The following is a 225,294-nucleotide window of genomic DNA, read 5'->3' on the forward strand; positions in this document are numbered from 1 at the left end:
CTTTTTCTTTCTTTCTTTTTCTTTCTTTCTTTCTTTCTTTCTTTCTTTCTTTCTTTCTTTCTTTCTTTCTTTCTTTCTTTCCTTCTTTCTTTCTTTCTCTCTCTCTTTCTTTCTTTCTTTCTTTCCTTCCTTCCTTCCTTCCTTCCTTCTTTCTTTCTTTCATTCTTTCTTTCTTTCTTTCTTTCTTTCTTTCTTTCTTTCTTTTTCCTTCTTTCTTTCTTTCTTTCTTTCTTTCTTTCTTTCTTTCTTTCTTTCTTTCTTTCTTTCTTTCCTTCTTTCTATCTTTCTTTTTCTTTCTTTCTATCTTTCTTTCTTTCTTTCTTTCTTTCTTTCCTTCTTTCTATCTTTCTTTTTCTTTCTTTCTTTCTTTCTTTCTTTCTTTCTTTCTTTCTTTCTTTCTTTCTTTCTTTCTTTCTTTCTTTCGTAAGGGAGTTTATCAGTCACCTCTCTCTATAGAGTTGTCAGTTTTGGCAGGTAAAACAGCCATATACTGTAATAACTAAGAGTAACAAGGATCTGTCTTTGGAATATACTTTCATAAGTAAAGTGTTGTCTTGGGATTTCTGCTATGTAAAAAGCTCAAGTCTTTGATACTTATTGAGCTACAATAAGTTCCACTAATTTTAGTGCAGTTCATTAAGCTGAATAACAAGACAAGGAGCAAGGGCATACATACCACAGAAGCTGCTATGGGGTTCTTGTAGAGAGATAGGGAACAGACCTGGTTGACCTTATACCCTTTGCTATTAGGTGGTGGAAATTGGTCCAAGGGTCATGGAAAGGGTGTGAAGTGGGGAACAAACCCCAGACCCTTCTATAGAGTGGGGCAAAACCCAGCACCATATAGGGGGGGGGGGGTGTCCAGTTTAATCTTTTGCAATGGGGTCTCATCTCACTGTTTTGTGTATGTTAATCTCATAGTATACAATATAGATGGAGTGCTGTGTGTTTAATTTGAAAATACATTGGTAAATAATTGTTTAGGAAAAAACCCCACAAGGAAAACATTTCATATTTACCCAAAGATGTGCTACTATCGTCCAGTGCCCTTTAAGAAAATATCTGTAGTTAACTTCTATTCTGCCTAGTACCGAATTAAATTTTGCTGCTTTCCACGTTTTTTATGGTCTAGGAATATTTTGGAATATTGCCCCCCCCCCCCCATTATCTTGAGCCCAGAAATGCCACAGTTGAGCTTAGTCATCATTAGGATTGTCACATAGTGATCCTTTGTGAAAATTCTAGCTAGGTGACCAATGAAGCGTGGGATTCAAGCCTGAAACAGATTTATACCCTCACATCTATATGGGACCCTGCAGGCAGCACTGCCATTTCCCTGCCCCACTGGCTTCCCACAACCACACAGATAGGAAAAAGAGAGAAAAGACTGAAAGCTTCATACAGCGAGAGAGCAAGAGAATGAAAAATAAAATGGAAAAATAAAGTTTAGCATGAAACATTATGTTCAACTAACGGGTAAAGCTATATGGCAACTACTTCTTGAATATGGCAACTATCTAGCAAGCAATTTTTGCATCTATTTTACTTTTTACTTATATTCAGGGGATGGGAATTTTAATAAGGAAGGTTTATGTGCCTAGGTCATGGCCACCGGTGTAGCAGAGCTTAGGTTGTCAATATAGTATAGGTGAGTTTGTAATTTGAAACAAGTTAATTTGATATCATCATGATTATTTGTGGTTTCCTATAAGAGCATTATTTTAAGAGTATTTTCCAGGAGTTAAATATTGATTGGGGCTGTGCCACAGTGCCATTATTGTGGTTGAGGACTTGTCTGATATTGCAGCTTAGTCACATTCATTCTGCTGATCCACAGGGGTCCTGGAGTCGGATCTGAGGATAGGCCATCAATATTTAGAGATGTAACGATCTTAAACTTGACTTTTAGGCCTTATTCAGACGAACGGGAAATACGTCCGTGCAACGCACGTGATTTGCACGCGCGTTGCACGGAGCTATATTAGTCTATGGGGCCGTGCAGACATGTGCGGGATTTTTACTCAGCGTGAGTCCGCTGAAAAAAGTCACGACATGTCCGTTCTTTGGGCGTTTTTCACGCATCACACACCTATTGAAGTCAATGGGTGCGTAAAAACCACGCATGTCGCACGGAAGCACTTCCGTGCGAACAGCGTGATTCGCGCAACAGCTGTCAAAAGGATGAATGAAAACAGAAAAGCACCACGTGCTTTTCTGTTTACAAACATCCAAACGGAGTGTCATAATGATGGCGGCTGCATGAAAAGCACGCAGCCGCACATCATGCTGAGGCCACACGGAGCTGTTAAGTGCCTTTTGCGCAGGCAAAACGCCACGTTTCTGCGTGCGCAAAAACGCCACACTCGTGTGAATCCAGCCTCAATGCGTTAAATACAGAGTGGCAAGAAACTTTAACTTGACTTTTCAATGGTTTTCAATGGCTTAAAGGAGTTATCCAGTTTCAGCAAATTAATGCTATTTTTTTGTATAATTAACAGTTATATAATTTATAAGTTGCAACAATGCTAAACAACACTTCCCTATTCAAGAAGAGATCAGGCAGTGGCTGCACAGGTAGTGGGAATTAAAGTGATTCTCCAGGCCTGTAAAGTGCCCCCGTGGAACTGGAGTTAAATGACCTAAACCAGATCCGATGGTTGTCTGTCTTTGTCAACACAAAAAAGGTCACCATTGGGTTTGGGTCAAAAATCCCCTCTAATTCAGCTCTGTACCTGGAAGTAGAAGCACAATTGAGCATTTATAAAGTATCGTTTTGACATCAGTTCTGTTCAGCGTTCCTATTATATTCACAGGAATAGCGCATAAATGCGTGAATTTGGTCAGATATATGTTTGAGTACAGCCACTAAAGGTATTAATGGAGGTATTAAGGGAGCAGTAACTTGCAAGGATATCAATTAAATGTTCCAGCAAGTGTAATTGGTATATGACCATTTTGTTCACTTACCGTATACCTATCCATAGCTGGCTGCAAGTATTTTTGTATAGGAAATATGCCTTGGTTTGGAGATAAAGCCAAGTGTATGTGCACCATGTTCTGCACCAGGTCAAATCCACAATATTAACCATGTCCATAGAGCAGTGGACAATGAAATTTTGTCTTGAGAAACAACCTACTTCAGTTAGGCTCTGTTCACATTAAATTCATGGTGTCACATTATGCCATAACAGGTACGACTAATGTGTTTTCAACTGATCCCAAAAAATTCAGACGAATCCCAATGACTGAAAAGGGGGTCTGTAAGGTTTTCTTTAGGTCTCTGGTGTTTTTGAGAGCATGAATAACACTGCAGATGACACTATACTTGCCATCAACAACACTGGAACCCAGTGCAAGTGTGAAGAGAGCCTTAAAGGGCTATTCCTGTTTCAGCAAATAAAGGGTATTCTGAAATACTACGATTTTAACACTGACCATTAAGCCCTCCCAATAGGCTGAAACTTCCTGTCACTTTTCAGCTAGTGCTGTGCACATTGAAGGCAGAATCAGAAATCATTTATCAGTATTATCAGAGGACAGGATTACAATGAAACATCATGTAACACCTCCATGATAAACCTGGAGAGAGAAAGCACAGTTTTGCCACTGTCAATGGGTGATGGGAACAGATTAGCTCCTCTGCCCTCCTCCCTTTCCCTGCACAGCCACCTTTGCACGTGTCGCAGAGCATGCTCACTACACAATCCTACAGAAGTCAATAGGTCGGTAATTGACCTAATTTTCTTATAGTATGTTCAGGCATTATGACATTATGTAGTAGTGCATTGTATCAATAACATTTATATCATCTGATTGTATGGGTATCAAATCAATTTCATACAGATCTTGTACGAATGTATAGTGTTGAATGTAGGCTTCCAATCCATGGATCTCCACAGGCTGGGTATTGTGGTTTTGCAATAGTTCGAGAACTACAGATTGGAAATCCACTAGTATAGTAACAATACTATTCCATTGAAGTACGGTATTTAATAAAAAATGGTTTTGTCTAAGAAACATGAGAGAATACTAATTTCTATATATAAGACTCATAACTCAAATTCTTCACTTCTTTACTCTACTGATAACCAACTTACTGAAGCACTCTGTTAAGTTGTTGTTTTTTGCACATATAATGCTAACTCACCAGCAAAATTCTATCAGTGTCATTTGTTTCTTCCAAGATCAGTTGCATCCATGTATTTTGAACCTTTTCATTATGGGCAGCTATGTCATGTGCAGTGATATAATAGGTGAGTCCATACAATGATTAGCTGCAGATTTATAAACCTCCCATGACTCACACTGACTGTCTATACTATCTGTGTGTGATGTGTGTAGTCCAGTGTACCTCTAAGAGATGCTTCTTCTCACTGCCTCATGTGTAAAAACCGACATGGAGAAACTTATCACAAGCAGAAGACAGGGAGACAGGCTGAAGCTACATCACATAGGATTCACACAGACTCTGCAGTGTAAGGACAGAAGTTCTTTGTCACTGATCTATCATTGATCACTGATCTATCACTTGCTGCACTTAGATAGGACTCAGAGCATAGCAAGTGCAGTGTGAGGTGACTTCACCCCCTCTGCCTCTGCAAAGCCAGATGCATCATGGGAAATGTAGTCTGCATTAGGGGAACCATATCAAAGGGGGAGAAGGAACCAAGATGGCAGACAACCCATAAATGGCACATCAACTAAAAGATATACACAGGAGCCTCTACATTATTCTTTAATAGCAGCCTATGCTGCACTATATAGGCAAAAGCAAAAAAAAATAATATGCTGGAGTGCTTCTTTAATGTGGACAGTCTGCAGTGATGTCTGCATGGGTCAATGCTCTCTCTTGTTTATTGAAAGACAAATGGACTACCAAACCTTTCATGCTAATCATCAAAGGGATCAAGGTGAAGCCACTGTAATTTTCTTTCAATATAAGAGGCATCAGCCTTTACACTGGACCAGCTCAATTCCATTTATCTTCATAAAATGGCATCATTAAAGATATTATAGTCTTAGGAAGTATTTTCCCTTTATGCTTTTGATCTTAGAGCTTCTCAAATGATGACACAAAACTGTAGAACATAAAGATATGGATAACACAAACTTATTCTTTGTTAATGGGTTCAGCTTTTCTTTTCTAATATTGAAATGTGTACACTAAACTCATAAGGGGCATGAATAATCACAGTTATGAGCAAAGATGAAAAAAAATGCATTTATTTAGTCTTCAGAACAGAGGGAACATGGTAAATTTGTATAAATATATAAATGGCCAATACAAAACATATGGTGAAAACCTGTTCCATGTAGAATCCCCTCAAAAGACAAGGGGGCACTCCCTCCATCTGGAGAAAAAACGTTTTTTATCTCCAGGGACGAGCATTCTTTACCATAGGAACTGTGACTGTGGAATAGCCTAACGCAGCAACTGGTCACAGCAGGAACAGTAGATGGCTTCATCCACATCATCTCCCCTCCCCTGGTTGAACATGATGATCATATGTCTTTTTTCAACTGCACTATAACTATGATTGGTGCCTGTATGTAAGGCCATGTTCATACATAGCGCTGGTGTACTCTAAGCTCTGAGATAGAAAGTTCGGCAAGAAAAGCTTTTTTGTAGGTACAGTTCTGTTGCGGTTTTGCCGTCATTGTAGTTGCTGTTCATATTAAAGAAAATGTCCTAGTACTGCTTCTTTGGAAAGACACAATCATGGTAATGCATGTAATAACCATTATAGCCATTATAACATGCATTTTTCTTTTCCTGGTCGTCATACGGAGCAGCACAGAAACAAATGGGTTAACTCCCCACTGCTGGTAGGACAGGTGACAAGCAACAATACAATTCTTAACTAGGCAGACTATATCCTGGAACCTAAATCCCACCTCCTTGAGACTTTTTTTTCCTACCGTTAGTACTGGCAGGTGATGTTGTCTTTTACCTGGTTGAAGGTATTTTTTTCCTTACCAGGTTCCTTTTTTCTGGATAAATAGGTTTATATGTATTGCTGGCTTCCTGTCAGCAACAACGTCTGGGTTGTTTATCCCTCTTGTTTTCTGACACTTCTGGGCCCCAGCTTCTGTTCTATTGAAGCACAATTGTAGCGTTTCCATGTGGGGGATTTGCAGCCGGCCTCTCTGTCTCAGCCCAGGCTAATCTTCCTGTTCCGCTGGCTGCCACGGAATTGGTCAGCTCAGTGCTAGGGGCGGAGTCGTGTGTGACGTCAGGCGTCCTGCCTCTGGCTTCGTTCGGTAGCGTCCTGGGCACAGCCAATTTTTTGGTGTCGGCGCCCGGATAGGCTGCTTCGCCGTTCCTGTCAATAAGGGGGCAGAGCTGCGGGCAGCATATGTTTCCTGCTCTCTGCAGGGAAGAAAGAGACTATAATTTAAAAGTTTTCTAGTCTCCAAGATATTAGAGGGGATTGGTAGCTCCTCTATTCCTGGGAATAGGATTACATTTTCCCTATTGTAGGTGGTTTCTGAATATGGGAGTTACCTTCCAGGGGGATCTTCCCACTGAGGAGGGTTTTTTTTCCCCTGGAGTATTTAAGGCTTCGGTTTGAGGTCTATTGCTGCCTTTGAAGAACTGTTTCCTCATAGGCTGCAGGGCTGTTTGCTTGCCCCTCTAAAGTAAGTTTGCCAAGGAGGAGCGGTCCCATTTTCTGTATTGTAGCCTAGTGTTACATTTAATTCTTTTTTATCATATGGCTAGTCGAGGTTCAGAAGACTCAAGGAGATATGAGCAAAGAAACGGAAAATCATCTTCTAAAAGAATGAACTTAATCTGCAGCGACTGTAATACTCCATTACCTGATGGTTGCCAGGAGAAATTATGTAGAGACTGTCTACGGAGGGAAGGCAGGACTACAACCGCGATGTCACGAGAGATGAAAGCTTTCATAAAAGAATGTGTGGCCATCTAATTGAATGTTCAACCCTAAAACTCCTAAAGAAGACGCGTATATGTTATCCTATGGGGACCTACAGGTATTAGATGAGGTGTACACGTCAGCCTCAGAGGGGACAGTTTATGAAAAAGGAGTGGAGTACTCCGGATAGAGCCCCAGTAATAAATAAAAGATTTAAGTTGATATTCCCTATTGAGGAGGACCAGATTAGAGAGTGGGAAACTTCTCCTAGGGTTGATGTAGCTGTAGCAAATTTATCCACCCGTACCCTAGTAACTGTAGAGGATGGGGCAAGCCTTAGAGAGCCCCTTGATCATAAAAGCCGACTCAGCCTTTAGGAAGTCCTATGATTCAGGAATGGCACAGTCTAAGGTAACGATTACCAGTTCAGCAGTAATTAAAAGCCTTAAGATTTAGCTAGCGCAGCTGCAGGATGACATACAAGACGGAGTCCAGAGGGACGATCTCTTTCAGGTACATATAAGCCTGGGAGGCTTTTTGGAGAGGAGTTAGACAAACTCATGGATAGACTCTCGGTTAAGAAGGTGAAGTCTCTCTCTTTTTTTCAGAGGCTAAGAAGAAAATTCACCCGCAGAGGTTCCTTGTCAGCAGCAGGTAGTAGGAACCGCTGAGAAAATTTTTGTTTTGAAGAAAGAGGCCCGATTTCCCAGAGGGGAATTTTTCGTAGGTCTCGAGGAAGAGGAATATCAAATCAATCTTTATCTTTCTACAGATTCTGCCGCCAGTCTCCCCCCAGTGGGGGGAAGAATTCTAGCCTTCGCCTCAGTCTGGCGGGATCAAGGCTTGGTTCCCTGGATAGCGGGGGTCGTTTCAGAAGGCTACACAATAGATTTTCAATTCCCTCCTCAACCAAGGTTTCAGGTCACTTATTTTCCTCAGATTGCCAGGCAAAGGAGGTTCTCAAAATCTCTATCAAAGAATTCATCCACAAAAGGAGTATTGGAGGAAGTCCCACAAGCTTCAATAGGCAGAGGAGTTTACTCTCCACAATTTTTGGTCCCAAAACCGGACGGGTAGTTTCGGGTCATATTATACTTGAGGTACCTGAACACTTTTGTAGAAAAACAAAAGTTTAATTTGGAGACTACAAAATTGGCAATAGCTTTGCTAGACAGAGGAGATTTCATGACCACATTGGATTTAAGGGAGGCATATCTTCACATTCCCATGAAGAAGTCCTGCAGAAAATTTTTAGGAGTTGCCTTCCCAGAGGAAGGGGTCATGAGACACTTCCAGTTCACATGCCTACCATTCGGCCTATCTTCAGCCCATGGATCTTCATAAAGGTGGTAGCGGCCATGACGGTGAATCTGAGATCAAGAGGCATAATGATAGTACAATATCTGGATGACTGGCTCTTGATAGCCAAGACAGCAGGTCTGATGCAGATTCACCTCCAGGAAGTGATAGAATTTTTAGTCAACTTAGGTTGGCTCATAAACAGAAAGAAGTCCAATTTAATTCCTGCTTAGAGGTGCCGGTTTTTAGGATTCATCTTGGATTCCATAGAGATGACAGTTGCTCCATCAGAGGAGAGACATCAGAATTTGACCACCCATATAGCAGACTTGATGCTGATCAAAGTGGTTTCATTTAGTAAGGTTATGAGAACTCTAGAGCTTATGGCTTCAGCAGTAGAAGAGATCCCATTGGCCAGAGGGCACATGAGGGATCTCCAGCAGGATCTATTATCTCAGTGGAACAGATCTATAGAGTCTACAAAAGAGGTCATGGCGATACCTTCCACGACCAGGGAGGCTTTAAGATGGTGGCTGAGCTCTGTGAATGGCAGATCAATAAAGTCACTAAGGTGGATGATTTTGACAACCGATGCTTCCATGACTGGATAGGGAGCCCACGTACTGGGTCTAAGGACACAGGGGCATTGGAACTCCCAGAAAAAATGCCTATCTTCAAATCAAAAAGAGCTGTTAGCAGTCTCAAATGTGTTAAGGCATTTCCAGCCCTTATTAGAAGACAGAGCGGTGAAAGTTCAGTCGGACAATATCGTAACAGTCAGTTATCTGAACTGACAGGGTGGCACCAGAGCCGTCTTATTACAGGAAGAGACAGCACGGATCATGAAATGGCCAGAAATCCATGTGCAAGATCTAGTGGCGATCCACATCAAAGGTGTCAACCATGTCTGGGCAGATAGACTCAGTTGTCCCCAAGCCATTACAGGGGAATGGGAACTAAACCCAGAATTTTTAAACCAAATAGTTTGGAAAATGGTTAGTCCAATAATAGATCTGATGGCAACTCATGTCAACAGGAAATGCCCAGTTTTTGTTCCCTGTTTCGCCATGACAGACCGCTAGCACTAGATGACTTCTCAATCAGATTGACCTTCAGGTTGGCATACATCTTTCCACCAATCCTTAAGATAATGTGGGTGCTAACGAAGATACGGGAAGATCAATCCTCCATAATAGCAATCATACCTTTTTGGCCAAGACAAGTGTGGTTTCCCACATGAATCCAGATGTCCAGGGGCAAATTTTTCGAAACGACCTCACCGGCAGACCTGTTGGTACAGCACAGACTATGCTGTCAGAATGTCAAGATTCTCCAACTAACAGCCTGGAAGTTGACAGGAACCTATTAAATGAACTCGGATTACCAGACTCCGTGATAGAAACCTTGATTCAGTCCAGGGGACATGTGACTACCAAGATCTACAAAAGAGTGATGGAAATCTTCAAGAAATGGACAGTAAATCAGGGAAAAACCGAGCAGGTGCCTTCGGTTGCTGATATTCTCTCGTTTCTTCAGATTGGCTCCCTAGCAGTTCAGATATCAGCGTTGGGCCAAAGTATTGCTGGTGAAGAGATTCATGAGAGTGACTAGGAAGCTCAGACAGGGGAGTAGCTAGGGGGGGCAAGTGGGGCTTGTGCCCTGGGCGCAGTGGGAAGCGTGGGCGCCGCAGAGCAGCTGTATCAAAACAGCTGATTGTTGCTGCAGCCGCCCAACATACAGGGTGCCCATGAGCTGGGATCAGCTGTTTTGATACAGCTGCTCAGCGGCTCCCCCCCTTCTCTACATCATAGTTGCCATCCTCTCAGGCTTTTTCTCGCGGCCCCCCGTCCCACTTCATGGCATAGACCCCCCTCTCGGCACCCCCCCTCGCTGCACCGACATCCCCCCTCCCCTTTAACTTCTCCCTCTCCTGGCAGGCGGTCAGGGAGGGAGAACAGTAATAAAACACACACTTTATTCCTCCAATAAATATATTTATTTCTATGTATCTATCTCATATCTATCTATCTATCTATCTATCTATCTATCTATCTATCTATCTATCTATCTATCTATCTATCTATCTATCTATCTATCTATCTATCTATCTATCACCAGGGCCGGCCTTAGGGTAGATGGCGCCCCGTGCGAAATGATCTTTCGGCGCCCCACACCATTATAAAAAATGCCCCATACAAAAGCATAATTCCTCCCCACAGTATAATGCCCTATATAGTGCCCCCACACAGTGTAATGCCCCTTTAGTGCCCCACACACAGTATAATAGTATTTAATAATGTAATATATTATAACGCCTTCAAGGACCAGTATTTTGTCCTCTAATTGTGCCCACACAGTGTTATGCCCCCTAAGTGCCACACACATTATATTGCCCCCTGTAGTGCCGCTAAACAGTATGATGTCCGCTTAGTGGCCTCCACAGAGTATAATGCCCCCACAGCCCCCCTTGTAGAAAGTGCCCCCTGTAGATTGTGCCGTACAGCCTCCCTGTAGACAGTGCCATAATCCCCCACCTCCTCCTTGTAGACAGTGCCATACAGCCCCCACCTGCCCCTTGTAGAGTGTCATACAGCCCCACCTCCCTCTTGTAAAAAGTGCCCCCCACCTCCCCCTTGTAGACAGTGTCATACAGCACCCACCTCCCCCTTGTAGAGAGTGACATACAGCCCCCACATTCCCCTTGTAGACAGTGCCATACTGCCCCCCACCTCCTTGTAGAGAGTGCCATACAGCTCCCCACCTCCCCTTGTAGGCAGTGCCATACAGCCCCACCTCCTTGTAGACGGTGCCATACAGCCCCCACCTCTCCTTTGTAGACAGTGCCCCCAAACAAAAAAAAATTGTACTCATTTAGGCCCCGTTCCAACGACGAATGGAGCTGATCCACAATGCTGATGACAGGATCCATGCGTAGGCCGGCTTGATACAGAGATGTCATCACACCGACTGCGCAGGGATCCTGTCCCTGCGCCTCATAGGCTGCAGGCGCCTCTGTAGCCTGGTACAGAGTTTCCCAACCTTTTCGGACTTGAGGCACCCCTGGAAAAAAAAAATTCCTCAGGGCCCCCCTACCAAAATTTGTTTAGAGAAAGACAGAAAATAGCTAAAAATAAGCACTACATTCTTAGGGTATGTTCACACAGCGTTTTTTGTAAGGCAGAAAAAAATCTGCTTTTGAATTGACAGCGTTATTTGATGGGGTTTTTTTGCGGTTTTTTTTTTAAGCCGTTGAAGCAAATGCAAAAGACGCAGCAAAAAAAGCTCCAAATGAGCGCCACAGCTATTTTCTTCTGGAAACCACTTGAAGACCATCAGCCTCCCCCCCACTCACAGTGAAATAACCATCAGCCCGCCACTCACAGTAAAATGACCATCAGCCCCCCACTCACAGTAGAATGACCATCAGCCCCTCCACTCACAGTAAAATGACCATTAGCCCCCCACTAACAGTAAAACAACCATCAGCCCCACACTCACAGTAAAACGACCATCAGCCCCCACTCACAGGAAAATTACCATCAGCCCGCCACTCACAGATGCCCCCTGTAGATAGTGCCACACAGCCCCCTTGAAGGTAGTGCCACTCACAGATGCCCCCTGCAGATAATACCACACAGCCCCCTCTAGATAGTGTCACACAGCTCCCTTGTAGGTTGTGCCACACAGCCTCCTTGTAGGTCGTGCCACACAGCCCCCCTGTAGGTCGTGCCACACAGCCCCTTGTAGGTAGCGCCACACAGCCCTCTTGTAGGTCGTGCCACACAGCCCCCTGTAGGTCGTGACACACAGCCCCCTGTAGGTCGTGCAACACAGCCCCTTTGTAGGTAGTAGGGATGTCACGATACCTGAATTTGGACTTAGATAGCGATACTTCGTGTAGTATTTGCGATTTCGATACCAAAACAATACTTTGCCAACAGTAATAAAAAAAAAAGTTCTTCCATTTTCTGATGTGAGGCGCATGGTGTGATGCTAAATTTAACCTCCATTTGCCTCACATTAATAGTAATTAACCCCATCATGTTTCTCAGTCATAATGGGTTAATGTGTGAGGTACATGATGGGGTTAATTACTATTAATGTGAGGCACATGGAGGTTAAATTCATCACACCTTGTGCCTCACATTAATAAGTTAAATAATTTTATTTTTTTTACAGCGTACACATCATAAATGACGCAAAAAAATTGTTGTGCAGGTTATTACGGCCGCACCAATACCGAATATGTGTATATTTTATGTATTGAGACTTATTTTAATGATTATTGTAAAAAAAAAGGCGTATGTGTATTTTTTAAAATTTAATATTACTTTATGTTTTTACTTTATTTTTAAACTTTAATATACTGGCATATATCAGATATATGCCAGTACATTATCCTGTGTATGTATAGTACACAGGCAGTTGTTAGGACATACCTAAGTATGCCCTAACAACAGGAAATATGGTAAGACAGCCCTGGGGTCCTTCAATAGACCCTGGGCTGTCTGCCCATATATGGTATGGCCCTCGATCGCGTCACAGGAATTCCCTGTGAGGCGATCCAGGGGCATCCCCCCTCCTCACTTTCCCCTGAATTCTGCAGTCAGATGTGATCGCAGCATTCAGGGGAATAGCGCCAGATATGAGAACTTTCTCTGATCTCCGCCGTTATAGAGCGGGGCTGCGGATGTGTAATACAGTCATTGCCCCGCTCCTGACATTAAGTGTGCGCGTGGTCAGCATGAGGTGATGCGGCCGGCGCTGCACTAATGAGCGGCGGCGCAGACACCAAAGACAGAACACGGGGGTGTTTTGCAGTGCGGCCGCCACGTTCTGTTTTCAGTGCCGCTGCTCATTAGTGCAGCGCTGGCCGGATCGCATCATCCTGACGGCGCGCACTTGTCAGGACTCAGGAGAGGGGCAATGGCTGTATTACACAGCCGCAGCCCCGCTCTCATTCATCATGTATTACTATACTTAGCTGTGTGGCCGCACAGCTTAGTATCGAAATACATGAAACAACGGTATCGAACCATTTGGGGATTCACAGTATCGAAACAGTATCGAAGTTTCGATGAATTGTGCATCCCTAGTAAGTAGTGCCACAAATCCCCCCCCTTGCTGCACAGCCCCCTTGTAGGTAGTGCCACACAGATCCCTTGTAGTGCCACACACCCCCTTGTAGGTAGTGCCACACAGCCCCCGTGTAGGTAGCACTCCCTTCCTGTAGATAGCGCCACTGTAGCTCCCTGTGGCTGGGGATTCCGAGTCTCGACGGAGTGATATCAGGGGCAACTAACTCCTGAAGCGGAATCCCTGTCCACAGCGTTGCCGACGCTGCGACCGGGGATTCCACTCCAGGAGAAGCCCTTGACGTCTCTGTCCATTTAGTCGGGGGGGGGGGGGGGTGCTATCTACAGGGGTTCTGCAAAAAAAATCTCCTCCTCCTCACATCCACTTCGCTATGAGGAGGAGGAGAGAAAGCACGTCCGTGGAAGTTGTCCAGAGGAGTGTCGCGGCACCCCTGGAGGGTTCTCATGGGAACCTCATGTTGGGAACCACCAGCCTAGTAGATCACAGAGCAGGGAGATACCTCCCTGCTGTGCTATAGTGTTGAATAGTATCTGCGTCCTTAGCAGGGCCGTATTTAGAACTCACGCTGCCCTAGGCACTAAGCCTAAATAGACCCCCATTACAGGCCTATTTAGTTTAGCCAACTATCATCATGATTCGCTAGTTTCTGACCAATTATAATGATATTTGGTCAGTGTTAACAAAGGAGAAGATCAATGATAAAAACTTTGCTTATCGTTAATCCCCCCTTGCTGCACAGCCCCCTTGTAGGTAGTGCCACACAGATCCCTTGTAGTGCCACACACCCCCTTGTAGGTAGTGCCACACAGCCCCCGTGTAGGTAGCACTCCCTTCCTGTAGATAGCGCCACTGTAGCTCCCTGTGGCTGGGGATTCCGAGTCTCGACGGAGTGATATCAGGGGCAACTAACTCCTGAAGCGGAATCCCTGTCCACAGCGTTGCCGACGCTGCGACCGGGGATTCCACTCCAGGAGAAGCCCTTGACGTCTCTGTCCATTTAGTCGGGGGGGGGGGGTGCTATCTACAGGGGTTCTGCAAAAAAAATCTCCTCCTCCTCACATCCACTTCGCTATGAGGAGGAGGAGAGAAAGCACGTCCGTGGAAGTTGTCCAGAAGAGTGTCGCAGCACCCCTGGAGGGTTCTCATGGGAACCTCATGTTGGGAACCACCAGCCTAGTAGATCACAGAGCAGGGAGATACCTCCCTGCTGTGCTATAGTGTTGAATAGTATCTGCGTCCTTAGCAGGGCCGTATTTAGAACTCACGCTGCCCTAGGCACTAAGCCTGAATAGACCCCCATTACAGGCCTATTTAGTTTAGCCAACTATCATCATGATTCGCTAGTTTCTGACCAATTATAATGATATTTGGTCAGTGTTAACAAAGGAGAAGATCAATGATAAAAACTTTGCTTATCGTTAATCCCCCCTTGCTGCACAGCCCCCTTGTAGGTAGTGCCATACAGATCCCTTGTAGTGCCACACACCCCCTTGTAGGTAGTGCCACACAGCCCCCGTGTAGGTAGCACTCCCTTCCTGTAGATAGCGCCACTGTAGCTCCCTGTGGCTGGGGATTCCGAGTCTCGACGGAGTGATATCAGGGGCAACTAACTCCTGAAGCGGAATCCCTGTCCACAGCGTTGCCGACGCTGCGACCGGGGATTCCACTCCAGGAGAAGCCCTTGACGTCTCTGTCCATTTAGTCGGGGGGGGGGGGGGTGCTATCTACAGGGGTTCTGCAAAAAAAATCTCCTCCTCCTCACATCCACTTCGCTATGAGGAGGAGGAGAGAAAGCACGTCCATGGAAGTTGTCCAGAGGAGTGTCGCGGCACCCCTGGAGGGTTCTCATGGGAACCTCATGTTGGGAACCACCAGCCTAGTAGATCACAGAGCAGGGAGATACCTCCCTGCTGTGCTATAGTGTTGAATAGTATCTGCGTCCTTAGCAGGGCCGTATTTAGAACTCACGCTGCCCTAGGCACTAAGCCTGAATAGACCCCCATTACAGGCCTATTTAGTTGAGCCAATTATCATCATGATTCGCCAGTTTCTGACCAATTATAATGATATTTGGTCAGTGTTAACAAAGGAGAAGATCAATGATAAAAACTTTGCTTATCGTTAATCTCAAATGAGAAAAAAATCGGTATCCACCCTGTGTGTTCCTACCCAGGGGCGTAGCTAGAGGCTCATGGGCCCCGATGCAAAAATTCTTACTGGGCCCCCCCCCCCCCCCGCAAACTTCTCATGGCCGACGGTCCGCAGCTTTCAGCTGCATCGCTGGGTCTCCTAAGTGACCCAACAATGCAGCACTAGCAGCCGGGGCGTCACTAAGGCTGGGTTCACACACCCTATTTACGGACGTAATTCGGGCGTTTTAGCATTGAATTACGTCCGAAAATGCGGCTCAAAAGCATTGGCAAACATCTGCCCATTCATTTGAATGGGTCTTACGATGTTCTGTGCCTGTCACTTCTTCAGACGTAAATGGAGACGTTTTCCATGTACTCCATAGAAAAACAGCTCCAATTACGTCCGTAATGGACGCAGCGAAAGACGCCTGCACATGCCATTACGTCTGAAATTACGGTGCTGTTTTCTCCTGAAAACAGCACCGTAATTTCAGCCGTAACAGACGCTGCCGTGTGAACATACCCTCAGGGCTTAAAATGTCAGGGAAATAGCCCCAATACATATGTGTCCGCCCAAAAAAAAGTGTGTATATGAGACAGCATAGCATATCTATAGCACTACGACCCTATAAACTATGGATAGGATTAGATACAGTGGCTGAGCAGACAGTATCACACATGATAGGATTAGATACAGTGGCTGAGCAGACAGTATCACACATGATAGGATTAGATACAGTGGCTGGGCAGACAGTATCACACATGATAGGATTAGATACAGTGGCTGAGCAGACAGTATCACACATGATAGGATTAGATACAGTGGCCCAGCAGACAGTATCACACATGATAGGATTAGATACAGTGGCTCAGCAGACAGTAACACACATGATAGGATTAGATACAGTGGCTCAGAAGGCAGTATCACACATGATAGGATTAGATACAGTGGCTCAGCAGACAGTATCACACATGATCGGATTAGATATAGTGCCCAGCAGACAGTATCACACATGATAGGATTAGATACAGGGTCCAGCAGACAGTATCACACATGATTGGATTAGATACACAGCTCAGCAGACAATATCACACATGATTGGATTAGATACATGGCCCAGCTTTCTGACATTGCGGCTCCAGCGCTGGACCCAGGATAGGTAAGAATAATAATTTTGCTTCTTTATGTGTTACAGATTATTTTTGTGTGTTTGTGTTTTTTTTACAGGTTCGGTTGTTGGACTTCGGATTCGAGGACTTCAATGACGGCGTTTTTTTTATTCTCAATAAAATGGTTAATGAGGGTTGTTTTTTTATTTCAATGAAATATTTTTTCTATGTGCTTGTATCTATTTAAACTTTATTATCACCGCATTAGTAATGGCCGCTGGCTGATTGACAACCTCCATTACTAAGGCGGGGCTTAATGTTAGCCGGTGCAGAGGCTACACTAACCCCCATTATTACCCCGGTACCCACCGCCACCAGGAGCACTGGGAAGAGCCGGGTACGAACCAGTACCCGACCATCTGTAGTGACGGGCAGGCACCGGGGTGGCCACAGGCTGGTAGTATTAGGCTGGAAAAGGCCAAAACCAGTGGCCCTTCCCACCCTTGTAATGCTGCCTGCTGCTGCTGTGTTGCATCTGGCTGGTTATGAAAATTGGGGGGACCCGACATTGTTCTTTCCAATTATTTTTTATTTTAGTTTTTTTTAAATGACGTGGGGTCTCCCCCATTTTTCATAACCAGCCAGATACAATAAAGCAGCAGCAGCCTAGCATCACCAGGGTGGTAGGTGCCACTGTTTTTGGCCTTTCCCCTCCTGATAATACCAGCCTGCGGCCACCCCAGTGGCCGACCATCACTACAGATGGTCAAGTACTGGATCGTACCCGGCTCTTCCCAGCACCCCTGGTGGCGGTGGGTACCGGGGTAATAAAGGGGGTTAGTGTTAGCCTCTGCACCGGCTAACACTAAGCCCCGCCTTAGCAATGGATGCTGTCAATTAGCCGGCGGCCATTACTAAGGCGGTAGTAATATAGTTTAAAAAAAAACACAAAGACATAGAAAAAATATTTTATTGAAATAAAAGAAAAACCCACAACCCTCATTAACCATTTTATTGATAACAAAAAAAAAAGCCGTCATCGAAGTAGTCCTGGAATCCGCCGTAGTCCAACGACCGAACCTGTAAGAAAACACACAAAAAATGATTAGTAACACGTGTGTTAGGATTAGATACAGGGCCCATGTGTGATACTGTCTGTGGGACCCTGTATCTAAGCCTACCACAACGTAGGCTTAGATACAGGGTCCAGCAGACAGTAATCTTATACAGTATAAGATTACTGTGTGCTGGGGCCCTGTATCTAAACCTACAGTGTGATTGGCTTAGATACAGGGTCCCACAGACAGGATCACACATGGGCCATGTATCTAAGCCTACCATGTGATTGTCTTAGATACAGTGCCCAGCAAACAGGATCACACAATCTGTGATCCTGTCTCATGGGCCCTCTAAGCCTGCTACATCGTAGGCTTAAAGGGGTTGTCCAGTCCAGTCCTTTCCTCAGGATAGGCCATGAATAGCTGATGTGTCTGGGTCCGACTTCCGGGACTTTCCTGGTTCCGGATCGCAGCGGAGGTCCGGACGTCACAGCGCTATGCGCCGCGCACAACATCGAGAGGACAGAACTTCCGCCGCGGCTGAAGAGGAAGGTAAGATTAGTTGCCCTGACTGGCGGGGTCCGACTCCCGGGACCCGCCAATCAGCTGTTTTGAAGGGGCCGCAGCACACGTACGAGAGCTGCTTCCCCTTCATTTCACTACTTGCTCACACTGTGAATCGCCGACACCGATTCACAGTGTGACCGGAATTAAGGGGAGCAGCTCTCGTACGAGTGCTGCGGCCCCTTCAAAACAGCTGATTGGCGGGTCCCGGGAGTCGGACCCCGCCAGTCAGGGCAACTAATCTTACCTTCCTCTTCAGCCGCGGCAGAAGTTCTGTCCTCTCGATGTTGTGCGCGGCGCATAGCGCTGTGACGTCAGGACCTCCGCTGCGATCCGGAACCAGGAAGGTAAGGTCAGTAACTTTTTATTGATGTGGTGCGGGGGGGCTGTGGGCCCCCTGGCTTCGGGGCCCGGTCGCAATTGCGACCCCTATAGCTACGCCAGTGTAGATATGAGATAAATAGATAGATAGATATGAGATAGATAGATAGATAGATAGATAGATAGATAGATAGATAGATAGATAGATAGATAGATAGATAGATAGATAGATAGATAGATAGATATGAGATAGATAGATAGAGAGAGATAGATAGATAGATAGATAGATAGATAGATAGATAGATAGATAGATAGATAGATAGATAGATAGATAGATAGATAGATATGAGATAGATAGATAGATAGATAGATAGATAGATAGATAGATAGATAGATAGATAGATAGATAGATAGATAGATAGATAGATAGATAGATAGATATGAGATAGATAGATATGAGATAGATAGATATGAGATAGATAGATAGATAGATAGATAGATAGATAGATAGATAGATAGATAGATAGATAGATAGATAGATAGATAGATAGATAGATAGATAGATAGATATGAGATGATGATAGATAGATAGATAGATAGATAGATAGATAGATAGATAGATAGATAGATAGATAGATAGATAGATAGATAGATAGATAGATAGATAGATAGATAGATAGATAGATATGAGATAGATAGATAGATAGATAGATAGATAGATAGATAGATAGATAGATAGATAGATAGATAGATAGATAGATAGATAGATAGATAGATAGATAGATAGACTTTGTCTGTTATGCTAAACTGTCAGCCCTGAGGTGTGACTGCTCAGCATGACAGACAGACATACACACAGTGAAGGGGTTAAGAGCTGGATTACTAGTTGCTACTTACTTCTGCTGTGGGGTCAGAGAGCAGCTTCTTGCTGTAGCCATTCCTTTCCCTCTGAACAGGTCACGAGGAAGAGGGAAACAGCAAGAAGTGAGCTGATTGGGTGGACAGTACAGTGGGCGGGCCTGGGTCTCGTAAAATGAGTGGATTCATCTATCATTCATTTTCCACCCTCTTGTTCCCCCTCCACGCAATGACTCTCTGACAGCTGAGCTGCCACCAATGCTTTAAGCTACATTACTGGGTCTCTTTTGTACCACAGCAGGGACCCAGCAATGTAGAGCAATCATTGCAGCGCTAGTGTGGTGAGGGGGGTCTGCGGGCCCCCCTAGCTACGGGGCCCGGTTGCAGTTGCGACCGCTGCGACCCCTATAGCTACGCCACTGTTCCTATCCTTATAATCAAGTTGTTCTCCCCCACAAATATTATCTCTAAGGGTAAGGTCTCACGGAGCGGCCCTGACACGGTCACAACGCAGCTAACAACCATACCGGAACCATGTTCGGTGCGGCTGTCAAACAGCCTGTTAGTGAACGCACGTATTCCAGTTACATTCGCATGCGCACTGCCGCTCCATTCATTCTCTATGGGAGCGCCGGAGATAGCTGAGTGCAGTGTTCGGCTTTTTCCGGCGCTCCCATAGAGAATGGATAGGGGGTAAGCTGTTGTAATTTGCAAAATCGTGCGGCCATAAAGGGTGTATTAATTCATGGCCGCACGATTTTGCAGATAAAGGGACGGTTTACCCCCGTTAACGTACGGAAATGAATTAATACACCCTTTATGGGTTACAACAACTTACCCCCTATTCATTCTCTATGGGAGCACCGGAAAAAGCAGAACACTGCACTCGGCTATCTCCGGCGCTCCCTTAGAGAATGAGTGGAGCGGCAGTGCGCATGCGAATGTAACCGGAATACCCCTTAACGAGGTATTTGACGGCCGCTCCTACATAGTGCCAGCGCGGTTGTTGGCCGCATTGCGACAGTGTGAGGGCCGCTCCGTGTGGCCGTACCCTAAAGAATCTTTTCTCCCCATACATAACGCCAAGTTCCCCTCCCCCATGATTCATAATAAGCTCCTACACCACAAAATAAACTATACAGAAGTCCCCCTCCTCACAAAATACATTTATAAAGAATCCCCCCACACTCCTATAGCATTTAGGGCAATGTCCCCTCACCTTCAAAATCGATCTGTAAAAAATACGCACACACAAAGCACCTATAACCTAGTCTCCCCTCCCCCACAAAATTGATCTTTGCAAAAAAAAAAAAAAAAAAACATCCTGTTACACATCACTTAAAGCTCCCTCTTTCCTCCTCCCTCACACAGCACATAAATAAACATGGATTAACCTAAAGCTGCTGCTCTTACCTGACTCCGGAGCTCCGTGGAGGAGTCTTCACTGTGGCAGCAGCACAGCAGGAAGGAGCTGCGGGAGGCTCTGAGTCTGTGTGACTGTGCAGTACAGGCTGTGCTGATTGGTGGAGCAGACAGAGGCCCCTGCTGCTCCACCAATCAGCACTCACTTCACACAGCAGTGGAGAGGAAGGAACATTTCTCCTCTCTGATGTGCGGCTCGTACCCGCTGGCGCACCCCTTACAGCATGGCGTCCGGCGCCCTGTGCGACCGCACGTGTCGCACATAGCTAAGGCCGGCCATGTCTATAACAACACAAAAGTTTGAACAGCACATTCCAGCAAAATGAAACAAAACGTGTATACAGGTGCAAGAACGCCTGCAGCTGCAAATTTATACAGCACACAAGAAAATGGCGACAGCACACTGCGAACACTAACGCCACCTAAGCCGCTAAATATAAATAAATATGCATTACTGCTAAATCTAATTACAATAGGGAGGTTCTTAGCGCACATTTTCATCAAATTGTGTGAGCCCACCTGCTACGACAAGGCGACCTCTATGAGGTGGGAATTTATGCTGCACATACACCCCGAACTGGGACTAAGTCTACGTATACTTGGGGATGGTAGGAACCAGCATTAAACAAATTAAAATCACCCTGCTCCACTATCACTAGGCTACAGGCCATATTAGCTCCGCAGCCTATAAGAAACTGGGACGGAGTCCCAGTGCAGGCCGCCATGATGACGTCAATGGATCACGCCGGCCTGCGCAATGGTCTTGGAGCAGGGATGGGGGCAAGGTAAGTCATTTGTTTTATTTTTTCTACAAGAAGGAAGGGCTGTGTGGCACCATCTACAAGGGAGGGGCTGCGTGGCACCATCTACAAGGGAGGGCTGTGTGGCATCATCTATAAGGGGGGTTGTGTGGCATCATCTACAGGGGGGCTGTGTGGCATCATCTACAGGGGGGGGCTGTGCGGCATCATCTACAGGGGGGCTGTTTGGTATCATCTACAGGGACGCTGTGTGCCATCATCTACAGGGGTGCTGTGTGCACTATCTACAAGGGGGCTCTGGGTGGTGCTATCTACAAGAGGGCTGTGTGTGGCCTCTTTAATATATTTTCTTTTAATTTATTGTTATTTTAAACTTTGTATAACTATATTGCTTGAAAAATGTACAAATGTTTTTATACTCGAGTTAAACATTTTTACATCTCATTTAATTGTAGAGAACGCAAACATGGCGAGGGGGAGGAGAGGTCGGGAAAGAAGTTGGGGGGGGGGGGGGGGCTCCAACCTGAATCTTTGCCCTGGGTGCAGGAGAACCTAGCTATGCCTCTGGGCTCAGACCAAGGGTTTTAGAGCCATATCCTAGTTGGAACCTTCCACTGATCTTAAGAACGCTCACAAGAACCCCCTTTGAGCCTTTACAGGATCTGGATCTGAAAATGCTAACATACAAGGTGTTATTTCTGACCGCAATTACATCTGCGAAAAGAATAAGCGACATCAAAGCTTTAGCATATAAAGAACCATATTTATCTTTTTGCCCAGGTAGAGTAGTACTAAGAATTCTACCAAACTTTCGCCCGAAGGTGCCGTCAATCAAGAAATATGTTTACAATCGTTCTTGACTGAAGAACCAGAAGCTTCAGTGCAGAATCTACACACCCTGGATGTAGGTAGAGCACTACAACGATATGTTGAAGTGACTAGATCTTTTAGGAAAGTGGAAAATCTATTCGTTATGTTCCTCCCAAAAAAGAAAGGATTTAAAGTGTCTGAAGCTACATAAGCCAGATAGCTAAGGGAGACTATTATCCTTTGCCATAAGTTAGGAGGAGAGCCACCTCCTGAAAGAATTCGTGCTCATTCAACTCGGGCTATGGGAGCCTTGTTGGCGGAGGGAGGAAGATTTCCGTTAGAGAGGATCTTTTCAGAAGCCTCGTGGTCTCAACCGAAAACCTTCATGAAGCACGATAGACTGGACATTGGGGCTTGGTGGCCGGGAGCACCACTGTGCAGAGAAAAACTCTACATGGGACTGCAGCACTGTGGCCCCTTCATTCTTAGGATCAGTAGGGTTCCGGCAGTTTGACACCCACAGATTAGAAAGGGATGGCATATCCTAATAATATGCCATTTCTTTCTCTGATGGTAAAACCCCTTTAATACTAGCGCATTGTATGAGTGGTGAGATAGGGGAACAGGGGTTTCATAAATATGTTTTTTGGCCTCTTTTTGGTGACATATTTGCAAATGTTTATAAATGCTAGAGAATTGGTGTAATTGCATTCATAAACCAAAATTTTATCAGAGTGGTGTATAGAAAAAGTCATAACAGGCGCACCGTAGATTTAATTTTCTGTCTTTTGGTCTGCCCGAGATGCACCAAATATATTAAAGAGACTCTGTCACCACATTATAAGTGCCCTATCTCCTACATAAGGAGATCGGCGCTGTAATGTAGGCGACAGCAGTGCTTTTTATTTTGAAAAACTATCTATTTTCACCACGTTAGGAGTGATTTTAACTTTATGCTAATTACTTTCTTAATGCCCAACTGGGCGTGTTTTTACTATTGACCAAGTGGGCGTTGTACAGAGGAGTGTATGACGCTGACCAATCAGTGACCAATTAGCGTCATACACTTCCCTCCATTAATTTCCTCAGTGCATAGGGATCCTGCTAGATCAGTATGTGCTGTCTTATACTAATACATTAACGTTACTGAAGTGTTTAGACAGTGAATAGACATCACTACCAGCCAGGACAGGATGTCTATTCACAATCCCGACACTTTGTTAATGTTTCTGTGGTACTTACAGCAGAGCAAAGCGTAATTAGCATAAAGCTAAAATCGCTAATAACATGGTGAAAATAGATCGTTTTTAAAAAAAATAAAAAGCACTGCTGTCACCTGCATTATTGCGCCCATCTCCTTATGTAAGGGTATATTCACACGCACAAGTAAAAAAAAACGGCTGAAAATTAAGGAGCTGTTTTCAGAGAAAACAGCCTCTGATTTTCAGCCGTTTTTGAAGTTGAAAACGTTTTTTTTTCTTGATGTTTTTGGAGCTGTTTTTCCATTGTCACAATGAAAAACAGCTTCAAAAATGGCTCAAGTAGTGACATGCTCCTTCTTTCTACGGGGCGTTTTTTTACACGCCATTTTTTAAAACAGTAGCATATAAAAATGCCCCGTCTGAACATAATGCCGTTTTTCCCATTGATTCCAATGGGCAGATGCTTGTAGGTGTTCAGCTACCATTTTTTCAGGCGTATTTCAGGGGGTTTAAGCACCGAAATAGGCCTGAAAACTTTGCGTGTGAACACGACCGTATATATATATATATTTTTTTAATTCTGTTTTTATTTATTCATCAAAGGTGAATGACAGAGAAATAACACATTTCGCAAGTCTGTAAAACATAGATATGACATGTGAGCACCAATATAAATTATACAGTCATAGAAAACACAAAGGAAAGAAAGGGAATTAGATAGGTGAAGGAAAGAGGGGAAGGAAAGAAGGGTATTAAAGGGGAACTTATCATCAGGGTCCGCCCCATAGTCAGACGTCTCAGAATAGGGACACGAAAATCCAATAACGCACTATTAGGACATTAGATCAAGATACTCCGAAGAATTCTCAAAGCCTACCCATGTAGACCACACACGCATAAACTTATCATGAGTGTCCCGTATGGAAGCCGTAATCTCATCCATCAGTTTCACTTCCTGGATCTTCTGAAACCAAAGGCGCACCGGGGGGGCCTCTACCTGTTTCCACATAGCCGGGATGCAAGCACGTGCCGTGTTGATCAGATGCCGCACTATTGACTTCTTGTATGTGGAGATCGGGATGTCACACAGATGAAGCAGGAAGAAGCCCAGGGATCTGGGCAACGTGTAATCCGTAAACCGAGATGTTACAGTCCAAACCGTCTCCCAGAACGTTTTTAAGTGCTGACACCCCCAGAAAGTGTGTAGGATATCCCCGACCCCCACTCCGCATCTCCAACACATAGGAACAACCGTATTTTTTCCCTCCCGTAAATACTGGCCGTAAATACGGGTCCTTTGTCACACCTTTTTAACCCATATTTACGGACCCGTGAAAAAAGGGGGGCTAGAAATGATGTCACATGATCGCTCAGACACGATTTTCTCACCTTCTTTTGATTCAAAAAATCCCCTGACGTCGCCTAGCAACGCTCCCGTAATTACGGGTGCACGCACGTAGCCACCTGTAATTACGGGAGCCCCAAAGACTTCTATGGGCCTGCCCGTGCCGTAATTACGGCCTGAAATAGGGCATGTTCTATATTTTTCAGTGGCCCGGGCACCTTCCCGTACGCAAACGGGAAGGTACCCGTGGCTAATAGAAGTCTATGGGCCCGTAATTACGGCCCGTAATTACGGGCGTTTTTACGGTCGTATGCATGGGGCCTAAGACTGGTTTATAAAGCACCAGTCTTAATAGATTCCCCCATAGTGCAAAGATTATGAAGTTCACGTGTAGCAGAACTAATTTTGTCAATGCAGAAGGGCTGAGTCTGTCATTGCCACATGATATAATTTTTTATACAACTAAAGGTAGAAATAACCGTGAAATGTACAGAAGGCAGAAATGAGGAGACTTTTCTGTTTCTATAAAATCTAGTGCTTTGCTGTACAGTTCTTCCCCCTTCGAGTGTGTTGATTTTTAGACAGTTACGTCTCTAGCAGCCGGGGAGCTACACAACAAAGCAGCCCCAAGGAGGTAATTATAGGAATTAATTCATAATGGATTCTCTGCAGATGGTAAGGAGTTCAGAGTGAGGCTGTGTCAAACCGTTCAGCAGATATCACTCCATTATTTTCTAACCAAACCCAACACTTTCACCGAATGCTAATGTACATAATTTAACCCAATGTCTTCTCTTTTCTATTATGGAGCCCTCATTGGTAGAGCAGATCACATATAGATTCTATGTGCATATACGGTATAACGGATGTATGGTTAATACACTAGGGAAGATCATTTTTGCAGACTGTCCCTTTAACACTACAATAAATACCTGAAAATGAGCAAAGAGTAAATTCTCCCCGCCAATAGTTAATGCTTTGATTTTGCCTAATGCAGCAAATAGGCACTTTATGTCGGTCATAGTAAGTGCTTTCATATTAAATTGAGCGCATTTACCTGCATAATGTAAAAAGTTCAGCTATTGAGTGCTATAGTAAAGCAAGTCTGTAGACAAATACAGATCTTTAGGGCTCTAAACATTTAACGTGACTGGTTGGTTAGTTGGTTGGTTGGCAATGCCAATAAATGATTATTTAAGCCATGGCAAGAATTTTATATATATATATATATATATATATATATATATATATATATATAAAATCCCAAAAAAATGAAGAGGCAGCACTCCAAGGAAATTGGTGAAAAAAAGTGGTGTGTTTATTCACCCCAGGCAGGCAACGTTTCGATCCGTCTCTATGGGATCTTTGTCAAGCTTGACAAAGATCCCATAGAGACGGATCGAAACGTTGCCTGCCTGGGGTGAATAAACACACCACTTTTTTTCACCAATTTCCTTGGAGTGCTGCCTCTTCATTTTTTGGGATTTCATTAACAAGGGTTCCTAGCCTCAACCTAGGAGGCCTGCACCCACTGCTGTTGCAGTGCTGCTTTACTCTTTTTCTCATTATATATATATATATATATATATATATATATATATATATATATATATATATGTATATATATATATATATATACATATATATATATATATATACATATATATATATACATATATATACAGGGGCGTAACTAGGAAAGACTGGGCTCCATAGTAAACTTTTGACTGGGGCCCCGCCTCCCCTGGGTGTCACACAACCCCCACTTGTAGATAGTGCCTTTTTTACAGCCCTCCCTGTAGATAACGCCATACAGCCCCCTGTAGATAACACCATACAGCCCCCCTCTAGATAATGCCATACAGCCCCCCTCTAGATAACGCCATACAGCCCGCCTGTAGGTAACGCCATACAGCCCCCCCTGTAGATAACGCCATACAGCCCCCTGTAGATAACGCCATACAGCCCCCCTGTAGGTAACGTCATACAGCCCCCCTGTAGGTAACGCCATACAGCCCCCCTGTAGGTAACGCTATACAGCCCCACCTGTAGGTAACGCTTTACAGCCCCCCCCTGTAGGTAACGCCATACAGGTTTACATCACCGCTCTGTGACATTTCATTCATCCGGACAACTAAATGATAGGAATCCAGCAGCAAACAATGTAACCCTCTAACTGCTGAATGCATTGTTGTCTGATACATTGTTACTTATTGCTCGACTTGTTACTTCTGAGGCGCAGTCCTAAATATCCCCTCCTGTCTGTCGTGGCCAATACCAAATAATTATTTTAAAAAACTGGTCTGGTGGTTCTTCCCCCTGCCCCTCCAATAAATCAGCAATTAAAAATAAGAACACACACACTCATAGCTTCAGTGCACCTATGACAACACTTCCTGTCTTGTGCATTGACAGTTTAGCCTCATCATAGGGACATTGCATGGATCCAAATCTACATTAGGCCTCTAACTATGGATCCTGGTGTCCGTATTTGGGTCCGTAACTACGGGGGACCGAAAGTCCCCCAAGTTCTCCATGACTAACCTCTGACTTCCGGCGCCTGCGCAGCTCAATAAAAATGAAAGGAGCGCTGGTCACGCATGCGCACAAGAGCGACCGGCGCTCCATTTATTTCTACGGAGCTGCCGACACAGACCCCGGAAGTCCGAGGTTTGTGATGGAGAACTTCAGGGGACTTTCGGTCCCCCGTTCTCCTTATCGCTGCCAGCGATCACACATGTATCCCCTATCCTGTGGATATTCGCAGAAAGCATACATGTATAGCAATACAAAATAATAAAATGTTATTATGAATACAAAGTTCCAAAACACAGTGCACAGCAGTCCTCTGAACCAGGAGAAGAAAAAGTTATATTGTAAACAGAAAACATGAATATTAGAAAGCATATACATGTCAATACAGAATGAGGAATATTAGCAGTACCGTAGGCACCACGGCGACCCGAACCAAAACTACTACGCATCTCAGAACACCTATATATATAGCCTGTGTCAGAGAGAGGATAAAAAATGGAGACAGACCAAGAGAACCCAGAGAACTTCTGACGGATCTGAAAAATCCCCCCCCTAAAGCACAGCAATGTCCCCATCAGTACAGGGCATGCACTCCCACTGCTCCCAGCTAACGGACTCAACTCCAACCCACCCTCCCCTCCCTATGGAACCTATGGATACAGCAAATTATCCGACTCACAGAACTCTCTCCTCTCCTGCCAAACCAACCTCACATTCCCTGAAGTCATATGATGGGCCTGTGTTGCCTCCTCCATTCTCTGCAGATTTAGTATCTCCTGAAACCAGTCAGTAATCGTAGGCACGCTACTGGTCTTCCAAAGACGTGGGATAACAGTGCGAGCTGCGATCAGCAGGAAACTAATCAAGGTTTTCATATATCTTTTTATCGCATCAGGGAGCATGGAGAGAAGCAACACCTCTGGAGGTTTGATAGCAGCGGCCAGTGAGGGATAAGTAAAGTTCAATAGGTGAAATGCTGGTGACAGGTTCCCTTTAAGTGCAAAGTAAGACTGTAATATCATTGTTTACCGGCGGCAAAAGTTTAGATGTAGGTTTTCATTCTCTGAATGCATTTGTCATACCCACAAAGTATATATTCAACTTTCGGAGACAGTTTATGCTTAAAAGGTTAACTAAACTGTTAAAAAACATTGTACATGTCATAGTGACTTGTCAAAAGTTTTATTGGTGAGAGTCCGAACACTGAAACCCCCACTGATCGCTAAAACGAAGCGGCAGAAGCGCTCGGGTGAGTCCTGTGCCGCTTCCTTTCTGATCGGCTTTCCTCAGAAAACTGAGCGAGTGGTGTACGGAGTCATAGACTTTCTATTGAGCCTGTACACAGTTCGCTTGGCTTTCTACCGCTTGATTTTAGTGATTGGTGGGGGTTTCAGTGCTCGGACCCCCACTGATCAAAGCTTCTAACTTGTCACTATGACATATCAAAAGATTTTTAAAAGTTGAATTACCCTTCAATTGCCTAAATATGAGGTGGGGGGCAATGATTGAACTTTGATAAAAAATGAACAAGCAAAAAAGTGTCTTGCCTTTTCTTGCCGCGGTTCCGCCTCTGACCTCCCATTGAAATGGCATTACATGGCACTGCTGCTTAGGCACTGTACACATATTCTTTTTGAAGTGTTTGGCAGCTCCAATGTACTGTATTATTATTTAGGTAACTTTATGAAACTTTCATTTGGACAACATATGGCACTGTATGTTTTATATGATTATTTGTATTTTGTATGGGGGAGAAGGATCCCCTAAAAAGAAGGTACCTCACAGGGCAAGGTCCAACATAAGGCCCCTCTGTGCCCCATGTCTTGTGTCTTAGTCACCTGAACTGTTTGGCTTATTTTAAAACATGAAACCACTCATAAGATCTGGTAGGATTTTTTTTTACCGCTTTTTGTTCTCTTTTTTTTTCTCCATCTGACTTCGTGACTGGCAGCTTCATTATACTTGACAAGTAACAATTTATTTCAGAAAGTATCTACAATGATATTTCAATCACGCAGTTTCTAGATTTAAATACATGTTGTAATATTTCATCTAACCATCTATAAGTGAAAAGCAATTTACAGCCGATACTAGAAGGTTTTTAGCTCAGTTTAGTAATGGATTTTTCTTTAGGGTTCATCTAGAATGTGTCTTATACAAAAGATTTAATGATTCACACGTCCAATAGACTATTGATCATGTACTCAAAATATGTATAAAATCATCTCAGCGTCTTCCCTACTAAAGTCGTGTACTGCTTCAAGACGTAGAACAATCACAAAAGGAAACAGTGCCGAGTACAAAAATTTAATTTGTTCCTTTTAGGCTTTGTATACGAGGCGTTAAAAAAAGACGCGTAAACGCATCAAAAACGGTAGCGTTTTTGCAAAGCGCTTTTTAAAGTACAGGCGTTTTTGCAATGGTTTTCCGCGTTTTTTGCCACGTTTTCGCGCGCGTTTTTTGGGCACATAATTAAGACTAATTCCCATAGTCAATGGGAGTCCTAATTACACGCCCAAAAAACACGCGAAAAATGCATAAAAAAAACACGCAAAAAAAAACCCAGCAAAAACGCATGTACTTTAAAAAGCGCTGTTCAAAAACGCTAGCGTTTCTGATGTGTTTACACATCGTCTTTTTTTAGCGGCATGTGAACAAGGCCTTAAAGCAGTTTTCGGTGCATAAAACGCATTGTATACACACCGTGTGAACAAGGCCTAAGTGATCCGGTAAATGGTCTCCAGCCTGTTTAATGATTACATTTCTGTATATATATATAATTTATTTTTTTTATAAGAAATTACTACCAATGGGTATGTTAAAAGCAGAAACATACGTAGACCTCAGAATTTTTATTTCTTTTTTTATTTGGTATCACATGTTACTTTAAGTATTCATGTTGTATTTGGCATTTCTATAGGTTTTAACAAGACACCGCACCATATCAATCTACTTTCAGAAATATACACATAAATCACAGTACAGTGTTTTTATTATTTATACCAATGACTCAAAAGGCACAGATGGAACAAATCCCTTCATCTGGCTGTGTGGTATTATCACTGTAGAGATTAGACTGGTCATATCCAGTTAACTGTTAGGCTCTAGGTACAGCTGAGCAAAGTCAGTCACGAGATTTCAGGGCCATCGGGGCACTTCACATTCTCGGCAAACTTATTTGGACCGATTAGGATGGTCGATTTGATTAAATCGGACCCGAAACTAATTTTGCTAATCTCTGACCATAAGCTAAAGTGGAAACTAATGGCATGTTAAAAAGGAAACATGGAAACAAATTTCATGTTCTTACTATTGCTGTGAATTGTGTAAAGTATAAACTCTCTTGTTCCTCATGATCAATATACTGCAGATAAAAAATGATGCATTATTGTTACATCCATTCAGGCCTTGAGCAGTGGCAACTTATTAAGAATATTGTGGGACTATCAAAGTTACCTCAATTCTCGACAGAAAGTAAGCCATTTTTAAACTGCCGTTAGGGCGATTTTTACTGCATCACTATGGATAGGTTAGATAAAACATATTTCTATACAGTTCTGGTAATCTGGAATCTAAAATTCCTGTCTATCATTGAAACTATTTTTGCCCTGTGCTGATTGATAGGAATTCTGGACCGTTACATTATAGAAGGTAACTGTATATAATTTTTTCTGAGTATTCTTCAATGATGGTTTTACCTACCATGTCGGCATACATGATAGTTGGCCAATGCTTCGGCCCTGGTAATGAGACTGGCAGGAAAGTCTGGGTGACCACCACCTGCTCTAAGTAATTGTGCAGCAGTTATCAAAAGGAAGTATTGACCTGGGGAGCATGGCATAAAGACAGACCAGAGTGGACCTTTCGACAAGGGTCTACCAACAGTATATAGAGGCAGGTCATGTGGATATTACAGTGAGAGGGACCAGTTCCCTGATGAGGACCTACATAGGGATGTGGTCTTCATAGTTTCTACAATTTTAGCAAACAAGGAGGAAAGGAGAATGTACTTGGAATGGGGATCAATCACGTGTGATTAGGAGGGTTGGGGGTGTCAAGCAGCATGTGAAAGGGGCCACATTTTTATGGTAGGTATATGGCCTCCCATCCTTTATGTACATCACTACCTGGTAAGTATATTCCTGCATTTTGCTTTTTATAGATACTTTCCTCTTTTTTCAGTCTTTATCTGCTGCTGTTGATGTACGGTGTTGCACCCTGCCAAACTGATGATTCATTGGGCAACGCCCGGTGGTCTGTCTATGCAAAATCCTTTACTAGCTATTAAGCAGAGATCTGAAATGCAAAACCTATGGCATGAAGTGCAAGAGCACCAACTCAATAAAATATAATTGGAAAAACATGTTTAAAATTGTGGACACCAGTAAAGCACTGTATATACAAAAAGTTGCATCATTTTTGCTGGAAGAGCTAAGAACAATCATAGAAAGTATCAACTATCTAAACACAAAAAAAAATAAAATTATAAAATGTATTAAAAATGATGTAAAAGGCGATCCCGCTGAGATGTTTTTCGGAGTATTTTCCTGTAGTCATATGGGTTATTTTCCATTGCATTCTCTTTCTCTGGTCCATCTGCAGTTGAAGATCTGGAGGAAGAAGATACAGTTATTTGATTAGATAGGTTAGTCTGGCACATTCTTGTTTTCTTTTCCACTTCAGGATCAGTAAGCTAAAAATATCACAAAAAAGCAATCCGACTGGTTTTGTGTATTTACCGCAAAGTGCAATATTCATTACTTCTTATTACTTATATGTCTAAAAAATCCGGAGAATTCATTTAGTATTGACAATGTACTAATGCAAGCATCCATGTAAGTATATGAGCCTATACACTCCGTACAGCATGCTACTATTAGAAATTCTTAAAGGAGTTGTCTGGCTTACAAAACCCATTTTCAAATACCTATTAGTGAATTTTAAATTAATAGAGGAGGGGTCTCTTGTTTGGTACCCCCATTAAATACCAGCAGCAGAGTTCAGCTGCAAAGAGCTCCTGGAGGACCTGGCATGTTGGTGCATTACATGGACAGCCCATTGAATTTTAATGATCACCATGTAATGTTTAATTTTCCCTATGGGAGTGCTGCAGGGGAATTGAACACTTGCAGCCAGGTTCCTCCGCTGATAACAGCTAAACACTTAAAGTCCCGGCAGCAGCTTATTTTCACGGGATCCTTCTACAAAAAGTGTTTGTTAAAAACAGACAACCTCTTTAAATGGTAATTTCTCATATATTATATACTATTTATTACAACCATTTATAACATAGAAGTGGAGTCAAGATACAGTAAGCCAAAACTACAGTGAGAGTTCTGCTTTAGGCTCTTGGACTCCAATGCAAAATATGTAACAGGCCCCCAACCCTTACACACTGTGTGCCGTCTTTAAGGGTATGTTCACACGACAGCGCAAAATACGTCTGAAATTACGGAGCTGTTTTCAGGAGAAAACAGCTCCTGAATTTCAGACGTTTTTGCATGTCGTCGCGTTTTTCGCAGCGTCTTTTACGGACGTAATTGGAGCTGTTCTTCATTGGAGTCAATGGAAAACGGCTCCAAATACGTCCCAAGCAAGTTTCCTGCACTTCTGTGACGCGGGCGTAATTTTACGCACCGTCTTTTGACAGCGACGTGTAAAATTACACCTCGTCTGCACAGAACATCGTAAAACCCATTGCAGGTAATGGGCAGATGTTTGCAGACGTATTGGAGCCGTCTTTTCAGGAGTAATTCGAGGCGTAAAACGCCTCCATTACGTCTGAAAATAGGTTGTGTGCACATACCCTAATATTGGTGTAATCATATGTGGCAGAGAGCCCGCAGCGCCCTATCAGGCACACAGACAAAGATGTGAAGACTGCTATCGCTACACCCTCTATATCTATGCTCCCGAATAATGTTGGATACTACATTTTAGTCGTTGGTATGTAGAATTTTATCAACTATATCTAATATTTTCAAGCACATGACATTTTGGTTTGCTTTATTGCACTTTATAACATTGTAGGTTTTTGTAACGTTACACGATAATATGAATGTATATTACTTAATTCATACCGTGTGTCTCCCCTGTCACCATGCATGTAAATTACTATGTATGCCTATTAATTGGGTTGGTGCATTAGGCCATATTCACACGGACATGTCCGTTTAGCGCATGCAAAAAACGCTGCGTTTTGCGCGCGCAAAAGGTCTGTGTGTCATCAGCATATGGTGCGCGGCTGCGGAATTTTCACACAGCCGGCATTATTATGACACTCTGGTTTTCTGTTTGCATTCATTCATTTTACTACTGTTGCGCGAATCACGCGCGGCACCCGGAAGTGCTTCCGTGTGCCGAGCGCGATTTGCGAGCACCCATTGACTTCAATCGATGCGTGCTGCGCGAAACACGGCCAAATATAGGACATGTCGTGCGTTTCACGCAGTGCACATACGCAATTCACTGACAGTCTGAACGGCCCCATTCAGTAACATAGGTCCGTGCGACGCTCGTGAAAATCACGCGCGTAGCACGGACGTATAACACGTTTGTGTGAATAAGGCCTTAGGCATATGTAATAGGAAAGGTTTAAACTATCTAAAATGGTGCAGTGGGTGGATGATCCTAAGATATTCCTGCTTGACTGTTTCCTGCCTTAGTGAGAATGTACACGCGCCCCGGAGACAATGCTCCAGTCTACTATCCAGGTATAACATTTGGACGCCACGTGATGTTTGGTCACAAGGGGTTGGCCTTTGACGTCGTGGGATGCTGGTTTTCGGAGCATCGCCTTGGATACAACTACAGCATGACGCCAACATACAGTCAGGCACAGTGCCGCACCTGCCATGAGGCCAGGTGAGCCGACGGCCTCAGGCGGCACCACCTACCCAAACTTGGGGGGAGGCATTTTCAGCCCGGGACGGACTGGACCGGGGGGAGGGGCCATGCAGACGCACATAGCAGACGTGCCGAACGTCTGAAACACTCCTCCTCTCTGACGCTGTACACAGCACATGCAGCCAGAGAGGAGCCAGTCTGCAGGAGGAGCGGTCGAGCGACTAGAAGCACGAGGTAAGTTCCTGCCTTGCTGGGATCGGGACCCGTGACGCGAGTATAATGCAAGGGGGGGTCTGGGCATTTTACCGACAGCAAAGGGCTCTATGGGGCTGGAATAATCGACCCCATAGATCCCTCACATCACTATATTGGAAGGATTAGTGTGGGTGGGGGAGGGTCTGAGCGTCTGACTTACTGCAGAGGATTCTGCCCCCCCCCCTTTAGAGCAGTCAGTCAGATGCTCAGACCCCCCTAACCTTTCAGTATAGTAACTAGTCAGGGCTCTATGGTGGGGGGAATAATTCCCCCCTATAGAGCCCTCTGCTGTCAGTAACATGGCCAGACCCCCCCCCCCCCTCCTTGCAGTATACTCCTGGCAGGGGCAGGAAGCTGGGCGCAGTATAAGGGCTTTGTAGCTTTCCTGTGCTTAATTAGCGTGTGAAAGCTACAAAAGGGGCTGTGACTGGTGAGTCTCACAGTCACTCCCAGTGCACACTGCATGCGGCAGGTGCGGCAGCCAGTCTGACTGTGAGTCTCTGACCAGTCACCACCCACACGCAGCACAGACAGGTTTCACAGGTATTGACTATGATGGCTTCTATAGTGTAGTGGTCAGCTTGTCTGTCTTACATATGGAGGTTGCTGGTTCAAATCCCAGCTGTTTTTTTTTTTATATTAATATCTTACTTGTATTGGGCTTTGTTCACAGTATCATTAATATACGTTTACCTCTCTTCTGTCAGAGGAAGAGAGGATCGATACGTTAAATGGAAAGCAACGGCTCCATTAGAATTACCATTGCTTTCAATGGTAATTCTTTTGTATCAGTTGCTTTCCGTTTGCCTCCGTTCGCTAGGTTTCCGTTCTTTTGAACGGAAATAAAAGTTCTGCAGACTGCACTTTTGTTTCCTTTAAAAAAAATGGAAACTTAGCGAACGGAGACAAACGGAAAGCAACTGATACAAAAGAATTACCATTGAAAGCAATGGTAATTCTAATGGAGCCGTTGCTTTCCGTTTAACGTATCGATCCTCTCTTCCTCTGAAGGAAGAGAGGTAAACGTATATTAATGCTAGTGTGAAAGAAGCCTTAGGGCCTGTACACATCAGCGTTGGCTTCCCGTTCTGAGGTTTCCGTCGGAGGTAACCCCGCAACGGAAAGTCAAACTGAAACCACAGCTTCCGTTACCGTCACCATTAGCGCAGTCGACTGCGCTATTGATTCCGTCACAAAAAACGGAAACCTGCCGGAATGGTGACGAACGGAAACCATTAGCAATGTTTCAGTCACCATTGATTTCAATGGTGACTGAAACGGAAGCTGTGGTTTCAGTTTGACTTTCCGTTGCGGGGTTCACCCGACGGAAACCTCCTACGGAACCCCGGAACGGAAAGCCAACACTGATGTGAACAGGCCCTAATCCTTCCCCATAAACCTGCCCCCGCTAATTAAAATAAATATATTATATAATGTATATAGCGCTGTATCCTGTATCCGTCAGGTCAGCGGGACTGACTGATTCAGTGTCAGTGAGTCCTGCAGGATCGAGCTATTACCGATCACATCTAAGTTCATAACTTAGATGTGATCGGTAATGGGCGACCTAATGGATTCAGGTCTCAGCGCTATATACAGCTGCTCTGTATACAGGATACAAAGCAGCTGTATCTCAAAAAGTGCAAATCATTTTCAATAAAAAGTAATTAAAACTTGCACCAATCGCATTAATAGATATCTTTATATATCATACTGACATGTCAGAAGTTTTCATCGGTGGGGGACTGAGCACTGAGGCCCCCACCGATCGCTAAAACAAAGCAGCAGAAGTGCTCGGGTGAGAAATGTGCCGCTTCATTTATGATTGATAATCAGCCGAGTGAGCGGTGTACGGACTCCTAGACTTTCGATTGTGCCCGTACAATGCTCCAAGGAAAGCCAAACAGAATTGAAGCGGCACACCGCTCACCCGAGCACTTCTGCTGCTTCGTTTTAGCGACTAGTGGAGGGTCTCAGTGTTCGGACCCCACTGATCAAAACTTCTGACATGTCAAAAGTTTTTTAAAAAGTTGTTAAACTTTAAAGAGAACCTTTCACCTGCCCACAGATTTGCATTTGAGTGCAGCATGTAATGGTCAGGGCTGCACAAACTCTGGGGCACTTTATATTTTTTTTCCTACCCTCTTTCCTTACTTAGATATCGGTGCTGTAATATTTGGCGCCCGATATTTAAATAACCCCATGAACTGCCAATGGGGCGGTAATTGGCAAGGGGACGTGTAACATCGCTGTGACACTGCCCAATCCGCTACGGACAATGTCAACAGCAAGAGCTGGAGAGAGGAGATCATATGCGCACGCTCTCACTCTTCAGCTCTCGGCAGGCAAGTACAAGACTGTGATCTCAGGTGAGAGATCAGTCTTGTCGTCCTTGTCTGCCGAGAGCTAAAGAGTGAGAGCGTGCGTGCGCGCACAGCTCCGATGCCATGGAACAGAAGAGGAAGAATTCACACTCTTCTTCTCCTCTTGTGTTCCTTAGTGGTGGCGGAGCTGCGCGCACGCGCTCTCTCTCCAGCTCTTGCTGTAACGCTGACCGTAGCTGATTGGACAGTGTCACAGCGATATTACACGCCCCCTTGCCAATTACCTCCCCATTGACAGTTCATGGGGTTATTTAAATATCGGGCGCCAAATATTACAGCACTGATATCTAAATAACGAAGGAGGCTAGGAAAAAAATGTAAAGTGCCCCAGAGTTTGTGCAGCCCTCCCCATTACCTGCTGCACTCAGCTGCACATGTATGGGGAGGTGAAAGGTTCTCTTTAAATGAAAGGTGTTATAATTTTTTTTTTTTTTATTTGATATGTTTTATTTTATGGGCCTAATTTTTCTAATTATTTTAATGTTTCCGAAGGTAACTATTTATTTATATGTTTGTACGTCTGTGAGGGCAGCCAACTTTATTTTTCTTTTTCATACTGCTAATTTTTGTTTTGCAGGTTCTGCTGGACCATTTGGACTACGTCGTAGATTCGTTGGACTACTTCGCTGATTTAAGCTTTATTTCTTTTTTTTTAATAAAATGGTTAAAGTGGATTGTGTGGAAGAGTTGTCATTTCAATAAAATAAATTTCTTTGTCTCTGTTTTTTAATACTTCATTACCACCTTAGTAATGGCAGCTGTCTGATTGAGAGCGTCCATTACTAAGAAGGGGCTTAGTGTTAGCCAGTAATAAGGCTAGCACTAACCCCTATTATTACCCCGGGACCCACCGCCACCAGGAGTTCCGGGAAGAGCTGGGTACGATCCAGCACCCGACCGTCTGAAGAGAATGGCGGGTACTAGGGTGGCCGCAGGCTGGTACTATCAGGCTCGGAATGGCCCAAAACCATGGCCCTTCCCACCCTGGTAATGCTAGGCTGCTGCTGCTTTATTGTATCTGGCTGGTTATGAAAAATGGAGGGGATCTCACGTAATTTTTTTTTCTATTATTTTTTTTTTTAAAAGACGTTCAGTTCCCGCTATTTTTCACAACCAGCCAGATACAATAAAGCAGCTGCAGCCTAGCATCACCAGGGTGGGAAGGGCCACATTTTTTTCATCCCTTCCCAGCCTGGTAAAACCAGCCTGTGGCCGCCCTGCTGCCTTACCATCGCTTCAGATGGTCGGGTACTGGATCGTACTCCCCTCACGGCAGTGAGAACCGGGGTGATAATAGGGGTTAGTGATAGCCTTTTTACTGGCCTACACTAAGCCCCTTCTTAGTAATGGACGCTCTCAATCAGACAGCAGCCATTACTAAGGCCATAATAAAGTATTAAAAAAAACAGACATAAGAAAAACTTTTATTGAAATCTAAACTCCCCCATGCAAACCTCTTTCACCATTTTATTATTTTTTTTTAAAGTAGAACCTACCAAAAAAAAGCAGTATAAAAATTTAAAAAACTTAAATTTGCCACAATAGTCACTCGATATAACTATACTGTAATCACTTATATGGTCTGCAGATATCTTGTGTATAACTGGCATCTACCTCTATAAGGTCACTATATGGTGGTAATATTGGTCTATATATAGTGTGATTTATTCACTAACAGTATTTTAGTTTTTTTCTGACCCTATGTTGTAGTAATATGTGATCATGGTTTGGTAGTTTTATTCAGTAACCGTATGGAGGTATTATTCAGTAACAGTATGGAGGTATTATTCAGTAACAGTATGGAGGTATTATTCAGTAACAGTATGGAGGTATTATTCAGTAACAGTATGGAGGTATTATTCAGTAACAGTATGGAGGTATTATTCAGTAACAGTATGGAGGTATTATTCAGTAACAGTATGGAGGTATTATTCAGTAACAGTATGGAGGTATTATTCAGTAACAGTATGGAGGTATTATTCAGTAACAGTATGGAGGTATTATTCACTAACTGTATGGCGGTATTATTCAGTAACAGTATGGGGGTATTATTCAGTATCAGTATGGAGGTATTATTCAGTAACAGTATGGAGGTATTATTCAGTAACAGTATGGGGGTATTATTCAGTAACAGTATGGAGGTATTATTCAGTAACAGTATAAATGTATTATTCAGTAGCAGTATGGGGGTATTATTCAGTAACAGTATGGAGGTATTATTCAGTATCAGTATGGAGGTATTATTCAGTATCAGTATGGAGGTATTATTCAGTAACAGTATGGGGGTATTATTCAGTAACAGTATGGGGGTATTATTCACTAACAGTATGGGGTATTATTCACTAACAGTATGGGGTATTATTCAGTAACAGTATGGCGGTATTATTCAGTAACAGTATGGGGGTATTATTCAGTAACAGTATGGCGGTATTATTCAGTAACAGTATGGAGGTATTATTCAGTAACAGTATAAATGTATTATTCCGTAACAGTATGGGGGTATTATTCAGTAACAGTATGGAGGTATTATTCAGTATCAGTATGGAGGTATTATTCAGTAACAGTATGGGGGTATTATTCAGTAACAGTATGGAGGTATTATTCACTAACTGTATGGCGGTATTATTCAGTAACAGTATGGAGGTATTATTCACTAACTGTATGGCGGTATTATTCAGTAACAGTATGGGGGTATTATGAGCGAACCGGGACAACCAAATCCGGTTTCGGTCCGAACATCGGGAAAAGTTCGGTTCGCAGCGAATCCGAACTTCACCGGGTTCGGCCGAACACGTTTTGACCGAACCCGGTCAAAAATATTATACAAATCGGCAGCCACTTGTCTCTATCAATCACTGATAGAGAAAAGAGGCTGCTGATTAAAAAGAAAATAAAAAGCATTTCATAAGTACCCGGTCGTTGTCTTGGTGACGAGTACCTCTTCTTCCTCCAGTCCGACCTTCTTTCCTGACGCGGCAGCCTGTGATTGGCTGCAGAGGCCGCTGCAGCCTATGATTGGCTGCAGAGGCCGCGGCAGCCTGTGATTGGCTGCAGCGGTCACATGGGCTGTAACGTCATCCAGGAATGTCGGGCCGGATGTCGAGAGGGACGCGTCACCAAGGCAACGGCCGTGAGACCGGACTGGAGGAAGCAGAAAGTTCTCGGTAAGTATGAACGTCTTTTTTTTTTACAGGTTACTCTATATTCTGATCGGAATTCACTGTCCAGGGGGCTGAAACAGTTACTGCCGATCAGTTAACTCTTTCAGCACCCTGGACAGTGACTATTTACTGACGTCGCCTAGCAACGCTGCCGTAATGACGGGTGCACACATGTAGCCACCCGTCATTACGGGGCCTCATGCACACGACCGTAAAAACACACGTTATTACGGGTCGTAAGTACGACCCGAAATAGCGGGCCCATAGACTTCTGTTAGCCACGGGTACCTTCCCGTTTTCTCACGGGAAGGTGTCCGTGCCGTTAAAAAGATAGAACATGTTCTATTTTTTTATTTTACGGGCCGTGCTCCTATACTTTATAATGGGAGCACGGCTCGGTAAAACGACCGGCTGCCCGTGGCCGGCCGTGCCCGGCCGTGCTCATCTCCTGAGATATTCTGTGCTGCCTTAAACTCTGTGGATAGGTCAGGATCCTGTTTCTTTTAAATGCTGCTGGGGAACACGCTAGATCCACTATATAAGGCTGCGCTACAGTGCTTGGGAATAAGTGACTGGGGCAGAAGAGGATGGAGGCGCAGCCTTATATAGTGGATCGAGCGGATTGCCCAGCAGCATTTAAAAGAAACAGGATCCTGACCTGTCCACAGAGTTTAAGGCAGCACAGAGTATTTCAGGAGATGAGCGTTCGGATCTTGTGCGGGGTGGTGACTTGCTAATCATGTGAAGGTGTTATTGAGGACAGGAGTGGAGCAGAGGTAACAGACTGAGAGCTACGTAATGGTAAGAGCAGAGTTCACAGCAGCACAGAATCTGCACGCTCCTCTCCTGAAATACTCTGTGCTGCTGTGAACTCTGCTCTTACCATTACGTGGTGACTTGCCAATCATGTGAAGGTGTTATTGAGGACAGGAGTGGAGGAGAGGTAACAGACTGAGAGCTACGTAATGGTAAGAGCAGAGTTCACAGCAGCACAGAATATTTCAGGAGAGGAGCGTGTGATTGGCTGCAGAGGCCGCTGCAGCCTGTGATTGGCTGCAGAGGCCGCGGCAGCCTGTGATTGGCTGCAGAGGCCGCGGCAGCCTGTGATTGGCTGCAGAGGCCGCGGCAGCCTGTGATTGGCTGCAGAGGCCGCGGCAGCCTGTGATTGGCTGCAGAGGCGGTCACGTGACGTGCGTGACTGCCACTACAGCCTGTGATTGGCTGCAGCGAGCGGCGACATGGATGAAACGTCATCGCTGGAGGCCGGACAGGAGGAATGTAAGTATGAACGTATTTTTTTTTTTATTACATTAAAATTTTATTTTCCGCGCGCCGAGCATGGTACTGTCAAGGTTGCTGAAAGAGTTAGTGCAGCCCATTAACTCTTTCAGCACCCTGGACAGTACCATGCTCGGCGCACGGAAATTACAGGTTCGGTCAGAATCGAACTTTTTCGTGAAATTCGGCGAACTAGCCGAACCGAACTTTTCATAAGTTCGCTCATCTCTAATCAGGATAAGAGACAGTCTGCAGAGTGGCATGTGATGTACTTTGACATGCAGGTGATACTTACGTGTGGGATGTGGGCCCATAACTTGTTCACAGCCCAGGGCCTAAGATCATATTAATCCACCACTGGCATCGAGTCAGCACAGGCAGACTACTACAATACAGCAGGTAGAGCAAAGAACCAGCCCAGGACGTGCCGCTTCAAAACAGCGCTAAGCGCGATCCGTCCTGGACTGGCCTGAATGTAATTGCAGAGAGTGACGCCACAAATGAGACTGACTGCCGAGGAGAGATATGGGGCAGTGCAGGGCAGACTGTACTAGTTGCACTGCACTGATTGGCAGTAAGAATAATTCTTTAAATATTTTCCATACTTCAAACAGCACTTTAAGGCTATGTTCACACTGAGTTTTTTGCAGGAGGAAAATTCTGCCTCAAAATTCTGTTTGGGATTTTGAGGCAGATTTTGTCCTTCCTGCACGTTGCCTGCCACGATTTTCACCGCATTTTTCGCTCGCAGCCATTGAGTGCTACGGGCAAAAAACTCAGCGAAATACCCTTTCTCTGCCTCCCATTGATGTCAATAGGAGGTCAGAGGCGTAAACGCGCGAAGATAGGGCATGTCCCTTCTTTCTCGAGAGGCATTTTCGGCAGGTTTTTGACGAGTTTTGCGGAGCGGTTTCCACGCCCAAAAACTCGTCAAAATACTCTGTGTAAACAGGGCCTAACAAATAAACATCAAATGTTTTCCTATTTAAAAAAATGTATATATTGCGTGTTTGATGTGTAAAGCTAGGAATGAGAAAGCTCCGATAGATTTGGGGGGGGGGGGCGCCTTTTTATAGTTCGCCTCTGGCGGCAGACGGGCTAGGTTCACCCCTGGTCAGGCATTTATTAATATACTTGATTATGTAAGATCTGGATCACCCATCCATTGATTGGTAGGGGCTTGTTTATATGGAATGCCCCCCCCCAGACAAAGACATTTAGCCGAAACACGAGTCGGGGTAGACGCCATTCCACATAAGCTTGAAACATCAGTTGTTCATAGAATTCTTTGTACTTGCAGCATACATGTTTATTGATAAAATTCTTGGCACTAACGCACTTTACTCCTCAGTTTCTGTAGAAATTCCACATTGAGGGGTTTATGTTTAGATGTGGCACGTTGATGTATACATGTATATTTGATACGTAGATGTCGTCCATGTTATGCTGTTGGACTCATTTTTAACTTGTATGGTTGTGTTGACTCTTAAAGATATACCGTTCATGTATTAAGATCTTTTGTCACTTTTTGCACTCTTATCCTTCTATTGGCTCATGTAATTGTAAAGTTAATAAAGTAATGCATTGTAGTTACAAAGGGGGGCTGCAGGGGGTCTCATCTGCACTCAGAGGTGAAGTGCAGTCAATGATGACTATAGATGATGAACAGGGGAAATAGGATGTAGATCACTGGAAAATCCATGGAAAAAAATGTTATGCATTATTTCTATGTTTTGACATTACTGTGTGCTTTATTCCTGTACTGTGACATCACTTTGCATATTGTCCCTGTAATGTAAAACAATTACGTGCATTTTCCACTACTGTGATATCAGATGAGTGGTACACTAATCTGGAAAGCAGAGTACTGAGGGCTGTATTCACCCACACGGCATATGCATTTTAGAGAATATATCCATTACTACTAATTCTACAACAACTACTCCTACAATGCTAGGTCTCACCATGCATTTATACCAGATACCTGTAACTATTGAAACTGCATTGATACATGACCCAGATTAATATTATACTGTCAGAACTCTATGTGCATTATCACACATATCACTATTTTCATGATTGAAAATCTGTAGCATAACAAAATGGATTATCACTGTGTGCATTATCTTTATATTGTGATAATACTGTTCATTATCCCTGTACTGGGATATTACTATGTGCATTATCCCCCTACTGTAACATCACTGTGCACATTGTTTATATGCTGTAACATTACTGTGTGCAATATTCCTGTACAGTGACATCAATTTGGGCATTATCCCTGTACTGTGACATCACTATGTGCATTATCACACTACTGTGACATCACAGTTTGCATGATTCAGAAGTTTTAGCTGAATTGAATAGATTAGAACTGTGTACACACTTTTTATTGTTATATTACAGTGTGCTTTAGCCCTGTACTGTTATATCTCTGTGTGCATTATCCCTGTACTGTAACATCAGGGTGTATTATCTCTATGTTGTGATCACTATGTGTACCATCCCTATGCTGTGATCACTTTGTACAGTGTGACATTACTGTGTGCATTATGCTTGTGCATTAAGAAAAGACACATGTCACAGAATGGAGAGCAAAGCAACAAGCTTTCATGTCCTGAACTCACTAACTGCTGAAAGTATTCATAGAGGAGCTGTGCCACATGCCACATTATACTATGGGGTCCCATGATTAGTTGTTAAAGGGGTTTTCCAGGGACACTATTTTTTTCAGGCCAGGCAGTGCACGAGCACTGAGAAGCACTGGGACGGGCATTGAGGAGACTGTGGACCAATAGGATGCCTCAAACCCAGTTATACGTCAGAATTCCCGGGTTTGAGGTATCCTATTGGTCCACAGCCTCCTCAATGTCCGCTCCATTCATTCTTTGCTTCTACTTCAATAGCAGCACCATTGTATATCTAGTTATGATGGGGTACATATATTTAGGGATGATGGGGATCACATTAGATATCTGAGGTGCGGTCACAGCATTCTGTGATTGCACCTTAGATAAAGCAGGTGGGCGGGATGAACTAAAGGGGAAGGGAGAACTAGTGAGGAGGGCCAATAGACACATAGAGGGGGGCGAATAATTGGTAAAGAACAGTCCTGTGCCGTTACGTAGGTAAGTGCGGTATCAACACAGGGATGTGTGTATTCTAACTCTCGTGTACGAGCCAGTGTTGAGAGAAAAAACTGACACAGATGAAAATCAGAACTTCTGGCAGGGCAGAGGTAGGGAGAATAGGAAGGAAAGTGTTCAGATTTAATACAGACTATATATTAGCAACTTTATTAAATATTTACATAGAATATTAGTTTAAAAATGTTGTGTCCCTGGAAAACCCCTTTAAGCTCTTGGTAAAAACCACTTCTTGCAGCAGCGATATTAACTCCGTAATTCACCTTTAATCCTCATTTCATGTAGGTATTTTTGTATAGCAAAGTTTATTTTACTGACTCCACATATTTGTAGTATTAATAGACAAATAAAGGATAGGAGCAGCACTGTGATTCCTTGCCTGTTAAGGCTGGTGCTCAGCTTTCAAACAAGGAGTGACCTCTACCTGCACAGACGTATATCCAAAGAAAAGAGAACGAAGCAGCACTCAAAAAAACTTGTATTTATTCATCCAACATCCACTACTACAGTTAGCATTGCTAATACTTACTATTATGTTTGTTAAGTTGAGCTTTAAAACTGACACTCCATGAAGATTTACATTTTTCCCTTACGTATGACTACGAGCGGTAGCACTTATACAGTATATTATATGGGGCCCATCTTCCTTTCCTATAGGTGTTTAACCAAATATAGGACTTTTCTCCTTCACAGATAAAACAAACCAAGGAAAACTTGTTTGAAGACTACAATGTCCTTTTATTCTACAATAGATGGGAGGGGAGACGTCTTGTCCCATCATTTGTGAAATTTAGATATAATCTTATTCTAAACTACAGTGCATGTTATTAAAATAATATATAAGAGTGAAACATTTGTCAATCAATACCTAACAGTCTAACTGATGACATTAGAGAAAAATAAGTTAAAGAAGACCTCCAGCCGAAACATAACTTCCCATCACTGCACCCCTCACGATATTGTCTATTCAGCTCTGGACTTCTTTTACGCATATTGTATTAACTCCCCTGCAATCCGGCCACCTCTCTGCTTCTGATCAGACACCATCTTCAATTATATATTTTACAGTGCTTTCTCTTCCTCTGTGCTATCAATCCCATGATGCCTCAGCACAGAATCACATGAGCAGCCAGAGCCAGTACCATCTCTGCTTGCTGGGAGGACAGTGTGACTATCCTTCCTTCAATATTCTCCTAAATAAGATATGAGATTGTAAGTATAGAGCCAGAGAGGATGAGCTGTGATCTTCAGAACTGTGAGACAGGACGCTGTCCATAAGTGTAACTGTAGCAGCTTCTAAAGGGGGCCAATGTTTGAGAAGGCCCACTCAGGTGCAAAAACATTGTTCCTTTCCTGGTGGCTGTCTGCTATCTAGAACTACTATGTGGGTTCTCTATATATGGCACTATTATCAATACCTTTAATTATTGTTACTTATGCTGCTGTTTCAGTTTCCGGTCACTAGGTATTGGAGGCCCATCTAATTTTTCCATTGGGTCCTATAAATTCTAGTCAAGCCCCTGAGCCTGATTAATCAGCAGCAGTAACTGTGACAGGATATTGCTCTTCCCGTGGAGAAACTGTGTGGAACAGTCCATGTGATTTCATCATACAGGAAGTTCTGATGCCTATATGAGTGACACAGGATTAGGCATGGTCATTGAGGGGTTAAATATGAGTTGAACAAGCAGTGAAGATGAGTTGACAATCTGGGAACCACCTTGAGACTTACCTGTAATAACATCTATTATCATTTAAAAAAAGTAAAATTTAACACTGACATTCCTGATGATTAAATGGAAAAGACAAAAATCTACTCTACACCACATTTACCTGAACAAAGAACAATTCTTAAGAATAAATATACGGGATAAGATGCTTAAATACTCTGGCGCTGATTTCTTAACATTGCATTTAATAATTTTATCCATCTTTCTCATATCTATGTGTAATTTTTGTATTATAAACAGTTTTTCACATAGAGCAAATTCAACTTTTGTTTTAGCAATTCAGTAAAGCACTACTATTACTTAAGCAGAGCTGGATTTTAAAATTAGGATATGTCTTCTGGCACATGATCGGTTATTTTTTTTTTTCCAGCCCTTAAACATTTACATTTGAACAGAATTTTATTTACATACATTTTACCAATTTGGAGTTCCTTAAAATTTAGCTGACCTCCTATAATGCAATGTTCTGTGTTGATTGTCAGGATCTGTACAAGATGAGTAAAGTAAAATTGCTTAACTTTATATGTAAGTTATATTTAGATGACTGGAGTAAATGTTGTACAGCAGTGAATTGATGTAGTTAAAGAGGATCTGTCACTAGTTTAGTAATGCCGTATCTCCTAGCTAATCTAATAGGCGCTGTCACACTGATAATGCTAGTGAAAATTGTGTCCTAAAACATTTATTATTTTAAAAGTTATGAGCTTCTTTCTAAATATACAAATGAGGCTATACTAGACAAGTGGGCGTCAACACCAGCGATTCTCCCAAGGTGGAGCCTCCTCACAGCCTCTAATGCTGCCCTATGAGCATGAAGCTGCTTCACACAGCGTGAGAGACTGAGGCTAGAGGGAGGGGGGGGGGGTCACTTCAAATAGCCATATCTCGGGCTGTGGACCACCTAGAACAGTGGATCTGGTGGCATATGAAAGATGAGATTCTCATAGTTCTAGCTGTGAAACAACCGGAGGTATCACCAGTTGAAAATACAGTTGGGAATGGAAGCTGTTTACTATATGATCCGGCTGTGTTGCTGGGCTGGGAAGAGGAGAACTGTATGACGCTGATTGGGCAGCCTCATACAGAAAAAATGACACCCCCCAGAGTAAAGAGAAAGTAACCTCCCATTTGGCAAGTATAGGCACATTAGCATATTTAGAAAAATGCACATAACTTTGCAAATAATAGATGTTTTTGAAAAAAAAAATTACACTGTAGTTATCAGCATCATAGCACCTATTAGATTAGTTAGGAGATAGAGCATTAATACTAGTGACAGATCCTCTTTAATGTTAGCTTAGTCCCTACTGTATGTTACCTTTCTCCATAGCTGAGGTACATCCCATGACCTTGGCAAGAGGAATCTAAGTTGTAAACCCGGCTCTGCTTTTTTCATGGCTATTTAGAACTTGCAAATGGACAATTTCTAGGCAATCAAAATCCAGACACAGACCAATAACAATGGAGTAAGAAGCTTCAAACAATGGAGTCATGCATGGAAGCATAGCGAGATATGTTATCCAAGTCCACACTCTGTATACAGTATCTTATGATTGATATAAAATAAACTGAATTTCGGATGGATCCCGAACTAACAGGAATTTTAGGATAATTGAAAACCACGTTAACTTACAGACAAGTAAGTATAATATCAAGTACATCTCTACACCCCATTGTTTGGGAGTAATAGGATTGCAAATCTTCCACATACCTAGAAACAGCCCTTGCCAATAACATAGCAGTTTCTCAAGTCAGCGTTTAGACTCATTCATTCTAACCAGTTCTCTATATTTACAGTCACTTGGTTAGGATGTATGAGAAGCAGCATTCACCCGCATGAGCAGCACAGTTTGCTTTAACAAGAAAAAGCATTTATTACCTCTCACTTGGGTGTAGGAGAGAAAATTCCATGGCAGAAAAACCATCATGTGTTTTTGGATTATTTATTGACACTGAATGATTGGAATAAATTTCTCTATAGTAATCTTCTGATTCCAACACTTTGCCTTGACTGCGAAAAAAAGAACATTTCCTTTGTCCATTTTATTGAGCGTTCTAGTGAGGTACAGTTTGCAGTTAAACACTTCAGAGCAGTCAAACATGCAGCTTAGGCAATTTTATTTTTATTGTGTTATGGCAGATATGCTATATTTATAACTAAGGAAACAGTATGATTCATGTACAGGCAAAATAACTTTTGCACTAATGATGTATCTGCATCTCTGTCGCCCATCTGAGGGCAGCATAGGATAAAGGGGGAGACTCTAAGCTCGGTGATTTTTAGTTTTCAATGATTTGATTCAGTATTTTCATGTAAAGAGCTGTTTAAATGCCACCAGGACTCAGAGAAAGACTGTTTTTTCATGTATGAGTTTGTATATCTGGAGAGCCATCAATCATTGTGTGTTGCCAGGGGAACCAGGCTTCCGAGCTTTCCTTGTCCTTGTCTGTTTTAGTAAATCGCTGTATTTCCTATGAAATAACAATTTTAGAGACTATTTTCACAAACTTCTGCATTGTGCCAGTCCTCAACTAATCCTCCTGAAAATGTATTAATAAATTCAGAACTGGGTGATACCATTCCCCTTGTCATTACGGCCTGTCCTACACAGTCTGAAACTATCCATTCTCCCTACATTTGCCAGTGATCCATTCTTTTTTTTGTGTGGAGAATTCTAAAAGCAATATAAATGCAGTCTGTTAATGATAGTCCAATTCATAGCAGTGTTACGAATTGGAGGTCATCTTCCAGGATTAAGAAACAGCTGAGGCAGTTGCTGAGGCAACTGCTGCACAGCTGAACCATCAGCGTAGATCAGATGACCACACTTAGGTGAGTCATTGTAGCACTTATTTGAGAGAGCAACCTGATTGGTCTGCCACTCCTTAATAATCCCTGGCTTTATTCATAGCACCTGCTATGTGTGGTTGCCATGTGCTAGACAGATCGTGTGTTCCAATCTAGTGCTGTGTTTTTCTAGCTCAGCCTAAGTATTTCCTCAGTCCGTGTTTGCTTCTGTGTGTCTGTGTGTGTAGTGCTATTAGTGGTTTAGTTTAATCCTGCTTCATTGATTTATTTTTTGCTAGCCTGGTTTCCCTGAGTTTGTGACTGGTTTGTGCTGTTTCTATTGCTTCTGATTGCTAGTGTTTTCCTGGGGCTGTGTAAGGGACGGTGTTTGGAACAGTGAGGGTTAGTGGTGTCTGGTGTCTAAGTCAGAGAGTAGGGATTATTCCAGGGATAGTTATAGGGCAAGTTAGTTAGGGTTAGCTTTTTATCATCTACCCTCATCTATTTTGTTTCCATCTTCTGACTATTATCATCACCCATAGTCCGTGGTTACCATCACTCGACTGTTATCATCACCCATCCTTAGTTTGTCCCCATCATCCGTCTGACATCATCATCTTGTTTCCTCTCTATCTTCAATTGGTGAGTCCCGTCCCTTGTATTCCTATTTCCTATCAGCATTGTAATAATTCCCTAACTTACAGCTGTCTGGTTGACTCACAATTCGGCCGTACTGAAGTCCTGGGATTGCTACATAAAGCCTGGTCTTGTTTACTTGTGACGAGTCTGCATCATTACAAGCAGTCTGTAGTCTGCTGCCAACTGCTACCTTTGCAGTTAAAGAGGCTCTGTCACCAGTTTAATACTTCCCTATCTCCTACCTAATCTAATAGGCGCTCTGTTGTAGATAACTAATGTTGTGTCGCCTCCAGCCGTGCCAGGACTCTTGCTGAGGAGGATAATTGTCCTGGCACGGCTGGAGGCGATGTCTGGTAGCTCCGGTGAAGAACTTGCGGGAGGAAGTCACGTCACAGTGTGATCTCGCGAGATCACGCTGTGCTGTGAATAATTCCGGGCATGAATGAAGAGAAGTGTATGACGCTGATTGGTCAGCGTCATACACTTTTTTTTTTTTACAACGCACACTTGGTAAAAGTTAAAAAAAAAACGCCCAGTTGGGCTTTTACAAAAAATTTGCATAAATGTAAAATGAACACAACTTTGTCACTAATAAGCATTTAAAAAAAACAACACATCATTAGTTATCTACAACACAGAGCCTATTAGATTAGGTAAGAGATAGGGAAATATTAAACGGGTGACAGAGCCTCTTTAAGCTAATCCATACTCCATTGTTTGGAGATACAGTAGTGCAATTGAAATGGTGTGATGTATATAATGAGGTAACTTATTTTAGAGTGAATGTCCAGCCTTCAATGATATTTTTATAGTATTAAAGCTTTGTTTTTCTAGTACAGAGCTTCAAAACTATTGTATGGACATAAAGAAAAATAATAAAATTCTATCTGTCTGCAACCGCTACTAAAGGGAGCTTAAGAGCTAACTGCATACTGTTATACAGTACATTGAAATAAAGCAATATAGAATAGTTTGAAGTTAAAGCCCAAGATAAGTGAAAACACAATATAAGACTTATATAACTGATACAACATGCCATGTAACATGACTGTAGTCATTTTCCTGTGTGTAACGCCCCCTTCTGCTACAAATGACATCCTCCTACTTGCATCTATTAATCTAATTACATCACATCTTCTAACAGACCTAACTGTGGTGGTTACAGACAAGAATTCTAATAGGGTCTGGGAAGAAACAGGCCATGAAGCCAGGAACAGTAATGGAAAATAGCTCTTAGCGTGCCCGTGCACGATGTGGCAAAGCTGCCGTAGTTGCCGCACTGTAAAACCGTGCCATGGTTTTGCGAAGCAGTGGATGATTTCACTCTGTTTAACCTGGAGAAGCCTCATGGCTAAAAACTGCATTGAAAAACCACAGCTCAGCTGCATCCTGTACAGGCGGTTGGTAGGATGGAATACAGATAAAGATGTGTGCACCATTACCTTAGCTTGAATTTGGCTAAGGTCTACAATTTCTCATGAAACAAATTCAATACAATATCGTGACATGCCAGCAAAACCCTTGAAGGTTGCAATTCACATCACAACCACTGTATGGACAAACATATACTCATATAAATTAGACATCACGTAACGCAGTATCGCAAAGCCACATTTAAGAGGAAAGGTAAGGAAGGACACACCTAAAGCGATTAATATTGATTCTAAATAAAATAATTAAGCATTTTTTAATTTCAAACCTATTAATCATACATATGCAATTATTGGCAATACTCAAGCATGTGGAGAATATTTGCTAATAAAACACTTTATTTATCTGTATCACGAGAAAAGTTATAATTCAATGAAATCTGAAACATGTCATTATAAAATGTAATTTGACATACTTTTGAAAATTGTGACGAAAATGTATCCATTTCAAAACTCACCTTTCTTTTCTTGGTTTTCGTTTTTCATCTTTGTATGGCAACTGAAAAGTAAGATATGTTAAATGTATTGTAATTTATAGTCTTGTTATAAATGTTAGGGTATGTTCACACGCACTAATTACGGACGTAATTCGGGCGTTTTTGCCCCGAATTACGTCCGAAAATAGCGCCTCAATAGCGCTGACAAACATCTGCCCATTGAAAGCAATGGGCAGACGTTTGTCTGTTCACACGAGGCGTAATTTACGCGCCGCTGTCGAATGACGGCGCGTAAATAGACGCCCGCGTCAAAGAAGTGACCTGTCACTTCTTTGGCCGTAATTGGAGCCGTTATTAATTGATTCCAATGAATAGCAGCGCCAATTACGTCCGTAATGGACGCGGCGTTCAAGCGCCTGCACATGCCGTTACGGCTGAAATTACGGGGATGTTTTACAGGCTGAAACATCCCCGTAATTTCAGCCGTTACGGACGCCCTCGTGTGAACATACCCTTACATTCAAAATACTCAAAAAGATGCGTTAAAATGACTTTTCAAAGAAAGCGAAAGTGGATATACAAATTCTTAGAGGAAAAGTCCACCTTTGCAATCCTTTTTTTATTGTTCCAATGCATCTAAATGCAAAAATCAAGCAACTTTGCAAATATGTTTTAATTAAAACTAATTTTGTGTCTACAGCTCCTCTAGAAACCTACATGGTTTTATGGTGACAGACTATGAACAAATACTGTGTATTCTGTTCTAGTAGTCATACCCCCTGCTCTCTGTCTCCTACGTCTTGCTAACCTACACTTGGTAGGTAATCAAGAAGAAGGGGACAGGTGGAAAAGAGTATGTCTGTAGGATCAGACTACACAGGGTTGGTTTGTAGTCTGCTACCATGGAAACATACAAGTCTGCATAGTAGCTATGGACTCAAATTGATAGGATAAGGTAACATTCAAAATACAGTCCAATCTGAAGGTAGCATTTTATAGAGCAGAAGAAGCTGAGAAGATTGAAATACAGTTTTGTGGGTAAAGGTTTAGTATAACTAATAAGTTGTTCATCTTATCTTCTGCTGATTTGGGCTTCGGAAGTCCGGACTTAGGACTCAGTTATGGACAGTAATTTCTGTATGTGCACCCACACAGAAAAGGCTGTCAGTCATTGAGTAAGACTAAAAGTAGTATCCCACCACCTTTTTATATAAATTAGTCTACTGCATTTCTTAAAGGTCCACTGATGATTAGCCAGTAATATGACACCAAAGTTCAATGCAGCACAAAACATTTCAGGAGATTGGAGTGTCCATATATAAGTTGTCTCACATTTTCTCCATGGTTGGATGCTTAGTTAGTTTTTGCATCTTTACTCCTTGCATTAAATGGTTAAATTAGGATATTAGCATGCAATAAACCATATGGACTTACATGTAGGAGACTGTAGTATGTAGACTCATCTGGGCTGGTTAATGTCTTTGGTTTTTGTCTTCTTGGGACCCTCTGGGGCTTAATATCTGCTAATTGGGAACAATCCAAATCATTAAGAATTTTAAATGAGAGTAAAATAACAGTTAGGCCGGGTTCACACCTGTGTTGATGTTTCCATTGTTCTGCTCCATCAGAGGAGAAGAACAACAAAAATACCTGTAAGCGCCGATTCCGTTGTATGACTGACACCATCGACGCCCGACGGAACCCATTGACTTTAATGGGTTCTGTCAGGTTCCCATTATGGTGTCCAAGTTTTTACCAGAAACAATAGCGCAGCGTGCCTTGCTATTGTTTACGGTATTTTCAGACGCATCTTGTAAAGGATCTGCCAGGCACTACTTCTGTGGATACTCCCAGGATTAATCAATCGACACCTGAGGCCGGACCTCTTAGACTGACTCCGGCTCCCACCAATCAGGGTGGCAGGCTCAGGAGTGGGAGAGCCTATCGCGGCCTGGTCAGTCGGAGTTAGCTCCGCCCCCTGTCCATTTATACCTGCCGTTTTCTCTTCCTCATTGCTTGTGATTCTTCCTGGTTTCCTGCCCTGCTACAGCCTTGCTCCAGCCTGCTACTGCCTTGCTTCAGCCTTGCTACAGCTTCCGCTTATCCTGCTTCGCTCTGACCCCGGCTTGCTTCCTGCTCCTTGCTCTGCGTTCGTATACTTCGTGACATCCTGATTCTGACTGGCTCGTTGACCACTCTGGTTTCCTCACGGTGTTCCGTGGGCTACTGCCCCTTCCCTTGCTTGTTCCCTGTTTGTATTCCCTTGCACTTAGTCAGCGTAGGGACCGCCGCCAAGTTGTACCCCGTCGCCTAGGGCGGGTCGTTGCAAGTAGGCAGGGACAGGGCGGTGGGTAGATTAGGGCTCACTTATCCCCTTCCCCTTCTTCCGGCCATAACACATCTGTGACGGAGGCCCCTAATAGAGCCTCCAATGCAGATGTGAACAGGCCGTTGCTTGAAGCTTCTGGAATCCAATACAGAATCTGTAACAGGTCCCCCTTTTGGGCCCCCTCAGATTTAGATCTGACTATAACCTATAGTTACACCATTGCTAGTGAAAGATTCCGAACATTGTAGATAGCTGTTGCTTGCCACTCATATTCTGTAGTTTTACTAGTAAAGATTTAGAAATAAAGACAACCATTTGATAGTTATGCTTTTGTGGCACAACATGTTTTCCTTTAATATCAGTTTTATAAATGACTTCAGTTTATTCCAATGCAACTGCAGATTGTTCTCCTGATTGTTTTAGCTATCTCTGGCCACAAGTAAAGGTTTATCATGGGTGCCTCAAATAGTTAGGAAAGCATGGTGTACCTTGCTGATGAGATAACTCTTAATAGTTTTTTGTTTGTTTTTTGGCCATAACTAAACAACAACAACAAAAAAAAAAATACTGTAACCAACAATCAATGAAAATAGAAATACCAATAGCAAATTGTATTGCTTTTTTGATGCTGTTCAAAGATTAATTATGAGGGCATAAGGGGCAGTTGCCCATTGGCCTCCATGTCCTAGTGGCATTTACCACCCAGTGCTCACTAACATTTCCCAGATCAGCCAGATATGTGAGTTTCCAGCAACCAGTTACCTGGAATTGGAGGGACTGTCTGAATGACACTTATAATAGGGTAGAGGGACCTCCACCCAAATATTTGCCCTGGATGATCGATCAACGTTGTTGCAGCCCTAAATCTTCAATAAATAGCCGCATAGAAAACCATTCTTCTTCAATACAATGCCCTAATTCTATGGTGGCATTCGCTTGCAGAAAGGTTGGTGAAGTGTGTTGATGTTCACCTGCACTACTTCTGACCTCTGCACGGGAACTCGGATTACTGATTTTTTTTAAAGTTGTGGTTTGGTAGAAGAAAAAGGGACACATAAGGTGGGGGGGGGGGGGTTACTGTCTTTCTGCTGCAAGTGTTCTGTATAAATGCTGTCAGTTGGGGACATGTTCGGGCCATCAGTAAAATCTTTTGTGCTGCAATTTTTTTTCCTTATGCCCCTTCCATTTATAGGGGACATTTTCCAACTCACAATATTTGAAATGCAAATGGGTATATATGACCACCTTTAATAGGCCCCTCAAATTTACAAACCACTCATAAGACCTGGCCAGAACCCCTCCCCAGACCTCAGACAGACCCCTGACCAGACCAACTTTATACAGACCACAGGCCAGAAAGCCCCTGCATACAGACCCCAGACCACCTTGTATATACAGACATCTCTATATATACAGAACCCAGACCAGTCCCCTGAGACTTGGAGAATCTTGAGGTTGGCGATGGCAGTGGCGGGACCCTCACAGAAGAGGCAGCGGTGAAACCCTCACAGAAGTGGCAGCGGTGAAACCCTCACAGAAGAGGCAGCGGTGAAACCCTCACAGAAGAGGCAGCGGTGAAACCCTCACAGAAGAGGCAGCGGTGAAACCCTCACAGAAGAGGCAGCGGTGAAACCCTCACAGAAGAGGCAGCGGTGAAACCCTCACAGAAGAGGCAGGGGCAGCGGCGAGACCAAAGCGGGCTTCTTGAGTTGAGCAAGCTTTAGCACATCGGCGGCCTAGCAGCTAGTAATGAAACATTGCTGGATGCTTGGTCAGTCTTAGATTTGTTTTTGTACTCATGTCGTACATCCTTGGAAGCAAGTACTGCACGTACTGCCCTAGACTCTCTGCCCTAAACCCACAGGGATATCTCGATTAAGCTTTTCACTACAGTTAGGCAACTTAGGGATGTCAGAATTTATCATTTCATTACTACCCCCCTGGTTTTTTAACATTTACCTTTTTATCACCTTAGACTCAAATTAATCCTAAGGCCTCATTCACACGGCAGGGTTTCCCGGCCGGGTGCCGGCCGTTCATAAATCGTCCGGCACCCGGCTGCATTAGGAATAATAGACCCCTAATGGGGCTATTCACACGACTGATTTTTTGACGGCCGGGAAAACCGGCCGTCAAAAAATAGGACATGCTCTATCTTCGCCCGGCCGCCCGGCTCCCATAGATGTCTATGGGGCCGGGTAATACACGGCCATCACCGGGATGTGTCCCGAGTGATGGCCGGGTTTTCCAGAGCTTGCGCTCTATCTCCTCCTCCTCACAGCGCAGAGTGCATGTGAGGAGGAGGAGTTGATGCCATTCTGACGAATGGCATCGCTGTACACTGTGTGGCAGGGCCGGGGTGTACAGCAGGTGGAAGGGAGCGCTGCGCTGGCTCCCTTCCCCTGCTTGTTTTAAAAGCACCCTGGCCCGGCGACACCTTCGATGGCGCCGCTAGCAGCTGCAGCTGCTGCGGCTGCTACTACTGTAGCGACGCCACTATAGCAGAGCGGGGAGGTATCTCCCCGCTCTGCTATGTGCTAGCCGCACTTTAGCTCCTTGAAGGAGCGGAATCCCCGTGTTTTCGGGGATTCCGCTCCTGGACAGAGTGCTTGATGTCTCTGTCCATATCTGGGCAGTGACATCAGGGGAAACTCCCGAAGCGGAATCCCCGAACACATGGGGATTCCCCTTCAGGAGTTGCCGCTGATGTCACTGTCCGGATCTGCCCGGCCCGGCACGGATGCAAAACTTAATGCAAACCGGCCGGTGCAAAATGGCCGATTTTACCGTCCGACACTCGGGCTCGGGAACGACCCGGTCGTGTGAATCCCGCCTAATACTTCCCAGTAATATTTAGCAGTGTATGGTGGAATTATGTGGGAACTACAGTATTATGTGTGTATTATTTAGGCATTGTGTGGTGGTATTATTTAGACACTGAATGTCAGTTCCATATTAGCAATGAATGGCAATATTGTTTGGGTAATATGTAGCACTATTATGTGGGCACTATATGGTAGCAATATTTCAGATATTCTAGGTATGTATTATTTTGGCATTCTATGGTGTTATTGTTGGACACTGAATGGCTGCGTAGTGTGGGCATTATATAAATGTATTATTTGGCATTGTAAAGTCAGGTAAAAAACGATATGTACATCTAAATCTGCAATATGGTTGTGTTCATGCACCCTTTACTGTGAGAAAAAAACATTGGAATAGGCCTCCTGCTGTTGTTGTGGAACAATCAATAGTAAGTAATTTTAAGAATTCGTGGGACAAACATAAATCCATCGCATGACAAAGAAAATGATTCAAAATACAAATACAGTACAAATCACAGACAAAAAAAAAATCAAAACATAAAAACCACATAAAAGGTTGTCTGAATGGACCTTTTTTCTGCCAACACGACTCTATATTTCTGTAACTGCACTTTGCCAGTGAGTACGTGTTGGCATTACTTTCTTAACAACAGCAAATCACGCTCTAAATAAAAGTCTCTTATCATCATCACCACCACACTGACAATATGTAATTATGTAGAACAGACATGCATTAGTAGTAGTTCATTTATTAAAAAAATAAAAAGTTTGACAGTTGAGAAAAATTTCCATTTACAGGAGGTGATTCATACATCACAAGGCACACACGAGATGACTAACGCCGTCTATGATTACCAAGCAGAACCTTCCAACTCCCACAAACGACAATTAACGGAACATGCTGCTCTCTCTTGACTTTGATGACATTGCAGCAATTTCTTTCAAATCCTCTAACAGTCTACTTGCTGGCCGATGCTTGACCATTTCACATCAGTTAAAATATTTTGACATTGGTAGACAATTTCCCCTGCACATTTGACGTAGTAGTCGGAAAAGCTCCCAGCGTATACATCAATCCTACCCATAGAGTGTCCTTTTGGCCTCCATCATGCGGTATACGTTGGGGATACAGTTTTTTTTGCTGAATGGAAAAGTGTGGTCGAATATTCTATTGTATCTAGAGGCATATACTTTTTTAACACTAGAGCTAACAAGATTTGTCACAGGCATCCGTTTTACATATACGTTCATAGAATTTCAATAGCTTTTCATCACATATCGATTATAACAGACTATGGGTGATGGATGCCAGTGACGGATGCCTAACAGTGGCATTGGTCAATTATAGACTATTATGGAATCCGTTTAATGGACATGTCATGAAAAGGTCATGAGAGTTTATGACGTATCTGTTTAACGGATCCTATAATACTCTATGGGTGACAGATGCCACTGTTAGGCTCTGTTCACATCTGCATTGTGGCTTCCATTTAACTGGAAGCTACAACACTGTAACAGATCTGGCACGTGATGGAAAGAAGGGGCACCGACGGACCTCATTGACTTATAATAGGCCCAGAACGGAGCCTCCAACATCCTATGTGCAGATGTGTACATAGTCTAAGGCATCTATCACAGCCTCCAGACATAATAACAAACTTAGCTGTAGCATGTTGGAAAATTTAGGACGGCTACGTGATATTTAGTATCCCCCTGGATAATGATTCCAAATAAGAACATTTTTAACATTAAGGGTATGTGCACACGACCTCTTTTCATGCGTAATGGAGGCGTTTTACGCCTAGAATTACGCCTGAAAAGACGGCTCCAATACATCGGCAAACATCTGCCCATTGCTTGCAATGGGTCTTACGATGTACTGTGCCAACGACCTGTCATTTTACGCGTCGCTGTCAAAATACGGTGCATAAAATGACGGCTCGTCAAAAGAAGTGCAGGACACTTCTTGGGACGTTTTTGGAGCCATTTTCTGATAGACTCTATTGAAAACAGCTCCAAAAACGGCCGTTAAAAACGCTTGCTCAAAAAACGTCTGAAAATCAGGAGCTGTTTTCCCTTGAAAACAGCTCCGCATTTTCGGACGTTTTTTGCTAAGCGTGTGAACATACCCTTAAGCTCCATGCACATAGCAGAACCGTGTGCAAAGAAACTGTATGGACACACATGGCGCCATTACTACTCCATGGCCCACTATATGGCGGCTGCATATGGCGCTGTACATTTCAAAGATGATCTAGAGAAATGGGAGGCCCCCAGAGCTAAATTTTAAGTGTCATAGCAAAGGGTCTGCATACTTATGTCCATGTGAAATTAGTGTTTTTAATTTTTTATTAATTTGCAAAAATTTCTAAAATTCTGTTTTCACTTTCGCACTCCCTGCATCCCCACCAATCAGCTGTTTTGAAGGGAGCACGGTGATCGTACGAGCGCGGTTACTCCTTTATTCCTCACCTGCTTGTATTGTAAATCGCTGACACACTGGTAGCGGCGGTTCACAGTATTACAGACTTTTCCCATTCACGTCAATGGGAGAAGGCTGTAATATTGTGAACCGCCGATACAAGTGTGTTGGTTAATCACAGAACGAGCAGATAAGGAATGAAGGGGAAGCAGCGCTCGTACGAGTAACGCAGCCCCTTCAAAACAGCTGAGTGGCGAGGGTGCCGGAAGTGAGAATATCAAACTTTCTGGATTATCAAATGTCATATTTAAGAAAATTAACAGAAAATAAATGACAACACTTTTAGATTTCATTCTCAATTACTTGTCTACAGTACAATTTGACTTTTATTGTAATATGCGTCTATTTTTTTAATTTAATTTTATAAAGAACGGAAAATATTCTGTGAAGGATTTATGCTCAGGCTGTTTTTGCTCAACACCACTTCCACCATCAATAGTTTTATTGATTTGCCTTTGGTAATACTAGATTTTTTTAGTATATAGTATGCAGAAAAAAAACACACAATATTATATTAAGGTTGAGCCGGCATATCACATTTTTAATAAAATATCATTATTTGCTTTCCCTACAATCAGATGTATGAATGGCGAAGGGAAAGAAGTAGTCTGATTGCATCCGCTGAAAAGTTGTCAGGTAGCAGCAATTTCTGCCTCAAAACATTTCCAATAATGGAATGTGACAGAAGATAGAAAAAACAAAATAAACCTGTAAATACCCTCAGATATCTCCTTGACACAGCAGCACCGCACAAGTAGAGTGCCAGAACAAAGACTGTGCGAAAGATTTCTGAAAATGTTAATTTGTTTTTGAAAGCCGAGCAGGTGATATATTTGAAATAGTACAGGGTATTTTGCATTAAATTATGCGGAAAAAATACACAGCATGATGGCTGTACAAAAGCAATGAGCTCTTACAAGCATGCATCGAAAATACATTAATTTTATGGATTTGAACCTCTGTTCTAGATTGTACTGTATCATATACAGGATTCAGATAAAAATACTAATACCAGCCCAACGTTATCACATTTTATCCTCATAATAAGCAAAAATGAAATGATTGAAGTACAGATGTGAATCACATAAACAACACAAAAGTTTGAACAGCACATTCCAACAAAATGAAAGAAAGCGTGTATACAGGTGCAAGAACGCCTGTGACTGCAAATATATACAACCCACAAGAAAATGGCGACAGCACACTGCGAACACTAATGCCACCTAAGCCACTAAATATACATTAATATGCATTACTGCCAAATCTGCTTTCAATAGGGAGGATCTTAGCACACATTTTGATCAAATTGTGTGAGCCCACCTGCCATGACAAGGCGACCTCTATGAGGTGGGAACCTACGCTGCACATATACCCAGAACTGGGACTAAACCTACATATTCTTGGGGATGGTAGGAACCAGCATTAAACTAATTAAAATCACCCAGGGCAGAATGTGGGGAGTGCAAGATCATAAAATGGAAGCAGTCACCAACCTCACATATATGGATCACATGAACAACACAAAAGTTTGAACAGCACATTCCAACAAAATGAAAGAAAGTGTGTAAACAGGTGCAAGAACGCCTGTGACTGCAAATTTATACAGCACACACGAAAATGGCAACAGCACACTGCAAACACTAATGCCACCTAAGCCACTAAATATAAATTAATATGCATTACTGCTAAATCTACTTACAAAAGGGAGGCTCTTAGTGCACATTTTACAGGTACAGATGTGTCATTTCTTACTCTTTCTCTTATCTCAACATAACCTCAGATGTGTGGCGCGAGGTGACCAGCTTTGAAAAAAAAATATGTTTTTGCGATACTCTGTCACGAGATGTCTATGCTATATGTGTCTATTTGTGGCCATCCAGTGGTTGAGATGTGAGTTGCACCCTGTCAAGGGTTTTGCAAGCATGTCGCGATATTTTGTTAAATTTGTTTTATGAGAAATTGGAGTCCTTAACCAAATCAAGCAGAGGTAAGGGTGGATTCATCTGTAATAGTAATGTCCATGCCAAAAAAAATATTAGCCCTTAAAGTGTAGCTAAACTTTGATAAACTTCTGACGTCATAGTGACTTGTCAGAAGTTTGGATTGGTGGGGGTCCGAGCACTGAGCCTGTATATGGTTCATTACAAGGCATTGCAGAACTTTTATTTAAAACGCAAGCAGTTCAGCAACAGCTTTGGCAGCGCGGTCATTAACCGCATGCGATCGGACATTATGAAGATGCAGTTAACTGCACAAAAAAACACATTGTAATATAATAGCAGCCGTCTGTCCATAACACAAATTTCAACATTGACTTCTATTGAAAAATGACTTGCTGCGGTTTAAAAACGCAGCATAAATACAACTTGGCTGCACCGTGTGGCCTTACCCGAAATATATTGTAGATGGTACAACCAAGTTCTGATCTAATTATTTTTCTCTGATGGCATCGGTTTTACCATAGTAAGTCCTTTTGAAAGAGAACAGTGCATGTATGTATAGGTTTTGTAGGATGATTTTTTTGCCTCTGGTAAATCCTGGGATAGACCGGAGTTGTAGAAATAATGGAAGTGAAGCCGTGAATGCGAATGTTCTCACCCCATCTCCGTTCAATTTTATCAGTTGTCCCTCATCAGTGAGAATTTCTTAGCCTGGAGTGAATGGTAAATAACTTACCTGTCTCATTTTCATGGGGATCACTCTCCTTTAATGTCTGTTCTTTCATTAACGCTGCCGTGCTTTCAGGATTAAGCTGATTGGACATAATCATATCATTCAGCCTTTGTTGCAAAATTAAATAGTTTTCTGACAATCTGGAGATCTAGAAAGATATTCAATGAAATACAATGAGACATCCACTTAAATCAGTGAATACAATTAAATGGATCCTATAGTGGAAAAAATGCAACAATGGGGTAGATTCATTAATATATACAGTGTGAACGGTGTGTTGGTTTCTCCCATAATGGATATGCCCTGTAGATAAATCCACTATAGTCTGAAAACAACGGTAAGTCGGAGCTGGCATTGTTTTTCAACACATTTTGCAGTTGGTGCAACTCTGAAGCCCCATCTACTTTTCAAAGACATTCGCACGTGTTGGAAAAAGTGGGGCAAGGGCTTTATTAATATGGCGTTTGGTCCGGCTGGGCTCAGTATTTTTTCAATGTATATATGCCAGAAAACTGACGTCAATAAAACTTCCCCAATCTATTAAAGGCCTAGGTAAGATAAATAATAAGGTATTTACACATGTCAACATTTTGCTAGCATGATCACCAGTGGTGTCCTATTATTATCCCACAGTGTAAGATACTCTGTGCAGATTTATGTTATATGTCAGTATTCAAAAAAGAAATAATATTCAAAATAATTTTAAATAATGAGAACAGTTATATATTTTTTAAAGAAAGCACAATTGATACAGATTGCAAATGTAGCAGAGCTGAATTTGTATATTAATGTTAGGGCATGCCCACACGTGGCGGATTTCCTCCGCAACTGTCCGCATCAATGCCGCACAGAATCTGCGTTGCAGATTCTGTGGCGGATCTGCCCAAAATGTGCAGTAAATTGATGCGGACTAGCTGCTGCGGACTGCGGGAAAAGTGCTTCCCTTCTCTCTATCAGTGCAGGATAGAGAGAAGGGACAGCACTTTCCCTAGTGAAAGTAAACGAATTTCATACTTACCGGCCGTTGTCTTGGTGACGCGTCCCTCTTTCGGCATCCAGCCCGACCTCCCTGGATGACGCGGCAGTCCATGTGACCGCTGCAGCCTGTGATTGGCTGCAGCCGTCACTTAGACTGAAACGTCATCCTGGGAAGCCGGACTGGAGGAAGAAGCAGGGAGTTCTCGGTAAGTATGAACTTCTATTTTTTTTACAGGTTGCTGTATATTGGGATCGGTAGTCACTGTCCAGGGTGCAGAAACAGTTACTGCCGATCGCTTAACTCTTTTAGCACCCTGGACAGTGACTATTTACTGACGTCTCCTAGCAACGCTCCCGTAATTACGGGAGCCCCATTGACTTCCTCAGTCTGGCTGTAGACCTAGAGATACATAGGTCCAGCCAGAATGAAGAAATGTCATGTCAAAAAAGCAAGACGCATCCGCAGCACACATAACATGTGCATGACAGCTGTGGACTTCATTGCGGAAATTAGAATCTCCATTGAAGTCAATGGAGAAATTCCGCCATGAGTCCGCAACCAGTCCGCCACAACTCTGCAACAGCCCTAGCATGCTGCGGACACCAAATTCCGCTCCGCAGCCTATGCTCCGCAGCGGAATTTTACGCATCGTCTAAACGAACACTGCTAAATAAAAGTGGAAGTCAATGGACAAACGGCTCCGCTGCGGATTAACGCTGCGGAGTGTCCGCTGCGGAATTCAAGAGGAATTCCGCCACGTGTGGCTTTGGCCTTAAAGTTTCTTTTGGGAGTTAACAAGAGCAGCCACTGGCCACTGGTACTATATAAATATATATATTTATTATACATATTAAATAATGAGAATAGTTATATATTTTTTAAAGAAAGCACAATTGATACAGATTGCAAATGTAGCAGAGCTGAATTTGTATATATATATAAATAAAAAAAATAAATAAAAAATATATATATATATATAATTTCTCTGGGAAGTATATATAGGTACTTTAGATAATGCTGCGGGGTACCAGTTTTCATTCTATAAATTGTTGTGTTTGGGGATTTAGAATTCTGACATTGACAGTGGCATTTGACCACTCTGGCAGTATCCACGGGCCAAGAGCAAACAGGGGCCCAATGGTCCCTTAGTCAGTTGCAACGCTTTTTAATGTTCAGAGCCTGCAATACTACTCACAGTCCGCTGCTGCTTGCAGGACTTTTTGGCAGAAAGGAACCCACTGTGCCTGTCATGTGCCAACCATATGGCAAATAAGCAGATTTACTTGTGACTAACTAAATGCTGAACATGACTAAGGGCACGTTCAGACGTGGCAGAGTTTTTACACTGCAAATGTTGGTGCAGATTTGGGGCAATTACACAACGAATCTGCACCAACATTTGCATATTTGACAGGTAATTCAGACGTTGCAGAAAACACAGCGGACTTGCCATAGATTTCAGTTTTTGCATTGCAAAGGCTGAAATCCGCAGGGATATTCTGCTTCTTCTCCACAACAGACAGTGCATGCTGCGGACTGAAAATTCCGCACTGCAGCCTATGGTCCGCAGCCGAGTTTTCCGCAACGTCTGAACTTACTTTCCTAAAAATGTATAGAAACAAATGTAAAAAAACGGCCGCTGGAGAATTCCACTGTGGACTGTCCACAGTGGAATTCCAGAGCAATTCCGCCACGTCTGAACGTGCCCAAATAGTGTGGAAGCCTCTGTGCTTTGAACTGCTCTGTAACTTATTTTTATTGTGTGTATATAGTATTTTCTGTACCAATAACTTTATCTTAAGTAAGCTTTGTAGCACTTTACCAGGCTGGTTCTCACCTGTTCTGTGAAGAGTGCCAGGTCTTCCATTTCTTTTAATAAATGAAGTGTTCCATTATTTGCTCCATTTGGTTCTAATTTATTATTTTTGTTTGGGACTTTACCTTCCTTCTTTAATTTTTCTTGTTCTCTAAAACCACGGTAGTTACTTTGTATAACGATGGCTGCTTTCCCTTCATCATCCTGATTTTCGTAATGTCCATTGCTATCTACATTGCAATTCACATCAGTCTGAGATGTTTTTCCACCAGCAATAGGATGGTCCTCTTTTTGGATTTCCCCTTCTAAGGAATGACTTGTGTCTTGAGTGGTATTGGGCAATAATTCAGTTTTCATATCTTTCTGTCGTTCCTCTCTGAGTTCCTCCCTTTCTCTGTGGCCATGGTAGTTGCTTTGGCTAACTACGGCAGCTTCACTCTCTTCTTCATCATCCTTGTCAATATCATTTTGTTCCTTTTTCATTTCCACAGCATCTTCTTTTTGATCATCAGGTGGTTTGGAATGATCTTCATTTTGTGTTTTTTTACATTCTTCTTTCATTTGCTTTCTTTGCTGGTGTCCCCGGAAATGGCTCTGTATTACAACGGCTGCATCCTCTTTACTTTTACCTTCATTGTTTTCGTTAATCTCCATTGTTTCCTCTTGTTCACCAGTCTTTGTTACATCAGTTGTCTCCTCTGGTTCATCGCTCTTTGCCACTTCACTAGTATTTAGACATAGTTTTCTCTTTAGTGATTCCCTGCCAAAACAGTATTATATCAATGTCAGGATTAAACGTATTTATTTTAATTAAAGGGGTTGTCTACCAAAGACAACCCCTTTTTAAAAAGAAATGGATCGCCACAAGTGTGACACCTCCAGCCCCTGGGGATGCTACGTCTACTCAATACATGCCGGACATTCATATGAACAGGTCTCCATTCTGTCACATGGAGGAGGGTCCGAGTAGGGAACTTCCCTCTAGGATGTCTATAAAGTGTAATAGGACATATCGACAGTGGTTGTCTTCATGAGACAATCCCTTTGAAAAGAAATATATAGCACACAATAAATTAAATGAGTTGTCCACTTGGATAATGTCTTTTTGTTCGAAGACAAAAAAATCTGATTACATTTTGCACCCTCTGCTGGATTCTCGACAAATCAGCTGCAATCTGTGGGGGAACCCTACAGCAAGTGTTCATAGATATCTACCAGACCATTTTAGTTTTTACTGTTTCTCCTGTTTTGCACGGTTTTATCCATTTCATAGAATATAACTTTTTGTGATAAATGTGTCTTTATTTTGTTTTGTTTTTTTACCTTTCTTTTAGAATTATTATTGTTGTAGTTATTATTAGATGTTCTACTTGTTGAAGCTTTTGTATGAAAGACATCCTTGAACTTTTGTAGACCTAGAGTCTCTAGATCCTGCCAAATTCTGTCTTAATAATCTCAATCAGGAAAAATCCATGCTCTGGGCTGTCTTTCAAACATTCGCTACAAAACTATTTTGTGTACATTACAGGCAATGTGAATGTTGAAGCATTCCTCCCCCACCCTATAACGCAGTTTACATTACCATGTGGCTTAGATTACATCTTGTGAATAAAACAGACCCACAAACCTTGCCATACAATTGAGATTTAGCCAATTTAGACCATTTTATGACAATTGTCGGCGACCCTTCAAGACACGACCGGAGGCAGATATCTTTGGAAAAGTTGAGCTGATGTGTGGAATTTTTCTCAGCCAATGTCTGGTGCAGTCGTTGTTAATACTTGCGTAGACCAAGCCACAGATCAATGCAAAGAGTGACCTTCACAGACCAACCATGAATGCCAAGTTGCTCAGAAAAGGCTGTCTGAAGTGACTGATGTATGGCCGACTTAAGGCTATGTTCACACGGGGTCTTTTGCCGAGTTTTTGACGCGGAAACCGCGTCGCAAAACTCGGCAGAAACGGCCCGAGAACGCCTCCCATTGATTTCAATGGGAGGCGTCGGCGTCTATTTCCCGCGAGCAGTAAAACTGCCTCGCGGGAAAAAGAAGCGACATGCCCTATCTTCGGGCGCTTCCGCCTCTGACCTCCCATTGACTTCAATGGGAGGCAGGAGAAAGCGTATATCTCGCTGTTTTATGCCCGCAGCGCTCAATGGCCGCGATAATTGCCGCGAAAATCGGCGTGCAGGGAGAGGAATATCTGCCTCAAAGTTCCAAACGGAATTTTGAGGCAGATATTCCTCCCCCAAAATACTCCGTGTGAACATAGCCTTAGAGTAACATCTAGAGGCAGAAAATGGCAATACAATATAAATAAACATGTCAGTGTGTTTGGTGCAACTTTATAATTAGTTTTTCTAAAAAATAATTTTTACTTTTTAAGATACAGCTGCTCTGTATTCTGTATACAGAAAAGCTGTATCGTTCGCTGAGGCCTCATGCACACGGCCGTGCCCGTAACCATGGCCCACGATTGCGGGCACGACCGGCTGCCACGGGCCCGGGCCGCAGCCCACAATTTTGGTTTGTTCTCCCATAAAGGAAGCACGGCCTGTAAAAAGCAAAGGATAGGACATGTCCTATCTTTTGCGGTACACTTCTACGGCATGGACACCTATCCGTAGTGATACGGGGAAAGGTGTCCGCGGCCAATAGGACTGAATGGGTCTGTAATTGCGGACCGTATTACGGTCCCCAATTATGGAAAATGTTTACATTCGTGTGCATGGGGCCTAAGACCTGATTCCATCAGTGATGTGATAAATTAACGCAGGACCCGCTTTCACTGAACCCGTCAGTCGCACGGACCTTACAGGAACAGGATTTAGCACTAGATACAGCTGCTCTATATAGAGAATACAAAGCAGCTGTATCTCAAAAAGTAAAAATTATTTTTAATAAAAACGAATTTTAAAGTTACACCAAATACACTGACTGACATGTTTAATAAAAAAAAAAATACAAAATATATATACACCGTGTTCCAAATTATTATGCACATTGGATTTAAGTGTCATAAACATTTAATTATTAGTTTTTCAATTAAACTCATGGATGGTATTGTGTCTTAGGGCTCTTTGGATTATTGTAATCAATCTCAGACACCTGTGATAATTAGTTTGCCAGGTGTGCCCAATCAAAGGAAAACTACTTAAGAAGGACGTTCCACATTATTAAGCAGGCCACAGGTTTCAAGCAAAATAGGAAAGAAAAAGGATCTCTCTGCTGCCGAAAAGCGTGAAATAGTGCAATACCTTGGACAAGGTATGAAAACATTGGATATTTCAAGAAAACTTAAGCGTGATCATTGTACTGTGAAAAGATTTGTGGCTGATTCAGAGCATAGACGGGTTTGTTCAGATAAAGGCATAATGAGGAAGGTTTCTGCCAGACAAATTTATAGGATTAGGAGAGCAGCTGCTAAAATGCCATTGCAAAGCAGCAAACAGGTATTTGAAGCCGCTGGTGCCTTTGGAATCCCGCGAACCTCAAGGTGTAGGATCCTCCAGAGGTTTGCAAGTGTGCATAAAGCTATCATTCGGCCACCCCTAAACAATGCTCACAAGCAGAAACGGTTGCAGTGGGCTCAGAAATACATGAAGACTAATTTTCAAACCGTGTTGTTTACTGATGAGTGCAGTGCAACCCTGGATGGTCCAGATGGATGGAGTAGTGGATGGTTGGTGAATGGCCACCATGTCCCAACAAGGCTGCGACGTCAGCAAGGAGGTGGCGGAGTCATGTTTTGGGCTGGAAACATGGGGAGAGAGCTGGTAGGCCCCTTTAGGGTCCCTGACGGTGTGAAAATGACCTCTGCAAAGTACGTAGAGTTTATGACTGACCACTTTCTTCCGTGGTACAAAAAGAAGAACAGTGCCTTCCGTAGCAAAATTATCTTCATGCATGACAATGCACCATCTCATGCTGCAAAGAATACCTCTGTGTCATTGGCTGCTGTGGGCATAAAAGGAGAGAAACTCATGGTGTGGCCCCCATGTTCCCCTGACCTCAACCCTATTGAGAACCTTTGGAGCATCCTCAAGAAAAATATCTATGAGGGTGGGAGGCAGTTCACATCAAAACAGAAGCTCTGGGAGGCTATTCTGACATCCTACAAAGATATTCAAGCAGAAACTGTCCAAATACTCACAAATTCAATGGATGCAAGAATTGTGAGGGTGATCTCAGAGAAGGGGTCCTATGTTAACATGTAACTTGGCCTGCTAAGTTTTTTTTTTTATTGAAAGCGCTTTTGATTTCTGTAAATATGACCTCCTGATGCTGCAAATTCAACAAATGACCATTTTAGTTCTCTTTACAACCTTTAAAATGTTTTGATCTCTGTTGTGCATAATAATTTGAAACGGTGCATTTTGAGTTTTTTACTTCTAAAAAAAATTTCTGTTATCATTAGAAGATTTGTACAATAAAATCCGCATTATACTCCAACGGTTGATGGCTTGAAGATTATACGGACTGTCATTTGCATCGACTATTTAGGAAAATCAGCGAAAAATAACATTTGCATAATAATTTGGAACGCGGTGTATATCCCTATCAAAGGTTTACATAGCCTTTAATATCACTCTTAGGCCTTATTCACACGGACGTGTCCGTTTTGCGCGTGCAAAAAACGCTGCTTTTTGCGCGCGCAAAAGCTCCGTGTGGCATCAGCATATGGTGCGCGGCTGCGTGATTTTCGCGCAGCCGGCATCATTATGACACTCTGTTTTTATGTTTACAAACAGAAAAGCACAAGGTGCTGTTTTGTTTTCATTCAATCTTTTTACTACTGTTGCGCGAATTACGCGCGGCACCCGGAAGTGCTTCCGTGTGCCGTGCGCGATTTGCCCGCACCCATTGACTTCAATGGGTGCGTGCTGCTCAAAACACGGGCTAGTATAGGACATGTCGTGAGTTTTACGCAGTGCACATACGCTGCGTTAAAATCAATGACAGTCTGAACAGCCCCATTCACTTACATAGGTCCGTGCGACGCGCGTGAAAATCACGCGCGTAGCACGGACGTATAACACGTTCGTGTGAATAAGGCCTTATACACACAATGGTGGTATAAAATGGGTCTGGATGCATTTCTTGAAAGTTGTGTACTACATAGGTCATTGACTACATTATCCTTAATTTTGTCTTTTCATGTTGATGTAGGTGTAGGGTAGACAACAAAAATTATCTTTTTGATATTACGTTACATATGTCCAAATATAAACCCAACAGTTCTATAAAGGACTTTGTTTCTTACTTTTTTCTTTGAAAACTCCTTCTTTCCTTGAAGCCACGATAGTGCGATTGGATTGTAGTTGCTGCACCAGTCTCTTTTTCTAACAATTCTCTCTCTTTCTTTCTGACTAGGTATCCTCTGGCACCTGGAATGCGTTACAAATAAATGTTGATAAAATGGAAATGTTCCTTTAGTTAGAAAAAATAAATAAAAGCTTTTTATAATTGGAGCAAAATGCATACGTACATGCTTGAAACTCGATAATGAAATTTTCCATCTTCTCAGATTTGGAATGGATTTCTTTTCGTACAATGTGACCTCTGTAAGCTGTAAAACACATAACCGGATGCAGTAACAACATGTTAGTTTAGACGCAGGCCTCACGTTACAGAACAACAGACGTTTCTTTTGCTCCACTCTCTCTTTTTTGGTAAAGTATTTTTCACGTGGTTTCTTTTAGTGACTCTGGAAATATAGAGTGTAGTATTGCAATCCATATATCATACTGGAGAGGTGTTTATTCCTTGTGCTCAAAAACATCCGATCTGTCATTCATTTTGGCCTGATATCAAAACGGTCTAAGGGTATGTTCACACGTAGTCAACCAAAACGTCTGAAAATCCAGAGCTGTTTTCAAGGGAAAACAGACCCTGCTTTTCAGACTTTTTTTTACCAACTCGCATTTTTCGCGCCGTTTTTCGCGCCGTTTTCGCGGCGTTTTTTACGCCCGTTTTTGGAGCTGTTTTCATTGGAGTCTATGAGAAAACAGCTCCAAAAACGTCTGAAAGAAGTGTCCTGCACTTCTTTTGACGAGGCTGTATTTTTACGAGTCGTCGTTTGACAGCTGTCAAACGACGATGCGTAAATAACAGGTCGTCTGCACAGTACGTCGGCAAACCCATTCAAATGAATGGGCAGATGTTTGCCGACGTATTGGAGCCGTATTTTCAGACGTAAAACGAGGCATAATACGCCTCGTATACGTCTGAAATTTGGCCGTGTGAACATACCCTTATTGATCAATAGTCGACTCCTGCAGCAAGATTGGTTTGTGTGCGTCTGACAAGAAATTGTCCTTCTACTTCTAACATGGCCGACAGCAGAAAACCTCACATACCTCACATACTTACCTCACATACTTACTTACATACTTACCTCACATACTTACTTACATACTTACCTCACATACTTACCTCACATATTTACCTCACATACTTACCTCACATACTTACCTCACATACCTCACATACTTACCTCACATACTTACCTCACATATTTACCTCACATACTTACCTCACATACCTCACATACTTACCTCACATACCTCACATACTTACCTCACATACCTCACATACTTACCTCACATACCTCACATACTTACCTCACATACTTACCTCACATACCTCACATACTTACCTCACATACTTACCTCACATACTTACCTCACATACCTCACATACTTACCTCACATACGTTCCACGAAAACAGGGTGCGCTGCTCCAGCTTGCCCCATCCTAGCTTCATCCACCATCTGGACAACTCAGGGCATGTGGCCAAATTATGATGAGGGATTGTCCATCGCTTGCTCAGACGTCACATAACTTAGACCAATGCACGACTAAAAGGATGAGGGAGCGCTTCATTTCATCAAGATTTCATTGGTGGGGCTCCGCCTAAGTGAAGGGCATTGGGGAGCAATTTCCCCATACAAAAATTGCCAAGCAAAGTTGAATACTGTATGTATGACCTAGCGTGCCTGCTCCATATGACACTCCAACTATCTCCACGTCTGTTTTATTATAACATTCATGGCTTTCGTCCAACTGGGACCGATGGTTACTTTCATTAATCTGCTACTTGTCTATTTCAGCAACTTGTTTTATATGTATTTTCCATCCCCTGATAGTGAAAATGAGTAAAAATAAGTCTTGTTGTTAGGGGTTCCTGTTTAGGGTTTTCTGTAAGGATGTCCGTACTGGATTTATATCTCAGGAGCCTGTAGACAGATATTGTCTGATACTATAAACTCGTCCCAACAAGTACGCAGCATGTTAAGTCATTTATGGCCTATTGCGCCTATAGTTAAAACCAGCCTTGGAAATGTCTTTATCAGGGTGGTTGCTCTGTTAGTTCCAAGGTTTGGTGAAAAGCCATTTTTTATTCTTTAACTGGTTATTGAGTATAATATATTTTAAACTGAATAATATTAGAAGATAAGTTTTATAATTACATTGCTCCAGTGATATGGTTATGGTCTTTGGTCATCTATCTTTGGCTACTGCTGCTCAGTGTTTACTGTGATAGCGGGACAGACATGTAGCATGAAGCATTGTGCTGGAAAACATCAGATTATGTCATTGATTTTGGCCATTAATCAATATTTGATTCTTGCAGCAAGTCGGGTCTGTGTGTGCCTGACTTATATATGACTCCTATTTCTTACAGGACTAAAGCAGAATCTCTCACACAATTACCTATTCATAGTGTTTGGAACACAACTGACACTCACTAAAAATTGAGTTTGTGTAAACTATTTTCCCATATAAATATATATATAGCTCCAAAAAATCAGGCAGCACTCCAAGGTATAAGAAAAACAAGTGGTGGTGTTTTATTAGTCCATAAGTTCAACGTTTCAGCTCAACACAAGAGCCTTCTGGATCTATTGGTTTTGGGTCGTAAGGTCGTGACATTCTATTGAGGCTGTGCGGCTGACATTCTTTTGGACAATATACATATATATATATATACACACACACACACACACACACATATACACACACATACACATACACACACACACACACACACACACACACACACACACATACACACACATACATAGCAACGATAGCAAACAAGTAAGGTGGAAATATTTCTCTCTAACAAGGGATAGGGAGCAACAAGCTCTTGTTCCTCCTGTTGTAGAATAGAAAGTCATCATAGCATAACCACCAGGGGGCAACATTTTGTTTTTTCTTATGCTTCCTGCAGTACTCTATACAACTTGCTTCAATACAAGCCGCTCTTCACCTCTTCCATTGAAGATAGGGCCTTGGATTGTGTGGTCCTATAACCCTTTACTCTATGTATATCCTTCTCTCTTTCTCTATCATCTATCACAATATACAGTATAAAAATGTTGAAAAAATAAAAAGGGGTTTTACGAGCTTATAAGAAACACCGAAAAATAGCTATACTGTATGTGTCTAAATGGTCACTAGACGACGCTAGCATAGGTCTAAATAAGTTTTTGTTTTTTTCATTTTTACTATCTTGCACATCTTTATACAGCACTGTTGTTTTAATTTTTCATTTTTTAGTGCTGTAAATGCTCACTGTCTGCTATTGAGACACAGCTCTAGTGTTATACTCTGCACTATCCCAGAGACAGGGAGGGAAGGGGAGAGGAGATAACCACATATTCAATGTATGTTACAAAAACAGGAGCTACAGTAAACATCAGTAGCTGCATGTGGGAGACTGGCTTACAGAGACATTTCAGCTACAGACAGTACATTAGTAAGTGACAGATCTTAACTGCAGTTACACCATTTGCACACAATTTCTAAAGACCGGAAAACCCCTTCAACATTTTACATTTACAGTAGGTATAAAGATGCTAGATAGATAGACAGACAGACAGACAGACAGACAGACAGACAGACAGACAGACAGACAGACAGACAGATAGATAGATAGATAGATAGATAGATAGATAGATAGATAGATAGATAGATAGATAGATAGATAGATACGAGATAATCAGATCCAAAAAGGATTCATACAACTGAGTTAAAATATGAAGATGCTAGAAGAAAGTACCTGACTGAATTTTGACTGCACTTTGCTCTCGTTTATGTTTCAGTTTTTGATATCTTTTTGCTCCCAACCATCCTTTGACACAGGCTTGAAAAAGAACGATTCTATTGACTATGCTCTTTATCATTCGATTCAGATGTTCAACATGGTAATATTTGAGAAATACCTAAAAAATAGAAATAAGTAGGACACATGGGCCAAAAAACAGTAAAATACATTGTGACCTTTTATTTGAAAATTATTATCAGATCAAGTATACCAATGGCTCTCATACTTGGAAAACATAAGGAGTGACTTACAGACAAAACCTATACACACAAATGATCATTAAGCAGGTTTAGGGACAGGTTAGCATTATGACATTATCAGGGCAATGTCAAAATTATGAAAAAGAGTTATTCTGGAATTAGGGAATGGGTGCCACTGCTATCTTTGCACCCCCTTTAGCTACGCCCCTGGTCTTTATTAAAAAAAATATCCTACCACTTTGTGTCTACAGATACTATGCAGATCTATACATCTCCATGGTAACAGACTACAAACAAACCCTGTGTAGTCTGATCCTGCAGTCTAACTGCCTTTCATCAGTCCTCTATTTCTTGGTAATATATCGAACGTACAACACATTAAACACATTAAGATATTTTTGACCAAGTGGCTTCATGTTTCCTTTTAGATGCATTGGAGAATTTTTTTAATACATGTTTCTAGTCTTCATTATTCAGACTATATCAAAGCTAGATCCTTATTTTGAATATTAAAATCAACTAAATGAACAAAAACCATGAATACCTTGATGGAATTTTGCATCCACCAACTAGGAAGTATTCCAAAGCAATCCTACAAAATAGTTTCAGTTTTCTGCTTTAAAACAGGCACGGCTATCAGTTATTTACATAGCACTATAGGGGCTGTCTCAATAAGACAACACTTGTTTATATGCCCTTTTAGGCCATATAGAAGTCAAAGTAGAGTTTCTCCATTCAGTCCACTATAAAAGAGTAGATTTGTCCTGGCTACTTATTACACTTATCTGGCCGTGCCACTTATTACACTTATTAATCAACCAATCAGTGGCCAGCATGTAATATTACATTTCCCCTGTAGAGGCCACTGCAAAGGAAATGTATGTCCAACCGCAAACAGCTGCTATAGTGGGGGGTTTCAGAAGCTCACCCATGGTGATCAGCTGACTATTGGGCCAGCTTCACTGTAACCCTTTAATGCTCCATTTAAACATATAGAACTAAGCAAAGGCTCCAACTATAAATACCTTTGTTTTTCCTAAAACCCAATGGTGTAAGTTTGCTTTCTCCAGTATAGATGCACAGCATTCAGGGCTAACTGGAGGATCTTCATAGGACTTAAAGCAAATCAGGTAGTATCTTAAAAGACACAGATTATTATTATTATTATTATTATTATTATTTTCATCATCATTATTATCATTATTAATAATAATAATAATAATAATGATTTTAAAATAGCATTTAACAATATGTTCAAGAAAAAGAGATTTATGAAATCCACAAATTACAAGATACAGTGCTTTGTTTCCAAATACATTTCAGCACATTAAGGATATCTTCGCCTTAGGCCGGATTTGCCGCTGCAGATCCCAGATGTAGGGATAAAAAAAAAAGTCCATACTCACCGTTACCTGGTATTCCATAGAGATGTGTCACTCCTCCCTGATTGGCTGAAGCAGTCACATGGGATGAAACATTATCTCAGGAGGCCAGCAGCACTGAGACCAGGCAGCAGAGGAGTGACGCATTGCTATGGGAATACCAGGGGAGATGAGTATGGACTGTTTTTGCAAATTTGCAACTTTTCCGTAGCAAAAGTGAAAATATTTGCAATTTGATGCGGAATTTCACTTTCCAGTTGAACTCACTGATGAAAGTCTGCAACAAATATGCAACCTGTGGTCAATTCATGCTGCAGAGTAAAAAATTTGCACCGCAGGTCATTTTCTGCACAGATATATTCTGCAGCGTGTGGATTCAATATTTCAAATGTTTTCGTACAAGTTATGGTCATAGACAGCAGTTTTTTCTCAATCTGTCATGTGATTCAAGAGACAAGTTTTTTTAATAATGCAGTTTTTTGTATAACTTGTACCAGGGAAATGGTATCTACAGTGAAGGAAATAAGTATTTGATCCCTTGCTGATTTTGTAAGTTTGCCCACTGTCAAAGACATGAACAGTATAGAATTTTTCGGCTAGGTTAATTTTACCAGTGAGAGTTAGATTATATAAAGAAAAAAACAGAAAATCACATAGTCAAAATTATATATATTTATTTGTATTGTGCACAGAGAAATAAGTATTTGATCCCTTTGGCAAACAAGACTTAATACTTGGTGGCAAAACCCTTGTTGGCAAGCACAGCAGTCAGACATTTTTTGTAGTTGATGATGAGGTTTGCACACATGTTGTAATGGCAGGGGGTAGGGAGACGGACAAGTGAGCCCTAATCTACCCGCCACTCTGTCCCTGCCTACTTGCAACGACCCGCCCTAGGCGACGGGGTACAACTGGGCGGCGGTCCCTGCGCTCAGTAAGTGCACGACAAACACGACAAACATACAAAGGAACACAAGCAAGAAAAAGGGGCCGTTGCCCACGGCAACACCGTGAGCAACCAGAGTGGTGAACGAGCTGAGTCAAGCCAGGAGTGTGCGAGGTACAAAACGAAAAGCAGAAGAGTAGTCGGTAAGCCAGGGTCTGTATGCAGCAGGATCAAAAATAGCAGGAGCTGTAGCTGGGCCAGGAAACCACAAGGAAAGAATCACAAGCACCGAGGGACAGGAAGTGCAGGCTTAAATAGACCGAGGGCGGGAGCTAGCTGAGTCTGGCCAGGTTACGATAGGTTCTCCCACTCCTAAGCCTGCCAGCCTGAATGGTGGAAGCAGGAGTCAGTCTCAGGGATGTATTCTCAGGTGCTGACTGATTAGTTGTGGGAGTTAACCCCGAAGCAGTGCCTGGCAGATCCTTTACAGTACCCCCCCTTTTATGAGGGGCCACCGGACCCTTTCTAAGTGGACCTGGCTTACTGGGGAAATGCAGGTGGAACCTCCTGACCAATACCCCAGCGTGAACATCCCGGGCGGGTACCCAAGTCCTCTCCTCGGGCCCGTATCCTCTCCAATGGACCAGGTACTGGAGGGAGCCTTGGACCATCTTGCTGTCCACAATCCTGGCCACCTCGAATTCCACCCCCTCAGGGATGAGGATGGGAACAGGAGGTCTCCTCGAGGGAGCCAAGGACGGGGAGCAGCGTTTGAGGAGGGAGGCATGAAACACGTCGTGTATCCGAAAAGACGGGGGTAACTCCAGGCGGAAGGAGACAGGATTGAGGACCTCAATGACCTTATACGGCCCAATAAACCGGGGAGCAAACTTCTTGGACGGAACCTTGAGACGCAAGTTCCGAGACGACAACCACACCAGATCCCCGACCATAAACAGGGGGTTAGCAGAACGTTTTTTTATCAGCCTGAGTTTTTTGTACGCTCTGGGACACCTCTAGGTTTTTCTGAACCTGGGCCCAGACTGTGCACAGTTCCCGATGAACGACCTCTACCTCGGGATTGTTGGAACTACCAGGTGAAACGGAGGAGAACCGTGGATTAAACCCAAAATTACAAAAAAAAGGAGAGACCCCTGACGAGTTACTGACCCGGTTATTAAGGGAAAATTCGGCGAGGGGAATGAAAGAGACCCAATCAAACACCTTAAGTATTGTTCTAGAGATTGATTAGTCCTCTCCGTTTGGCCATTGGTTTCAGGATGGAAGGCAGAGGAGAAGGACAGATCAATCCCCAACTTCATACAGAAGGCTCTCCAAAACAATGAAACAAATTGTACCCCTCTGTCCGAAACAATATTGACAGGGACCCCATGGAGACGCAGGGTGTGTTTGACAAACAAGGTAGCCAACGTTTTGGCGTTGGGTAGTTTCTTGAGGGGCACAAAGTGGCACATCTTACTGAAGCGGTCCACCACCACCCACACCACCGACTTGCCTTGGGATGGAGGCAAATCGGTGATAAAATCCATGGAAATATGTGTCCAAGGTCTCTGGGGAATGGGCAACGAACGCAGTAAGCCCGCTGGTCGGGACCTGGGAGTCTTGGACCTAGCACAAACCTCACAAGCGGCGACGTAGGCCTTAACGTCTTTAGGCAACCCAGGGAACCAATAATTTCTGGTAATGAGGTGTTTGGTACCCAGGATGCCTGGATGGCCAGATAGTGCGGAGTCATGATTTTCCCTAAGTACCCTTAGCCGGAATTGCAGGGGAACAAACAGCTTGTTCTCAGGAAGGTTCCCGGGAGCTGCACCTTGATCAGCAGCAATGTCAGAGACTAAATCAGAATCGATCGAGGAAATGATTATACCTGGAGGCAAAATACAAGCAGGATCTTCCTCCGAAGGAGGGCTGGCCATGAAGCTACGCGACAGTGCATCAGCCTTAATATTTTTAGACCCAGCCCTATAGGTAACCAAAAAATTGAATCTGGTAAAAAATAACGCCCATCGAGCTTGTCTCGGGTTTAGCCTCCGGGCAGATTCTAGGAAAACCAGATTCTTGTGGTCGGTAAGGACCGTTACCTGGTGCCTAGCCCCCTCCAGGAAGTGGCGCCACTCTTCAAATGCCCATTTAATGGCTAAGAGTTCGCGGTTGCCAATATCATAGTTACTTTCAGTTGGCGAAAACTTCCTGGAGAAGTAGGCACAGGGGCGGAGATGGGTGAGGGACCTGGTACCCTGGGACAAGACAGCCCCCACTCCCACCTCAGATGCGTCAACTTCCACGATAAATGGCTCCATTTGGTTGGGCTGAACCAGCACCGGGGCCGAGACAAAGCACTTCTTAAGGACCTCAAAAGCCTGGACAGCCTCAGGAGGCCAGTGGAGGAGATCAGCACCTTTGCGAGTGAGGTCCGTAAGGGGCTTAGCGATGACCGAGAAGTTAGCAATAAATCTCCTGTAATAATTAGCGAACCCCAAAAAACACTGTAACGCCTTCAGGGAGGCAGGTTGGACCCATTCCGCCACAGCCTGAACCTTGGCGGGGTCCATGCGGAATTCATGAGGAGTGAGGATTTGACCCAAAAATGGAATCTCCTGTACCCCAAACACACATTTTTCGGTTTTGGCAAACAGTTTGTTTTCCCGAAGGACCTGGAGCACCTTCCTGACATGCTCAATGTGGGAGGACCAGTCCTTGGAAAACACCAGTATGTCATCAAGGTACACTACCAGAAAAACCCCCAGGTAATTTCTCAAAATCTCATTTATGAAATTCTGGAAGACCGCAGGGGCATTACACAACCCAAAGGGCATGACGAGGTATTCGAAATGGCCTTCGGGCGTGTTAAACGCAGTCTTCCACTCATCCCCCTCTTTGATGCGAATAAGGTTATACGCCCCCCGTAGATCCAATTTAGAAAACCATTGGGCCCCCTGAACCTGATTAAAGAGATCAGGAATCAAAGGAAGGGGATACTGGTTCCTTACCGTGACCTTATTCAGGCTACGGTAGTCAATGCATGGCCTAAGACCACCATCCTTCTTCCCCACGAAGAAGAAGCCAGCACCTACCGGAGAAGAAGAGGGACGAATGTAACCCTTGGCCAGGGATTCCTGGATATACACTCTCATAGCTTCACGTTCGGGACAAGAAAGATTAAATATCCTACCCTTAGGAAGCTTAGCTCCTGGTACCAATTCGATAGCGCAATCGTATTCTCTATGAGGAGGTAACACTTCGGAGGCCTCCCTAGAGAAAACATCAGCGAAGTCCTGAACAAACTCGGGTAGCGTATTCGCCTCCTTAGGGGGAGAAATAGAATTAACAGAAAAACATGACGCACAACATTCATTACCCCATTTGGTTAGCTCCCCAGTATTCCAGTCAAACGTGGGATTATGCAACTGCAACCAGGGAAGACCTAGAACCAAATCGTACGATAATCCCTGCATCAACAGTACAGAGCATTGCTCCAAATGCATGGAGCCAACAAGGAGTTCAAAAACAGGGGTATGCTGTGTAAAATAACCATTAGCAAGAGGAGTGGAGTCGATACCCACTACCGGGACAGGTTTAGGCAAATCAATCAGAGGCATAGCAAGGGACATAGCAAATTCCACAGACATGATATTAGTAGAGGACTCTGAATCCACGAAGGCACTGCCGGTAGCAGACCTACCACCAAAAGAGACCTGAAAGGGAAGCAAGATCTTAGTACGTTTCATATTTACGGGAAATACCTGTGCGCCCAAGTGACCTCCCCGATGATCACTTAGACGCGGAAGTTCTCTGGCTGCAATCTTACGCTTAGGACAGTTGTTCACTTGATGCTTGTCGTCCCCACAGTAGAAGCAGAGACCATTCTTCCTGCGGAATTCTCTACGTTGTTGGGGGGACACGGAGGCCCCGAGTTGCATAGGTATCTCTGAATCTTTCGGGGAGGAACGAAGCAACGGAGCTTCGGGAGGCATCATGGGGGAGTCGGAGGAGAAAACACATAAACGTTCACGTTGTCGTTCCCTGAGACGTCGGTCAAGTCGTACCGCTAAAGCCATAACCTGGTCTAGGGAGTCAGAAGAGGGATAGCTAACTAGCAGGTCTTTCAGGGCATTCGACAGACCCAACCTAAACTGGCAACTTAAGGCAGGGTCATTCCACCGAGAAGCTACGCACCACTTCCGAAAGTCAGAGCAATACTCCTCAACAGGTCTCTTACCCTGACGTAAGGTCACCAGCTGACTCTCGGCAAAGGCAGTCCTGTCAGTCTCGTCATAAATAAGTCCGAGAGCAGAAAAGAAACAATCAACGGAGGAAAGTTCAGGGGCGTCAGGAGCCAAGGAGAAGGCCCACTCTTGGGGCCCTTCCTGGAGCCGAGACATAATTATACCTACCCGCTGGCTCTCAGAACCTGAGGAATGAGGCTTTAAACGAAAGTAAAGCCTACAACTCTCCCGAAAGGAGAGAAAAGCCCTCCGGTCCCCTGAGAACCGGTCGGGCAACTTGAGGTGGGGTTCAAGAGGTGCGGTGAGGGGAACTACCAGGGTAGCATCAGGCTGGTTGACCCTCTGAGCCAGGGCCTGGACCTGTAGGGAGAGACCCTGCATTTGCTGAGCCAGGGTCTCACGGGGATCCATAGTGGTATCAGGGACCAGGGGTAGACTAGGTATGGGCTTGTGATTATGTAATGGCAGGGGGTAGGGAAACGGACAAGTGAGCCCTAATCTACCCGCCACTCTGTCCCTGCCTACTTGCAACGACCCGCCCTAGGCGACGGGGTACAACTGGGCGGCGGTCCCTGCGCTCAGTAAGTGCACGACAAACACGACAAACATACAAAGGAACACAAGCAAGAAAAAGGGGCCGTTGCCCACGGCAACACCGTGAGCAACCAGAGTGGTGAACGAGCCGAGTCAAGCCAGGAGTGTGCGAGGTACAAAACGAAAAGCAGAAGAGTAGTCGGTAAGCCAGGGTCTGTATGGAGCAGGATCAAAAATAGCAGGAGCTGTAGCTGGGCCAGGAAACCACAAGGAAAGAATCACAAGCACCGAGGGACAGGAAGTGCAGGCTTAAATAGACCGAGGGCGGGAGCTAGCTGAGTCTGGCCAGGTTACGATAGGTTCTCCCACTCCTAAGCCTGCCAGCCTGAATGGTGGAAGCAGGAGTCAGTCTCAGGGATGTATTCTCAGGTGCTGACTGATTAGTTCTGGGAGTTAACCCCGAAGCTGTGCCTGGCAGATCCTTTACACATGTTAGATGGAATTTTGGCCCACTCCTCTTTGCAGATCATCTGTAAATCATTAAGATTTCGAGGCTGTCGCTTGGCAACTCGGATCTTCAGCTCCCCCCATAAGTTTTCGATTGGATTAAGGTCTGGAGACTGGCTTGGCCACTCCATGACCTTAATGTGCTTCTTTTTGAGCCACTCCTTTGTTGCCTTGGCTGTATGTTTCGGGTCATTGTCGTGCTGGAAGACCCAGCCATGAGCCATTTTTAATGTCCTGGTGGAGGGAAGGAGGTTGTCACTCAGGATTTGACGGTACATGGCTCCATCCATTCTCCCATTGATGCGGTGAAGTAGTCCTGTGCCCTTAGCAGAGAAACACCCCCAAAACATAATGTTTCCACCTCCATGCTTGACAGTGGGGACAGTGTTCTTTGGGTCATAGGCAGCATTTCTCTTCCTCCAAACACGGCGAGTTGAGTTAATGCCAAAGAGCTCAATTTTAGTCTCATCTGACCACAGCACCTTCTCCCAATCACTCTCAGAATCATCCAGATGTTCATTTGCAAACTTCAGACGGGCCTGTACATGTGCCTTCTTGAGCAGGGGGACCTTGAGGGCACTGCAGGATTTTAATCCATTACGGCGTAATGTGTTACAAATGGTTTTCTTGGTGACTGTGGTCCCAGCTGCCTTGAGATCATTAACAAGTTCCCCCCGTGTAGTTTTCGGCTGAGCTCTCACCTTCCTCAGGATCAAGGATACCCCACGAGGTGAGATTTTGCATGGAGCCCCAGATCGATGTCGATTGACAGTCATTTTGTATGTCTTCCATTTTCTTACTATTGCACCAACAGTTGTCTCCTTCTCACTTATGGTTTTGTAGCCCATTCCAGCCTTGTGCAGGTCTATGATCTTGTCCCTGACATCCTTTGAAAGCTCTTTGGTCTTGCCCATGTTGTAGAGGTTAGAGTCAGACTGATTAATTGAGTCTGTGGACAGGAGTCTTTTATACAGGTGACCATTTAAGACAGCTGTCTTTAATGCAGGCACCAAGTTGATTTGGAGCGTGTAACTGGTCTGGAGGAGGCTGAACTCTTAATGGTTGGTAGGGGATCAAATACTTATTTCTCTGTGCACAATGCAAATAACTATATATAATTTTGACAATGTGATTTTCTTATTTTTTTTTAACATATAATCTATCTCTCACTGGTAAAATTAACCTAGCCTAAAAATTCTAGACTGTTCATGACTTTGACAGTGGGCAAACTTACAAAATCAGCAAGGGATCAAATACTTATTTCCTCCACTGTATGTGGTTAGTACAGTTGAAAAAATACATATATCCATCAAGTTCAACCAGGTAATGGGAAAATATATACAGTGTATATGAGATGAGTACCTCATTCTTACCTCTTTATAAAATTGGCAAACAGAATGCGGTGTGAGTAGCCCAGCTGACGTATTCTTGCTGTCTCCAGAATTCCTGTGTACCTGAGTTGCACCAATACCTTTTCCCGATCAAATTTACTTGGCAGCCGATCATTATTTGGTTTGATACAACGCACAAAGTGTGGCTGACCAGCCACCATTTTTGACAATAGGTCCATCAAGGAATACTGCAACAGAGATGAAAAGTCAGAATAGATATACATAAAATGGCTTAAAGGGGTTCCTACTAGTGTAAGCCATGGAAGTTTTTATCCTAAATGTCAAAGTTACTTCCAGGGTCATGTATATTTTTGTATATAGTATGGTCTATGCTAGATCTACTAATATATAAGACTACTATACTACATTGTGACGTTCAGTAAGAAAAAATACATCTGCAGTGGAGATCTGTATATGTCCCTGGATGCAGCCATGGCCGCTAGACTACAGGAATCCATTGTTGACTTTACGGACTTCATTCAGAGAGCTAGAAAATTGTGCAGAGAAATAACATTCATGCTAGAGATTTTTTCTCTCAAGAATTAACAGTTTTATTTGCAAAACTATTTTTTTTACAAGGATCCTATGCACAGGGGTTTCCCAGAATTTACACCTATTTTTATCTATAGGATAAGCCATAAATATATATTCTGTATAGTCCAACTGCTCGGACCCCCACAAATCACTGAAGCTCAACTTTACTTAAGGGAGGTACTAGGTCAGTCAATTATAGTCCATAGGACAACCTGGGGTCTCTTCAGTAAAGCCAAGTGCAGCTGACAGAAACTTGGGAGGAACTGCGCTCTGGAGAGCACATGAGCCCCTTTATTTTAGCAATTTTTGATGGTCTCATTCGTCTGACCCCATTGGTCATACATTTATAGCATGGCCTGTCAATATGGCATACATATATGTGATGGAAGAATTCTACATAAAGAGTTAACCAACTTTGCAAATACATCAGATCTCAGAGCATTCCCTGATATCAGTGTCTGTATAAAGGAAATCTAATTATTAAGGTGTTTAGGGTCACTTCTCTCCCAGAATTCAGGGCAACAGAGAATACTGCATTATAGGAATTCTTCTAAGTACTTTGGGTTGTGTCTATTAATTGTTGACTGTCTCCAATAGCAACTAGCAGAATCCTAAATGCAGTTCCAATCTACAATATAAGCAATAGGCTATACAGTAAATCAGAATCAGTATAATATCGTATGTAAAAAAAAAATATTGACAAGGCATTTTATCTTTTAATGTAAAATATATGCCCCAAAATGTCATATGGATGTCATATACGGGGAACAGAGTGGAGAGCCGCTAACAAACAGCAGCTCTCTCTCTCTCTCTGGCGGACCCAGACTGGCCATGTGTAGCGTCCATGGCCGCGGACCATTGGGATTACTCACCCCCCCAGTGGCCCCAGCCATGGATGTGTGAGCGCTGGCCTGCATCTCCTCCCCAGGAGACGCCAGCGCTCACTTCCGCTCTGGTCCGATGTGTCCCGTAGGGTGCACGCGCATGCTCGTGCCTGGCCTTAAAGAGCCATCGCGCGCACATGGGAATCATCATCAATTAGCCCATGATCACCCTGGACTATAAGAAGGGCCCTGCCCCTTTGTTCATTACCTGAGCGTTGTTAGTATTCCCATGTCAGTCTTGCAAATGGTCCCTTAGTGTTATCCTGTTCCCGTTGTTACCCATGACCTGCTACCTGTATCCTGTATCCCGTGGTGTGTTCTTGTTCCTGAGCCTGTTAGTGTTTGGAGTCATATGCAACTGCTCCTGCTGTCATCCGCCACGTCTGGCGCAACCTGCTGTCATTCGCCACGTCTGGCGCAACCTGCTGCACACACCTCCATCCGTGCTAAAGCCTCTGCCACTGTCTGGACTATTCAGGTACCCTAGAGCGGGACTTTGTATTTATTGGGTGCTCTGTTGCTTGGCCAGCTGCCTCCCCACTACGGCGGTGCGGCCTAGTGGGTCAACATACCCACAGACCATGACAGTATGTATTACATGGTTTGCAGTTCAGCCGCCACCCCAGGTGATGTGGTCCTACTGTGTAAGTAAACACAAATTGTAAAACATTACCCTAAAATATGATGCCACTGTTTGTGTTTTCATGTTGGTTGTCTCTCGAGGATGACGGGCGTCTCCGAAATCGCTCTGTTGAAACAATGCAAAAAAATTGACAGTGAAACTGATGTCAACTCTTAATATGTAAACAAAGGATTCATTACTTAGGTACAGGATGATCTTAAATGTTATAGATGTAGCAGATCTGAGTCAATGTAGCAGAACATAATTTGTCATTTGACACCACAACGCATTGTGTTATCTGTGATTACAGGTAAATGTCTTGCATTATTTTAGCATAGTTACTACTAGTTATCCTCACCCACAAGTAAAGCATCCACAAACAGTTGAATGGCCAAGTCAGCTCTGCTACATATGTATTTTGCATACATATATGTTGATTATATATTAAATGACACAAGAATTAAGGTCTCTAGATAGTGTGGTAGCGGTCATCAGTTTTAATGGACTGTACATAGTGACATGACAGAAGATTTGATTGGTGGGGTCCAAGCACTGAGACCTCCACTGATTGTTAAAATGAGGCAGTAGAAGCACTTGGTTGAGCACTGTGCAGCTTCGTTTCTGATTGGCTTTCCTTGAATAGCCGAGCAAGCGGTGTATGGGCTTTAGACTTTCTATTGAGAACATACGCCGCTCGCTCGGCCAATCACAAGGAAAGCCAATCAAAAGTGAAGCAGCACAGCGCCCACCCAAGCGCTTCTGCTGCTTCCTTTTAGCGATCGGTGGGGGTCTTAGTGAATGGACCCTACTGATCAAAACTTCTGACATGAGCCTATAATATGTCAAAAGTTTAAAAAAAATGGAATTACCCTTTAAGACACTGACATCATTGACTAAGATGGAGTAGAGGGCTGGCAATGGAGGGATGGTTATCTGGCATACAACAAATATTGTCAAAATGTTGGCTTAGTGTGAAATAACCCAGTGGTATAGAAATGTTACTATCTTTAGGATAGGCTATCAATGTGTGATCAGTGGGGGACCCTCCATCAGAATGCCCACTGGAGTCAGCTTACTAGCTGGGGTCCCTACCAATCACACATTAATAGGCTATTTACAGTATAGGCCATCAATGTAAAGTCCCAGAAAACCCTTTTAGCACATCTGATAACATAGAATACCTAATAATTTTCCACATTGACACCACATTCATACTGGATAATAAGCTTTTACCTGTAGATACAATAATTGGAAATTACAGGAATATAAAACCAGGAGCATTAAGCCCCTTCCCCCCTTGCTAAACCCCCTTAACCATCTGCAAGCCAAAAATGGGAGGGATCAGGAAGAAATTAGCACTTTTGCCCTGTAAGATTTCGACAAGAGCAAAAAATTGCGGAAAATGTTACAGACTGACAAACAAATTTTCTTCTGTTTATTTGTATCATTTATTTCTCGTTTAGTGTTCCTTTAAATAGTGAGTAGTACGATCCACACTTGTAAATTATTTCACACCGCCAGATATACGTTTCCGTAATGTGATACAAGACTCATCTATGCTGTATAAATATTTAGAACACGACTGTTATTCTATAAAGCCAAGCTGACAGACGGAGGACACAGAAATGCATTTACCTCACAGAAGTAACAAGTATTGTACAACATTAAGATATCCAGCTACAAATAAACCAAGATGACGTTACATGAGGATATTATTGTCTTGAGAAAAGTAACAAGTTTAAGTACAAAGACTTATTTTTACCTTGCTGTGGCTGGACGTTTTCGGTGTTGCCCATGTTTCTGAATTTATTCTTGCTTTTGTTTTAGTATGAGCTAGATTCCCTGGATAAACAACACAAAAACACTTTATATACAGGATTTCTACAGGATTTCTTTAAAGAAACACTCCATGCAAAACTGATACACTGTCCAGTGCAAGGCCTGAATGCCCTCATGCCAAGCACTGGGCATAACACAACATATGAGTTTTAGAGTGTTCCCTTAAATATAATATCACATTTTCATCCAGAATTAATTTGGACCCACTGGTAGGTGGAATCGTTTTTTGTTTTTTTAACACAGCTCATTGCCCTTGGGAAATGAAATTTAAAAAAATCCAAAAAAGTGACAACAGGCCATAGGAGCTTTCTCTTCCCTCAGGAGAAAATGAGAAGAAATATTTGCTAGTGGACTGAGGACAGACTATATATAAAAAATATAATTATTATCTTACCACCCTATAGAAAATCCCAAAATTTGCCCTACCCACACTGATAAGTCCACCATATGTTCTATTTTTTTTTTTTTTTTATTAAAGCTATGTCCACCATACATTTATAATACAATTTTATACGGGTCGGAGCTCACACATAGAGCTCCAAATACCCTTCTTCTCTTACAAAGTCATACAGTTAAAGGATAAAATTCAGGCTGCATGCAGCCACCACTAGAGGGAGCTGACTAATCTCTATGCAGGAAGACCCCCTAGTGGTGGTTGCAGGCAAATGCAATGACTTTCTGATGGAAAGCAGTCAAGGCATTTCAGTGCCAGCCCCCCATCCCCCCTCGCTACAGGCCCCATAGCAGCCTCCTTCTTGGCAATCAGTCAGCTAAACATGGAAGGGATGAGAAATAAATTGTCAGCTGTTTTCTCTGCAGGATTTCTACCAGACAACTTTTTTCCTTCTGTTTACTTTTATCATTCATCTCGAAGGTTATTGTTCCTTTAAATAATAAATTCTCACAGGAGATATATTTACCTGTTTTTGTTAGGGGATTAGTTACCAATATACGAATGAGATTATTTTCAGACGACCGTAGAAGAAGCACAATGTCAGCTGGCAAAGTGTCTCGATTCTTTTCAAGGAAACCAGCTGCATTGTAGAGAACCTTAAGATAAAGTATATTGGTAACAGCCAGAAGTAAAACAACTGATTAAAAGTGTTTCAATGTGACCCAAGATATTTCAATTCCTCAAGCAATTTGCGGCAGCAACTGAGTTATTCAGGGAAAGCGTCGCTTTATTATCAGCTTTCTCTCTGTTTGATTTATGTCTGAAAATGTAGTTAAAGTAAAATTGTTTGACATAGAATAAAATGTATAAAGACAGTTCTATATTCCACTGTGACCACAATACTCCGCAATGAATTTTTATTATGAACTCCCATCAGGTAGTTCTTGGATGTCAGTATTAGCCCTCATTATGATTTCATGATTATTTAGAATTTCTCTTTGTGTTAATTGTACTTAGAGTAAAGGAATTGTGTAGTGCTTCATCCTGTGTTCTGCAAAGATAACTAAGGATGGGTTCATATCTGCATTGGTGTGTTCCATTGTTCTGCTCCGTCAGAGGAGCAGAACAAGGGAATAACGGAACCAACGTTTCCGTTGCACAACCGATACCGCCGATTGCTGACGGAACTCATTGACTTTAATGGGTTCCGTCGGCTTTCCGTTGGGGTGTCCGTGATTTTACCAGACACAATGGCGCAAGATGCTGTGCTATTGTCTCCGGTAAACTCTGGCAAACCCTGCTGGATCTGCGAAGGAGGCCCCTAACGGAGCCTTCGATGCAGATGTAAACATAGCCTAACACCAAAGAGAGAAAAACACAGAAACAATATTAATGCAAATACATATAAATCTCTTTAGTCCAATGTCAACATTCATAAAATTCTCTAAATATGGGAATAGACACCAACAGAATGGTGTTCACCACTGGATATACATAACAGTCATAAATAGAGCTATATATGCAGATTAAAGAGGCTCTGTCACCAGATTTTGCAACCCCTATCTGCTATTGCAGCAGATCGGCGCTGCAATGTAGATTACAGTAACGTTTTTATTTTTTTAAAACGAGCATTTTTGGCCAAGTTATGACCATTTTTGTATTTATGCAAATGAGGCTTGCAAAAGTCCAAGTGGGCGTGTTTAAAGTAAAAGTCCAACTGGGCGTGTATTGTGTGCGTACATCGGGGCGTTTTTACTACTTTTACTAGCTGGGCGTTCTGACGAGAAGTATCATCCACTTCTCTTCAGAACGCCCAGCTTCTGGCAGTGCAGACACACAGCGTGTTCTCGAGAGATCACACTGTGACGTCACTCACAGGTCCTGCATCGTGTCGGACGAGCGAGGACACATCGGCACCAGAGGCTACAGTTGATTCTGCAGTAGCATCGGCGTTTGCAGGTAAGTCGATGTAGCTACTTACCTGCAAACGCTGATGCTGCTGCAGAATCAACTGTAGCCTCTGGTGCCGATGTGGCCGACACGATGCAGGACCTGGGGCAGGAAGTGAGTGACGTCACAGCGTGATCTCTCGAGAACACGCTGTGTGTCTGCACTGCCAGAAGCTGGGCGTTGTGAAGAGAAGTGGATGATACTTCTCGTCAGAACGCCCAGCTAGTAAAAGTAGTAAAAACGCCCTGATGTAACGCACATAATACACGCCCACTTGGACTTTTACTTTAAACACGCCCACTTGGACTTTTGCAAGCCTCATTTGCATAAATACAAAAATGGTCATAACTTGGCCAAAAATGCTTGTTTTTTAAAAATAAAAACGTTACTGTAATCTACATTGCAGCGCCGATCTGCTGCAATAGCAGATAGAGGTTGCAAAATCTGGTGACAGAGCCTCTTTAAACAAGAATCCTTTAAAGGGTAACTAAACATTCAAAAAACTTTGGATATGTCATAGTGACATGGCAGAAGTTTTGATTGGTGGGGTCTGAGCACTGAGATTCCCACCTATCACTAAAACGAACCGGCAGAAGTGCTCGGGTGAGCGCTGAGCCGCTTAGTTGCTGATCGGCTTTTCTCGGAAAGCGGAGAAATTAGTGTACGGGCCCATAGACTTTCTATTAAACCCGTACACCAACTGCTCTACTTTCTCAGAAAAGCCGATCAGAAATGAAGTGGCTCAGCGCTCACCCGAGCACTTCTGTTGCTTTGTTTTATAGCGATCGGTGGGGGTCTCAGTGCTCACTATGACATGTCAGAAGTTTTTTGAAAGTTTCGTTACCCTTTAACAATTATAAGTGTGTACAAGTGCAAAACACAGCTTCAAAAGTATAAAGAAGTAGTCATGTGACATTTCTAGTGGAAGGAGGATATTGTACAAGACAGCAAAGGATGGCAATAAGACCAACCATTAGAAACATTGCGCCTTAGGATTCCCCCCCCCCACCAGTGCGGTGTTTCTCCTAGTCAGTATATTTGCGATCATTTGTTGTCGTATATTCAACTCTATAGATGTCTGCAATGTACGTATATATCGAGTGGCGAACACCATTCTGTGGTTGTTTATTCCCATATTCATGTCTTTTTAGTGAATTTTATTAATGTTGACGTTAGACTAAAGTTGTATATGTATTTGCAATCTTTCTTCAATTGTATTTTTATAAATCATGGATTTGTATACAATTCTTTTGACCTTTTCCACGTTCTTGAAATATAGTGGAAAAACTGAGAAAAATGAATTTAAATGGAAATACGATGTTTTAAAAAATGATGCTAGAAAACAAAGAGCATTGGTTTGAATAATTAGACTTTACTGTGAAGCCTTCCTCCAATGGCCAGTGACCATTAGATCATTACACTATCAGTAGTGAAAGAAGTAGAAATGGGCAATGCACTTTATAATTTAAAGCAGTCAGGATAGAATAAATGTGTAGTTGTGAATAAAAAAAATTAGCAATGCTAATAATATTTGTCTAAAGTCATTGACTTAAGTTTAGATGCATTATCTTATCACAGTCTGAAGTCTTCTGAAATCTGTAACTCTCCCCCATGCTTTACACTGCCTTGTGTAAGGCCAGCACAATTTTACCAGAGTGCCAGTACATAGAGAGAGAAATAATAAAACAGAAAGCTTAGAAATAGCTTATTAGATAACTGGCATATGATTCCACTTAAAGTGAATCTGTCATCAGACTATGCTGCCCTAGCCCTATGTAAGGACAGCATAGTATGGGACCGTTCCGCTCTCCTATTAGCTAAAACGGCACAAGAAGATATTGTGCTGTTTGGCTAATAGGAACATGTAAATTCATGACCTCCCCGACCCCTCCATGCCCTCCTAAAAAATGTTTATAGAGCAACTCTATATGTCGGTATACCCCAGTCAACAGACATTCGTTACCAAGATGGGATGGGGGAGGTAGGAGCAGAGTGCATCCCTCATAAATACACCAGAAACAAAACAGTGGATATATAGCAGAGAAGATCTGGGATTTAAAGTGCAACAATTGGCCATTGTGGGGTATTACTTCATTGCTGGAATAGGAGGAAAGTGCATACAACTATATCCCTCTTCACGTCAGTCGATCCACTAGAGTGCAATGAATGTTTTCCATATATATGACTTTTGAAGAATTTGGGACACTTTTCTTTTACATATTGCAGCTTCTGGCTCCTAAATAAGCATATTAGTTTTACAGAAAAATCTTTGTATTATTCCTCATAGTTACATAGTTACATAGTTCGTACGGTTGAAAAAAGACACATGTCCATTAAGTTCAACCAAGGGATGGGAAAAGGGAAGGGAAACATTTCCACACATTGACATAGGAGCTGATGTTTTTTCGTTCTAGGAAATTATCTAAGCCTTTTTAAAGCTGTCTCCTGTCCCTGCATTTTCCAACTGCATTTTCCATTTGTATTTTTTCCAACTCCAGGGCATCCTTTCTATGAACTGGAGCCCAGAACTGAACTGCATATTCTAGATGAGGTTACACTTTGTAGAGTAATACAGTGGAGCACACTTTCTTATTTTAAAGGGAACCTGTCACCAGCATTTCACCTATTGAATTGTACTCACCCCATGCTGGCCGATGCTGTGAAAAGTTAATTACCGTTATCCCCTCACGTAAACTCCTCCCCTGACCGTAAATAACGGTCTGCAAACATTATATGGTAATAATCCTTCAGTCTCGTTAGTTCCTCTTCTTATGCCCGCCCACCTCCGAAAAACTGGCCCACCTTGAATGCCAAAATCTCGTCTGAGATAGTGCGCATGCGCCCGTCATGTATGGTCCGTCACCCTTCCCTGCTTCGTCCGGGCCTCAAATCTAGTTACTTTGCATGCACCGCTATGGTGTCCCGTTATGCACACACAACAGAGCAGGACATCGATGCACAAGCGCAGGATTTTGATGCGCAAGCGCAGGATTTCATGTGTGCTGGGGGAGGTGAGGAGCTGTCAATCAAAAGTAAGGAGGCGGAGTTAACTCGGAAAGACTTGAGGAATGACGGTATGACTTTTCAAATGACTCTTTTATGCTCATTAGCATATAACACGGCAACACTAAAAGCAGAATACTAAAGGTACAGAGCCGACTTAGAAGATAGTTACATAAAAAAAAATAATTCACCCACTTCCACCAGGTATTGCTGTTTTAATAGGTGAAATGCTGGTGACAGGTTCCCTTTAAGACCTCTAAGTTTCCAAAGTTACATTGACTAAGAGTTAAATAGGCTTGGTACACAGACGTGCACATTTTTAGACCTATGTATGTAACAAAATGCACATACTGTATACATAGTATGTTATAATTGTTTTACAAATTGCTACAAGTAGTAAGAGGCTTATATGTTATTTTACCTTTCCTGCGTAATGATGAATTCCAAATGTTAGGTCCACTCTCTTTGGCCTCCAAAAATATTTTGATTTTAAGTTGTCTTCAAATTTTTCTGTAAATTACATACAATGTCGTGATCTAATGTTATAAGATTTAGGTAAGAAAACATTAGACATGAAAGGTTCTCTACTTAGTTCAAGTTCTAATTTAACCTGCCGTTGGAAGGCCCATTTTGTGATATAAAGTAAGTTTGATCCTATTATAAAGTAAGTTTGATCCTTATTTGCTTATAATGCTGGTATAGGGACTGGCAAGATGCTGAGGGCCCTTGACGTGGGTTTAGAGTCTGCATATTTTTGCCAAAATATCAAGTGATAACTCATGGTTATCATTTTTTCAGGATGCAGTCTGGCTGTTTGATGTTGGGGGAGACTAGGGTGTCAGTACTTTGTGTGGGGCACTTAGAAGGTGCTGGGCAGCCTGCCTGATCTAATAGTATGGTCGTGACTAATAGGCTGTTAGCCAGCATGGTGCACTATACGTAATTGTGTGAATGGCCCCTTATCGAAGTCTTATCAGAGTGCATTCAAATAATTAGCAGCCACCCTCCTCCTGGGTGGTATGTGTGTGTGTAGATGTTCATCAGTATTTTGTACCTGTGCGACCTTCTTCCTGTTCCTCTATTAGTAAGTTTCAAATTTTTCTGTGATGTACAATAAAAATTAGGACCAGAAATCAGAAAACAGTGGATTCTTCATTTTTAGCAAGAAGATAACCACTGCATTGTCCATATCCCACATTAACAGGCAAGCTACAGTAGACTATCTCTTTATTTTTGGCAAGGACAAACATCATCTAGAACAGTGATTCCCAACCACCAGGCCGCGGACCAATACCGGGCCGGGGATCATTTGGTATCGGGCATTGGTATCTGGTATCCGCCCCGGTGGCCTCAGGGAATTTCGGGCGAAAAACCGCACCAAACTGTGGTGCAGTTTTTCACCCGGAATGTCCGCTGCGGAAAACTGCTGAGCATTAGCCGCTGGCCTTCTGGGATAACGTTTCATCCCAGGAGACTGCTGCAGCCTGTGATTGGCTGCAGCGGCGGTCACATGGGATGAAACGTCATCCCAGGAGGCCGGCCCTCTAACATCATCCAGGCCGACCCCCCTCCTTGCCCCAGCATTCACTCTGCCGTTGGAGGCATCGCGCCTGTCTAAGCCGAGTCACTCATAGCACAGACCGGAGGAGAAGGATACTCCACCCCTCGTGGGAATGGGGATAGGTAAGTAATTATGTTATTATTTTTTATTAGGCACATATGGGGGCATTATACTGGGTATGGGAGGGGGGCTAATATGGTGGCAGCTATGGGGGCATTTTACTGTAAGGGGCAGCTAAGGGGGGCCTTATACTGTATGGGTGGCATTATACTTTGAGGGGGCAGCTATGGGGAGCATTATATTATGGGGGCATTATACTGTGAGGGGAGCAACTATGGGGAGCATTATACTGTGGGGCAGCTATGGGGGGCATTATACTGTGGGGGCAACTAAGGGGAGCATTATACTGTAAGGGGACAGCTATAGGGAGCATTATATTGTGTGGGGGCATTATACCGTGGAGTCAGCTATGGGGGGCATTATACTGTGTTTTGCAGCATAATATATTATGTATTATAATACAGGTATACCCATTATTTATGCAATGCGTGACCCTAAAATCCCCTGGCCCGCCCCGCCCCGCCGCTCCCTGGAAAAATTGTCTTGCATCAAACTGGTCCCTGGTGCAAAAAAGGTTGCGGTCCGCTGATCTAGAACATAGAAACTAAAAAAAGAAATAATGTAGATATATTGAACTTCTTCATGTATGGATTATCTTTCTGCAGAGAATAGGTAAAACAAGCTGTTTTGGCTTCAGAATGTCTAAACGCCCTAACTCCACAAAGGTGAAAATGAGGTAGTGATGACTATCCCCCTATGGATGGGACTTTAGTGCACATAATACACAGACAACAGCCATTCTCTCCCCATTTACCTTACATTTTTGAAAATGAAAATGATTATGTATGTAGAAATTACAATTATTATTATTTTATTTTGCAATCAAATGGTAAGAAAAACATACAAACTTAATATAGATTCCCTCCTTTCAATTATAATTATTACACGTATTATATGTAAAGTCTGGTACACAGGTTATTTTTTCATTATATGAATAATACTTACTTTATTATAGTACATACCTACAAGCGTTTGATCAGTCGCCCTAGGAAATCTAATTTCCTCATCAAGGAGAGAAAGTAAACCCATTGGTTTTTGCAGAAACATGTCCAATAGCGGCCTATTATCTTCATACTCAATAACTCTGGCATCCACATCTTCATTCAAATATTCGTTCTAACAAAATATAAACATTTTGATTAATTAACGTTTTAGTCACCTGTTATACACAGCCTGGCTCCTTCCCCAACTGCCGGAATCGAACCGCGCTCCGATTCCGGAAGTTCAACCCATTAGATGCCGCTGTTAATAGCGACAGCGGCATCTAATGTGTTTGACACAGGGAGGAAGCTCCCTCTGTCACCCCATCGATGCCCCCCGCGATGAAATCACGGGGCGTTGTTGGCTTTCCATGGCAGCTGTGGGTTTAACAAAGGCCCCCAGGTCTGCCTTCAGCAACTGCCTATTAGGCCATGCCAGAGGCATGGTCTAATAGATTGCCTGTCATTTTTACACTGACAGGCAATGATTCTTTGGTATACTAAGCATACCAAAGCATTATATCTGCGATCTAAAGTGAAGTCCCCTAGTGGCACAAAAAAAAAAAAGTTAAATACTTAAATAAAGTTTATGAAAAAAAAAAATAACATAAGATTACATTAAAAATAAAATAAAACCACTTTTTTCCCCAAAGTGTCAAAACCAAATAACACATACACATATGTGGTATCACCACGATCGTAACGACTTGAAAAATAAAATGAACACATTAATTAAACCACCGGATGAACGGCGTTAAAAAAAAAACCACAAAAACAATGGCAAAATTCTTTATTTTGGTCCCATTCCCCCCATAAAAAATGAAATAAAAGTTAATCAATAAGCCCACATACGGCCACATTGACGAAAAAAGAAAGAAGTTACGGGTCTTGGAATGCGGCGATGCAAAAACAAGTACATTTTTTCTAAAAGGGTTTTTATTGTGCAAACGTAGGAAAACATATAAAACCTTTACATATTTGGTATCCCCGTAATCGTACCCCCAATAGAATAAAGGTAACATGTTATTTATGCTGCATAGTAAACGGTGTAAATTTAGAACGTGAAAATCAAAGCCCTTATATGGCTATGTCGACGGAATAACAAAAAAGTTACGACTGTTGGAATGCAACCGTGAGAAAACAAAAAATAATCCTTGGCGCAAAATGGCCTGGTCACCTCCCCATACATGTGCAACTGAGTGCAGCATGTAATGGGGAGGGCTGTGCAAGCCCTGGGGCACTTTACATATTTTTCTACCTTCCTCCGTTATTTAGATATCGGGGCCGTCATATTTGGCACCCAATATTTAAATAACCCCCTGAATTGTCAACGGTGCGTGTACTGGCAATGGGGGCGTGTTACTATGGCTGTGACATTCTCCAATCAGATATGGACAGTGGTACAGAAAGAGCGAGGATAGAGCATGCACGCTCTCATCTTTTCAGCTCTTGCGAGAGATCAGTCTTGTATTGTCTGCCGAACTGGCAAGGGGGTGTGTCTCTGCTACGGACAGTGCATGCGCTCCCCAGCTCTTACACTGTCCGTAGTAGTGACACGCCCCCTTGCCAGTTCGGCAGACAAAGTACAAGACTGATCTCTCACAAGAGCTGAAGAGATGAGAGTGTGCATGCTCTCTCCTCGCTCTTGCTGTAACACTGTCCATATCTGTCCATGCGCGCTATCCTCTCCCCAGCTCTTACACTGCCCGTAGCAGTGACACGCCCCCTTGCCAGTTCGGCAGAAGACTGATCTTGAAAGTTGAAGAGTGAGAGAGCGTTTGCGCGTGCACACTCTCTCTCCTCGCTCTTGCTGTAACACTGTCCATATCTGACCGATATCTAAATAACAGAGGGAGGGGAGGTAGAACATTTTTGTAAAATGCCCCAGGGTTTGTGCAGCCCTCGCCATTACATACTACACTCGGCTGCACATGAATGGGGAGGTGAAAGGTTCTCTTTAAGGAGTTAAAAGGGGTGGAAGGTGATGATATCAGGAGATATTAGCTTACTGGTCACTCCGAGGAGATTTATACATTTATCAGATAAAGTACAGACAGAAATATTGTGTGTAAACTGCACGTTTAGTTTTTTCCTTCCCGCTACTGTTTTCTGTACATGTATATTTCATCTCTCCTTATGCTTGCTGAGTGGACAGGATGATATAAGAACTGTGATGTGCGCCTTAATCCAATCAAATGTCTCCCCTGACGCTCCCCTTCTTTCTACTCACATCCATGCTGTTTCACTGAAATACTGAGACAGAAAGAATGCAGCTACATCCCCCTCCTCTCCCCCTCATTGTCTAGTATTTACTATTTCGTACTCGACAGAAGTTTTGGAGACTGAGGAAGTTTTGAACATTTACAAAGAGCGTACAGGCAAGGAGAGTGAGACTTTAGGCTGAGGAAGATGAAGATTTTTTTCTGTCAATTCAAATTGCATCAAAAAACAATAGCGTTATTCAATTTTACAGACATTTTTTTAGGCGTTTATAGTGGCTTTTTTAGTGGTTTTCTTTTTAAGTGGTGTCTTTTTGTACATACATTTTTTTCCTGGCGTTTTTGAAGTCCTATAGAGAAGACTATATGAAAAACGCCTGAAAAAACGCAATACCCAGAAAATGCTGCGTTTGGAAAAAAAACGCCACTGCCAACCAAAATTACCTCGAAACAGCACAAACCAAAATGTAGCTGTGTGTAGCGAATTTGATATTTTACTATAGACTTAAATGAAACATCTGGCCGCATTAAAAAGTGCAGCAAAACCGCCATTCAAAAAAAGCCACAAAAACGCAGCAAAACACTGTGTGTGAATCCAGCCTAATGGAGTATATTACAAAGTTCTAATGGCAGGTGCACTTTAAATAGAAATTCCATTGTATAATTTTGTTCTATTAATTACTTCCATGGAGCTCCAATAATAAAACAAAGTAGAACAGCTCATAAAAGAGTCCATTCAGTGCCTGAGTCTGTAAATAACAGCCTATAATCTGCTGATCAATTCACATGGCAGTTGGGGGGGGGGGGGGGGGCATGTTGCAATGTTCCCTTACCCTGTAGTTCTATACGTTGCAATCAGTTCACATCTGCCGTTAAAATTAGCATTATCGCTATAATTTCGCCTATTTTTTATTTTTTTTTCTAAATCAGTAATATGCAACTCTGTAATACGTCAAATTATGGGGAACTGTCATTTTACTCACCCATCTGCAGCATGTAGTTCCCCTATCCCTCTCTTTAAATCCCCAGAAACCTCCTCAGTCACCTTAAAAATCCATCTAGAGTAAAACAGTATTCTAGAAATTTAGTTAGGTAACCACATGCAGGGGCCAGTTGTCTCATCAATTCTGCAGAACCTGATATAGAAATAATACTACCATATGGGGTATGCACTATAATCTCACTCGCAGAGACAATCACCCCCATATAGAAATAATGGCTTTGCATACAAGTTTTGCTGTGTGACTGCATGCAACTAGCTGCATATTAATGTGACATAAAATCCCGAAATATTCTACCCTGCAGCATAGGATAAGACATTACTATTCCCTTTTTTTTCCTAACAGTCACAAAATATATTGCAAACAAGTATAATGAAAAAAGAAGACAGTTATTCAACAGTCACGCTACAAAGTGATTATTTGCCAAGCAGAAATCTCATATGTAATTACATCAATGATTCATATATCCATTTGCATGAACGTATGGCAAACGTATTCCTCTAAATGACCTATCAGGGGCAATCGCAAAGGTCAAAGCAATTATATATAGATGTGTGCATTAGAAATGCAAATGAAAAAAAAAGGATTTGCATTGAAAACGTTCCTACTGTACTGCACACATAGGAAAGCTGCATCCGGCACTGTATGTCTAGATACTGTATATGTGAGATATAAGGTTTCACAGTACATTAGTTAGGAAATCGTTCATATATCGGCTTTGTGTAACTCAATTACTTAAAACAATACAATCTGTCTTGAAAAGTATAATTGTCGTATAAATATACAGTATCTTGAATAATTCTAGTGGGAGTTTAAAACTTAAATAATACTATAAAACTTTTTTACATCTGCTTCATGGACTCCATTCAATAGGGGATCCCCATAGGTCAGTTTAGGGCGGCCCGAGGCTCCCAGAGGGCCCATGGCCGCCCAAAGAATAAAGCCACAATAGGACTCAATTGGACTCCTTTGGACGCGGATACAATTGACAGCGCTGGCGAGGCAAGGGAACCATCGCTTCCTTTCCTTGCCATTCAGCGCTTTTTTGTGATGCAGGTGGCGCAATGACGGCATTGCACCGCCTGCATCGCTCTGCTGGATGAGTCCTGGTCAGAAGAGATCAGGTCTGCATCAGTGGAGGAGAGGTCAGGGCTGGAACAGGGACAGGTAAGAGTGGCGCTATCTACAGGGGGCTGTGTAGCACTATCTACAGTGTGGTGTGTGTCACTATTTACAGGGAACAGTGTGTCACCCTATTCCACAAAAAGTCTGTAGCCCAGGACTAGAGATGAGCGAACCGGGACAACCGAACCCGGTTTCGGTCCGAACTTCAGGAAAAGTTCGGTTCGCAGCGAATCCGAACTTTACCGGGTTCGGCCGAACCCGTTTTGACCGAACCCGGCTACATTTTGGCGCCTGCCACATGTTACATCTAAAATGGAGGATTACAGAAGATCACCTGACATCAGGCTACCCCATAATGCCTTGCAAACGGCTCTCCCAGCCTATCGGGAGGCAGCATAGGGGCGGGCTCAAGCCTGCAATAAAAGTCTATGCACGGAGCTCAGCGGCCATTTTACAGACAGGAGCTGTAGGAATAGCATCTCTGTGCAGTAAGGGAAAGCTTTAGGAATCTAAAAGGCAGGAATTCAGAAATCGAAGGGGCTCATCCACTACTCACTACTCAGCCAGTGTGTGAATACGCTTTTATAAGGGGCTCATCCCCGTTGCATCCAACTTGCAATACAGGCAGCCTAGTAGTACTATAAGGCCCAGCATTCCCTGAGTGCACTGCAGCGAGGCTGATTGAAATTCTCATTCATTGCCATTTGCCAAGCCAGTGTCCGTGTGTGAATACGCTTTTAAAAGGGGCTCATCCCTGGAATAACAATCCAACTTGCCATACAGGCAGCCTAGAAGTACTACAACGCCCAGCATTCCCTGAGTGCACTGCAGCGAGGCTGATTGAAATTCTCATTCATTGCCATTTGCCAAGCCAGTGTCCGTGTGTGAATACGCTTTTAGAAGGGGCTCATCCCCATTGCATCCAACTTGCAATACAGGCAGCCTTTGTAGTAGTGGTAGTAGTAGTACTACAAGGCCCAGCATTCCCTGAGTGCACTGCAGCGAGGCTGATTGAAATTCTCATTCATTGCCATTTGCCAAGCCAGTGTCCGTGTGTGAATACGCTTTTAAAAGGGGCTCATCCCTGGCCGTTATTAACAGGATAACAATCCAACTTGCCATACAGGCAGCCTAGAAGTACTACAACGCCCAGCATTCCCTGAGTGCACTGCAGCGAGGCTGATTGAAATTCTCATTCATTGCCATTTGCCAAGCCAGTGTCCGTGTGTGAATACGCTTTTAAAAGGGGCTCATCCCTGGAATAACAATCCAACTTGCCATACAGGCAGCCTAGTAGTACTACAAGGCCCAGCATTCCCTGAGTGCACTGCAGCGAGGCTGATTGAAATTCTCATTCATTGCCATTTGCCAAGCCAGTGTCCGTGTGTGAATACGCTTTTAAAAGGGGCTCTGAAATGTCTGGGAAAAAAAAGGTTGTGAAAGGACGGGGTAGAGGAAGAAACACCCATGCCGTCTCCTCTTCCAGTCCAAATGTTGGATCTGTTGGTGCCAGACCCAGTAGCAGCATTTGTGGCACAAGACATGTGCCCAGTTCCACTAGTAGCAGCTGCCATGTGCCTGCTAGTAGTAGTATCAGCAAGCCAGACTTGTCCATCTCCTCCGGTGGGCGGGTTACTTTAGACAATACGGCCATTGTGGACTGGTTGGCTGGCTCGCGGTCATCTCAGCAGGAAGACTCTGACGATCTGGCTTCAAGCCAGGTTTCGTTGGATTCCAGATCCTCTACAGTTCCTTGGCACGGTGACAGTAGTAATATAGGTATTTCTAGCGTTTCCATTCCATCATCTATGTCTTCGCTCCCCCTTCCTAGCGGGAAGCCATCTTTCCTGAGAGTCCTAAGAGACATCTCCTCGGGTGCGAAGGAAGATACTGAACAACATAGTGATGATGATGATTTGTTTTCCGCGAGTCAGCCAACGGAGTGTGTTGCGGCGGTGGTGGAGGTGGAAGCGGTGACCGAGACGCATAGCTGCGGTAGTGGGGGTGTTGGTGGTGGTAGCCGTGGTGGCAGACGCAGTAATGAGGGGGGGCATGGAGCCCGCCATGATGTCACATCACATTCACAACACAGTGACAGAAGTGGCGGGGATGATGAGGAAGGCTATGATGATGATGTTGTTTTAGACAGGACGTGGGAACCAGGTGACGAGGTGATGACGGCGTCAGAGGAGGAGGGTAGTAGTGGCGGCACTGGATGTGATAAACAGCCAAGCCGAGGTAGGGGCAGAAGTCAATCTGCAAAACGTTGCAGCGGTAGGGTCAGCTCAGGAGCCGGTGACGGCGACACAGATGCTGGTGTAGGTTCCCGAAAAAAGCCTGCCAGACAAGGGGCAAGCTCGGGTGGTTGTGGTGGTGGTGGTGGTGGTGGACGTGGTACTACCTCTTTACGGTACTCTGCCGTGTGGCAATTTTTCTGTACCTTCCCAGAGGAGGAAAACATGGCACAGTGCCGTATCTGCAAGCAGAAAGTAAGGCGTGGGCAGGGCAGCAATGTAGGAACTACTGCTCTACGTAAACACATGGAACGGCATCACAAGGCCATGTGGGACAATCAACATGCCCCACCATCATGTACATCTAATGAAGACCCCTCTTCCGCTGCTGCTGCTGCTCCGAGTCCCTGTCATCTAAGTAGTAGCCAGGCCTTATCCACCATGTCGTTGTCATCATCATCATCACTGTCATCTAGTGCTCCTCCTATGTCCCGTCAGTTATCCATTACGGAATCGTTGTCCAATAAGCAACAATATATACCCAGTCATCCACTTGTCGTGCGGCTTAATTCACACCTGGCAAAGTTGTTGGTGGTGCAGTCGCTGCCATACCACCTGGTCGACTCCGCCGGCTTCAAGCAATTGATGGCGTGCGCTCAGCCTAGGTGGCGAATACCTAGCCGACATTACTTCTCCAAAACAGCTGTCCCTGCCTTGCACAAGCATGTGGAGGAAAAGGTGTCCAAGTCCTTGCAATTATCCGTGTGCAGCAGGGTACATGCCACCGTCGACACGTGGAGCAGCAACTATGGGCAGGGACAGTACATGTCTTTCACGGCCCACTGGGTCAATATTTTGCAGTCCGATGCACCACCGCAGCAATGCCAGGCATTACCACCTCCACGCTTGTATGTTTCTAGTTCAACTCCGGACACCAGGCGCCTACCATCCTTCTCCTCCTACTCCTCCTCCTCCTCCTTGCCTTCCTCCTTGGAGGTCTTCCCGTCCCCGACAGGACACAGCGTATCTTCCACTCCTCCTCCCTCCTCTTTTCATAGGTGCAAGGTGAAGCGCCACAACGCTGTCTTACACCTGCTGAGCCTGGGCGAGAAAAGCCACACAGGGCAGGAGCTGCTGCTGTGCATCAAGGAGGAAATCGCACGCTGGCTGTCTCCTCTGAAACTCACACTGGGCAATGTTGTCTCTGATAACGGCAAGAACGTTGTGGCTGCACTGCGTCTAGGTCACCTGACACACGCTCCTTGCATGGCACATGTGATCAATCTGGTCATAACACGCTTCTTAAAGTCATATGTTGGTTTGAAGGGTGTGCTGGCCATGTCCAGGAGGGTTTGCGTTCGCTTTAGACGTTCGTATGCATTTAAGCACGCCCTCCTGGACTTGCAGCGTCAAAACAATCTCCCAGAACACAGCCTGATTTGCGACGTTCCAACACGATGGAATTCCACCCTGCACATGTTGGACCGTCTGTACGAACAGCGGAAAGCCGTGAATGATTTCCTGATGCAGCAGACGGGCAGCGTTTGGAGCCAGTGTAATTTCGAGCTCAGGCACTGGCAGCTGGTTAGAGACGCATGTCGCGTTTTGAGGCCCTTTGAAGAGGCCACACGATTTGTGAGCCGTGACGCTAGCGGAATGAACGATGTTATGCCGCTGATATTCATTATGGAGCAAACGCTCACAGCGATGATTCAGCAAAGGATGGAGGAAGGATCACATCTGGCTATGGATGTTGAGGAGGAGGAGGAGGATGAGGAAACAGGACCTGAAGAGGAGCTGGATTTGGAGATGGAATCACAGGAAGGGATAGGGGACGAGGCAGCCGCACAACATGACAGTGATGGTGGTGATGACGAGTCTGACGACGACCTTGATGATGGACAACCATGGCAGTATGGGGCGGAGATGGAACCAACCGGGCCCTCTGAAACGCTGGCCAGGATGGCGAGCTGTATGCTTCGTTACTTGCGCGCTGACTGTCGTATTGTTAGCATGAAGCAAAGAGATGACTACTGGATAGCCACACTTTTAGACCCTCGGTATAAAGCCAGAATGGGGGAGTTTTTTGCGCCTTCCGAGAGGGAGGCAAAATTGGCTTATTATAGAGAGAAGCTATGCAGCCAGCTTGTCATGGCTTTCAAACGGCAGACACCCGCTGCAAGCATGTCTGACCGGGGGGCCACTCTCCGCTCCCCACTGTCTCATCGTTCCACCGCCTCTGGCAGAGCTACCTCTGCAATAGGCGGCAGCCGTGGCAGCAGCGGCAGCAGCAGCAGCAGCAGCAGCCAATTCAGTTTGGAAAATATGATGACAACATTTTTACATCCAATACCCCGACCTGACACACATCGTAGCACTAGTCACCAAAGGGATGTTCACCATCTCCAGGTGCAGCACCTAAACAACCAGGTTCACTCGTACTTGGACTGTGCCCTTTCTCCGTCAGAAATGCTGATCCCAGACCCCATGGACTTCTGGGTCAGCAGATTGGATCATTGGCAAGAACTGGCCCAGTTTGCCATGGGTGTACTGTCTTGTCCACCCTCCAGTGTAGCGTCAGAGAGGGTATTCAGCGCAGCAGGGGGCTTCGTCACCCCTAAGCGAACAAGATTGTCCGCCAACAGCTTGGAAAATCTCACGTTTCTGAAAATGAATCAAGCGTGGATCGGTGAGGATTTTAAAACCCCTGTGCCTGATGCCACTGATTAGATCTTACATTGCTGCTGCTGCTGCCGCCTGCTACTGCCGCCTGCTACTATGGGATTCTGTCCTGTCCACTCTTTTTTTAATGTGCCGCTGTTGGTGCTGCAGCTGCTACTACTTCTACCACCAATCCACCCCAGTGCCGTCTGCTACAAGCAGGCCTGCCCCACCAGAGGGCTTTGTCCTGTGACTCTCCAGTCTCTTTTTTTAATGTGCTGCTACTACTGCTACTACTGCTTGCACCCTTGCTGTCTGTGTTGGCTACCTCTAATACCACCAATACACCTACACTGCCGCCCGTCTGCTACAAGCAGGCCTACCCCACCACAGGGCTATGTCCTGTGACTGTCGTCCAGTCTCTTTTTTTAATGTGCTGCTGCTACTACCAGTCCTACCACCCTTGCTGTCTGTGTTGGCTAGTCTACCTCTACTACCACCAATACACCTCCACTGCCGTCTGCTACAAGCAGGCCTGAGGCCTGCCCCACCACAGGGCTTTGCCCTCCTCTGACTGTCCAGTCTCTTTTTTTAATGTGCTGCTACTACTGCTACTACTGCTTGCACCCTTGCTGTCTGTGTTGGCTACCTCGGCTACTACCAGTCTACCACCAATACACCTCCACTGCCGCCCGTCTGCTACAAGCAGGCCTGAGGCCTGCCCCACCACAGGGCTTTGTCCTCCTGTGACTGTCCAGTCTCTCTTTTTTTTAATGTGCTGCTACTACTGCTACTACTGCTTGCACCCTTGCTGTCTGTGTTGGCTACCTCTAATACCACCAATACACCTACACTGCCGCCCGTCTGCTACAAGCAGGCCTACCCCACCACAGGGCTATGTCCTGTGACTGTCGTCCAGTCTCTTTTTTTAATGTGCTGCTGCTACTACCAGTCCTACCACCCTTGCTGTCTGTGTTGGCTAGTCTACCTCTACTACCACCAATACACCTCCACTGCCGTCTGCTACAAGCAGGCCTGAGGCCTGCCCCACCACAGGGCTTTGCCCTCCTCTGACTGTCCAGTCTCTTTTTTTAATGTGCTGCTACTACTGCTACTACTGCTTGCACCCTTGCTGTCTGTGTTGGCTACCTCGACTACTACCACCAATACACCTCCACTGCCGCCCGTCTGCTACAAGCAGGCCTGAGGCCTGCCCCACCACAGGGCTTTGCCCTCCTCTGACTGTCCAGTCTCTTTTTTTAATGTGCTGCTACTACTGCTACTACTGCTTGCACCCTTGCTGTCTGTGTTGGCTACCTCGACTACTACCACCAATACACCTCCACTGCCGCCCGTCTGCTACAAGCAGGCCTGAGGCCTGCCCCACCACAGGGCTTTGCCCTCCTCTGACTGTCCAGTCTCTTTTTTTAATGTGCTGCTACTACTGCTACTACTGCTTGCACCCTTGCTGTCTGTGTTGGCTACCTCGACTACTACCACCAATACACCTCCACTGCCGCCCGTCTGCTACAAGCAGGCCTGAGGCCTGCCCCACCACAGGGCTTTGCCCTCCTCTGACTGTCCAGTCTCTTTTTTTAATGTGCTGCTACTACTGCTACTACTGCTTGCACCCTTGCTGTCTGTGTTGGCTACCTCGGCTACTACCAGTCTACCACCAATACACCTCCACTGCCGCCCGTCTGCTACAAGCAGGCCTGAGGCCTGCCCCACCACAGGGCTTTGTCCTCCTGTGACTGTCCAGTCTCTCTTTTTTTTAATGTGCTGCTACTACTGCTACTACTGCTTGCACCCTTGCTGTCTGTGTTGGCTACCTCTAATACCACCAATACACCTACACTGCCGCCCGTCTGCTACAAGCAGGCCTACCCCACCACAGGGCTATGTCCTGTGACTGTCGTCCAGTCTCTTTTTTTAATGTGCTGCTGCTACTACCAGTCCTACCACCCTTGCTGTCTGTGTTGGCTAGTCTACCTCTACTACCACCAATACACCTCCACTGCCGTCTGCTACAAGCAGGCCTGAGGCCTGCCCCACCACAGGGCTTTGCCCTCCTCTGACTGTCCAGTCTCTTTTTTTAATGTGCTGCTACTACTGCTACTACTGCTTGCACCCTTGCTGTCTGTGTTGGCTACCTCGACTACTACCACCAATACACCTCCACTGCCGCCCGTCTGCTACAAGCAGGCCTGAGGCCTGCCCCACCACAGGGCTTTGTCCTCCTCTGACTGTCCAGTCTCTTTTTTTAATGTGCTGCTACTACTGCTACTACTGCTTGCACCCTTGCTGTCTGTGTTGGCTACCTCGACTACTACCACCAATAAACCTCCACTGCCGCCCGTCTGCTACAAGCAGGCCTGCCCCACCACAGGGCTTTGTCCTGTGACTGTCGTCCAGTGTCTTTTAATGTGCTGCTACTACTCACCCTTGCCAATAAAAAGGGTCAATTTTTGGAGGGCTTGTGAAAAGCCATTGCTTGTTGCTTTTACATCCATGTATGGAAGAACCCCGGCAGGCATCTGCCAATAAAAAGGGTCAATTTTTGGAGGGCTTGTGAAAAGCCATTGCTTGTTGCTTTAATGCTTTTACATCCATGTATGGAAGAACCCCGGCAGGCATCTGCCAATAAAAAGGGTCAATTTTTGGAGGGCTTGTGAAAAGCCATTGCTTGTTGCTTTAATGCTTTTACATCAATGTATGGAAGAACCCCGGCAGGCATCTGCCAATAAAAAGGGTCAATTTTTGGAGGGCTTGTGAAAAGCCATTGCTTGTTGCTTTAATGCTTTTACATCCATGTATGGAAGAACCCCGGCAGGCATCTGCCAATAAAAAGGGTCAATTTTTGGAGGGCTTGTGAAAAGCCATTGCTTGTTGCTTTAATGCTTTTACATCCATGTATGGAAGAACCCCGGCAGGCATCTGCCAATAAAAAGGGTCAATTTTTGGAGGGCTTGTGAAAAGCCATTGCTTGTTGCTTTAATGCTATTACATCCATGTATGGAAGAACCCCGGCAGGCATCTGCCAATAAAAAGGGTCAATTTTTGGAGGGCTTGTGAAAAGCCATTGCTTGTTGCTTTAATGCTTTTACATCCATGTATGGAAGAACCCCGGCAGGCATCTGCCAATAAAAAGGGTCAATTTTTGGAGGGCTTGTCAAAAGCCATTGCTTGTTGCTTTTACATCAATGTATGGAAGAACCCCGGCAGGCATCTGCCAATAAAAAGGGTCAATTTTTGGAGGGCTTGTGAAAAGCCATTGCTTGTTGCTTTTACATCCATGTATGGAAGAACCTCGGCAGGCATCTGCCAATAAAAAGGGTCAATTTTTGGAGGGCTTGTGAAAAGCCATTGCTTGTTGCTTTTACATCCATGTATGGATGAACCCCGGCAGGCATCTGCCAATAAAAAGGGTCAATTTTTGGAGGGCTTGTCAAAAGCCATTGCTTCTTCTTTTACCACCTTATATGTATGAACCCTGGCAGGCATCAGCCGCCTAAAATGGTAAATTTTTGTACCTTTTTTAACAATGCATTAAGCATACAACATGCACAAGTGCAGTGGTTTCTGTTAGTTATCTCCGTGTCCCATCCGTTTTCCTAGAGCCATACATGTTGGCGTAACTTTGACACCAACTTTGCATTAAAGACAGCTCAAAAGTACTTGGATACACTCATGGGTGACCTAAGAGTGTTATACAGGGCTTCTAGGGCTTTAAAACAGTGTTATACACGATTTTTAGGGGCTTTCTTGTATTACAGGTTCGGTCAGAACTAGTTCGGTCCGAATCGAACTTTTGCACGAAATTCGGCGAACTTGCCGAACCGAACTTTTCATAAGTTCGCTCATCTCTACCCAGGACTAATAGTCAAATGGCTGTTACCATTCCCATTATCAGGAGGATGTGTCCCTACACAGTGTGGTACTGTCAGCGATGGTTGGAGACTGTCAGTATGTAGGGACACAGCCCTTTGACAAGGGGAATCGTTACACATATTTGTCAATGCTCACGCAGAAAGGTGGGGCTGACTAAAGACACGGCAGAGCGGCGGTGAAGAAGGGGGGGCCGAGTTTGGGAAACCGCCACTGCCTCTGTTACTTAGGGATCCATAAAGTATCTCTAATAAACTTGTCAAAACAGCAGTATAAGAGATCCGAACAGATCACATTTGAGAAGATTTTTCATTGTACTTACGTAAGTTTTCTGGTGTAAATACATTGAAAAAAAGGTTGTAATGTGTCAAGAAAAGTGAGCAGGGCTTCCAACTCACCTGCCTGGGGCACTTTTTAGGGAATATGGTGCAATTTATGGATTTTAAAAAAAGCTATTTTTAAAAAAATATTTTTTTACCAATCAATATTTACCTAAAATAAAGAAAAACACTAGGAGGTGATGGGAAAATTAGCGAAATTGAACCATTTAATGAATGATTGTCCATCTGACAACTATCATGCAGAACTGAGGGGGCTTGGGCGCATTCTGAAACTATCGCTTTGGGCACCAACAGTGCCTGATTTGTCCCAGGGTAGAATACAATATTTTAGTCACCCAATAAAAAATGCTATTGTAATTAATGGTGATGGTCACAGTAAAATTTAGGTGGGGGTTGGCCCTTTAGAATAATTTTTTGGGTGGGTCCAAGGAACCTTAGTCCAATCCTGCCAGGCTACAAGTATTATTTAATATATTCACAACAAATCATGTTATAATCATATATAAATGTAGAATACAAATAAGTAAACATAACACATCCGCTTTTCAAAACTCAAGCTCTCTTTTGGAACTTGCTTTAGTGCAATATGCATGGAATACACTACCACAATAGAAGCATTGCTTTTCTAGAAAATGTCTAGATTGCATTCCTAACTAATTCATACTTGACAATTTTTGAGAAAGGAAATAAAGGAGGTTCTGAAAAAAGTGGACAAGGCAAAAATTTTAGCTTATGCGTCACCGCCCCTCACAAACAACAGCATTTGTATCACAATGCATATGACCCCCTTCAATAAAACCTCAAAATGAATAAACTGATATCCCAAACTCTATAAATAGATACAGACCCCAGACGAGTCACACAGACCAGACCCCCTAAAATCATACAGACCCCAAACTAAATAAAATACAGACCCCAGGCCCCCTTAATACAGAACACAGACTAGACCCCTAAATAAATACAGACTCCATACCAGATCCCCAAAATACAGACTCTATACCCCTTCTATACTCCCTGTTCCTGCAGTCATCTTCACTACCGGGTGCCACTGCAGACTACCTCCTGATGCCGGTCACAGAGCCATGATGTTGTCTGCAGTAGTGCCCGGTAATAAAGAGGACTAGTGGGGTGAGGTGAGTATTTTATCAGAACATTGGGCACCCTTGAGATTTGACACTTCTCTTTCAGGAGAGATGGCAAAAAAGTAATTTAAAAATGCAAAATAGCTGCCTCAGGTATATGTCTTTATCAATGTCAATATTTCAATTTTATAGACTATATCCTATATATCATTTAAAGCGGTATTCCCATCATATAATGTTATGGCATATTGCTAGAATATGCCATAACGTTACAATAAATGGACTGCACAGCAATGCTCCCAGCCACCCATTCTGCTAGGAACTGCAGAATTTTCCCTTGCAGGTGTTGTCGATTTCGGCACAGCGGGTGGCCAGGGTTTGTCGCTGTAAAAGGAAAGACTGTGCAAACGCATTGCTTAACTAGCTCTAGTCCCTTCATTCTTAAGATCAGTGGAAGTCAAGCCCCCACCGATCATATAGTGATGGACTTTTCTAGCAAAATGCCATCACTTACTATGGTGGATAAACCATTTTAAGACAACAAATTGATAAATGTGTTTTACTTTTGACTAGTTTGATTTGGGATACAGCAGTCAATGGGTCCATTCAGGGCCGGCTCTGGCTCCAGGTTTATGTAGGCCCTTGGGCGACACAGACTTAGTAGGCCCCTCTGCGGGGGAACTCACGGCGGCAGTAAAATGGCAGGAAATGGCACTTTGTGCCCCTATGTAGATGTTAGGCTCTGTTTATGCCCCCATATAGAAGTTAGGCCCCCAGTTTGTACCCCCATAAATTTAGTGCCCTCTGTAGATAATGCCACACAGCCCTCCCAGGTAGTGCCACACAGCCCCCCCCCCAGTGTCAAACAGCCCCTTCATGCTAGTGCCACACAGCCCCCCTTCCTGGTAGTGCCACACAGCCCCCTCCCTGGTAATACCACACAGCCCCCTTTCCAGGTAGTGCCACACAGCCCCCCTTCCTGGTAGTGCCACACAGCTCCTCTCCCTGGTAGTGCCACACAGCCCCCCTCCCTGTAGGTAGCGGCTTTGGGGCTCCCCCTAGGAGAGTAATGCCGAACCAGAGCATTGCCGACGCTCTGGCTGGGGATTCCACTCCTGGAGGAGCCATGACGGCAGCGGCAGCACCCGGCGGTCGAGTGGACCCCTCAAGGGTAGTGGGCCCCGGCACTTGCCCGAGTTCGCCGGGTGCTGATGCCGGCCCTGGGTCCATTTTCCACTTGTTATTAATCTAAAAATTTCCACATTATATGGATTACAACCTCATAAATTATCTAAAAAGAATACCATATTACCATATATGTTATTATTCTATCTGTAACATTCCCAAAAACTGTCTTTTGGCCGGGTAAAAAAAAGTGCAGTCATATGAGTCATGGAAGGGTTAATGAATAAACTCTGCACTATAATAAAATTAGATTTTCTTACCTGTTCCCAAGCAAATATGTGTTGGTTGAAGTAGAATTGTATTTGTTCATTTGCAATGTTAATGCAAAGTTGTTCAAAGGAATTCTTTTTGAAATTCTCAAAGCCAAAGATATCAAGAATCCCAATATTGTAGCCAGCTTCCTCATCACTGAAAGATCAAACACATCTCTATGATTGTGTTCTTTATATGGTTTGATATTTGCTGTATTAACCTTTTTAAATTTTTTAATTGGATACATTTCATGTATTATGCTTAAATCACTCTTAAAATTATTTCACGCAGGCTTGCAAATTGTACCGGAGGGACTAGATAAGAAAGAGAAGTGAGTCTGTAGTAGGAGCCATATCAAAAGCTTGGTAACTGGTTGCTTAAATGGGTCAAGAATAAAGTTGAGCCGCAATACCAGACACAGCCCATGGACCAGAGGGGCGCTGATTCTGGAAAAAAGAGAGCCATGTTTTTCTAATGTCATAAAATGGTGTAACTCCATTCAAACCTAAAAATTAAAAGGTTCCTGCAATTAACCTCAATATTCCCCTTCCACCATGGAAGTTGAGATTTAAGGAGTTTTCTTGTTAGGATTCTCACCCTATAGAGTTGCTTTAGCTGCCTCCATTCCTGTCTGATATATGTAACACTCTCTCTGCTCATTGGTGATCTACTTTCCCTGACTAATGAAATAGCGGTCATACAAGATTAAGGCCGATTATTTGGCCTTGTAGATCTAGGTTTTAGTTAAGTCAGGGCAATATACTGATTTATGACCATGATGTTCCATGTTACACAGGTGTAGGGACATCTAAAGCAGCTCTACAGTATGAGGAGCCCACCAAACAACCCATCAACCAAATCTCAGCTACCTGTACTACTGTGATATGGGTGGGAGAAGGTTTCTGGGGTCATCTGCAGTCTTATTGGAATTTTTAGGTTTTGAATTATTTAATTTGTTTCACAAAGGGTATTGGGGAATCATGCTAAAACACAGAAGTCCCAAACCTTCTGTACATTGCAAACCACTGTAAGGGCATGACCACACATGGCGGAATTCCTCCGCAACTGTCCGCATCAATGCCGCACAGAATCTGCGTTGCAGATTCTGCAGCGGATCTGCACAAAATGTGCAGAAAATTGATGCGGACTGGCCGCTGCGGACTGCAGGAAAAGTGCTTCTCTTCTCCCTATTCAGTGCAGGATAGAGAGAAGGGACAGCACTTTCCCTAGTGAAAGTCAAAGAAATTCATACTTACCGCCCGTTGTCTTGGTGACGCGTCCCTCTTTCGGCATCCGGCCCGACCTCCCTGGATGACGCTCCAGTCCATGTGACCGCTGCAGCCTGTGCTTGGCCTGTGATTGGCTGCAGCCGTCACTTACACTGAAACGTCATCCTGGGAGGCCGGACTGTAGACAGACGCAGGGAGTTCTCGGTAAGTATGAACTTATATGTTTTTTTACAGATACATGTATATTGAGATCGGTAGTCACTGTCCCGGGTGCAGAAACAGTTACTGCCGATCGCGTAACTCTTTCAGCACCCTGGACAGTGACTATTTACAGACGTCTCCTAGCAACGCTCCCGTCATTACGGGAGCCCCATTGACTTCCTCAGTCTGGCTGTAGACCTAGAAATACATAGGTCCAGCCAGAATGAAGAAATGTCATGGTAGTAAAAACAATACGCTCCGCAGCACACATAAGATCTGCGGACTTCATTGCGGAATTTTGACTCTCCATTGAAGTCAATGGAGAAATTCCGCCATGAGTCCGCAACCAGTCCGCCACTGCTCCGCAACAGACAGAGCATGCTGCGGACACCAAATTCCGCTCCGCAGCCTATGCTCCGCAGCGGAATTGTACGCATCGTGTAAACGAACACTGCTAAATTAAAGTGAAAGTCAATGGAGAAACGGCTCCGCTGCGGATTAACGCTGCGGAGTGTCCGCAGCGGAATTTAAGTGAAATTCCGCTATGTGTGAACCCGCCCTAAAACTCTACAGAAAGTATCGAGCCACACTTAATGTTAAAGACTATTAGGCTGGGTTCACACACCCTATTTACGGACGTAATTCGGGCGTTTTAGCCCTGAATTCCGTCCGAAAATACGGCTCCAAAGCGGCAGCAAACATCTGCCCATTCATTTGAATGGGCTTTACGATGTTCTGTGCCGACGGTCATTTTTTTTACGCGCCGCTGTCAAAAGACGGCGCGTAAAAAAGACGCCCGCGTCAAAGAAGTACTTGTCACTTCTTGAGACATAATTGGAGCCGTTTTCCCTTGACTCCATGGAAAAACAGCTCCAATTACGTCCGTAATGGACGCAGCGAAAAGCGCCTGCACATGCCATTACGTCTGAAATTACGGAGCTGTTTTCTCCTGAAAACAGCTCCGTAATTTCAGCCGTAACGGAGGCTGCCGTGTGAACATACCCTTAAGGTCCATATTCTACAGCTACGTCTTTTGGCGTCGCTGTAGAAAAAGGCTTACGGTATGAGTGCTCATTCTCTAAGCAGAAGCTATTACAAACAGCTCCTGAACCGATAGAAGCCTCCTGATTACAGCTGGGATCGGAGAAAACTCTGACTCTAGCTGAATAACCCTTTGATCGCCGCGGCATGATCAAAGGGGACTTCCCTCTTCGATCGTATCACTGGAAACCAGTGATACGATCAGAGCTGTCTGTTCAGTATGCCTGCTGTTAGGGCACACTATGTGTTCCCCGAAAAGCAGCCTGTGCCATTGTGACACAGTGTACTGTATTAGTATGCAGGAGTAGGCTAATATATTATAAGTAAAAAATAAAGTTGTTAAAAAGTAATCCCTTCATAGGATTAAAATGAAAATATGTCCAAAAAAGTCATTATTTAGCATAAAATATATTTTATTGCCCATACACAACATAAAACCAAAAAACTTGCACATATTAATTGTCCACACGACTGTAATACTTGGAAGAATTATTTTAACAGGTTATTTAGCATAAAATGAAAACGAGATGAAAAAAAAATAATAAATACGGAAAATGACTTCTCCATATATTCACACCGCAAAAATAAATAAATTACATAACTTATACAGTAAACAACCCCAAACTATGCAGGAAAAAAATACTATTTCTCCCGCATAAAACAAGTCCTCATATAGCCATGTCCATGAAAAAAATAAAATAAAAATGATGGCTGCTGAAATGCAGGGAGGCAAAAACAAATAAATGTAGCTGGTCAATGGTCTTTTCAGGTCTGGCCATTAAGGGGTTAAAAGTTATGAATGAGACATATGCCTCTTACAATAGAGTTATTTACAAGTGACTGACCCTAGTGCCATGTTCAAGTAATGGAATGACTGACCTCCCCAGTGCCCCTAGTGCATAATAGTATCTGCAGCTGCCAACAGCTGAGGAGCCACATGCAAGGGGCCAGAGAGACACATGTCATTCCCGAGGCTGAAAATAACGAATAGAATAGGCCAAAGTAAGAATAAATAACCAGGAATCACAGAATAAGTACTCTCAAACCAGCAAAGAAATGAGAGCACACCCTAGCATGTAAAAAATTCATGTCAGTATACAACCTACTGTATATTAACAGTATATCTACAGCGTGCCAGACTAGATATATTGTCTCAACATGTAACGTGTTTCAGGGCTGTAGAACACACCTTCATCAGAAAATGAAACATAACAAATTGTTATGGGGGCAATTTAAACCACAAATCTGCTACCTGTTCAAATTGTAAATCTTATTTTACAATAATTTAGCCGTCTACTATTGTTTCAATTTTTGTACCCATTGACATGGATTTTCCACGTGCTGGAGCGCACTCTCGTGTCTTTTTTACTCTGAGACATTATGGGAACATCATGGGGGAGTCATGTTTTTGATACAGGTGCAATTGGTTTTTTATTTCATGGCTGTATAGAAATCCATAAAAAATAAATCATTGGATCGAATGTTGCTGCATATTGAAACTTTATTTATTTGTAATATACAAAATAATAAAAAATTTAAATTATGTCCTTACCTTAATTCATCACTTGGTTTTAGTAAAGCGTTGATTCGGTTTACAATCCAGCTAAAGAGTCGACCATATAATGCTTTGGCCATAGCATCTCGAACGTCAGCAGCTTTTTCCACAGTATTCTGACGAATTATGGTTTCTCCACGCGTCACCACACAATGAGAAGTGAGCGCATCTTGCAGTTCATCCGGTTGTATACAGAGTAAGGAGGCAGCTGAGATGTAAAATACAAGCTAGTACAATTAGTGATACTTTAGATATCTTTGTCCATGTTCACATAGCCAAATGCCTTTATGTTGTGGCCCATTGTGGTCACTATTAGTACTAGTTAAATTAGTCTGGTATAATAATACAACAGCAAAGCCATGACAGCTGAAAAACACTAACAGATGCTGCTCCTCAAACCATTTCTGAACAATTTTTGTTGTGTATAAATTATCCTGCGGAGAGTCCACGGCCATCAAGGAACACCTATGAAGGGGTGTCCTTGGTTTACAACTTTGGTTGGTTAGGTAGGTGGTACGTGTCAAAGTAACATCCTTATGATTGCCAGGATCCAATATTTCCCAGAAGAACATTGCCCAGAGTATCAGATTACTTGCGCCGGCTTGCCCTCTTTATAAGGCGCATCATGAGGCATCTCTTCCCTAGGTAAGAGATGCACATATACCAAGATGTAAAAGAAAATTTGATTCATCAGACCAGGCCACCTTCATCCATTCCTTCATGGTCCAATTCTGATGGTCACAGGTCCATTGTAGATGCTTTCGGTGGTGGACAGGGGTCAGCATGGGCACTCTGACAGGTCTGCAGCTAAGCAGTCCCAAATACAGAAAGCTTTGGCTTTGATGAACTATGTGTCCTGACACTTTTCTATCATAGACAGTATTAACTTTTGCTAAGTGCTTTTGCAGCTATTGGCGGAAACTTCACCTCACAGACTTCCTGCTCTGCCCACCCCTGCATTCACTCGGCACATAATACTGAGAGGTCTCTGCTCCCTTTTCACTCATTCCTCCTGAATTTGAACCAGAAAGCAGAAGTAAACAGGTAAAAGTGAAAAGAGATCTCTCAGTATTACCAGTATAATGAATGAATGAGGGAGGTGGAAAGAGCAGAAAGTCTGTGTGGTGAAGCTTTACCCAATAACTGCAGAGCAGGAAGTGACGCTAGAAGGCGGGCATCATTTTAAGAATTTCTGTACAGCTCAATAACATGCAGCAGTAGTTGTGTTACTACCGGTGGTGTTAAGGACCTGTAGTGTATAAATCCCCTTGGAATCTTGCACTTTGGTGACAGAGTAAAATAATTATTGGCCCGGGTAAGTTAAAAGACCCTAGTAGGCCTGTTTTACTTATTATGAACAATTGCACAGAGTTTGACTTTAAGGAAAAATTACCAGATAAAAGTAATTTTATTGCCCCACAAATAAATTATTTTGATTTCTTCCATCTGGATTAGTCTTCCATTGAGTGTTTCTTTTCCCTTCATTGCTGTATTATAAGTGCCAACAACTTTGAGAGCTGTTTTGAGTGGTTGTCTAAAGTGTAGCTAAACGTTTGACAAACTTCTGACGTCATAGTGACATATCAGAACTTTGGATTGGTGAGGGTCCGAGCACTGAGACCCCTACCAATCGCTAGAACGAAGCAGCTGAAGCACTCGTGTGAGCGTTCAGCCGCTTCGTGTATGTTCGACTTTTTCCAGAAATAAATGTATCGTGTACGGACTCAATAGAAAGTCTATGAGTCCGCACTCCGATACATCGGCTTTCCGGAAAAAGCCGAACAGAAACAAAGCAGCTGAGCGCTCACACGAGCGCTTCAGCTGCTTCGTTCTATTGGTGGGGGTCTCAGTGCTCGGACCCCCACAAATCCAAACTTCTGACATGTCACTATGACATGTCAGAAGTTTGTCAAACGTTTAGCTACACTTTAAGTTCTCTGATACTCTACGATAGACCTGCACTTGACTTTCTTTGAATCTATCTACCCTCAGATACTGTAATAGGTAAAACACAGTGTATCAGTTTTGCCAAGATTATTCCTTTTACTCTTGGTTAAAATGTTTTCAACAATCCTTCTGTAAGAAGCATATTTCTTTAATGTGTTTAATAATTGACTATATTTTTATCCTGGAGCAAGGAACAGATGTAGCCGTCTTTATCTTGACTTTTAACTCATTAAATACACAGTGGCAAGAAACTATAACTTGACTTTTTCAATGACTTTTCAGTGGCTTTTGTTGTGTGATATCACGCTGCAGCAAGTTATCAGAATCAAGATAAACTTGGCTACATCTGTATAACTCTAAAAAGCAAATATCTTAATGAAATAGATTAGGAAACAATTACTTTATCACACCTTTACACCAAATCTGCAGTTCTAAAAATTGCTTTATACATATAGTGTAAGTTATAAGCTGTTATTTGAGGACATGTCATGACATTTTTGCTGATCGCACAAAATGCAATCCTTTCATGTACCATCAGAATCCATTATGTTAATATGTATCAAACCTCAAGAGCTGAAGCACAGCTGTTTATGGTTTATTTTCATTTTCGCTGGGCTTGCAAAAAAGTCCATGACAAGTCTTTAAATAGAAAAAAGTCATTTTTGTTGGTTTTATGTTTCTTTACAAGTGGTATGAAAATTTAGGTAATAGTGGATAAAAAATAGCAAATGCCTTTAAAATACTTCATAAAATATTTGCAGTTAAAAAAGCATTAAGGGGTTATTCCCATTTATAAAGTGATGACATATCACTCGGATCCTGTGAATCAAAAGAATCAGCGCTGCGGACCCTTCATTCTCAGGATCGGTGGTGGTCCCGTAGGCAAGGAAATGAAAGTAGTGGGTTCTTGACCTATATATGAACATACTTCAGCTATCTTGGACATATGAAAAGATCCAATTTATTGGAAAAGTTCATTATGCTGGAGAATGGGTAAAGAGGATAGTCGGCAACAAATTACATGGATATCACATTGAGAAGCTTGAAGATCCAACCTCGAATTACATGATCAACAAGCGTAAACATAGTGTAGGCCTCTATATCGTCAGTATACTGGATGTATAAACTGCCTGCATTGTATTGATACACGACTTAGACTGATATTTTACACTAAAAAGTCTTAACATGATTGAATCTTACAGTTTTCCAGTACTGATGGATTGGAGATGTTGCTTTTATCTATCTGATGTTCTGATGCCACCGAAGTGAAGTCTATATTTCCCACATTCAAAATAGCAGCCAGGATACTGTACACACTTCCAAGTTCCTTTAAGCAAATGTTATACTTGTTAGTCTTTTTTTTAAATCAAAATAAGAATTATCAAGAGTAAATAATATTCGCAATGATCCATGAAAACTATGTTGAAAATTCAGGTACTACCTAGCTCCTAGTGAAAAAAATTAAGAGCATCCTACATTTCAAGAAAGTTTGAAACATGACATTATATAAATAAAATATTTGGATGATCACAGTATATGCAGAACTGTAGAATACACTACAGTATACTCTATGTATGGATGTAACTATCTTTATCTTGACTCTGATAACTTGCTGCAGCGTGATATCACACAACAATAGGCATTGAAAAGTCATTGAAAAACTCAAGCTAAGGGATCTAGCCACTGTGTATTTAATGCGTTAAAAGTCAAGGTAAAGACGGCTACATCTGTATGACATACATATTAAGTCCTGTAAAAAACAAATGTGCCCAATTTCAAGTACACAAAGTTAACCTGTTGTTCCAAATTATATCTGATCATTCAACAAAATATTATATTAGACGGAGAACTGAGTAAATAAATAATTGAGCTTTTGAAATTTTAGCGCATTTGTTTAAGGAACTCCCAGGAACTTTTCCAATATTTGCTCAATCAGCAATATGATGAAATTTAATTACTATTTAGATTTAGCGGATAGCATACAACTGGGAAAAATAGAACAAAGGAACATCGGTAAACAACCTGTTGAGTAACATCACTCAATGCCAAGAAGCAGTTGCAAAAGCAAACAAAATATAAGAGTTTATAAAAAGAAAGATACAAACTCACAAATTAAGAAAAGTATTCATGAAATACATGAGATGCCACATCTTAAACAGGGGGTATAGTTTTTGACAGCACAACAATAAAAAAAAAAAATAGAAATGGAGAGGGTTCAGAGACATACAACCAAATTGATAAAAGATAAGATAGGAGGCAGGAAAACCTTAAACTTTGGTTTGTTCAGTTTAGAAAATAGATTTCTAAAAAAAAAGAGTCAGTGTAAAGATTTGGAACATTAATAGTTTGATCCAACATTATATAATACAAAATCAGCTGTGTGTGGAGGAAAGCCATCAGTTGTAGTTATGTTATGGTATGACCAACTGTTTGAGGAATGAATGGCAGAATTTAAAAAAGAATTACCAGACATGTATCTTATGTCTATTGTCTAATGATATTTAAGATTATTATTTTCAAAAAAAAAAATTACTATTTAAGTAAAATTTAGGTAAAGTATAACTACTTACAACTGGCCAGTGGGTTTGTCTTCCTACATTTGGTTAAACTTAAAGGGGTTGTTTGCATTAGACAATCTCTACTTATTTGAAGGGTCCCTTAATGTCCTCCTAAAGGGACTCCCGATCGGTCAGCTGTAATCTGCAGAGAAACCTGGGAGTAAGTGTTCAATTTCCCTGCAGCTCCACCACAGGGAAAACTAAACATTACATAGTCCATTCAAAACAATGGGCTGCCTGTGTAATGGAAAACAGGACAGGTCCTTCAGAGCAAGAGATGCTCCTCTTTGACTCCATCCCTCTTAATTCAGAATACCCTAATAGGGTATGTATATTTGAGTTTTCTAAACTAGACACCCCTTTAATGGACTCTTTTTTTGTTTTGTCATAACTATGTTTGACCACAGTTCAGCCAAAATGAGGATAGCCCTGTTGGATGTATCTCATTTCATTGTAAACCTTACTGTGAGGTTGAAGCCATCACTAAAAAGTTGATACAGCAACAATATGCCACAATGACAGAAGAGGCAGCAAGAGGCCATTCAACCACAAGAAGCTGCAAAATCCCAGAATAAAAAAGATGAGTGCACACATATGTAGCTTCTTCTAAAGCCAAGTTTCCTGACTTTACATTAAGAAGGTGGAAACTACTGGTTTTGATAACGCCTTTAAGACTTGTCTTACATTTTCCAAAGCACAAACGCATGATCCCCAAGCTTAGAATAATGATTTATTGACCAAACCGTCAAAGTGGAAATCTTTAAACAAAACAAGTCCCGTTATGCCTGGTACAGGCTTGCATTCCTACTCTTGTGGACATAGACAAGTAGGGCGATCCTTAGCCTTTATGGGATCCAGGGTAAGGGTTAATAGTGCAACCCATGCACTTCACAAAAATTACCAATTTTGTGAGCGTTCTACAGTATAGCATATAGAAAGAAAGAAATATATGCATGCCATAAAACATTTACCATTTACTGTGCTCTGTTATAGAATAAACCAGAAAATAAATAATCAAATGAATAGCATGGGAGTCCCGAAATTACTCAAGCATTCCCAGCGCTGCGCATCTCGGACTAATTTCCACTAGAATAGGTGGAGCAACAGCGTGGGTTCAGCAAATTTTAGGGAAAACCAGCCACCAGATTGCCAGGCAAGACTCTAGTTGAAGATTTGTGGGGGTTACCCCATGCTTAGATACATGGCCCCAACAGACAGTATCACACATAATAGACTTAGATACAGGGTCACTGTGCTCATTTTGTATCGGTCCTTTAGCTAACACTACCTTTTGTTTTCAAATCAGAAATGATACATTGTGACAAATGTGTAGCAATAAGAATACTATTTTCTGTTGTTAATAAAATGCACTGTACATTGTATAACGGTTACAACTTGTGAGTATGCATATTGGTCATGAAACGGGCGGGGAAACCGAAATAAGTGTCACTAGTTTTGGTGAATATGTACAATACACTAATGAAATACCAGGGACAGAAGAGATGTAATCACTCACCTCCATTGTAAAACCTATTACTTTGAAACATTGTTCAATTAAGTCAAACTGAGTTTTGTAGAACGTGTTACTCATAAAATCTTGTAGCATTTTAATATGCTCATTTTGTAGGTATCTGAAAGTTTAGAGATAAATTATTAGCACTTAAATGCGACTGGAAAAGTAATAACTTGCCATCATTGGGTAACATGTTTTAGTCTAATGTATTGTATTACCTTGGAGGCTTGTTTTCTGGTAGTTTATAATGTACAAGTTTCTGCTTTTCTGACAATCCAGCATAAACGTAATAGAAAATGTGGAAATTCTTTTCTCCTCTGAAAACAACAAAACATGAATAAAAAAGCATGTACTGTAGGAGAAAGTACTAATACAATCATTTAATAATCACTATCTTCATCAAAACAATAGGCAATAAGTTATTTTTGCAGGACTTATTAGAATGGTTCCACTTCTCTTTATCATTTATCTATGCTGTACTCTCGCTCTATCATGACCCTCATGCTAGAATCAAAGTAAACGGCACCCTCTCTGTCTCATTTTGCATAAAAAATGGTACACGACAAGTTGCCCCCTGTTTCCCTCCCTCTTCATCCTGGTTATGGAAACCCTCATTGCGAAAATTAGACAATCCCCCCTAAATACCAGGGCTACACATTGGTTCCTTTACACATACTACAGCAGCATTTAATATCTTCACCCCACATCGAATTAAATATAAAATATTCACAAGACGTATGTTCTGTCTAAACTTCTTTACGTGCTGCAGACTGTCCCACTCCACCGCCCTTGCTGCTTTTTGAGAACAACCCGCAGTTTGTTTATTAAATTCCTCTGAAATAATAAGGACCCACGTCTCGCCCATTTCCAACTTATTCAGACCAGAGTTAGAATGGCTTTTGCACAACTTGACATTCACACTTTTTACTTTGTTTATCAACTTGCCCATTGGCTTCAATTCGTTTTACAAACAGCGCCCCATATAAATATTGATAAGCACCTCTTAGGCTAAATCCATCAACTAAAGCTTTGGGCTTCGTATAGCCCATCCTTCCAATATCACAGGGGCAATCTGAAAGTTTGGCAGACAAATCAGGCCTGGCAACTATTTTGGTCTACCCCATCTCCTCTAATTAATAATATTGCAATTAGCCCCCTCAATCCTTCTTAAAAAGCCTATAGCCTTCCCGTAACCTTGAAGTTCTCTACAGGAGATCACCATTAGATCTGCTTTTAGAGGAGACAAGATGGTAGATATTGCGAACATTCTCCCGAGCTCGCATACTCACAATCTCTTCTTTTTTCAAAAACGATCCTTTCGACAGTGTTATAGGTCTTTAGGTAGACCTCTATCCCGCCGTATACACGCATCCCTAACTGGTTAGATATTGTCCTACTCCTTCCCAAGCTCCCCCCAAAACAGCTTTAAAGACTATACAAAGAACTGCCGAATTCTGCTTTCCCTTGTAAGCCTTTATATCTGTTTGCATGGGAAATGGAATTAGGTTGTCAATTCTCTGAAGAGGTCAAATATATTCTTTTTTTACTCACATAGGCTTTCTTGCTGTGTGAGGATACAAGAAAACTCATTCAAACTGCTAACTTTGGGGGTATAGGACCCAGTATTTTTAAAAAGAGCTCAGCTTTCTCCTACAGACGAGTGCTGGCATGGCCAATCGGCCCCTGGTATGTTTTCTCATCTCCGATTCTCTTGCACAAGACATGAGCACCTTTGTGTATCGTATGACCGGGACAAATTTGTATCCACTGGAAATAAACAATAAAGATTTCTATTGGATGACTACAAGCAGAGATCCTAAAAACTTCTAATTAGACTATTTACATATTTATATCCTGTCTACAAAAGCAGTATGCAATAATCAGAAAAAGTAGCCTTAGATGTTAAATAGACAGATTATTGTCAGTTTGGCTCCATCCAAGGTTATGTCTACATTGGTTATTTGATAGTTACAGGATCTGGCTGTTTTGAACGACATATGTAGGATTATGGTGGTAGCTTGTAGATATTTATGACCTTCCATTTGTGTATTCCCATAAATGAGTGTCGTTGCACATCAAGCAGAGTTGCGCTTATGTAAAACATTACAGTCAGAGTACGATAAACAAAGTACCCATTACTCTTCCTGCTGTGTTCTCTCAGCAGTGAATTTTTACAAACAAGCACATAACGACATAATCTTCTCTGGTAGTAACAGAGAAGTAGAAGTGTACCCTGGTTCTTGTGCTTACATTCTTATGAAAATCTCTTCTAAACTTTTAGGGTACATTCACAAGTCCCAGTCGAATTGTGTTTTTTTTCACACTTTTTGCAAAATTGAAAACCTATTTAAAAGTGCGTTATAAAATGCTATTTGACTGCACCATGTGAATCGAGCCTTATGTAGATAGTACACTCATCAACATTGAAATTGCAACACCAAGAAAGGTGAGCCGTAAGGTTGTGCAAATCGAGGAAGTAGCAGGTGTCGCTAGGATCTGCAAATGATCAAATTTTCAAGCACCAAGCTCCAATCTGTAAGGCTGGGTTCACACAACCTATTTTCAGACGTAAACGAGGCGTATTATGCCTCGTTTTACGTCTGAAAATAGGGCTCCAATACGTCGGCAAACATCTGCCCATTCATTTGAATGGGTTTGCCGACGTACTGTGCCGACGACCTGTCATTTACGTGTCGTCGTTTGACAGCTGTCAAACGACGACGCGTAAATTGACTGCCTCGGCAAAGAAGTGCAGGGCAGTTCTTTGCAACGTAATTTGAGCCGTTCTTCATTGAAGTCAATGAAGAGCAGCTCAAGATTATGGGCGTCAAAGACGCCTCGCATAATGTGAGGAGGAGCTTTTACGTCTGAAACGACGCAGCTGTTTTCTCCTGAAAACAGTCTGCCTTTTCAGACGTAAAAGCCACTTCTCGTGTGCACATACCCTTAGAGAGACAAAAAAACCAGATTGAAAGCAAAGTTTTTTGTGCGATGCCTCCTGTTCGTCGCCGTGCCAGGCCGAGATGCCAGCACTGTTCAAGTTGCTTGTCCCAGGGATTGAGAGAACAACAACGAATGGGAATGACAACAAGAGGTGCGCGGAGGCCATCCTCTGCATGGATAGATCGTCTGATTGGAAGAATTAGTGGAGTGAAATTAGACGTCATGAACCAAGCCTAAGGCGACAGCCAGTGTCAACACAAACCTTCAGAAGGTGTTTGCACGACATTGGGCTACGAGCTACAGGTGTTCCATTGTCCACACACACCACAAATCTCAAAGACTATTGTAGCGCACAGCAAGTAGTTAATGGAGGCTGGAATGGAGGTCTGTCCTCTTCAGCAATGAGTCACGATTTAGTCTTGGACTCAATGATAGCCGGAGATTCATACAATACATAATAAGTGAATTGGGTTATGGGATGGATTGAGTGTAGCTGGAATAGGGAAGACGGGATGCTTCCCTTTTGCTAGGAGCCAGGTATATGTGCTTGATTGTGTTGCTATATCTCCGAATTTGAATATAAATCCAAGTGCGTAGATGGCTACCATTCCCCGGCTAGCGTAGATGGAACTTGGGTGATGTCTCAGGAGCGGTGATGCAGAGTAGAACAACTTAGTGGAAACAGACTTCAATGAAAATATGCAAATTTGTCGGACAAGGAGTTGTGCTCCAGCGCAGTAGAAGTTTGGCAGCAGGCAAGCACAATGAATGACAGTGACTATTATTGAGTCGGCGCAGGCAAAACCCGGTGTGGAATGTATAAGGAATCTTCACCCTTAACCCCCGCAAAGGTTATGGATTTTGCTAATAAGATTTCCAGGTTGCGGTTCCTAGGACCATCTCCAACAGACGTTCAGGCTACAGATGGCGGGCATAATCGGTATCATGGTCAAACGGATCCAGGTCAGTAACTGGTGGGAAACATCAGGTGCAAAAATCGATTTTCGGAGGCAAGGTCAGGATCAAACCAGAGATTGGTGCACAGATTATCACATCAAGTGGAGTCAAGACGAAAGCCGGATCAAACACAGTGAATCCAAGAGGGCAACAGGAAAAATACCACAAAACTTACACCAGGGCTGAGAAATAAGCAAGGAACTCCCCTTTAATTTCTCCAATTGATGATATCATTCACCGTGGCTGGTCCTTGATCCCGAGGCTGAGCTGTGAACAGTACAGAGAAGGGAGCTGTGTCATCACCTAGGCGACAGAATGCCACAGCTCTGGGAAAAGCAGACCGGTCCTCAGCCGGGTACATGGAGCACTGTGGTGGGTCGGGAATCACAAACAGTGACAGATTGTTGTGGAATTGTATGTATTTTTTGGAAAATCCCTGACCTTCCCCCAAAAAAATACTCAATTAAAAAAAATTCATATATGTTAACATAAAAATGCATACGCAGAGTGCGAAGAGCATAATAACATGGGGATAAACTAATGCACAATGTAATAAACAATGCTTATGTCGCAACAAATAGGGCAATAAAATTCTTACATTACCAAAAAAATCAAAGCTTAATTTTGGGTTTGGTTTCCTTAAGATATAACTTCACCCAAATCTAAAAGGTTGATAGAATAACCTTAATAAACAAGAAAATATATTTCACTTCTGCTACTCCAATATGTTGCTTTATGATGCGAAATAGGGTTAGATCTCAGCAAATTTAAAACTCTACTAAATATAATGTCTGAGTAAATAACTATAAATGAAGACTAACAACTTACATTGCCTGGTGGACAACTCTAGATTTTTCCAAGAGATACTCAGATATTTGGGCTGCTACAACTGTTCCATTGTTTGTGAATTTCATTTCTAAGTATTTCCCAAAGCGACTTGAATTTTCATTAATAATAGTGCATGCATTTCCGAAGGCTTCAACCAGGTTATTCACCTGCAAAATCTTCTCCTGCAAGGTTCTGTTGTTGGCCTAGAAAAATTAAAACTGGTTACAATATTTTTTTCAGTTCTATCTTGCTTTACTAAAATCTGCATCAACATGGTGCCGCTTAAACATCTGGAGCTAGTTCACACCACCACAATCCTCTGTCCCATTTAACCGGTTCAGGACCGGGCTATTTTGAGCCTTCAGGACCAGACACCGTTTAGCCATTTTTAGCACGCGTTAGTTAAACGGCTATAACTTTTTATTTGTTGGGCTAGCGATGTGATTTTGTCGTTGTTTTTTCCGTAGACAATGCAGGTTTCTTTTTTTATTATTTTTATACACAACCTGTTTGCTATTTTAGAATTTTTAAGCTCAAAGTTTGAAAATAATAGTAAAAAAAATAAGCTTTTTTATTTTCAGCTATTTTGCTTTTGGTAACAACATAGTTTTACCCTAAAATAGACATTTTATTTGTGATCGTCATTGTCTACTGTAAATTTTAATATATTACATGTCTATATTAGGGTAATTGGGTTCGGGCTAGCGTTACGACAATGATTGGCTGGGGGGGACGTTTTTTTTGGTGTGGGTATTTTATGTGTATTATTATTAATTTTTTTTTGCACTTTACTTTACTTTTATTTTTTTATTACGGGGGTCTGTCCCTCAAAGGTCAGAAAAGACCTTTGGGGGACTTTATATATTTTTTTTCTTTCTTTTACACAATGTTTTTCCACTGTAACTGGAGCTGCACAGCAGCCCCAGTTACAGGGGAAATCAGCCCTCTCATAGTGACGATTGTCACTAATGGGGCTGTGCTGGGTCTAGTTAGACCTAGCAGCAGTCTGCCACTAACGGCACCCAGCGATCATGTGACCAGTCACATGATCACCGGGACCAATAGAGACAGCGGCGCGGCCGCTGCCTTTATTCCTATAAACAGCATTCATTGAGCGCTGTGTAAAAGAGATCAGAGAAGACAGAAGCAGCGAAAGATGCTTCTTTCTTCTCCTCAGGGTCCCCAGCAGTCACGGACTGCCGGTGACCCGATATTCAGCTGCCTGAAAGCCGTAAATAGTCTATGGCATGGGTTTTAAGGACCCTGACCGCTGGCCGTAAATACACAGCCAGCGGTCGGGAACCTGTTAAGGACAGGTCTTCTTCCATCTATTGTCAGTGAGAAGGCTGGCATCAACCTCTGGCTGGTTCCAGCTCCATTGCTTGCAAATGTCACCTGGCCAGTGTTGGACTGGGGTTCCTTGGGCCTAACAGAGGACATGATTTTGAGGGCCATCCTCCATCTATACAGAACATGTGTTTGTTCACACTTAATTACACCCAAAACTATGCTGTTATTGATCAGTTCTAATATGATATTTGTGAATAAAATTAATAAAAAAACATGCCTAGCCGAAAGTTATGGGCTCTAAACCAGCTTCAAATAGGGTTGTCTTGTACTTGAATGTAGTTCATAGTTGTGTTAAAACCCGGGCCCACCAATAGAAACCCTGGTATTCTGGTGTGCCTAATTCAACCCTGCATCTCTGAATAGGGGTAAGCCATTACAAATTATATTGGGACAAACTGAACTACAGTACCCTTCCTCACACCATGTAGACCTTAAAGCAGTGAAAAGCTGCCTTTGGGTCTCTAGGACAATACGAAATGTAGAGGCTAACATAGAAATACACTAGTTTTACCATTAAAGGATAACTAAACTTTTAAAAAACTTTTGACATGTCATAGTGACATCTCAGAAATTTTGATCGGTGGGGGTCTGAGCACTGAGACCCCCATCTATAGCTAAATGGAAGCAGCAGAAGCGCTCGGGTGAGCGCTGTGCCACTTTGTTCCCGATTAGCTTTTCTCGGAGCGGTGTACGGGCTCATTAGAAAGTCTATTACACCGCTCGCTTGGCTTTCCGAGGAAAGCCGATCAGAAACTAAGCGGCACATCGCTCACCAAGTGCTTATGATGCTTTGTTTTAGCGATCTGTGGGGGTCTTAGTGCTTGGACCCCCACCGATCAAAATTTCTGACATGTCACTATGACATGTCAGAATTTTTTTAAAAGTTTAGTTACACTTTAAACAAACACCCAATCACACATAGTACTAAATGTTATGTGACTCCTATGTCTACCTATTTTTTGGGCATTGCGATTATTCAATATACTGTCGCTCTCACTTACTTTCAACAATCTTTTTATGCAAATCATGTTTTGCCAATATTCCTTTGATATACTCGCACATACTAGAATAGACAAAATTTGCATTGTTCTAAAAAACATTTCTAACATTCTATTTCACAATGAGTACACTGATTTCTTTATATGATAATTATCTCACCCACTCACATTGCCTCCCAGCAATTAAGCTACTTAATGAATTTTATACTAATGACATCAACCAATCATATTCTGTTCTGTGATGAAAATAATTTATGAAGAATTGCAGCTTTTTACTGTGCTACACTTTCCATGGATCTGAACAAATATCATCGCTCTCCCTTATAGAGCTTAGTTAGACAAATATAATTTATTTAGTGAAAGTTAAATAAGGCTGTTTTGCAAGCAAAATTCCCATAGAGTCACTAGGTAAATTTCAGGCGTGAAGAAAATGTTTGTTTATGTTGATTTTTCACACATTCTGTACTAAGTTCCCCCAGAGGAACAAGTTTTTAAACAATGATTTACAATATCTAGATTAATTACATTTTACATTAAAGTCAGAAAATTATACTATTTCTTTTAGACATGAAATTAAAATAATAAGAAAAAACAGAATTCCAAAATGAGTAATGCTGAAAATTGCCAGAGACGCAGAGATAAATGCAGAATTTATTTTGAATATATATACGAAAAATTTTTTATATTTCCTTGGGATCAGGTCCATACTCTCTAGCATGTCATCGTCATCTTATGTTAATTAAAAGGATTGTCCAACTTTTTACAATGCCCTTTTGTTAGAAGGGTCCATTGATGATTAGCCGATGCCCATCAATCAGCTCCAATATGCAGAGGAACCCAGCAGCAAGTGTTTAATTCATCTGCAGCTCCCCCACAGGGAGAATAAAACATTGCATGGTTATCATTGAAATCAATGATGTTGTTGGTCCTCCAGAGAGTGAGATGTTATTTGTAGGCTCTCCCTGCTCTGGCTAATTGATGGAGGTAGGGGACCACTATCTCATAATTCTCTAATGGGGTACTTTGATTCTCTTCAGTGCTGTGAAATGGATATGCTGTAGAACTAAAGGTCCTGCATTTAGTTGGCCTTGCAAAGTTGTTCTCTTTATGCAGATGTACCTACTATAAGCCGCAATCAGTCAACAGGTTCTGCATAGTATTTTCCCAGGTTACAAGGAAGAGGACGCTAGGCTTGGTCATGGTCAGGTCATAGGGGGCCTTACACTAAGCTTTTTGGTTACTAGAGATAGAGAACAGTTTTTTTTCCATCATGCAACTGTCTACTGGTCCAGTAGAAGAAAATGGTTAATATTTTTCTGCTTGTAGCTTTAGTGCTTTGACTGCCTTACTCTTGCATAGCTAAACTACTATGCTTGTGTACTGAAAATGAAAGATGACTACCAAAGAAACAGAATATTGTATCAATATAATATGTATTAATTGCTTCACTGCTCATTATTTTTTTACTTTGTCATGTTTGCAATCATCCACTTTAATATAAAATTTACAACGTGATTTTACCTTTCCAAGGACAGTAAGTTGCTGGACCAGAAGATGAGCCCCTTCTGTCTTTCCGGCACCGCTCTCACCAGAAATAACAATGCACTAAATTTAAAAGAATAGAAAGCAGCTTCTATTACTTTTTTCAATTTGTGAGAAATGCATTACAAAAATATTGTACGGCATCCATAGACTTCTATGGGACCCTACTGTATCTTTGTTTGTCTACAATTTCAAATATAGGACAGATTATCTCTGAAATACGGCACCGAAGGGCATGCATAGCATAAAGGCAAACCATGTAGCCGCTATGGGGCCCTTGGAGTAAGCAGACTAAGCCTCGGTTAGTTCTATCGGGTTTGCTACTGGGTGACAGAAACCGGAGCAGGACTCCCCTCTTAAATATAAATGCATTGTTAGCACACAAGCAGTTTGGGAATTGGACCAGGGGTCATGACAATGGCATAGAAGGGGAAACAGTGGCAACCTATGATGAAATTGTAGAAAAAAAGGGTGGATGACGATATTTAAAAATAAATTAAAAATGTATTTAAAAAAAAGTAAAAAAAAACCAAGAATATACCTGATCAGAATGATATGTAACCATAGACTGATAAGCTATATCGGCAACAGCAAAGATATGTGGTGGGTTTGAAGTCCTTTTTGCGCTGGTGTATATTTCTGAATGCTGTGAAAATAGAATTACCATTATCTGATGCAGATCTACAAAATTGAGCAAATTAAAAAGTTACTAATCCATAAATGTGTCTTATATTCAATAGTAGTGCAAAAGAATACAATATATTGTTTCCATTCCAGGCTGCGGAGAGGTTGACTGTAGTGGCCAGCAAAGGAATTAGTGATATAAGGTTGGGGAAAATGTCTGCGCCCCTATATATCTCCAATTAGGAGAACATCCAGAAACATTTATGAATATATGTGTGTTAGTTCTCCTCTAGAAGGAAAACAATCTCTCTAGTGCCACCTATTGGAGGTAGCTTTCCTGTAAGTCAATGTCCGACCCGTAGAAGGCTCTGGTCTTGGAGAACGAGTTTGCATATTTATTTTCCAATGGAACATTGTCTGTAAGATTCCATGCCAGCTGTGTCTCTTTAATAAGAACCTGTAACACCCCCTCCAAGAACTAAATATAAGTGTGAATGGTATTTACTTGTCACTACAGCCTAGTGGTTGCATCTGAGTGCAAGGAACCAACTAAGATTTGTAACGTTAAGGCCCCATGCACACAAACTTGTTTTTGCAGCCGCAATTCACCCGCAAATCTGCGGGTGAATTGTGGTCGCATTAATTTCTATGAGCCCATGCACACGACCGTGGTTTCCACGGTCCGTGCATTGCCCAGGAGCATGCACCGCAAAAAGATAGGATATGTCTTATTACAGCCGTGTTTTGCAGTCCAGGCTCATAGAAATTAATGCACACGGCCATGTTCGCGGCCCACGATTTGCGGGCGACCCGCGGGTGACACTCCGCGGCCTTCCGAGCCGAAAATCACGGTCGTGCACACCACTACGGTCGTGTGCATGAGGCCTAAGTATAGTGAGTTTTTGCATAATTGGGCAAGTCCTGGAAAACCACTTTAGGCTGAATTAAAATCATTTAGGTGAAGTTTTATGGTGTTTTCGTGGAGTTTTTCGATCGTGTTTTGGTTTGTAAAAACAGAGCGGCTGGCAGTCAATAGATCAATATGAAGTTCTAATACTCAATGCACTCTTTAAAAAAAAACACTAAACAGCAGTAAAATATTAGTGGGATCTGATAGGAAGAGTCAATAGCAGATGAAGAGTGAAGCAAGTGAGGTGACTGTGTCTGATCTCCGCCCTCTTAGATCAAGTATTCCATGTTTTGCCAAAGCATTCACTTTTAGGCTGCGTTCATACATCACAATTGATTTGCATTTTTTTACACAATATGGTAAAAATTTTAAAATCACTGAAAAAACACAAATTGACCAGGACGTGTAAACACAACCTTACGGCTATATGTCCTACTATTTTGTGTCATGCATCTAACTACTACTTCTTGCTAACTTGCATTCAATAGGTTAACAAGCGGTAGGGGACATGTGGGAATATGACTGCAAGATCAGACTACACAGAGTTTATTTGTAGTCTGTAACCATGGAAACACATATTGTAGGTCTGCATAGCAGCTGTCTGTAAAGTTGCTTCAATTTTAATTATAGATGCATTAAAACAATAGGTAGACATAGATCTGATGCTATGTAAAACCAGAAAAATCCTTCAATATGCAGATTCTATTTTAACATTTTATTACTTAAATACCCCATTGTGTATAACTGCCAATATCCCAACATAAGCACACTGCTAAACCATTTAAATATATGACTATGCTAAAACAGTAATTTCCATATATTTACAAAGGAATAATTAAAATTATCAGACCTGTGATGAGTAGAGATCCAAACTTCGAAATGGGTTGACAGCAACAAGAATATCTCCTACATAGGTGTATATCTGATCCCTGTTGTAACGCTTTTGAAGCTGGTCTGTCACAGTATTCTGTAACAAGCAATAAAGAACTGCATGTAAATGACAAGTTATAATATTTCAGTCTCATTGAAATATAATACTAGGGTTTAGTTGTCATAACTGTGCAAACGAGTCAGCTTTTTTATTTTCTGCAATTTTTTAAATTATGTAAACACATTTTTTTTTAGTATAGGACCACTGTAGTGTCAAAGTTTCTTATTTGCCATTTCCTGTCATAATTTTTATCCTTGTTTTATCGTAGTAAACCAATCGAATTATCTGAAATCATGAAACCATGGTTTACTAAAGAAACAGTTAAATAAAAATGTTGTTAATTTGTAAATATATAATATAAAAAATAATGTATATCACAAGCAGGACCGGATTCCACAGATTGACCATAGAAAAAATAAGTTAGTGGTCCATTGGCTGTAAGTATCAGCAATTTTCTTTTTTCTTTTGAAACACCAAACTGAATCAAACGAAGACAAGTATACCTAATAATCAGTAGCATAGCTAGATGGGGGGGGGGGGGGGTCGGCCCGGGGCCCACTGAGCTGGTGGAACCCACCGCGACCGCAACCACCCCCGCCATGACCGCCGCTCCCGCTGTCCCCGCCATGACCGCCACGACCACGCCACACAGGGCAGCCTGCTGCCTGTCTGAGGGGGCGGCGGCGCAACTGAAAGAAGCCGCCGCCACCCCCTCCTGCACTAATTGGCCCTGCGTCTATAGGACGCAGATAAAATAACATACATAAGTGCTGAATGGCCGACCATTCAGCGCCTAACAATGACGCTAATTGGCAGGGAAGAATGACTTGGCCCGCCAATCAGCGTCTTTCAACGACGGTGGCGCTTCCATTGTTGAAAGGCGCTGATTGGCGTGGCAAGTCATTCTGCCCTGCCAATCAGTGCCTTTCAACGATGCTAGCGGCACAATGACGTCATCGCGCTGCTTGCATCGTTCAGCCCCAGCAGACCTGCTCAGAAGATAACAGGCCTGCATTAACACAGGGCGGCACTGGAATGGGATCAAGGTGAGTATGTAAAGTTGTTTTTTTTCACTTAAAAGTGTGTGGTATTATCTATGGGGGGGGGGCTATATGTGGGGCACAAGCTACAGGGCAGGCTATATGTAGGGCACTATCTACAGGGGGGCTATATGTAGGGCACTATTTACAGGGGGATATTTGTGGGGCACAATCTACAGGGGAGGCTAAATATGGGACACTATCTACAGGGGGGCTATATGTAGGGCACGATTTACACGGGGGCTATATGTGAGGCACTATATACTGGGGGTGTTATATGTAGAGTGCTATCTACAGGGGGGGCTATATGTAGAAAGCTGTCTACAGGGGCTTTATATGTGGGGCACTATATACAGGGGGTGCTATATGTGGGGCACTATCTACAGGGGTCTATATGTAGAGCGCTAGCTACAGGGGGACTATATGTAGAGCGCTATCTACTGGGGGCTATATGTGAGGCACAATCTACCGGGGGCTATAAGTGAGTACTATCTATAGAGGGATCTATGGGGGCACTATCTACAGAAGGCTCTATGGGGGCACTATCTACAGGGAGCACTGTGTGTGTGGGGGGGACACAGTGTATGGTGCTATTATAATCAGGGACAGACGCTAGGCACGTCTGCTAGAGCAGAGCAAACCTCTAACACTGCCTGCCAGAGAGGAGCAGAAGAAGCCTGCATGTTAGAAGAGAGGGTGAGCAAGCACCCCTGCTCAATAATGAATGGATACAGGGATGATGGGGTTTGTATACAGGGATAATGGCTGATATATACAGGGATGATGGGAGTTAATGCGGAGATGATGGCTGGACTACCAGCATCATCCCTGCATATAACCCCCATCAACCCCGTATATACCATCCATCATTCCTATATATAAACCCCATCAACCCTGTATATACCAGCCAGGCTGGTATTTTATTGGGATGATGGTGGTTATATACAAGAAAAGAGATCAGCAGCACATCACATTCCCAGAAAAACTCATGAGGGGCATTAGACAGGAGAAACTTTCAATCGGTGCAGGCAGTGTGGAGTCGTAGCCAGTTCAACTCCAAACAGACACAAAGAAAATAGAGAGACTGCAGCACACAAAGTTGTCAAGGTATCAAAAAGAGTGTCTTTATTACACCATAAATAGCGATGTTTCGACCCAAATGAGGGTCATTCTCAAGCTTGCGAAAGACCCTCATTTGGGTCGAAACGTTGCTATTTATGTTGGAGTAAAGACACTCTTTTTGATACCTTGACAACTTGGTGTGCTGCGGTCTCTCTATTTTCTTTGTGGTGGTTATATACAGGAATGATGGCTGGTATATACAGGGTTGATGGCTGGTATATACAGGGATGACGGGGATTACACACTGGGATGATGGCTGGTATAAATAGAGATGATGGGGTTGTATACGAGGATGATGGGGCTTATGTACATGGATAATGGCTGGTCCAGTTTATACCAGCCATCATCCCTGTATATAACCCCCATCATCCCTGTATGTACCAGCCACCATCCTTCTTTATAACCCCCAACATCCCTGCAAATACCAGCATGGCTGGTATATACAGGGATGATGGGGTTTATATACAGGAACGATAGTTGGTATTTACAGGGATGATGGTTGTTATATACAGGGATGATGGGTAGTCCACCCATCATCCCTGCATTAACCCCCATCATCCCTGCGTATACCAGCCATCATCAAGTCCTTATATAACCCCCATCATCCCTGTATATACCAGCCATCAACCCTGTTTATAAACCCCATCTTACCTGTATATACTAGCCAGGCTGGTATATACAGAGATGATAGGGGTTATAGACAGAGATGATCGCTGGTATATAGGGATGATGGGGGTTATATACATGGATGATGGCTGGTATACACAGGGATGATGGGGGTTATATACAGAGATGATGGGGGTTACAAACAGGGATAATGGCTGGAATATACAGGGATGATGGGGTTATATACAGGGATGATGGCTGGTATATAATTAGAATGTGCCTCTTCAGTTGTAAACAGGTGTTATGAGGGGCCCACTGGGTTGGGGCCCTCTCAGATATGTTTTGCCCCCCCCTGTGCTAAACCCCTAGCTACGCCTCTGTTAATAATAATTACAAACCAGTAATACTAAGGCTCTGTTTCCATCTGCATTATATCTTCTATTTCTAATGGAAGACGCAATGCAGTGTCTGATCCATCATACAACGAACACTAATGGAGCCTGAGAGACTGCATTGACTTACAAAAGGGTTCTTCTTGATTCCGTCGTAGTGGTCGGTGTTGTGACGGCAGGAATAGTGCTGAATGTTGCCATCTTATCTGACAGAAATTGCACTGAATGGAGCATTGAATGAAAATGTGTACAGAGCAAAACAATTTGGGTGGAATTTAGTGAGACTCACGTTTCATACACCAGTCTTAATCTAAAGTGCGTTTAGCGTAGTAAGATGCCCCATATTTTATTAAGAGATGAACACCTCCCAAAAAGGGGAAACCTCTGCCAGCTACGAGCTGGTGTAAATTTCTGCTATAATTTAAGCCAGTTTCTGCTGTAAATTATAGTGAAGTTGTCGGGCCGCGGGTGGCAGCCCCCTTGCGCTAGACTCCCTATTACTTTTTATAGAAGTGGCAAAGGCAGCGTAAAACAGCAAAAAGTCGCAAATTATTGCGCGGAGATGGTGTGCGCCATAATTTGCGACTTTTAAATGGCATAATATTATCATACAGCCAATGATAAATTCCCCTTTTATATTAAGCTATATTATGGTTTGTGTAAAGCTCTGTTCATACTAAAGTTAATGGGGTCAGTCGGATTTCCGTCAGACTTTCTAGAGTGACAAGGTCGCCAGCGCTATTCTTGCAGTCCAAAAACTCTGGGACCCCAACTGAACCCTGATGGGCCCATGAAAATCAATGTTGCACTAGAATTCATTGGTATCCATTAGAAAATTGCTCAGAAATAACTCTCATGTTATCAATGGAAGCCATGACGCTGGTGTGAACATAAAATTATCATTATTGCTTTATTTTCAGGATGTCCATTGAGATGTCTCCCGTCAACGTTAACCATGGTCTGAGAACCAAAACATTCAGTAAATTAACGTTGAATTGAAGAGAATGGTTTAACTTGTTGAATCAAAGGATTCAAGTTCGAAGTAGCAGACTTCCATCCATGATACTAGATGCAATCATGGAAATCATAAATCTGCCATTGAGAAAACTGGAGACTCAAACCAAAGATTGGTGGTTTCCAGTAGCTCAAGTACATTTGAAGACCCTAAAGGAGTTGTCTCATCAGAGACATGGTGGCATATTGCCAGGATATTGACTAGTGAGCTGAAAAAGCAGAGTACAGCCGACATTGCCATTTCTCTCTAATGATTAGTGGGTTGTCAGAGGTTGGACCCTTACCTATTGGACATTGCTGGCATATCCCAGTGATATGCACCAATGTCCATGATAAGACAACCACTTTAAAACTATGATTACTACTACAACTACTACTAATAATAATAATCAATGCATTCTGTGTCACGCTAACAAAATATGAATTTATATCCTACAATTCGAAAAGGCAAAATCATATTCAAGCATACCTCATCCAGGACTTCTAAGGTTGCCAAGTCATCCACGTCATTCTGGTTGGATGTCATAGACTCTCTGAAGATGCCTTTCTTGGTATGAATCCTTTCATGCCTTAAAGACCAAAATCCAAGTATTATTTTCCCAAATATGAAAATGGTCTTCAAATAAAAGAAAAGCCTCAACAATTCAACTCTATGAATCAGCAAACAAAGCTTAAAATGTTGAGTTTTTTTTACATGTAAGCTATAATGACTGAAAAATAAATGAAAGATTGCCTCTTCTGTTGAGTTGTTTCCACGTTCATAAGAGAGCGGTGAGGATTTAGTCCAAAGTCAAAGAGCCTCATTTGCAGTCAAATTATATACTTAGCAGAATAAAGCCCAGGTGCTTATATCAGGTGTGTCATGGTAACCGAACATGCTTTGAATAAACACAAACTCCCTTAAAAAAAATATATACCCACTTGTGTCAGAGCCTATAGCAAATTCATTACTGAGACAAAGTACTATAATACTTATATGTAATGTTCTAGTATCCTGGTATAAGATGCCAAATCTACCAAATACATTCTTATTGTCAACCAGCAATAACCCATTTGTCTATCTATCTATCTATCTATCTATCTATCTATCTATCTATCTATCTATCTATCTATCTATCTATCTATCTATCTATCTATCTATCTATCTATTAAAAGAAGCTTCATTGGCAGGACCAAATACAAATTAGAATTGCCAAAGCAAGTGGGAATTGAGATTCATGGATAGGTACTGATGGGTTGGGGATAGGGGCATACACAGGGTAGGGGGGTCATAGAAGTGCATGGCATATCTTGTTTTTCTCAATCTTTGGTATGCACTATATACATTGTGCTGCTTGCCCACTGTGTTTTCGTCTTCAAGCATCATGATGTATAATTTCCCTCTCTCCTACATGGAGCTGAAGTCTAGGGAGAGATCAGAGACTCTCCTACATTAAGCCTCTTCTTCCAAGACTTGTTTGTATGTGGCCCAGAATGATGGCGCACTCTTCTGGATTGTAAGGTGTGGTAGGAATCTGCCCAGCTCAGCTCGACAGGCACTGTTTGAGGTCCTCCGATGTTCTTGGAGAAGGTGTTTTCAGAATTTCAGGTGTAATATTTCGGTTGGGATGGAATCCCTCGTTGACTAGTCTGCATGTGTGTGAGGGCTCCAGACTTCACTGCCATACAGAAGAATTGGGATGATGATGCAGTCAAAGATTTTAAGCCAGACCGGTTTGAGATGGTACAGTTTTCTTCTGATGGCATAGAAGGTTTTGCATGCTTTGTATTTTAGCATCTCTATGTCTTGTTTGAAGCTGATTGATTGATTGATTGATTGATTGATTGATTGATTAATTGATTGATTTCTAGGCCCAGGTAGGTTTATCTATCAGTCTGTAAGTGGGCTGTGGTTTAGCATGCAGAAAGAATGCCTGGATGATTGATGGGTAGTGCCCACGTGGATCTGAATTTATCCCGAATTTGCAGGTTGTCTTGGAGGTCTTAATCGGTTGGTGATAGTAGCAGAAGGTCATCTGCATTACAACAGAAATTTCACCTTGGTGCCGGGTGAAACCTAGTGCTGTGGAGGACTCCAGAACTGTGGCCAGTTCATTGATGTAGATGTTGAAGAGCCTTGGACTCCAGCTTTAGCCATGTCTAACTTCTTGGCACTGCTGGAAATAAGCCGTTCTTCTCCCATTTACCTTTACGCTGCATCTATTCTCAGTTTAGGAGCTTTTGATGACATCATAAGTTTTCCCTCCTATTCCACTCTCTAGCAGTTTCAGGAATAGGCCAGGGTTCCACACTGAATAGTGCCCCACAAAATAGACGTACAAATTTCCATGCTTTATATTGTGGACGTGGCTCTTGATAAGGCTGTGCAGGGTGTAGTTGCGGTCAGTAATGCGTTGGTTTGACATAAACCAAGCTTGGCTTTTGCGGAGGACATTGTGCTAGGTGAGGAAGCTGAGGATTCTGTTATTCAGGATGCTGTTGAACAGTCTTTCCCAGGTTGCTGCTGACTCATATCCCTCGGTAATTGACTGGGTCTATACTCTTGTGTATAGGTGTTTTGAGGTCTTTGTTCACGATTTGAGGAAAGTAGCAAGTACTCAGCACAATATTGAGTGTTTTGCTATTGCCGCCTGTATTTCTGGTGGGCTGTATTTTATCATTTCTGGTCAGGGTCCATCTAGGCCACTGTACTTTTAAGGCCTCTTTACATTATGGATAGTGACGTCAAGGCTTCCCCAGGGCTGGAGTCCAAAGAAGAGCATTGCAGGTGCTCTAGCTGGGAACCTTTGGCCCTGGAGATATCCTTGCCATCACTGTCCACATATGGACAGTGATATCAAGAGCTTTCAATGCTAGAGTTCCCAGCCATAGCATTGCAAGCGCTCTGGTCAGGACACCTGGTCAGTGACATCTGGGGAAGTCCTGGATGTCACTGCCCATATATGGACATTAAAGTCAAGAGCTTTCCAATGCCGGAGTTTCTGGCCAGAGCATTACAAGCGCTCTTGTCGAGGACTCCGGTCATGGGGAAGCCATATATGGACAGTGATGTCAAGAGTTTTACGATGCCGGAGTCCTTGGCCAGAGCATTGGCAACGCTCTGACCAGGATTCTGACCCTGGAGAAGTCCCTGACATCACTGTCCCTATATGGACAGTAACGTCAGGATCTTTGCGATGCGGGAGTCCCCAGCCAGAGTGTCAAAATTCTGGCCCTGGGAAACTCTTAATGTCACTGTTTATATATGAACAGTGATATCAAGAGCTTTATAATGCTATAGTCTCCGGCCAGAGCATTGCCAATGCTCTGTTTGGAAACTATGGCATTGTATGGCTTTTGACAGATCTTGACATGAAACCTCGAAGAAGCCCCTGATGGTCACTGTCCATATATGGAGAGTGAAGTCAGGAGCTTCCAAAGTGCCAAAGTTTGAAGGCAGAGCTTCCGATGCTCTGCCCGGGGACTCATTTGGGAAGCATTGGGAAGCTCCTGACATCACTGATCACATATGGACAGTGATGTCAGTAGATTCCCGACGTATACGTTCAACGTCTACCTGTTCCATAATCTAGCATCCGTCACCATAGGCTCCCATGTTAAAAAACGTATGTCGTGCGGTATATGTTTTTTAGAGGGATCCCTCAAGATGGAATAGAGTTGTCTATTACGCTATTCCTTCCTTCAAAAAATCTTATACCAGCCCGACGAAAACCAAAAGGACACTCTTTTGGTCTCCGTCAGACTAATGGAGCAGTATGAACATGTTTATTGTGTAGAAATGTGATGTGTAGGGGGCCTTACACAATGGGTGAGATTCTTTGTGTAGCCTTCAATTTTGTTATGATTTGTTTTTGTTCTCAGCTTTGTTTGTCCCTCTGGATATCTTTGTAGAGGTCCATAAAATTTTGGAGATGGTTAAGTTTGGTGGAGACGTAAGTTTGTTTTTTCTTTCGGAGGATGGTCTTGTATTGCCTTTGTATGTTTTTATAGACTTTCCTCAGATCAGTGTTGCTTGAGTCTCTGTGCTTCTTATTTGAGACAGTTCTTAGGGTCATCAGTTCTTCTTTGCACTCAGGGTCAAAACAACTGTTGAAATGTTTTTCTTTTGGTCTCTTGTAGTTACATCTTTTCAGGTCAGACTTCTCTGCCATGATATCAAACACAATAATTAGATCTTTTATGGCTTGATTTACCCTGGGATTAGCTTATACACCTCGCTGTAGAAGTTGTATATTTCATAACCGACAAGATGAGGGTAGGTTCAAGAAGCTTTTTTGATCTATCTATCTATCTATCTATCTATCTATCTATCTATCTATCTATCTATCTATCTATCTATCTATCTATCTATCTATCTATCCATCCATCCATCCATCCATCCATCCATCCATCCATCCATCCATCCATCCATCCATCCATCCATCCATCCATCCATCCATCCATCCATCTATCTATCTATCTATCTATCTATCATCTCTTTCTCTCATATCTTTCTATCTCTCTCTCTTTACCATTATAGACCATACTTATGGGGTGCACATGTGCCTGGTCCAGGGGAGGCGAAGGGTTCCCTGCTCCGGCCCTTATGAGGTGCACTGTGCATGCTCGAAGCCCCTGTGACGTGTCAGGGGCTCGGGCATGTGCAATGGCGCTGGGGAATGGAAGAGGGGAGCGCCTCTCTTCCGGGCACATGAGCCGAAGCACCAATGGCGCCTTTCTATACACCTGTGTTTGCGGTCAGAGTATAAAAAGAGTGGTGACTTTTGGACACATATGCATCCCCTGAAGAAGCCATCCACAGAAAATGCGCATTGGGGAGCACATTGCTCCTATTTACCAGGAAACCACCTTTCAAAACCATGGGTAAGGTACATTTATATATTTTGACTACCTTCTTTACCATTATGTGAGACTGGTTGAAGGCATTTCTTGCCCTAGATCACAAATTTATGTTGCATAACCTTAGGTATAGTGTACTTACTGGTACAGTACGCCTAATATGTTTGATACCTTCCCTAGTGTCCCCTCCATGATGTATCCATCACATTTTTGTACTTAATACATGATTTACATGGTTCTGGTATGGACATGATGATTTGCAGTCACGTGTAACAATGTGATTTTTTTTTTTTTTTTTACTGGTGACCTCTTTTCTAGTCTATACTTTTATAGTATATGTTTTCCATTTTATATGTGATTTAATAAATTGTTGGCATTTTTTATGAATACATGGTAGTTTTGGACTCTTTTTTTCTTGAGTTAGCCATTCATCTTTGGTAGGAGTTTTTCTTTGTGTATTAATTATTTATGACTTTCTAGCATTAAAATAAAAAATACATTAAGAAATAAGGCTTAACGATCACATTAAACAGGGGATAAGGGAGTCAGGTCTCCATTTTTATTTGGGAGGAAAAAGTGGGACTGATCGATCAGCAAGCCTCTATGTAAAGCTCAAATGTTAGTATCAGTCTCATCACATAGATTAAGAAGTGATAGAGCAGGACATGCTAGAGGAATCTCTATGGTCTGCTTATGGTTGCCAAGTTTCTAAGACTGATCTATTGTGTCATCCTAAGTGCGTGCAGTTTTTCATAGAGCACAATTTTAGAAATCCTTTCCCGAACCACCAAGATGGAGAGGTTTTGTGTTTTCTATTTTGCTGCTACATGAATTCTTGCAGCCATGCATATCGTTGGTGTTTGCTTTTGACTTGATCCCAATGAGATAACAGGCCCACAAGCTGATTTAGGAAATGAAATGTGAAAGACCAACGAGATAAGTTCTACGACACTATCCCAGAATCTTGCAAAAAGTGGGCACGTCCACCAAATATGTACATGAGTGCCATCAGATTGACATCTCTGCAAACACAGTGGGGACGTAGTTGGATATATCAGGTGAAGCATGGAAAAACTAAAAAAGATTGAGGCGGGACTTGAGGGATGAGGGATGTTTCTGCCAAACTGACTTGGTGACTGCCTTTTATAATTGTCGTACAACAATATTGCCATCTTGGCAGTCTTCAGGCCCATATAAAGAGGACCTGTCAGTTATAGTAAATACTTTCTGAATCATCTTTTCTAAGAAATCTGTGTTGTTCCTCTGTTATTCCTCCTACAAATATATGAATAAATTGACAACTGGGGGTTACCATTCCTCTATTAATGGGGCCTTTCCCTACACGCCCTGACATTGTTCAATCAGTGCACAAATTGTCAGACTGTGTAAGAGCACATTGTATTGACACAGGATATTCTAAAACTGAGTTGTCATTTTATTCCTTCATTCCCAGAAGGAATAACGGAGGAACAATTACAATACAGAGCTAAGCTAAGAAAATATGCTCCATAAATTATATTTCATGGTAAACAAAAGTATTTTTTCAGGGGAAGTGTCAGGTCCACTTTAAAGGGTAAAATAGTGCCTACTACGATTTTAGCATGAAACCAGTGGACTATTATACAATTGCTCAAGGAAACTGCCCTGGTGTCTGGTTACCTTTTAATAGCCTTTTAATAAACATTCTTATTGCTATAGAATAAAATATCAATGTATTTCCATCTCCATTGTCCATATTTATTGTAGTTTATTTCCACTGTTATTTTTATAGAAAATGAATCTTAATAAAACTCCATTTAGGGCAGCATGTGACGATCAAACAGACTACTATGACAGTGCTTCCTGCACACAGTATTTACAGTGTATTCAGTGTTAACCCAGCTAAGCAGGAATACGTTGTTTACCTCTTCTTCTCCATTATCCCCATTTGCAGGTGGATGTCGATGAATTCCATTAGCTGCTTTTGAAGTGCTCTTTCATTATGTCTAATTTGCCTAATAAATGCATGTTCTAAAAGATCACAAACTATGGGACGTTTTTCAAAATCTTTGGTAAGGCACCTGAAATGCAAAATATAAAACAATTAAAACAGCAATGTTTTTTCTACAATAACAAAAAAGTTGTACAATAAAAGATTTCCACCTTTGGAGAAAAATGTTAGTACTTGCTTATATAATCATTTATCCCATGTGTTTCAGACCCAGCAGGAAATTCACTTATTTTAGGCTCTGTCACCCTTGTCTTTCTATCTCTTTCTGACTGTCCCAGCAGCTGAAAATACCAACTGGCTTTAGAAACCTGCTATAGAGTAAAACTCTAAGGGTATGTTCACACGGAGTGTTTTCAGCCGTTTTTCGGTCCATAAACAGCCTCCAAACTGCAGAAAAATCGGAAGCAGAATGCCTCCAAGCATCTGCATGTTGATTTCAAAGGGAAAAATGGTGTTCTGGTCCGACGGGGCGTTTTTTAACGAGGCCGGTTTGAAAAAACGGCGCGTAAAGGGACGCCCCGTAAAAAGAGGTGCATGTCACTTCTTGAGACTTTTTGGAGCTGTTTTCCATTGACTCTATAGAAAAACAGCTCCAAAAATGGCCGTAAAGAATGTCGCAAAAAACGCGAGTTGCTAAAAATATGTCTCAAAATTTTCACACGCTTAGGAAAAAACGTCTGAAAATACGGAGCTGTTTTCGAGAGAAAACAGCTCCAGAGTTTCAGTTACTTTTTAAGCAAACTCGCGTTTTTCGGAACGTTTTTTACGGCCTTTTACGTCCAAAAACGGCTCAAGAAGTGACATGCACAAAATAAGCCGTGTGAACATACCCTTAGGCTTTGTTCACATCTGCGTCGGGGCTCCGTTCATGGGTTCTGTTTGAGCTTTCCGTCAGGGGGACCCATGAACGGAATCCAAACTGAAACCAACGGTTCCGGTTGCATCACTATTGATTTCAATGGTGACGGATCTGGTGCGAATGGTTTGCAAGGGTTCCGTCGTTTTGAAGGAATCAATACCGTAGTCGACTGCGCTATTCATTTCGTCAAAACGACGTAATCCTTACACAATGGTGACAAACGGAAACCATTTGCACCGAATCCGGTTTTCGTTTGTTTCAGTCAGGGTTTCGTTCATGGGTTCCCCTGACGTAAAGCTCCAATGGAACCCATGAATGGAGCCCTGACGCAGATGTGAACGCAGCCGAAGAGATATTTCTGGTTATACCAGATGATACAGCAAATTGCATCTTCATTCTCCCGCATAGTGTAGGAAGGCGAAGGTGGTCGGCTCTGTGATGGGGAACACTATTTCATTTATTGACTTACTGAGGACTTTAGGCACTGGGTAGACAGACACTGAATGGGCTCTATTTGCATTAATTATCTGGACAAATTATAGCACTATATGGGCACTGTTTAGCCCAATTTGGGTTTAGGTGGGAACAATATGATACTATGTGGACTGTTTGAAAAATTTGGTAAAATATGGCACTATATGCGCTATTTGGCACTATTTGGCGCTACGTGAGCACAATGCAGCATTACATGGGCACTGTATGATTACCTGAGCAAGGTAGGACACTTGCTGAACACTGTCTGGGACTTTGTGGACACCTTTGGGCTCTTTGTGGCATAATATGGCAAAACTCTTTGGCTTGATGTTGAAACTCTATGTCACTATCTGAGTACGGTGCTCTAAAAAATGTGGTATGTACCACTTTATGTACATGAACAATAAATGGTATAAGGTGGGCACTGCCTGTACAGATGTAGCAATCCTTATCTTAGCTCTGATAACTTGCTGTAGCGTGATAACTTGAAAGCCATTGAAAAAGTCAAGTTAAAGTTTCTTTCCCCCTATGTCTTCAATACGTTAAAAGTCAAGTTAAAGATATCTACATCCTCTGGGACCCCGCACCTATCTCTAGAACGGGGACCCCTAAACCCTGGTCTAGCTTTCTGTGTTCCCACTGACATTTGTGATTTGCGACCATGTAAGAAGAAAACAGAGTAGCTCGCATGCTACACTGTTTCCATAAGTCCTATAGAAGTGAATGGTAGTTACGGAAACAGCGTAGCTCGCATGCTACACTGTTTCCGTAACTGCCATTTACTACTATGGGAGTTATCGAAACAGCGTAGCTCAGCCATATACGCTGTTTTCTTCTTACATAATCGCAAAACACAAGTGTCAGTGGGAACACAGAAAGCTAGACCAGGGTTTAGGGGTCCCAGTTCTAGAGATAGGTGCGGGTCCCAGAGGTGGGATCCGCATCTATCTGACATTTATGGCATATCCTGTGGATATGTCATAAATGTCCTTGATGGGAAAACCCCTTTAATATTACAAAGTCTATAAATTGTACACAAGTAGATTAGAATCTATCTAGAGGGTATCTATTCTATTTTTTTTAGAGGAGGGGTTGCTCTTACACTTTTTAATATTGTTTTAATTAGTTAGGAAAGCACCTACATTTTTTTTTATCTTTCATATATAGAACTGCATGGAGAAGACATCCTGATTAGAACAGATCCCAAAGCAATGATACTTATCACTGTACCCCCTCTTCACAAGCAATGATAAAGGGGATCTGAGTCTCTTTGCATACAGCCAAATAGGCATGTGTCTAAAACGCTGTCATGGCTTGAATTGTATAAAACTAATATTTAAAAATCTGAGTAATATTTGTGAGGTTACATGCTAATACATAAACAGGTACAAAATCAAACCTCCGACACAACAGATGTAGTAGACAAAACAAGTAAAGTTTAGAGATAAGGCCAGTCTAGAAAAAAAAACAAGAAAACACTACTTTGAATAGCTCTGTTTGGATCTATACTTAATACTAATTTGCTTGCAGTAAAAAATACCAAATTCTCGGTTAAGTTTGCATTTGAAAATTTGCATCAATGCAGTAAATATACAGACATGCAAAAATGGCATAGGATATTCAGAGTAAACCCAAGAACCCACAGGGTAGGTGCACACGATAACTGGCTTTTACGTCTGAAATTACAGACTGTTTTCAGGAGAAAACAGCTGCCTCGTTTCAGACGTAAATGCTCCTCCTCGTAATTTGCGAGGCGTCATTGACGGCAGTAAATTTGAGCTGTTCTTCATTTAATTCAATGAAAAACAGCTAAAATTACGTCCAAAGAAGTGCCCTGCATATAATGTATATAATTGTCCTGCATATAATGTATATAAGTGTCCTGCATATAATGTATATAAGTGCCCTGCACTTCTTTGACGAGGCAGTCATTTTTTTACGCGTCGTCGTTTGACAACTGTCAGACGACGACGCGTAAATTACAGGTCGTCGGCACAGTACGTCGGCAAACCCATTCAAATGAATGGGCAGATGTTTGCCGACGTATTGTAGCCTTATTTTCAGACGTAAATCGAGGCATAATATGCCTCGTTTACGCCTGAAAATAGGTCGTGTGAACCCAGCCACACAGTAAACAGAATAGCATTTGATGTAACCATTGAAGATTTTTATTACTGACAGGGCATTAAACTAGACAATGGCCGTTGAGATCATAATAAACTTTAAGTATCACATGGCAAGTTTTCACAATTAGTAAAAATGGATTTATTAGGGTCATGTAACATACCAGGGCTGTTTTCATTCTGGTACTGTAAATGGAAGTTTCCAAGGGTCTCTTTACACTATAGGTCCTTAATATTACAGTCAATAACAACTACTGCTGCATCTTCCTGGGCTGTACAGCCAAAAATACACTCCCTTCTGACATTGCTCTGCAGCTATTGTCTGAAGCTGTATTTCACATACTTCCTGCTCCGCCCACCCCATGCATGTAGGAGGAAGCAGTACCTGTACAGCCCAGGAACAAGAAGCATTTATTGATATTGCCTCTGGTGGTAAGTGTACCAAGCACCTTGCTAACTAAGCTTTGGTGGACCAGAGTGAAAGAAATAACAGCCTCAGTATGTTACCTGACCTTAGCTAGCTCCATTTTACTAATTGTGAAAATTTGCCTAGAGTTTCCCATTAAAGGAGCGTACACATGTAGTATATCTCACAGAAACATGACAGAAATAGAACTTGACTATTTATGCTCCATGTACATTGTTGCATAGTTGGTTTTGCATACAGTACAGTTGCCTAAATCCAAATGCTATATAGCGCCACAACCAGGATAAACACAAAAAAATATAATATACAGTGCCTAAATAGCAGTGCCATACAAAGCCTTAGCAAATACAATGCAAGTACATGTCGCCATACAGTGCTCAAATAATACCACCATAAGTGACCAATTATCAACACCATACAAGTATACACTAATAACAGTGTCATACAATCTTATATATAATCGGGAAGGACGTGGTGTCCGAACCACAGTTAAGGACACCACGTGGTTTCCGAGGAAAAGTTGATTGGACAACAGTTAAGGACACCACGTAGTATCCGAGGCACAGTTGAGAGGACACATGACATCACGTGAGGGGCGTTCCAGCCATTCAGGAAGAGGTGCGGACGGTGGGAGAGAGCCTGGAAGTTGAAACCACAACACCAGGTGAGCCGCAGAGGAGGCCCAGGGCCTGTAATATATTGTATTGTGCTGTATGTATTTGCGGTGGGGAGAGGACAGCACAATACAATACAATACATTACAAACCACTCACGAAGGTTCCTGTTCCAGCCGTTCTCCTGGCCACACGGCTCCCATAGATGTCTATTGGCCCGTGTAAAGCACGGCTATCATTCAGATGTGATCCGAGTGACGGCAGTGCATTCTGACGCTTGTTCACTCTCTTCTCCGCCTCACAGTGCGAAGTGCATGTGAGGAAAAGGGTATTTTGTTGCTCCCTGTAGGAGCTGCATCCCTAATCCCCGGCCACAGCTTTGGCCAAAACTGTGGCCGGGGATTCCGCTCGAGGAAAAGTCCCTGACTTCATTTACTATATATGGACAGTGACGGAAGGGACTTCTGAAGCGGAATCCCCAGCGCTGTGTCCGGTTATTCCGATCCAGCAAAAGTCACTGACATCACTGTCCATATATGGACAGTGACGTCAGGGACTTCTCCTGGAGCGGTCCCCTACTCCTGAAGCGGAATCCCTGACGCTGTGGCCAGTGATTCTGCTCCAGGAGAAGTCCCAGACTTCACTGTCCATATATGGACAATAACATCAGGGACTTCTCCTGGAGCGGTCCCCTACAGGAAGGTAGAGGGGGGTGTGCCATCTATGGGGGCTGCCATCTATGGGGGGTGTACAAGGGTGCTGTGTGGCATTATCTACAGGGGGCTGTGTGGCAATACCTACAGGGGGGCTGTGTGGCATTACCTACCGGGGGGCTGTGTGGCATTACCTACAGGGGGGCTGTGTGGCATTACCTACAGGGGGACTGTGTGGCATTACCTACAGGGGCTGTGTGTGGCATTACCTACAGGGGGCAGGGTGTGGCATTATCTACGGAGGGCAGGGTGTGGCATTATCTACAGAGGGCTGTGTGTGGCATTACCTACAGGGGGACTGTGTGTCACTACCTACAAGGGGGTCTGTGGGGCACTACCTACAAGGGGTCTGTGTGGCATTACCTGCAGGGGGCTGTGGCAGTATCTACAGAGGGCAGTGTGTGGCATCTACAGAGGGCAGGGTGTGGCATTATCTACGGAGGGCAGGGTGTGGCATTATCTCCAGAGGGCAGGGTGTGGCATTATCTACGGAGGGCAGGGTGTGGCATTATCTACAGTGGGTAGGGTGTGGCATTATCTACAGTGGGTAGGGTGTGGCATTATCTACAGAGGGCAGGGTGTGGCATTCTCTACAGAGGGCAGTGTGTGGCATTATCTACAGAGGGCAGTGTGTGACATTATCGACAGAGGGCAATGTGTGGCATTATCTACAGAGGGCAGTGTGTGGCATTATCTACAGAGGGCGGTGGGTGGCATTATCTACAGAGGGCAGTGGGTGGCATTATCTACAGAGGGCAGGGTGTGGCATTATCTACAGAGGGCAGGGTGTGGCATTATCTACAGAGGGCAGGGTGTGGCATTATCTACGGAGGGCAGGGTGTGACATTATCTACAGAGGGCAGGGTGTGGCATTATCTACAGAGGGCAGGGTGTGGCATTCTCTACAGAGGGCAGTGTGTGGCATTATCTACAGAGGGCAGTGTGTGACATTATCGACAGAGGGTAATGTGTGGCATTATCTACAGAGGGCAGTGTGTGGCATTATCTACAGAGGGCGGTGGGTGGCATTATCTACAGAGGGCAGTGGGTGGCATTATCTACAGAGGGCAGTGTGTGGTATTATCTACAGATGGCAGTGTGTGGCAGAAAATGTACAAATAAAATTCATCCATTTTTAAAACGGACAGGGAAAAAAATGGATGCAAAACGGGTCAAAATCGGCCGTTAAAATCGGAAACACAGCCAGCAATGGAAGCGGAATTGGTGCAAAACGATCAAGAAAAACTGACGTTTTTATCGGTGGACCCTGTTGTGTGAATAGAGCCTTAGGATAGCAGGTAACATCTACATTATCTGTACTCAAGAGAGTTATCACTGTGTTATCTGTGGTGTTACATAGGACTGCAGGTAACATCTACATTATCTGTACTCACAGACAGTGGCGTAACTACCACTGTAGCAGCCGTAGCGGCTGCTACGGGGCCCGCGGCATGAGGGGGCCCGTGTCACCGGCCGGCACGGGCCCCCACCATGGCCGGAGGCTCCGCTAGCTGCCGCTATGGCTACTACAGCGCGACGCCACTGAACACTACGGCAGAGCAGGGAGGTATTTCCCCGCTCTGCCATTAAAGGGGTTGTTCCTACAAAAGACATGTATCCCCTATCCACAGGATAGGGGATACATGTGTGATCGCTGGCAGCGATAGGGAGAACGGGGGACCGAAAGTCCCCTAAAGTTCTCCATGACAAACCTCGGACTTCCGGGGTCTGTGTCGGCAGCTCCGTAGAAATTAATGGAGCGCCGGTCGCGCTTGTGCGCATGTGTGACCAGCGCTCCTTTCATTTTTATTGAGCTGCGCAGACTCTGGAAGTCAGAGGTTAGTCATGGAGAACTTCGGGGGACTTTCGGTCCCCCGTTCTCCCTATCCCTGCCATCGATCACACATGTATCCCCTATCCTGTGGATTCATGTCTTTTGTAGGACACACTATAGGTCGGATTTTTTTGGGGGGTTGGGGCTGCATGGCGTTACCTACAGGGGGGGGCTGTAAAGCGTTACCTACAGGGGCGGCTGTATAGCGTTACCTACAGGGGCTGTATAGCGTTACCTACAGTGGGGGCTGTATAGCGTTACCTACAGGGGGGGCTGTATAGCGTTACCTACAGGGGGGGCTGTATAGCGTTACCTACAGGGGGGCTGTATAGCGCTACCTACAGGGGGGCTGTATAGCGTTACCTACAGGGGGGACTGTATGGCGTTACCTACAGGGGCAGCTGTATGCCGTTACCTACAGGGGGGGACTGAATGGCGCTATCTACAGGGGGGGGCTGTATGGCGCTATCTACAGGGGGGGCTGTATGGCGTTATCTACAGAGGGGCTGTATGGCGTTATCTACAGGGGGGCTGTATGGCGCTATTTACAAAGGGGCCTCTATGGCGTTATCTACAGGGGGGCTGTATGGCGTTATCTACAGGGGGGCTGTATGGCGTTACCTACAGAGGGGGCTGTATGGCGTTACCTACAGAGGGGGCTGTATGGCGTTCTCTACAGAGGGGGCTGTATGGCGTTATCTACAGAGGGGGCTGTATGGCGTTCTCTACAGGGGGGCTGTATGGCGTTCTCTACAGGGGGAAGTATGGCGCTATCTACAAAGGGGGCTGTATGGCGTTATCTACAGGTGGGCTGTATGGCGTTATCTACAGCGGGCTGTATGGCATTATCTACAGGGGGCTGTAAAAAAGGCACTATCTACAAGGGGGGCGGTTGTGTGACACCCCGGGGTGGGGGGGGCCCTGTCAAAAGTTTGCTATGGGGCCCAGTCTTTCCTAGTTACGCCCCTACGAGAGAGTTATCACTGTGTTATCTGTGATGTTACATAGGACTGCAGGTAACACTACTACATTATACATTTACCCTGGGTGAATAATCTATTATTCAGCAAACAGTTCCGCATTTTTCTTAGGTTTCAAATTTTGGTAATTAGGTTTTAAAATACACTTATATTTTTTTGTAATATTTTTTACTAATACTTATCAGCATTTATTTTGCTAGCAAACCTGTGTAACGGGTTTTCTATACTAGTATCTTAATAATACTGCAAAATAATTAATATCAACTAATACCTCATGTACAGTGAAGGAAATAAGTATTTGATCCCTTTCTGATTTTGTACGTTTGCCCACTGTCAAAGTCATGAACAGTCTAGAATTTTTAGGCTAGGTTAATTTTACCAGTGAGAGATAGATTATATATTTAAAAAAAAAGAAAATCACATAGTCAAAATTATATATATTTATTTGCATTGTGCACAGAGAAATAAGTATTTGATCCCCTACCAACCATTAAGAGTTCAGCCTCTTCCAGACCAGTTACACGCTCCAAATCAACATGGTGCCTGCATTAAAGGGAATGTGTTGCCAGCAAAACATGTTTTTTTTTTTTAAAATTAAACATTTAGTGTGTAGGTGATTAAACATTGTTCAAATTTTTTTTATTTTTTTCACGAGTCAGGAAATATTATAAATTAGATTCTAATTTATAATATTTCCCATTGCTGGTCACTAGATGGAGCTATTCCCAAAATTGCAGCATTGCATGTGGTAAAGCAACCACATTGCTTTTTGCTGCAAAATTGGGAAAAAAGCACTCGCTCTAGTGAGCTCTGAGAATCCCCCCTCCTTTATCCTGGCTAGTGCCGGGATAAACGAGGGGTTTGAACGGTCTAACCTCCTACACTGTGTGTCGCCATTTTTTGAGCTAACACACAGTGTAGTAGGTTTACATACAGTAGTAAACACACACAAACACGAACATACATAGAAATATCTTACCTGCTCCTGCCGCCGCGGCTCCCTCCGGCCCGTCCGCTCCGTCTGCTGCCGCTGGTCCAAGTGCACAAGTCCGGAAGCCGCGACCGGAAGTAGTAATCTTACTGTCCGGCCGCGACTTCCGGTCCACAGGAAAATGGCGCCGGATGGCGCGCATTTCAAATTGGACTGTGTGGGAGCGGCGCATGCGCAGTTCTCACACAGACGGCGTACACAGAAGTGGATGGGACGGGACCCGTTCGCAGTCCCTATGGGACTGTGGCTGCCGTATTCCATGTCTGTATGTGTCGTTAATCGACACATACAGAAATTGAAAAAAAAATGGCAGCCCCCATAGGGAAGAAAAAGTGTAAAAATAAGAAAAAGTAAAACACAAACACACAAATAAATATAAACGTTTTTAATAAAGCACTAACATCTTTAACATATTGAAAAAAAAATTGTGATGACACTGTTCCTTTAAAGACAGCTGTCTTAAATGGTCACCTGTATAAAAGACTCCTGTCCACAGACTCAATTAATCAGTCTGACTCTAACCTCTACAACATGGGCAAGACCAAAGAGCTTTCTAAGGATGTCAGGGACAAGATCATAGACCTGCACAAGGCTGGAATGGGCTACAAAACCATAAGTAAGACGCTGGGTGAGAAGGAGACAACTGTTGGTGCAATAGTAAGAAAATGGAAGACATACAAAATGACTGTCAATCGACATCGATCTGGGGCTCCATGCAAAATCTCACCTCGTGGGGTATCCTTGATCCTGAGAAAGGTGAGAGTTCAGCCGAAAACTACACGGGGGGAACTTGTTAATGATCTCAAGGCAGCTGGGACCACAGTCACCAAGAAAACCATTGGTAACACATTACGCCGTAATGGATTAAAATCCTGCAGTGCCCGCAAGGTCCCCCTGCTCAAGAAGGTACATGTACAGGCCCGTCTGAAGTTTGCAAATGAACATCTGGATGATTCTGAGAGTGATTGGGAGAAGGTGCTGTGGTCAGATGAGACTAAAATTGAGCTCTTTGGCATTAACTCAACTCGCCGTGTTTGGAGGAAGAGAAATGCTGCCTATGACCCAAAGAACACCGTCCCCACTGTCAAGCATGGAGGTGGAAACATTATGTTTTGGGGGTGTTTCTCTGCTAAGGGCACAGGACTAATTCACCGTATCAATGGGAGAATGGATGGAGCCATGTACCGTCAAATCCTGAGTGACAACCTCCTTCCCTCCACCAGGACATTAAAAATGGCTCGTGGCTGGGTCTTCCAGCACGACAATGACCCGAAACATACAGCCAAGGCAACAAAGGAATTGGCTCAAAAAGAAGCACATTAAGGTCATGGAGTGGCCTAGCCAGTCTCCAGACCTTAATCCCATCGAAAACTTATGGAGGGAGCTGAAGATCCGAGTTGCCAAGCGACAGCCTCGAAATCGTAATGATTTACAGATGATCTGCAAAGAGGAGTGGGCCAAAATTCCATCTAACATGTGTGCAAACCTCATCATCAACTACAAAAAACGTCTGCCTGCTGTGCTTGCCAACAAGGGTTTTTCCACCAAGTATTAAGTCTTGTTTGCCAAAGGGATCAAATACTTATTTCTCTTTGCACAATGCAAATAAATATATATAATTTTGACAATGTGATTTTCTGTTTTTTTTTAAATATAATCTATCTCTCACTGGTAAAATTAACCTAGCCTAAAAATTCTAGACTGTTCATTTCTTTGACAGTGGGCAAACTTAGAAAATCAGCAAGGGATCAAATACTTATTTCCTTCACTGTATATAATTTTTGCAGGATGCAGTCTTGCCTTGTGATGTTGGGGGAGAATGGGGTGTCAGTACTTTATGTGGTAGACTTAGAAGGTGCTGGGCAGCCCTCCTAATCTAATAGTATGGGCATGACTAGGGGCGATTTTGCCCAAAAATAAAATCTCGATTTTTTTTCAACACTTTTTGATTTTTGATCTGAATTTATTTTATTATTTTTTTTCTGTTTATTTAACAGTAATACCAAGAGATAATTTAATAAATTTTCTTTATATAAATAACTTTTTAACATATACTGCTATAATTATTGTACGTATCTTCACAACTTTTAACCTCTGAAAATACCTTATTTTATCATAAATACAATTGGAAAAATGTTTATCTAATTGATTATAACTTCTGTGTTCCCCGGCAGGGAACAGGTTAACAGAATCTATAATCAAAGATGCGCTGCGTGCACTAACATCCCCCTCTGCCCGTCACCACCTCAGCCGGTCTCCGACACTGCAGACGAGAGCAGTGTAAATTGCAACAGGGCCAGGCAGATAGCGCTGAGCGGGCACAATGGAGGGAGACGTCTGAAGTGTGAGCAGGACCCGGTGCAGTACCGGCGCCACGATTGGGTTTTAAATAAATAACATTAAGGCCGGATGCACACCATCGTGATTGGATTGTGAAAAATGATTTGTGTGTCCGCCGGATTTCCAAGCCCGACCACAGTACATGTGAACGGGACTCCTGGCATCATAGACATTTAGGCTACTGCCACACGACAGTGAAAAAAGATGGCAATTATAAACGGATCATTTGCAGATTTTTATGTCCAGTCCATCTGTCCGTTTTTCACGGCCGTTAAAAAAAATTAAAAAATAATCGGATTTCATTTGTCAGGGTTTTTTGTCCCAATCCCCTGAAAACATCACAGTGCTCATGTAGATACTGCCGCAATGTCCCTGTAGATAGCGCCCACAGAGTGCCACAGCGCCCACATATAGTGAAGGTGTGCCCACATATAGTGCCACAGTGCCCAGATATAGTGACATAGTGCCACAGTGCCCATGTAGATAGTGCCGCAATGTCCCTGTAGAAAGTGCCCACATAGTGCCACAGTGCCCACATGTAGTGCCACAGTGCCCACATGCAGTGCCACAGTGCCCACATGCAGTGCCACAGAGTCCACAAGTAATGACAGTGCCCACATAGTGCCAAGCCCCAATATAGTGCCACAGTGCCCATGTAGATAGTGCCACACCCCTATCACCCTATCCCCCCTAGTAGATCGCAGCACCTCCTCACTTGTAGATAGCACACCCCCTTCCTTGTAGATCGCACCCCCTTCCTTGTAGATCGCACCCCCTTCCTTGTAGATCTCACCCCCCTTCCTTATAGATCACACCCCCTTACTTGTAGATCGCACCCCCTTCCTTGTAGATTGCACCCCACTTTCCTTGTAGATCGCACCCGGAGCTGAATCCCCGGCCAGAGGTTGCCAATGCTTTGGCCAGGGATCCAGCTCCTGGTGGGAGCGACAGCGGCGCGATCTACAAGGGGGGTGGTGAGATATGCAAGGGGGGTGCTATAGACAGGGCGGTGTGGCTATATGCGAGGAGTCTCTGCTTCCCCACGGAACTGCTGTTCCGTACTGTATCATTTTGTTCAGTACAGAACAGCAGTTCCATTGGGAAGCAGGGACAGGACGGGGCAGACCAGGCAGTGATGAGGTGACAAGGCGGGGCTTCGGCAGCACGACGGCAGGGGGCAGCACGGCGCGACGGCACCACTAAAGAATCGATTCAAAGATTCTGTTTAAAAACAGAAACGTGAGAGCCCTTGAGGGCGAATTAATCAAATTAATTTGATTAATCTTCCAGCCCTAGGCGTGACTAATAAGTTGTAAGCCAGCATGGTGCACTACATGTAACCGTGTGACTGCCACTTTATTGAAGCCTCATCTGTGTGCAAATGGAATACTAAGCAGCCTCAATAATGGTGGATGTGTTAGTAAATGTTCATCAGTATTTTGTATCTGTGCAATCTCCCTCATATAATATTGTGGATTGTCTGCATCCGGCTTTCTAACAGTCATATTAGCTCCCATGGGGCTCCCATAATATCTTGGTCTCCCATTTACAGAAAGCCTACAAGTCTGAACCTGTATGTAAGGCTTCTCCTTCTCCTAATTCGCCCTGTCAACCACTGTGAGACAATCTTCCTCCTGCCATGTACAGAAATCTATGACTGTAAATAATTACTATATACTGTAGTTCGCACATTTTCATCACTCAGTGTTATGAAGAAGCCCAAAGTGTGGGTCAGTGAAAGACACCATAAATAGGAACACTTATGCCTTTATACATTAACATCAATCTGCAAACCACTTCAACGGTTGTGCATCTACCTAGAATATCATAGCAGAATGTAATGCCATGATGGCACTTGCAGTTTCACAATTTCTGAAGAGCCACAGGCTGCAGGCCACTGATGTTAATGTATAACATCAACCCATAAACAGTTAAATATATGCAAGCCCATAAATATTGCGAGTCCGCATTGAAAACTTAAATATATACAGGGGTGTAGCTATAGGTTGTGCAAAGATAGCAGTTCCACTCGGGTTCTGGTGCCTTAGGGCTCCCAAAAGAGAGAGAGAGAGAGATATTGATAGTTCAGAGTGAACTACCCAGGAAATAAGTATACTGGGCAATGTAGTTCAGTGATGACAACATTGAGCGAGGAAGTAACTGCTAGGCATTTAGACTGCTGGGCATATAGACTTATCCTTTCTAAGAAACCAATGTAAAGTGCAACTTAATGTATAGTAACTTTAAAAAAAGGGGTAAAATAAGCAATATTTTATTGATATTGTATCTCTACAAACTGGTGCAGTGTACAGTATGGTAATAAAAATATATATATATTATTTTAAATCAGTACTCACTTGTTAATAAAGTCATTAAACTCTGGTGACCACAATTCTGGCTGACGTAAATTTGGAGGTGGGTTCCTGTAAAACAAAAATGTTACCATGATTCCAAATATTTACATATCTATTAAGAATTGGATATGCTTTTCTATTTTATGAAATGAATAAAGGGAAAATATACACATTAGGTGATTATCAACGGATGTTACAACTGATTACAACATGCCCGATCCTTTGTTCCCCTTAGAGAGGAGTTTGGTAGCAACTTATCTCCCTCACCTCATTGAAATAAACAGACATGGGTGGTTTATGCTTAGCATGGATTTATTTATGAAAGTTTAAGGAGTGGGGGGAATAGCTATGACAGAACAAGCATTTGGCCAAAAGGCTGTATTAAAACGGGATTCATCGACTGTTTTTTTTTTTTTTTTGATGGATCGAAAAGAAAGCCTAATGGATCCTAATGAAGCCCATTGACTCCACTGAGTAAACTTTTCTAACCATTAAAAGTGATGTAAACTTAATGAAATAGAACTTAAATAATACCAACTGATGTCACAAATATCCAATTGACATCAATGGGGACGTAAACATAAATGTTCCATTTTGTGCTTGGGCAGCTTTAGAGATAAATAAAAGTTGGGGAATAAAAAAGTGGAAGAGAACTTTTGAACTTTGGTGTTGTGTTTTTAATTTTTTACAAATCAAGCCTATTGTTCCATTTGATTAACATATTTAGAGAAGAAAAATACGGTTACGCTTGAAAGGGTTGAAGGGAATAGAAAGGAACTATAACAGCAACAAGATGGATGAATACAATAAAAAAAAACATGACCCATGCAGTGAGAAGTCTTAAAGGGGTTGTCCGGTGAAATAAAATTGATGGCCAAGCCTTAGGATAGGCCATCAATATCTGATCAGCATAGGTCCGACTCTCAGCACCCCCACCGATCAGCTGTTTGAAGGGCCACAACCTTTATTCTGGGGAAACACTATTGATATGGTTACCAATGGTTGCCAGGAGTCGAAACTTACTCCATTTAACATAATAATAATCTTAATAATCTATAGAAGGAGAAAAAAAATTAAGTAATAATAGTAATACCTTAAACTTGCAAGTTTCCATTAAGAGTAAACAATGTAAAATTATGTAAAATAGCCAAATAGGAAAATTGTAAAAGCTGCAAAATTAAAGGAACACCCACGGTATGCACTGGGTGAGGCCTACTGCACAGCGCAGCGGAGGGGGGGGGCATGACACAGGGACTCTCTTTGGTGTTCTTTGAATCCACTGCATTGCCTTCTTAGGACCTGTTCACATCAGCATCGGGCTTCCGTTCATGGGTTCTGTTCGACTTTTCCGTCGGAGGAACCGAGGAACGGAAAGCCGAGCAGAAACCATAACTTTTGTTTACATTACCATTGAGTCGCTACGCTATTGTTTCCATGAAAAAAAAACAGAAGCCTTACTTAACGGAAAAAAACGGAAACCAATTGTAACGGAAGCTTTACCATTGAAATTAATGATAATGCAAACGGAAGCTTTAATTTCATCGGTTCCTACGATGGAAAGGTCGAACGGAACCGATGAACGGAAGCCCGACGCTGATGTGAACACAGCCTTAGGTCTCATGCACACGGCTGTGCCCGAAATCATGGCCCGTGATTGCGGGCACGGCCGGCCTCAGCCCGCATTTTCGGCCCATTCTTTCATACAAAGTATAGGAGCACAGCCCGTAAAACGCAAAAGATAGGATATGTTCTATCTTTTGCAGTACAGTTGTACGGCACGGATACCTATCCGTAGCAATATGGAAAGGTGTCCGCGGCCAATACAACTGAATAGGTCAGTAATTGTGGGTCCGCAATTATGGAGATTTTTTACGGCCGTGTGCATGGGGCATAAGTCTCTGCATTTGACATAGAACTGTATATAAGTTTTGCATGGAGTGTTCTTTTAATTTTAACATCAGCGGTGACAGAAATTCCTCTCAATAAGAATCAGCGCAGTACCTTGGTATTTTAAACAGGGCTCTCATAGGGTGCAAGTCAGCCAGGGGAGGATCACCATCTCCTAGTTCTATGGCTGTTATACCTAAAGACCAGACATCACATCTTGCATCATATGTTGTATCCACTTGCTGTTCACAAGCTATGACCTACCAAAACAAAGAAGAAATCCTATTGTCTTAAAATGTGTACTGGAACAAACACTTGACTTATAAGTATATTTTTTAACACCTTCCCTCTGCAGCCATTTTTCGGATTTTTATCTTCGGTTTTTCCTCCCCACCTTCCAAAAGTCATAACTTTTTTCTTTTTCCATCGATATAACTGTATTAATGCTTATTTATTTGCTGGTCGGGCTGTAGTTTCTATTTGACCACTTTGGAGACTTTTTGATAACTTATTATTCCTTTTTTTTTACGTTATCTTTAATGTTCATTTTAAAAATTTTTACATTGCTTTTTGGGGAAAGGGGGACTTTTTTGAACTTTTAATATTTAAATTTTTTATATATGCAAGATACAGCCGACACGCTCGTTCTATGGAGCTTGCGCACCATACTCCCTCACCTGAACCTCCACTGTAGATATATATATTATAGCTGCTAAACAGCTGTGAAATCAGTGGCTTATTAAGTATTTCCATTCCATGTTATGGACATCTATGGATCAGCCAAAAGGATCCAGCTGCTTACACAGGGACTCCTTTCGGGTTGTCATTTGAGGTCTCAGTCCCTGGATTTTTCAGTACCACTTTTTAACCGCTTAAGGACCACCTACGCTATGTGTAGGGTGGGTAGTTCTTATACCTGCACTTTTGCACATTTAGGGTATGTTCACACAGCCTATTTTCGTCTGTTTTTCGGGCCGTAAACGCCTGAAAAACACCCGAAAAATCTGAAGCAGAACATCAATGGGGAAAATGGCGTTCTGTTCCGACGAGCTGTTTTTATGTTACAAAATGGCCGCGAAAAAGAAGTGCAGGACACTTCTTGGGACATTTTTGGAGCCGTTTTTCATAGACTCTATTGAAAACAGCTCCAAAAACGGCCGTAAAAAACGCAGCCAAAAACGCAGCGAAAAACTGGAACAGCTCCGTATTTTCAGGCGTTTTTGGTTAAGCATGTTAACATACCCTAAGCTGGCTGCCTGAGCGATCGGCATGTGAATGTCGGCATCCAGTAGAGAAGACAAAAGTGTTTTCACTGCTTTTGTCTTCTTTATTCTCACATACACAGCGCTCAATGAGTGCAGTATATTTAACAGAAGCAGAGACAGTCTTGCTCCCTCTATTGGTCCCGGTAATCACATGACTAATTATGTTGCCGCTGCCCTCATAAACCCCGCACAGCCCTAGCAGTGACAATTGTCATTGGCAGATTTTCCCAGTAACTGGGTATTTTCTAACCTTACGGGGAAAGACTATTTTTTACAAACTATTATAATAATTTGATTTTATTTTTTAAGAAATATGTGCAACCATGATTGCAAAAAGAAATGGTACTGGTCACAAAAAAAACAACAGCAAAAATTAAATCAATTGTCCAAAAAATTAAAACATTGTAGCTGTTAAATGTTACATGAGCTAACAACAACTAAAATGTGCCAGGTCTAAATGGACCAAAATACCCTGGAAATGAAACAGTTGAAAATTTATTTTTAAAAAGGGTTTATGAGTAACTAGAAGTGCAGAATATAATGGAAAGCCAAGAAAGACGAACAAGAAACATAATGTATTTCTACAGCCACATCTTTGTTCGGTGTGTGCGATTATAAAGAAATAATATGGAATGAATCATTTACTTTAGTGGACTTAGGTTCTGCTCAATAATGCAAAAGAGTTTTCACTTGTGTCAACTAAAGAAGAAAAGAAAACGTTTCTCCAGTTCTTGACTTGAGTGTCTAGTGACTCTTTAAAAGAGGTAATAATAGTACAAATATTGATCTCGATAGAGTATGTTATTTTTTTAGTTTTTCCCATTTACATTACATCTATGAATATAATCGCTTTTTATTGCAGTTATTACCTACAGTGTTGAAATCAATTTATAACAAATTATAACCAACCTCTGGGGCCATCCAAAATGGAGTTCCCACTGATGTATTCCTATGGAGATGAGTGTTAGATAGCTGTGCGGACACACCTGCAGGAACACTATAATGTTAATACTAAGATACTATTTCCAATAAAGGAAGGACATAAATGAAATAACGTACAATGATTATTATCAAATGTTATGCCATCTAAATCACAATCAGAACATTGGTCATGATAACTCATGTGTGGACTAGTCTTTCTCAAACGGGGACTACAACAGGGTTTCTAGAGCTATCGGGACCAGTTGTCCGAACCCCGTAGGAGAGCAGTGTCTCCTCCAAAGAATTTGTGACGGAAAGGCTGCCGACGTCAGTTCACAAGGTTCTGGCACTGTCTGGCATCAGTACGTTGTGTGCGGCGGCGATGAAATTGAGGACCTGGGAGCGGAAAGTATAGATTTTTTTGCCTGGTCTGGGATCGGAATGAATTTAGGAGGTCTGGGGTCTGAATTCATGGAGGGATCTGGTCTGGGGTCTGAATTAATTTAGGGGTCTGGTTTTGGTTCTTAACATATTTTTGGTTCTGGAAGTCTTAATTCATTTTAGGGTTTGTCTCGAGTCTGAATTAATTCAGGGGTCTAATCTTTAGTCTGAATTAAAGTTAGGGGAATGGTCTGGTGTCTGAATTAATTTAGGGATCTGGTTGATTTATTATTGTGCTTACACATAAAACCTTTTTTTTGCAGAACAGTTTTTTATATGTACTTGCTTATTACTTGTTTTTAGCCATTTTTTCTCTTATGAAAAAAAGATATTGGCAGGGGTTCCCCGAGATACGACTTTTTTTTCAGAGTTTTCTCAATGCTTAAAAAGTTGGGAATCACCGGTCTAGACATTTCTAATAATCTATCTCTTCCCTTATTTGTAATGGCACTATACATTGTTATGTACTGTCTGTTTGTACCAAGTGTATGTAGCTGGTCAAACTAACTTTTAGATTACCTACTGTATATGTACCTGCTATTGTTCTGCATGTATGGATGCTCCTGTATCTCCTGTATTGATTCGATCTGGGGTCTGAATTTATTTAGGAGTCTGGGGTCTGAATTGATGTTGTTATAGAGGGTGGGGATAGGCTGCGGAAGTGAAGGGCCAAAAATGTCTTCAGATGAAGTCGTATGGCGGTCTGAGACAAGAAGAGAAGAAAAATAAGTAGAATGACTTCAATTCTGTCCTGGGTGTCAAAACCCAGCAACATAATGGGGGGCCAATTTTGGGGCAGCGTCTCCTCTGTGTATAGAAAAAAATGATGTAGGTTGCACTCAAGCTCCACAGTGAGTTGAAACATTGAAATGGGTGAATAAACATTTCATGGAATTATAATGCTGCCTCATCTCCTATTTCTACTATTGCAGCAAGACTTTTGATGAGGTATTTTGAGGCTTTGCACCGTATTTATTTGATCCCTGGGCTGCTCCTATCTAACGTTTCCTCTTTGTATGCCACTGCTCTAATTCATACCTAAAGATGTTCTGTTTTAGGGTGAAGTTTCAATGATAACTTGTATCGACTTACCGAAATCCACAAGTTTGACACCACCTTCTGTAGTTAGTAGAATATTGTTTCCTTTCACGTCACGATGAATTGTCTTATGGCTATGTAAATGATGAAGGCCCTTTTAGAAAATAATAATTTTGAACAGCAGAAGAATCAGTAGAGTAACATACAAACTTGTCTACGCTGCCTGTTCTGCATTTGTACAATGTTACTCTAGATGCACTATATATCGTTATTGTACTCCTTACAGGGGTGTAGCGTTTGGAAGGCTCTTTAAAAAAATGACAATAGGCTCCTTCTCCTTGTGTACACCTTTACCCCGGAAATCCTGGATTATCTACCCACCCACCCCCAACAGGCACATATTTAAACAGCTAAATACAGTATTGCAGTTGGAGATAAAGGGATACTTCAGGACTAAGCATCCCAACCAGGACCGGATTTATCTTTAGGCACAGTAGGCCTATATAGGCCATAAATGTCTTATAGCTGTGGGTCCCAGCACCAAGACCAGCACCTATCACCAGAATGGCAGCCACCTGATCCCCATTCTGCCTGATCAGGCTGTTTGTATGACTTCCATCAAACAGAATGAATATAGCCCCCCGTCCTGGACATTAGGTGCGGGTCCAACCACTGGGATCCGCATGTATAAGACATTTATGGCATATCCCATGGAGATGGGAATACCCCTTTAAAGTAGATTCCGTAATAGTGCTAAGAATCCATGGATCCTTGCCGTCTTACCATAAGAGCTTCATGCAAAATGTAGGCAATGATGGCTTCATTCATTCTTTCCCCTCTCTTCAGAAGACCTTTTGCTAAATCCGTTACAGATCCTCCATTGCACAACTACAAAAGAGAGAATTATGATTTAAGTCAGGTAACGTTAGGATGACACTTTTAGTAAATGTGAAGAAATATCACCTCCAGGATGCCCCTTACTAAAATTCCTCTGCCTGTATACATAAAGTAGTCATTGTGAACAAACAGAGCTGCAGTGTAAAACATGGGGGACAGAGCAGCAGCCTGAGTCTGATGAGACAGGAAGTTGATTTTAGACTGCCTTAGTAGAAAATGCTTTACTGTAGTCACTGATTGTAGCCATAATGGAGCATAGCTAAAAACACTTGAGAAAAAAAAATGTATGCATATGTTTTAATAATAATTGTTATTATTTATAAAATAATATTGCAAACCTCCAAGACTAGCCACAACTGATCCCCAGTCTTTGCATCTTTCTTGAAATACATTCCATAGAACTTGACAACATTTGCATGATCAGATAAAGTCATTAGGATGTTGTATTCTGCTTCAATTTCCTCATCAATATCCTCCTGAAATTGATAATTACATAAAAATAGTTAAATATTTGAAGTAACCCACATGTACAAGTAAGGCCCTATGCACACGACCGTGTTTTTGCGGCCGCAATTCCCCCAAAAATCCACGGGAGAATTGCGGCCCCATTCTTTTCTATGGGGCCATGCACAAGACCGTAGTTTTTGCGGTCCTTGCACGGCCCGGGAGCCCGGACCGCAGAAAGAACGGGCATGTCTTATTACGGCCCGGTTCTGCAGTCCGGGCTCATTGAAAACAATGGCGGCGGCCATGTGCATGTCCCGCGATTTGCGGGCGGCCTGCGGCTGACAGTCCGCTGACAGTCCGCAGCCGGCCGACCCGAAAATCACGGCCGTGCACACGGCTACGGTCGTGTGCATGAGGCCTAAGTGAAGTGTGGGATCCCGACAGTGGATACTCCTGACACATTACCACAGAGACCAATCCCTATCCACAGCAGTGACATCAGTGAGGTTAGTAAAAAAACAAAAACGTAAGGCAAAAACAATAGACGCACATCCAGACAATATAAAAAATGGCAACATTGTATTAAAACCAAAAATACATTGCATACAAAAGTCCATACAGCAATCCATAATAGGATACACCATGAAGTCTGTACATACAAACAAAATATGACCTGCCAGACTAAACAGATTATATATGAGACCTGTGAACACTCCACGTCAATAGAGATAACCAATATTACAATATGACATCCAATACTATGAGGCAAATACCCAGCAAAATACATTTTGGTCTGATATCAGTATGGATCCGGCAGGGGGGCACACACGAAGAAAAACCCTGCCCGGTTTGCAAATTGTCTGGATGTGCATGTCCATTCTTTTTGTCCTACTATTTTTTGCTAGTTCCTGTTGTCCCATAGCCTAGCCTAGCTTTTCCTTTACAGAAGAATTTAGTTCAATTGAGTTCAACTCAAATCCTTCAATGCAGAAAGCATGCAAAATCTCCAAAGACAGAAATTGCAGGGCAAAATTTGTTGTCTAGCCCTGGCCTAACTACATATTAAAATGTCCCTTGAAAATTTGCCCACTTGGCGAAAAACCCAATAAAGGCCATGTGCACATGTCTCGAAGGCTGTACGGCGCTGCACAATATTCCACCAGGTGCCTTATGTTTGGAGCAGGACTGACCTTAGGGGTCTGAGATCTGTGTGGTCACACAGGGTGCATTAGATGCCTCTGCTGAAGAGGGTGCCACTGGTGACATGGCACCCAAGGCTGTAACCATCTTATATCTTAACAGAAATTTTCATCATTATTACTCAGATATTGTACAGAGCTGTTATTAAATTACTTTATGTATTGAGCTGTGTTTTGGTCACGGTTTGGTGTTATGATTTGAGCACTGTATGACGGCATTGTTACTGTACGGTATGTTACTTTTGCAGCGTACGGTGGTGGTGGCTACACTGAAAATAATTATTATTTAGATGACTGTAAGGCCTCGTTCACACTGAGTTATTTGCAGTCAGAAATAAATCTGTCTAATAGTTCCTTCAGGAATTTTAAGGCAGATTTTGAACTACCAGCGTTGTTTTAATACTTTTTATTTTTCCACATTTTTCACAACGTTTTTTGCCTGTAGCCGTAAAAGCTAATGCAAGGATTGTGGGCAAAAACGTTGCAAAAAAAAAAATGCTCAGAAACAGCAAAAGAAAAAAGACAATGCCAAAATCCGTAAAAAAAAATGCCTCAGTTTCCCTTTGAAATCAATGGCGGGCAATTTCGGACGTTTTTGGTGCTGATTCTGTGGTTTCCACATCTAAATCTGTGTGAAATGACACTAAGTGTTATGTTGCGAATTTGTGGCACTGTTATTTAGGCACCATATTTTATAGGATTGGAATTATACAGTGCACAAATAACCATACAAAACAGTACATCATATTGGGGCTCCAGCAGAAGGTGCCCCAGAGGGCCACATTTAATGTATGGCCGGCCCTGTAATGGGCTTCTAGGGGAGAAAAGCTCTGTGCATTCAGCATCCGATGGAAAATGCCACAATCCTTTTTGAGTCAAATTCCTATGGAATGCAATAAAAAAAATCTGTGTGTCTCCATATGAAATTAGAGGCATACGGAGATACAAACAGGTCCCATGAGCCCCTATGGGCATCCTATTATGATTCCATACAGTACAGAGCCATTATAAGCCGTGTGCATAAGGCCTCACATTGTAGAATAAACTTGCTATTTAACACTATGTAGATTATTACACATTGCAGTCTTATTTCATCATGTAGTCTCAAAATATCCACAGAATTCCAATCTAAATGAATGACATAACATTTTATTAGCAATCAAAGTCCCCCCTAGAGCAATAAATCAGTTAGTATTTGAGTGTTCCTTGAACCAGCAAAACACTAAATGAAGTTTAAAGGGCAAATGTCTATCAAATTCTCCCTTTTGTTACATTTTATTCTGTTGGGGCACAGGCTTGAAATGAGCGGGCAAAGAAAAAATAATAGAATTTTCCATGACATTTCACAAGAGAGAATCTTTGACGGTAAATACCTTTTACTCCACAGATCAATACATTTCAATTCTACTTCCATCTAAGTCCCAAATAGATCTAAAAAGTTTCCGCTGCATGAAAACGTATTCGATGATAGATATATAGATAGATAGATAGATAGATAGATAGATAGATAGATAGATAGATAGATAGATAGATAGATAGATAGATAGATAGATAGATAGATAGATATGAGATAGATAGATAGATAGATAGATAGATAGATAGATAGATAGATAGATAGATAGATAGATAGATAGATAGATAGATAGATAGATAGATGATAGATAGATAGATAGATAGATAGATAGATAGATAGATAGATAGATAGATAGATAGATAGATAGATAGATAGATAGATGATAGATAGATAGATAGATAGATAGATAGATAGATAGATAGATAGATAGATAGATAGATAGATAGATAGATAGATAGATAGATAGATAGATAGATATGAGATAGATAGATAGATAGATAGATAGATAGATAGATAGATAGATAGATAGATAGATAGATAGATAGATAGATAGATAGATAGATAGATAGATAGATAGATAGATAGATAAACATTTTTATTCTTAAAGGAATTAGCATAATACAATTTGTTAGGATTTGGTTCCATACCGCTGATCCAGTGTATGATACCAAAAACAGTAGAACCTCATTTCTATCTTCATATGCAAATAGGGACTTTAGGGTTATGTTAGTATTGTCTTCTGGATTTAAATATCGGTAGCGAATAAGCCGAAATGGATGGACTTATGTCTTTTTTTAGCCATATGGTATATACTATTATACTATGTTAGAAAAATATACAGGATTACTCTACATTTCAGATTTGTAAGTATACCATAGCATACAATATACAAATAATTTGAATAAAATAAATACATTGTTTAAATTTTACAAGAAAGGCAAGAAATACACATATCTGTGTCTCTCCTGCTTGTCATCTAAATAAAGGAAGCGACAATGATACAATTTCTATGTCTGTACTTTATATTCACCACCATGATAAACCTAATAGGGGCGGCGGAACAAACGATTCTGGCATACCGGAATGTAATTGCTATCAGTTTATTATAATGTAGAATACAATTAGACAAAAAGTAACTCACATGAAATGGATCCATGATTTTTACAGCTGCTTTGCTTCCATTTTTCTTATTTACGACTTTAAAAACTTTACCGTATGTTCCTTTGCCAATAGTCTCAATTATTTCCCAAGTGTCAGAAGGGTCTGGAAATCCATCAAATGCAAATGATTTACCACGGAATGAAAACATTTTCTATGAACCGGTCTGAAATGAAAACATAAAGTATTTGATATGAGGTTTAGTTTTTCCCTGAATTAAATGAATTGAAATGAAAATTTGTGAAAATACTTTTTATCTCATAATTTTCAAGACTTTTGCTTGCTGTCAGTGATAAGAAACATTCTTGATTACAACTGAAATTTTGTCCTGACCACATCCAGCTGACAGAGGTGAACGCCTCATTGCAGATAAACGCCTCATTGTAATCCTGTCTGATGGGCCCTGTATCTAAGCCTACCATATGTTAGGCTTAGATATGGTGCCCCAGCAGATAGTAATAGATAGTTATATAGTATAAGATTATTGCCTGTAGGGGCCCTGTATCTAAGCCTGCTATATGGTAGGCTTAGATACAGGGCCCAGCAGACAGGATCACACCATGTGGTAGGCTTAGATACAGGGCCCATTTTGTGATACTGTCTCTTAGACCCTGTATCTAGGCCAACCACAAAGTAGACTTAGATACAGGGCCCCAGCAGACATTAACGCTATACTTACCCTTCTCTTCGACTCCTGACACAGCGGATATCCTGACACCATCCGGCGTTGCGATGTTTTGCACGGCGCACAGCATCGTGACGTCATGCACAGCTCACAGCGTCATCACGTTAGAATACGTCAGGACCTCCTCTGTTCTCCGGAACGATGAGGGTAAGTATACTGTCAGTTACTATAGTAACAGGGACCCGTGAAGTTTATTACATAGGCCCCAGTTACTATAGTAGCTGTTTATAGATATGGTGCGGGGGAGGGGGTTGGGCCCCCCTGGCTTTTGGGCCCTGTCAAAATTGCGACCGCTGCGACTCCTATAGTTACTTTATTATGTAGCAGTCGCCCGGGGATCTGGGGCACTGGGCCAAAGATTCAGGGCTTGGGCCCTGAAAACCCGGTGCTAGCGATGCTACTGCAGTCACCTGTCCTCAAAGTTGTAAGGTGTCAGGTGCTCTAGGTTCCAACCCCACCAAATTGTTTTGCCTAATGGCCTCCACCAACCTTAAACCCTTCACGAACCACGACGTAAAAGCCTGTTGTTTTGCGGAATGGTGATGTATGGAGCAAGCTCACGTGATGAGCCTGCTCCATACGCTGCGGGCTGTGTATTGTAGGTGACACCCTGGACTAATGGCCAAGAGCAGCGATCGCGCTGTTCCTGGCCGTTTAAACCCTTATATGCCAGGGTCAATAGCGGACGCGGCATCTCAGCCGCTAGAAAAAGGAGGCGGCCCCCCACGCTACAAGATCAGAAGAATGTAAAAATGATGATATACTGCAATACATTAGTATTGACTTGTATTGTATCTAACAACCTAACGATTGCTGGTTCAAGTCCCCTAGTGGGACTAATAAAATATGTAATAAAAAGTTTAATAAAACATTTTGTAGTGAAAAGAAATTAAAAGTAAAAGTAAAAGTTTTTGCTCTGAAGTAATGTACAAATAAAAAAAGAAATAAACAAAATTGGTATTGCTGCATCCATAAAAGTGAACGCAGCACGGTAAACGCCGTAAAAATGTAAAACACAAAATCGCTGTTTTTTGGTCACCCCGTCTCCCTCATAAAAAGGAAAAAAAATGATCATAAAGTCTTATGTATCTCAAAATGATACCAATAAAAACTACAGCTCACCCTGCAAAAATAAGCCCTCACACGCTCATTCGACGACAAAAAAATGTATGGCTCTCAGATTGTGGTAAATCAAAACAATTTTATTTTAACAAACAATTTTTTCTTTGTAAAAGTAGTAAAACATAAAAAAACAATATAAATTTGGTATCATTTTAATCGTACTGAGCCACAGAATAAAGTTAAGTTCTCCATTTTACCTCACAGTAAAAAACATAAAAACAAAACCCCAAAAACAATGGAGGAATCATAGTTTTTTCCAATTCCACCCCACAAAGAATTTTTTTTCAGTTTCCCAGTACATTATATGGTACTTTAAATGGTGCCGATAGAAACTACAACTCCTCCCGCAAAAACATAAGCTCTCACACCGCTCCATTGATGGAAAAATAAAAAAGTTATGGCCCTTGGAAGGCGGGGAGTGAAAAATGAAAATGAAAAAACAAAAATGGCTTAGTCCTGGAGAGGTTAATCCAGTCCTGGCTATTTGTACACTATAGGATTGTATTATTTAGGCACCGTCCATCCTTGCTTCTGAAAATTTCCTGTGGCACATGCTTCTATGCTGCAATGGCTGGGGCTCCTGAGCAGCAGCTAGCCATTATTGTGGCCCCAGAAAGTCCACTCCTATTTTATAAGTAGCAAGGAAATCACTGCGCACTTGAATATTCGGGGTGCTTGAAGTAGGTTACCAACCCAGATTAATACATTCATAGAAGTCTCGGCACTTTCCAAAATGTAACGCTAGACTTTTTATTCGAATAGACATTTAAATAAACTGGTGGTAAATGTTTTGGCACATAGGACGTTCCTCAGACCATCGCTGTGTGCCCATCACATGTCCAGGACAGATTTTTATCTACAGAAAGCAAACAATAAAGGTATCTTTTGAATAACAGCAAGCAGAGATCTTGAAAACATGAGCATTTGATGGAGAAAGTAAATTGTAAAGTTATAAAACTTTTCATTACACAAAGAATAACCTTTATTTGCTGAAATTAGAATAACCTTTTAAATTCAAGGCGTTTGATATCTAACATTTAAAAAAAATATACATAAAGCTGAACGGTTTAGCCAGGCTATTCAAGATAATAATAATAATTAGCACTCTGATAGTTGTTGCTTCATATCACAGTTTAGTGAATAGTATTTGAATACATAATTGCATTGTAATTACTCATTAACACATGACGCATATTAAATGCAGATTAGGAAAATGAATGGATATATTATTACAGATTATATTGAGGGTTGTGATTCCCTTAGGCTTTTTTTTAAAATATATTTTCAGGAATAATAATTTGCTGTGTTAAATTCATGTCAAATATAAAATCACTATTACGATTTAAATTAACTTTGCTTATTTGCTACTATTAAACTCATTAAAAAAAATATTAAACTTATAAAAAAAGGGAAATAACATTGAAGTGAAAGTTCACCTTTTAACACCAAATTATTTTCCAACATTCTGTCCTGATTAATTTCCAAATATATCTTTATATCTGCCTGAGCTCCAATTCTCCTATATAGTCATGGAGTTAAATTATAAAATTCTGTATGTCTGCAGTCACCACTAGAGGGAGCTTACTGCCTACTGTTTATACAATGAACTAAGGAATAAAACAGTAGGCAGTTAGCTCCCTCTAGTGGTGGCTGCTTGCAAATAGAGTTTTATCATTTAATGATATGAGAATTTGGAACTCAGTGTAAAGGATCTGCCAGACACAGCTTCTGTGTTGACGCCCGTGGTTAATCAGTCTGCACCTGCTCCTAGGTCTGATAGAGTGACTCGATCTGCTACCACTCAAGCTGGTAGGCTCAGGAGTGGGAGAACCTATCACAGCCTGGCCAGACGGTTCTAGCTCCCGCCCTCGGCCTATTTATACCTTCATTTCCTGCTTGTCTTTGCCTGTGATTCTTTTGAGTGGCGGATTTGATGAAAGAGAAACTAAATGAGTGGTAGCAGATCGAGTCACTCTATCAGACCTAGGAGCAGGTGCAGACTGATTAACCACGGGCGTCGACACAGAAGCTGTGTCTGGCAGATCCTTTACAGTACCCCCCCCCCTTTTAGTCTGGGCCCAGGTTCAGAAGAACCTAGAGGAGTCCCAGAGCATACAAAAGACTCAGGCAGATAGAAGACGTTCTGCTAACCCCTTGTTTGTGGTCGGGGATCTGGTGGGGCTGTCTTCAAAAAATTTGCGCCTTAAAGTCCCGTCCAAAAAATTTGCTCCCCGGTATATAGGGCCGTACAAGGTCATTCAGGTCCTTAACCCTGTCTCCTTCCGACTGGAGTTACCCCCGTCTTTTCGAAAACACAACGTGTTTCATGCCTCCCTCCTGAAACGCTGCTCCCCGTCCTTGGCTACCTCGAGCAAACCTCCTGTTCCTGTTCTCACCCCTGAAGCGGTAGAATTCGAGGTGGCCAAGATTGTGGACAGCAGGATGGTCCAAGGCTCCCTCCAGTACCTGGTCCATTGAGAGGATACGGGCCTGAGGAGAGGACTTGGGTACCCGCCCAGGATGTTCACGCTGGGGTATTGCTCAGAAGGTTCCATCTTCAGTTCCCCAATAAGCCAGGTCCACCTAGAAAGGGTCCAGTGGCCCCTCATAAAAGGGGGGGTACTGTAAAGGATCTGCCAGACACAGCTTCTGTGTCGACGCCCGTGGTTAATCAGTCTGCACCTGCTCCTAGGTCTGATAGAGTGACTCGATCTGCTACCACTCAGGCTGGTAGGCTCAGGAGTGGGAGAACCTATCACAGCCTGGCCAGACGGTTCTAGCTCCCGCCCTCGGCCTATTTATACCTTCATTTCCTGCTTGTCTTTGCCTGTGATTCTTTCCTGTTTCCTGGCTCTGCTGCTCCTGCTATTATTATTGACCTTGCTTCATTTTGACCCTGGCTTTACTGACTACGCTCCTGCTCTGCCTTTGGTACCTCGTACACTCCTGGTTTGACTCGGCTCGTTCACTACTCCTGTTGCTCACGGTGTTGCCGTGGGCAACTGCCCCATTTCCCTTAGCTTCTGTGTACCCTTGTTTGCTTGTCTGTCGTACACAAATTGAGCGTAGGGACCGTCGCCCAGTTGTACGCCGTCACCTAGGACGGGCCGTGCAAGTAGGCAGGGACTGAGTGGCGGGTAGATTAGGGCTCACCTGTCTGTCTCCCTACCCCGTCATTACATTCAAAGATTTGTCATAACCAAGGTATAACCAATATAAACAAATGTTAATAATGTATTAAAGCCAAACTTTTGACCTATTTAAATGAAACAATTAAAATGTGGATTGCTGTTAAATGCTTTGGAAATTCTTTATCACTTTAAGATGATCTCCCGTAATTGCTATAAAATATCATGTCAAGGTCTGGCATGAAACACTATGCAAATTTCTTATACTCTATTCACACCTTGTTTACATATACATATACATATACCTCAACTCAATGTATACCTCAACTTCATACCCAAAACATGGGAATAGAGCTTGATTTTACCAGATTTTTAAAAAAGTTTTTCAAACCCAGACTGCCATTGATTTTCCACCTCTGTAAATGGAGTGTAATTTTGGAGGAGAACAAAAAAAAGAAGAGGCCAGGGAAGTAGAATAAAAGAGCAAGGGCTATGCATTCTTCTCAAACCTTTGGACTCTGTGACAAAATGATAGTTCCACAGCTATTAGAAATGTCTGCTTTAAAGGCTATGGACAACTTTGACATGAAAAAGTTATTTTATATATGTTAGTGCTCACCTGGAGTTACAAAAGTAACAGGTTTCAGGCTGCAATCTAAATTCCTTCATTAATTTTCAGACCCCCTAATATTCAATTTGCAACCTGCTTCTAGTTTCAGACTTTTCTACTGTGGGTGTCTAACTTTAAGTAATACATGCTGGATGTTAGGTGTGGGTCTTTACTAAATCTCATTTACTAGAACATCTTTATCCCTGTACTGCTTTCTCCTTCGACAGTCTTTGAGGGATCTTTTAAGTTGAGAGAAAGGAGGAGGAGAGCGAGTCAGTCCCAACAGGAGCAGTGTGCTGTCAGATTTATGTTGGAATTAGCAGGACAACCAGCTACGTGAAGGATTTACACAGACTCTACAGCAGAAAAATGGTATGACATTTTTAATGAGACTTCCAGGGCTTGTCAGCACTACTTTGCACGATTGCTATAAAAAAAAAACCTGGAACCACAAAGGAAAGAATTTGTCAGGCTGTTTCCATGTGGCATTGTTTAGGTGTTATGAACATTTACTACTTTGAGGTGCCTGTATATGGACATTACAAAATACAGGTTTAATTTTATGGTACGGCTGTTTGGGTTGAAATGTATGGGCAGTGGGCACTCTTGTTCCATTACTGTGTGAGCATTGCCATTGCAGAAGCATTCTGCTATGTGGGGTTACTGTGTGAGCACTACAGTTTTTGGCGCACTGTAGAATGCTGTCCCCCTGAAGTGTAATGAAGCCTCAGTTTTGTCGTTTCTTGCAGGCGATCAACAGAGAAAATCTTATATGGATCACCTTAAAATGTTGAGCATTGTAAAATATGCTGTGAGGACATGTGATACCCCTGGCATACAGTGTATGAACGAGATGCTTTGCCTATGTAAACAATGAGCCGTTTATTGTGCTGATCGGCGGTGGTCCCCAAAATGCATTATCTGCATAAAGTCACTGTTTTTATCCAGCAGATAAATATAAACTCCAAGTTTTTATTGTTACGTATGTTCCTTAGGATAACCACCAAACAACTTGCAATATTTTGCAGAAGGAAACATATTTGGTTCCGGTCTGGGATGGATACATGAATGAGTACATTCAAGATGTTTGCAACAATTGTATTTCATCCTAAACCTAAAGTTTTATCCTAACCAGCTAATGGCACAGGTGTCACATCCCATAGTTGGAGGGCGTGCTTCTTGAATGGTTAAACCGGGGTCAGTAAAAATGATACCCGAATGACATCGGATAATCTTCTAGATACGCCAACATCTCCAAGTGCACGTGTAAGTGAGACACAGTTCATCGCTGTTTTCTGGGACTGTAGCTGCTTTTAAACATACCTGATACAGCAGCTCAGCAGACAGTATCACACATAATAGGATTAGATACAGCAGCTCAGCAGACAGTATCACACATAATAGGATTAGATACAGCAGCTCAGCAGACAGTATCACACATGATAGGATTAGATACAGCAGCTCAGCAGACAGTATCACACATGATAGGATTGGATACAGCAGTTCAGCAGACAGTATCACACATGATAGGATTAGATACATTGGCTCAGCAGACAGTATCACACATAATAGGATTAGATACAGCAGCTCAGCAGACAGTATCACACATGATAGGATTAGATACAGCAGCTCAGCAGACAGTATCACACATGATAGGATTAGATACAGCAGCTCAGCAGACAGTATCACACATGATAGGATTAGATACAGCAGCTCAGCAGACAGCATCACACATGATAGGATTAGATACAGCAGCTCAGCAGACAGTATCACACATGATAGGATTAGATACAGCAGCTCAGCAGAGAGTATCACACATGATAGGATTAGATACAGCAGCTCAGCAGACAGTATCACACATGATAGGATTAGATACAGCAGCTCAGCAGACAGTATCACACATGATAGGATTAGATACAGCAGCTCAGCAGACAGTATCACACATGATAGGATTAGATACAGCAGCTCAGCAGACAGTATCACACATGATAGGATTAGATACAGCAGCTCAGCAGACAGTATCACACATGATAGGATTAGATACAGCAGCTCAGCAGACAGTATCACACATGATAGGATTAGATACAGCAGCTCAGCACAGTATCACACATAATAGGTTTAGATACAGCAGCTCATCAAACAGTGTCACACTTGATAGGATTAGATACAGCAGCTCAGCACAGTATCACACATGATAGGATTAGATACAGCAGCTCAGCACAGTATCACACATGATAGGATTAGATACACAGCTCAGCAGACAGTATCACACATGATAAAATTAGATATGGCAGCTCAGCAGACAGTATCACACATGATAGGATTAGATACAGCAGCTCAGCAGACAGTATCACACATGATAGGATTAGATACTGCAGCTCAGCAAACAGTATCACACATGATAGGATTAAGGGTATGTGCACACGATAGCTGGCTTTTACGTCTGAAATTACAGAATGTTTTCAGGAGAAAGCAGCTCCGTCGTTTCAGACGTAAATGTTCCTCCTCGCATTTTGCGAGGCGTCTTTGACGGGCGTAAATTTGAACTGTTCTTCTTTGACGAGGCAGTCATTTTACGCGTCGTCGTTTGACAGCTGTCAAACGACGACGCGTAAATTACAGGTCGTCGGCACAGTACGTCGGCAAACCCATTCAAATGAATGGGCAGATGTTTGCCGACGTATTGTAGCCGTATTTTCAGGCGTAAATCGAGGCATAATTCGCCTCGTTTACGCCTGAAAATAGGTCGTGTGAACCCAGCCTAAGATACAGCAGCTCAGCAGACAGTATCACACATGATAGGATTAGGGTATGTTTACACGGCAGCATCCGTTACAGCTGAAATTACGGAGCTGTTTTCAGGAGAAAACAGCTCCGGCATTTCAGACGTAATGGCATGTGCAGGCGCTTTTCGCTGCGTCCATTATGGACGTAATTGGAGCTGTTTTTCCATGGTGTCAATGGAAAACGGCTCCAATTACGTCTCAAGAAGTGACAGGCACTTCTTTGAAGCGGGCCGTCGGCACAGAACATCGTAAAGCCCATTGAAATGAATGGGCAGATGTTTGCTGCCGCATTGGAGCCGTATTTTCGGACGTAATTCGGGGCTAAAACGCCCGAATTACGTCCGTAAATAGGGTGTGTGAAACCAGCCTTAGATACAGCAGCTCAGCAGACATTATCACACATGATAGGATTAGATACAGCAGCTCAGCAGACAGTATCTCACATAATAGGTTTAGATACAGCAGCTCAAGAAACAGTGTCACACATGATAGGATTAGGGTATGTTCACACGGCAGCGTCCGTAATGGCTGAAATTACGGGGCTGTTTTCAGAAGAAAATAGCTCCGTAATTTCAGCCGTAATGGCATGTTGAGGCGCTTTTTGCTGCGTCCATTACGGACGTTAAATGGAGCTGGTTTTCCATGGAGTCCATGGAAAACGGCTCCATTTACGTCTGAAGAAGTGAAGGGCACTTCTTTGACGCGGGCGTCTTTTTTACGCCCCGCCTTTTGACAGCGGGGCGTAAAAAAAATTACTGTGTGCACAGAACATCGTAAGACCCATTCTAATGAATGGGCAGATGTTTGGCAACGCTATCGAGGCGCATTTTCAGGCGTAAATCGAGGCGTAAAACGCCCGAATTACGTCCGCAAATAAGCTGTGTGAACATACCCTCAGATACAGCAGCTCAGCAGACAGTATCACACATGATAGGTTTATATACAACAACTCAGCAGACAGTGTCACACATAATGGATCCTGATGCCGTGCCCTGCGCTGCTGCGCATGAAACATCCTGTCACTGAATAGCGTCAGGACCCAGTGCTGTGCCAGGAGCTGAAGAGGACCCGACTCTGGAGCGTCGAAGGTAAATATATGTAGGAGTTACTGTAGTAAAAGGGGTATAAACCCAATATCTACAATAACTGTTGACAGACGTGGTGTGGGGGGCCATGGGCCCCTTCGCTTCAGGACACAGTCATAACTGCGATCACTGCAACCCCTGTAGATACGCCATTGAATATAATTTATATCTACATTAATTTATTGTCTTGACAAGATCCGGAAAAGGTCTGCGATAGATATGACATGCAGCAGATTTGAAAATCCGCAGCTTGCCCTCATATCCACATTTTTTTTCATAGTATGTGTTGTATTACAATGTAGCTCCATGCCAAAAATCTTCAACTAATCTGCAGGTAATCCACCGCGTGCGAACACGGCATTATGGTCATATATATTTCATTATGTAATTATCATCAAACAGTGGAGCAGGATTCAACTATAGGGGGACCAGCACACAAATACCAAGGCCTGGACCACAGGGGTCATGGATAGTCTACTTCCGTAGAGCTAAAGATTTAGGTGCGGGCAGAAAGAGTGGAGGACCACGATGGATGCCAGGCTGATGTCAGGACCCGAGGCTTATACACAAGTCACATCTTTGGTACTTTTTTATTGCCACAATTTTTGCAAATCTGCTGTTTTTTTCCACAGGTTTGCCAAAATCGTGACAAAAAACAATACAGAATGGCGACATGTTTACAACAGCTTCACTGTGACTTGCTGTGACCCCTATAGCTACGCCACTCATTTATACCATACACATTTATATAGCACGATATACATTGTAATCTATAATAATTTTCTATTCAATATCTTTTCAAGATCCAAGTGCAATGACATCCTCTATTCTGTATTGTATTTCTTATGTCAAACACGTAATAGGGACTACTTCTGTTTATAACAGAAACTACGACGCAGTGTCAGATACATCAAATCAAATCTGACGGAATCTCCGAACAGAGCCTCCGACGCAGATGTGTAAAGAGCCTTAGGCCTATAGCTCACCAATGAATCATCTAGCAATTATAATGGTCAACCCAAAACTGCCTTGTACAGAATATCTCATGTATATTTGCACATCACACATTCTGCAGAATAACTTGATCTGATTTGTGCAATAAATATAAATCTAAGACCACTATACTTTTTTTCGAATCTTAGCATCCTATTTTTTATTACATACTGTACAGCGCTTTTATAGGCCACATGCATACAACCATATTTTGGAAATGTGTTGCATGGATTCATAATGAGGTGCCAATAGACTGCTATGGGTCCGTACTGTACCTCTGTCTGCCTCTGATTTTATACAAAAGCATACAGACTTTTTTATTATGGATACATACAATATTCATCGGAAAAAAATAGTGGCACTGTCAATCACATATTATGGAAAAATCGTACCCTAGAAGTACTTTACCCTAGACATCTTTGAGGACATTTTTTTTTTTTAAATAAATAGATTAGTCAGTGTGATTAGTGTAACTTTGTAAATAGTTTTTATTAAAAACTAGTTTTATTTTTGGAGATACAGCTGTATCGTTCTCTTTACACTGAATCTGACAGTCCTGCGGACCTGACGGATTCAGTGTCGGCGGGTTTGATCCACCAGTAAATGATCACATCGAAGTTCATAACAAATTGTCAAAGTCGGACAACCCCTTAGTTTTCTCACAATCACTAAGGCCAGGATCACACACCCAGTTTTGGTGCAGTTTTTTTTAACCAGAGCCAGAAATGGATCTAGAATGAAGGAAAGTAACTGCCATTCACTACTATGGGAGTTACGGAAGCCGAGTTACGCTGTTTCCGTAACTGCCGACCATGTAATCAGGAAGTAGCAGGAGGCAGCGTGAGCACAAAAAGCTGGAACGGGGATTAGGGGGCCCCCGTTCTAGAGATAGGTGTGGGTCCCAGAGGTGGGACCCGCATCTATCTAATATTTATGACATATCCTGTGTATATGTCATAAATGTCCTTCATGGGAAAACCCCTTTAATTCAGGCATTTACACAGTTTAGTAGTCTTAAATTGCTCAGAATGTAAAACAATAGCTTTTGAAAGGAATCTGTTAGCAATTTTGAAGCCTCAAAACAGCTGTCAGCGCTATATACAGGATGGATCGGTGAGTTAAATCATACCTACATGACCAAGAAATCCATGTTTTAATGTCCCCGGCACTGCGATCAAAAGTGCCACTTAGGTGGCCTCTTCATGTTCAGTGCTCCGAGCTCTTTGCACTGAATGCTCATCTCCTCCCCTGTGCTCTGAGTGACAGTTCTAGTGTCTAATCAAGAGACTGCGCTTGTGATCGCGGTGCCGGGGACATTTAAACATGGATTTCCTGGTTATGCAAGTTGCACGACCGACACCACAGGGATAATTTAACTCCTCTCCCTGTCCTGCATATAGCGCTGTCAGCAGATTTGAGGGCTCAAAACTGCTGACAGGTTACCTTTAATGGAGCTTTCGGTGAACATGCGGGAGGTCCAACTAATTACTAATTGCAGAATCTATTACTTCAGGGTGTTAATGGGGGCATTATATGTCACACTTATTTTTTGGGGTCGCTGTATGTGGCATTTATTTTAAGGGGACACTATTTTAAGGGGTCACTATGTGTGGCACTGTTATTTTTTAGAGGAACTATATGTGGGACTGTTTTCAGGTCACAGCAAAAAATGTAACACTATATTCAGGGGCAATATATGTGGCACTGTTATTTTTGGGGTGCACAATGTGTGGCACTATATTCAGGTGGCACAGCATGTGGCACCATTATATTCATGTGTACAGTGTGTGGCATTATTATATTCAGGGGCACAGCGTGTGGCACTATTATATTCAGGGGCACAGTGTGTGGCACTATTATATTACGGGGAGACAGTGTGTGGCATTATTTTAATCAGTGAGCACTGTGAGAACTTTGTCTTAGTATAGAGGGTAGGCAAAAGTGAGGAGTTATAGATATCTGGGTGGCAAATCAAAGATGAGTCGTACTTGTGAGAAATCGTCACCATGGCCTGGACGGGATGAAGAAGACAAGTATAGACGAGGACTCCGATAAGAGATGATGTCACCTATGAGTTGCTAAATGTCATTCTGTATTCTGCCTGTGAATGCATCGGATCAGTACTGGATTCACTTATATGGTTTTACAGCATGATGATGGGTTGTACCATTCTTAATTGTGAAACAACTCCCAGTATTACCCTACCACTGGACAGGTCATACTGTAAGCTGTAATTTCACAAACTACAAACTTATATTTTAGGGGTTAACTTCCAAGTTTTTATCTGTGTACCAAGCTTGGTACTGGTACTGTAATTATATAATGAGCTTGGTACTGGTACTGTAATTATATAATGAGCTTGGTTCTGGCCCTGTAATATAATGAGCTTGGTTCTGGTCCTGTAATATAATGAGCCTTGTTCTGGTACTGAATTTATAAAATGAGCTTGGTTTTTCTATTCTTTATGTTATGAGCTTTGTTTTGGTTCTGTATATATGCACTAGGCTTGGTTCTGGCACCATATGTATGCAATAAGCTTGAGTGTTATACTGTATCTGTACAATAAACTTTTGTATTTAGAGGGTGTAACAAAGAGATAGGGGATTTGTTGTTGAGCAGTTGGCGTGCCTCTTAGCACTTCCCCCTTCTCACACAAACCATTTCTTTAGATTTTACTTCAAGGGTAACTAAACTTTCAGAAAACTTTTGACATGCCATAGTGACATGTCAAAAGTTTTGATCGGTGGGGTTCCTAGCACTGAGATCCCCACCGATCGCTAAAACGAAGCGACAGAAGCGCTCGGGTGAGCGCCGTGCTGCTTCTGTTCTGATTGGCTTTTCTCGGAGATCCAATGTAAGGTTGTACAGACTCAATAGAAAGTCTATGCACCCCTACACCGTTACATCGGCTTTCCGACAAAAAACGATCAGAAACTAAGCGGCTCAACGCTCACCCGAGCGCTTCTACCGCTTAGTTTTAGCGAAAGGATGGGGGTCTCTGAAGTTTTCTGAAAGTTTAGTTAACCTTTTAATAAATTATATATTTGGAAAATTGCAATTGTTTTATTTAATTATTAGTTTAACCCCTTCCCGACATTTGACGTATCCATACGCCAAAGTCGGGTAGGGGAAGTATGGAGCGGGCTCACGGAGTGAGCTCGCTCCATACGATGCCGGTGTCGGCTGTATGTTACAGCCGACAATTCAGAGTAACTAGCGGCATTGCACTCGAGCGCGATCCCGCTAGTTTAACTCGTTAAATGCTGCGGTCAATACCGACCGCAGCATTTAAATCGTCAGAAAGAGGGGGCGACCCCCTCTAACAGCTCATCGCGCCCCCTGCAACGCAATCGCGGGGGGGCGATGGTTGCTATGGCTGCCTGGGGGCTTAATTAACGCGCCCAGGTCTGCCATCTTTGTACACCTATTAAGCCTTGTCTCCGGCAGGGCTTAGTAGGTGCCTGTCAGAATCACGATATATTGCAATACATTAGTATTGCAGCATATCGTGCAAGCGATCTAACGATCGCTGGTTGAAGTCCCCTAAGGGGACTAATAAAAAAAGTAGAAATTTGTGTAAAAAAAAAATACAAAAATTAAAAGTTAAAAAAAACCCCTCTTTTCCCATTTTCCCCCTAGAGCATAGTGAAAAAATAAATAAATAAACATAATTGGTATCGCCACGTCCCTAAAAGTCTGAACTATTACAATATATCCTTATTTAACCTGCACGGTGAACGCCGTAAAAAAAAAAAATTGTAAACGCCAGAATGTCTATTTTTTGGTCACCTCATCTCCCACAAAAAATGGAATAAAAAGTGATCAAACCATCGCATGTACACCAAAATAGTATTATTAAAAACTACAGCTTATCCCGCAAAAAATAAGCCCTCATACCACTTAATCGACGGAAAAATAAAAAACGTATGACTCTCGAAATTTGGTGACTCAAAATACATTTTCTTTTTTACACTTAGGTTTTTACATGTAAAAGTAGAAAAATATAGAAAAAACTATATATATTTAGTATTGCCATAATCGTATTGACCCACAGAATAACGTTAACATGTTGTTTTAATTGCACAGTGAATTCCGTAAAAACGGCGCGCAAAAAACCATGGAGGAATCTTGTTTTTTTCATTTTCTACCCCACAAATATTTTTTTATCTGTTTCCCAGTACATTATACGGCAAAATAAATGGTGCTACGAAAAAATACAAGTCGTCCCGCAAAAATCAAGCCCTCATAGTACTATATAGACAGAAAAATAAAGACGTTATGGCTTCTTGAATGTGGGGAGAAAAAACTAAAATGAAAATCTGAAAGTTGTTTACGACGGGAAGGGGTTAAGGATAATTTTCCGCAGCACGCTACACTGCAAGCGGCCCACATGCATATCTTTGCAAGGTAAGGAACCTATTGTTATAAATTTGAATAAAGCTGCAGGCAGATAACACAGGATCACACAGTTGACAATAGATGATTGAGACAGCTCCCCTCTTACCCCTCCCTACACAGTGACCTCTGCACATGTCACAGAGCATGCCCACAACACTTGCCCATAAAAGTCAATAGGTTGTTTTGTGATGATTTCTTATTGCTATAAAGCAAATCTCTGGAATGGATATTGCAGCAGCTCAAGCAAGATGGATATACCCATTATAATATAAAGAAATGAAAACAAAAATATACAATAATAAAATAATTACAAATTAGAAAAAGAATATGTTTTAGTATATAGTTTTAACAGAAAAAAATAGATAAATAAGTTGATACATTCCATCTAAAGCACTTGCAATGGGAAAGTGTCAGGTAATAGGTGATATTTTGAATAACGCATTGAGTATAGCGCTTAGATCCTCAAAATCTGACCTGTCAGTGACCTTCAGGCATGGCTGACAATGTGCATCTTGTAACAAAAGCTGTGAGACTAACACAAAAGACAGGAAAAACCTGCATGTCTTTGGGAGGAAAAGAATAGTAATACATGCAAACACTGTCAGTCAATGCTTCCCTAAGAACAATGGATGTCACTGCCACAAAATAATTCAATGTCTCTGATACAAAGAGATATAATGGTTTAGTAAAAATGGATGCACAATCATCTTCTACTGCACTAAATATGTGAGTTAATGAAAATAATAAATTCCAAAGCTCAACTAAGAAATGCACATAATTCAACGAGTCCGTATCAGAAAAGAAGACGGAGAGAGAGCTAAATAATGGTAAATAAGATGCCGAAATACCATTTAATGCTCCAGTAATATTCCAATATTAGGTTATTACCCCTTTTAAAAGGATTTAAAAGGGCGAAATATTGGAGGACTTAGATCACCAGGAGCACCATAGCAAAGATAAAAATGAGGCCCCTTTCAGGAACTGCTTGACACTACACATTCCTAATCACCTGTGACAAGAGTTTTTGATGCCCAATGCCATTTTTCAATACTTTTTCTGCCAACGGGGACAATGACGGCTAGTTCACACAGTGTTTTTGGTGCTATTTTTGACACGGAAAAACCAGTGCCAAAAAAATGGCCTAAATCGTCTCCCATTGATCTCAACGGGAGGTGGATGCGTAATTTTACTGCGAGCGGAAGAAAAATGTTTGCGGGAAAAAAAAGCTTCATGCTCTTTCTTTCCGCGTTTCCGTCTCTGACCTCCCATTGACATTAATAGGAGGCAGAGAACGCGGTTTTCGCTGCGTTTTTTGCCCGTGGCACTCAATATGAAGACAGACAGGTGAGCCCTAATCTACCCGCCACTCAGTCCCTGCCTACTTGCACGGCCTGTCCTAGGCGACAGCGTACAACTGGGCGACGGTCCCTACGCTCAATAAGTGCACGACAGACCAACAGACAAGGGTATACAGAAGCTAAGGGAAATGGGGCAGTTGCCCACGGCAACACCGTGAGCAACAAGAGTAGTGAACGAGCCGAGTCAAACGAGGTACCAAACGCAGAGCAGGAGAGTAGTCAGTAAGGCCATGGTCAATTTGAAGCAGAGGACAATAGTACAAGCAGGAGCAGCGGAGCCAGGAAACAAACAGAATCACAGGCAAAGGAGGAGCAGGAAAAGAGGGTATAAATAGACAGAGGGCGGGAGCTAGATCCGTCTGGCCAGGCTGTAATAGGTTCTCCGACTCCTCAGCCTCCCAGCCTGAGTGGTAGCAGATCGAGTCACTCTAACAGATCTAGGCACAGATGCAGGCTAATTAACCACGGGCGTCGACAAAGAAGCTGTGTCAGGCAAATCCATTACAGTACCCCCCCTTTTATGAGGGGCCACTGGACCCTTCCTAGGTGGACCTGGCTTGTTGGGGAACCGAAGATGAAACTTCCTGAGCAATAACCCGGCGTGAACATCCCAGGCGGGTACCCAAGTCCTCTCCTCAGGCCCGTAACCTCTCCAATGGACCAGGTACTGGAGGGAGTCCTGGCCCATCCTGCTGTCCACAATCTTGGCCACCTCAAATTCTACCCCTTCAGGAGTGAGAATAGGGACCGGAGGTTTCCTCGAGGTAGCCAAGGACAGGGAGCATCTTTTCAGGAGGGAGGCATGGAACAGGTTGTGTATCTGAAAGGACAGGGGTAACTCCAGCCGGAAGGAGACAGGATTAAGGACCTCAATGATCTTGTATGGCCCTATATACCGGGGAGCAAATTTTTTGAGGACAGCCACACCAGATCCCCGACCACAAACAAGGGGTTAGTAGAACGTTTCTTATCTGCCTGAGTCTTTTAGATGCTCTGGGACGCCTCAAGGTTCTTCTGAACCTGGGCCCAGACTGTGCACAGTTCCCGATGAACGACATCTACCTCGGGATTGTTGGAACCACCAGGTGAAATGGAGGAGAACTGTGGATAAAACCCAAAATTACAGAAAAAGGGGGAGACCCCCGACGAGTTACTGACCCGGTTATTAAGGGAAAATTCGGCGAGGGGAATGAAGGAGACCCAATCATATTGACAGTCAGAGATAAAACACCTTAAATATTGTTCTAGAGACTGATTAGTCCTCTCAGTTTGGCCATTAGTTTCAGGATTGAAAGCTGAGGAGAAGGACAGCTCAATCTCCAACTTCTTACAGAAGGCTCTCCAAAACAATGAAACAAATTGTACCCCTCTGTCAGAAACAATATTGACAGGAACCCCATGGAGATGCAGGATGTGTTTGACAAACAAGGTAGCTAACGTCTTGGCATTGGGTAGTTTCTTGAGGGGTACAAAGTGGGACATCTTGCTGAAGCGGTCTACTACAACCCACACCACCGACTTGCCTTGGGATGGAGGCAGATCGGTGATAAAATCCATGGAGATATGGGTCCAAGGTCTCTGGGGAATGGGCAAAGAACATAGTAAGCCCACTGGTCGGGACCTGGGAGTCTTGGACCTAGCACAAGTTTCACAATCGGCGACGTAGGCCTTAAAGTCTTTAAGCAACCCAGGCCACCAATAGTTTCTAGAAATGAGGTGTTTGGTACCCAGGATGCCTGGATGGCCAGATAGTGCAGAGTCATGATTCTCCCTGAATACCCTTAGCCGGAATCGCAGGGGAACAAACAGCTTGTTCTCAGTAAGGTTCTCGGGAGCTGAACCTTGAGTCAGAATCAACAGAGGATATGATTATACCTGGGGGCAAAACATAAGCAGGATCCTCTTCAGGAGGAGGACTGGCCATGAAGCTACGCGACAGTGCATCAGCTTTAATATTTTTAGACCCAGCCCTATAGGTGACCACAAAGGTGAATCTAGTAAAAAACAACGCCCATCGAGCTTGTTTAGGGTTTAGCCTCCGTCCAGATTCTAGGAAAACCAGATTCTTGTGGTCGGTAAGGACCGTTACCTGGTGCCTAGCCCCCTCCAGGAAGTGGCGCCACTCTTCAAATGCCCATTTAATGGCTAAGAGTTCGCGGTTGCCAACGTCATAGTTACTCTCAGTGGGGGAGAACTTCCTGGAGAAGTAGGCACAGGGACGGAGATGGGTAAGACCCCTGGTACCCTGGGACAAGACAGCACCCACTCCCACCTCGGAGGCGTCAACCTCCACGATGAATGGCTCCATTTGGTTAGGCTAAATCAGCACTGGGGCAGAGACAAAGCACCTCTTAAGGACCTCAAAAGCCTGAACCGCCTACGGAGGCCAGTGGAGGAGATCAGCACCCTTGCGAGTAAGGTCCGTAAGAGGCTTAGCGATAACCGAGAAGTTAGCAATACATTTCCTGTAATAATTAGCGAACCCCAGGAAGCACTGTAAAGCCTTCAGGGAGGCAGGTTGGACCCATTCCGCCATAGCCTGAACCTTGGCAGGGTCCATGCGGAATTCGTTAGGAGTGAGGATTTGACCCAAAAATTGTATCTCCTGCACCCCAAACACACATTTTTCAGTTTTAGCAAAGAGTTTGTTTTCCCTAAGGGCCTGGAGCACCTTCCTGACATGCTCAATGTGGGAGGACCAGTCCTTGGAAAACACAAGTATATCATCAAGGTACACTACAAGAAATACCCCCAGGTAGTCTCTTAAAACCTCATTTATGAAATTCTGGAAGACCGCGGGAGCATTACACAACCCAAAGGGCATGACAAGGTATTCGAAATGACCTTCGGGCGTGTTAAACGCAGTCTTCCACTCACCCCCTTCCCTGATTCGGATAAGGTTATAAGCCCCCCGAAGATCAAACTTAGAGAATCATTGGGCCCCCTGAACCTGATTGAAGAGATCAGGAATCAAAGGAAGGGGATATTGGTTCCTTACAGTGACCTTATTCAAGTTCCAGTAATCGATGCATGGCCTAAGACCACCATCCTTCTTCCCTACGAAGAAGAAGCCAGCACCTACCGGAGAAGTAGAGGGGCGGATGTAACCCTTGGCCAGGAATTCCTGGATATATACTCTCATGGCTTCACGTTCAGGACAAGAAAGATTAAATATCCTACCTTTAGGGAGCTCAGCTCCTGGTATCAAATCGATTGCGCAATCGTACTCTCTATGAGGAGGTAACTCTTCGGAGGCATTTTTAGAAAAAACATCAGCGAAGTCCTGAATAAACTCAGGTAGAGTGTTCACCTCCTCAGCGAGAGAAACCAAATTAATAGAAAAACAGGAAGTCATGCATTCATTACCCCATTTAGTAAGATCCCCAGTATTCCAGTTACATGTGGGATTATGCATCTGCAACCAACGAAGGCCTAAAACCAAATCAGACGATAATCCCTGCATCACCAACACAGAACACTGCTCCAAATGCATGGAGCCAACCATGAGTTCAAATACAGGGGTATGTTGTGTAAAATAACCATTAGCAAGTGGAGTGGAGTCGATACCCACTACCGGGATAGGTTTAGGCAAATCAATTAAAGGCATAGCTAGAGACATAGCAAATTCCACAGACATAATATTAGCAGAAGACCCTGAGTCCACGAAGGCACTGCCGGAGGCAGACCTACCACCAAAAGAGACCTGAAAGGGAAGCAAGATTTTATTAGGCTTCATATTTACAGGAAATACCTGTGCGCCCAAGCGACCTCCTCGATGATCACTTAGGCGCGGAAGTTTTCCGGCTGCTTATTCTTACACCAAGGACAGTCGTTCACTTGATGCTTGTCATCCCCACAGTAGAAGCAGAGACCATTCTTCCTGCGGAACTCCCTATGTTGTTGGGGAGACACGGAGGCCCCGAGTTGCATAGGTTCATCCAGGTTTTCCGTGGAAGAACGAAGCAACGGAACCTCTGGAGCCATCATAGGGGAGTCAGAGGAAAAGGCACAAAAACGTTCGAGTCGTCGTTCCCTGAGACATCGGTCAAGATGTACCGCTAAAGCCATAACCTGATCTAGAGAGTCCGAAGAGGGATAACTAATTGGTCTTTCAGGGCATTCGACAGACCCAATCTAAACTGACACCTCAGGGTAGGGTCATTCCACCGAGAAGCTACACACCACTTCCTAAAGTCAGAACAGTACTCCTCAACGGGTCTCTTACCCTGACGTAAGGTCACCAGCTGACTCTCGGCAAAGGCAGTCTTGTCAGTCTCGTCATAGTTGAGCCCGAGAGCGGAAAAAAATAATCAACAGACGAAATTTCAGGGTCGTCAGGAGCCAAGGAGAAGGCCCATTCCTGGGGGCCGTCCTGGAACCGGGACATAATTATACCCACTCGCTGGTTCTCAGAACCTGAGGAGTGAGGCCTTAAACGGAAATAGAGCCTACAACTCTCCCGGAAGGAGAAAAAAGTCTTCCGGTCCCCTGAGAACCGGTCAGGCAATTTGAGGTGGGGTTCTAGAGGTGAGGTGGGGGGCACTACCAGGGTAGCATCACCCTGGTTGCACCTCTGAGCCAGGTCTTGGACCTGTAGAGAAAGACCCTGCATTTGCTGAGCCAGGGCCTCAAGGGGGTCCATAGTGTGTCAGGGACCAGGGTAGAAAAGGTATTTTGGCCTGTGATTATGTAATGACGGGGTAGGAAGACAGACAGGTGAGCCCTAATCTACCCGCCACTCAGTCCCTGCCTACTTGCACGGCCTGTCCTAGGCGACAGCGTACAACTGGGCGACGGTCCCTACGCTCAATAAGTGCACGACAGACCAACAGACAAGGGTATACAGAAGCTAAGGGAAATGGGGCAGTTGCCCACGGCAACACCGTGAGCAACAAGAGTAGTGAACGAGCCGAGTCAAACGAGGTACCAAACGCAGAGCAGGAGAGTAGTCAGTAAGTCCATGGTCAATTTGAAGCAGAGGACAATAGTACAAGCAGGAGCAGCGGAGCCAGGAAACAAACAGAATCACAGGCAAAGGAGGAGCAGGAAAAGAGGGTATAAATAGACAGAGGGCGGGAGCTAGATCCGTCTGGCCAGGCTGTAATAGGTTCTCCGACTCCTCAGCCTCCCAGCCTGAGTGGTAGCAGATCGAGTCACTCTAACAGATCTAGGCACAGATGCAGGCTAATTAACCACGGGCGTCGACAAAGAAGCTGTGTCAGGCAAATCCATTACAGTACCCCCCCTTTTATGAGGGGCCACTGGACCCTTCCTAGGTGGACCTGGCTTGTTGGGGAACCGAAGATGAAACTTCCTGAGCAATAACCCGGCGTGAACATCCCAGGCGGGTACCCAAGTCCTCTCCTCAGGCCCGTAACCTCTCCAATGGACCAGGTACTGGAGGGAGTCCTGGCCCATCCTGCTGTCCACAATCTTGGCCACCTCAAATTCTACCCCTTCAGGAGTGAGAATAGGGACCGGAGGTTTCCTCGAGGTAGCCAAGGACAGGGAGCATCTTTTCAGGAGGGAGGCATGGAACAGGTTGTGTATCTGAAAGGACAGGGGTAACTCCAGCCGGAAGGAGACAGGATTAAGGACCTCAATGATCTTGTATGGCCCTATATACCGGGGAGCAAATTTTTTGAGGACAGCCACACCAGATCCCCGACCACAAACAAGGGGTTAGTAGAACGTTTCTTATCTGCCTGAGTCTTTTAGATGCTCTGGGACGCCTCAAGGTTCTTCTGAACCTGGGCCCAGACTGTGCACAGTTCCCGATGAACGACATCTACCTCGGGATTGTTGGAACCACCAGGTGAAATGGAGGAGAACTGTGGATAAAACCCAAAATTACAGAAAAAGGGGGAGACCCCCGACGAGTTACTGACCCGGTTATTAAGGGAAAATTCGGCGAGGGGAATGAAGGAGACCCAATCATATTGACAGTCAGAGATAAAACACCTTAAATATTGTTCTAGAGACTGATTAGTCCTCTCAGTTTGGCCATTAGTTTCAGGATTGAAAGCTGAGGAGAAGGACAGCTCAATCTCCAACTTCTTACAGAAGGCTCTCCAAAACAATGAAACAAATTGTACCCCTCTGTCAGAAACAATATTGACAGGAACCCCATGGAGATGCAGGATGTGTTTGACAAACAAGGTAGCTAACGTCTTGGCATTGGGTAGTTTCTTGAGGGGTACAAAGTGGGACATCTTGCTGAAGCGGTCTACTACAACCCACACCACCGACTTGCCTTGGGATGGAGGCAGATCGGTGATAAAATCCATGGAGATATGGGTCCAAGGTCTCTGGGGAATGGGCAAAGAACATAGTAAGCCCACTGGTCGGGACCTGGGAGTCTTGGACCTAGCACAAGTTTCACAATCGGCGACGTAGGCCTTAAAGTCTTTAAGCAACCCAGGCCACCAATAGTTTCTAGAAATGAGGTGTTTGGTACCCAGGATGCCTGGATGGCCAGATAGTGCAGAGTCATGATTCTCCCTGAATACCCTTAGCCGGAATCGCAGGGGAACAAACAGCTTGTTCTCAGTAAGGTTCTCGGGAGCTGAACCTTGAGTCAGAATCAACAGAGGATATGATTATACCTGGGGGCAAAACATAAGCAGGATCCTCTTCAGGAGGAGGACTGGCCATGAAGCTACGCGACAGTGCATCAGCTTTAATATTTTTAGACCCAGCCCTATAGGTGACCACAAAGGTGAATCTAGTAAAAAACAACGCCCATCGAGCTTGTTTAGGGTTTAGCCTCCGTCCAGATTCTAGGAAAACCAGATTCTTGTGGTCGGTAAGGACCGTTACCTGGTGCCTAGCCCCCTCCAGGAAGTGGCGCCACTCTTCAAATGCCCATTTAATGGCTAAGAGTTCGCGGTTGCCAACGTCATAGTTACTCTCAGTGGGGGAGAACTTCCTGGAGAAGTAGGCACAGGGACGGAGATGGGTAAGACCCCTGGTACCCTGGGACAAGACAGCACCCACTCCCACCTCGGAGGCGTCAACCTCCACGATGAATGGCTCCATTTGGTTAGGCTAAATCAGCACTGGGGCAGAGACAAAGCACCTCTTAAGGACCTCAAAAGCCTGAACCGCCTACGGAGGCCAGTGGAGGAGATCAGCACCCTTGCGAGTAAGGTCCGTAAGAGGCTTAGCGATAACCGAGAAGTTAGCAATACATTTCCTGTAATAATTAGCGAACCCCAGGAAGCACTGTAAAGCCTTCAGGGAGGCAGGTTGGACCCATTCCGCCATAGCCTGAACCTTGGCAGGGTCCATGCGGAATTCGTTAGGAGTGAGGATTTGACCCAAAAATTGTATCTCCTGCACCCCAAACACACATTTTTCAGTTTTAGCAAAGAGTTTGTTTTCCCTAAGGGCCTGGAGCACCTTCCTGACATGCTCAATGTGGGAGGACCAGTCCTTGGAAAACACAAGTATATCATCAAGGTACACTACAAGAAATACCCCCAGGTAGTCTCTTAAAACCTCATTTATGAAATTCTGGAAGACCGCGGGAGCATTACACAACCCAAAGGGCATGACAAGGTATTCGAAATGACCTTCGGGCGTGTTAAACGCAGTCTTCCACTCACCCCCTTCCCTGATTCGGATAAGGTTATAAGCCCCCCGAAGATCAAACTTAGAGAATCATTGGGCCCCCTGAACCTGATTGAAGAGATCAGGAATCAAAGGAAGGGGATATTGGTTCCTTACAGTGACCTTATTCAAGTTCCAGTAATCGATGCATGGCCTAAGACCACCATCCTTCTTCCCTACGAAGAAGAAGCCAGCACCTACCGGAGAAGTAGAGGGGCGGATGTAACCCTTGGCCAGGAATTCCTGGATATATACTCTCATGGCTTCACGTTCAGGACAAGAAAGATTAAATATCCTACCTTTAGGGAGCTCAGCTCCTGGTATCAAATCGATTGCGCAATCGTACTCTCTATGAGGAGGTAACTCTTCGGAGGCATTTTTAGAAAAAACATCAGCGAAGTCCTGAATAAACTCAGGTAGAGTGTTCACCTCCTCAGCGAGAGAAACCAAATTAATAGAAAAACAGGAAGTCATGCATTCATTACCCCATTTAGTAAGATCCCCAGTATTCCAGTTACATGTGGGATTATGCATCTGCAACCAACGAAGGCCTAAAACCAAATCAGACGATAATCCCTGCATCACCAACACAGAACACTGCTCCAAATGCATGGAGCCAACCATGAGTTCAAATACAGGGGTATGTTGTGTAAAATAACCATTAGCAAGTGGAGTGGAGTCGATACCCACTACCGGGATAGGTTTAGGCAAATCAATTAAAGGCATAGCTAGAGACATAGCAAATTCCACAGACATAATATTAGCAGAAGACCCTGAGTCCACGAAGGCACTGCCGGAGGCAGACCTACCACCAAAAGAGACCTGAAAGGGAAGCAAGATTTTATTAGGCTTCATATTTACAGGAAATACCTGTGCGCCCAAGCGACCTCCTCGATGATCACTTAGGCGCGGAAGTTTTCCGGCTGCTTATTCTTACACCAAGGACAGTCGTTCACTTGATGCTTGTCATCCCCACAGTAGAAGCAGAGACCATTCTTCCTGCGGAACTCCCTATGTTGTTGGGGAGACACGGAGGCCCCGAGTTGCATAGGTTCATCCAGGTTTTCCGTGGAAGAACGAAGCAACGGAACCTCTGGAGCCATCATAGGGGAGTCAGAGGAAAAAGCACAAAAACGTTCGAGTCGTCGTTCTCTGAGACATCGGTCAAGATGTACCGCTAAAGCCATAACCTGATCTAGAGAGTCCGAAGAGGGATAACTAATTGGTCTTTCAGGGCATTCGACAGACCCAATCTAAACTGACACCTCAGGGTAGGGTCATTCCACCGAGAAGCTACACACCACTTCCTAAAGTCAGAACAGTACTCCTCAACGGGTCTCTTACCCTGACGTAAGGTCACCAGCTGACTCTCGGCAAAGGCAGTCTTGTCAGTCTCGTCATAGTTGAGCCCGAGAGCGGAAAAAAATAATCAACAGACGAAATTTCAGGGTCGTCAGGAGCCAAGGAGAAGGCCCATTCCTGGGGGCCGTCCTGGAACCGGGACATAATTATACCCACTCGCTGGTTCTCAGAACCTGAGGAGTGAGGCCTTAAACGGAAATAGAGCCTACAACTCTCCCGGAAGGAGAAAAAAGTCTTCCGGTCCCCTGAGAACCGGTCAGGCAATTTGAGGTGGGGTTCTAGAGGTGAGGTGGGGGGCACTACCAGGGTAGCATCACCCTGGTTGCACCTCTGAGCCAGGTCTTGGACCTGTAGAGAAAGACCCTGCATTTGCTGAGCCAGGGCCTCAAGGGGGTCCATAGTGTGTCAGGGACCAGGGTAGAAAAGGTATTTTGGCCTGTGATTATGTAATGACGGGGTAGGAAGACAGACAGGTGAGCCCTAATCTACCCGCCACTCAGTCCCTGCCTACTTGCTCGTCCCGTCCTAGGCGACGGCGTACAACTGGGCGACGGTCCCTACGCTCAATAAGTGCACGACAGACCAACAGACAAGGGTACACAGAAGCTAAGGGAAATGGGGCAGTTGCCCACGGCAACACCGTGAGCAACAAGAGTAGTGAACGAGCCGAGTCAAACCAGGAGTGTACGAGGTACCAAACGCAGAGCAGGAGAGTAGTCAGTAAGGCCAGAGTCAATTTGAAGCAGAGGACAATAGTACAAGCAGGAGCAGCAGAGCCAGGAAACAAACAGAATCACAGGCAAAGGAGGAGCAGGAAATGAGGGTATAAATAGACAGAGAGCGGGAGCTAGCTCTGTCTGGCCAGGCTGTAATAGGTTCTCCCACTCCTCAGCCTCCCAGCCTGAGTGGTAGCAGATCGAGTCACTCTAACAGATCTAGGCACAGATGCTGGCTGATTAACCACGGGCGTCGACAAAGAAGCAGTGTCAGGCAACTGCATTACAATAGGGCATCATAATAGGCCGACAGATACCTCTCCTAGTACTAGTTTTAGGCTCGGTTAACATTTTATCATTGTGCATATGGTCGTTCTGTGTGCACGGTCCATTATTACGGCACGGACGGGCAGCAGAGTGTCGCCCACAATAACGGACAGTGCACACACAAAATGTGCATTGGTTACAATGAGCCTGGACCGTAATTGCGTACCGTATAATGACATGTCCTATTTTTTTTTGCGGTCTGGCCTCCAGGCAATGCATGGACCGTGGAAACCACTGTCGTGTGCATTGGCCCATAGGTTAGCATGTGTTTTATACTATCCACAATTGCTGCTCCACAATTGCGGATAGTGTATAGCCGCAAATGCACGGTCGTGTGCATAAGGCCTTATTCCCAAATTACACAGTTATGGCATATCCACAGGGTTTGTCATAAATATCTGATAGATGCGGACCCAGCTCTGGGATTTGCGCCTATATCTAGAACGAAGGTCACCCGACCCCCATTTCGCCTGGTGAGGTAGTCGGCCCGTTCTCTATATAGGTGCAGGTCTCAGAGCTGGGTCCCGAATCTATCAGACATTTATGGCACAACCAGTGGATATGCTATAAATTTGTAAGTTGGGAGTAAACCCTTAATGCACAGAGCATCAGGTAATAATTGCTGCATGTACTGTAAATCGCCCGCAACAATCATTGTAAACGGTCAATAATTGTAACCAATGTAAATGATATTATTCTGATTGCGTGTAAATTTGTGATGCCACAGAAGTAAATAGCAGTCTTTTAGTGTCAGTGTAGGATTGACGGACCTCCAAATCTTCTCCTGCCATTGATATAAAGGAAGTATTTGCATCTGCTGGAGAATTACTGAGTGTGAACACTGCTTATACAATTTTTTACCCATCGCCATCATAGTCCATTGTAAATTGCAAAAGCGTAATATTACTTTACAGTCTCAAATCAAGGTCATACTTACTGGTTCAAGGGCAACTGAAAATAATTCACAGCAGGATGCAGACAATCCATAATGTTATAAAGCGGCGTGAGAACCGATGGATCATACTGATAAGCAGCCATTTACATATGAACCATTCAGGACAGTGAACGGTAGCGAAGTGTTACAATTGCACATATACTGTATAAGGCTCCTAAAAAGTTGCTTGTGGCTTGGCTACATTCAGTGCATCATGCAGGGTAGTATACAGTACTCCATTCAATGGAAATTTGTAAGCCCTACCCCGATCCGATAAAGGAACACCTACAAAACTTTCCAAGGAACGCCTACATTTAGGCTACATTTGCATAGGTCCCACCCCCTTTGAGGTTCATTTAGCAAGACAACCCCATAAAAATGGCATAGTTGATAGGTATGGGCGTGCACACAGACATCATAGGACCTCATAGTAAACTGTGCGGTGATGTCCCTTCAAATTGTATCGTAAACTTTGCTGGACCCCATGGGCCCTGTTTTGGCAATGGCCCATTTTTATGTCAGGACCTGGGCCCACTAGACATTCGTTCCATCCTCTGGTGGGCCAGTGTGACCTCGGCAGAAGCAAACTTTTTTACAACCTCTGCTTTAATACCGACACCTATGCTCATGTATTTTACACGTCCGTCACAAACAATCAGAAAGGTATACAAAATGTAAGTTATTTTCACTATATATACCGCCATGTTTATCTTGTATTTATGGATTATCCACTATTTTTATGAACTTTTGTATAAATTAACTCACAGGATGTGATGTCACAGTACACCTGCTATAAATTGTGCACCTTTTCTATGTATTCTATGCCTGAGAAAAGCCCTGACAGGGTTGTATATATATATATATATATATATATATATATATATATATATATATATAGACATACTGCCATATCTTCCCTTGCACTACCCTATATCTTCATAATTGGCAACAATAATCAAAATAATAATTATACATCTTTTGATAGCATAGTAAAGCCGCTTACTGCTCACTACACTCTTATAGTCTTACTGAGACTTATAGTCTTATTAGCTGCTTGTGTCAGAAAGGTGCTATAAGGCCCTGGTGCCTGAAGGGTCCCAAAGACCCTTCTTCTGAACAAGCAGGCCCCAGTATTATTCATGGCACATGAGGGGCCCTGTAACTCATTTTGTTTTGGGGCCCAGGAGCTTCACCATCTATCTATCTATCTATCTATCTATCTATCTATCTATCTATCTATCTATCTATCTATCTATCTATCTATCTATCTATCTATCTATCTATCTATCTATCTATCTATCTATCTATCTATCTATCTCTCTATCTATCTATCTATCTATCTATCTATCTATCTATCTGTCTGTCTGTCTGTCTGTCTGTCTGTCTGTCTGTCTATATATCTATCCATCCCTAGAAGTATCTCTACCGCAAAAGGGTACACTATAAAGGATATATAAAATAGTTAAGGGGCTCTGTTACATAGTTTGTATAGGGGTCCAAGTTCTTTAAGATACGCCTCTGAATAATTTCTATATACAGTGGGATCACAATGATACAAATATGTTAACTGTTTGTAAAACAACCTACAGGACGAGCATCTTTTTGGATGGCATGTAGGAAGAATGCATAGAATAAGGAATGAGGTCGATCTGTAACATCTAAGTGACATACAATATCAAACCTTTACAGTAGAATAATACAAGTAATGATACAATATATATTCTGGAGAATTATACTACAGCTAAGCATGCATTGTATAAAGTAATACTCACCTACAAGAAGGCAGTATGGGCCAGATGCAGCCGGCAGAGGTTGTGAGCCTCATCTACACAGCCGGTGTCATTCCCTTTTACCTGCCTATTCCCTGATGCGCAGTGCATTAAATTTTTACAGGTAAACATAGCGATGACCAATGTAAACTGTCAAACCGGTGTCATTTTAACTCTCATCGTCTTCTGTTACTTACGCTGCCCTAGAAATTGTCATCCCCTTGTTTCATTGTCTCAGATGGCTCAGGCAGCAGATTAATGGTCATCGCTTGTATGAAAGGGAATTGTTATCTTCTGGAAGTCTGCGGAACCTTACGGTATTTCCTAGAATAGCTTCCAGATTACACACAAATCAGCAACTGTACATTCCCTCGCACGCAGGCGACTTACACAAAACTTCCAGAAATAGTTAATCCCTTTCTGGGTTCCTTAGAGAAGGTGTAACTGTAAAGCTCCTAACACAGCCGACAAGAGGATTTATTCTGTCACTGGACATTTAACACTTTCCCTGCTGGTTGTAACAAGTCTACATGTCCTAGTGGCCATTATAGTGACATGCAAGGCTACAATATTTATTGCACTTGGGAAATTTACATAATGATAAAAGGAAATGGAATATAACTTGTAAAAATACATATATGCCCCAGTATAAAATTTGAGATTGGTTAGTTGCTCTTTAAAGGTCCTTTGTTCACTGTTCCTAATATCTATCTATCTATCTATCTATCTATCTATCTATCTATCTATCTATCTATCTATCTATCTATCTATCTATCTATCTATCTATCTATCTATCTATCTATCTATCTGTCTGTCTGTCTGTCTGTCTGTCTGTCTGTCTGTCTGTCTGTCTGCCTGTCTGTCTGTCTGTCTATCTATCAATCTATCTATCTATCGCTCATTTATCGACTGATTGTATCGGTTATGCAGAAAGAAAATATTATCGTTGTTGACAGCACATCTCCGTGTCTAAACAGAAAATTTGCTGCCGACATGACAGAAATGTATGGGGAAGAGTGATCGTAGTAATGAGCGCTCGTCCCCATGCATAGCTCCTTATGAAAGGAGCAAACGAGCGCCGATCAACGAGCAGTCTCATTGATTGGCGCTTGTTTACACGGCCCACGTCGAGCCATATAAGGTGACCCTTAATAGTGTGGTGGATCAACTCACTTGACCAATAAATGTTCAATGGAAATTAAGTTCATACAATACAGTTTTTTGGTAATGTGATTATTGGGAATTATTGGGATTATAGTACATTAGAATATATGTTCTGTTCAGTTGTCCATGTATAATTTACATTTTAAATGGTTTCGGAGTTAACCCTTATTTGGATGTTCCTCTGATTTCACATGACTTTGCTGATGTTGAGTGTGGTTTTTAACCAATACTGTTAATGGTGAGCTCTTTATTAAGAAACCTTCCCATTGTGAAGTCCCTTTGGATAAACCATTATCTTCAGGCACAGGGGTGCAGTGCAGGATATTTCAAGTGTAATTTAATTTGCAGATTAAACAGCCTTCTGTTTAGTCATATACAGATAAAGCTGCAGTTTTCCGTACTGCAGGAAGCGATGGTAGTATTTGTTATCCGTCCTGTAATCACTATGGACAGTAGAGGACAATATCCTTCACACATAATTCTGAGTTATTTTGATTCATACTGGAAATGGATGCTCTTAACACCTTAAAGGGGTTTTCCACTACCGGACAACTGATGACCTATCCACCAGACAGGACATCGGTGTATGATCAGTGCGTGTCCGACAGCCGGACCCCGCACCGATCATCTGTTCCTGCTGCCTCTGGGCACCGGACGTCCATGCCAGAAGCAGATGGCTCCGGTCACGGAATAGCGTCTGAGCAATGTACAGAGCCAATGGCCGCTATGCAATGTACGGAGCCAACTGCTACCGGCTCCATACACTTCATAGCGTGCAATGACATCTGGTTCCTGCAGGCAACCGGAGCAGCTGATCGGTGCAGGGTCCGAGTGTCGGACACGCACCAATCACATACTGATGACCTATCCGGTTGATAGGTCATCAGTTGTCCAGTATCGGTAAACCCATTTAAGGACGCGGCCTAATTTGCAAATTTTTTTGTTTTTTCATCTCCGGTTTCCGAAAGCCAAAACTTTTTTATTTCTCCATCAACATTTTTTTAAATTTGTTTTTACGGCGTTCAACATGCGGGAAAAATTACGCGACCATTTTATAGAAATGGGCATTAAAGATGCTGCAATACCAATTATGTATAGTTTTTTCATTTAGAATTTTTCCTATAATAAAGCATTTTGTAAGGGAAAAAATATATTTTTTTTTGTTGTTTTTGCCATACCTTTATGAGCGTTGTGCAGGAGCCCTCACCGTAAGCGCTGTAAATGTATAGCGAAGTGTGAGAAGGGTTTAAAGAGGCAGTCCAATGTACAGCCAGTTGCAACTTCCCATGTCAGCTGCTCCCTGGGGTTTCCAGAAGTCTGTACCATGGTGATTAATTGATGATTCATTTTATAATGAAATATGTACAGTATGTTGCGGTATGCAATCTTCTAATATATGAAATTCCTCAATATTTTTAAGATCTCTGCTTGCGGTCGGTAAATGGAAATATTTTTGTTGGTGGCTGCAGGATATTTGGAGCACAGACAGATATATTAAGAAGTCAATCAGCATAGAATTTAGAATCTGTTTAGATTAATATAAAAGCAAAATGGTGTTTCAGGATCGACTTATTATGGTGGACGAGTCATGTTGTTGTTGAACTGAAGACATTTTATAAATGTGCATAAAAATATAAAGAATTAAAATAAGAATGGGGCTTGCCCATTCAATATCTCTTTTCCTTCCTCACATCATGACATTGTCTCTGTCACCTGCTGTCCTGTTCTCACTTATATTATCACACAAGTGCATACTGTAGGTGACTACTTCCCAAATAAATCAGGTTAATCCCATGACCTGATCAACTGATTGATCCCATTATTTGCCCCAACTTCGATGCAGGCTCTAAAAAGAAGAATATTAAGATGATCCACTGATATATTCCAAATAAGAGAGGCATTCAATTTTATTTTATTGCAATCTTTTGTTAGAATTACACAGGACATATTATCAGTAAGGTCTAATAGGTTACTTGTGTAAATCAACTCATAAGAAATAGGACCTAGTAGCAAGTGGTTGGCTCGAAAGTCAGTTTTAAGTGGTTCTGTCTCTCACTAGACCCATGGTAGGGCCCTGTTGTCGTAGGGGCCAATTATTGTGTCAGAGCTATGGTCGAACTGGCCTACCAGAGTACTAGAGGACTCTCTAGTGGGCCCAGGCTCTGACACGAAAATGGGCCCCAATTGTCTAACTAAGCGAATCACTTGCCACTACGGTGCTTTTCCTATGGTATTATTCACAAATAACCTATTAGACCTTATTGATAATATGTCCTATGTGTAAAATGGCAACAATAATGATTACAATGCAATTAAAAGTGGATGTGCACATGTTCTGTACAGATGGAGGGTCATTTCCTCTAGTGGGACTAGGGAGCCCCAGTCTGACACTGATCTGGGCCATGGCCCTCTGGAGGATTTTTTTGGTACTGTGGTAGACCTTTCCGACCCTGCATACATACACAGGTATCTATCTACATACAGAATGTTTCATACATGGAAAATTATTCACATGCAAAATACATTTCCAGACTGATTGAACAAATACAGTTTTCTTGCGTCTGTTAAAGGGGTTATTTGAGGACCAAAAATAATTAGCAGTGCACTCACTGCAGTATGTGAGTACGCTCGCTAATATATATTCCGACAACCCAGTCCCCCGTCGCGCTGATTCTGAGATTTTCATAGATTTTTATAGCGACTCCGGGGGACCGGAAGTCTAGTTGGACAGCCATCTTTGATGACGATTCGACTCCTCATCATGTGACCGACCACGCTGTTCTCCATGTACAAGTAGGATCAGTAGTACAGCGAGTACATGGAGTATAGCAGGGTTGGTCACGTTACAAAAAGTTGTATCGTCATCAAAGAAGGCTGTACATCTCGACTTCCAGTCCCCCGGCAGCACTATAAAAATCTATGAAAATCTCAGAATCATCGCAACGGGGGACCCAGAATATATATTAGCGAGTGCACTCACATAGTGAGTACACTGCTAATAATTTTTGGTCCCCACATAACCATTTCAACTTTAAACGTTTTGCTCCGACAATATGTTCTTGGTACGATCACCTGACTTATCATTATATCTATTACTGACTTACTGTAGCTGCTAGATGTACTAGAAATGTTCATATTATTTTTGACCAAGCCTCATAGGTTGTCCTGTGCTGAGTGGATAGTAGTATGCTCTGTAAGGCAGTGGAAATTAATCTTAGGTACGGCTTGCTAAAATATTAATGCTTTCAATTAGAATAATGGGCAAGCGGCTAATGTGTCATTCTGTGAGAACGGGCCAAGGTAAAAGCTGATACACAAAAGAGAAATTAATTAAAGTTTTATAATAGATTTATATACAGCGTAAAGGTGCAAAAGACAATTAATTAATTTGCAATTTAGATCTAATGTTCATTTTAATTGCTCTATGTTTTATATAGAAAACACTGACAGTGAAGTGCAAGTGATACACGATTTACAACTGTTTCCACACATAAGTCTTAAAGTACTGTCGTTTTTAGCTTTTCACTCATAGAACAGACATGCCCAAATATTTTTCCCAAAACTAAATTCAACTGAATCTAATTTCTTTCTCTCCTACACGGCTCCTGTAGGGCAGAGCTGGTTTTCGAAAAAAAAATAAAAAAATGGGGTTCTGGGCAACAAGCAAGTAAATGCTCCTCACTTGCCATTTTTAGACAGTTGTTCTCATAATTTAAGCCCATGTTGTGCCAAGATAATACGTCCATACATAACCTACATAATATCACCATATAGTGCCAAGATAATACAGCCATACATAACCTACATAATATCACCATATAGTGCCAAGATAATACAGCCATACATAACCTACATAATATCACCATATAGTGCCAAGATAATACGTCCATACATAACTTACATAATATCACCATATAGTGCCAAGATAATACAGCCATACATAACCTACATAATATCACCATATAGTGCCAAGATAATACGTCCATACATAACTTACATAATATCACCATATAGTGCCAAGATAATACGTCCATACATAACCTACATAATATCACCATATAGTGCCAAGATAATACGTCCATACATAACCTACATAATATCACCATATAGTGCCAAGATAATACGTCCATACATAACCTACATAATATCACCATATAGTGGCAAGATAATACGTCCATACATAACCTACATAATATCACCATATAGTGTCCAACATGTAGCATTCAAAGAATACTCCCTAAAGTGCCCACATAGTACTGCTGTTAAGGATCTGCCAGGCACAGCTTCTGTATCTACGCCCATAGGTAATCAGTCTGCACCTGCTTCTGTGTCTGTGAGACTGACTCCATCTTCCACCACTCAGGATGGCAGGCTTATGAGTGGGAGAGCCTATCACAGCCTGGCCAGACGGAGCTAGCTCCCGCCCTCTGTCTATTTATACCTGCCTTTCCTGTTCCTCCTTGCTTGTGATTCTTCTCGTGTGGTTTCCTGGCCCTGCTGCAGCTTCTTGATCTATTTGACCCTGCTTCATATTGACCCTGGCTTACTGACTACTCTCCTGCTCTGCGTTTGGTACCTCGTACACTCCTGGTTTGACTCGGCTTGTTCACTACTCTCCTGCTCTGCGTTTGGTACCTCGTACACTCCTGGTTTGACTCGGCTCGTTCACCACTCTTGTTGCTCACGGTGTTGCTGTGGGCAACTGCCCCTTTTCCCTTCCTTCTGTGTACCCTTGTCTGTTTGTCTGTCGTGCACTTATTGAGCGTAGGGACCGTCGCCCAGTTGTACCCTGTCGCCTAGGGCGGGTCATTGCAAGTAGGCAGGGACTGAGTGGCGGGTAGATTAGGGCTCACTTGTCTGTTTCCTTACCCCCATCATTACAACTGCGCTATAATTGCACAGGCCCCCCCCCTAGCAAATGGGGTTCTGGGCAATTGTGCAGTTGGCAACCCTCTAAAATTGGCCCTTATTCAGGGTGTGCTCACATGGCGCAGAATGGCGCAGCAAAGATCCATAAATACATCCGGTTTAATTGCAATTGTAGTAATGGTTTTAGGGAAATAATTTAACCTTATGAGGTAAAATAGGTAAGATATGACCAAAAGCATCACATTTTGAGTCTGCAATGATGCCACAAATTGTGTTAAAGTTATCAGGAAGACGCACACGATATGATACATTTGGAGCAGCTCGCTAGACAAGTTAGAAATCTTCCTATAATACAAATACAAAGAATAAGAAAATTCCTGTGGCCTTGCATATGTTTTATTTGTTCATACTGGCAAACATTTAAGGGTACAACCAATTTTTCTCTGGGTTGCTTTGGCAACAGTACTACCTATTCTGGTGGCTGTATATACCGCCATAAGATTGAAACTTCTGGTAGGAAATACCAAGGCAACCCTACGATTCCCAAAGACTTAGCTGCTAAGCTCCTATAGAGGAGAGACTTTGAGCGTCGTACTGTTGCTGCTATCAGTAACATTACAACTTAATCTGGCAGCTGCGTCTCCCGACGTCAGGATTAGACCTCTGGTGGGAGACGAGAATGGCAGCAACACTGGAGTTACCCTTTAAAGAATAAAATCATTTTATAGACAGTACCGAAATAAAATCTCAGGAGTGTCGGCACAAATTGTCTTGCGCCTTAGACAGACCCAGACAGTAGGCCACACTCTCTACAGCCTTTTTCTTACCCCTCCCAGGCTATCCTCTTCCCATTTCCGTAGGTTTGATTGTGCCTAACTAATATATAAATACCCCAACAAAACAGCTCAACGAAAAGTCATTTGTTGTGTTAACGCACCTCGAGTTATGTTCATACTTAACATTATTACTGCACTTAGCACAAAGTGGACTGATGCTTTCTTCACCAAGATCGTGTTGCATTTTTCTCTCCTGAACAAGCAGTAACTACTGATACTGCTTGTACATGGAGTACAGCGGGGCCGGTGACATGACAAAGAGTCGTGTCGTCATGAAGGAAGACAACTTCAACTAGACTTCTGGTCTTCGCCAACGCTATAAAAATCTATTAAAATCTCATAATCAGCTTGACAGGGGACCGGAATGTATATTAGCGAGTACTCACATACTGCAGGGAGTATACTGATAATACTTTTCGGATCCAACATAACCCCTTTAAGAAACTGTAAGATTAATCATATTAGAACAGTAGGACTACAAAGGCTTAAAAATCTGTTGTGCTCCTACTTAGCGCTTCAGGTAAAATCACTATGTTCACCCCTAAGATGTATTACATGAGTCTCTACATATACAATATTACAGAATTCCAAATATGTCATTATAGATGCTAAATTCTACAAAATTACGTAACAACTATGGCATCTGGCGGATCAGCAGACTGAACGTTCTGCCCTTCTCATACAGTCTTTTATTGCTTTGACTTGCATCTTCTTCTCAACTGCTCCTACTTTCCCTGTATTGTAAAGAAATTAAATCCTATACTATCATGTTTTAGAGTTCTTCATCCATAAACAGCCAGAGTAGGCCACAGCCATGTATACAATATACATGCTTTGACATACCTCCCAACAGTCCTACTTTTTGTTCCACAATAAGCACCTCAAAGGCTTAAAGAGACTCTGTCACCAGATTATAATTGCCCTATCTCCTACATAATCTGATCGGCGCTGTAATGTAGAGAACAGTAGTTTTTATTTTTAAAAATGATAATTTTTGAGCAAGTTATGAACAATTTTAGATTTATGCTAATTAGTTTCTTAATGCCCAACTGGGCGTTTTTTAACTTTTGACCAAGTGGGCATTGTAAAGAGAAGTGTATGACGCTGACCAATCAGCGTCATATACTTCTCTCCATTCATGTCCATTTGTACTCACAGCTGAGCGTGATCTCGCCTCCAGCCAGGACGCGATGTCTATTCATACTCCCAACACTTTGGTAAAGTTTCTGTGGGACTTACAGTGTCGGGAGGGTGAATAGACATCACGTCCTGGCTGGAGGCAATGTCTATTCACTCTCAAGACACTTCAGTAAAGTTAATGTGGGTGTATGTCACAGCACAGCTTGATCTCGCGAGATCACGCTGTACTGTGAGTACAAATGGACATGAATGGAGAGAAGGGTATGACGCAGATTGGTCACTGATTGGTCAGCGTCATACACTTCTCTTTACAACGCCCACGTGGTCAAAAGTAAAAAAAAAAACCCAGTTGGGCATTAAGAAACAAATTAGCATAAATCTAAAATTGTTCATAACTTGCTAAAAAAAAAAGATAGTTTTTCAAAATAAAAACCACTGTTGTTATCTACATTACAGTGCCTATAAGGTTAGTTAGGGGATAGGGCACTTATAATCTGGTGACAGAGCCTCTTTAAGCAAAATCCCCAAAATGGGAGTTTCTTGGATGTTCAGTGGGTGGATCAGGGGCAGGACGAATACAGGTTTAGATGCTCGGAGGTATGGTTATGATTTACTGCGTTGGCTATTAATATGCTAATTATTCGAATTTTAAACCATATGTTCCTAAATATTTTAAAATGTTAGAAAGAAATGTCTTAAAGCAGTGGTGTCCAACTTGTGGCTCTCCAGCTGTTGCATGTCACAGGCAATATAGAAACTCCAGCCTACTGCAGTGAAGGGCAGAGATGACTGCTTAGTAATAGCCTTATATCATCTGAACCAAACAGCAAGCAACTGGAGGAGATTTAGTGATATATTGGATATTATGGGATACTCTGGTTCATCTGTCTTATGACAGAGAGGCTTTAAATATTTATAAAAATACAGTTACAGTAACCCTTAGGGTATGTGCACACACACTAATTACGTCCGTAATTGACGGACGTATTTCGGCCGCAAGTCCCGGACCGAACACAATGCAGGGAGCCGGGCTCCTAGCATCATACTTATGTACGATGCTAGGAGTCCCTGCCTCTCTGCAGGACAACTGTCGCGTACTGTAATCGTGATTTCAGTACGGGACAGTAGTTCCACGGAGAGGCAGGGACTCCTAGCATCGTACATAAGTATGATGCTAGGAGCCCGGCTCCCTGCACTGAGTTCGGTCCGGTACTTGCGGCCGAAATACGTCCGTCAATTACGGACGTAATTAGTGTGTGTGCACATACCCTTACTCAATAGTTTATTTCACTACTCAAACAATATCTGAATAACTTTAACGAACCACCTCCTTTGTGAGAACTATCACTCCTATGACCACAGAGCCGATCCCCAAAAATTGCATATGTCGTACAATGTATATCCAAGTGGTCTTGCTGAATCCTGTCGTTTACCTGGAGAGAAACTGAGGATACCTGATCTCTCCCACACACGAGTTCTATAGACAGTAGACACATTCGGCCATAGTGTAACACTGCAACCAGTGGCATAACTACCGCGGTAGCAGCCGTAGCGGCCGCTACGGGGCCCGGGGCTTGAGGGGGCCCGTGCCGCCAGCCGACACGCCCACCCAAATGCCCGCGCCGCCGAGCCTTACACAGGCCCTCTCATGCCTGTAGGTGTCGCTAGCACCGGAGGGGGCCCCAGTGCTAGCGGCAGCCAAATACATGTATTAGCACTGACTGGCCGGGCATGTTCCGTGCCTGACCATCCAGTGCCTTACAATGACACTGATTGGCTAGCGGCGCGATGACATCATCGCGCCGCTTCCATGCTTGGAAGGTGCTGATTGGCGGGGCAAGTCATTCTGCCCCGCCAATCAGCGTCATTGGAGGACACTCGTTCAGCTCCTGCAGACATGCTCAGAAGAGAGCATGTCTGCATCGCCAGTGAACAGCGTGGGAACGGGATCATGTGAGTATGTCAAGTTTATATATTTTTTTCCTCCTAAAAATGTGAATGGCATTATCTATAGTGGGGGGTCTATCTATAGGGGGGGTCGTCTTTATGTGGACTATTATATATAGGGGGGTCTATATGTGGGGCAGTAGCTACAGGGGGTCTATATGTGGGGGTGTGGGCCACTATATACAGGGGGCTCTATATGTGGGGCATTATACACAGGGGGTCTATATGTGGGCCACTATATACAGGAGGGGTCTATATGTGGGGCACTATATACAGGGGGGTCTATATGTGGGGCACTAGCTACAGGGGAGGTCTGTATGTGGGGATGTGGGCCACTATCTACAGGGGGGTCTATAAGTGGGGCACTATATACAGGGGGGTCTATATGTGGGGCACTAGCTACAGGGGAGGTCTGTATGTGGGGATGTGGGCCACTATCTACAGGGGGGTCTATATGTGGGGCAGTATATGTGAGACACTATACAGGGGTGGGCTATATGTAGAGCACTATCTATAGGGGAGCTATTTTTAGGGTACTTTCTATAGGGGTGGGCTATGTGTGGGACACTATATACAGGGGTGGGTTACCTGTGGGGCACTAGCAACAGGGTGGCTATATGTAGTGCACAGTCTACAGGGGTGGGCTATATGTGGGACACTATATACAGGGGGAGTTATATGTGAGACACTATCTACAGAGGTGGGCTATACGTGGAGCACTAGCTATAGGGGAAGCTATATGTAGGGCAGCATGGTGGCTCAGTGGTTAGCACTATTGCCTTGCAGCTCTGGAGTCCATATGTGGGCACTATCTACAGGGGCTTCTATGTAGGTCACTATCTACAGGGGGCACTATCTACAGGTGGCACGGTGTGTGTGTGTGTGTGTGTGTGTGTGTGTGTGTGTGTGTGTGTGTGTGTGTGTGTGTGTGTGTGTGTGTGTGTGTGACAGTTATATTTAGATGTGTTGAGAATTTTAACTTTGTTTATAGGTGCAGAAATGTTTTAAAAGTGAGAAGCTGAAGACATCTAAACGGAAAACTGCAGAAATGGGTCATGGCCGGGAGAAATCCATCATAGATGTCTGAACTGGAGGGAGAAGAAAAGAACTAGAATCTGAGACGTCACCGGTGAGTCACTTAATGTAAATGTTTATTCTGCCTCTAATGAGTATTGTAGTCACTGTATGATCTGCAGCGAGATGATGGGTGGTATGATTTTTTTTTGTGAAACCGCATCTCCCAGCATATCCTTACCATTGTTCCGGCCATGCTGGGAGCTGTAGTTTTACGCCGTACAAACCTATACGCAGTGGCATAACTACCGCTATAGCAGCCGTAGCGACTTCTACAGGGCCTGCAGCATAAGGGGGCACGTGCCACCCTCCCATGGCCGCAGGCTCCGCTAGCAGCCGCTATGGCTGCTACAGCGCGACGCAACTGAAGGGGTTGTTCCTACAAAAGACATGAATCCCCTATCCACAGGATAGGGGATACATGTGGGATCGCTGGGACACCCAGCGATGAGGAGAACGGGGGACCGAAAGTCCCCCCTAAGTTCTCCATGGCAAACCTCGGACTTCCGGGGACTGTGTCGGCAGCTCCATGGAAATGACTTGCGCATCGGTCGCGCTTGTGCGCAGTCGTGACCAGAACTCCTTTCATTTTTATTGAACTGCGCAGACGCCGGAAGTCCGAGGTTCGTCATGGAGAACTTCGGGGGACTTTCTCCTTATCGCTGCCAGCGATCACACATGTATCCCCTGTCCTGTGGATAGGGGATGCATGTCTTTTGTAGGACAAACTATAGGCCGTTTTTTTGGGGGGGGGGGGGGGCTATATGGCGTTATCTACAGAGGGGGTCTGTATGGTGTTATCTACAGAGGAGGCTGTATGCCGTTATCTACAGAGGGGGTCTGTATGGCGTTATCTACAGAGGGGGTCTGTATGGCATTATCTACAGGGGTCTGTGTATGGTGCTATCTATAGGGGGTGCTGTGTGGTGGTATCTATAGGGAGGCACTATCTACAAGGGGGGGGGTTGTGTGATACCCAGCAGAGGGGGTGCCCCAGTCAAAAGTTTGCTATGGGGCCCAGTCTTTCCTAGTTACGCCCCTGACTGCAACAACTTTATATTAAAAGGGTTATTTAATTAAATTCACCTATTTTAAAATTATTAGTAAGAGTATGTTCACATGGAGAAATTTTGCAATGGAATCCGTCGCAAAATTCCGCCTCCCATTTATTTTAATGGAAGTTGGACGCTTCTTTTTCCCACTAGCTGATTATTTCAGCTAGCAGGAAAATGAAGCGTCCTGCTTGATCTTCAGACGGATTCCGGCCAAACCTCCGATTGATGTGAATGGAGGGAGGAATCTTCCTGCTGTCAGCAGGAATAGTTTTGCGGCGGATTTTGTGGTGGGACCCACCACGCAAAAACAGTCGTGTGAACTAGCCCAAAAAAGCATTCATGCGGTTCACCTAGTATCACCCCGACCATTGGTTTCACTCTCTCAGCATATCAAGGGTATGCCACCTTGAACCAGCAAGACCACTTGGATATAGATTGTACGACATGCGCAATCATTTGGCGTCTGCTTCCTGGTGATTGAAGTGATTGTAGTAATTTGTAGCGGCTGTTTTCGTGTATGTATGTAACACAGACTAAATGTTTCTCTAAGAGAGCAGGGTTGCGGGTGAAATTCGGACCAACACAAAAAATCCTACGTGGGTTGGACCAAATTGCTCTAGCCTAATTGTACATGTATTAATATGTACTACAATAGAATAAATACCCCTATTATAATATAAAGCATAACATTGTGTAACATCATCTATACACCAGCAATAATAAACATATATGCATTGTAATTCATCATGCGTGAAGTAATGATTTATATTAAAGCAGCTGGAAATCATAATGTAAAAAGCCCTCAAGTTCTTACCTATAAATTTATGATTTACACAATGGCAGCAATGACAAATAGCGCCTGGCGCCAAACTGTGCGTGCTGAATGACAATGTAAGGAGAAGGCTAGCATTTTTTAAATGGTATATTTTATAAGCTGTGAAAAATATGACTTGTACAATTACATATGGAGTCGTTTGAGATGAGAAAAATGAGACTTACGTTTTCTTTTTTCAAGAAATTGTCTCTGGACTGTGTTTGGTATTGCAGCTTATCCCCGTCTAAGTGCATTTGTATGACTTGCAATACCAGATACAGCCTATGGACAAGAGTGGCACTGTTTCTGAAAAACTAGACTGTTTTTGTAATACTGGACAACCATTTTAAGCAGTGCTCCCCATGCACAAAAACAACAACATATAAGGGTGAGTGGACTTGACCCAAGTCTGACAATGACCTTTCTCCCACAAAGGATAATAAGAAAGGAAAATCGCTCTCTAGGATAAACTAATTACTCAGAAGCAAAACAAATAATAAAGATGTGAAAATGATGGGTGCCACCAAGTGAAACTTTTTGAAAGTTTGTTATCTTTAAGATCCCCTACATTAGTGTGTAGATTGGAAAAGCTCCCGGTGTACATGCTAAACGTATACATAGGGCTCCATTAGGGCGACGGGGGCCAAAAGAGTGTCTTTTTGGCCTCTGTCGGCCTGATATATGTCAGTATACCTTTTTTTAGGTATAGAAATATTGTAGGCTACTATGATTTTCCATCCCACGGAATACTGCAAAAAAATATATACAGTGAAGGAAATAAGTATTTGATCCCTTGCTGATTTTGTAAGTTTGCCCACTGTCAAAGACATGAACAGTCTAGAATTTTTAGGCTAGGTTAATTTTACCAGTGAGAGATAGATTATATAAAAAAAAAAAAACAGAAAATCACATTGTCAAAATTATATATATTTGTTTGCATTGTGCACAGAGAAATAAGTATTTGATCCCTTTGGCAAACAAGACTTAATACTTGGTGGCAAAACCCTTGTTGACAAGCACAGCAGTCAGACGTTTTTGTAGTTGATGATGAGGTTTGCACACATGTTAGATGGAATTTTGGCCCACTCCTCTTTGCAGATCATCTGTAAATCATTAAGATTTCGAGGCTGTCACTTGGCAACTCGGATCTTCAGCTCCCTCCATAAGTTTTCGATGGGATTAAGGTCTGGAGACTGGCTAGGCCACTCCATGACCTTAATGTGCTTCTTTTTGAGCCACTCCTTTGTTGCCTTGGCTGTATGTTTCGGGTCATTGTCGTGCTGGAAGACCCAGCCATGAGCCATTTTTAATGTCCTGGTGGAGGGAAGGAGGTTGTCACTCAGGATCTGACGGTACATGGCTCCATCCATTCTCCCATTGATGCGGTGAAGTAGTCCTGTGCCCTTAGCAGATAAAAACCCCCAAAACATAATGTTTCCACCTCCATGCTTGACAGTGGGGACGGTGTTCTTTGGGTCATAGGCAGCATTTCTCTTCCTCCAAACACGGCGAGTTGAGTTAATGCCAAAGAGCAAAATTTTAGTCTCATCTGACCACAGCACCTTCTCCCAATCACTCTCAGAATCATCCAGATGTTCATTTGCAAACTTCAGACGGGCCTGTACATGTGCCTTCTTGAGAAGGGGGACCTTGCGGGCACTGCAGGATTTTAATCCATTACGGCGTAATGTGTTACCAATGGTTTTCTTGGTGACTGTGGTCCCAGCTGCCTTGAGATCATTTAGAAGTTCCCCCCGTGTAGTTTTCGGCTGAGCTCTCACCTTCCTCAGGATCAAGGATACCCCACGAGGTGAGATTTTGCATGGAGCCCCAGATCGATGTCGATTGACAGTCATTTTGTATGTCTTCCATTTTCTTACTATTGCACCAACAGTTGTCTCCTTCTCACCCAGAGTCTTACTTATGGTTTTGTAGCCCATTCCAGCCTTGTGCAGGTCTATGATCTTGTCCCTGACATCCTTGCCCATGTTGTAGAGGTTAGAGTCAGACTGATTAATTGAGTCTGTGGACAGGAGTCTTTTATACAGGTGACCATGTAAGAGCTGTCTTTAATGCAGGCACCAAGTTGATTTGGCGCGTGTAACTGGTCTGGAGGAGGCTGAACTCTTAATGGTTGGTAGGGGATCAAATACTTATTTCTCTGTGCACAATGCAAATAAGTATATATAATTTTGACTATGTGATTTTCTTTTTTTTTTTTTATATAATCTATCTCTCACTGGTAAAATTAACCTAGCCTAAAAATTCTAGACATTTCATGTCTTTGACAGTGGGCAAACTTACAAAATCAGCAAGGGATCAAATACTTATTTCCTTCACTGTATACCGCATTTTTTTGAACATGGAATAAGGATGACTGGCATGTCTTTAACAAATACGTCATGGGCTTTTTAATAGCTTATAGTCTATGGGTGACGTCAGATACGTCATGAACTCATGACCCCAGTTCATGACGTATCCATTTAATTAATACCATTATAGTCTATAATGACAGATTGCACGGTTAAGGCGTCTGGAGCTTTTCCTGGTGTATACGCGAAACGTTGTGCAATAAACGTAATGTAAAGGGAGCCTAACTAGTGATAGTCAAATACCTTTGTCTATCTACCCATAAAGCAGAGCTAAGTTTTTCATTGGCTTATTTTGTCTTCATTGTTTCCATTTGTCTCCATTAATTCTGTGGTTTTAGGTAATAGATAACACCTTATACGTGAGAGACACTTCAGACTATGCTGCAAAGGGCATTTGACTTGTATATACTTAGATGATATTCTCCCATACACCCATACAGTACATGTACAGTATATGCTGTGATTTCATCTGTATTATGATACTATGTGGATAGTCTTTACTATATTGACCAAATCAAAAGACATAATTTGTGTATTGGTTCTGAACTTTTTGTATTGTGTTTTTGTTTTTTTTACTAATGTGTTTTACATACTCTACATCAGGGGTCTCAAGCACGCAGCCCGCGGGCCGCATGCAGCCCCTGGGGCTGTCATCTGCGGCCCGCAGGACACAGAGCCGCTAGTATCGGCTCTGCTCTGAGACTCTGTGGAATTCCCTGACATCGCTGTCCACATATGAACAGCGATGTCTGGGGCTTGGTCCAGAGCCGGAGTCCCGTGCAGAGCGCTAGTATAGGCTCTGCTCCGGGACTCTGTGGAATTCCCTGACATCGCTGTCCATATATGGACAGTGTGTCAGGGTCTTCCCCAGAGCGGAGTCCTGGGCAGAGAACTAGTATAGGCTCTGCTCCGGGACTCTGTGGAATTCCCTGACATCGGTGTCCATGTTTGGACACACGATGTCCGGGGCTTCCCCAGAGCCGGAGTCCCGGGCAGAGCGCTAGTATAGGCTCCGCTCTGGGGACTCTGGGGAAGCCTCTGACATTGCTGTCCATACATCGACAATGATGTCAGGGGCTTCCCCATAGCAGGAGTCCCAGTGATGTCAGGAGCACAGCTGGAATCCCAGGAAGAGCCTACCAGCGCTCTGCCTGGGACTCCAGCTCTGGGGTTGCCCCTGACATCTCTGTCCATATATGGACAGTGATGTCAGGAGCAGAGCTGGAATCCCAGGCAGAGTGCAAGAAGCGGCTCTGCTCCGGGACTCCAGCTCTGGGCAAGCCCCTGAGATCACTGTGGCAGCATCTGCGGAGGGCACTGTGGCAACATATGCAAAGGGCACTGTGGCAGCATCTGCGGAGGGCACTGTGGCAGCATCTGCGGAGGGCACTGTGGCAGCATCTACGGAGGGCACTGTGGCAGCATCTACGGAGGGCACTGTGGCAGCATCTACAGAGGGCACTGTGGCAGCATCTACAGAGGGCACTGTGGCAGCATCTACAGAGGGCACTGTGGCAGCATCTACAGAGTGCACTGTGGCGGCATCTACAGAGGGCACTGTGGCAGCATCTACAGAGGGCACTGTGGCAGCATCTACAGAGGACACTGTGGCAGTATCTACAGAGGGCACTGTGGCAGCATCTACAGAGGGCATTGTGGCAGTATATACAGAGGACACTGTGGCATTATCTAGGGGTGTGTTTTATTATCTACAGAGGGCACTGTGGCATTATCTACAGAGGGCACTGTGGCATTATCTAGGGGTGTGTTGCATTATCTACAGAGGGCACTGTGGCATTATCTACAGAGGGCACTGTGGCAGTATCTACAGAGGACTCTGTGGCAGCATCCACAGAGGGCACTGCGGCAGCATCCACAGAGGGCACTGCGGCAGCATCCACAGAGGGCACTGCGGCAGCATCCACCGAGGGCACTGTGGCAGCATCCACCTAGGGCACTGTGGCAGCATCCACCGAGGGCACTGTGGCACTATCTAAAAAGGGGCTGCCCAATCTTGACATGTGTGTCTGCCAAATGCTGCTAACTGAGCCGCCGGATTGCATTTAGCGACACTTAAACTGGAAAACTGGATTGTTGAAATAAGCATGTGGAGAAATATCTCAAATTTCAAACCTAGCGGTATTATTATAGTAATGTAGTGTTGTTATTATTATTATAGTAATATAGTGTTATAGTAGTTCAAATAACTAATTGATTAAGAATAATTTTGTATTGTATCAAATTTGAAAGTAATGCGGCCTGTCAACTTCCCATTTTTTCTATATGTGGCCCACTAACTCGGCCCAGTTTGAGACCCCTGCTCTACATCATCTGCACAGGTTATTGTAGTCAGTGTGTCATGTTCTGCCCTCTGTGTTTCTCTCTTTTAAAAGCTCATGATTTAAGAATGAGTTGTGTTATATGAAATTATTCATCTATCTATCTATCTATCTATCTATCTATCTATCTATCTATCTATCTATCTATCTATCTATCTATCTATCTATCTATCTATCTATCTGTCTGTCTGTCTGTCTGTCTATCTATTCATCTATCTTATATCTATCTATCTATCTATCTATCTAATTATTTATTGTCTGCCACGCACTGTACCCACTGTAGAAAGTGCCAGATGGTGCCCCCTATAGATAGTGCCACATCGTGCCCCCTGCAGACAGTGCCACACAGTTGCCCATGTAGATAGTGCCACACAGTGTCCTCTGTAGATAGTGTCAAACCAGTCTAAAATAAAACATAGATTCACCTCACCTTGCTTCTGCCCTGGGTGCCCTCTTTGCTGTACTAGTTCCTTTCTAAAGTGTGCTTCGAGTGCTGGTCAACAACAGAATCCTGAGTGCAGTGTCGGCGCCCGGAGCAGAGGAGGACCGGGATTTTACCGCCAACCACACTTACAGCTCCCTGGGTCTCCTGTACTAATGAGCGCCTCTATCTCTGATGGAAGCGGTCATTGGGAAATTGTGTCCTCCTCACAGTATGGTAAGGTGGCACACTGTGTGGGCAGCTACCTTCACCTATCTCTCGTTAAAGCCCTGCAGGACCCTTATGATTTAGGTTGCCTTGTCTTCATAGGTTGGCTCACTAAATTTGATCAAACCTCATATTTCTAAGTTTAGTAATTAAACCAGCAATGCAATTTCCACATATTGAATCTTTGCCTATATCTTAGTGTCCACAGTGTACTATCGCATATTTTTATATGTTTGCTTTTACATTGCAATAACAGCAGATTAGCACCTGCCAATTTATTTTACTTTATTAGGCCCCATGCACGCGATCGTGCCCGTAATCACGGTCCGTGATTACGGGCATGGCTGGCCGGAGACAGCTGTGCGCATTTGCGGGCTGTGCTCCTATTATGAAGTATGGGAGCATTGTCCGTAAAATAAAAAAGTCCTATTTTTTACAGAAGATTTCTACGACACGGACACCTTCCCGTAAATATACGGGAAGGTGTCCGTCGGGCCTAAAGAGGTGCTAACTAACGTAATCTTTTCCTTTCTTTCTTTCTCGATTTCTCTTTCTTTCTTTCTTTCTTTCTTTCTTTCTTTTTATTAATCAATCTATCCATCTATCTAGCTAAGCTTCTATAACCAATATATTATGTCTAAAAAATGTGTAACTTTAATCCTTCTATCTTATATATCTATCTAGGTTTTTAATTTGGCATTTTATAAAAGTCCTGCTGTGGAACAAATCATTAGCATTTATGGAGTTTTATGCTCCTGTTTACAGTGAGGATGATGAACCACATTCCCTGGTGCTATCACATACATGAGAATGTTGTCTTATTCCAAGGACTGCTCAGAAAGCGTCTGTTTAATTTCCCGCTCCAGTGGTTTACAAATGGCAATACTAGTGGCAATCTGACAAATTGCTCATCTGATGGAGAGACAAAAGCCTCTCAATGTCCAGGAGGCAGATACAGAGGAGATTTTTAAAATAACGACTGCGCCCTGAGGGTAGATATCAATTCATGAGACTGAAACATAGAGTCACTGGGTATTAATTCACATAATAGAAAAATATTGTGTATAACCTACAGTATCAAGATCTGGGTAGATACACAGTTATTTAAAGACTTAAAGAGGTATTCCCATTTTCTTTTGCTATGGCATAATATAATGATCAGTGAGGCTCCGACCTCTGGGACGCAGCCCATCCTGAAAAAGAAGAGCCCAAATTCCTGTTGGCATTTCTCCTGCACAGTAGCGCTCCCGAATAACCACTGTGTAGGGAACTGAAACACAGGCCCATTTAAGTGGCATTCAGGTTACAATATTTTCCACTAAAAAGCTAATTAGTAAGATGCCGTAAAGTTGCTAGCTACATATCTCTATAAAATTGTGTCATAATGCACTGCCCTAGAGGTTTTATTGCTATTTTTTAAAAAATCTGCAATGCAACACACAGCAAATCCGCAACGCAACATACATCAAATGCCATTGAAGTCAACAGGGAAGTTCCGCAACAAGTCCGCAACAAGTCCGGAACCTGTCCGCAACAGGTCTGAAAATTCCGCACCGCAGCCTATGTTCCGCAGCGGAGTTTTACGCAACGTCTGCACGAAGTTAACTAAAAGGTGTTGAAACCAATGGACAAACTGTCTGCTGCGGATTTCCATTGCAGACTGTCCACAACGGAATTCCACAGCAATTCCGCCATGTCTGAATGTGCCCTTACTTTTTTATGTATTTATCCCTATTAGTAATGTGATTATTTTTCTTTATAATAATTACCTTTATTATTGTTTGTTGACATCTTGGGGCTTCAAAACAAAATTTGACTTTCCCCTAGAGCTATCATCTCAAGTTACAATATTTTAAGGTAACTATGGTCACACTGGAACAAATTAAATAGGCTCTGTCACCAGATTATAAGTGCCCTATCTCCTACATAATCTGATCGGCGCTGTAATGTAGATAACAGCAGTGGTTTTTATTTTGAAAAACGATCATTTTTGAGCAAGTTATGAGCAATTTTAGATTTAGTTTCTTAATGCCCAACTGGGCGTGTTTTTACTTTTGACCAAGTGGGTGTTGTAAAGAAGTGTATGAGGCTGACCAATCAGTGACCAATCGGTGTCATACACTTCTCATTGTTCCAGCCCAGCTTCTTTCACTGCACAATCTCACTGTGCTGTGGATCATGCTGGGCTGGAACAATGAGAAGTGTATGACGCTGATTGGTCACTGATTGGTCACTGATTGGTCACTGATTGGTCAGCCTCATACACTTCTTTACAACACCCACTTGGTCAAAAGTTAAAAGATGTTTCAGTGCAGAGAAATATTAAGAGATTAAAATGAAATATTAAAAATTAAAATGAGCCGAATGGATCAAAGTTCTACAAAATAATATCTTGATTTATTGCTGTTATTTGGTAGGCAATACTAAATATAAATTGTTGGCGTATTCTATGAAGTATTATTTAGAATGGTGACTTAGATATGAATTATTAGCAGCATTTATACTCAATTTATAAAAAAAACCTCCACCATTTTTATTGTTATCTGAAGGCGGCATGATCACAAATCATTTACTTTAGCTTTGTCAAAATCCAGACATTTAAAAGGACATTTCAGTTTTTATACATATTTTTTTTATTTGGTTTTATATATCATACAAAAACAGAATTTGGTAAATCTTTTTGTAATATCCAACTTTTGCTCTATTTACAGAGATTCTCCAATTAAAATGATCTACGGACCAAACATTTCTATAATACAGGGTGATTTCAGAAAGGATGGTGCAAAATTATAGGCTCGATATTCATAACCGAGAGAACATAACACAAATTTATTAACATGCAAATATACACTATCTATCCATGTTTTATCTATACAATACAAATGTTCAAAGTGATTTCCATTGATGACACGGCATAAATCCAGGCGGTAGTCCGGTTCTGCCCAGACGCGTGCCAGCATATCCTCGGATATGTCTCAGGTCGTTCAGATCCTGTGGCTGGAGGGGGGGGGGGCAGATACACGGAGTCCTTGATGTAGCCACACAGAAAGAAGTCCCAGGGTTATAGATCTGGTGATTGTGGAGGCCAGCGCTACATTGATGAATCGTTGTTTCCTGCACGGTCGATCCAACGTTCTGTTAGAGTTTCATTCAGGTATCGGCGAACATCCAAATGGAAAGTGGAGGTGCACCATCCCGCTGACAGACTACATTTGGCAGATCTTCCTCTATCTGTGGCATAAGACATTTCTTTAACATGCCCAGGTAGGAGCGGCCAGTGACAGTATCTTCGGCAAGAAAGAAGGGAACGTAGATTGCGCGCCTGTTCATTGCACAGAACATGTTTACTTTGGGTGAGTCCCTCTTGTGCTCGATAAGGGCACATGGTTTTTCTGAACCCCAAATTCTAACGTTGTTGTGATTGACCTTCCGACTGAGGTGAAAGGTAGCTTCATCGATGATGTGAAAGTGAGTAAAATGTGTTTATGTAAGTATGTTTATTGAAAGTATGGTTATGTGACTCCATCTTGCATGGATTATCTATCTTGTCTTAAAGAATCCATTTTGTGATTGAAGAATCATCAGTTTTTTTTAAACTAAGTAAATTCATGCTGGGATTGTCCGAATAATTATATGGCTTTGTTCCATATCTAATGTTATGATTCCTTGTTATGGAGAATATAGCTAAATATTTGGCAGTTCTTTCGAGTTTGTCGCCCCATACCGTCTGGGAATACAGTTTGTTTACCATTGTTGTTAAGAGGATAGACGCGATATGGCGGCTGTGGGGACATTATGACCCATCAGTTCTGGTGACGTGGAATTTTATGGGAAATTGTAGTCTTACATGTAAAAGCCTTTCATGCTTGTGATTGGCTCAGCACGAGCAACTCCCCATTGTATGTAATTGGCTGAGATAGAATATACAAAAATGGCGACAGAACTCTGTGAACACTAATGCCACCTAAACACTATAAACAAATAAATATGCATTGCGGCTGAATCTACTTACAATAGTGAGGTTCTTAGCACACAAATTGTTTGAGGATAGATGAAAGGGAGTATGACTGCAAGATCAGACTACGCAGGGCTTTTAGTCTGTTACCATGGCAACACCTAGGCCTGCATAGGAGCTGTAGACACATAACTGTACAAAAAATTTTAATCAAGACAATTTGCAAATTGGCTTGATTTATTTTGTATTTTAGATGCCTTACAACTTATTTAAATTGCATGATGAACGGCGTAAAAACAAAAAACAATGATAGACTTACTTTTTTTCACTCCATCCCCAAGTACTTCATAATAATACCATTGCAAAATACAAGTCCTTATACAGCACCTTTAATAGAAAAATAGTGGGACTAATAAAAAATGTAAAAAAATAGTTTAACCCCTTAACACCGAAGAATGGATATATCCGTCCTCTACAGCTGCTAGTTCGCGCAGGAGGACGGATATATCCGTCCTGTGATGGCGCGGGTACTGCCAGTGTACCCACGCGATCAGCGGCAGGAGCACGGCTGTTATACACAGCCTGGCTCCTGCTGCAACTGCCGGAATCGAAACGTGCTCCAATTCCGTCAGTTTAACCCATTAAATGCCGCTGTCAATAGTGACAGCGGCATCTAATGTGTTTGACAGAGGGAGGGAGCTCCCTCTGTCACCCCATCGGTGCCCCCGCAAAGAAATGACAGGTCGCCGTCAGGTTTCCATGGCAGCCGGGGGCCTAACAAAGACCCCCAGGTCTGCCTTCAGCAAATGCCTGTTAGGCGATGCCGGAGGCATGACCTAATAGATTGCCTGTCAGTTTTACACTGACAGGCAATAATGCTTTGGTATACTAAGTATACCAAAGCATTATATATGTGATCAGCAGATCGCATAGTGAAGTCCCCTGGTGGGACTAAAAAAAAAAATGTAAATCAGTTAAAGTTTGTGAAAAAAATAAATAAAAATTACAGTCATTACAGTCATTATCAAATAAAACAGTCCCGTCATTTCAGCCGTAACGGCATGTGCAGGCGCTTGAACGCCGCGTCCATTACGGACGTAATTGGCGCTGCTTTTCATTGGAGTCAATGAATAACGGCTCCAATTACGCCCCAAGAAGTGACAGGTCACTTCTTTGACGCGGTCGTCTATTTACGCGCCGTCATTTGACAGCGGCGCGTAAATATACGCCTCGTGTGAACAGACAAACGTCAGCCCATTGCTTTCAATGGGCAGATGTTTGTCAATGCTTTCAAGCGGCATTTTTCGGACGTAATTCAGGGCAAAAACGCCCGAATTACGTCCGTAATTAGTGTGTGTGAACATACCCTTACAGTCAAAACCTCCATTGGGTTGTTTTTAAAAAACTGTGCTGAAAAACAGCGTCAAAACCAACGTGTGTTTTAAAATCAGTGACCAAAATCAGCCAGGAAAACGTGCTGCTTTTGGAGGCAGATTCAGCGTCTGATTTCTCAGCTTCTACTCCCTAAGAATTGATGGCCTATCGTCAGGACAGGCCATCAACAGCTGGGTCGGGGTCCAACTCCCGGGACCCTCGCTGATCAGCAGTTTAGAATGGCGTGCAGCGCTCATACGAGCGCTGCTTTCCCTTCATTTCTTCTTGCTCACTGTGAATCGTCTACACAGCAGTAGCGGCGATTCACAGTATGAGGGTATGTTCACACGTGCTATTTTCAGCCGTTTTTCGGGCCGTAAACGTCCCGAAAAACGGCTGAAAATTCAGAAGCAGAACGCCTACAAACATCTGGCCATTGATTTCAGTGGGAAATACTGCGTTCTGTTCCGACGGGGCACTTTTTACGCCTCGTTTTCCAAAAACGGCGGATAAAAAGATGCCTGTGAAAAAGAAGTGCATGTCACTTCTTGGGACGTTTTTGGAGCCGTTTTTGATTGACTCTATAGAAAAACAGCTCCAAAAACGTCCATAAAAAGCGCTGCGAAAAACGCGAGTTGCTAAAAAAAAAACGGCTGAAAATCAGGAGCTGTTTTCCCTTGAAAACGGCTCTGTATTTTCAGATGTTTTTTGCTGAGCGTGCGAACATAGTCTTACAACCTTCTCGCGTTCACTTCTATGGGAGGAAAGGCTGCAATGCCTGTGAATCGCCGCTACATCTGTGTTGGAGTTTCACAGTGAGCAAGAAAAAATGAAGGTGAAGCTGCGCTCGTATAAATGCTGCACCCCTTCAAAACAGCTCCCGGAAGTCGTACCCCGACCCATCATCTATTGATGGCCTACCCTAGGTTAGGCCATAAATTTTTAGGGACTGGAAAACGCCTTTATGTGTGAACATACTGCAGATTTCAGAACGGATTTCATGTTGGAAAATCCACAGCGCATTACAGTGGTAGCAGAGCGGATGACGTGAACAAATCTCATCCACGCGCTGCAGAAAAAAACTGCTGAAAAAATAAATTGACCAGCGGTGCAGATTTTTAATTGGCAGCACGTCAAATTATGCTCCGGAATCATTACACGTTTTTTTCCCCCATTGAGTTCATTGGGAGGTGGAAGCCGCAAAAAATAGTAAATATTGCGATATTTGTGACGGAAAAGCTGTTTTTGCACTGCAAAAATTGCAAATCTGCGAAAAAATATCCTTTATCTTGCTGAAATTTCATGAGTCTATATTTACCCCCCCCCCCCTCCCCCAGGGGGTAATCATAGCTACGGGCTCTTTTCCTCCCGCTTGTTGTCCGTGCAGCCTGGCCTCCTGGGAAGGCGTTTTATATCATGTGACTGCTGAAGCCAATCACAGGCTGTAGCGGTTACATGAGCTGCTGCGTCATCACAGGAGGTCGGGCTGCACGGAGACCAGAGGGACGCCACTGAAGGTATTGGCTCTGTTTTCCGCAGCGGCGATTCCGAACGAAAATCTGCACCACAATTTGGTGTAGTCTTTCGGCTAGAATTCCCTGCGGGTTCTAGGTCGAGTGCGCTGTCTACTGTTAGGCAGCGTATCCAACCTGTGTGCACATACGCTCAGGGTGCATTTATATGTAAAAACTGCACTGGCGAAAATCAAATTGCGGACCAAGCCATTTTTTACCACGTGACCCAAAAAAATCTCATGTAAATGAACCCCAAGACAGGATAGTCTGGTGCAGGTTTAAAATTGAATTACAAATTGTGCAGATTGTGACCATTTTTATTTTTTTTAACAAATTTCATTGACATCTCTGTAACATCTGGACACTGCAGTTTTCAAGCTGCACAAAAAAGGCACCAAAATCCAAAGTCTGAACTGAGCCGTATACTGCTCCACTTCTCTATCTACCCAGTTAGATTTGGATTTCTTGCACTATCCACAAGCGCCGGTTTGCTGAATTTCATCTGAAGAAGGGTGGGGGGGGGGGGGGTTAGACGGTGGCGAATACCCTCGACTGCACTGGACCCCTTTGTCTAGACATCTTTGTCCTTTCCAACGTATATTGACTGAACCGAGTCTATTTTGTAGGAAGCGTCATAAATAGGTGACTGGCATGTAATTATGGGAGAATATGTTCTCTTAATGTGTCTATCAGGAGCCCCCATCCGTGTCACTATGGCATTAGTCAAGCATAACATGACCAGCTGCAACCAAACACCAGATATGAGAAGACAAAGGACTGGACTCCAGAAATACTAAAAGGTTAAGTGGAGGATTTGCAATAGTCTCTCCCTCATTTTCAGCCACAAAAGGCCAATCAGTGATCATTTTATTTCATTAAATGCAGTCAAGAGGCAGCACAGATGTAGAAGGAAGTGTTGACGCAGAAATCTGTATTTTAGTATTATAAAACCTAACTATTATTATTTTATGTGCATTATTACTACTACTGCTACTAATAATATAAAAGGAATAATAGAACTATAACATGTAATATATTACTGAATAAAATGCACAGACCACAGCTGTAACACAGTACTAGTGACACACTGCCACCATGTGGACACATGAAGCAATTACTTAAAGTCATCAAAATGGTAATAGTTGGTGTTTTTGTGTCTTTTTACCGTTTCGGCAAGGGTTAAACCATATTCTGGGTGATTCTGAAAATAAAAATTTCCCATTTGTGTTTTTTTTTAGGATGTATAAAAAAAAGTACAGTATGCTGCCAAAAAGGGACGTATGAGTTGGCATACTGTTGGCATCTATTTGACGGATTTGTTCCTTTTTTTAAAGGGGAAGTGAACATTTATTTTTTCAGACAGTTCTTACAGCATAGGTATTATGGAATCCGTTAAACATATACGTGTTTTACTGGATACCGTTGTATGGATTAGCTCAGTTTACTACACTATTTCATACTTTTCTTTGCAGCACTGACGTATACTGTCCGGACGGAGGTAACCTAGGGGTTAAATGTAACAAATGGCGAATCACAGATCTTGTAAATGGAGACATATAATTTATTCATTAACTTTGATTAACTTTATTTTTGGGAAGGGTTTTGAAAAAAAACATCTATTCCGTCATTGTTTTTTCTTTGCATTTTAAATATACGCCACACACCGTGCGACCTAAATAATGTGTTTATTGTTTTGTGCCTTTGTTCTGTGGTGAGGTACTTAATGCAGTGATATCAAATATGTATAGTTTTTTTTTTATGTTTTACTACTTTTCCACAATATAAACAGTATTAAACAAAAATAAATCTTTTTTGCATTGTCGCATTCCAAGAGCCAGAACTTTTGTATTTTTCCGTCGATGTAGCCATATTTGGGCTTCCCCCCCCCCCCCCCCAAGAATGAGATGTAGGTTTCATTGGTACCATTTGGAGGTACATTTGACTTATTGATTAACTTTTATTATTTTTTTGTTGGGTGGAAAAAAATAATTATTACGAGGTGGTTTTTTCGTTTTTGTACCATGCAGTTTAAATATCATATTAACTTTATTGTCTGGGTCGTTTGCGATTGCGGCAATACCATATATGTGTATTGTTTTTCTTATTTCTTTTATTTTTTTTACTGTGCTCTGTTTGTATTTTTTAATAAACTTAATTTCACTTTATTTAAAGGGAAGGTGTCATGAATTTTTTTTATATATATAATATTGCTTTTAGTGTGATAGTAAAATAAATTGTATTTATTTGTGTTCTTCTGTTCTATTTTATACTGTGTTCTTACTTTTACTTCCCTATGGGGGCTGCCATTTTTTTTTCATCTCTGTATGTGTCGATTAACGACACATACAGAGATGGAATACGGCACATACAGCCCCATAGAGAATGCGAACGGGAGCCGTTCCATTCACTGCAGCGTATGCCGTCTGTGTAGGAACGGCGCATGCGCCGCTCCCACACAGACCAAAACGAAGCTCGTTAGCAGAGCGTAATCCGGCGCCATTTTCATGTGGACCGGAATCTGCTGCCGGACAGTCAGATGACGACCATATGTTCAAGGAAGCGAAGGCGCAAGGAATAGGAGCGAAAGGGGCAGCGGCGGCAGGAGCAGGTAAGTTATGTTCGTGTATGTTCGTGTTATACTGTCTGATTACCACTGTATCTAATCCTCCTACACTGTGCATTTGCTCAGAAAATGGTGGCACACAGTCTAGGAGGTTTGAAGATTCAACCCCTTCCTTCTCCTGGCACTAGCCAGAATAAGGGAGGGGGGATTGTGTGAGGACACTAGAGCGAGTGTGTCTACCCCAAATTTGCAGCATAAAGCAATGAGGTTGCTTTACCACATTGACCATGCTGCAAATTTGGGAACTGCTCCCTCTAGTGACCAGCACATGGAAATGTTATAAATTAGAATCTAATTTATAATATTTCCTGACTTGTGAAAAAATGTAAAAAAATAAAACAATGTATAATCACTCAAATAATGATTGTTTAACTAAAAAAAAATAAAATAAAAATTTCTAGCGACACATTCCCTTTAACACATATTTTTAGTCCCACTAGGTGGCTTATGAACGAGATCGTCTGATCGCTGATTTATTGCTTTGGCATACTCACTATATCAAAGCATTAGACGTGGCAGAATTTTTCCGCTGCAAATGTTGGTGCAGATTTGGGGCAATTACGCAACGAATCTGCACCAGCATTTACATATTTGACAGGTAATTCAGACGTTGCAGGTATCACAGCGGACTTGCCACAGATTTCAGTTTTTGCATTGCAAAGGCTGAAATCTGCAGTGAAATTCCGCTTCTTCTTCGCAATGGAAAGAGCATGCTGCGTTGGGAAAATTCTGCACCGCAGCCTGATTTCCGCACAGTTATTTTCCGCAATGTCTGAACTAAGTTTCCTAAAAATGTATAGAAACAAATATAAAAAACAGCCGCTGCAGAATTCCACTGCTGACTGTCCGCAGCCGAATTCAACAGCAATTCCGCCACGTCTGAACGTGGCCTTACTGCCTACAAGTGTAAAACTGACATGCAATCTATTAAGCCTTTGGCACAACCTCATAGGCAGACCGTTTTCAGGCCTGGGGGCCTTTGTTAGGCATTGCGTTCTCTGGCCATCGATGGGTTATAGAGGGAGCCCCCTCTGTAAAACCACTGCTACGGTCGATATTCACTGTTACAGTATGAGCCCAGTTGTCAATCACCACCACGCCCCCTTGTGCCCGCATGTTTACCATGATGTACATGTACTGCATGGTGCCAAAGCTTTTCATGACAAACATGTATGTCATGGTGCGCTATAAAAGTTTTCTAGTATTATGTAAATAAAGCTTAATCACTAATATATTCTAATATACTTTGTGTTTTAATTCTTCCCCATTTTCAAGATATTTGCTCTCAGTGAATGAGAACATTCGGAGGCTGCAACCTGTACATCCCTAGTCCTGTTCGCAGCTGAGAAGCGGATACAACTGTATTTAGTCCAGGCAATGCTCTGTGAGTTATTAGAGCCTGTTCACATCAGCTTTGGCTTTCCGTTGAGGGGTTCTGTTGGAGGTTTCCGTCGGGAGAACCCCTCAACGGAATGGCAAACGGAAACCAATAGCAATGTTTCTGTCGCCATTA

At 42.8% G+C, this 225,294-nt stretch overlaps 1 protein-coding gene across 1 annotated transcript; it reads right to left on the reverse strand.

Annotated features, from left to right (window-relative positions):
* Positions 1–30,299: 30,299 nt before the first annotated feature.
* On the reverse strand, positions 30,300–167,329 carry MYO3A (myosin IIIA). Its single transcript, XM_075827529.1, has 34 exons — positions 167,156–167,329; positions 163,353–163,490; positions 162,901–163,005; positions 162,172–162,271; positions 160,627–160,703; positions 158,567–158,712; positions 156,569–156,634; positions 142,771–142,926; positions 136,497–136,596; positions 131,773–131,889; positions 129,930–130,034; positions 129,368–129,451; positions 125,499–125,701; positions 120,989–121,087; positions 120,774–120,888; positions 117,900–118,026; positions 114,750–114,960; positions 110,735–110,882; positions 94,721–94,874; positions 92,499–92,587; positions 87,651–87,780; positions 86,654–86,733; positions 84,943–85,017; positions 82,834–83,039; positions 74,927–75,038; positions 73,657–73,819; positions 70,078–70,158; positions 69,853–69,976; positions 64,612–65,350; positions 61,799–61,943; positions 52,921–53,006; positions 51,508–51,548; positions 48,072–48,203; positions 30,300–32,002 (listed from the first exon to the last, which is right to left on the reverse strand). Exons 1-34 carry the CDS (start codon positions 167,321–167,323, stop codon positions 31,888–31,890), a joined length of 4,737 nt encoding a protein of 1,578 aa, XP_075683644.1. The 5' UTR covers positions 167,324–167,329; the 3' UTR covers positions 30,300–31,887.
* Positions 167,330–225,294: the final 57,965 nt, after the last annotated feature.

Source organism: Rhinoderma darwinii, chromosome 5 (assembly GCF_050947455.1).
Source record: "Rhinoderma darwinii isolate aRhiDar2 chromosome 5, aRhiDar2.hap1, whole genome shotgun sequence".
Taxonomy (NCBI): Eukaryota; Metazoa; Chordata; class Amphibia; order Anura; family Rhinodermatidae; genus Rhinoderma; species Rhinoderma darwinii.

Bases quoted from the DNA above. Each gene is read 5' to 3' on its own strand.
- MYO3A (XM_075827529.1), bottom strand. From the start codon at position 167,323: ATGTTTTCATTCCGTGGTAAATCATTTGCATTTGATGGATTTCCAGAC. The intron at 87,781-92,498 runs GTAAAATAACAT...CTTTATCTTAAG, and splicing joins TTCATCATTACGCAGGAAAG to GTTCTCTACAATGCAGCTGG. The intron at 73,820-74,926 runs GTATTTATAGTT...TCTATTTTTTAG, and splicing joins GGGTTTTAGGAAAAACAAAG to GTATTTCTCAAATATTACCA.